The following is a 288,358-nucleotide window of genomic DNA, read 5'->3' on the forward strand; positions in this document are numbered from 1 at the left end:
TGAGAGGAAGGACTTACAAGATGATGCCGTCCTCCTTGGGATCCCCTCCACTGACTCCTCCAGTTGCTTTCAGATTGATAATGTGAGCCAGGGCCTAGAATACGGTAAGAGAGAGGTACAGTCTCTGCTATGGGACGAAATAACTTAATGAAAGAATTACAGTATCTGGTTAGTATGTACTGACAGGAAAGAGGGAAAGATCTATGGGAATAGATTAAAAAGTGTTAAATTGAATAGTGAGTGGGATATAAGGGTCAATAGGGGAGAGTTTATTGGAAAATATAATATGACACAGGATTTAACATCCTTTCAATTGTCTCTGGAGCTTGTCCCAACACACTGCTAAGATGGTGCTTTGAAGCTTGGACAAGACAATGATGTAGAGATGCCAGAACTGCCATCAGAGTATAAAGGAACAGGTCAGAAGGCTCAAGGAGGTAACACATTAGAATGAGCTTTTTATGTGAGACCCACTCTTTGACTATGTTTCCCAGAATACTCCCTTCACTAGGGCAATAAGAAATGCACTAGCATTTTTTAAAATCTCAGTGTCATTGTTGTCTATGAACCAGGGTTCATGGAATAAAAGGCTGCCACAGAATTGGGTTCCCTAGAGTCAATGGGATTGAAAAAATTCCATGATATTAAAGGCCAAGTAGCTGTACTTAAACATCAAAGGCATAATCACTGTAATAGGCAATAAGATTAGAAGGGTAACCAGGGTGCCTGGACCCAGGGATTTGGAGTAATTACTAATAGACCTTTATGTTCCTAGGGATAAGATAGATAGTCAGCCTGCAAAAGTATTACTTGACTTTCATATTCAGAAAAAATTAAAAGCAGGTGAGCAGCATGCTAAGATCAGCAACCATAATAGAAAATCATAATCCTTTGCTGAGTTTCCATATCTGAGATAGTTCTCAGGCCCAGACCCACTGCCTGAGGGGGAAGCCTGATCCCTCTTGAGGAAAGACCCTGAAACTCCATTATAAATATATACATTAACTCTTCAGTTCTTCCCCTAAAAAAGCCTATGACCTTTTACCCAAACCTTTCAAGGGCTGTTAGATACAGAATTTAAGGTGACACTGATAACAGGGAACCTAAATGCTAACATGGCCCCATCAGTAAAGTGGGAGCTTAAGGAGGCCAGGGGATAAATGCAGTCCTGGTACAAGGCATCTCCAGTAGGCTTGCAGGCCATCTTATGGTTACTCTCCCAATATCCGAGTGCATAACTAGGATGGATATACTTAGTTATTGAACTTTGTACTGCTAACATTTAGAAAGAGGTACAGCACAAATTTGGTCCTTAATTTTGGAGGCAGCAGATACCACGTGGGTTTTACTGTTCCAAACCATTTATTGAGTGACTCAGAAATTTTCCAATTACAAGTAGGGTCCAAAGCAAGAGAAGACTCTACGGCAGGTTCAGGCAGTGGTGCAAGCTTCCTTGTATCTAGGACTACGTGACCCGACAGATTCAGTGGTGCTAGAGATATTTAACAAAAGAGTGGCAACTCAGAGATCTGAGATTCTGAGTCAAGATATGACTTCTGCTACAGGGAACCACCCAGTGTTTGAAAAACAGTTTCTGGTATATTCCAGCGTCCTAGTAGAGACTGAAAACATGACCATGTGACATCAAGTGACTGCAACTGGAAATGTCAAAACATTTAAGTTACAAGGTGAGCTTGCACAGCAGCAATTCATCATATGATAGAAATGGTACCTACAGGATGGGGCCTGAGAAAGTCCAGAAGGCACAAGTAAATTTTATAAACAGGTAGTCAGATTCTCATGTCACTACCCTCTGTTGCATCAGTGAGTCTCTATCAGTCCACACCCATGGCTTCATGGGATGTTCCCTGTAACCAAGTGATAGAGGAAGAAAAAAATCTGAGCCTATTTTAAAGACATATTGGCTCAATATGTTGGTACAGGTGCAAATGGTCTGCTATTGCACTATACCCCATTCACAGGTAGCCCTAAAAGACAGTGATGAGGAGAAATTCTCACAGTTCTCAGAGCATGGAATAGGCACTTGGTGTATGGAGGTAGAACTAGCCTGACATAAGGTTATATATGCTCTCTTGTGCAGTGGTGAATTATTAGGCTGATTTGTCGGAGGCCTAGAATGAGCAAGATTATAATATTTAGTATAAAGAGATTTGAGGAAAAGGCATATGTAAGTACCTAAAGGAGTAGAAACAAATATGCACAGCTATATGTCTCACACTAATGTCTATCATAAAGCATCTATCACTCAGTAGGCTCTTAAAAACCAGGCAGACAGGATTCTCCTCAGGTAAATGTCAGCCAGCCTCTATTCTTTTCTTTTTTTATTAATTTTTATTGGAGTACGGTTGCTTTACAACGTTGTGTTAGCCTCCACTGCACAACAAAATGAATCAGCCATACACATACAGATATCCCCTCCCTTTTGGACTTTCCTCCCATTTAGGTTAAGCCAGCTTCTATTCTTGACACCTCAGTGCTAGTGCAATGAACCCATGAATATAGTAGCCTTGTTGGCAGGAATAGAGACTATACATGGCCCTAATAGTATTGGCTCCTTCTCACCAAACTGACGTAGCTACTGCTTCTGCAGAAATTCTGACTTGTCAGCGACAAAGACCAGTACTAAGCATTGGGAAGGGTACCAGTCCTCAAGGACACAGCCAGACACTTAGTGGCAAGTTTATTACATCAGATCTCCCCACCCCCACCCCACAGAGGAGGAAGCAGTTCATCCCTACAGGAAGCATCTCCTATTCTGGATATGTGCTTGGCTTCCTTGCTTATAGTATATCTTTCAGGATTATTATCTGAGAGCTAAGATTAGTTTGGGACAACATCCCGCATGGTTGAGAGTTGTCCTACAGGACATGGTATATGCATTTAGCCAATGACCGATATAGGGTGCTGTGTACTCAACAGCTAAAATACATTAGTCTGGAAACCAAGGAGGGGAAGTAGGAATGGCTCCTCTCACCATCATACCCAGTAACAGAAATAGTTGCAGAATTTGTGCTTCCTATTCCCATGTCCCTAGGCTCTATGAGATTTTTAGGTCTTGGTTACTGCTAAAGGTGGGAGAAAGAAAATCACTTCTAGTAGGGCACACAGTAAGAGTCTCACAAAACCTATAGCTATGACTACCTGTTCACTTCGGCTCTTTATTCCAGAAGGTCAGCACTTAAATAAAGACACTTTTTATACTGGCAGGGTAATTGATCCAATTATCATGAGCACCTAGGATTGTTGCTAAATAATGGAGAAAAGGAGTATTTCTACATCTCAACAGATTCACTGGGATTCACCTTATCCTTCCATGCTTGGTGATAGCACTGAATGAAAAATTTTAGCAACCTCAGCCTGACATGGGCAAAGCTTAAACTCCTCAAGGTTGAAGGCCTGGGTCTCCCCACCAAGCAAATAACTTAGACCAGCAGAAGTGTTTGCTAAGGGTAAGGAATGTAAAATGGGTGGTGGAGAAGGGACCTGATGAATGTGTTATGGCCTTTGGACCAGTTGCAGCAAGGGACATCTGCTTGCTACGCTAACTCTCTTGCCTTAACGCCTTTTGAAAATTAGCAGCTGGCCATGACCTTAAAGAACTGGTGGTAGAATGGACTTTACATAGGGCAAAAAATGGATCTGAAAGGTGCAAGTCATAGACTACAGCAGATACTTTTGGTGTCCTGTGCCACTTCCTTTGATTTCAGCTGCAGAGGTGCTGGACAGTTCCTACACAGGCCACGGTACCCCTCAAGTGCCTGCTGCTAACTCACAGCTCTCTCCAAAGCCCCAGGAGCTAAACCCATACTGAATGACCAGACACACAGGGAAGTTAATTCCCCTGAGAGCCACCCTCAACCAATGAGTGAAGGAATATAGTGGATAAATGTGTCAGCCTTCTGTCCGAGCAGGGAAAATTTTGATATGCATTCTACACGGTTCCTCAGAGAGTCCTTAGTGAGATTGAGTCCCAATTGATCAAAGTGGTAGTCAGATCAATAATATATCTTCTAATGGCTTTTCCTTCTTATCTTTGTCAGTTTCTCTGGCTCCCACAATCACCTACCAGGTAAACTACCTGATTCAGTCTCTGCTTTCAGAGAAACTCACACAAAGCAGGTTGATAAACCAGTTAGCTGCCGGTTGATCATGATGTTTATAGAAAAATTTGGCTTTGTTAATAAAGGAAAAACTGATAATATTTTTGGTGGATGAAGTCAACTAAAATTCAGAAACAAACAGTTATTAAACATTTGTTATGGATTGTGCATTTTAGAAGGTATTCAATACTATTTTCAATTGATTGATGTGACAGAGATGAGTTTTCTGAGCTCATGGGGAAGGAACAAAAAAATAACAAAGAGGTTAAAAAGAGAAGGAAGCACATAGCAAGACATCATGAATGACAATCAAACTCATTTATGGTGATGTCTACCAGCTTGTAGCCATCTGGATTTATCTGGACAGATTTGAAACCTGATTTAGGATTATACTGTGTACCATGCTTTGGGTGTGTTAAAAGGTGAAAGTGAAGGTTGGGACATGATTGATTTGTGGTATATCCAAATAACTGTAACAAAATTATGTTCTAAAAATACGAGATAATTCACCATGTAATATGTGAGAAATATAAGAAACCCTCAAGATCATTTGGGCAATGTTTTTGCTTTAAAGATGAAAAAAAAGAGGTAGTTTAGTGGCACAATCAGGCCTGGACTATCAGGATTCTGATACTCTTTCCAATTATACTTGGAGCCTTGCATTAAGAGAATAGTGGTCATTTGAAAAATGTTTAATGCAAAATATTTTCTGTATTTGTGTGAAGTCTTACACAGATCCACTGTGTTTATTGATTCCACTGGAGTTCAGTTGCTGGTAGACAGTCTCTATTGATTCTGAGTCCATTATGCAACTAAGCCTTGTTGCATGACCTTAGATTAAGTTCCATTCAAGTACTCAATGCTCCTAAGAGGCTTAACAATGTGATGCAGATGAGAACAAAAGGTTCCTTGGAGATCACCTGGCCACCCCCACTTGTCATGCATTTTTGTAGATATTTAATACCATTCTTAACTGACTGGCTGACTTGATCTCTATGACTCTTCTGGCACAAGTGGGATGGAGGAGAAAAGAAAAAAGAAGAACATTTCCTCACTTCTTCCTTCTTTCAAACCTCAAATCCAGATGTTCCCTATAGTTAACGACGATGACCTGGGGTAGAAAATGACGGTTTCACCTCCACAAAGGAAGCATTCAAAAAATGCTTGTTGGTTGATGGAACAGCATTCTCTCGTTGTTCTCTGAAATGGATTTCCCATAAGTAGCAAGGATGTCTTTCACTGAAGAAATCAGTGTCCACTTTTTTTTCTATTGTGGTAAAACATGCATAACATAAAATTTACCATTTTAATCATTCTTAAGAGTACAATTCAGAGCATTAAGTTATTTACATTGCTGTGCAATCATCACCACCATCCACCTCTGGAACTTTTTCAACTTCCCAACCTGAAACTCCATGCCCATGAAATAATAACTCCTCATTCTAACCTCCTCCCAGTCCTGGCAACCACCATCCTACTTTCTTTTTTTAAAATTGAGATATAATTGATATATAACTTTTTTATAGGAATATAAAAAAGTAGGAGATATCCTACTTCCTGTATCTATGAATTTGACCACTCTAGGTACCTCATATAAATGGAATCATACAGTATTTGTCCTTTTGTGACTGGTTTATTTCACTTAGTATAATGTCTTCAAAGTTCATCCATATTGTAGCATGTAGAATTTTCTTCCTTTTTATGGCTGAATAATATGCCTTTGTATATATATATATACCACATTTTATTTATTCATTCATCTGTTGATGGACATTTGGGTGGCTTCCACGTTTTGGCTACTGTTAATAATGCTCCTGTGAATATTGGTGTACAAATATTTACAAATATGTCTTTGAGTCTTTGCTTTCAATTATTTTTGATACATACTCAGAAGTGGAATTGCTGGATCATACGTTAATTCTAAGTTTAATTTCTTGAGGAGCTGCTATACTGTTTTCCACAGTAGCTGCACCATTTTACATTCTTACCAGTGACGCACAAGGGTACCAAATTTCTTCATATAACACTTGTTACTTTGTTTTGTTTGTTTTTATAATAACCATTCTAATGAGTGTAAAGCAGTATCTCACTGGTTTTGATTTGCATTTCCCTAATGGTAAGTAGTCTTGAGCATCTTTTCATGTGCTTAGTGACCATTTGTATATATTCTTTGGAGAAATGTCTATTCAAGTCCTCTGCCTATTTTGCAGTTGCGTTGTTTTGTTATTGTTACTGTTGAGTTATAGGAGTTCTTCATAAGTTCTGGATATTAATCCCTTACCAGATATATAATTTGCAAATATTTTCTCTATGGCTTGCCTTTTCACCCTGTTGGTAAAGTCCTTTCATGCACAAAAGTTTTTAATTTTGATGAAGTCCAATTTACCTGTTCTTTCTTTTGTTGCCTGGGCTTTTGGTCCACTAACTTTTGAGTATGCATCTTGATCCTCATTTTTAAAAAAATTTTGTTTACCATTTAAAAATTTTGAAGTATATCTAATTTACAATGTTGTGTTAGTTTCAGGTACACAGCAAAGTGATACAGTTATACATATATATAAAATACATATAAAATTCTTCTGAAAAATAATATATATATATTTAGATTCTTTTCCATTTTGTAATTCCATAGGTTATTACAAAATATTGAAGATAGTTCCTTGCACTATACAGTAGGTCCTTGTTGTTTACATATTTTATATATAGTAGTGTGCATATGTTAATCCGAAACTCCTAATTTATCCCTCCCCCCCACTATCCCCTTTGGGAACCATAAATTTGTTTTCTATGTCTGTGAGTCTGTTTCTGTTTCATAAATAAGTTCATTTGTATCATTGTTTTAGATTCCACATACAAGTGATATCATATGATATTTGTCTTTCTCTGTCTTACTTCACATAATATGATAATCTCTAGGTCCGTCCATGCTGCTGCAAATGGCATTATTTCATTCTTTTTTATGGTTGAGTAATAGTCCATTGTATGAAATATTCCATTCCAGTCCTCATTTTAATTCTTAACTTTAGGTACTGCTGCCTGGGGTTAATCTAGGTTTCCTGGAGCCTGAAGTATACACAATTTGGGAAGTTTAATGGAAAAATACAAAAAATATTATCTTTATAAATTTTTACTAAATTTTATAATCATGTTATCACTCGTGAGGACACCTCCTGGAAGGAAGCACATGAGCCTCATTAGCTTCATCATTAATTGGTCTTTACAGTGACCACTACCACTTTCTTCTTCCCTCCTCCCACCATTTCTAACAATTCAGAAAGTGTGTAGGGGATTTGCAAGCCTGTGCGACATCATTGCAAATATAAATCATAATTGAAAGATCAGTGTATGGAAATATTAGCATAAGAAATGTCTAGTTAAAGAATACCAGAACAGAGATTCTCTGATAAACAGCTTTAAACTATTGTTTGGTAAAACAGAGAGAACTGGGGTTTAAAATATCTAGGTCATAATTCTAGCCCTAACTGGTTTTTAAAATCTGTGCAACTCAACCTTTCTAATCTTTAATGTGTGTAAAATAAGAGACTTGAAGTTCTGTTCCAGCTCTAATCCTCACAATTATTTTTACTTCCAGCTCATTCCTCTACTTGCTTTCAGTGACTATACCCCTGCATCAGCCTCTACTCCTGCTGTGCCCAAATTCTGCATTAAAAGCCCACTTCTCAGGTATCATGCCCTTGGGCCTGATGCTTCCATCTATGGATTACAACTACTTCTCAAGGATAAGTTCTGTCATGTCATAGATGACAACCCACCTAGACAGATGCTTCTTTTCACATACCGATGGCTTCTGGTCTTCTCACGTAAGCAATACTTACCTTCTCTTGTTGTATTCAAATTTGATTACTCTTTTTTTTCTTTTTTTTTTAACATCTTTATTGGAGTACAATTGCTTTACAATGGTGTGTTAGTTTCTGCTTTATAACAAAGTGAATCAGCTATACATATACATATATCCCCACATCTCCTCCCTCTTGCGTCTCCCTCCCACCCTCCCTATCCCACTCCTCTAGGTGGTCACAAAGCACCGAGCTGATCTCCCTGTGCTAAATTTGATTACTCTTATTACCTCTCCTATTCTATATTCAATTGCAACTGAATATCTCCACTTAGGTGTCCCACAGGAATCTCAAAGATAACACGTTCTACCTTGAATTTATCACCTTCCCCCACCTCTTCCTCCTTCTCCAGTCCCTGTCTCAGGGGGAGCCCCTGACTACTCTCTCCTCCTCAGCCCCAGTGTCCTTTCTATTTTAACTTATGGTTGTTTCAGATCCATCCATTTCTTTTATTCTCACTGCCATATTTTAGGTCACTGGTCCATCCTCTCTTACCTGAGTAAGTGCAATAGCCTCCCAACTAACTAGTCTCCATGTCTACAAAGTTGCCCATGTAACCCATTTTCCACAGTCACAAGAGTTACGTTACTAAACTGCGAATGTGATTATTTCAGTCACCTGCTTAGAGCCCTTCAGTGGGTCTTTATTGCCTTTAGAATAAAGTCCCAACCTCTTTATCAAGGCAAATAAGTTCACCCTCCCGAATAATCTTGCTACATACTCTGCCTCGTATTTTGACACCCCATCAAACCCTTTGCTTCAGCCATATCACACCACTTGCTGTTCCCTAAATGGGTTATGCTCTCTCTCATCCCCAGGGCTTTGCCCTTGCTGTCCTCAGAGCCAGCAGTCCACATCTACTATCTCTCTTAATCCAAAGAACTCATCCTTCAGGAGTCCATTCAGACATGACCTTTTCACATGTGTGAAGCCTTCTCAACACTCCAAGGCTGGGTTAAGGGCCCCTCTTGTGAGTTCCTTTAATTAACACCACATTGTATTGCGCCTTATTACTTGTCTGTCTTTCCCACTAGGCTGCTAACAGAGACTGATTCTTAGTCATCACTGCAGCCTCAGCACCTGGCACACAATAGGCTTTTGAGAAATATTTCTGCATAAACCATCTCACGGGAGATACAGGTGCTAAACAAAGATTTCTTACCTAACTAGCTTTTCCTCTTTTCTCTTATTGCACAACTTCTTCACTGAATCTTTTAAAAGTGTGATTCTGAGTGATGGGATTATGAGTGTATTATATTAGACTTTATATTTCTATGTATCATTCATAATTAAATAGAATTCTGTATCAGATGACCTGTTTTATCCCACTGTGGTCAGGTAAAACTATTTAATTCATGGAATGACACTGGGTGTCTATTGAGCATTTAGGAAAAGGCTCCTCCTGGGCTATGCTGTATAGCGATGGCAGGAACTCTTGTGATGGGGTTCAGAGTGAACTACTAGTGGACCAGAGTTGCAACCTTTAACTCCCAAGTTAGACCGGGAAGGGGCTGATAACACTCTTCAGAGGACGCACTTGAGGGATGAACAAGATTGGGGACTCAGTTGAGGCTACACGTTGGTCTTATTTCCAGTCCTATATTCTTTCCACTATATCATAGAGACAAAAACAAAAAACACCTTCTTTGCCCCATCAAAAGTTAGCTATAAAAATTTAGGGAAACTTAGGAGCATTTGGAGCACACACTCCTGCATAGAATATAAAGGACATGAGGGTTCTAAAATGATTGTGAATCTTCCATGCCTAGAATTTGATGAAATAACCCACCTTCTAATTCTCTTTAATTTCATTTAATCATTAGAGCTTAAGAAGGGAGCAAAATTTGCATGATATTTGTTTCTGGCCATCTGCTCCATTCAGGACCTTGGAACTAGACAACTTATTTTCTGAAAGTTCTGTTAGAGGGAAGGCTGAGTACTTAGCGTCTGGGAAAAGAGGTAGCCAATTTCAAAATTCCTTTCTGGAATTCCAACAGTTCCAGAAGTATTTCAAGATCCTATTCGACCTTCACCTTGTAGGTTTAGATTTTGTCACAAATACTTTAATATGGCCCCCAGTCGGATTTGTTAATAATATCAGATTTATACGGTGGTTAGTTGCATGCTAAAGAGAAATTACATATTATAACAGGAGAGGATTCAGTCCTGCAAAACTGCATGAGAACATATTTTTTTTAAATAGACACGATTCTATATTTTTAAAGTTTGTGTTAAGAATGTTCTAAAATGACTGATTTACTTCAACACAGGACACTACGTTGAAAAAAAAATTATTTGACCTGCAGGAGTAGAGATGTTAGGAGAAAATTAGTAGGAAATAACACATTTAGTAAGGTGAAAATGCACAAGTAATGACACATTTTAGCCCAGCTCCAAATCCTTAAGGACATCTTGTTCAGCTTGTTTTCCCCTTTACTTGCAGCTAAGTAGATTTCATATATAATTGTCTGGGGCTCCATTAGACTGGGAAGAAGTAGTGGTGCAATGCTATACCAATTGACTGATGAAGTGTGTCCTCTCCACATAGACACTTGGTGTTGAACGAGGGACAGTGCCTGGCACGTAGTCCGTCAGCCTAAGACAGTAACAATCATGTTTGTGTGAGTTTGGAAGGAAGGGTCTGGGTAGGGGCTATCGGATTCCCCGCGACTTCATTACGCACGTCTCCGGTGCTGAGGCCATCGTTGGGAGGGAGCGGGATGTGAGTTTGCCGCTTTTCTTGGGGAAGAGCCACTTGGGCCCAGCGCACGCGATGATGCACGTGCAAAGGCTCGGTAAATCGGCATGCGCTCTACACACCGAAGGTGACCACGGGCCCGTCTTTTCTGGCACGCGCGGCACACGGGGCTTACCACCGGCCGGCCGGAGCTCGGGGCTCCCCGCCGCAGGGGTAGGCACTGGCTGCGAGCCCCGCAAGAGGCGCCCGCGCCGGCCGCGGGGCTGCGGGGAAGGCGGCGGCGCGGGGCGGAGCTTGGCTGCGGGGAAATGACGTCGCCACCCCGCGCGCTCCGCGGGCCGCGCACCCTGGTAACGGCGGCTCAGCGGCTCCCGCGCCCTCTTCCAGGTCCCCGCCTCCCCCCGCAGCAGCCCGCCCAGTCTCCTCCTCCCTCCGCAACCCCCTAGGCGGCTGTCCCGCTGGGTGTCGGGTGGGAGCGGGACCTGCGGGGCCACGCCGCCCACGTCTTCCCCGCCAGGCGCGAGCCGAAGAGCGGGCGAGAGCGGATCGGGCCCCGGGCCGCCGCCGCCGCCGCCGCCGCCCCCCGGGCATCTGCCCCGCGCCGGTGTCGCCCGCGGCTTCGGGCCGGCGGGGCCGCCCCTTCCCTGGACGGCGGTGACTCGGGGTTTGCGGGCGGGGGGGCGCGGGCGGCCGCAACTGGCGGGCGCCGGGTGTCGGGTCCGGAAGCGGCCGCCCCGGCTCCTGCGTCCCCGTCGCCGCTGCTCGGCGGGCCGCCCCCCGAGCGCGGGCACCGGTGCCCCGGCCGGGGTCTGCCGGGAAGATGGCGACCCCGGGCATGAGCTGGCAGCAGCACTATTACGGCGGCTCGGCGGCCGGGGCGGCCAAATTCGCGCCCTCGCCGGCCGCCGCGCAGCAGGCGGGGCACTGCATGGACTACAGCCAGGACTTGCACCTGAAAATGAGCAAGAAAATCGCCCAGCTCACCAAGGTAAGGGAGCGGCTGCGGGGTGGGCACTGCGGAGACGAGACCCCGTGCGGGCCGCGCGGGGCCCACCTGCCCGGTTGGGAGGCTGCGCGCCCTGCGCCCGGGGCGAGTTGAAAGGGGGCTGTTTTGGGGAAGCAACAGCCAGAGACTTACCTCTTGGAACCGTTCAAACTTCGGTGCAACGCCGGTGACGTTAATTTAAACTAAATTAAACCCGACAGCAAAGCTGGGTTTATGGGACTTGCCCCCCGCTACCCTTTTGGGGTAAGCCAGCACAGAACAAATTAGGATCTACTTCTTTTACGGCACAATAATAAATCACTTTAGTTTTGCTCTCGTGCATCTGCCAAGGCTCCACGAGGCTTTACTGTAACTGTATAAAGTACAGTACCGTATTTACCCAACATGATCCGGAGTCTTCGAATTCATCAGTATCTTTCATTGGTTACGTAGTTAAGGGGAGAATAAATCCTGCTGAGCGATGTAGGAGGATAAAACATACCTAGCGTGCCATTTTCAGGATTTAATGAGTCATTCCTTATACTGACAAAATGTCAAACAAGGCTTTTTAGATGAATCATGTGTCTGCATTTAGTTAAATGCTTCAGTGTATCAGAAGATAATTTTCAAGGGGCAAATACGCCCGCAGATTTGGCCAATTGTAGTTTAGAATCGTCTGTGGATGGTGAGCTTTTTTTTCTGCTTAAGGAAATGTTGGTAATGAGAATCAGTTGGTATCTGTGGATCAGGAGCAACTTAGATCAATTACATTGCTCTCTTTAGAGCTCAGGCGCAATCTTTCAATACCCATTACGTGAGAAGAAGTGATTCGTGGTTTCTGAAAGCTAGTAGAAGTGATAGACCTTAGTTTAGCGTTTAAGTGGAGTCGGCTAACCACTTGTTAGGGGTGTTGGTATGTGAAGAGAGGCTGGCATTGTGGGGTTTGCTACTAGATAACCTCTGAAGTCTGACTCTTTCAACTCCAAGCAATTTTGCTTGTTGGTGTTTGGTTTTTGTTTCATGTCAGCACCATCTCAGAGGTTGCTACCTGACCAGTTTTTACTGTTTTCTCTTTTGACTTGAGGGTCCCCAAATTCAGAGAAGGGAAGGCCCAAGAAGGAACAGTAGTATACCATCAGAGCATTTACACATTTGGGAGCATTTACACATTTTGGGAGCCAGGCTTTCTGAAATCATGTTTGGTCTTTAGAATACTGATGTCCAGAATGAAGCACATGTATATTTATTTATTCTGATTTTCTCTTATAGTGTGTCCAAAACATCCATTATTTTTGTTTTACGTTGTAACCCTCTAGGGCCCTGCTGTAAGTCATAGAAACACTCAGTAAGCTGGTAGTGGAACTGTGTACAGTTTAACAAATGAAGTTTCTTTTCTCTCCAGCAAACTACTCTTCTTTTTACTTATACTTTTTCAATTTCCTGTTCTTTAAAAAAAAAAAAAAAAAAACAGCACAATTGTGAAATGTTGGAGTACTACTACAAGTTGCGATCACTTTCTTTACACTACCCGCCTCAAACCTAACAAAGCAGGAGGCTGCCCTCTTGCCAGTGCTCTCATCACGGCTTGAGTGCTATGTCTAATCTTTCCTGAGTATTACTGGACTCTGATTTAGTGTTTATAGTTACAGTCTCTAAACACTCACGCCACCCTCTCTGCTAAGTACCTCAGACATTTAATCTCACACTAGAGTTTCTCAGCCTCGACACTGCTGACATTTTAGACTGAATAATTCCTTGTTGGGAGTGGGCAGGGCTGCCCTGTGCACTGTAGGACGTTTAGCACCATCTACTTGTAGTCCCCACATGCACACACAGTAGTGACAATACACACGTCTCCAGGCCAATTCATGTTGCCAAATGTTCCCCGGGGAGGGATGGGCAGGTGGAGAACCACTGATTAACACTGAAATATCCCACCCCATCTCTTGCCTCTGTTACTAAGATAATGCAGGAGAATGGAACAATCTGATAATAGGGCTCTGTTTCAGCCAACACCCTTCAGTTTCTGAAACATACAATAAGACCTGCTTGCTTTAGGTACCAACTTGGAAACTGTCAGTTTTATAGTCACATATACTTATTGTAAATACCATAAGAATGATATCATGAGTAATATATTGACTGATAGAAATTTTACTGCTATCTGCTTTATTGAGTTTTCACTCATGAAGAGTTTATTAATAAATTCACACCAGTAGAGGTTTGTTAATAGAACTATGTTTGGAACTTGGCAATAGCTTGTATTTCAAAATTAGACATTATAGAGGTAACCATTAAAATAAGATTTTATTTCTTTTGGAAGTGAGTCAACAGAACTCACCTCTTCAGTGTTATTGTTAGCATGGCTTGGGAAGCTGACACACTGTCTTGAGTTAAAACTCCTGCTCTACCATTTACTAGTAGTATGACCTTGGGCAAGTCATTAACCTCTGAGCCTCAATTTCCTAATCTTTTTTTTTTATATAAATTTGTTTATTTTATTTATTTTTGGCTGCGTTGGGTCTTCATTGCTGTGCGCAGGCTTCCTCCAGTTGTGGCGAGCAGGGGCTACTACCTTCGTTGTGGTGCACGGGCTTCTCATTGAGGTGGCTTCTCTTGTTGCAGAGCACAGGCTCTAGGCGCGCGGGCTTCAGTAGTTGTGGCTCGCGGGCTCTAGAGCACAGGCTCAGTAGTTGTGGCGCACGGGCTTAGTTGCGCCGCGGCATGTGGGATCTTCCCGGACCAGGACTGGAATCCATGTCCCCTGCATCTGCAGGCGGATTCTTAACCACTGTGCCGCCAGAGGAGCCCTCCTAATCTTTTAAAGAAAGATGATGATACTATAACTCTCTAAGATAGTAGGCTCTTAATTCAGGCTGTCACTGAAAAGACATATATGCCAACAAAGTATTAGTAAAATACTGGATAATATACTTTTAAAATGCTACTTTCTTTTTAAAATAAACCATCCTGCATTAATAACATTATGTGATACTGTATTTCTTTGTGGGTTTTCTGCTAAAATCTTTAAAAATGTATATACTGATAGTAATTTCTCTTGTATTTGAATATCAGGGTTTAAAATTTTCACAGTTGCTCTCTGTTTTTATAGTACAGTATTAAAAATACAATATGCACATTTCCGAGATTTGGCTGACAATGAAAGGAGAAGGATGAAAGTAATCTACATTATAACTTTACACATACTGACATATTTTAAACTAACTAAAAAGCAGTCTCAGCTGCAGGCATATTTGTTCAGGTTCTGTTTTCTAAGAACCTAACCTAGCAGCCATCGCATGGAAAGGACACAGCTGTTCTTTAAGCATCTTTTATGTAAGGGGTGCTTTGTTAAGTGTTAGAGATACAGCAGGGAGCAAGACAGTCTTTGCGTTTTAAAGTGAGTTTGTTAGGGACTTCCCTGATGGCGCAGTGGATAAGACTCTGCCCTTCCAATACAGGGGGCCCAGGTTCGATCCCTGGTCAGGGAACTAGAGACCACATGCATGCCACAACTAAGACCCGGCACAACCAAATAAATAAAGTGAGTCTATCATACTTTGTTGCTCATGTCAAATTTTAAGAATTACTATTAGATTCCTGAGTTATGTTGTGGCAGATTTCTGGAATTGTTAATGACTGAGCCATCTCAAGATAGAGAAGCTGGATGGGTAGTTATGTTTTATAAGATGATATTTGTGTACTTCTCTGCTCTCCACTGTGTTGACTTTTTAGTGCATTTGATTGAGAAGCAGGACTTATGGGATGAAATTATAAAACAGCTTTATTTTTGTCATTCACTGTTCCTTTCAATTTACGCTGTGAGGCTGGCACATTCCCTGCCCATGGATAAACTTGACTTTCCTGGTTGCTTTTAGATACTGCAAATTGTCCTTCAGTAATTAAGTCACAAAAGTCTCAATTTGATTATTAAAATGTCTAGTACTAACAAATAAAAACCCCAAACCAAACCTGAGTTAAAGATGAAGCTTCTCCCCCATGCCCAGTTCCTAGCTCTGCCCATTGCAAGGGGGAAGCCAATAATCGGGGACTGTTTTTGTTTCTTCTGACTGGGCTTTTCTACTGCTCCTTCTTTGTCTTGTCAGTGCGAGTTTCTGACTTCTCCCAAGCTGGACAAGGAAGAAGGGAAGAGAGGAAAGAAGAGCGGCAACTAGCTAACTAACACTCGATTAGTGCCTGGTGATCTAGCTTCGGTGCTGCTGTAGACTTGGCAGATGTTTCAAGTTCTTTCTTTCACCTGTGGATCCTCCACCTCCCACCTCAATTGCCCACCTCACATTGCTTGACAGTGAGAATGCATCTGTAATTCTGGCTGGGTTTTTGTCTTCCTCAGCTTCTTGGATCTGGCAGGACCTCATGTTCATTTTGCTGAGGTCTGTTCAAGCTTCAGGTGACCCTCTTGGCTGGACCCAGATGCCATCACCCCAGCTCTCTCTGTCTCTCTCGTTGGACCCACATTGGTCCATATGGAGCACTCATTCTTTGTCCAGACAAACTCTGGAAGTGGTCCCAATGAAGCTGTCTCTCTTCTGCTCTCACATGCCTCTTCATCTAGCTTCTTATCCTTTGGAATTTCCAGGGGTGAATCAAGTGCCAGTTCAGTGTGTTCTTCAGAGTGCTCGAGACACATATCAGGCTCTTCAAGTGGTCCCATCAAAGCCTTCTCCTCTAGGCTTTAGGTGAGAGGCAGGCATCCATCCCCTCCCTCCCCGCTGGAAGGCAAGAGCACTTGTTCCTGTAGCTCTCCCCGAGGAACTCTTCTCCAGAACCTCGCTCTGTGTTCTCCTTGAAGCTTCTCTCACTAGTGTTGAGGGTAGGAGGTAACACATCTCAACACTTTGGACTGCCTCCTTTGGAAATTTTGAGAATGTTCTGGCACCTGCTTTGGAATGTCAGTTGTCTTTGGTTCTCAGTAGAAACTTCCCTTTTAACATCCTGTCATGTTAGCTGCCCATCCAACACTGTTTTAGTTGATTGCACTTTTGATATAGTTTAGTCCAGTTATCACTTACGGACGTAACTAGTATAAGGTTGGGTATAAGGTTGCAAAGAGCAGGAACAGTTGCTTTGCGTTCTCTGTGTTTAGCATCAAACCCTTCTTGAAAGTCTTCCTTTAATACCCAACTTATGCGTCTCCTCCCAAGAACTGCCCTGACCAACCTGGGCCTTTTTGGGTTTACCTTACTCTGAATTACTGTAACATTTATTGTCTGTACTTCTTATTTGATACTTAATAATACACATTTGCACACTGTTTATTGTGTTTATAAATATACTTTGTTTCTCTAATTTGGCTGTAAGTTCCTCAGCTGTAGGGACTATATATTTCATGTAACCTTAATATGAATGTTTTGCACATAGTGTTATAAAAGCTTAATAAATATTTATTGAAGATAATGATGTACCACGTAATTTTGTTATATAGTAGACAAAGTCAGTAAATATTTTTGAGGGGTTGTATCTGCTGCTCTTCTGGATTAATGCTAGATCATTTCAGCTGAGTTAAATTACTCGTAAATATTTAAATATTTGGCTTCCCCTTAAACTGCTTCAAAAAGCTATATATTATTTTATTATTTTTGATGCAAAAATAAAAACATAAAGCACTTTGTCTAAAATATAAGTATTATTTATCATTTCAAAAGGAAGGTAATTGATATACCAGATTCTTAGCAAATATGGAAAAATAGTCTTTTGATCAGTCATTTAATACTAACTCTGCTTTTACTCTATTCAAAACCTGAATGTGTTTATATGATACCAAAACCAGTGAAATTTTCAAACAATTCTGTTTTCTCTCTGTTAACTTCAACTGATTTCTCACTAGTTGGTTTGTTTGAATTACCTAAATACTGTTTCATAATAATATTTCGTTTTGGTTATGACTTGGATTGTTTCAGCTTGGCATATGCCAAACGTAGCATCTTTTTTTCCCTCCTTTGTTACATTGCAGCTTTGACATTCTATTATGCAGCAGCTTAGGTGTAATCTTTTAGTCATAGCTGAGTGGTTTGAATTAATTTCCTGTATTTTACTAATGGGCACAAATGCATGATATGCTATTAATCAATTGTCTAAAAACTTATAAATCGACTGCCTTTAGAGTTAAAAGGTTTAGAGCTGGAAGAAACCATAGATTCTTACCGGCCTAACCCTCTCATTTTACAGGTATGGAAGTTGAGGGTGTAAAGTCATTTGAAGACTATATAGCTTGTCACTGGCAGATCTCGGATTCGAACCCAGGTCTCTGGAATGGTCTAGGAGAGGGGCAGCCATACTAGCAGGTCTCTTTTTGCTGTGTATGCCTTCCTTCTAACTCATATTACCCACTCAGCTCCTAAGAGGCCATGGAGTTGTTTTTCCCCATGTTGGAACTATATTTTGCTTACCATTTGAATCACAGACCTGATGAGAGTGAAACCCACATGCCTCTCCCATACACTGCACAATTTCTGGATATGTGGGTTGTACAGTTTGTGACTGTGGCTTTGGTAGATTTGTAATAGCTATTTCTTTTATATTCTCAGATAAATGTCATAATATTTTCATGTTTTTATTAACAGCTTCAGTCATTCCAGACTTTAAAAATTCTTTAATTAGGTTGATTTAAATACTGTCATACTTGGTGTCAAAGTTACTACTATGTGGTTATTTTAATTGTTTTTCTTTTGACTTCTTGCTTTCTTAATTGGATTGTTGCTTAGGTCCCATTTCTGAGGGCAGTACATTGGAAGTTTTCCAGTTTTTCTCCCCCCGACCCCTCTCTGTCTTCTTTGTTTATGAAAATCTTGTGCTGTCTTCTAATTGTCAACCTCTTAAAAAGTAGTATGAAGGATAAGGGCTCAGCAAAATTTGATTGAAACAATTTGTTTAATTTTAATTAATAAGTAAATTTCTATGCTTTCTTAAAATTATGAGTATTTCTGAAATTTTCATATCTTAAATTTGAGATGAGAATGGAGTAACCTGGGCCTGTAAAGCCAGTTAACTTCCAAATGACAATAGGAGGTAGTGGGGGTGGGGTGAGGAGTGGTAAAGTACTGTTATTCTGCCCTTTCAATTTATGTTATGAGATTAAAAACCTCTTTTATCTGTGAGTAAATAAACTTGAATATTATGCCATGAAAATGGGATTGATGTGAATAATAGAAATTCTTAATGCCATACTTGTTTTTTCATCGGAGAAAGTTTCTATCCTTCAGGCTACTTTTGAATGAAAACAACAGTGAGTCTATTGGAATTGGTGTCCCCCAGCCCTTTTGGGAGACAAACACCTGAGGAGAGATGGGAGAAAATTGCTAACTGAATTCAGGGTTTTTTTTTTGTTTTTGTTTTTTTTAAAATAAAAACAGTTTTATAAATATGTGGGGAAAATACTACTTTCAGGTGTGCTCTGAGCCATAAAGTTTTTTTTTTTTTTTTTTTTACTTTAACTTCATAACTTAATGGTCCTTTAAAATATTTTGGAAAATAGTCTCTTACTGTCAATCAATTAAGATATAGAAATGAATTTTGGAAACACCAGTCTTTGCAGGTTGAGGATCACCAGTTATAGTCAGTTAAGTTTGGTATACTTAACATTTGAGACCAGAGCAAATATTTTAGAAAATAAACCTTTTATTTTTAGCTTTCTATTAAACTACAGCAGAGAGTACTGTCATTTGTAGGCCTCAAACTTATTTCATTAATGATTACATCTTTCTTTCCTACCAAAACTTTAACAAGAATGTATAAAAAGTAGTGAAGTTGAATATGTGAAAAATTTTTGTCCTATATCTTTTTTTTTTTTTTTTAAATTTTATTTATTTATTTATGGCTGTGTTGGGTCTTCGTTTCTGTGTGAGGGCTTTCTCTAGTTGTGGCAAGCGGGGGCCACTCTTCATCGCGGTGCGCGGGCCTCTCACTATCGCGGCCTCTCTTGTTGCGGAGCACAGGCTCCAGACGCGCAGGCTCAGTAATTGTGGCTCACGGGCCTAGTTGCTCCGCGACATGTGGGATCTTCCCAGACCAGGGCTCGAACCCGTGTCCCCTGCATTGGCAGGCAGATTCTCAACCACTGCGCCACCAGGGAAGCCCCTGTCCTATATCTTTTATTACTGTCATTTTGAGATATAAAGGGAGGCTGCGACTACCAAAGGACCTATAGTGGATGGGAAAACAAGACTTAATGATTAACCATAATACTTGGGATTTGGATAATAGACTCAGCTATGCGGTAACACCTTATTTATTATAAGGGAGATAGTATTTTAATGACTTTTCAAAATTACTAATCTGTATTTCTTTACATGTACATCTCTTTTGAGGTTTAAGAAGGTTTGAAAATAAAATGTTGCTTCATAAAGTACATTACTAATATTTAAATTATCAATAAAATCGCTAATTTTAGTAAAATATAAAGATAAATCCCTATTCAAAATTGTTGGAGAATGAATTATTTTAGTTAACTAGAAGTTAACCATAGGAATTAATGATTTTCTGCCTTCCAAAATAATATACTTACATTCAAGTCATACCATTCATAAATTATGTAGAGCCCTTTATCACTTCCAGATCCTTGTTGATAATCAGTATATTTACAGATTAGGCCAGAACTATACTAATCCTTCGCCAAATACTGAAACTTTATTTCTGAATAAATTGTTACTTTCATTTTTTATTTGCCGTGTCTCTCTTCCTTATAAAATGAAGTGCGGAGTTTGGATAGTTACATACTCTAGATATTGGGCTTTCTGGTTGGAAAGATTTTGTTTATTCTGCTAAATGTGTGTCTGAGTGTTCACAAGTATTTGCATTTTTCATCCTGTTTCTCCTTAAGCACAGTCTTAACAGAATCTCATTTCTTTCAGAAAACATTTCGTAACCAAAACACTAAATAGTATTCTATTCATTTTTTTTTCTTTTTAAAATTTTTATTGGAGTATAGTTGATTTACAATGTTGTGTTAGTTTCAGGTGTGGTGTACAGCAAAGTGAATCTGTTACATATATATCTCCACTCCTTTTTAGATTCTTTTCCTTTATAGGCCATTACAGAGTATCAAGTAGAGTTCCCTGTGCTATTCAGTAGGTTCTTATTAGTTATCAATTTTATATATAGTACTATGTATATGTCAATCCCAGTCTCCCAATTTATCCCTCCTCCACCCTTGCCCCCTGTCTATTCTTAGATCTTTTGCCTAGTGAAGCACTATGTAAGCAAAGTACAAATAAGTTTGAGAGGAAGTTGTGTATTCGTGTGTGTTTAATATAATGGTCTACTTAGAGCAACAAGAGAAGATATACTTAAATATGACTAAAATAGAGCATGTAGATCTAAAAGGTTGGTAAACTTTTGTTGACTGTCTAGTCCTTGAAAGATACTGTGCTGGACACTATTAATTAATACTATCAATATATAGTACTGTTTTTAGCCTATATATTTTTCTCATTTTTTTCTATAGATTTTTTTTTTTACAGCAGGTTCTTATTAGTCATCAACTTTATACACATCAGTGTATACGTGTCAATCCCAATCGCCCAATTCATCACACCACCATCCCCACCCCACCGCGGCTTTTCCCCCTTGGTGTCCATACGTATTTTCTCTATTTTTGTGTCTCAATTTCTGCTCTGCAAACTGGTTCATCTGTACCATTTTTCTAGGTTCCACATATGTGAGTTAATATACGATATTTGTTTTTCTTTTTCTGATTTATGTCACTCTGTATGACAATCTCTAGATCCATCCACGTCTCAACAAATGACCCAATTTCGTTCCTTTTTATGGCTGAGTAATAGTCCATTGTATATATGTACCACATCTTCTTTATCCATTCGTCTGTCAATGGGCATTTAGGTTGCTTCCATGACCTGACTATTGTAAATAGTGCTGCAATGAACATTAGGGTGCATGTGTCTTTTTGAATTATGGTTTTCTCTGGTTATATGCCCAGTAGTGGGATTGCTGGATCATATGGTAATTCTATTTTTAGGTTTTTAAGGAACCTCCATACTGTTCTCCATAGTGGCTGTATCAATTTATATTCCCACCAACAGTGCAAGAGGGTTCCCTTTTCTCCACACCCTCTCCAGCATTTGTTGTTTGTAGATTTTCTGATGATGCCCATTTTAACTGGTGTGAGGTGATACCTCATTGTAGTTTTGGTTTGCATTTGTCTAATAATTAGTGATGTTGAGCAGCTTTTCATGTGCTTCTTGGCCATCTGTATGTCTTCTTTGGAGAAATGTCTGTTTAGGTCTCCTGCCCCTTTTTGGATTGGGTTGTTTGTTTTTTTAATATTGAGCTGCATGAGCTGTTTATATATTTTGGAGATTAATCCTTTGTCCGTTGATTCGTTTGCAAATATTTTCTCCCATTCTGAGGGTTATCTTTTCGTCTTGTTTATGGTTTCCTTTGCTATGCAAAAGCTTTGAAGTTTCATTAGGTCCCATTTGTTTATTTTTGTTTTTATTTCCATTACTCTAGGAGGTGGATCATAAAAGATCTTGCTGTGATTTATGTCAAAGAGTGTTCTTCCTATGTTTTCCTCTAAGATTTTTATAGTGCCCGGTCTTACATTTAGGTCTCGAATCCATTTTGAGTTTATTTTTGTGTATGGTGTTAGGGAGTGTTCTAATTTCATTCTTTTACATGTAGCTGTCCAGTTTTCCCAGCACCATATACTGAAGAGACTGTCTTTTCTCCATTGTATATCCTTGCCTCCGTTGTCATAGATTAGTTGACCATATGTGCGTGGGTTTATCTCTGGGCTTTCTGTCTTGTTCCATTGATCTATATTTCTGTTTTTGTGCCAGTACCATATTGTCTTGATGACTGTAGCTTTGTAGTATAGTCTGAAGTCAGGGAGTCTGATTCCTCCAGCTCCGCTTTTTTCCCTCAAGACTGCTTTGGCTATTCGGGGTCTTTTGTGTCTCCATACAAATTTTAAGATTTTTTGTTCTAGTTCTGTAAAAAATGCCATTGGTAATTTGATAGGGATTGCACTGAATCTGTACTTTGCTTTGGGTAGTATAGTCATTTTCACAATATTGATTCTTCCAATCTATGAACATGGTATATCTCTCCACCTGTTGGTATCATCTTTAATTTCTTTCATCAGTGTCTTATAGTTTTCTGCATACAGGTCTTTTGTCTCCCTAGGTAGGTTTATTCCTAGGTATTTTATTCTTTTTGTTGCAATGGTAAATGGGAGTGTTTCCTTAATTTCTCTTTCAGATTTTTCATCATTAGTGTATAGGAATGCAAGAGATTTCTGTGCATTAATTTTGTATCCTGCAACTTTACCAATTTCATTGATTAGCTCTAGTAGTTTTCTGGTGGCATTTTTAGGATTCTCTATGTATAGTATCATGTCATCTGCAAACAGTGACAGTTTTACTTCTTCTTTTCCAATTTGTATTCCTTTTATTTTTCTTCTCTGATTGCCATGGCTAGGACTTCCAAAACTATGTTGAATAATAGTGTTGAGAGTGGACATCCTTGTCTTGTTCCTGATCTTAGAGGAAATGCTTTCAGTTTTTCACCATTGAGAATGATGTTTGCTGTGGGTTTGTCATATATGGTCTTTATTATGTTGAGGTAGGTTCCCTCTATGCCCACTTTCTGGAGAGTTTTTATCATAAATGGGTGTTGAATTTTCTCAAAAGCTTTTTCTGCATCGATTGAGATGATCGTGTGGCTTTTATTCTTCGATTTGTTAATATGATGTATCATATTGATTGATTTGCGTATATTGAGGAATCCTTGCATCCCTGGGATAAATCCCACTTGATCGTGGTGTATGATCCTTTTAATGTGTTGTTGGATTCTGTTTGCTAGTATTTTGTTGAGGATTTTTGCATTTATATTCATCAGTGATATTGGTCTGTAATTTTCTTTTTTTGTAGTGTCTTTGTCTGGTTTTGGTATTAGGGTGATGGTGGCCTCATAGAATGAGTTTGGGAGTGTTCCTTCCTCTGCAATTTTTGGAAGAGTTTGAGAAGGATGGGTGTTAGCTCTTCTCTAAATGTTTGATAGAATTCACCTGTGAAGCCATCTGGTCCTGGACTTCTGTTTGTTGGAAGATTTTTAATCACAGTTTCAATTTCGTTACTTGTGATTGGTCTGTTCATATTTTCTGCTTCTTCCTGGTTCAGTCTTGGAAGGTTATACCTTTCTAAGAATTTGTCCATTTCTTCCAGGTTGTCCATTTTATTGGCATAGAGTTGCTTGTAGTAGTCTCTTAGGATGCTTTGTATTTCTGTGGTGTCTGTTGTAACTTCTCCTTTTTCATTTCTAATTTTATTGATTTGAGTCCTCTCCCTCTTTTGCTTGATGAGTCTGGCTAATGGTTTATCAATTTTGTTTATCTTCTCAAAGAACCAGGTTTTAGTTTTATTCATCTTTGCTATTGTTTTCTTTGTTTCTATTTCATTTATTTCTGCTCTGATCTTTATGATTTCTTTCCTTCTGCTAACTTTGGGTTTTGTTTGTTCTTCTTTCTCTAGTTCCTTTAGGTGTAAGGTTAGGTTGTTTATTTGGGATTTTTCTTGTTTCTTGAGGTAGGCTTGTAGAGCTATAAACTTCCCTCTTAGAACTGCTTTTGCTGCATCCCATAGGTTTTGGATCATCGTGTTTTCATTGTTATTTGTCTCTAGGTGTTTTTTGCTTTCCTCTTTGATTTCTTCAGTGATCTCTTGGTTATTTAGTAACATATTGTTTAGCCTCCATGTGTTTGTGTTTTTTACGTTTTTTTCCCCTGTAATTCATTTCTAATTTCATAGTGTTGTGGTCAGAAAAGATGCTTGATATGACTTCAATTTTCTTAAATTTACTTAGGCTTGATTTGTGACCCAAGATGTGATCTGTCCTGGAGAATGTTCCATGTGCACTTGAGAAGAAAGTGTAATCTGCTGTTTTTTGGATGGAATGTCCTATAAATATCAATTAAATCTATCTGGTCTATTGTGTCATTTAAAGCTTGTGTTTCCTTATTAATTTTCTGTTTGGATGATCTGTCCATTGGTGTAAATGAGGTGTTAAAGTCCCCCACTATTATTGTGTTACTGTCAATTTCCTCTTTAATAGCTGTTAGCAGTTGCCTTATGTATTGAGGTGCTCCTATGTTGGGTGCATATATATTTGTAATTGTTATATCTTCTTCTTGGATTGATCCCTTGATCATTATGTAGTGTCCTTCTTGTCTCTTGTATCATTCTTTATTTTAAAGTCTATTTTATCTGGTATGAGTATAGCTATTCCAGCTTTCTTTTGATTTCCATTTGCGTGGAATATCTTTTTCCATCCCCTCACTTTCCGTCTGTATGTGTCCCTAGGTCTGAAGTGGGTCTCTTGTAGACAGCATGTATATGGGTCTTGTTTTTGTATCCATTCAGCAAGCCTGTGTCTTTTGGTTGGAGCATTTAATCCATTCACGTTTAAGGTAATTATCGATATGTATGTTCCTATGACCATTTTCTTAATTGTTTTGGGTTTGTTTTTGTAGGTCCTTTTCTTCTCTTGTGTTTCCCACTTAGAGAAGTTCCTTTAGCATTTGTTGTAGAGCTGGTTTGGTGGTGCTGAATTCTCTTAGCGTTTGCTTGTCTGTAAAGCTTTTGATTTCTCCATTGAGTCTGAATGAGATCCTTGCTGGGTAGAGTAATCTCGGTTGTAGGTTCTTCCCTTTCATCACTTTAAGTATATCATGCCACTCCCTTCTGGCTTCTGCTGAGAAATCAGCTGTAAACCTTATGGGAGTTCCCTTGTATGTTATTTGTCATTTTCCCCTTGTTTTCTTTTAATAATTTTTCTGTGTCTTTAATTTTTGTCAATTTGATTACTATATGTCTCGGCGTGTTTCTCCTTGGATTTATCCTGCCTGGGACTCTCTGCGCTTCCTGGACTTGGGTGGCTGTTTCCTTTCCCATGTTAGGGAAGTTTTCGACTATAATCTCTTCAAATATTTTTTTGGTCCTTTCTCTCTCTCTTCGCCTTCTGGGACCCCTATAATGCGAATGTAGGTGCATTTAATGTTGTCCCAGAGGTCTCGTAGGCTGTCTTCATTCCTTTTCATTCTTTTTTCTTTATTCTTTTCCGCAGCAGTGAATTCCACCATTCTGTCTTCCAGGTCACTTATCCGTTCTTCTGCCTCAGTTATTCTGCTATTGATTCCTTCTAGTGTAGTTTTCATTTCAGTTATTGTATGGTTCATCTGTTTGTTTGTTCTTTAATTCTTCTAGGTCTTTGTTAAGCATTTCTTGCATCTTCTTGATCTTTGTCTCCATTCTTTTTCTGAGATCCTGGATCATCTTCACTATCATTATTCTGAATTCTTTTTCTGGCAGGTTGCCTATCTCCACTTCTTTAGTTGTTTTTCTGGGGTTTTATCTTGTTCCTTCATCTGGTACATAGCCCTCTGCCTTTTCATCTTGTCTCTCTTTCTGTGAATGTGGGTTTTGTTCCACAGGCTGCAGGATTGTAGTTCTTCTTGCTTCTGCTGTCTGCCCTCTGGTGGATGAGGCTATCTAACTTCTATAGACCTTTGAGAAAATGTGACCAGAATAAAGTAGGTGAACATTTTAATCAAGAGATTAGTTTAATATGACAAACTTTAAAGCTATTTTAATTAATTAATTATTTATTTATGGCTGTGTTGGGTCTTCGTTTCTGTGCGAGGGCTTTCTCTAGTTGCGGCAAGCGGGGGCCACTCTTCATCGCGGTGCGCGGGCCTCTCACTATCGCAGCCTCTCTTGTTGCGGAGCACAGGCTGCAGATGCGCAGGCTCAGTAGTTGTGGCTTACGGGCCTAGTTGCTCCGCGGCATGTGGGATCTTCCCAGACCAGGGCTCGAACCCGTGTCCCCTTCATTGGCAGGCAGATTCTCAACCACTGCGCCACCAGGGAAGCCCGACAAATTTTAAATGTTTAATTATTGGCAGCTTTTTCTGTTTGGTTTGTTTGTTTTGGGTAGAATATATATATCTAATTTTCTTAGATAAAGAAACTATGCTAGTACGTTCCAACTTCTTGTTTAATATGGCCTATAAGAATAATTTAAAGAATAAGGTTGACACATTCTCTGGTTACAAATCTCTGTAATGACCAAGGATAAAGGGGATGAGGGAAATTTCGGTTTTTTGAGTCCCAGGAGTTAATGGGTATGTTTTGGGTTTTGGTGTCTCGGTTGTGGGCCAGAGAGTGACGTTCCCAGAGCCACTGGCCCAGTAAGGCAGCAGTGCCTGCCATACGGGTCAGAGGTGTGGTTCAGTGGGTTAGACAGACCCCAGTTTGAATTTCTGTTTCACCACTTACTAGGCTGTGACCTTTAGTAAGTGTTTTAACTTCTCAGAGCCTCAGCCTCCTCATCTGTAAAATAAGAATGACAAAGCCTTTCTCATAGAATTACTGTAAAGATGAAACAAGGTAATTTGTGTAGGAGAGGAGGTCAATAAATGTCAATTTGTACCCACTCTCCAGGCCTCTCCCCCTTGGTTCAGCCTCTGCTGACATTGTCTCTAATGTATTTGTTTTTGTATATATTTTCTCCTCTGATGGAGATATATTCTACATTATTAGGGACCACAGCTATCAAAAGTAAAGGTTGAATGGATTATAAAATACATTTGATTCTCATTATTTGAGGTAGTTATGTTCTATGAAGTTATATAGGGGAAATACGGGGTTATGATCCTGACACCCTCTGGTCACATTTTCATCAAGCCATCAATACATAACCTTGTTTTAGGTGTATTTCTGTTTAATGACACTTTATTTAATACATATCTTTGATTCATTAACAGAGTACTCACAGCAAACAGCACTATAATTCATGCCTGAATGAATCTTGTTTAACATACTGTGTTAGATTTTGAGGTAACATGTAAATTTTAGCAAGTAGGCGAATTTGGAAATACGGAATCCATGAATAACGAGGATCTAGTGTATCTAAAAATGGATATAGAACTTTGCATCTGCTGTTTACTTAGTCCTGCTCTGGTTTGTCAGATATTGTCATGGGCCTGTATGACTATGACTCTTATTACAACCTAAACACCCTCATGTGAGTGTGAGTTTGACTTATTATTTCCCTAAATACCCTCAGATGAGAGGGCTGGAAGGGATGGTGGGGACGGGAATACTCATCTTTTGTGTGAGTTACCAATCACCTAGCAGCCACCCTGCAATCATAAGCATGGGATAAAATTACAATCAGATTCTCTCCTTGTATGTAAATTGTAATCTACATAATCTGAACTTGGATCTACCATATTGCCCTAGGTCAGAAAAAGGAAATGTATAAATTATTTCATGGCATGGAGTGAACCCTTTAAAAATATAATGTTGACTTATTTTAATTTAAGTAAAACACAGTCTTATTTTTTATAGTCATCATTTGCTTAAAATGTTTGCAGTTACAGTTACTTTCTTCCCAGCACAAACTGTCAGTGTGGGAGTTGGTTTTGTTAAAAGCCTTTGTCTAGGCACCTAAAGATAACTAGAAATCTTTTACTCACTGAGACTACAGCACAATTGGTTGGATGTTTCTGGGTTGACTTCATGCAACATACAGAAAACTCTTAAAAACTATTTATTCAAATATAGAATGTCTTTGGCAGATAATTAGTCTTACTGGTTTCTAGTCTGACATATATCTTCCTTAAATGACCTAGAAGAATGTGCACTTTCAATGTTGTTAATTGTAAGGTATGTTCAGATCGGTACAGGCTTTCTTGTCCCAACCTCCTGGTGATAATCAGAAAATACTGGTGAAAAAAGGAGCCCAGATAAGACTACTCTGTGGTCATGAAGGAATTAGCAAAGTTTAACTGCTGTAGAAAAAAATAAGAATTTGATCTGAAGCCAAGCCTGTCACTTTAATATTGCTCTTTAGGACTCTACATATTTTTAACCTTCAGTCCTGCGTCACACTTGCTATTTGTTTTCTCTGTTTCTATTTCTGGATTGTGGAACATCGCTAGAGCAAATTCGGGGACTGGACCATGGCAGAATACTGCCACCCTCCCCCCACCTCCAAGATGTCCCCGTCCTAATCCCTGGAACCTGTGAATGTGTTACATTACATTTACAGGTATCATTAAGTTGAGGATCTTGAAATGGAGATTATCCTTGGTTATTTGATGGGGCAGTATAATCACAAGGATTCTTCTGAGCAAAAGAGGGAGGCAGGGGAGTCAGTGTGAGAGTGATGGGGTGTGAGAAAGACTTGACAGCCATTGCTGGCACTGAAGATGGAAGGGGACCACGAGCCAAGGAATGCGTGACCTCTAGAAGCTGGAAACAGCAGGGAAACAGATACTCCCCAAGAGCCTCTTTTCAGACTTCTGACCTTCAAAGTTATAAGATTAATAAATTTGTGTTGCTTGAAGTCACTAACTTTGTCATAAATTGTTACAGTAGCAACAGGGAACCAGTGCATGGACTTATATTGCTCTACAACATCATGTAACCCAGTGTTATCTAATCAACATCATGTAACTCAGTATGGCTGCACTGTGTCATGTTGCTGTCTCTGAACTGTCCACAGTTGTATCCTCCTCTCTTTCTGTATACACATTGAGTAGGTAAGCTACTTTCTATTTTACTAAAACTATGAAGACTATCAAGCCTAAGTTACTTGTGTACAAAGACTACAGAGTCATCTATTCCTTGAGAGAACTTTCTCCTGGTCCTGCCACCTTAACTCTTAGTGTACGTGCTGTTTCTCTGTGTCTTAAATAGATCACACTTGACAGGGACAGGTGAGAATCAAGGAAACTAATTTGGAGTCTATTGTAATGTAGTATTGGTGAGAATTGTGAGGGCCTGAATTAGGACTATGGTGAGAGAGGGAAAGAGGTGATTTGGGAAATCTCAAATATGAGGGGTAGATTGGAGAAACGTTTTGCAGATAAACTTGTAAAGATTTTATGACAATCTATTGTAGGGAAGATAGAGGATAACAGGTCTCTGTCACATAGTAAGTACTCAAATAATGGTTAAATGAATGAATGAGCGACTAGATAGATGTTGATTGATGTCAACTGAGATAGGAATATAGGAAGGACATCTATTGTTGTGTAACACATTACCTCCACATTTAGCGTCTTAAGACAACAAACGTTTATTATCTCCCAGTTTCTGAGGTCCAGGAATCCAGGTGTCACTTAGCTGGGTGGCTCTGGCTTGGGGCTTCTCATGCGGTTGCAGTCACGCTGAAGACTTGACTGGGTCTGGAGGCTCCAGCTTCAAGTTGACTCGTGGCTGTTAGTGTGGGACTTTAGTGCTTCACCAAGTGAGATTCTCTGTAGCAGGTGTTGCGAGGGAGTTGAGGAGAGATTACTAAATATGAGGGGAGGTGTAGTAATCTCCCCTCATATAGGTGATTGTTAAAATCATGAGTGATTGGGGCCTTAAGCAGAATAGAAAACATTTAGAATAGCTGCGGTGGGAAGGAGGAGAAAATAGCTAATCAGATTCAAGTGAAAGGATCAGTGAGATGTGTGGTTGTCCCAGGAGGAATTTAGACGTGATATTTGGTATCAGTTTGAATGCTGCGCAGTTTTCTGCAAAGTCCTGCCGTACTGTGGAGAGGACCATTTTTCACCAAATGTAGGAGAAAAGGCATGTTATTAAAGGATTAATCCGGAGTCTGAGTTTTGCCTGAGAGGTGTAGCAGAACTGGGATTTAAGAGACTTAAAGAGCTTTGATAGAGAATAGTTCAGTTAATCTACCGTGGTGTGCTGCACAGGTAAGGAAGTGAGGTTTAGGATGGAGCTAATAGATAAAGGAAAATTTAGGAATTGAGAGGACCATCGGTATGTAATGTAGATAATGGCCAGTGGTTGAGGGATAACACAAGGAGTTGTAGCATGAGAGGGAGCTATATGAAGATTTCTAAGATGAAATAAGTTATAACAAGATCCAGGGCACAGTCTTGAGAATGTTTATAGGTGAATGAGGTTCTTAGAGTTAGGAATCCCAAAGAACTTTAAGTCTGGTCTTTTGGATTCTACATGCATTTTTGAAATCTCCAAAGATAATGGCAGAGTTGGGATAGGAGGAAGATTTGCGAGTCCCATGGCTGAATTTATTCTGAATGTGGCAGTGACTGGGAGCCTGGTTTGTTACTCTGATGAGGCAGGTGGAGTGATAAAGCTAAGTAATAGGATGAGTCGTAAAGTAAGAGGCAGTTTTCATTATGGGGGAAGAATAATGATTTGGAATGGTTAACAGTAAGTACCATTTTTAAGCAATCATTTTGTGTTATTTTCTTATGATATTTAATTCAATTCTTACCATACCCTGTGAGGTTATTAGACTTTATGAGGAAGTTGAGCATTAGAGAGTTTAAGTGACTTGCCCTGGGCCCTGCTGCTAGGAGAGGTAGGAGTTGAACCTCGGCTGTCTGACTTTTTAGAAAGCAGCATTAGGCAGCTAGGTGAATGCCCGCATGAGTTCCATCCAGACCCCATGATGTATTAGGTACAACGTAAAGTCCAGCTTCTGTTGGAAGAGAATCTGTGTCTTTAGCTGAGAGGGACACAGATGGGTGAAGGAGCCAGGGAATGAGGATGGATACTGGAATTTAATTTGCAGCCGTTCTGCATTCACATGTCTAACTAAGCTGGACTATATGGTCTTACAATGCAGAATCTTATTTTGCGTAAGCGTTTTTTTTAGTATCAACGAGAAAATTATAGGTATTCAACAAATGTAAAACAAGAGGCTAGATTTTTTGAGAAAAATGTGATGCTTTTAAGTGAATTATTTGCTCAAATTGTCTTTTCAACTTGATTATTAACTTGTTTGTACAACATTTCTGGATAGTTTGTCCTCCTAAAAATAGTGAATAACGTAAATAAAAATGCCTATTTACTAAATATCTGGGATTTTTTTTAGATTGTCAACTTTTTGTTGATTGATACTTAATCTTAAATCTGAAAATGACAGCAGATTTTAGAAAACTAGCATAGAAGTTATTTCACAAGCATCTTTTAGAAAACTAGCATAGAAGTTATTTAACAAAAGAAGAGATTTTGTGCAAAATATAGCCTCTGGAGTGAACATCTCTGAGGTGTGGGGCTTTGCCTGTTTTACTTTATCCCTGTATGGATAGTCATTCAGCAGCCATTCAGAGCGTCTGACAAATACTAGACCCTGTGGGAGACACAAGTAAGTCAGGAGCACATCCTCCAAGAGCCTGCAGTCTAGCAGAGGTACGAGACAGAAGTTACCTGAGGCAAAGCGGTATTTGTATTCAGTAAACCGCTTAATGGTCAGTGTTATCTGAGTGGAACTCTGGTCAGATCAGCAAGAATGTTCTGGGTGCTTTCATCGTCTACTGAGCACAGCTGCCTTCACCACAGATGGGAGGCAGTGGGACTGACCAGTCTTGCCCCCCACATACCTGGTTACACTTTCTTGGGAGGACCACGTCAAGAACAAAAGCCATTAAACCAAAAAGCGTATTGCACACTAAAGTGTATCAGGCCCTGTATTAAGCAGTTTACTTGTGTTGTTTCGTTATCATATGTTTATGAAGTTGGCAGTATTCTCTTCACTTTACAGAAAAAAACTCGAGGCTTGGAGACGTTTAAAGTAACTTTCTCACAGTTGTACAGTGGAAGTAAGAAGGCTGGCCTTGGTCACTTTTCTCTAACATATCTGGGATCCTGTGTAAAACCCACAGTCTGCTGTGTTCAAAATGGTAAGACCAGAGCCCATCTTGGAAGCTTCAAGCCAGCTATTTCTATCTTACGTCATGTCTCTGTCCCTGGACCCGGCTCCACATATAGCCCCCTGGGTCATCTGGCTTATCCTCAGGCAGTTGTGCTTTCTTCTGCCGGACACTTGTTGGGTTTTTATATTTGCTCTCTGGAACTCTTATTCCATGCTCAGCAAACTTCTCTGCAGCCACATCTCTTCAGAAAACATGCCGTCTTCTTACTTTAATTGAAAACCTGGCTCCCTCCCCAGGATACTGCCTTTCCCTGCTGCTTTTGCAGGTGACTACTACTCATTTTCACACATTTCATCAACCAAATACTCATAAAGAAAATGAAGTTCCGTTAGGAAAATGAAGAATTTGATTTTTTTATGCTGTGATTTGTGAGTGACCAATTTATACTTATTAAATATAGTAGCAAGTTATAAAATAGGCTATACTTACAAAGATGCAATGGTTTGAAGAGTTTATATTAAGATTATATCTCAAATAAGAATAGTCTTTTTGTTGAAAATAGTAAAATGTGCTTTTCTGCCAAGATAATTCTTATGGGTAAGAGTAGATAAAATTCAGTATAGCCACTTCTTATTAACACGGCATTTATAATGATAAACGCCTGAAGTACTGCTATAGTGTATTGTTATGATAAGTACTGAATAATTCTTATGCCTGACAGAATATTTACTTATCATGGTATAGTTGGGTGCACAGCATTTGCTTCAAGTAATTAAGCCTTTAGTCGTGACCTAATTCAAACACAGATTGGAATAAAAGGGTGAAAAAAACTGAAATAATTCCAATAAGTAAAGAGGGATGTTAGAAAGAAACTTTTAAAACAAATAAGCTGGGAATTCCCTGGTGGCGCAGTGGTTAAGAATCCTCCTGCCAATGCAGGGGACACAGGTTCAATCCCTGGCCCGGGAAGGTCCCACATGCCACGGAGCGACTAAGCCCATGTGCCACAATTACTGAGCCTGCGCTCTAGAGCCCGCAAGCCACAACTACTGAGCCCGTGTGCCACAACTACTGAAGCCCATGCACTTAGAGCCCGTGCTCCACAGCAAGAGAAGCCACTGCAATGAGAAGCCTGTGCACCGCAACAAAGAGTAGCCCCCACTCGCCGCAACTAGAGAAAGCCCATGCACAGCAACGAAGACCCAATGCAGCTAAAAATAAGTAAATAGATAAATTTATAAAACAAAAAAGCTGAAGACCAAACCCTAGGAAATAGTTTTATTGGATATGTTGGTTTCTGAAGTTGAACTGTCAAAATAAATTGGGGAAATTAACAGGGACATCTAAAAAAAAATATTGGAAATGAAAGTTTCAGTAAAGTACACGGGAAGAAAAATGTGGACTATGGTCATTAAAGTGAGGAGATGGCTGTGTTACCTAACATACCTTCCAGTTACCTATTGCTGCCTTTCACACCACCCAAAAACTTGTATAAAACAACCACCATTTTATTCTCATACATTGTTGGGTTGGGAATTCAGAGAAGAAACAGTGGGGATGGTTTGCTCCGCAATGTCTGGATTTTCAGATGGGAAGACTAGAATAGCTGGGTGTGACTTGATCAGGGGGAGTTGACACAACTGGGGCTGGAGAATCCACTTTCAGGATGACTTCTTTACTCATGTGGTGCCTGGACTGAGATGACTTGAAGGCTGGGCTCAGCTGGGGCAGTTGACTAGAGGAACTACATGTCCTCTCCAGGTAGCTGGAGCTTTTCACAATTTGCCAGCTTCTGGAGACTGGGTCCTCCAGAGACGAAAGAAAGCTGCAAGGCTTCTACTGATGTAGGCTCGGACGTCTCAGTGTCACTTTTGCCACATTCTGTTGCTTACAAGTGAATCATTAAGGCCAGTGTAGATTTGAGAGGAGGAGAGTCAGACTCTACTTCTTGATGGGGGAGTGGCAAGGTCCCACTGCAGAAGAGCATGTGGGATGGGAAATGTTGTGATCGTTTTTGGAAAATACAGTCTGCCAAAACATACACTTTCTGGGAAGAGAGGAAAAAATTTAACTCACATTAACAGCTTTTTCAGTGATTAGCCACAAACTTTTAAGGGATTAAAAAAAGAGAGATGGTAACCTAATATACATTATTAGGAAATAGCTCTTACTGCCATTTTAAACACAAATTTAGAATCTCCAGATGAGCAGAGACGCTTTCCCTCAACATTTAACGAAGGCATTATTAGATATATGGTAATATATGGTAATAAGAAAACTTTTTATTATAAGTGTAGCAGAAAGTTAGAAAATATACTGGTGTGCATTTTGGATATTGTCACTGCTTAGCCACTTGCCAGTCTTACTTACCTATTGGGACAATAAGCAAGAAGACAATAATTTCAAGGCTTTTGGAGATTACTTCCAAGATTTTGGATCTTTGTATGTGTGTATTTGGGCAACAACCTTTATTGGCTTCAAGTTACAGTACATTAATTTTTAACCATATTGTGGAAGAAAATTTTCAATCTGATTAAGCTCTTATTTCTATCCTCTTTGAGAAGGGGGCAGATGGTAGTATTTATATAAGTAGTGTGTCAGGAAGGAAGAGAACCAAATCTTTAGCACACTGGTGAGTTCCCACCAAGCCAGGATTATCTAGGACATAGTTCCATCTAAGGGGATTTAAGGAGGTTAGTGATATTGTGGTTCGAATACTGAATATTTATGACAGCTCTTTCCTTTGTATTTGTCCTTGGCTTCATTTTATCACAGTGTAAATGCTCAGCATGTGTGAGTGCCCAAATTTACATCACTTTGGAAAGCAATAAAATACTTGGTATATTATATGAATAATTTTAGTTTGGGAGATATTTGAAGGTTTTAGTGACAGAGCTGAAACTAACTGCATGCTGGAACTGTGATTCAGTAGCCAGTTACTTTGATGCCCAATGCCAAGTGATGCCCTTGAATAAGACGAGAGATATATTCTGGTGAGCATAGAATGTTGCTGTGGGATGGTAGAACCCTAAATTAATTTTAGGAAGCTTCTGTCCATTTAATTTTTAAGACTGTCGTCTGTACCTGGATGTGTGCCATCACCTCAAATACCACATGTCCAAAATTGAATTAATCATCTTCTCCATCAGACATCTCCCACATGCCAAAGAATAAAGAAATAGGCCAAAAAAAAAAATCTAGTTTCCTTTCTCTACTCTAGCATTTCTGTCTGACCCTACCTTCCTTTGAGAGTGGAATTTTGGGATTAAATTTTTCTTTTTAAGTATTTTTGGTTTTTTCTTTGGTATTTCTATTAGATTTTCCTTTTCATTTGCATTCCCCCCGGTAGGAATCAGTGTAGACCTTGTTTTTGTAGTCTCCTGACTTTCGTGCTCTCCCTATTTCAATTTATCTTGCTTCTTAGTGCTATGGTACTATTAATAAATGTAATCCCCTGCATGAGTATTCATTTTCTCTTCTTTGTTCACTAGACCAAATCTAAACTCCTCTGCATGTTTTTTGCTTATTTACCCATTCGTGGGACAAGGGGCTTCCAGGGCTTAAGTATTAGTCAGGTTTCTCCAGAGAAACGGAGCCAGTAGGATATATATTGTTAAGTTAATTAAACAAGGTGGCTCTTAGACTAAGGTGGCTCTAATGCCATGGTGGCCTAGGTAAGCCAACCAAAATCTAAGCCTGTAAATGCCTCAAGATTATGAAATCTAAACCTAAGGAGAACCCAACACAAAGAGCCAACTAGGCTTTAAGCTGTAGCCAATCAAATAACTTCCTTGCTTTGCTTCCACCTCTTCTCTATTAAAGCCCTTCCCTGAGTTCCTGTTGGTGGAGTGTTCCTAATCACTTCCGGTTTGGTACTGCCCAATGCGACTCAATTTTTTCTCAAATAAACTCTTAAAATTTTAAATATCCCTCAGTTTATCTTTTAGCAATATATAATAGGATATATAAATATGATTTATTATTAGGTATTGGCTCACATGATTATGGAGGCTGAATAGTCCCAACATCTATAGTCGGTGAGCTGGAGACTCAGGTGAGCCCAGTCCAAGGGCAGGAGAGGACAAATGTGCCAACTCAAATGGGACAAAGAAGTTCCCTCTTACTTGGCCTTTTTAATTCTATTTAGGTCTTCACTTGATTGGGTGAGGCCACCCACGTTAGGGAGGGCAATCTGCTTTACTCAGTCTACCAATTCAAATGTTAATCTCATGCAGAAATACCTCACAGACACACTCAGAATAATGTTTGACCAGATGTCTGGGTACCCCATGGCCTAGTCAGGTTGACACAAAATTAACCATCACAGCACTTCGATTGGAAAAAGTTTTCTTCCATTATTGCTTTTAGTCACTTACAACTCAAATGGCAGACAGACTCCAGGCTATAGTGAGAAGTGGGGAGTAGAGAACAAGAGTGGGATAACATTTCATAGTGCCTAGAAGAGAGGGTCAGTGAAGGGCTAGGTGTAGCGCTTGTGGCCTGAGGCGTATCAGGAGGGGGAGACATGGAGAGGACCAGAGGGGCACAGAGGAGGCTGGAGTCAAAGGGAGAGGTGGTTTGGAATGTGGAGAAATTAGGAAGGACTTTGGACATGTGGAATGTCAGACTGGGAAATGGAAGAGGGAGTTGAAAGAATGGGAAGAACTGAAGTCTGCAGAGTTAGGACTGACGGAGGCTACTGGTATGAGGGCAGGGCTCTCTGAGGTAAAGCTGAGTATGTGTCGTTGGGTGGGAGCAGGAAAATGATAAAGACCAGGCTTCTCTTCAGAGAAGAAGTGGGTACTGCAGGCCTTGTAGGAGGGAGAAGAGAGCAGGTGTGTTAGACAAAGGGCATGGCTTTTCGGGAGGCAGTCGGGACAAGGGCTGAAAGGGTGGAAGAAGCCCGCAGTAAACCACATCCACCGCAGAGAGTAGTAGAGGGTAAAAGAGCTTGTTGTAATGCCGAAAGAAACGTAGACTATGAGATTGGACACCAGAGAGATGTATTATCTGTACCACGTGTACTTTCAAGGAGTTAGGTTGCCATCGCTAGTCATTAGGGAACTGCAAGTCAAAACCACAGTGAGATACCACTTCACACCCACTGGGGAGGCCATAATTTTAAAAGTGGCCAGTAAGTTGTTGGCAAAGGTATGGAGAAATTGGAGCCTCATGCCTTGCTGGTGGGATTGTAAAATGATATTGTCACCTTGGAAAATAGCTTTTCAGTTTCTCAGTAGGTTAACGTATGTGAAGTTATCACGTGACCCCTCAATTCTAGTCTTAGGTATATACTCAAGAAAATTGAAAAGACGTCCACACAAAGACTTGTACATGAATGTTCAGAGCAGCATTACTTATAATAGCTAAAAAGTGGAAACAACCCAAATGTCCATCAACTGATGAATGGGTAACAAAATGTGGTATGTAGTAGAATTTTACTTGGCCATAAGAAAAAAAATGAATGAAGTACTGATACATGCTAAAACACAGATGAACCTTGAAAACATCAAAAGTGAAAGAAACCTGATACAAAAAGCCACATATTGTATGACTCCATTCTCTGAAATGTTCAGAATAGGCCAGTCCATTGTGACAAAGGTTGGATAGCTGTCACCAGGGGCTGTGGGGAAGCGGGAAGTGGGAGTAACTACTAATGGTCATGGGTTTCTTTTTAGGCGAAGATACTCTGGAATTAGGTAGCGGTAACGGTTATACAACCTTGTGAATATACTCAGAACCACTGAGTTGTACACTTTAAAAGGGTGAATCTTATGGTATGTGAATTATATCTCGTCATTATCTTTTTAAAAGGGATTGTCACACTGTTCAGTTACTCAGGCTCAGAGCAAGAGCATTCCTGAGTATAGGACCTGTAAGACAAGATGTCTGTGTGAATTCCTCTGCCTGCTTTAACCTTATCTTAAGCAATAATATATGACTTCACAGATTTGATGCACTACTACTGTGTTATTTCTAGGGACCATTAACATAAATATATTGACTACTTAAAGTCATCTCCTGTGCCACACTTTGGAAAAATCTAGATTATTGTATCTAATTACTAAGCCAACCTGCTTTATTTTATTGTAATTCACTCATTTATCTTAGCTTTCCTTTCAGGGTTACATACAGTATTTTCTTTAAAATTTGCTGATAAAAAAAGCAGAGACAGGATGGTAACAAGAGGAATATGTGGGTTTTTTTGTTTTGGTCATTAATATGAATTTTTTCTCTAAAGAATTTGAATATTGACAACTTTAAAGCTCTTTTCTAGAATTTCATTAGCTTTCTTCAGATCCTCTCAGAATGGCACTGAGGTTTTCTCAGGAGGAAGAGCATCATAATATTCGTTTCATTAAACTCTATGTGGTTCCTGCTGAGAAATAAATTGAGACCTGAAAATGTTTGTCATCGTAAAAAACAACAGAAAAAAATATTTCAAAAACACAGAGTAACTTCTCTTGGAACTCAGTGTAGGGTACTATTGTTATGTTTCATAATTCTTATTCTTATAGAATAGGTTGGCATAGTGTTTCTTCTTTTTAATTACTGAATTAATTTTATAGGCCCTTATCTTTGCATTTAGTAAAGCATCAGGTAGTTCTCAATCTTTCCAATCAGGGACTTCCCTGGTGGCGTGGTGGTTAAGAATCCGCCTGCCAATGCAGGGGACACGGGTTCGAGCCCTGGTCCGGGAAGATCCCACATGCCGCGGAGCAGCTAAGCCCGTGTGCCACAACTACTGAACCTGTGCTCTAGAGCCCGCGAGCCACAGCTACTGAGCCCGCGTGCCTAGAGGCCATGCTCCGCAACAAGAGAAGCCACCGCAATGAGAAGCCCGCGCATCACAACGAAGAGTAGCCCCCGCTCACCGCAACTAGAGAAAGCCCGTGCGCAGCGATGAAGACCCAACGCAGCCAAAACTAAATAAATAAATATTTTAAAAATTAAAAAAAAAAATCTTTCCAATCAGTCACTCCCCTTGGTGGGTGTGTGGATAGCCATCTGAAAGGGGAAGGGAATGAGTGTGTAGTTTTTTAAAAGGGCACTTGCTGATTCTTATACTGTGTCCTACCCCTACATCAGGTTGAGAATGACCACCGTAGTGATCAAAAGTTATTAATGGGAGTGTAACAGCCCTCTGGTTGTTGGGTAGAAAATAGTTCAGCACAGCGAGCCGTAGCGAAGGCTAGAGAAATTTGGGTGGTGTGTTTTTAGAAGTGCCCGCTCTGCTGGGAAGATAGACGCTCAGAATGGAACGGTGGACCTGGAGTCAGAGGCTCCTGCGTTACATCCCAGCCCAGCCCAGAGATCGCCAATGGGGCGGGGAGCATGTGAGTAATCTCAGTTAGGGGTGCCATACAAGTCCCTGTAACTCGTCAGATGTGAGCCCTGCTTCAAGCTAGAATAAAATTTGTAGAGGTCCATAACCTCCTTGACAGACTGAACAACTCGGAGAGGGTATCTCTCCTCCCACCTTGAATCAACCACCAGATTCTCTTGCTATGTATGACCTCCTAAATAGCTCTTCAGTCAGGTCTCATCCCTCCCCATCAAGATTTGTGTAGGAACCTCAGGCTGTTTCCTGAGTTATTTTGATGCATTTTGACTGTTCTTTAGTCTCCTCCCATTGCATATATCCTCCACAAGGCAACCAGAATTTCAGTTTCTCAAATGCAAGTCAGATCAAGTTATTTCTCTGCTTAAAATCCTTCACTGGTTCTCCATTACGTACAAAGAAAGGCATGTTTACTGAATTCTGTAAAGTGTTGGTACCTTGACTTTTGATTGATTCATTATATTGGGGTACTTCCTTTAAGAAAACTCAGTATATAGAAATTCAGATGCCCCCTGAGTTTTACACAAAACCTCTCTCAACACAGCTGCACAGTTGGTCTCTCTCAGCTACTGCTGCTTCCTGACCTGTCTCTGGTGGTATGTTTGTTGATTCCTTTGGTGAAAGTGGCTTTAGGCTTAGGTCAGGAGTGGGGACCAGATCAAGTACAACTTTGAAGGCCACAGAAAAGGATTTTGGCTTTTTTTCCCCTGTATGTGTGTGATGGAAAACTATTAGAGGGTTGAAAGCAAGGGTTAGTTATGATTTATATTTTGAGAGGACCACTTTGGCTGTTGAGTGAGGAATGCATTGCAGCACAGCGTAAATGGGAGCCGGGAGGTCATTGAAGAGACCACTGCAGTGGTCCTTGCTCTGGAGCCAGAGGTGATGGTGGCTTGCACTAGGGTGGTTGCAGTGGAGATGGAGAACACTGCAGAGATTCATGATATGTTTTGGAAGTATAACTGATAGAACTTAACAACGACTTCATGTGGGAGGTGAGGAAAAGAGAAGGAAGAACTCTTAGGTGACACATTTGTATATTTTCATTCTAAATAGCATATTTAGGTGTAAAACGAGGAAATGAGAAAAATATAATATAGTTGTCTACATCCAAAACAGATAATGAATATTATTTTAAGTCCTTGAACTATGCTTGAGCAAGGGAATACGTGACTTAGAGGACATAAGGGCTAGTCAAGGGCTGACATAGTGGAGGGCCCAGTCTGAGAGACTGATTGTACCTCAGGAGCTATTCAGGAGTCCACACCCCAGCTCAGGACCTGAGTCTTCAACACTGGTGTCTGGGAACCTGGGCCTCTGTATAGGGCCACTGGCTCTGAAGGCTCTGACTTTTCAAGGAGGGTATCTCCCCAAATTCAACCAGGTTCTAAAGAGCTTAGTGTATGTTGTATGAAATAATATTATTCCAATCTTACATGACTCACCTAATTGAGTTTTGCTGACATCCAAGCCCTTATTCAAAAGCCTATTTATTTGAGTCCTGTGACTAGACAAGATAACACACTATAGCCCTCCCATTCTAACTCCACCTCTCCATCCAGTGGCAGAATGTTCTTACCAATAAAGATTCTGCAGTCTTGTGGATCCTGTGATGTACCAGGTAATTGTTGTAGTGACATTTGCTCTTCTTAGTATCTTAATGTCTTTTCTGCATTCCTGGCCATTCAGAGGCACATTATTGGAGTATGTAAGAGTAGGGCTGGGGCAAAAAAAAAAGTAGGGTTGGGGTCCGACGTGGCTTCTCCCAAATACTGGAGACATGCCAGTCATAATGACTTCACTCTCTTGATATGTGGCACAGGGAATTCATGCTTTTGATGTACTGCTTCTTGAAGTAAGAAGCAGTAGAATTGTAGAAGAATCAGCTTCCTGCCTGGGCCTCCTGAAAAGAAGGTACTTGTCAGCTGCTGGAATGTTACATTGGCTTCATCTTCCTTCCTCCTGGCTGATGACACTTTACTCTTCATCCTGTTTCCACAGCACAGGATCTTTGGAATACTATTATTATCCTGTTTTGTATATCTGATACAGAACCTTCTAGAACATGAGTTAAAATGGTGGTTAACAATTCACTAATACTGCCCAATACACATTTACATATGATACCTTATATATCCAATTATTGCAAAGACTCTAAATATAGGATAAAAAATAGATTTTTATGGGGATGGGATATATTATATCACGTTAAATAAGTACCATGGTAGAGATATGTTCAAAATATTATAGGAACCTACATATTGTAGGTCTCCCTAGGATTCATATGCTGGTTGGAATAGAGGTGATATTATGGTAGATTTAAAAATACTTTTACATAGCCTTACCAATTCAGTTTTGACAATATTGATTAGTGTATTATATATTATGCATGTCTCTGACTGAAATTCCTTTGAGAAGAAAAGTAGAAATGGAGAAGAACAATAATACAGGAAATTGGATGGGTATCAAAAACTATGGTGCATAGTTATGATGTATTTTGGTAATTTTTTATTTGGTGGGCATAACAATTACTACAAAATTGTCTGTTTATCTGAGGATCAACTTGGTACAATTAACTTTACAAAGTATACCTTTTCCATCATAGACACAACTCTTTTTCTGACTTCTCAGGTTACAAATATTAGTATGATTTTTATTCTTCTTTGTACTTTGTTCCCTATATCCAATCTCCTATAAAATTCTGTTATAAGGAGAGAGGTGCAAAAAAAAAAAAGGTTACAATTGTAATAGGATAAAGGGTGACAAATATTTTTTCCTTTTTTTTTTTTTTTTTTGGTTGTTGTTTTTATCTATTCTATTGGGTTGGCCTAAATGTTCATTTGGGTTCAGTCAGGTTTTTCCATGACATCTTATGGAAAAACCCGAACAAACTTTTTGGCCAACCCAGTATTTTTCAGGTTTTCTACATGGCACAAAGATTACTTTAGTATTCAGAAAATATATAGAACATACAACTTTTTAAAAAGATAGTTTTTGATAATTGGGCATAACAAGAGGAAGACATTCCAGGCGGAACACGAGTATTGGCAAAGGTGCAGAGCAAAACATAATTAGTTACGAAATACTCATCTACTTCCCTAATCCAGATTTTTGCAGTATAAATGTTTTTTAAAAAAACAATTGCTCTTCATTGTATTTGAGAAGATAGTTTGAGTTGAACTTGAAAATACAGGAATTCTTTGTTGTTGCAGCTTTGTTATTTGCCATTCTCATTACTAAATTCATTGTGGTGCCTTATGCATCGCCTGTCTGTGAATAAGGATGGCAGGCACTCTGGTCTCCTTTGCCATTTTTGTAGCCTATTCCACATTCCCTCTCCACTACTATTCTGACTCCTCCAAGTCCAAGCTGCAGAAGTGTCCTGTTTTGTTAAGTCATTGCTCCACTGTTGCTTTGTGAGTGATCTTTCTTTCTCTCTCTTTCTTTCTTTTTTCTTCCTTCCTTCCTTCCTTCCTGCCTGCCTGCCTGCCTGCCTGCACTGGGTCTTCATTGCAGCGCGTGGGCTTCTCATTGGAATGGCTTCTCTTCTTGCGGAGCTTCTCTAGGTGCACGGGCTTCAGCAGTTGTGGCACCAGGGCTCAGTAGTTGTGGCTCACGGGCTTAGTTGCTCCACGGCATGTGAGATCTTCCCGGACCAGGGCTCAAACCTGTGTCTCCTGCATTGGCAGGTGGATTCTTAACCACTGCGCCACCAGGGAAGTCCCTGTGGGTGATTTTTCTACTGGAGAAATAGGATTTGGTGGGGAAGGGAGTAATGCCAGAGTGCCTTTTTGAGGAGACCTGAGCAAGAGCCAGCCCTATGAGATGATCATGTAAGCTGCTCAGCAGCTAGGAAGAGGAGAAACAACTAGAAACCAGTAAGTGGTTAAAAAAAAAAGGCTAGTTTCTATTAGGGTCTCTTTCCTTGATCTAATTAGAAGAATAAAACAAAAAAAGCAGAGGTTTTGAGAGACTCATGGACAGTAATAGCATTTTGTGTTGGTGAGTGGAAGAGAGGAGCAAGCCTTCCTTTACTCTTGATTTATTTTTATCAATATAGCAAGGGTTTCCTAACTTCTTTGTAATTAGGAGCTAATTTTCTTTTCCATGGGTCTTTGAGATGGTTCTTTGACCACAGAACCATGGAAGATGAGTAGATGAAGGAAGGAATGTCACTTATGGTTTCACTTCCCTTATGCCTGAGAATGTCTGCAATTCTTGCAATGGATGGAGGGGCAGGAATTGGAGAACCCATATGACTTTGAGAGCAAGGAGATGTCGTTACAATATTTCAGTTTAGAAGAGGTTGCTAGAATTGTGGTCCTTGTCAACCCCTTTTTCTATCTCAATATGTGTGATAGATGATGTTTACCTATGTAATATATCTCAATGTACAGAGCTAGGTTCAGATCAATCCCATACAATTTTGAGAAAAAATAAAACGCTATAATTCCAAATTACCACACACATTAAAGATATCAGTAAGTGTCAGTCTCTAGAAATGGCAATATAGATTAGATAAACTAAAAATTATATGCAATTCCCAGAGTATGGACCACAAGGCTTTTTTTCTTTACATTTGCAAACTTCAGACTCTTACCTGTTAATATTAAATTATTTGGGGCATGCAAGTCACATCTCTGGAACCTATGTCATTTCCTTGTAAATTTCCTTTTCAGATTATTGCTCATTCACTACTGATTTTGTGTATTAATCTTGTATTATGCAAATTTGCTGAATTGATTAGCTCTAATAGTTTTTTGTGGATTATTTGGAATTTTCTACAATTCAAACCATGCCATCTGTGAATAATGATGGTTTTACTTCTTCCTTTCAAGTTTAGATCCCTTGTATTTCTTTTTTTTTTAAACTTTTGGGTTTATTTAATTAATTTATTTATTTGTTTATGGCTGTGTTGGGTCTTCGTTTCTGTGCAAGGGCTTTCTCTAGTTGTGGCAAGTGGGGGCCACTCTTCATCGCGGTGCGCGGGCCTCTCACTGTCGCCGGCCTCTCTTGTTGCGGAGCACAGGCTCCAGACGTGCAGGCTCAGTAACTGTGGCTCACGGGCCCAGTTGCTCCGTGGCATGTGGGATCTTCCCAGACCAGGGCTCGAACCCGTGTCAGATTCTCAACCACTGTGCCACCAGGGAAGCCAACCCTTGTATTTCTTTTTCTTGTTTAATTGCTCTGGTTAGGACTTCTAGTACAATGTCAAATAGCATGGTGAAAGTGGGTGGATTTCCCTAAGGCTTGTCAATTTTGTAGATCATTTCAAAGAACCAACTTTTGGTTTCATTAATTTTTCTCTATTGTTTTGTATTCTCTATTTCATTTATCTCCATCTAATTACTATTTCTTTCCTTTTGCTAGCTTTGGGTTTAGTTTGTGCTTCTTCTGCTTCTTCAAGATGAGAATTTAGATTATTGATTTGAAGTCTTTCTTCTCTTTCAATGTAGTTTATGGCAACTACTCATCTCTACCATTATAGTGGGAAAGCAGTTATAGACAATACGTTAATGAACGAGCATGGCTGTGCTCCTTTATCTATAAAACAAGATGCAGGGCTTCCCTGGTGGCACAGTGGTTAAGAATCCGCCTACCGATGCAGGGGACATGGGTTCGAGCCCTGGTCCAGGAAGATCCCACATGCCACGGAACAACTAAGCCCATGCGCCACAACTACTGAGCCCGCGTGCCACAACTACTGAAGCCCGCGCGCCTGGAGCTCACGCTCCGCAACAAGAGAAGCCACCGCAATGAGAAGCCTGCGCACCACATCGAAGAGTAGCCCCCACTCTCTGGAACTAGAGAAAGCCCGCGCGCAGCAATGGAAGACCCAACGCAGCCAAAAATAAATAAATAAATTTATGAAAAACAAGCTGCAGTTTCCCAATCCATTTCAGCTGCATCTAAGAAGTTTTGATATGTTTTGTTTTCCTTTTCACCCTTGCCCAAAAGGTTTTACTCTTTTTCTCTTTCCCCAGACTCAGTTGGTTATCACCTGTGCCCTGGGGGGAGGGGGGAGGTAGGGCCAATGGCGAAACAAGGTTTGTTGCTCTTAGCCGGGTAGCTTATGGCTCTTGTTCCTTAGATGATAAGGATCTGGGTGGGGTTTTGTGCTTTTTCAGCTGAGGCTGGCTGGCCTGTTGCATGGAGAGAGGCTTTCTCTTGTCTTCTGCCCTGTCTCCAGTCTTTCGTGTGGTCACCCACTGAGGTCATGGCTAAGAGGTTGTGAGTGTGTGCCTGTGGCATTCGTGGGTTCTATGTTCTCACACTTGCCCATTGTTGTAACTTTGTTAAATTAACATTTGTTAAGTAGAGCCCTGGGGTGATAGATGGTTCAATAAAAGACCACAAGAGTATTGAAATCGAGTTTATTACTTTACAGGTCCTGGAGGAGGTACACGGCACACCTTAAGGGGCCATGAGGGAGGTTAAGGCAGGGTGTAGGCAGCGATCGGGGTGGATCCTGGGGGAGTACTTTGGGGGGTCTCAGGCTAAGGCCAGATTGGTCAATTCAGACCAAAAAGGAGGGGAAGGTGGTTGGTAAGCTTCTCAGGGGCCTGTTTTTATCTAAGGGGCACAAGAGGAAGACCCTGGGAGGTGGGGGAGACTGATGATCACCAGGGCAGCTGGGAGAGTCACATCAGGAACTTACATTTACTTATGAGCCTGTGGGCTGTTTTCTAGGGCATGCATGCTAGATGGAGAGGATAGTATCAGTTCAAGGCCCTGCAGGCCGATTGGCCACACAGAATGGATGCTGAGGCAGCAATGTTGTGGAGTAGTTTAGCTAAACCCATGCTCTGCCTTTAACAGCTTGTTATAAATTTTAGCTGAATTCTTCTTACTCACTTGTATGAGATCCTCATCTTACGTCTGTGCTCTGCCGTAAGTTTGTGTCCTGTGTGCCCTGGGAGACTTGTCTTAGATTTAAAGCCAGGAGGTTGTGTTGTGATTTCAGCTGTTTGGTAGGTTCAAGAAAACTTATGATTTTGTAGGTTGTTTGGTATTTTTAGTTGTTTCTGGGGAACATTGCTCTTTCCATCTTTCTACATCCTGCGTAGAAACTGGAAGCCCCTCAGATGATTTTTTTTAATTGAGCACACACACCCAAATGTCATTATGATTAGGTTTTTTTCTTTGAGTGGTTCACTTCCTCCAGAGGGTTCTTTAGTGTGCTGCCAGGGACCTGTTATAAGCCTGACTCCTGGCATTTGGAACCTAGGGAGGGGAGGGGAATGGGGACTCACTGTTCAGGATGCAGTTTTTATTAATAGACTTTATATTTTAGAGCAATTATAGAGTCACAGAAAAATTGAGCAGAAAGTACAGAATTTCCACATACCCTTCTCCCCTAATGGACACAGCCTTCCCCACTATCAACATCCTGAGCTAGATGGATACATTTGTTAACTGATGAACCTACATTGACACATAATCACCCCAAATACATAGTTTACATTAAGGTTCACTCTTAGTGCTGTATATTCTATAGATTTTGACAACTGTGTAGTGACATGTATCTATTATTATAGTATCATACAGAACAGTTTCACTGACTTAAAGATCCTCTGTGCCCTGCCTTTTCATCCCTCCCTCCTCTTTGGCAACCACTGATCTTTTTACTGTCTCCATAGCTTTGTCTTTTCCGGAATGTCATATACATACAGTATGTATCCTTTTCAATTGGCTTCTTTTACTTAATAATATGCATTTAAATTTCTTCCATGTCTTTTCATCGTTTGATAGCTCATTTCCTTTTAGTGCTGAATAATATCCCATTGTCTGGAGATACCACAGTTTATTTATCCATTCATCTACTGACGAATAACTTGGTTGCTTCCAAGTTTTGGCAATTATGAATAAAGCTCCTATAAAACATACATGTGCTAGTTTTTATGTGGACATAAGTTTTCAACTTATTTGGGTAAATACCAAATAGGAAGGTTGCTAGATCATATGGTAAGAGAGCATTTAGTTTTGTCAGAAACTGCTAAACTGCAGAATGGTGCAGCCACTTTAAAAGGCATTCCTACCAGCAATGAATGAGCATTCCTGTTGCTCCACTTCCTCACCAGCATTTGATGTTGCCAGTGTTCTGGATTGTGGCCATTCTAACAGGTGTATAGTGGTCACTCATTGTTTAATTTCCAATTCCCTCATGACATGTGATGTTGAGCATCTTTTCATATGCTTATTTACTACTGCATATCTTCTTTGGTGAGGTGTCTGTTCAGATCTTTTGGCCATTTTTTAATCAGGTTATTCATTTTCTTATTGTTGAGTTTTAAGAGTTCTTTTTATATTTTGGATAGCAATTCTTTATCAGATGTCTTTTGCAAATATCGTCTCACAGTCCGTGGCTCATTAGATTTTCACTGAATTCTCTGCTCTTAGTTTCATTCCTTATCACCTGCCCTCCTCTGGTTCCCCAGGCTGGAACTGCTCCAGCTCATTTTCCCAGTTCACTTCTCTTCTGTTTTTTTACCAGCATAGAGGAGGGTTAACTGTCTGCTTGGTACAAGTGATGACCTGAGGGCTTAACTGCTCTTGACAAACTTGGAAACAACCTCTTTATCATCAGCCCCTGGTCTTACCCCGTGTTTTCTCGCACTCTGCTAGACAATTCAGCTTGCTTTTCAATGGCATTTCTCTCTCCCAGGTCTTAGGTTTTTACAGCTTGTACTCTGACGAATAATTTACTATTTCTGCATTTGCTTTATATCTTCTGGTCTTTCTGGCTTGGACTCAATCTTCACTTTCTGTGAGGACTCAATTTAGACTTGTTCCTGCGCCTTCCTACTGTAGACCCTCAGGTTTCTTCTGTTCCTTGTGAGCAAGAGGTTCAGACAATTTTTTGTAGAATTGAGAATTGATTATGTTCTACTTTAAACATAAAAGACTTTACTCATTCGTTTTTCCTAATGGCTTCATAGCACTCTTGATTCGTGGTGGTGGTTGATTTTTAAGATGCATCATTATTTTATGTACCACTTAGAGGGAAAAAATGCTGTCCATCTGTGATACACAGTTGATTATAAGATTCTTCTCAACCTATGAGATGTTTAAATGCGGGGGAAAAGAAATGTATGTCTTAGAATCATTGTCCAGCACCACTGTGAGCAAACAGACAGAAAAATATGTATAGATTCTAAATCTCCTAAAATTCTTAGAGAGACTCATTTCCCAGTTAAATTGCAGGGACAAAACTCATCACCAGGAACTCTTTGACTCTGTCTGGCTTTCCCTGGCACTCACGCGTCTCTCTGTTCAGGATTATCTGACCACGCCAGCCATCCACCAAAACCATTCCTGTCTTGTGCCTTAACTCAGGTTGCTTTCTTCACAGTTCTCTCCACCGGCCTTTGTCCTTTCAAGCCTTTCTGTTTACTGCAGTCTTCATCCAGTTCCTCTACTGAAAACCTCTCATGCTATGTATACAGTATTCTGTACTCAACAGCTTGGCACTTTACGTGTATTATCTAAAATTGTCTGCCGTTAGTTTGTGTGTGTGTTAAGCAGTTCTATTTAAGTAAGATTAAGTACGAACATTTATACTTTTCTTTATCATAATGCATATATAAAAGTGCTGAGAACATAGTAAGGCATTCACTCAAAATTTGTTGATTGATTGTTGTTGTTGTTTTTTTTGGTTAAGATTTGGTAGCACAGATCCCATTGCATGGACCTTAAATAATAAGCCTTATAATAAGACTTCTGTTTGCTATTTCAAAAGTCAAGTTAAATTTTTCTTGGAGAAACAGATGTATTCTCTATTACCATCAAGGAAAATACCTCCAATGTTATTAGACTTTATATTTTTAAAAAGACTTTTCTAACAATCATTATAGAAATGCATAGAGCAAACATATCTTTAAAGGTGATTCTTTCCCAAAGCAATTGGATTTCAAAGGTCTTTTTATTTTATTTTTTTAATTTTTATTTATTTATTTTTGCACATAAAGGGTTTGTTTTAAATGTTTTAAGGATAGGATAGAGTTACATCATAATTATAAAAATTACAGAATTAACAGATTTATATTGTTTATACTTCTAAATGCAGAGAACAGGGAACTGTCTACGCATTGTATAAAATAAAATAAAAATTAAAAATGAATTCAAGCTTGAAAGATGAGGTCATTTACCTAATTTTAAAATGCGAACACGAAGACCTCTGAACTATACACATTCGTTAAAACTGCACTAATGATGGAAAATACAAAAAGCGCAGCATTTCCAAGGAACCACAGACATTTCGACCATAATTATTTTGTTACAATAATTTCTGTTGTGTCTTTGGAGAACTTTCTTTTTTTTTTTTTTTTAAGACAATCAGCTTCAAGAATGTTTTCAGGCACTGCAATTTGTGACAGTCAAAACAGTCTTCTAATGGGTCCACAGCGTTCAGAGATTCAAGACCAATGCATTTCGGGGTTTGGCACGTAAAACAATAATAGAAAGGAAATCTGGTTTAGAAGCAACTGTGATTGTTTTAAGAATGCACAGTTCCTTCAAATGCTGCATGACATACACAACTGGAAAATCACCTTCTGTTGGCACTGCATTTGCTTCACCAGTGCATCTTTATCCCACAGCCAGTAAAACAGCAGAATTAAGCAAATATACAGAAACTGAAAACAAATAAAAACAGATAGAAAAGAAAAAAACCGAAATATATTTAACATGCAATTTTAGTTAGTTACATTGAACATTCTACTTAGAATAGAGCATGCAAAAAAAGGATGGTCTGCTTTTAAGGTTTTCCTTTGAAGCTTTACATGGCATCCAGACATCACGCATGCACACACACACACGACACAATGATACTGTAGCAGGTCAGTGAGAAAGGCCAATACATTTTATACAGAGTTTCCTGTCTTGTGTTGTCACAAGTCCCATGATAATTTTAGAAATTAATGTTGTATTCCTAGAACAAGGAACCAACGTTCCGATACCAGGAAAATGCAAGCAGTGCATGCATATCTGAAACATGAGCCTAGACGAAGGCTGAAATACTCAGCTGGGGAGCAGAGTTAGTCACGGCATCAGGAAGTGTGGTTTAAGCCACCAAAAGAAAAAAGGATGGGAAAAAAAAAGGAAAAACAACAACAAAAAAACCCTTCCCCTTCCTTCAACCCTAAAGGCGATAAATGGAACAATGATTAAAATAATGATGATAATAAATCACACGTCACATTCATCTAGAGAGATCACATGGTATTAAAAGTTGCTAAAGGTACTTGCAGAAAAACCACAATGCAAGTCATTAAGTAATGCCAGAAATGTTTCAACTGACCCAACCCTCAGGATACCTCCAAAGGACTTTGTTTTTCAGTCTGAAGTCACTGTGTCCTGTTCATGCAGTGCACACTGGACAACTCCCTCTCTGGGCCACACGTGTCCACTTGGGCACGGGGAGCTTGGCTCAGCCTTGAGATTCACATGCAGGAACTCTTACAAGAGCCACCGGGAGAACAGATGACAGATCTGTAGCATGACACTTGTTTCAAGCACAGGAGGAACATCTAAGACCTGGGTACCCACTGCATGGAGAAGCTCACCCCTGGCTGCCCTCGGTGAGGCACTGGGCACGCTGGAGAGAACTCGGGTGCTGTATTTACATGGTGCGCGAGGTTACCACCCACCAGCACAACAAGGCACAGCCTTCCTGAAGGCGAAAATGGGCATCACACAAACCTCGCATAGCGCGGCCTTGAAACTACAGGATCTCTTAACATCAAGAACAGCCATGACAGACGTCACACAGACCTGGTGTTTGGCTGAGATTCATATGCATTTAAGCTTTCTGCCCAAATCTTAGGTAAGATTTTCAATCTCCACAAGACTGGTTTCACAAACCATCTTTCTCCTAGCTTTCAAACTGCCAGGGATCATCCAAAACAAAGTGATAAACTGACGTTTTGCTTCTAAACAAACCACTTTTGCAGTTCTATTTTAGTTAAGGACAACTTGCAGGAAAGGATTCAATGGCTAAGGGCTGCTATCAGTCACACCCACAAGCCAGTGCAGGTGACTGACCCTGATGTGGCAAGATCCACCAAATGGAATGAATCCACATCAACAGCACACCATGAGCAAGAACATACAGCACCACAAAACGTGTCAGGAATTTAAGCTGTTATTTGTCTAGGCATTCTTTGAGGGGAAAAGCCGAGGGGGAAAAGCCTTCTGACCATAATCATATATCAGTAATAATAGTAATAAAAATAAAGGTATCCCAGAGAACTTGTTAAAAGGCAACACCGCCATTCTTAAACTTACATTTCTAATATAAAAGCACTGTGTTCTTCCAGGAACTTACCAAATACACAGAAACCACTGATATACTGTTGCCTTTTAAATCCATGTACTAAAATCCAGATTACTAATTTGTGCAAATAATGGACCAAATGTGCCATCCAAAATACACCTGCATTACATTATGTGGACCAAGTACCTGGGCTTTGCTTAAAAAGCAGTATTTATGATAAAAAATGTAAACAAATAATGTGCAAAGCTTAGAATTAAAGGCAGCCTTTTACCCAGATTTCTGTTTTGTAAAATTCTAATGTGTCATTAAATGTTCACAGGTGATTCATATTTGAATTTACAGTTTAAAGCCTCCAGACTGAAATGGTGCTCTGAACTTGACTTTCAAAACAAGCTGAATGTCCCGATGCGCTTCCTGTGCCCGAATTTAATTTTGAATAAACAGCAGTAATACACTAAATACACTGAATACAAATGGCTTGGGTCAGCACTCCTGTTAAACTGGAGAAAATTATGTAAGCCCCACTCCAACCACAAAGAAAGGACTGCCCATGAAGTGTGTGTGTGTGTACATACAGATCTGTGTGTATGTATATATACATTATGTATGTATACACACAGATATAGATAGGTAGGTAGATATAGATACATATATATTTCAAAAAAAGGAATAACAAAAATATCAAACTATGCTTGCACTGTGGCAGCAGAATAAGAGTGTTAAGAATGAAGGGGAAAATGGATAAGATCTACTGGAGTTTTAAATGACTGTGATACTAGCTTAACTTTTACCAGACTTGCCTGTAACTCCCTTCCAAACAGACAGACTTCTTTTAAGAGGAAGGAGTTCCTTACGCAAAATGCTTTGTGTTCACATAAATCTGTACTAATCAGAACAAAAACAGTTCTGCTGGCAGAGATTGTGGGTTCACGGGGACATTTAAGCTTTCATTAAACTGGAAAGCAATCAAGTCTTTATGTCTACAAATTATACATTTAATAGTTCCACAAATTTGGCAAAGTTCGTGATGACATCTAGGATGTTTTCACCAAATTGTAGACATAAATATGGAAATCATCATCAAACTTGCTGAAATAGATGGTTTGGTTTCTACTTGATGAATGAACATGCCAGTCCTTTTAGCATCATCATCTTTGGCATATTCCACTTGTTTGCCTACCAGGCTGTCCACAACTTCTCCCGATTCCCTTTCTGCTGGAGGTGAATCATTAGAATCGGGCATAATGCGAAGGTCACCTTCTTTATAATCATCTAAGAGCTGGTACGTGTACAAGACAGGATCTTTTTCATAGGTGATGTAAAACCATGTGTTCATTATAGGGGCGCGTGCTAAGACCATTCCCCTCCACTCGTCTTTAGAGCCATCCTCCGTCTCAAACATGTGCTCCACTGCTTTGCCAATCATCGTGTCGGCTAGGTGTGCATCACTGATTCGAGATGTTGCAACTCTATTAGGGAGGACTTCAAGCGCAGAAACTCTTTCACCTTTATTAAGTTCTAGTCCATAAATGCAGTCAAATCCATCGTATTTTATAAGATACAAAGGATTTACAGGCACCTGGTCCAGAACGCTTCCTTTCCACTGGGTGATGGGGCCATTCCCCTCTTTCCACCCATGCTGAATCCTGCAGCCTACGATGTTCCTCCGGGGCTGGGAAACAGGTTTGCTCGGCCACACACTGGTCCGGTGTTTTTTGTGGGATGTTCGTTTCTTCATCATGCTTGCAGATACACCAGCATGGCCTGCATCAGCTCTGGACCGCTGGCCACGTGTCTTCCCGAATGGGGTCTTCATTCATCTGTATTTAAGTGAGCAGCAGAGCTGCTGGACTAGGATGAAAATTCAGTGTGCTCCAATTTGAAACTTTTCACAGGATTTCAATGTTCTTGTTAATCCATCATCCCAGCGCCCTTTTTTTTTTTTTTTAATAAGTTCAGCAGAAATACGTGAAATCCTAAGTACTCTGCCGGCCACCTAGGCCACCGTCGGCAGCCCGCTGGCCCTGCGGTCCCGCGCCGAGCTCCCGCCCGCCCCTGCCCGACAGAGCCAGACGGCGCTGCCCCGCCCCCGGCCGCACGGCGCACACGCCCTGCGCCCTCCGACTTCACCGGCCGAGCCTCCCGGGCTGGCCCCGGGCCGGCCCCGGCCGGACGGGCCGTACTACCCAAAGGTCTTTTTAATCTAGGGTTTTATAGTGCCTTTGGCTTAAATAAATCCAGATGAGCTTTTTATTTTGTTAACTGCTTCGTAAATGTTTTATTTGGACATAAGTCTGTTGTTGGGATTAATTTGATTACATAATGAATGAAGAACAGCCTTTGTTTTTAAATTTTTTTTTTCTGACTTATAACAAAAGAAACTGGACCAAGAAAATAAAAACGTGGAAGTAATTCATTGCCAGGAGTAAACTACTGTATATGGGTAGCAACTGTTCCCCTTCCACTCACCTTGAACTACAGATACTCTGTGAATCTTCCTGGTAGATCCAGTTCCATAGTTATTAATGGCAAATGAATATGTGGCTTAATATTTTATGAGAATATGGGTTAAAAGGACTGTTAAAATTCTCTCTAAATACCTAGCCTGCCAGTTGCCTTGTTTCTTCACCGTTCTCTCAGCCTCTTTAAAAAATCCCCTCAAAGTTACGAGCAGTTCAAGCTTGGCCTTTGGACAGGTAGCCCACAGGGGGAGCTCTTACTCTTCAGGCAGCCCCTTTGGAGGGCTTGCCACATATAGGTAGGATGGGTTTTCATAGGGACTAAACCTTTTTAAACAAAATTAAATTCGTTTTGTCATTTTTTTCTCGTTTCTTTAAACTGAGTAGGACATCATGAAAAAGGAACAGTGGGTTGGAAGAAGGTTGGGGAAGAGTAATATCTGAAAAGAAGACTGATAAATGTGCCCTCATAATGTGGTATTAAGTACTCTAATCACCAATAGGATGGATTGAGAAAGCACAACATAAAATTTCCACAAAGAGGAACTTGACATAATTCTGAGTCTGTATCATATGTATTCTACAAGACAGCCAGCCCGGTCTCTTAAAAAATGTCAGTGTTCAGATTAAAGGAGACTGAAGACTCAGTACAATGTGGGATCCTTGATTGGATCTACATTGATAGAGAAAAGCTGCTATGAATTTTATTATTGGAATAATTTGGTAAACTGGAATATAGGCTGTATGTTAATATTCCATTAGGCTGAACTTCTTGGGTGTAATAGTGCCATTGTCTTTGATCTTAGGAAATATATACTGAAGTGTTTAGGGGTGACAAGTACCTGGAACTTATGTTCAGATGGTTCAGAAAAAAGAAAGTGAGTGTGTGTGTGTGTGCACGCACGCACGTGTGTGCACGCACGTGTGCGCACGCATGCACATGCTTAGTGCTGTATGAGTTTGGGATTTTTTTCTTTCAGACACTTATTTTACACTAAATGATGTTCTGTGGGTTTTGCTTCTTGTTTTTTTTTTCTTCAGGATGAATGGTTTTATTTTATTTTTTTCCTTTTGTCCACCTCATTTTGCTAGCATGGAGCTGCTCAGGGCTAGTTCTTGAATTCAGTTCTATAAACTTTTCTTACATTGCAATGATTAATCCTATAACCTAGGTAGCATAAATACATGCTATTATTGATCATCAGTAGAATAGGAAGAAAATATGGATGGATTTGTGCAATTTCATCACCTCTAAAACACATTTTAAATGCATTTCATTAACATGCCCTTAAGGATGCTAATAATTATCAGGTTCCAAAAAGTGAACCATTTTATAGAAACATTACATTCTCTGAGTTAGCTACTTAGAGCTTATCAGTTATATTTAATAATTTGTGAAACATTTACTTGTAAGGCTGGTCTGGGAGTGCCATTGAATGTAAGTTGAGGTGCAGAGTTCTCTGGTCTGTGTTATTGCTCTAGAACAGATAGAACAGACCCTATATGGCAGAGGTCAATAACCCACTGTTGTTGAGAAGTTTGAGAGACTCTTTTCAATATTCTTTAACTTTGGTGGCTTAAGGACCAAGTAACCTTTTGCTAATTGTATCTGAGGGTTTAATAATAAAAACAGAATTATAGAAACATATTCTTCCTGTGTTTAGGGCTGCTTTTTTTTTTAATATTTATTTATTTGGTCACGCTGGGTCTTAGTTGCGGCTCATGGTCTTCTTAGTTGTGGCTCATGGTCTCCTTAGTTGTGGCATGCGAACTGTTAGTTGTGGCATGTGTGATCTAGTTCCCTGACTAGGGATTGAACCCCGGGCCCCTTGCATTGGGAGCACAGAGTCTTAACCACTGCGCCACCAGGGAAGTTCTTCCTTTGTTTTAAATGTATGAGATCTGTTTTTTTTTTTAATTTTTTTTTTATAGCTACTTTTATTTTTATTTATTTATTTATTTTTGGCTGTGCTGGGTCTTTGGTTCGTGCGAGGGCTTTCTCTAGTTGCGGCAAGTGGGGGCCACTCTTCATCGCGGTGCGCGGGCCTTTCACTATCGCGGCCCCTCCCGTTGAGGGGCACAGGCTCCAGACGCGCAGGCTCAGTAGTTGTGGCTCACGGGCCCAGCCGCTCCGTGGCATGTGGGATCTTCCCAGACCAGGGCTCGAACCCGTGTCCCCTGCATTAGCAGGCAGATTCTCAACCACTGCACCACCAGGGAAGCCCGAGATCTGTTTTTTTAATCGAAGTATAACTGACCTACAACACTGCATTAGTTCCAGGTGCACAACATAGTGATTTGGTATTTCTGTATGTTACAAAATGATGTCTGTTACCATCTGACATAATACAAAGTTATTACAATGTTTTCTATATTCCCCATGATGTACATTTCATGCCCATGACTTGTTTATTTGTAACTGGGAGTTTGTACCTCTTAACCTCCCTCACCTATTTCACTCACCCCCCCACCCCACCCCGCCCCGCCCTGCCCTGCCCTGCAACCACTTGCTTGTTCTCTGTATCTGTGAGCCTGTTTCTGTTTTGTTATTTGTTCTTTGTTTTGTTTTTTTAGATGCTACATATATGAAATGATATGGTATTTGTCTTTCTCTGTCTGGTTTATTTCATTTAGTATGATACTCTTTAGGTCCATCCGTGTTGTCTCAAATGGCAAGATTTCATTTTGTAAATAAGTTTCAAATGAACTTATTTATAAAACAGAAACACAGACTTAGAGAACGAACTTATGGTTACCAGGGGGAAAATGCAGGAGGGGAAGGATAGATTGGGAGTTTGGGATTGACATGTACACACTACTATATTTAAAATAGATAACCAACAAGGCGCTACTGTATAGCACAAGGAACTTGGCTCAATATTCTGTAATAACATAAATGGGAAAAGAATTTGAAAAGGAATGGATACTTGTATGGGTATAACTGAATCACTTTGCTGTACACCTGTAACTAACACATCATTATTAATCAACTATACTCCAATATAAAATAAAATTGTTTTTAATTTCATTTTTTAGGGCTGAGTAACATTCCATTGTGTGTGTGTGGGTGGGTGGGTATGTGGGTGTACCACATCTTTTTTATCCAGTCACATATTGATGGGCGCTTAGGTGGCTTCCATATCTTGGCTGCTGTAAACAATGCTGCAGTGAACATAGGGGTGCATATATCTTTTTGAATTAGTGTTTTTGTTTTCTTTGGAAAAATACCCAGGAATAGAATTGCTGCATTGCATGGTAATTCAATTTTTAATTCTTTGAGGAACCTTCTTACTGCTTTCACTGTGCGTCGGTATATAGTGGCTGCACCAATTTGCATTTCCACCAACAGTGCACAAGGGTTCCTTTTTCTTCACATTCTCATCAGCACTTGTTATTTGTTGTCTTTTTGATAATAGCCATTCTGACAGGTGTTAGGTAATATCTCATTGCGGTTTTGATTTGCCTTTTCCTGATGATTAGTGATGTTGAATATCTTCTCGTATGTCTCTTGGCCATCTGTATGTCTTCTTTGGAAAAATGTCCATTCAAGTCTTCTTTCCATTTTTTAATCGGGTTGTTTGTTTGATGTTGAGTTGTATGAGTTATTTGTACATTTTGAATATTAACCCCTTATCAGATAGATTGTTTGCAAATATCTTCTCCCGTTCAGTAGTCTGCCTTTTTGTTTGGTTGAGTTTCCTTCACTGTGCAAAAAGCTTTTTAGTTTGATGTAGTCCCATTTGTTTGTTTTCGTTTTTATTTCCTTTGGCTGAGGAGACATATCCAAAAAAATATTGTTAAAACTGATCTCAAAAAGCATACTACCTACACTTTATTCTAGGAGTTTTGTGGTTTCACATCTTACATTTAAGTCTTAAATCCACTTGGAGTTTATTTTTGTATACGGTGTGAGAAAGTAGTCCAGTTTGATTATTTTTTTTTTGCATGTAGCTGTCCAGTTTTCCCAACACCATTTATTGAAGAGGCTATTTTCCATTATATATTGTTTATCATAAATTAATTGTACTAGAACTTTAAAAAAAATTGTCGAATCTGAGATTGCTCCTTTTTTTCTTTGTTAAGTAGTCTTGTGCCTCATGTAGTGCTTATATACTCTGAGGGTGAGTTTCTCTCTCTCTCTCTCTCTCTCTCTCTCTTCTGTTGGTCTGTCTGACTGTCTCTGGCATTGATCAGAAAAGGAAAGTGAACAAATATCCAGAATTTTCGAATAAGCAAGAGATAAGGAAAAACATCACCCTGAGGAGCAGTGATGACAGGGTCTGCTCACGGTTGCTGAGTGGCTGAGCCTGTCGTGAGACAGACACACTGGGAAGACTGCCTGAAGCTGGCCTCACCACGGTGAAGAGCATCATCTGTGCCCAGTGGAGAGAAGCTGCTGATGGCCTCTGCGCTCTAAGAACGTGATCTCATCCCCCTGTTACGGAGGAGCATGCAGCAATCAGACAGGAGTTGCCCATCTTCCCTCTCCACCTCAAATCCCGGTCTTTTTTTATTTTTTATTTTTTAATTTTTATTTATTTATTTATTTATTTATTTATGGCTGTGTTGGGTCTTCGTTTCTGTGCGAGGGCTTTCTCTAGCTGTGGTGAGTGGGGGCCACTCTTCATCGCGGTGCGCAGACCTCTCACTATCGTGGCCTCTCTCGTTGCGGAGCACAGGCTCCAGACGCGCAGGCTCAGTAATTGTGGCTCACGGGCCCAGCTGCTCTGCGGCATGTGGGATCTTCCCAGACCAGGGCTCGAACCCGTGTCCCCTGCATTGGCAGGCAGATTCTCAACCGCTGCGCCACCAGGGAAGCCCTCAAATCCCGCTCTTTAACCTTGCTCTCTTGGGAGGAGTTCTTCCCTACTGTCAGTCAGTGCCAGTCTCTCCGCCTGTGTCAGGCAATCCTAGCCTCAAACTTTCTCCATGACCTTGGTGCAACAATTAGCCCTTCCCTAGGATACATTTTCAATTCCTCTTTAAAGAAAAAACCAAACAAAAAACTCTCCCTGGACTGGACACTGCTGCCCCCTAAGCCATCATCCTAGTTGTCCCTAGTTATTTCCTTCCTTTGACCAACTATTTCTTGGAGTTTTTTTCTCTGCTAGCTAAATGCCTCCATTTACTCAGTATCCATGTGTCCACTCGCTCTGCCCTCACCACTCTACTGAATGTGCTCTCTCAACGATTGTTTCTGAGATTCTGAATGCAGGGGCTTCAGGTGTTCATTTTTCTGGATTTTTGTGCAGCTTTTGACAAGACGCCCTGCCCGTCCCTCGCACCTTGGACTGTGGCGCCCTGCTTCCACTCTTGCTCATCCCTCTCAGCACGTTGCCTCTGTCAGTGGGCCCTCGTCCTCCTCCCGCTGAACCGCGCCCAAGACCTGGTCCTCGGTCTTCTTCATTCTTCCTCAGTAGTCTCTCCCTCTTGATCTTGTCCAGCTCAGCCGCTATGAGTATCTCTGCAGTGTGGACCATGTCCACTCTTCTAGCTGCAGAGCCCATCTTTCCCTTCACAGAGTCCTGTGCTTACCCATCGATGTGTCTTTTGCTCATACTGTTCCTTCAGCCTGTAATTCCATCTCTATAGCTTTCCCCTTAACATTCTGACTAAAAGAGATTCTGGTTAAAATATCCTGTGATAAACCATAATGGAAAAGAATATGAAAAAGAATATATATATATATGTATAACTGAATCACTTTGCTATACAGCAGAAATTAACACAACATTGTAAATCAACTATACATCAGTAAAAATTTTTTTAAAAAGAGATTCTGGTTAAGATAAAGTAAGCATTTTACTCAGAATAAGGGAAAACTCATACATCACCACCCTCACTCCCACCCCAGCAAAGACTCATTTTGTATTTCTCCTCCTTTGTAAGACTTATCAATATTTCACTTTGACAAATTGAGTAAATATTTCTTTAAGGTTAGTCTCCTCTAAGCTGCAAGAGAATAGACACCACACATACGCATCCAGTTCACCGTTGTGCCGATTATAGGTCTTGGCACATAGCAGGTGTGCAGTAAATTTTTGTTGAAGGGAAGAATGAATGAAGTAGGAATTGACCGTTAAAGATTTGCTAGTAAGCTATCAAACTTTATCTAGGTAATTAGATTTTTTTTACATTTCCAAAATGCATGTTCTTTTTTATAAGTGTAATGATTAATGTTCAGTATTCTTGAAAAAGTTTAAGGATGATTTGTATAAATCAGTTTTATTTCAGTCAATGATTTTTAAGGAAATTTGAAGGGTATCTGTTGGAATTAATGTTCCTTTAACTTTCTGTTTTCATTTTCATTGTCATGTTTTTCTACAGCTAAGGCATTTCGAGTATTGATTCATTCTTTTAGCACTGTTAATGTTAATCTTTTAAAATGGTTTATTGTTTTCTGATTATAGTAGTAACATGCATTCATTACAGAAGGCTTAGAAATACTGAATATCCTCAGTTAAAATTTGGTTAATTTCTTAATACACCTTTAAATATGCATCTGCACACACATGCACACTCATTGTTTTCTCTGTATGCGATTGGATCTTATTGTATATAGTAGCATGTGTATTTGCCTTATACTACAAGCTTTTTCTTTGAAATATCCTCCTAAATGAGATGTGCTTTTTAATGGTTTCATGGTTTTACATTGTGGGAATGTACCATCATTTATTGAATGATTCCCTTACCTTAGCAGGGTTAAACCTGTTGGTATAATATGCAACTATTGAGGTCCGCTTAAAATATTTTAAACTAATATAATATACTTCTCAATGAACATGCTTTATTACTAATGAGTTAGCTTTTAGTGGGAACATTTATATTGCCAATGTATTTGCTCCGTCGACCATAGCAGAATACTGTAGAACTTCTTGCTGTGTCCTCACATGGCGGAGAAAGAGAGAGGAAGCAAGAGCTCCGGTGTCTCTTCTTATAAAGGCACTAAGTCCTATCATGGGGACCCCATTCTCATGACCTGTCTAAACTTAATTACCTCCTGTTATCTCCATATAACATCATGTTGGGGGTTAGGGCTTCAACATATGAATTTTCTGGGGTTGGGGGGAGACACAATTCAGTTCATAGCAGTCAACAGTGACTATTTCAGAACTATTTCAGACACTTTTTACCTAAGTAGCATTTTTAAAATTAGGATCTAGACTTGTTCTCATTTTATCTGTGGGTAAGAGTATCTGAAAATCTTCATAGAAAAATAAAAATTACTCACAAATTGCTTACTCATCATGGGTTATATAGTTAATTATACATCATTGGCATAAAATGGAACTGTGAATTGCATGAAATTGCTGAAATGATTGTACTGTCCATTCCATGAATGTTCATAGTTCCAGAAAAATTGCGAATGGCTCTTAATGTCTTTTAAAATAGTTTATGAAAAGAGACGTTAGAGAATTTCCTTTTCCTATGTGGAAAATCATAGCCAATTTTATGGATGATTATGATTACTTACTGAAGTTTCTTTTAAAATTAGTCTCGTTCTCTCCATAAATAAATGGTACAACTAACAAGGAAGGCTAGTATCTTATAGTGCTTTATATTTTAAAAAATCTTTATATAACATCATTTTAAAATGTCAATGATAAGTTGATCTTATAACAACAATGTCACTAGGGTAGAATAAATACGATCTCCCATTTAATATTGAGAAACTTGAAGCTTGGAGAAATTATTTTACCTAGGGTCAAAAATTCAGTTTGGGTCCATCTGTTACTTCAAGTCATATATCTTCTGTGTGTTCAAAGAACATAGAACCATCTATATTACCTTTGTCTGAGAAATAATAATTAATCAGAGAAAGATACTATAAATGGTTGCCTTTGTAGTTATGTAGAAAAGTGAATAGCTAGAAGATACTATGTATAGTTAAGGTGCTTGAAAATTCATATATAGCATTGTCATTTAAAAACAGTATAATTAAATAGTGGTATATTTTAAATGGTCATTTCTAAGGAGCACTGCTAATTTGTTATTGTACTTGCCATCTTTTTATTGTTCCTTTTTAAGGTTTAGAAATTTATTTTAACATTTGCTGTCCTGGAAGATACAAATTATGGTCAGTAATGATACTGTATTTATTTATGTAATATACTTTCAGAATCACATAATTGGTGTTCTCAGTGTATGAGTTGTAGTGGTACAAAGCTAGACTGTTTAGTAGAGAGTTAACAAAGCTAGTGCACAATCACACTTTTTTATTTTTGGCAGCCAGTTTGGCTGGTAAGATAGCTATGTATAGATTAGGACAGGAGTTGGTAATAAGGTCTTTTCCACAACTCAACTCTGCTGTTGTAGTTGGGGAAAGCATCCGTAGGCAATACGTAAAGGAATGGACCCTAGCTGTGCTCCAATAAAACTTTATTTACAAAGACAAGCAGCAGCCATATTTGGCCTGTAGGCTCTAGTTTGCTGATCCCTGGATTAGAATATAAAATGAAATAGTACTTCTCACCATAATATTTCCCTATTATTTATCAGATGTTTTGTTTACTTTTCTTAATTCTGTTTTAATTTAATGCTTTAATTCATAACCTCGATCCCCATTAATTTCACCTTTTTATTCACATTTTTGTGTGCTCCTGAGCTTCTGTACCTTCAGCTACTTTTCTAGGCTAACATCATCACACAGCTTTCCAGCCTTGTTGTCAGGACACCCCAAATTAAACCAATCTAACATCAGGAATGAGTGGTGGTAAGGAAATGGTGATGTTGGATATAAAGAAAAGATAGAATCCCATGGATGTGGGTAGCTTTGGAAAGCTTATTAAAAGAGGCAGAACTTGAGCTGACTCTTGAAGACTGAGGGAAATTAAATTAGAAAAAAGAAGAGTATTTCAATAAATAGTTGACAAGGGGTGGCTCACATGTTGCTTCCCTCTCCCTTTTCATCACCAGTTATATAGAATCCCACCATGGACTGGTCCTTTTCATGATCATTTCCTGGAGCAAAGTGCTACTAACAGTGTGACTTATTTTCTTTGGAGATCCCATCTCTTTGGATTATCTCTTTTCCTTACACGTGCTTAGTAAGATGAAGAGGGAATGCATGCAGACATGCTCTGGGAAGGTCTGCAACCTGTGGGCTAGACCAGCTCTGTTCCAGGCACTCTGGCAAATGGACTTCTCTCCAGCTGGTTGGTGTCTTTTTCCATAATGCCCCTTCCAGTCTTTTCTGGCATCAGTGTGGTAGACAGGTATGACCCTGAGGGAAAGGAATAGGAAGCCACCCAACTTTCTTGGTTTATAGGCTACCTTTAAGATTAAATATGTAAATAAAAGGAGTCCTCCATGGGGATGTGTGTTAGCCCATTTAGGGACATAACGTGGAATTTGGAATTAGGTTTATTAAAAAAGAGAGAGACACCGTGAATAAGTATTTATTTTCCTCTGTGCACATGTTTTCCTGTGGCCCTTGTAGGAGAAGGGTAGTTGTGGCAAGACAGGTGGAATCTTGCCATCTCTCAACCTTTTTTCTTTTGGTATGACCACATCTCAGTCACGCTGAAGAAAATAGATACAGCAGACCTAGCCGAGTGTATAGACAGGGGACTGGGTGTGGAAGACAAAGCCCTGTATGGAGGGAGTGAAGCCCCTGCAGTGGGGTAGCTCCAGTGTGTATTCTGCCTTCTGCCAGTGTAGCTGCAGGCTTGGCAGGCGACAGCCTAGATTTAGCAGCAGGATTTGGAGTTACCAGGATCTGTGGAGAGCCAGGTAGTTTGTCTCAGTTGCCTCAGTCTGCATAAAGAAGTTCTCTACAAAAAGGGCAACACTTCTGCATCTTAATTGCAAAAGTATTTGGTGCTGGGACTTCCCTGGTGGCGCGGTGGTTGGGAATCCGCCTGCCAATGCAGGGGACGCGGGTTCGAGCCCTGGTCCGGGAAGATCCCACATGCCACGGAGCAGCTAAGCCCGTGCACCACAACTACTGAGCCTGCGCTCTAGAGCCCGCGAGCCACAACTACTGAAGCCCATGCACCCTAGAGCCCGTGCTCCGCAACAAGAGAAGCCCCTGCCCTCCACAACTAGAGAAAGCCCGCGCGCAGCAATGAAGACCCAACGCAACCATAAATAGGTAGATAGATAGATAGATAGATAGATGATAGATAGGTAGTATTTGGTGCTGGACTTCATTTCTGAAGCCAAAGTAAGATCATATTAAAATAAGCGAAGTTCCAGGACACTGATTTTTAGCCTCTGGATTTTTGCTGGAGTGTATAGTATTTACTTTTTTTTACTTCAGAAGAAAGTAGGCACATCTCTAAGCCTTAAGTAACAGTTGTGAATATTACTGTTGGACCGCAGGGCTATGTGGAGGACATCAAGGAACATACGGGAGTGGGAGTGTACTATAAAAGGAGTATGTTGTCATTGGAATTAAGGTGGGGAAATCTCAATGGAATCATTAAAACCCAAGGACGAAAATGAAAATAAAGACCTGTACTCAGATCACTCTGGCTCTAGGAATCTGGCTTGCTTGGAGGCAGAGGGGAAAATTAGGCAATGAGTAAAACTACAACATTTGATAGGTGAGCACAAAGTACTAACTGGATTTTGTAAGGAGACCACTTGGGAGTGAAAGGATCAGCTTTAAAACAGACCATAATGGAATTAGAAAAGGAAATTTCTAAATTTAAAATACACCAGACTTTAGGCAGTTGAAAGAGGCCTTTGGGAAGACGTAGGGCCTAGAACTTTCCACTCATGCAAAGCCTCCTTCATCTCTAGGCCTCCAGTGTAGGGCAGAGACTTACCATGAGGCTTTTCTCCTGATCCCACCACGGTCCCCAGGAAGCTACACTGGGCCGTAGGAAAACTCCATTCTCATAGACCAGGTAGCCTCCTTTGTCTCTTTCCTCCTCACTGTTTATTTCTAGGAAAACATTCTTAATTTTGAATGCTTTAAAATCCTAATCAAAAAGTCTTCAAGTGCAGATTTTAAGACTGGGCTACGTAAATTTGCTAAATAAATCTGTGAGTACAAAAACAATGCATGAAGTTTTAGTATTTAATATTTACCATAGCCAATATTATCTGCATAGAAAATAATGTCAATCCAAATGAAAGAATTAACTTCAATTAGAAAATAATATGGTTTACTGAATTCTTCTCCCTTTTTCTTTAAAACCATGCAGGTAATATATGCTTTGAACACTAAAAATGATGAGCACGAATCTGCAATTCAAGCCCTCAAAGATGCTCATGAAGAAGAAGTCCAACAAATTCTTGGCAGAAACAAGAGAAAAAAATATTGCAGTATAAAAGCAGAGTATCAGAGGAGTTAGACCTTAAGAGAAAGATTCAAGTTTTAGAAGCATCATTAGAAGATCACATAAAAATGAAGCAGCAGGCTTTGACAGAATTTGAGGCTTATAAGCACAGAGTTGAGGACATGCAACTTTGTGCAGAAGCGCAGCATGTCCAACGCATAGTAACCATGTCTAGAGAGGTTGAAGAGATTAGAAGGAAATTTGAGGAAAGATTACGGAGTTTTGGACAAGTCCAAGTACAGTTTGAAAAAGACAAACGGTTGGCATTGGAAGATTTGCGAACTGCTCACAGACGGGAGATCCAAGAGCTGCTGAAGTCACAGCAGGATCACAGTGCCTCAGTTAGTAAAGGACAGGAGAAAGCGGAGGAGCTGCACAGAATGGAGGTGGAGGCCTTAAACGAGACACTGGAAGAGCTAAGGCTTGAGCGGAGAAAGCTAATTGAGGATTATGAAGGCAAGTTGCGTAAAGCTCAGTCCTTTTATGAACATGAGCTAGATACTTTGAAAAGGTCACAGCTTTTTACAGCAGAAAGCCTCCAGGCTAGCAAAGAAAAGAGAAGCAGATCTTAGAAAAGAATTTCAGGGACAAGAAGCAATTTACGAAAAACCATAGGAAAATTAAAGACAGAGTTACAGATGGTACAGGATGAAGCTGGAAGTCTCCATGACAAATGCCAGAAGCTTCAGGTAGCACTTGTTACAGCAGAGAACAGTGTTCAGGTGAGTAAAGAATATTACATTCAACACATGGATTTTTTTCCCCACTTTTCTCTTTTTCTTTTCGATTAGACCACTTCAACTTTTTTTTTTCCATTTTGCTTTTTTTCTACTTTTGTGAGAAAATCAGTGAAAAGATAACCTTTATTACCCGGTAGCTGTTATTTCCTACAACAATTTCAGATATGAAAGGCCCAAAAGATAAGCTTAAACCTTGTTGATTGTTTATGAAGGATTTTTTAATAACATGTTAATATTTTCCCAGTGATTTGGGAAGTTTAAAATATTGGTCTTTAATTATGTTTTTTTCCTTCTCTTCCATTAATGATGGGGTCTGCACATCAGTTGATATCCAGACACTGAACAAAAAATTAAGATTGCTTTATAAATAGGGGTATGGCCACAAGTCTTAAAAAAAAAAGCCAAAAAGTCTTGTCTGGCAAGTTTCTTTGTTTCTTGGCATAGAAAATGTCATAGGTGTGTTTTTAATATCTGTGCAGCATTTAAATATATTAGAAAGGGTCAAATAGCCTTTCATGATTGGGTCATTTGACTTATGAAGATAACAAGTTATGTGTCACTGATACAGATTCAAAACTAGGTATTGTTAAGTCTGACTTTTGAATAAGAGAAAGTTGCTGCTGGTAGTTTAAATGAATTTTTTAGCTTAGCATCATTCTTGCATATTAATAGTGGCTATTTGATTTTTCTTAGGTTCTTCAAAAACAGCTTGATGATGCCAAGGAGGGAGAAGCGGCCTTATTAAGCAGGCACGAGGAAGTGGAAAGTGAGCTAGCGGCAGCCAGAGAACGTGTACAGCAGCAAGCTTCAGATCTTGTCCTCAAAGCTAGTATGTCTGACCACAGTCTTGGTGTATTCCTCAGCTAAAGCCAACACTTAAATGTTAATTCGAGACGGAGTTAGCCTTTTCTTCTCATATTTTAAAGTTATTTAGATTCTAACCATGTTAAAGGGTTCTGTTATCGTGTTAATCATAAGATAAGCAAATGATAACTTATTTTTAGGAATATATTTCTATAAAAACGTTAAGAATTATAGGTTTTAGCACCAATAAGTCAGTCACTAAAAGAAAAACACTCTAAGAGGCTTGTCCTTTAAAAACATGTCCTTTTAAAAAATAAATATTTAAAATACTTAAATTAGTGGAACTATATTTAAAGTGCAGGAGCCTCATTTCATTTGGCTTATTAATAAGGATCATTTTACATACTAAAGCTGGGTTGCCCATCCTGACGTGGCTGACGGGCTCATTTCGAAGCCCTCACTAGAGGAGGGGGTGACCTGTATCAATCTGAAGTGACATTTCGCTGGGGTGTTGGGTGAGCCAGGGGAGGCCTTTGAACGAATTCTTTGAGGATGTCATCTGATTGACTGGCTCGTTGGTGAATCCCAGATTACCCTCCCCCTGAAGCAGAAGCTTTTCGACTTCAGTGTGTATGAAATCACCTGGACGGCTCGTGCAGCCACAGACGCCAGGCCCCATCCCCAGAGTTTCTGACGCAGTAGGTCTGGGGCGAGCCTCGCTTGTGACCGGTGCTCCCAGGCGCTGCTGGTCCGGGGCGCTTTGAGAACCGCTGTCCTAACGCACATGCCTTCTGAGCATATTTTCTCATATTCACTTTCCATCTCTCTGTCTCTGCTCATACCACCCCCCATACTTTTGTTTTTTTGCTGTTGTCGTTTTAGGTTTTCATAGCCTTGCTGTCCTTATCTGTTCTTGCTCTGCCTCAGTTCTTTACCAGGTCTGTTGTCTACAGCAAATTTAGTTTCAACCAAACTGCTGCCCGCCATCTTTCCTTGCTGCATACAGATTTCTTCCTCTTTATGTTAGAATTTGAAAAAAAAGAGATTAGAAAAGAATAAATTACTCATTTTAGTGCCATTGTGCTACTCAGTGCATCTTCTCTTACTTTGTTTTACTCCCAGGACTTTTATATGTACCCTGAGGAGATGTTTCTACCTCAACTTGTAGAGCTTGAAATCTTCAGAAATGATTGGACTGGTCCTAGGTGCAGCGAGCAGCGTCAGTGGTGTGAAAATGGACTGCTTTCTAATCTAAGTAGTTCTACTTGGATAATAAGTATTCCCGTGGTAAACATTTCTGTCGTATACAGTGAGGAAACCAAAGAGCTATTTGTACATGCAGGCCATTTATTTTACTTCCATATTAAGTGCCTTGTGTCATTAACTATGAACTGCTTTATACGACAATGCAACAGATTTTAAATTGGGGCTTTCTTTTGGGGGGGTAGGTCATATTGGAATGCTTCAAGCAACTCAAATGACCCAGGAGGTTACAATTAAAGATCTAGAATCAGAAAAATCAAGGGCCAATGAGAGGTTATCTCAGCTTGAAGAAGAAAGAGCTTTCTTGCAAAGCAAAACCCAGAGTCTGAATGCAGAGCAGAAGCAGCAGATTTTGGAACTGGAGAAGGTAAAGAATGATGGAGAGCTCCACATCCCCCCCCCACCCCCACCACCCGCCATGAAAGACAAGAAAGAAAAGTTCAGTTTTCCTCTTTTTCAGATTTGATTTAGAGTGTTTACTTCTATTTCATAGTAACAGTCTATGTCTTAACTCTAGTAATTTTTTGTTTTTTATTTTGAGGAGAAAAGGTATTGATATAAAGCTGGGCTATCCCATATTGTGTATATGTTCAAAATATTGCTGATAACAATTTATAACGTAAAAACTTAGGACACTTCAACCTATTTCAAGCCAGAAGCTGAATGAACTCTTATTTCAGTGGGATGTACATTACGGTTAATCGTATTTATTTTTCTGTTGATGAAACGTATTATTGTGTATACACCTAGGAAATGTCTGTTAAACTGAAAGGGATGACCAAAATCAAGCCCTGAAAATTCATATACCAACATACTTAATTTCTAAATGAAATAAATAAGACATAGGATGTGTAGAGTAATTGCTGAATATTTATTCCAGTTTTTCACATATCTACAATACCAGGTGAGGGTTTGGGACACTCTTCCTCCTTCTCTCAGCAGCCAAGTGTATTGAAAAGTGTCTGTTCTCCTCGCCCTTGTTCGCCTCCCACTCACTCCTTACCTCTTGTGGGCTGGGTTCTCCTGCCACCACCCCACAGGCTCGGCATTGGCCTCAGCCTCCAGTGACGTCCTGGCTGCTGGACTTGGGGGATCTTGTCTTCCTGGGATACTGACTCCTCTGATTTACAGCATCTGTCTTTGGTTCTCTCACACTTTCCTCCTGTCTCCCAGGCCCTGCAGTCTTGTCTGTGAGCTTCCCTCTTCTCTCTGTGGCCTTACCTTTTTTTTTTTTTTAATTTTTATTTAATTTTTTTATTTTTTAATTAAATTTTTATTTAATTTTTTTAATTTTAATTTTTAAAAAAATTTTTTATTGTGGTATAGTTGATTTACAATGCTGTGTTAGTTTCAGGTGTACAGCACAGTGAATCTGTTATACATACACATATATCACTCTTTCTTAGTCTTTTCTGTGTCCTTACCTTTGATGTTCCTCTTGCATTCCCATCTCATTCCACAAGCTCATCCATTCCAGTAACATCAGCTGTCACTTGGTCAGTGATAGCTCCCAAAGCCGTTCGTCTAGGCCAGATCTTTTCCCTGAACTTGAGTCCTGTGTATCTAACTCCCACTAGATATCTGTTTCTCACAGATGTGTCAAATCAACCTGCCTAGAACTTCCTCCCCCAAAATACTATATTTCATTTACTCCTTTTTTCAACCAGTAGCACTATAGTCTGTCTAGTTCGGTAAATCAGAACCTGGGAGTCGTTCTTGATTACTGTTTCCTTAACCCCCTTATCGGTTTCCAAGTCCTCTCAGCTCTGCACTCTCCCTGCCTTCTATCAGCTCACTAGCCTACTGCCAAGATGATTGTTTTTTTTTAAAATGTCAGTCACTGAAGACATTCTGCCTGTGGACAGCAGCTTTAGCCCATGCCCAAGAGTTCCTGCCCACCCTTCCTGATGACCTCTCTCTTCCTCAGCACCCCTCCGCTTCTTTCTTCTTCCTGCTTCTCTGGTTGAGCCCTGGCTGGTACAGTTTTATAGGTAAAAGCTATGATCTATGGTGAGGGGGACTTCATGTCTGAGCTGTGAAACAAAAAGACCTGGGGGTGATGGTGGTAAAAGAACCTTAAACATGTTGTATTCAAGTATTCAAGTAGGGGCTCTGGTTTCTGGTGACCCCAAGTCAGGGAGAGCTAGCAGAGGGATTGGGATCCAGTTCTAGGGATTGGGATCAGAGGGATTGGGATCCAGTGTTCTCAGAACATTGCTCTGAGCCCCCAGTACCCCCATCCCTGTAGGGGAGGCTTGAAGGGAAGAGCTGACACCCAGTCTGGCCCAGGCAAGATAGAAGAAGCTGGGAGTTTCTGTTTCCTCTGTCTACACCTTCTGGCTTTGAAAGGAAAGGAAGTCCAGTGCCTTACATTCAAGAATCTTCCCTAGGGCTTTTCCCCCTCACTGGGCCTTGGGAATAATTATAATCTCTTTATTATGTAAAATAATTGCTAACAACTATAAAATATTTACAGTAGGCTGGGTATATTGCTAAACATTTGGGGGCACATTATCTCATCTTCAGCAACCCTGTAAAATAGGTTCTACCGTATCGTTCCCATTTCACAGATGGAGAAACTGAGGCTTATAGACGTTATGCACGCATGGTACCCCCAGTCACATGGCTAATAAGTGGCAGAGCTGGAACTTGAACCCAGGTCTGTGAGACTCCAAAACCCATGTTCTCCACCTCTGCATTGTGCTGCCTCCTGTGACGTGAGGACCTTTTATTTCCACCTAGGTAGTTCTAGGGACCTGCAGACTGAGCCAGGCAGGCAGGTGCTGTAGAGGCCAGACAGCAGGATCGCTCTGCCCATCCGGGAGGAATTAATGATCCAGAGGAGGTGTGTCTGTCTTCCGAGAGTCTTACAGAGCATCAAGGAGGGGATCTGCCCCAGCCCCTAAAGAGAATTAAAGCATCTTTCAACCTCATTTTCTTGAAGTTTTACTTTCTCGTCTTCCTCTGTCATAACACCACATAAGTTCTTCAAAGAGTAGCCTTCATCCAGTACCTCCATTTCCTCCTTTCGGCCTGGCTTCCCCTCTCCTGCTCCGTTGTACTGGGTCCTAAGGCATCAGTGGGAACAGAGCCAGCACACCCAAAAACTGTACCCATTTTCTCAGCAGCACTCACACCTCTTGGTCACCCCCTGCCCACCCTTTGTCTCTCTGACGCTCTCCTCCTTCCCTAATGACTCATGTCTCCTTCACTGGCTCCTCTTTCTCCTCCTGCTCCCTAAATTCAGATACTTCCCAAAGTTCTTCCTTTCTTTGTTTCCTTTCTACTTCCTTCCTCCCTTGACAAGTTGTCTTGGTTTGCTGGGGCTGCTATAACAAAACGCCACAGCCTGGGTGGCTTAAACAACAAACATTAAAAATAAGTAACTAAAAATTAAAAAAAAAAAAATTTTTTTTAAATGTCAGTTTCAGTGATTTCTCATTCCCATCAGAATAGAATCCAGAGGCCTTAGCATAACAGGCCCCTCCCTGGTCATCATTTGACCCTGCCTGCTTCTGAGCCTCATCCCTCTCTGCTCCCAGCCTTGAATCCTGTGTTCTCGCCACACTGCTCAGCTGCATGGGTTTCTATCTCCCTAACTTCACCGCCTGGTAAACTGCTTCTCAGCTTTCAAAATGCTGGAAATGGTTATGAATGCAGGCTTTTTTTTTTTTTTTTTTTTATAAATTTATTTATTTATTTATTTTAGCTGTGTTGGGTCTTCATTTCTGTGCGAGGGCTTTCTCCAGTTGTGGCAAGTGGGGGCCACTCTTCATCACGGTGCGCGGGCCTCTCACTATCGCGGCCTCTCTTGTTGCGGAGCACAGGCTCCAGACGCGCAGGCTCAGTAGCTGTGGCTCACGGGCCCAGTTGCTCCGCGGCATGTGGGATCTTCCCAGACCAGGGCTCGAACCCGTGTCCCCTGCATTGGCAGGCAGATTCTCAACCACTGCGCCACCAGGGAAGCCCGAATGCAGGCTTTTGACATCAGATCTAGGTTTGAAATTTTCTCATCTCTTGTTTCCTGATGGGCTTGTGAGAATTAAATGAGAGAATGTGTCATCATCAGCTCAGGTGTTTTCTCTTCTGGAAAGCCTTCCCTGATCGGTCAGTCTCTCTCTGTCTCTCTTTCTTTTCTCTTTCTCTTTCTCTTTCTTTCTCTCTCTCTCCTCTTTCTTTGTCTCTCACACACATCACATCGTTTCCCACCCCATCCAGGTTAGGTTCCTTTCCTGTATACTCTCACAACATATGATGCATGCTCCTTTCATAGAACTTAAAAAATTATATTGCCACACTCTTTTGACTTTTTTTCATCATTAGACTGTTCATGCTTAAAAGGCATATAATTGGCACGCAATAAAATTGTATTGAATAGTATCATTTGAGTGGGTAAATTGGTAAGCCATTTTGTGTACAACTTTGACATATAGGAAGCCTTTTTCTCTTAAGCCTGCAGATGTGCTGACTCACACTTGGTTCTAACCTAATAATAGTGTATTTTATCATTTGCTTTAAAATTACTCATTTTGCCTGTGCCACCCTGTCATTTTCTGAGAACACCCAATGGTGTATTCTCATGTACCATATCTGAATCCTGTAGCACTCAGTTCATCCAAGTTTATCTATTTACTGAGTATTCAATACTAATAACAGTAATGAAAAAAGCAGATGCCAATTATTGATCTTTATTTTTGTTCAATTTTAGAAAGTAAATGAGGCAAAGAAAACTCAGCAAGAATATTATGAGATGGAGCTAAACAACCTGCAAAATAGACTGGAAGGAGAGGTGGCTCAATTAAATGAGGCCCATTCTAAGACTTTGGAAGAATTAGCTTGGAAGCACCATATGGCAATTGAGGCTGTCCACAGTAATGCTATGAGGGATAAGAAAAAACTGCAAATGGTGAGTAAAAATTCAGCTTAGCATTGCATTGTAAATTGGTGGGCTTTCTATAATGATCTAGCCGCTGTCCTGTAATCACTCTGTAAATCTTGGTTCAAAGAGTAACATACATAAAAGTTGTTATAGGGGTGTAGTTTGTTAAATCGATATGAGGCACTTCTACTTGGTGTAAGCCGTAGAAACACTCTCTTGATCTTGAGACAGCAGCATTGGTGTCCTCCTCAGGAAGCCTCACTAGTTGAAGCACTTATTCTCCTGTAGACAGTTTCCTTCCCTGGGAAAATGATCTGTTTTGTTTTGGTTTTGCCCTCAAATAAGTAATCAGCTTGCTAATAGTCATACATGACAGACAGTAATTATATAGTAGAAAAAGCCAGGTATCTGACAGATTGGGGCCTTACACTGAGTTCTTTGCTTTCTAGCTGCTTATTCTTGGGTCCCAAAAGCTATGCCTGAGGCTCCTCATTTGACAGACGAAGATAAGATCCATCTTGTAATATCCCTGTGAGGGTAAAGTGAGGCAAAATGTTAAAAACCCAGACATGTCTGAGCATATAGTGATAAATAAGTGTTAGTATTTCTTACTGTGTGTACCAGACACTGCCATGATGTTTTTTTTTTTTTGCGCTATTTATTTATTTATTTATCTATGGCTGTGTTGTATCTTCGTTTCTGTGCGAGGGCTTTCTCTAGTTGTGGCAAGCGGGGGCCACTCTTCATCGCGGTGCGCGGGCCTCTCACTGTCGCGGCCTCTCTTGTTGCGGAGCACAGGCTCCAGACGCGCAGGCTCAGTAGTTGTGGCTCACGGGCCTAATTGCTCCGCGGCATGTGGGTTCTTCCCAGACCAGGGCTCGAACCCGTGTCCCCTGCGTTGGCAGGCAGATTCTCAACCACTGCGCCACCAGGGAAGCCCTGCCATGATGTTTTACGTTTATTTTTTCATTTAATCCTTACAACACGGCTTTTGGTTTCATTGCTATACCCATTTTACTGAAGAGGAGGTGGAGGCACAGAGGAGTTAAACACTTGCTCAAGCATGTGCAACTAGTAAGAATCAGTCAGGTCTTGAATTCAGGTCTCAGGTATCAAACCCTAAGGCATTTAGCCACCACATTGTGTAGGCATGTATTAATGATGGTTGTTATGTGTTTATATAATAGCACTTTACAGTTTACTGAAAGCTTTCTTATATATTCCTTATTATTTGTGTCTTGGAGATTAATGACATTTTTATTCTATGGGTGGTGAAATAGGTTTAATAAACCTAAATGATTTACTCAGAGCCACAACCTAGTAAATAGAAGAGGTAGCCTGTGAATTGAGATCTTCTGCCTCTATATTTCTTCCTTTTCTGACAACCAGTTGGAAAAAATAACACCTAAAGTTAATTAAAAATTCAAAATAAAACTTCCGTTTAGAATATTTCTATCTAAACATACTGTTATATGTTTATATAACTAAAGACAAAACTTAATGATATGTTATTTCTCAAAGTTGTAGTTGTCCTTTTTTCTGTGCCAGCTCACTATTCCAGGACCAGTCAATACAGCTTTAATTGATTAGTTAATTAATTAAGCATGTGCATGCTTACCGACTCTGGGTGTATGTATGAAGTGTTCGAGGTTTTATAGTAAAGGATTTAGCAGTAACTGTGGCTGCAGTAATCTTTCCCATAGCTATTTTTTGTTATTCTTTTTCATTTCTACATCCTGTTTTCACCTTAACCTCCGTCTCTCTTACTGGAATATTTAAATTGCAGGTGCCTTTTGCCTCTCTTTATTCCTCTGTATTAAGTTCTAAGTGCTAGAATCAAGGCATCTTTCATCAATATAATTTTTAGCTCATTACTACTCTTCTAATCATCCCTTCACCCATTAAATTTCAATTTCTGAGCTACCCGAAAATGTACTTTCATCCATTTGCATTTCTTACAAACTTTCATTAAAGCATGGTTGCCATAAGGCAGATGACATGAATTTCCTGTATGTGAACATAGTCAGAACCTCTTAGGATAGCCTCATCTTTACCCTTGTCTTTTCTCAGAATAACTTATCACTTGCTGCTTCATTCCTTTCTTGCCCAGCTAGTTCATGTCTGAGCCTAAGCTGAAACCAACTTCCTTCCAAATAGTCTTTCTCCTATGTCAAATTATCTTTTAAAGAACATTTCGCTAAAAGTGACTTCACCATTCCTTATTACTTAGCTACCAAATAGGATGTGAATATACAGAGAATCCATGCAGAAAAGAGATAACACAGCAGGCCTGAAACTGCCATCCTTAGAAAACATGATGCAAGGTTGGCCCTTGGCTGGTGTCTAGAACTTGAATTTCAGGAGGGTTCCCACCATTCCCTGATAAGAATGGCTCCCTGTGCCTAAACTGTTTATGCAAACAATATGGTTTATCCTGAACATGTACTTTCCTTCCTGGAGTCTCGAATTTTGGAACATGCTAAACCGGCCAGCCCCCAGTAAGAAACCTGGCACTAAGTCCCTCACGAGCTTTGCTTTCCCCCCCCCACCCCGAGTATGTTTATTTGGGAAATGAAGTTAATGATCATGAAAGTAGATACCTAACCACCTTGGCTGAACTGACAAAGTTCTGTACCATTTTTATAGACACAAAGGCAATTTTACAAATCCATCCTAAGTGTAAGGATATTATTTAGGGTTAAGGTAAATTTATAAAATAATAATTATAATAATGTATTTGTTATATTTCTCATATTTAGTTATTTACCAATATCTGATTCTATGAAAGTTTTTTTTTTTTTTTTTTTTTTTAATTTTCATTGGAGTATAGTTACTTTACAGTGTTGTGTTAGTTCCCTCATGAGCTTTCCTAGTGGACATTTCACACGTGTTGCCCCAACTTGCAGGAGAGTTCTGTGTGAGAGGACTCTTAGAAGCTTGAGGCTGGTTTCCTGCAGACTTTGCCCCAGTGCCTTTTCTCTTGCTGATTCTGCTTTGTATCCTTTTGCTGTAATACAAATAGCTGTGAGTACAACTAAATGCTGAGTCCTGTGAGACATCCCAGCAAATCATCAAACCTGGAGTTTGTCTTGGGGACACCCAACATAGAATCCTATGTATGACTGTTCTCACCTTACACTGTAGAAAGACTGAACACCTGTAACATACCTTGTTCTTTGCTACCTCCATGGTTTTTTGCACATGCTTTTTCTTCTGCCTAGATGTTATATCTCCCTCTTGCTTCACCACCTTTTCTTACTGGTACACTCCAAACTATGCTTAGGAATTGCTTTCTCTGTGAAAGTTTCACACCAAGCCAGCACTTATCAGTTCCCTATTCATATACTCCGGTACTCCCCATTACATCTAATTTTAATCACATATTCTTTAATGAGCCTATTAAGGCAGGGACCATGTCTTATTGCCTTTGTATCCCAAGTAGTAAGTAGCATGTCTGGCAAATAGGTAGATGTTCTTCAGTAAGTATCAATTTTAGTAATATTGCTCTTTAGATACCTTAATTTCTTACTGGTTAATCCTGACTACATTCCAGTGCTAAACCACTGAGTTCCAGAAGTGTTACTAGATTTTGTATTTTTATGTAAATATAAAAGAATTATGAACCCAAGAGATAGTTAGAATTTTTTTCGCATCTCACCAAGTTATCATTTATATCACACATTTCTTTTTTTGACTTCAGGTTGATCTAGACTAGTCAGATATTCTTACCATTTAAAAAATGACTTAACCACTGCATCATAAGTGATTCAGAATGATAGAATCTAAGCCCCTAGGATTAATTAGATTCACTGTTAACTCTGATATTAATAATTAAGTATAAGACTAATTTGAAGAGCAAGGCATCAAAATATAAAACAGAGTAGTCTTTTTCTTGGAGTCTTCGAAGTATACAATATTTGCAATTTTGTTAATTTCTAAAAATTTCTTTTTCTAAGGAATTGGAGGCACAACATAAAAAGGAAAAGCTAAACCTGGAAGAGGATAAAAATCAGCTTCAACAAGAGCTAGAAAACCTGAAGGAAGAACTGGAAGACAAGCTGAATTCAGCCAATCAAGAGGCAAGGATTCTTTAGGCCAATCAATCACCTATGTTACATCTCATTGATAGTACCTTATTTGGGAACATTGTATAAGTAGATGAGCCTCAATGAAGGTAACATATCTGGAGTAAAATAATCAAAAACTTTCTTTAATGCTGAATTTTTCATAGTGACAGTGATTATATCTCACCAGTAAAATTTACTACAAAAAATATTGGACCAAGATGCTTTGTGGGGAAAAGCAAAACAAAGGAGAATAGCCCGTTACAGGAAAGAAAACAAAAGAGTTTTTTCTACCCTTTTGCAAAACATTGACTTCGTATTCTCTACCCTGAATCTTTAGATAGTGACATCTAAAATAATTTTTAAATTCTATATGAAAATAGTATTGTTTAGCTTGGAAAAGAAAAGACTAAGAATAGAATAGAATAAAATGTTGTAAATCAGAAAGTTGTGAATAAAAGAAATGTAAAGACAGTTGAAAAGCTATAATATTGCTTGTTCCATCCCTTTCTCTCCTGTGTCCTGGTTCATCTGCGTCCTAGAACAGCCCCCCTACTGTCCTCTTTTCCTTCCTTTCCAGCTCATCCTTCATGGGGCTCGTAGACTGGTCTTCCTAAAACAAGTTCTTGTCTTGATGTGTCTCATCTTCTCAGCTGTTCCTACCTCACTAGCCTCATCTTTCCCAACAGTCTTTAAGTCCTGCTTTCTCATCACTTTGCTTCTGCTCACAGAAACCACACCAAAACACATGAGTGCCCCTGGGCAGGCTAATGATTTGCACTCAGTATTCTTTAATTATCTTTAAATATTTATCCAGAGAAGGTACCAAGCACGACATTTGGATATAATAGAGAATTAATGTTGTTACTGGTATTAGCTCAGTCTCTCTTCGATTGTCCAAGATCATCCACTGCATACCTCTCTCGCGGTCTGTGATCCTTGTGGTTATGGTGTCCTGCTGTCATTAGAAGGTGGTTTAGTGACCATCTGTGTTTCTCATGCAGGTGCCCTGGAGTTCTACTCTCAATTCCAAGTGGTTTCAGCATTCCTCCAACCTACATATTGTAATCTCACTGAGAAGAGTTCTAATTAATATGTAATTGATTTTGCTTCTGGATACATTCTCAATTATGTTTTAGCACCTTGGTAATATTTTGGTGCCACTTTAGAGTGGCTCCCAGGAATCTGCCTGACTCATCCCTCTGTATGTATCTGCCTTCCCTTCACGCTGGGACCTTTTCTTTCTTGTCCTACTTTGCTGGCTAGGGTCTCCAGAGACAGTAAGCATTCTTGTTTTGTTTCTTGCTCTTAAAGTGAAGGACGTCAACATTTCACAGTTAATTATGATGCTTCTCTGAAGTTTTATTTTGTGAATGTTCTTTATCAGGTTTAGAAAATTCTCTCGTAATTCTAGTTTCCTAATTCAAAAAAAATTACAGGTTGATGTTGATTTTTCTGCATCTATTAGGAACATACTCATTTTCTTTAACTTGTTAATGTGGTACCTTACATTAATCAATTTTATAATTTTAAATCAACCTTGGAGTTCTAGAATAAGTCCTAGTTAGTCATGACAGATTATAATATATCTTTTTATATAATACTAGATTCAGTTTTGTAATATTCATTTTAGGATTTTTAAGCCTAGGCTTAAATAAGATGGCTTCGTACTTTTTCCTTCTTTATACCATCCTTTTCTGGTTTTGGAATCAAGGTTATATGAAGCCTCATAAAATGAAGTAGGACTTATATGCTTTTCTGTTCTCTGGAAAAGCTGTGTGAGATTGAAATGCTTTTGTAACCTTAATTGCATTGTGCTTCATATGAAAACAATTTTTGAAACTTGTTAAGGCCTAGCATTGTGACCTCACACATAAAAGAAGTTTAATGTTCTGAGTGCATCCACTCGTTTAATGCAATGTAGTCTGTGTTCCGGTTCATTAAATCAAGATTTTAAGCTATTTTCTTCAAATATTCTGTATTCTTTTCAATTTTTATCTTCTTGATCTATCAGTTTCTAAACATTGATACTATGATGGTGTATTTGCTTATTTCTTCTTACATTCTATCAATTTTTGCTTTGTATATTTAGAGGCTTTGTTATATGCATACAAATATAAAATTGTTTTAGCTACTTAACGAATCATACTTTTTGGCTTAGTCTGTGTTGTTTGATACTGTATAAGCTGTCTGGTGTATCTTTTTTCATCCACTGACTCTCTGTTTTTCTGCATCCTATGTTTACGTGTGCCTCTTGCCCAACACATATAGCTGCATTTTAAAAAAATACCTAGTCAGAAGTTTTGCCTTTTAAATAAAGATTTTATTCCACTTACATTTATTGGATGGAAAATAGATACATCTGTGGAAAGACAGGAGGAAAGAATTAGGGGGGTAGTTCATAAAAACTGAAAGTGATTGTTTTAGAAAAAATTAAGGAGTGTACTATCTTCATAAGTTGGTAGATCTTGATACCCTTCCAAGTGAAATAGCCTCAAAATGTAAGTAGTTCAACTGTGGATCTAGATAACAAATTCATGAATGCCAGAACCATAATAGTATATTAAGGGAAGCTAGTGAGTTTAAAATCTCAGGTGGAGGATAACCCTGTTATCCTATGAAATGTTATTTTGGGATCACCTTTGAAGACAAAATAGTAGGCTGAATCATCAATAATTCTGACCATTATGGTCTTTTAAAATGTTCTTATAACATTTAAGTTGTAGATTTTCTTCTGGAAATAAGCTTTTTAAGTGGATATATATTTTTTCAATATTTTGTTAAAATGAAAAGCATTTGGATTTGTTTATTATAAGATGTTCTATCACAGTTGTTATGCTGCCTGACACATGGTAGGAGATCAGTAAATATTTGACATCAATTGTAGTAATATTTTTTGGATCTGTCTCCTAAGGTAAAAGAAATAAAATCAAAAATAAACAAATGGGACCTAATTAAATGTAAAAGCTTTTGCACAGCAAAGGAAACCATCGACAAAGAAAAGACAACCTACTGAATGAGAGAAAATATTTGCAAAGATATGACCAATAATGGGTTAATATCCAAAATATATAATCAGCTTATACAACTCAATATTGAAAAATAAACAACCCAATCAAAAAATGAGCAGAAGACCTAAGTAGTCATCCATATGTCTACTTTGGAAAAATGTCTAACAGGCACATGAAAAGATGCGCAACATCACTAATTATTAGACAGTGCAAATCAAAAACAACAATGCCATATCACCTCTTACCTGTCAGAATGGCTACTATCAAAAAGTCTACAAATAACAAATGTGGAGAAAAGGGATGTGGAGAAAAGGGAACCCTCTTACACTGTTGGTGGGTATGTAAATTGGTACAGCCAATATGGAAAACAATATGGAGGTTCATCAAAAGACTAAAAATAGAACTACCATGATTCAGCAATTCCACTCCTGGGTAATATCCAAAGAGAGCAAAAACATTAATTCAAAAAGATACATACACCCCTCTGTTCATAGCAGCATTATTTACAGTAGCCAAGATATGGAAGCAACCTACGTGCCCATCAATAGATGAATGGATAAAGAAGATGTGGTATATATTGGATTGGCCAAAAGATTCATTCGGTTTTTTCCGCAAGATGGCTCTAGTAGCCCTTAGTTGTCTTTAACTTCATTTGAAACAATTTTGTTAGATTGTATGTGACAGCTGTCATATCAACGTGCATTTAAAAAAAGACTTACCAAAATGGGCTAGTTTTTGTATAGCCATCTTAATATTGAAGATGGAAGAAAAAACAACATTTTCAGCATATTACGCTTTATTATTTCAAGAAAGGTAAAAATGCAACCAAAACACAAAATAAGATTTGTGGGACTTCCCTGGTGGTGCAGTGGTTAAGAATCTGCCTGCCAATGCTGGGGACAAGGCGGGTTCAATCCCTGGTCCAGGATGATCCCACATGCCGCGGAGCAACTAAGCCCGTGCACCACAACTACTGAGCCTGTGCTCTGGAGCCTGCGGGACGCAACTACTGAGCCCATGCGCCACAACTACTGAAGCCTGTGCGCCTAGATCCCATGCTTCGCAACAAGTGAAGCCACCGCAATGAGAAGCTTGTGCACCACAACGAAGAGTAAGCCCCCGCTCACCACAACTAGAGAAAGCCCGCACGCAGCAACGAAGACCCAGTGCAGCCAAAAAAAGAAAAAAAAGAAAAAAGATTTGTGCAGTGTATGGAGAAGGTGCTGTGACTGATCGAACATGTCAAAAGTGGTTTGCGAAGTTTCGTGCTGGAGATTTCTCGCTGGATGATGCTCCACGGTTGGGTAGACCAGTTGAAGTTGATAGCGATCAAATTGAGACATTAACTGAGAACAATCAACGTTACACCACGTGGGAGATAGCCCACATACTCAAAATATCCAAATCAAGCCTTGAAAATCATTTGCACCAGCTTGGTTATGTTCATTACTTTGACGTTTGGGTTCCACGTAAGTTAAGCAAAAAAAAACCTTCTTGACCATATTTCCGCATGCTATTCTCTACTTAAACGTAATGAAAATGTTCCGTTTTTAAAACAAATTGTGACAGGCGATGAAAAGTGGATACTGTACAATAATGTGGAACGGAAGAGATCATGAGGCAAGTGAAATGAACCACCACCAGCCACACCAAAGGGCCGTCTTCATCCAAAGAAGGTGATGTTGTGTATATGGTGGGATTGGAAGGGAGTCCTATATTATGAGCTCCGTCCGGAAAACCAAACGATTAATTCCAACAAGTACTGCTCCCAATTAGACCAACTGAATGCAGCACTCGACGAAAAGCATCCAGAATTAGTCAACAGAAAACACATAATCTTCCATCAGGGTAACATAAGACCACGTGTTTGTTTGATGACCAGGCAAAAACTGTTACAGCTTGGCTGGGAAGTTCTGATTCATCTGCTGTATTCACCAGACGTTGCACCTTTGGATTTCCATTCATTTCAGTCTTTACAAAATTCTCTTAATGGAAAAAATTTCAATTCCTTGGAGACCTGTAAAGGCACCTGGAACAGTTCTTTGCTCAAAAAGATAAAAAGGTTCGGGAAGATGGAATTATTAGAGTTGCCTGAAAAATGGCAGAAAGGTAGTGGGAACAAAAGGGTGAATACATTGTTCAATAAATTCTTGGTGAAAATGAAAATGTGTCTTTAGTTTTACTTAAAAGCCGAAGGCACTTTTTGTCCAACCCAATATGTATATAATGGAATATTACTCAGCCATAAAAAAGAATGAAATTTTGCCATTTGCAACAAGGGACACAGAGAGTATGTGCTTAGTGAAGTAAGTCAGATAGAGAAAGACAAATACTCTTTAATGTTATGCTTATATGTGAAATCTAAAAAAAGGAAACAAACAATGTATATAAGAGAAACAGAAACAGACTCACAGATATAGAGAACAAACTAGTGGTTACCAGTAGTGACGGGTGGGGGGGTGGGGTTAGATGGGTATGGGATTAGAGGTACACTTTACGTGTATAAAATAAGCTACAAGGACATATTGTACAGCATGGAGAAATCTAGCCATTAGTTTGTAATACTTTAAAATGGAGTACGATCTATAAAAATATTGAATCACTATGCTGTGTACCTGAAACTAATAGTAATATTGGAAATCAACTATATGTCAATAAAATACAAAAATAAAAAATTTTAAAATAAAATAAATTTATAGGGCTTGATATGGTGAGTGGTAGAAAGTGACTTGGGTATCTAGCTAGTATTTGGACAGATAATAATGCCACTGTTGGAAGATAGGAATCTGTACTTCCTGTAGAGGAAAAATACAGTTGGATGGCAAGACATCGAGTTGTTTGGCTATGCTGACTTTGCGGTGATTGTGAGACATCTAGGCTGGAACTAAGTAGAGTGGTGCAGGCTTGGAGCTAAGATCAGGCAGTTCTGGAAGCCATTTTAAGTAGAAGAGCTTACCCAAGGTAGCTATGGAGAAGATTGCTGGTAACAAGAGGTGCACCAATATTGAATTAACAGAGCCAGGAAAAGCGATTGAAAAGGAGAAATCAAAAGCATGAGAACAAGGATTAATGGATATCAGAAAAGCATGAAAGCAGATACTTGCAAGAGGGTGGAAGTGTCAGTGTCAGACAGTGATTAGGCTCAGACTGTGAGGCCTGAAAATGTTATGCAATCAAGAGTTCTCTGAGGACTTGCCTGTAATGTCAGTAGAATAGTAGGATAGAGGCCAGAGTTAATAGGTTTAATCTGAATCATAGTGGATGACAATGCTTTTTTAAGACTGTATGTAAATGGAAGAGAAGAGGAAAATGAAGTTAGATTCTTTCTTCAACCTTGTACCAAAAAAGTTCCAGGTGGGCTAAGCATTGAAATGTAATATTAAATCATGAATATAAATATAAATAAAATACAAAACTCAAGTGACAAAAATACAAGGACAAAGAAGGCTTTTTGAAATATGATGGCAGTGTCATGAATTAAAAACACAGAATATTTGTACAGATATCAAAACACACCGTAAGCAAAATTATGAGAGAGGAGAAACTGGGAGGGGTGGAATAGGTGATTGGCAAATTGTATGAATATTGATTGGTACCTAATATTTGTATGTTGCTTTCTAGTTAAAGAACCTTTTTCCATATATCCTTGAATATAATTATCATAGTAACTCTGTGAGGTAGGTATTTTACTGCTAATTTTATACTGGCAGACCCAGAACTTGAAACTAGATTTTCTCCTAAATTCAGGTGCTCTTTAACTCTGTTAACAGTCACTTTCTCTTCCATTCATTCAGTCACTGCCGCAGAACACATTCTGCAAGCCAGATCAACACAAAAAGTAGAGACGATACAAGTAAGCTATGTAGACTAGGGAATGTGACATAAATACAGTGACAGAGAAAATTTTACAACATTGTAAATGAATATTATTTACAAATATGCCAGTTAATTTTCAGATTTAAGGAAAACTGATGTCTTCATATGAGAATTTAAAATTTCTGAAATGACTCAAAGTAAGTTGAACAACCTGCCAAACCAATTATAAGCCATGAAAGAAACTAAATAGTCCAACATGTATCTAGAGAGGCACTAGACCCAGAGGATTTTAATGGATGAATTATACTAAATTTTCAAAAAACAAGTAAATCTTAGCTCTGAAAATATTTCAGAGCCCAGAAAAAAATGGAAGCTCCCAGCTCATTTTATGAGGTTGCATCCCTTTAAAGATACTAACAAGATAAAATGCTACCATCACTGGATTGTTCAGCATGTGCATATATCTGCATGGAAAGGAGACAGGAAGTTGGGGGCAGGGGATTTCGGGTCAGAGAGGGAATTAAAGAAGGATTTTCAGTTTTCTTTGTGATGTCTGTATTTACAGTGAGAAATATTCAGGTATTTATTTTTTAATTACCAGTTGTCATTCTGTAGTTTTGATAAGCTTGGCTGTTTTATAAAATGAGATTTTTACTTCGTAATATTTTCCTAGATAATTAAAGTATTTCATTTACTGATTTTATAATAGTTCTCATTACTTGAGGTCTGCTTAATCAACAAATTGTCTATTAGCTCCTAATTTCAAGAGTGTGTAAATTGGGCTTCCCTGGTGGCGCAGGGGTTGAGAATCTGCCTGCTAATGCAGGGGACACGGGTTCGAGCCCTGGTCTGGGAAGATCCCACATGCCGCGGAGCAACTGGGCCCGTGAGCCACAACTAACTGAGCCTGCGCGTCTGGAGGCCTGTGCTCCGCAATAGGAGAGGCCGCGATAGTGAGAGGCCCGCGCACCGCGATGAAGAGTGGCCCCCGCTTGCCGCAACTGGAAAAAGTCCTCGCACAGAAACGAAGACCCCAACACAGCCAAATAAATAATAAATAAATATTTAAAAAAAAAAAAAAAAAAAAAAGAGTGTGTAAATTAAACTCTTAACAATTTCAAGACACACATTTTTATGGAACATAGAGATCACAACATATCCTAATTTAAGCTACATTTACCAGCTTATCAATATTGACCTAAATCTATCACTTTTATAAATAGATGGAGAACAGGCTCAAATGAAATATAAGTGATTCAAATTTAAAGAGCAGTTTTAAAAAATATGTTTTATCTAAAAGATCCTTTTTTCTCAATCTTGGGTATGATCTTTATCTTCAATTCTTTTTATAGGTATTTGATTATATGATAGAACCAGGAATTCACAGGAGCTTGAGGTATCCTGTATTTACATGGTTGCCATGACAAAGGGAAATCATAAATATGGAGGTCTTTTCAAAAACAACAGATGAGGACTATCATGGTTGAGTGCTTCTTCCAAATTCATCAACAAAGATCCATCAGTAAAATTACATCTAAAGAAAAAGACTTCAAGAAAACAAACGTGACAGTTTGCTAGTCGATTACACTGAGGTGTATTAAAAGTACTGTATTTACTTGCAGATTGGCCACCTCCAGAAATGGTAAGCAAAAGTGAACAAGGTCTTGGCTCTGCAGAAGGACTCATTGCTAGTCTTCAGGACTCCCAGGAAAGACTTCAAATGAGCTGGACTTGACTAAAGGCAGGCTGATGGAGACCAAGGATGCTCTATTAAATGCTGAGGTAATGTCATTATCCTGTTATAAATCTAAATATCAGCAAGGTAAAAATATAATTTAGTTACTTTGCTTAAAGTTTATTACAAACATCACATTATATGTAATTATTATTAGTTTTCTAGGACTGCCATAACAAAGTACTACAAACAAGGTGGCTTAAAACAACAGAAATTTATTCTCTCAACAGTTCCTGAAGATTGGAAGTTTCAAAATCAAGGTGTTATCAGGGCCATTCTCCCTTTTAAACCTCTAAGGGAGGATCCTTCCTTGCCTTTCCAGCTCCTGTAGCCCCAGGCATTCCTTGGCTTGTGGCAGCACAACTTCAATCTTTTCTCTGTCTTTGCATGGTATTCTTCCTGTGTCCTCACATCTTCTTGTAAGGACACCAGTCATACTGGATTACGGGCTTACCCTATTTCAGTGTGGCCCCATCTTACCTAATTACATGTTCACTGACCCTGTTTTCCAAATAGCATCACGTTCTGAGGAACTGGGGGTGTTAGGACTTCTACATATCTTTTGAAACACAATTCAATCCGTAACAGTTAGTATGCACAGTTCTTTTACTGGTAAGAGTTGAACTCTCATCTATAGCAACTAAGTAATTCTCTGTGACCTACAGATTTTGGAAAAGATTTGTCTTTCCCCTTCAGGGTCATGAAGCAGAGCAAATATTTAGACTGCCTTAGAAGGTAGAGAAGTGAACCATACAACTAGGGGGACAGTAGCTAGAGATTTATTATTTTTTCTTTCAGAGAGATGGTTTAAGGTGTGGGCTCTGAAGTCAGATTGGTTGGGTATGAATTCTGGATCTATCACTTAGTGTGTAACTTTGGGCAAGTTACTTATTCTCAATCTTAATTCCTCATCCACACAATGCAGGAGAGGCGGGGATAATACTGCACGTCACACTGCTATTGTCATAATTGACTGAGGTAAACCATTACAGCACAGTGCTTAGCAAGATAGTAAGCACTCAGTAAATGTTGCCTTCAAATTTTTATATTTTTAGCTTAGAATTGGATTCAGTTCCATTTCTTTAAGGTCCTTGCTCATATTTACATGTTTCTTTCTATCAAATAGTAGAACATAATAAAAACACTTAAGCAAAACCTTATCAACTGTTCATTTTCTGTTCTGCTGGACAAATTTAATTGAGAAAATATAGGTGCTGCCTCACAGTTTACCATAACTTTGAGTAAGCTTCTTAAGAAAGTGTTTTCTTTACTTCTTTTCCCACCCCAATAATGTCTAATAAAGTGCTTTGCATTCAGTAAAAGACATACTCTTTGAGAAATTCTACTCCATTCAACACTGTCTTTGGTGGAAAAAAATAATTCTTAGAGGCAGAGTACTTAGTGAAAATGACAGTTGGCTAAGATGGCTGAATTCAGGTTTCAATACTTACTGCTTACTAGCCAGGTCAACAATTTCAGCACTGACTTGCTACTTTCCCATCAATCTGGATATGCCCCTCAACAATGCTGCAATGTGCTACTAGCAAATGGGTGATCCAGAAAGGGTCATTGTGTTAACAGAAGGATGGACCATCATCTCTTCCTTTTCCATTGTACCCTAAGAGCAGCTACACTGCTGGCAGGGATCGATGGTTGCCAGTGTTGTCCAAACAGGTCATATCCAGCCCCAAGCTCCAGAAAACCACTTGATTTATGCTTACTCTACAGAGATTTCATGTTACCATGATAACACTAAAACCCATGGACCACTGGTTTTCAAGTTACAGGATAAAAATAGAAGCCTAAATGTCTCACGATTATTTTAATCATGTCAGTGAGCTACAACTATAATGCTTAAGCTTTGTAGATAGCAATACTTTTATATGAATGGGAATGAAATTTTAACCAGCGGATCTGCCTATGTAATGTGTGTACAGGTGAAGATAATTGAATCCTTAGATACCTATGATATGGAAAATTTAGTTAAGATTATTAATTTAATGCTGACTTTAAACTATTAAAATAATTTGCAAACTTATAAGCCTTAATAAAATATAGTTTGCACAAGGACATTTAAAATATTAAATGGGTACCATGATTTTATTGTCAGAAAATCTCAAATAATTGTCATAGATAGCACTATCAATTATTGTGCTGTAGAATTTAAAAGTTATAATGCAAGCACTCTGTTATTTGAAATAAGCAACAGTGACTTTGCTTTTGAAGACTAGTCTTCATTGAAAAGTTTTTATTCTTCAGAGTGAGCTAGAACAAGAAAGGCAACAGCATGAAGAAACACTTGCTGGCCATGCAGAAGAGAGGAGAAACTGAGAGTGGACAAAATGGCCCATGACTTAGAGATAAAATGGACTGAAAACCTTAGGTACATTCTTTACTCAGTAATGTAATCTTATCTATACAGACGTGCAGAAAATGGTTTTCTGTTATATGGCTTATATTGTCTCATTGTTGAAGCTGTAGTAGCAGCATTTTTAATGAATTTTTCCCATGATTAATTGCAGAGAAATTGGAATTCTCTTTTTCTGCTTAAATATAGATTACTTTTTATTTCATTTCCTGGACTATAACATAGGCAGAGTACTCACCGGAAGTCAAAGGACTTTTTGCTCTAGTACCTATTCTGCTGTTGATAATTTGATAAATCAATGACCTTGGATAAGTTACCAATTTACTTTATGGCCTTTAACTATGAAATAATCACCTCTTATTCTGAGTTGGCTTTTGAGGAGGATTAATTAAAATGCTTAGAAACCTGCAACAATCTATACTGCAGTTATTGAGAGGAATAATTCTCTTCACAAAATTAAGTGCATTTGTTCTATTTTAGACAAGAGTGTTCTAGCTTCGCGAAGAGTTAAGGCTTCAACATGAGAGGATAAAAAGTCAGCAATGTCTCAACTTTTGCAGTTAAAAGAGCGAGAGAAAAATGCAGCCAGAGATTCATGGCAGAAAAAAGTAGAAGATCTCTTAAACCAGGTAATTAATAGTCTGTAGATTATGGAGGTTCATTTTCCTTGACATTCTCTAGCTACAGAAATATAAAACATTGTGTGTTAATTCACTGTATTTTGTCATTTTTCATAGGCCAAACTTAAAATTTTTTAAATGTATAAAATCAAGGAGACATATTCTTAAACTTATGAAACCGTGTGCTAAATAATTATGTTACATCTGCAGTCCTAAATACTGAGAAGCACTTACAGTTTTTTGGTTTAATATTTGAAATGAATGCATTAAAGATTTTAAATGGAAAAGTTTTTTTTTTTGGAAGTATAACATCTTTTTCCAAGCCATTAGATACCATTTGGGCAGTGGAAGGTAAAATTTATTAGATGTTACTCTGATTTCCTAAAACCACTTACCAGAAGTGAGTAATTTACTTTCTCACCAACAGGAAGTTGCCTCTTATGCTTCAAAATGACATAAATGAAAGGTGGTTTTCTAAATCTATCTTCTTATGTCAGGCTCGTTATTTCCAGAGCATTTATAACTATAATTAAAAGAATTTGCACATTTTCACTCATTTACACAACTTCTAAATTTATGAATTCTTAACAGTCTCCTGCAAAGCCAATAATTAAATAGGACTGACTGCATGAGTCACCAGTTGATAAGCAAGTGCAGAACTTGGACCAGAAGCAGCTCAGCAATTTAGTGCCAGAAATACACTATTATCTTTCTATTTGTGATCATGATGAATTCCAAAATAAACAGGGCAGGCTTTTTGTAAGATTATTTATTACACAGGTACATACGTGCAGTGTCTTTCAAAAGAGTACTTTGAGCCTGCCAATTTGTGACTGGTATTTCATAATAACTTACAATGTTACTGTGGAAAGGGAGTATACCTACATGAATATTTATGAGCTTTTGTGAATAAATGAATCTGAAACCTTTGAAACAAAAATAAGAAAACAACAACTCTCATTAGAAGCTGGTCACCATGTTAGCATTGCTTATACCTTCTGTATACTTATTTTACATTTCTACTTCGGGATCTAGAAGGACAAGTTTTACTGGGTAGAGTGGTACTACTCCTCTATGATGTTCTGTACTTTGGAAGATTTAATTTTATCATATAATTCAACTACATGATAAAAATGGAAAACATCCTTAAAAGTCCGCCTTGTTTTTCAATCAGGAAGTATTGACATAGACATTTTCTGGCTAGATTTGGCACTGTAAAGAGGGCCCACCACTTCTCCCACCTGTTTTCTATCAAATTATTTTATTCATTATTCATTTACTCTTCCTTATATTAAATTGTCAGATTTCATCCATGCTTCTCTGATATTCTTTTCTTGTCTTGTCTTTTTTTTGGATACCTAGTCTACATTGTTCATTCCCGAGAGGACGTAATGCTTTGCATCTTGTTCGAGGTCTATGTATTATAAAATACTTTAATACATGTGGCTCCAATTTTTGCTAGCTTGATAGAAAGAATTTTTTAATCAGTTTTCAAAGCAGATTAACCATAAATTAATTGCCTCCAAAGGTAAAACTGTTCTGTGCTGCTTCAGGCCATCAGGCCATTTTCAAAATTACAGTATCTTCCTTTCTCGCCACTTCTAAAATATGTAGGGCACACACATTACCGTAGATAAGCTGGCAAATAGCTGTTGCATCCAGGATTGTCTACCTGAAGAAAGTTAAGAAAACAACTAAACAAAGGATTTCACGTTAAAGTAAAAGTGGGTATTATGTTAGAGGTTTCACTCTTTGTAGACGTATGAGATGACAACAGTTCTAGCAAGCCAGCAATTTTTTAATGGAACTTTGTTTTGGAAAGAAGACCCTTCCTGGCCCTTTGGATCTTGTTCTCTTGATTCTTTGATAGTTTCCTAGAGGCTGTGCTCTGACACCTGCTCCACACACTTTCCACTTGCCTGACTCTGCTCGGCCCAGCTCCTCAAACCTTCACCCCAACCCTGACCCCTACAGCCATTCCACTCTGTTCACCCAGCACAGCCTGCACCCCTCCGCACTTAGGGAAAACAGACCTGGCTTGGGGTTCGTGACATTAAGGAAGTAAGAGTGGAGAATAGAATGGGAAACAGCCAGGGCCTAGGCAGAAGCGTATGTTTATGAAAGGTATCAGAAGATCTGCATTTCATGTATTTTAATTATTTCTGAGTGAACTGAACACAAGTCTAACTTTTGTGTCTTAGCTTACATGTATTTCATCCTACTCAGAGCAAAGAAGAAGTAAAGTAATTTGTCTTTCAACATGAATTTAAACTCTTGAGAGTTAAATTTGATTAAACTAACCCTCATAGCCGACGTATCAGAAAATGGGCATAGAAAAGCATAAGAATTTCATTTTTCTTTAATCAGATGCTTTTTACTTTATGAAAAGTTCCAAAAGCTATTATTTTCATCTGTGCTCCATCAGAGTCTAATTTTATATCTTTAAGTTTACTTTAATATTCATTGTGTTCTTTTTTTCTATTCAATGATTACACTTTAGTGCAAAACTAATTATTTCTTCCTGGGCTGATCAGTGCGTACATTTGAATTCCTTGAAAGCAAGAGAACTACATTGTTATTTTTCAACTCTGTCTAAAGAAAAGCGATTATATAGATTCCCTGTGATCGTATTTTCTATCTGTGATCCTAAACTGTCATCATTTATTTCTTTATTTCACCTGTTTCAAGGCAGATTTAATTTTGGGTCCAATATGACTTCATATTCCAGTGCCCTCGTTCAGATCAGTGGACTGAGAAATTTGAGAGACACACGGATCATTCAGGCATAAAATTATGGAATTTTGTAGTTTATGTGTGACTCTCCATTTTGAACTTTGAGGCCCCAAGGTCATTTAGCTGGTTATAGCGATGTATATGACACAATTTTTACTCTCCACATATTTACAGTATAATAGGGGAAAGATTTGTATACAGATACCTACAGTAAAAGTCACTATGTAGTGAGTGACTTTATAGATGGTCTGGACAGTTTGTACTGTAGGAGCAATGGTGCAGCAGCTCTGCCAGCTCACCAAGCTGGTTGTGCACATACATACCTTCTCAACTTCACATTCAGGGTCATCACGGCGGTGGCTTGCAATAATCCATGGTGGGAGTGTTTACCTCACAGATACAGCAAATGCTACAGATGAGGCTTTGTTTTCAGAGAGCTGTTAAACGTTTACCAACATACTGCTGGGTAGGAGAATAGAGTAGAGAAAGAGTAGTATAACCAGTGTGATTGAGAAGAGTTCATTGAGGAGGTCAGCTTTAGTGTGACTCTTGAATAAGGTGAGAGGACGAACACAATATTTTTATTCATTTACCAAGACATTTCATTGAATATCTCCCGGGCACTGTGAGGAATACAGAAAAATAAGAGGACAGTTGGGTAGAGAGGTCATTGTGAAAAACTTTGACTTCTAGGCTTGGGAGTTCAAAGTTCGCTCAATAAGCTGTGAGAGTTCTATCAAAGGTTTGTGGACAGAGGAATCACATGCTGAAATTTTTATGTTAGACAGCTTAATATGGCTGTGATGTTGAAGTGAGGATGAAATGGAGACATCTCGATATAATACCTAAGTTAGTGGTCTACAGCAGAACTCTTGAATGCGTGCAGTGCACCCCTCTGCCGTGCCAGCCTAAGGCAGCCCAGCCCCTCCTAGACCCCGCCATCCCTTACTGCTTCGCCTCCCCCTCTCACCCTGAACAGCCAGCCTGTCAGCACGTCCTGCTCTCCACCTTCACAGTACGTGAGCCCACACTGCCCGTCTCTCACCGCTTCTGCACTACCAGCCCAGAACAGCCATTTGCAGTTCTCTTCTGCGCCGCACCTGGAACCTACATTTGGTCTCCCTGCTTTCTCCTCTTACCTACCTACAATTGCTTTCCACCCGCCAAAGTGGTGGCTGTTAAAATAATTAAGTTGGGGCTTCCCTGGTGGGCGCAGTGGTTTGAGAATCTGCCTGCCAATGGAGGGGACACGGGTTCGAGCCCGGGTCTGGGAAGATCCCACATCCTACGGACGACTAGGCCCTGAGCCACAATTGCTGAGCCTGCGCGTCTGGAGCCTGTGCTCCACAAACAGGATAGAGGCCGCGATAGTGAGAGGCCCGCGCACCGCGATGAAGAGTGGCCCCCACTTCCCGCAACTAGAGAAAGCCCTCGCACAGAAACGAAGACCCAACATAGGTCATAAATAAATAAATAAATAAAATTTAAAAAAAAAAAAAAAATTACGTTGGATGAAGTTATTCTTCTGCTTCAAATCCACCATTGGCTGTCCCATCGCGTTTAGAACACAATCCACACTCTTACTATGGCCTGCCGTAGCCCTCGTGATTCGGACCCTGTGATTTGGCCTCTGGCTGCATTGCCCGTGTCATCTTCCTGCACTTTCTTCTCCCTTCTTTTTGACAGTCATACTGGACTACGTGGAGTTTCTGGACCACACACACCAAGCTTAATCCATCTCAGGGCCTCTGCATCTGCCACTCCCTCCAAACGGAATCCTCCTTCCCCAGATCTACATGGCTTGTTCCTCAATTTGTTCAATTCTCTGCTCAGATCTTAACTCCTCAAAAAGATCTTCCTTGACCACTTTAAATAGCACCCTCTGTCACTCTCTGTCTTCTTATTCTGCTTTGTGTTTCTTCAGAACATTTGTTACTACATAGCATCATATTGATTCTCTTCCCTATTAGAATGTGGTTCCATGAGAGCTGGATCTTTATCTGTATTGTTCACTGCTGCATCCCCGGCAGCTTAAACTGTGCCTGGCATGCAGTAAGCCCTCAGTAGTTGTTGAATAAAGAAAAACTGAGGCACGGCATCCAAAGAGGAAGTTGTCAAATATATGAAGTACAAATAATTCTACCCAAATAGGACCTGAGTTAAGTTTATTTCACTGAGAATTACCAGAGAAATTGTAAAGGAACAAATCATGTAATTTGATGGAATACTTTGGTAAAGGAGAAGGAAATGTTAAAACTGACCCAGGATTTGAAACCAGGATAATGAAAAGAAGATCATCATCTGAGACAGGGAGGTCACGACAAACTACTTCATTGAAGGGGGGTGAGGTGGTAAGTTTGGTTTTAGACGTATTGATTCTACAATCCCAGGATATTTTGGCATTTGTCACACTCAGTAGGAAAGAACAATGACATGAATAAGAAACAGAGCATTAAAATCAATGCTCTTGATCAAGAGTGACTGAAAAGCCAGTTTCTTAAGGCTGTTGCAGACCGCTTTCTGATTTCTAGACTAGCGCTGTCTAAAATGGTAGTGACAGGCCACCTATGACTGTTCAGCACTTGAAATGAACTTCATCCAAGTTGAGATGTCAGTGTAATATTTATACCGGGTTTCAAAATTTTAGTATAAAAAAGGAATATGGAATGTCTCACTAGTACTTTTTATATAATCTCATGTTGAGATGCTAGTGTTTGGGATATATTGGGTTACATACATGCCTAAAAATAATTTTACTTTTTTTTTAATATGGCTACTAAAAAATTAAAATTACATATGTGGCTCTGAATTATAATTCTATTAGCACTGGTCTAGACTATTTAGAACGCAAAATTTTGAGTAAATTTGGCACTATAAGCTCAGGACTCATTCTGCTGGCTCTCCCTCTTAACTCTTTAAGAAGTTTTATGTTAGGAAGAAAGGAATTCTCTCTCTTTAGAAATCATATTTCTGTCTATTGAAAAAAGATTATATTTTCATCAGTTTTATGCCCATTTTAAATGAGTAACAATACTACCTTTTAATGGAAGAATAGCTGCAAGCAGATTCTGAGGTAGAAGGAATAGAAAAGGACTTGGAATAATCATCTCTTCTCAGCTAATTCGAACCATGACCTTGACGGAAGCCCTAAGCAGTGCCAGGAGGTCAGTGAAGCTGACCCTGAAGGTTCAGAATCCTCTCCCTAGAAATTAGGAGGGCAGGAACTATGTAAAAGAAACATCAGAGATCCAGCCTGAACCCTGGGAAAAGAGAGGACTTGGGTAAGGAAGAGGGAAGTCAAAGGAAGAAGAAGCAGGAAGACGAAGGGAAATAACATGGAGAAAAGAGAAAAGCCAGCTAGAACAGAGAGTGGGAATAGCAGGCATGGCTCAATTTTGCTTTCTCAGAAAATGTGGAATGGAATTAAAGTCTACCAAAAACCAACCAACATCCATTATACTTCATTCTTCCTACTTCAGTTCCTGGATTCAAAGTTAATTTGCAATATTTTCCTTAGTAAATATGGAAGTTTAAAATTTTTCTTCAGTCAAAAAAATTAATGACATTCTTACTTCAACTATGTTATATCCTCTTTTATCAGACCTATGTTATTTTTCTGCTTGAGTTATTTTTTTTCTAAAATAAATAGTACTAAATTGCTTTCTGAATTAATTTGCAAATCTAAAAATATTTAATTTTCTTTTCCCTGCCAAAAACTGCCTTTTGAAAATTTAAGTCTATCCAGTTTTTATATTGACATCTTTAGGAGAAGAGAGTGAAGAGATGAAACTATGATATCTATACCTAACTTTAAAAGAGATGTTAAAATACTGGGTAGTTTTAATGTGTACTGAGTGTGTGTGTATCTGTTCTGCAAAATACTATAGTAGGACTGTGATGAAATGCAGAACAGTTTGTGCCTTCAGGGGTACTAGGGCCCAGACACACCTGAAAAATACTTAAGAACTTCTAGATGGCATTGTAGTAATAAATCAATTTAATCTATTTCTATTTCCTATGGCAAGATACTAAAAAGAATTAAAATATTTTGGATATGAAAGCGTTCAATGGATGTATGATTATAAAGTTATTTAAAGACGTAGTCTCTGAGAAGTGTTAAGATTACCTAACATATTAGCTTTTCTCTACCTTAATTTCATTTAAAAGCCAGTTATTACTAATTTAGTTAAAATATTAAACAATTGTTCATGACTTTTTCTTCTATTTTTTGCTTCTGGAGAATTATTAAAGTTGTGATTCCTACTTCTAATCTTAGGTTTATTGGTTGCTTTTCTCTAGATATTAGTATATTTGAAATTAATATTAGAAAAAGCTTTACATAATTTAAGAAATTACAGTATTGTATATTAAATATTTAATTTTGGAACATTTTATTAAGATCTAACATATTTTACTTGAATTGCAACATAAGATTAGTGTAGATATTCCTTCAAGGAATTTAGAAATTTAACAAATTACATTTCTTTTGTTAGTAATGACAATTTTATTCTGTCTATTGGCATTTGATGACATTTTGACATATGTCAAAAATTCAGTGCTTCTGATATGCCAGGCACTGTGTCAGACCAGTGATGGGGTTGTAATGATCTCTGCCTTCTCATTGCTTATAATCTAGAAAAGAAGGCAAATAGAAATAACAGTGTGACACATTAATTCATTACGACCATGGGACACAAGTGTATGTACCATGAGGACCTAACATAGTCTGGGAACTTGGGGAAGGCTTCTCTGAGTGGGGGATCCTTTACCTGAGACCTGGAAGAGAAGCAGTAGTCAGCCCAAGAGGAGAAGGAGAACAGCAGTGTGGGGAGAGGGGGAGGTATGTACAGAGGCCCTCAGCCTGCCCCCAGATACCTTTGTTCTGGGGAATAGAGAGCTAGGAAGGTGGTAGAGGTAGGCAGGGTCGGATCTTGTTTGCCTTGTTGAGACTTTAAAGTGCAATGAGGAGCTACTGAAAGGTTTTAATCAGGAGTGTGACGCATGCAAATATTGAAATTTCAAAACTCTGACTGCGGTATGGAGAACAGAATAGAGTAGGGCAAGATAGGTGCCATTCAGCGTATGTTGCTTCCCTCTTGGCAGTCTATCTTTGTTCAGATTAATATTTTCTGAACAAGTATTTAGTATACTCATTAGTTCATTTCTCTGAAGGGTTACGTTTCTAAGTCTTAGATTCTGTTGGCTTTTGTCAACAGGATTTATGCAAGATATACATTTTTTTCTAAATAATTTCTTTCTTTTTCATTATCTAGAAATTTCTCATTACTGCTTATGTTACTGTGGGGAAAGGGAAAAGGTAGAGAGTAGTAAGAACTAACTCAATAGTAAAAGTCCATGTCATTCATTTAGTCTTTTAGTAAACATTTATTGACCACTTACTCTTTGCCAGGTACCAAGTTTGGCAATTTGGATACAAAATATGAACAAGGCAGGGTCCTCTAAAAGCTTGTAATTCAGTGGATTTCAATAGTTATATACCAATATGTTTGCAAACTACAAACATGTAAAAAACCTTGTGCTATTTTCTAAATGAATAAACTGAGGTTTAGAACAATGAGATTACTCCTAAGAGTATAGCTTCTTATGTACAAAGCTGTAAATTTCTAATTAAGTGCAGCAATTTTTAGTTATTTTCAGTTTTCTTCCTCACTTAGCTGAAAGTCTTATTATATTCATCCTTCAAGACTAGAAATGCTGAAACACACTCTATGTAAGCCTTACACTCTATGTAAACCTTACACTCTATGTAAGCCTTCTATGCTGAAGTATCTAAGTGCTCTCAGTGAGCTGAAGAGGACCTCTTGAGGCCCTTTTCACTCATCTCAAAAACTAACAAGTAGCTTAAGATGCTTTAAAACAAATTGACTATTATATAGGGCATCGATTTTTATTAGCATGGATCTTGCTCATATAGAATATTGCCAAATAATATTTTTGCATACAGATTTTTAGTTCATCCAATATTCTTTCAAGCAAACATTTACTTGGGGGAATCTCATCCAGTTTTGTGGTTTAAACGCCATCTGTATGTCAGTGACTTCCAAAGTTAAATCTCCAGCCTTGATGTCTCCACCTAAATTCAGTCATTTGGTTGTCTAATAGGCATCTCAGGCTTAGCATGTCTGACTCAAAAGTATTGATTCTCAACCCCATCCCATCATCTTTGCTTCTTGGCACTGCTTTTTGCTCAAAGGATGAGGAGTCATCCTTGCTTTCTCTCTTTCCTTTATCTCTCCTGTAATGTCAGTCCTGTTTATTCCACCTCCAAAGCATATCCCAGTGCCACCTGCTTCCACCTCCCTTAGAAAACACTAGTCCAGGACACCATGTAACAGCCTTCTATCTAGTCTCCCCAATTTCACTTTTTTCCACAAACTTGAAGTAATCTTTTATGATGTAAATCGGATCATGCCATTTTAAATGTCACGTTTTTCAGAAGATATTTCCTTACCATCAACCCAGTATCACCTCTAGTCATTTCCTGTCACATCAACCTTTTTTGTCATAATATTTACCATGAACTTTTTCTTATTTTTTGTGTATGTTTGTTTTACTCTCTTATTCAGTTCTCTATATCACTCTGTACTTCCTGGAATATAATAGTACTCTAATAAAAAATTTTTTAACAAAAGAATAAATCTTACTTCGTTTATGTACTCATCAATAAGGGTATTGTGACCCAGCACCACTGTTGTGCCTTTTCTAATTGCTGTTGCCAGGTCTATGGTGTAAGTCACCCCAGGGCACAGCTTAGCAACCATGCCTTTGGTTTAGATATTTCCATGGCCTGCCAACAGTATGTTGACAGAGTTAGTGACCATATGAGTTTAGATTCCAAATGTTCAAATATACTCTTAAATAAAATCTAAAATCTAGAATTCCTACAGAATAACCTCTGATCTTTCATACTGGTCTAATTTATCAGTTAGTTCAGGAATCCTAAATAACGTATATATTTTTGTCTGATGATACCTTAAAGAGGGAAAAAATCTACTTCATAAGTAAATGCCATACATTTTACATTAACTTCTAATGCCAGAACATCAGTTCAGAGAAATACAAAGAGGTAAAAAAAAGAAACTACAACTAAAAATCCCTCAGATTTTCTTAAGTTTTGTGAAGTCTGGAGAAGTGTCTCATTAGTATATAAAGCATATTATGAGTATGAGAAAGCATAAAGAAAAAAAATAAAATTAACAGACTCTCTAAAGTATGAGAGTTTAAACTAAGAAGTTATGGTATAATCAAATAGAAAGTTAAGCATTTTTCTCAACTTATTTTTTCAACTCTGTGAACTATATCCTAAACTAAATTTTGTATTAGTCTTAAGTTATTGGTAAAAAATTGTTTACCAAATAAAAGCTAGCTTTAGTTTATGACACACCAAGGGATATTCACATTATGAGGAAAAACAGAAAATTATGTTTTGTCTGAAAATTTGATTAGTGTCCAAAGTAAAAACCATTTTACAGGAACTTTTCTAGTTATATTAATAATATAAATTTAAAATACTATTTTGTATCCTTGGAAGGCAAAAAAAGTGAGGCAATTGAAAATGAAATCATATTTTCCCTACATTTGGGGGAGGGAGAGTGTATGTTTTTTCAATGGTTTATCACTCAGAATTCCAATGAACTTCTAAAAAATGAACCTAGATCATACATAATTTTACCAAATATATCCTAGAAAACAGGGTTGAAAAGATATGAAGGCATCTCTTCTTCCTTTCCCCTGAGTATAAAACCAGATTATTATCAAATCTTTATATTTTCAATGATTATCCATATTTATTTCTGGCCCCCAAATTATGTAGTCAATCAAGTTAGTGTTTCAGTTCTCATCTGCTCATTTCTCGTAAGAGAAATCCTTCTAAAACCTACTCCAGTGCTGAGTGGAATGCTTTGAAGCATTATATTGCAGATTTCTGGGAGGCATTTAGAACACTAATATTCCTTCTAGGTGCTTCAGTAACCATTATCTTTTAAACTGACCTCTGGTTTACATGTACTAGCCTTTGGTCTCTTGCCTAGGTAAGTCTGCCAGCCCACAAGCATCAGACACTGTTCTAAGGGACTATAAATAATTTAGACTTTATGTTGCAAATGTCTTTTTGTCTGATTTCTTTCTCAGAACTGTCTTCAACTTACTTTTTTCTTGAGCATATTGTAATTAATGTTCTGTGTGTTACTCTCCCTTTTTATTCTTCTTTCTTTCACTTAGTTGATTTCTGAATGTTTCCCTTTATTCCTGTGATCTTTTTCATAGAGGCACTCTCTGGGTGAAGCTTTGCATAAATCTATCAACAATGTAAGTGAGCGGCACTTACAATTTGTACACAAGGGCATGTTGCACTTTTGGTTTTGCATAAGCATCATCACCGCTTTAAAGCTTTAACTTATGATTTAAAAAAATACACTTTTTGGCATTCCGTAAGATATGTTTTGTATATGGGTAACAGAAGCTTCTAACTTTCAGGCATGCATTTGTGTGTGTGCATACATCCACCACATTGTATTGATAAGCATGTACTTTATTTTAAAGCCAAGCAAGATTTTACCTCTCACACGTAAACTTCATTATTTTAATGTTTACTTTGAAAGATATAGTAATATTTTTGAAAAACTATTAAGTTGTTGACTCTCATAAAAATGGAAATAAATGTATTTCTTCTTTTGTTAAACTAGTTTATGTTTTGAAAAAGTAGTATCAATTGACTTCTTAAGAGTATTAGATAGCTGTGCAGGTTCATAGATTCAGAACATATTTTACATTTTAATGTTAAAATTACTAAAAGATTTAAAGCAAAATGGAGTAAATCCCTTTCCTAAGAATTGGCAAAGCTATTCTTCTACTTATGTACACTAAAATGTGCAGAAATTAAGCTTCAAAGTTATATTCCATTTAAACACTCATTAAAATTTTTTTTCTTTACACGTGAAGAGAGAAAATGAGATTTATTTTCACATCAAACCCATACCCATCTTGTTTTTTTTTAAAATAAGTTAACAGACAGCTAAGCATCTTTGAATATTTTTCTTGATATCCTAGGGCAGAGGTCAGCCAGCTTCTTCTGCAAAGGGCCAGACGGTAAATATTTCTGGCTCTGTGGGTCATGCAGTTTCTGTGGCAGCTACCGGACTCTGCTATTGTGTGAAAGTAGCCACAGGCAATACGTGAATGAATCCGTTAATCTACAGAAACAGACTGTAATGTGCCAATTCCTGACCTAGAGGAACCAGGTCTTGAGTCTAGAGATAGCCTGTGAAATTTTGATAACTTCAAAACTATGTTCTCATACCTTTCTAATTTTTTTCTACTATGCAAGAAAATTTTTATCTACTCTTTATATTCAACTTTACTGTCTATGTAAAAATTAGAAATACATGAATACATTTAATGCCAGCTTCTTTAATATATTTTAAAGTAAGCAATAAAGATATTTATCTCAATGTTGGTGAAATAAGGCTACATTTAGAAATTTTTTTAAACAGTCACATAGAACATAGTAAGAATTTGGCCATGATTGCTATATTAATCCAGACTTTTTGACATATGTGCTAATTGGGATAGAAATAAGAACCCAAATAAGATATGAGTATTGTCAAAAATTAGTTGAATTGTACTTCAGAATACTTGCAACGACACAGTCACTTCTTTCTAAATAGTTATAAATGAAAAGGTGTTCATTAAAATAAAAACCTTACTGAAGTTGAATCTATTAGTAATTGAAATGAGAATGCGTTGACTCATCTCCTACAAAATAAGTAAAAGGGGTTTGTAACACACTGAAATCCCCATTCATTAATTCTCTTTTGTAATATCGTAGTCATTGAGGATGAACTCGTCACTCAGTCATCATCCAAACAAGATGTGACCTTGTCAGTGTCATTCAGCAGGGTGAGATCTACCCACCCGCTCCACGCACTGTCTTCAGCCAGCCTTCCATTCAGGAAGCTTCCCACTATATGCTGTCTTGTTCTAAAAAAACAAGTGATTGTTGATTCCTCTGTTCTTTATAAAAGCTTTGTAATTTTTGCCAACTAAGAATGAGCGGATGATTAGAAACATATTCCAGAAATATCTTAAGGACATTAATTAGGCATTACTGTGGTTCTTAATCAATAAACTCAGTTTATAGGTCTTAGAAAATACCAAAAAAATTATGAACAATTCAGAATTTTTCAGGATGGTCATAATTTCAGAAGCTTAAGTTTACTTTTCTTAGCTAGACTCTCCAAAAATAGCAAATTAGAGGTTAAAAAAGGAAAAAGCATAGAAAGAATTAAAATATTCAGACACCTTCAAACATTTTACATGAGCATTTATGTAAGTTGTTGACATAGTAGTAAATTATCCTTACTGTCCTCTACTAAGCCTATGGTAGCAGTTTTTAATGTTGCTTTATATATTTGAAAGTATTGAACTGAATATTAATATCATGTGGTTTAGACTTTCTAGTAATTTGTGTTGGTCTTTCTTGTCAAAATTAATAAGTGTTCTGGCTCAACACAACTCCATACCTATAACTTATTGAAAAACGAAATTATATTTACACATCCTATTTTTCAAATTGCTTTTTCTTGCTAATTTTCTTGTTTTCACAAAAATGAATGAACCCTCTCACACAAAACCTCTACCCTAAAAAGCAAATCATTTTTGAAAAATCATGATTTATAGAACAGCCTTCTTCAAAAACACACAGAAGCACAAGATAAACAGTTCACCAATATCTTGATAAATTGATCAAAACTACAGGAAGAAAAAAACCACAGGTATTATTACTTGAGGAAAATATTTTGTTTTCCTCCTTGGTCTCATAAAATGAACAGAGAGCAGAGGACAAGTAAAAGGCCAGGGCTTCAAAGACTTCTCTAGACATTGCTTTAAGATTATTATTAAAGAACCAGCCAGAGTCTTTCGTTTTATGAATTCTGGGGCAGTGGTTCTCAACTGTGACTGTGCATTAAAGTCATCTATGAAACTTAAAAAAGAGAGGTATGTACAGCCTTCTGATAGACTCATATGTGTGTGCATTTAGACCATTTGTTTTTTTTTGGGGGGGGGTTGGTGCAGTGTTTATAATAGCTAAACCAGGTGAGATGATCTGAATTTCCGTCAGGAAGAATTAAAGTAATTATAGTGTATTTATATTTTGGAATGATGTCTATTAGGATACATTTGGCTATAAGCAGCAGAATACCCAGGTAACAGTGGCTCAAGCTGTCAAGATAATAAAGTGCTCAGGTACTTTCTGTACTTCTGCTTTGCCATGTTCAATGTGTTAACTTTTGGACCTCAAGTTTATCATGTCATAGTTGCAACATGGCTGCTATAGCTCCAGCTGTCATGTTCTTGAACAACTGTGCTAATGCAAGAGACTCTCCTTAAGCATTTTTTACTTTTATCCCCTCCCCCCAGATTCCCCACATACTTCCTTTTAGCTTATTAACTAAAACAGGGTGATATGACCTTAGAGTTAGATTACCGTGACTTTCTTATCCCAGTCATAATTCACTCCTTGGTGCTGGGAGAGGGGCATACCATCTTGAAGACAGGGATTTCCATTCAGTCTGTGAACAAACTCAAGAGTCAGCTAACTGGGACGAAAGGAAACTGGGGAGATGGGCATTTGGGGAGGCAAGAAACAGTGCCTGCCATTCGCATTATATGTAGTCATTGAAAAGAATGGGGCATGCCTACATGTCATGGATTGTGTACCCTAGAAATGTCACCGTGCAAGGAAAAACAAACCTCTAAAACCAAACTTGTTGGCCTCCCTAATGGAGAAATCATTGACCGTCATTGAGCAAATCCATGAGTATACTCATCTTGAAGGGAGCTACATAGACTTGAGTGTTTGAAAAGCCACTCCATCACATAGCAACACCTGCAGGTCTGGACACCCTCCCTCATGGTTTCGCAAATGAAGTAGTGTTTCTTTCTCTGTGTAAGACATAGGGAATGTCTGTCCCAATCAGCAGCCCCATGGGTCTCTGTTCCAGCTACTTTGGACATTAAGCACTGGTCTCTTGAGGTGTGCCCTGGGGCCCCCAAGTAACTTTTGTGTGTAAGACATAGCCAATATTTTGTCATATCATGGCAGCTGTACTCTCTACATGGTGAAATGCATCCACCCATTTACACACAATGTAGTTAAAAAAAAAAACAAAACAAAAGAAAGCAAAACAGGAAATTATATCAAAAGAGAAATAAATAAGAGTCTGAGGAGATAGCAAAGTGGTAAAACTGGTTACCCTTAGGGATTGGAATTTGGCAAGGAAAAGGGAAGGAAGGAGACTTTCACTTTCATTTTATAAACTACTTTATTTAAAAAAATTATTTTTCACAATGAACACATTACTTTGGTAGTTAGGAATAAAAATATGTTAGGTAGCCTGAGCTCAATTCCAGATCTATTTAATCAGAATATCCAGGGATCAGGGCCTGGGCAAGTACATTTATTAACATCTACAGAGATAATTCTGATATACAGCCAGGTTTGAGAACCACAGATTACATTTACTATCTCAAGAAATACTTTGTTTCGAGGATAAACTATTTGTATACTTTATGTATTCTTTCATTTCTGTAATAAGAGTGATTTTTTTTAAAGGGGGAAAAAAAAATCCCAACAGTGCATCAAAAACGTAGGATGTACATAATTAATGACATATCTCATGTCGACATCCTATCGTATCCAGTACCTCAGATTTGATGTTTCAGTTTCTATTTTGAGGGATTTCTGCAAGCGCCGTTGTAGAGGTACAGAATCTTTGTGAAACTGCCCTGTAGGAAGTAGGTAAAGCTTTCCCTTCTTCAGAAAAATGTATCCATATGTTTTTAATTTTGTCTTTTTGAAATTTTTACAACACTTTATTTTCAAAAAGACAGTATTTTAAGTGGTAGAGATCAGAAGGTAGCAATCACTATCAGCAAAGTTTGGCTTTTAAAATTGTTTGAAAGTATCTGGTACCTCCTTGATCAGTAGAATATATTATATAATTCATATCTAAACTGCTGTGGTTAGAATTTTTTAATTAGGATTAAAATTTTTACTGAAATAAATATTCTCTTTGGTTTATTTAAGATCAGCAAAATAAAAAGCCTTAAGATTTAAAATTATAACAAATGTGTAGAAACTAGTACCATATGCTTCATAATTTGAAAATATAATTTGAAGTAACTACTGCTTCTCATTTATTCAACACATGCCTTTCTATAATACTGTAATAAAAGTATTGATCAAGGTTACCGAAAGTATTTAATGCAAAATCTATCGTTCTCTTTTATTTTGAATTAATGAAATTTTATATGTGTTTCCATAAAGTATACTAAACTCTGCTGTTTTAAGTTATAGCTATAAAACATTAGTTCATTTTACGTTGCTTTGCTCATTTCTGTCTTTAAAGTGCCGTGTAATTTTCATGCTGAATAAAGGCTGACAATATGATGCAATCTACTAATTTATTAATTTGTAAAAAGAACAAAATAAGTAAGTTTTGATGCTGCATTGCATGATAAAGGCTTCCTGCTTATAATTCATGTTACTGTCTTGAGCATGAATCCAAAGAGTTTTAGATAGCCTTAATATTATTTTGGTGTGCTTTCAAAATTAAGAGTATAAAATATATAAACTATACTTGAACACTAAATTGCATGATAATGTCTTTTTGCATATACTTTATGTTTTCTTGAGTATAGATAATAAAGATTAATCATATATCCTAAAATGAAAAATACTACTTTGGAGTTCTATCAAGGTAAAGTATATTATGATATAAAATATGTAAGTGTATTTTATTAAAGCTTGAGAGGTTTGAAAGTGTGCTTAGATTTTAAATGTATAACTGTTACATTACTGTGGTACTTCATTATATGTTATAATTCTTGATAAATTTCATCCTTGAGTGGTTCAAGTGTGAGTCAAATTACAGTCAAATTAACATGTGGGAGCTCTTTTTGACACAGTGGACTTTTGAAGTAGGTATTTCAGAAGATAAGCTACGCTGCTGTGAACTGATTGGCTTCTTACTAACCTGAGTGCACACTTCATTGGAGGACAGGATCCAGGGCCACTGCCAGCCCATATAGTGTACAACTCAGAAAATCATGCCCGTCTTCTTTGAGTGGACACGGATGCGTACCAGGCCAGATGGCTTGGTGAGCAGTTCATTCACTGGGTAGATTAGTCCTCACGTGGCCAGTGGCCAGATAATAGCTTTGACAATACGAGTCATTATCCTACATGTAACAGTAGTCTTTTCCTCATGTTCTCACATGTGTTCTAACAGGTTGTCACCAGAGACAAGGTAGTCATGTGGGTCCCTGTGCTGGGTCTGGGACTAGGGTTGAGCTTGGGAAGAGACTGGCTAGGTGCCTTCTCTATTTCAAGAACCACCTAGCTGGGAAGAAAATGGCTCTGTCACTTTACACATCAGGGTTCACAAACATTTTTATTGCCTTTTACCCTTTTATGATTTGTTTTTTCTTTCTGGGTTGTGTTTAATATTCATTTCATCCTGATTTTCTTTGCATAAAATGGTAAGAAATCACATAGTATAATTTGTTTTGGTCCTCCTTCTCCACAAATAAGGCTTAGCTGTTGCTGTGACTTTCTCCTGCAGTTTTCACACTTGCAGGGTTTATTTGAGCTGTAAATCATGAGTGCCACTGCCATTTAGAGGTGTAGGGAGTTGCATTGCCTGGGGTCAGAGTGTTGCGGTTCACCATGACTCCAAACATATGAAATAACCTCTGAAACCTTAGGCTTATGTAGAAATTAATAAGTAGAATTCATATAACTTTCAATAGGTAAACTCACTTCTTTGGAAATACGTTAAGACAGATTGAACATATGTCAGTTGTATCATTTCTCACCGGTGCTTGACCCTTTCCACAAAGGCACGTGCTAATCTTTACAACTAATCCCGATGTATAACATTGCTCAAAACCCTTGCAGACAGCTGTTATCCACCCTAAGCTCACTACAGTCTGTGACTGTTTCCAGCTGCTGACCTCTGACCTCTCCTGTCTTCCAGTTCCTTCTTTCTTTTCTTTCTTATTTTGCATCTCTGGTGATTCTCCACCCTTTCTCTTTCTTTCCCAGGTACCTTCCTTGGTGAGACATGTGAGGCAGACTATATCTGCCTTCCATCAATCGAAAGAAAGTCTTTTCTCATTTACAAAAACTCACTTTAAAGTTCTCTCTTTCCATTAGCTTTCTTGAACACAGAAACGGTTTTACTTGTATATAAACACAGCATCTTAAGTTATTTAATGGAACACATTTGACAACTTTTTATCTGGTTCCCTTAAGTTCCCCTTAGCCTCAGACTTCTAGAATATGATTGAGTTATCTAGCTTCAAGTTTATAGTTTCCTGTATATGAGAAGAGAAATAGATCAAATACAAATTTGGTTTCAACAGATGTGTAAATGAACACACACACACATATACAGATGCATGTATTTTGTGCTTTTAGTCTTTAAAATGGACTTAAATTTAAGTATTTTAAAACACATAGAAGCAGTGTGGACATATTAAGGGTGATTTGTCTGTTTTCCAAAGGAGGGACAAATCAGTTTTCCACAGTGAATGAAAAGCACCTGTCATTATTAGAAGGCTGTAACTGGAGGATTGTGAGGGGTTTGTGATTTTTTGAAAAGCTTGAAAGTTTGAAATCCTTTGAATTAAATCAAAATTCAAAAATAAAAACCTTTTTTTTTACATAAGAATTCTAAATTATAAACTAATAAATCTTTTAAAGAGTAGTTTTTTAATCCTCAAATAATCTTGGCTAGCTTTCATTGAGCACTTATTACGTTGCAGGGACCATTCTGAGTGAACTGCGTGTAGTAACACTCTCCCCTGACACAGCCCGGTGAGGTGCTGACAGTGACAAGTGGCAGAGCCACAGTTTTTTTTTTTTTTTAATTTATTTATTTATGACTGTGTTGGGTCTTCGTTTCTGTGCGAGGGCTTTCTCTAGTTGCGGCAAGTGGGGACCACTCTTCATCGCGGTGCGCGGGCCTCTCACCATTGCGGCCTCTCTTGTTGCGGAGCACAGGCTCCAGACGCGCAGGCTCAGTAATTGTGGCTCACGGGCCCAGTTGCTCCGTGGCATGTGGGATCTTCCCAGACCAGGGCTCGAACCCGTGTCCCCTGCATTGGCAGGCAGATTCTCAACCACTGCGCCACCAGGGAAGCCCGAGCCACAATTTTAACTCAGAGCCCACAGTCTTAACTACTCAACTTTGCTGCCTCAAAAATAAGCAGTTTAACTTCTCATACTAGATAGTGTGATTCCGTAAAGTGACCATAACCTAGTAAATACATTAGCTATCTTTGTTTTTATTTCACATCATGAATTTTTGTTGCAGTGCAGCATAGGTATTTGTTGTATTTTTAAATGTGGGCTGCAGTGTTCTTTAGAGAGTCTACAAGAGTAATACCACTAAAACAGTCTATTTTTAGGGTAATTACTGAAAACAGAATAAAAGTGGTAATACCTAAAGATTAGTTATCTATGATATATTATAAAACATTGTAAGTGGACACTTTGTTAAGGCAATTATTTTGCTTTTGTTAGTATCTTTGAAATGCTTTTTTCCTTAGATAGGCAATATGTGAAACATGCCTTGTATTTATTCTTCTTTGTGTACCATTCTGTGGCATAGATTTCCTTGCTGAAACAGAATCTGGAGATGCAGCTTTCCCAGTCTCAGACCTCTTTGCAGCAACTACAAGCCCAGTTTACGCAAGAACGACAACGACTTACACAGGAGCTTGAAGAATTAGAGGAACAGCATCAACAAAGACATAAATCTTTACAAGAAGCACATGTCCTTGCATTTCAAACTATGGAAGAAGAAAAGGAAAAGGAACAAAGAGTAAGTTTAAAGTGCCATATGTTCAAATGTAATCAACAGCCTAATAATTGTTAGCCTTCTAATTTTAAAGAGTTCATTTTTTTGCCCCCCAAAATTATATATTGCTTTATTTGTGTTTTCTAGGCTATGACTTCTTGTAGGGGGTCACAGTAATTAAACACAGACACTAATTATACACTGTAGCAGACAAATTTTATTTCTGTTTCCCATGATATTGCCAAGTTCATGATGAAACTAATACACCATCTGGCTTGTCATATGTTAGCAGTGATTAAATAAATTTAGTTGTAACCACTGTGATCACTTAATACTATCTTGAACTTACAATAGTCTTTCATCAAATTTAAAATTTTTCTCTTTCAGTCTGGATCTACAAAAGACACATGTACCCAAGGAATTTATATTTTTTAATCTCACATTTTTGTCCCTCATACTTTTTCTTATGTACAGAATTCACAATGAATTGAAATGGGAGACATTTTAAAATAGTATAGTTCCCTGTATACAGCCCTAACAGCTATATGAAAAGTAGTGATACAAATAAATCACTAAAAAAAGACGTAAACAGATACATTATTTATTTAATTACATGCCAGAATCGCCCCATATCCATTATTTAGTTCTGTGTTAAAATGTTAGTTTGACATAGCCTTAGTGTGATTAATTTTGGTTTAGTTCACTTCTTAACACTGTATTTTTCAATTTCTTCTAGGGACCTTATGGATAAAGATTTGATAGAAAAAGTGTTACTAACAGTAATTTTCACCATGTATAGTTATTACAGATACACATTTTTAATCCTTTATTTGGGTATAGATACTATTTTAAGAAATGGTATGTTATTTAAAGATTGTTAAAACAAAAAAGTCATATTCTTTTAAAAACAACTCATTTGCCTATACAATAAGTTGTAGTCCATTGATCTTGTCCAGAAAATCAAGGAAGTTCCTTTGGTTAAAAATTCGTCCTGTTCGCATTACTAAATAATCTATTCATTGGATTCCATTTGTGAACTGTGATAACCTGTAAGCTTTCATATCAGTGCTTTAATTTTACACATTCAATCTTTTCAAAACTGTAATCATTTTTCAAAAGAAATCAGAACTGGCAGTTTTATTGTCTGTCATTAGGTAGCCAAGCTTACCTGAGTCATGTTGTCTATACGAGAAGTCCTTTATTTTACCTGTATCCAAAGGAACTTACGCTGTACGTTTCAGAAAGAACATAAGTAGTCAAATAATAATTTTTAAAAGCAGCATTTTAGAGTAGTGATTGAAGAAACACAGCCCTAGTTATAATGTGGTATCTTTCTCAGAAACCTTTCATGTTATAGATTATAGTAAGGAAAACCCTTCCTGGCTGAGTGCTACAGTTCACTCTAAACTTGAAGTACCCTGAGCTCTGTTTTTTTTTCTCTTGTGGCCATATATCTTCTCTGCGTCTTGGCCACGTGTAGTCTGTTCTCTCTGGCTAGGCTTTTAAAACTAATCACATGAAGGGCTTTAGTTCACTTTTCCAGCTACCTCCTCTCAGCTTTTGCTTCTGTTCACAAATGCAGGAGCAAAGAATGACTACAGAAAATAGCTACAAAAGTTTTGTTAAGGTTGGAGTAGGAAAAGCCCTCATCTCTCTTTTCCTGATCAGAAGGAGATCTTTTCTGATCTGCCCTCCCCCACCTCTTTCCTAAGTCTAAGTCTGTGCACACAGAGGAATTACTCTATAATTTTAGGTGGTTTATGTCCCTTAGCAGCTTCAGAAAACAGCTTTATTTGAAAACTGCCTTAGGTAAAGGGTCTGTATCCCAATTCAAACACTATATATTGACTCAACCTGATTTCATGATGATTATTCTACTGAAGTGAACCTACTAATTTATTTTCTAATGATGATCATCTTATATCTAATTTTCTTGAAAATGAATTAAAAAGACTTGTTTTCCTTGAATAATAACTGAGTTTTAGTAATTTTTCTATTTTGTTTCCATTTCCTTTCCTATATTCTAGCATAATAATTTGAACATGTTTCTCTTATTCTAGGCTCTTGAAAATCATTTACAACAGAAACATTCTGCAGAGCTTCAATCATTAAAAGATGCACACAGAGAGTCAATGGAGGGCTTCCGGATAGAAATGGAACAGGAACTTCAGACGCTTCGGTTTGAATTAGAAGATGAAGGAAAGGCTATGCTTGGTATTTTGAAAAGATTATAATCCTGTCATATTTATTTTTACATCCTTCTAACTTAAAATTCAACAAGAAATCACAAAGTTTTATTCTTAATTTTTGAAACATCAAAACGAATATCTAAGTGTTGTTCATATTTTATTTGAAGTTACTGGATGAAGGAGCAAGTATGGCAGAGTAGAATGGATAGAACACAAACAGTAAAGTGAGGTCCCCTCAACGTTCTCCATACTCTGGCTGTGTAAGCAACACCCAATGGTGCTTGCATTTATCATTAAGGGACTAAACGGAGTCAGAACATTCAGGCTTCCCACTATCCAGTGACTGAAAGGAATAGATAAGGATGGAGCCACATGTCTTTAGACTAGATCATCATATTGGGTTTTTTTCCACTTCAGGATTTTGTTTTAATGAGAAAAGTCATGTCTAGGTCTGACTTTTTGTTTGGATATTTTCCAGATTTTTTATTAAATAGGACTTTTATCTTTGAGGTATTCAAATCACTATAGTTTTTATAGGAGATCAATTGAGTTTGGAAGAAAAACTGAATATGTATTTAAAGGATTTTTTGTTTGTTTTTTAGTGTCATTCAATGACTTTTTATTCCTGTCATCTCATTTTCCTTCTGTTTGTGTTTTTTCCAAATTCTCCTAACGTTTTTGACGTCTTTTGTCACACCTCAGTGGCACACTCTTTTCCAAGTAAGAATTGAGAACAAAGAAGACCAAAGTGTTCTGAATATTTGGGGCCTCAAAGGGAAAACCAACTGACCCAGTTCATCATCTCTACTATTGCTGGGAGTTCTAGGCCAAGTTGTTATAGCTCTCTCCTCTTCCGGAGGAGAGGTAAAAATGGGCGAAGTGTTGGAACTTGTATCCACTGAAACATGATTTAAATACATTTGTCTTTGTAGACAAAAGACTTTTTGTGGTTTCTTAAGCTTTTTATTTTGAGATAATTGTAGATGCATGTGAGATTATAAGAAATAGCACAGAGAGATCCTCTGAACCTTTTACCCAGTTGCCTTCAATGGTAACATTTTCAAGACTAAAGTGCACGTCACAGCCAGGATGTTGACCTTGATACTGTCAAGACACAGAACATTCCCATCACCATGGTATCCCTGCTGCCCATTTATAGCTACATGTACTTCACTCCCTCCCCCACCATTAATCTCTTCTCCATTTCTATAATGTTGTCATTTTAAGAATGTTGTAAACGGAATTGTACGATATGTAGCCTTTTGAGATTGGCTTTTTTCACTCAGCATAATTCTCTGGAGGTTCATGCAGGTTGCTGTATGTATCAATGGTTTGTCCCTTTTTATTGCTAAGTAGTACTCCATGGTATTGACCTACCATATTTGTTGTCCTTTACCCACTGAAGGACATCTGTGTGTTTTCAGTTGTGTGCAAATTTAAGTTTTTATTTCTTTGGGATAAATGGCCAGGAGTTGAGTTGCTGGGTCATATGATAATTGTATGTTTAGTTTTTTAAGAGACTGCCACTGTTTTCCAGAGTGATTATACCATTTTACATCCCCACCAGCAATGTATGAATGATCCAGTTTCTTCACATCCTCACCAGCATTTGATGTTGTCATTATTTTGTTATTTTAGCCATTCTGGTAGGAGTGTAGTGATATCTCATTGTGAATTTTACTTTGCATTTCCCTAATGGCTAATGGTGTTGAACATTCTTCCATGTGCTCATTTGCCATTTGTGTATCTTCTTTCCCAATTGGATTGTTTCTATTTTTACACACACATCTATGGCTTCAACGGCCATCTGTTGTGCTTGTGACTCCAAATACGTATTTCTAGACCAATCTGCTTTCCTTGTGAATTAGATTTATATTTTTTACTGCTTATTAGACTGTTAGATATTCTAACTCACACTCTGTTTTAAAATATTAGCTCACCATCTCCCTCAGGTCTAAAATATATTTCCATTCCCATACCTCCCACTTGAATTTATGGTATCACTGTTTACTGAGTTGCCAAAACCATGAATCTGGGAGATGCATTCAACCTTTTTTCTTTCGCTTGCACATCATGTTATTTCCTCCTCTTAAATATTCTCTGTATCTGTTTCCTCTTCTTTCATCCTTTCGCCACCCTTAATTCACGGTCGTATCATTTCTCACCTGGATTAGTACTGCAACCTTCTTGCTGATCTTCCTTCCCACAGTCCATTCTCCAAACTCCAGTTGGGTTAATTTTTGCAAGACTCAAATCTCACCATGTGACTTCCCCACTTTAAATCCTTCAGTGATTCCTCGTACCCTTCCCCAGGTCCTGTCAATTTTTCCACTGAAGCAGCCCTTAACACCAGGGTAAACTGAACTTATGCCCTACATGAGGGTCTCGGGAGGAGCCTAAATTGACTTGCTACAAGCACAGCATTTCTTTGAAGTCTCATGTTTTAGCTTTGAAATTTGTAACTTGTATTTTACTCATATATTCAGCGTTAACATTAAAAACAGTGGCTTTTCCAAAAATCTTCATGTAAAATTCATGTTTTGGAAGATGATCACGTGTACTCTAAAAGTCCCTCAGGCACACTGCCACACACATCTTAGTTTGAGGACCATGAATCTAAACATGGAGTGAAAATCATTTTGTACTGAAACTTTCTCAGGCTGGGCTCCATTTTCTTTGCAATATGACCACTTGCTCTGTGGGCGCCTGCCATACCAGACTTCTTATAGCTTGTCTGACAGAGCGGGTTCTTTCTGCTTTTGCGTATGTTACTCCTTCTTCCTGAATGCTTTTATCTTCCTCCACTTGGAGGACCCCAGCTCAGGCTTTTAGACTGTGTTACCGTGACAATTCCTTTGTTGATAGCATCCCCAGTTTCCCTCTCCTAGGAAATCTGGGTTCTTACACCACCCTGCTTTTATTATAACTGAAACACTGTATTTCATTATAATGTTCATCTCTGATATCCCACCTAATTCCTTGATGCCCTTCCCTCTAGCCTGTGCAGTTATAAGAACAGGGTCATATTTTATTCTCCCATAATATAGTACCTGGCATTCAGTAGGTGTGGATTGTATGAAATAATCTCAAATTCAGATAAAAATAATGACTTCCAAATCACTAAGAACACTCAGCAGACAGTGCTTAACATCTTTGAGGGATAGCGTGGAAGAAGTCTTACGTGGGTGGGAAGTTGCCTCCTAAATATATGTTATAGTACCATTCAACTCTAAAATGTGTTATTCTACTAGTGAGTGAGAAGAGTTAAAAATTTCCTGTCCTTTAGCACCTTACTTGCAAACTGAAAACACCTTGATCCATCTGAGCAGCTGAAAATTTTCTTATCCTCTTCAAAGCCAGATGACCTCTAAATTTATATTTTATGATAGTATGTAGTATTTTAAGAGGCATAGACAATCCTATGATATTTTAATGGGAATATGTGTCCTAATTTTAAAAAATAATACTCTAACTTTTATGATTTTTATCTAAAATACTAATATTTTAAAAATACACTAAATCTTTTTTTCCTTGGATTCAAGCTTCTTTACGCTCAGAACTAAACCATCAACATGCAGCTGAAATTGATTTGTTACGGCATAATCATCAACAAGAATTGTCAGCCGCTAAAATGGAATTAGAGAGAAGCATAGATATCAGCAGAAGACAGGTAAAGAACATTCTGTTCTGTGATGGCTTCTTAAATAAATGTGAATAGATTTGAATGTTCACAATTTTCTGAAAATTATTTTGTAATAACTAGTATTTTCACTAGTAATTATTTACTATCTATATTAAAGAGTTTTATTTTTAAAGGGAATTAGGTAATTCGACTTTAGTGTAATGGTCAGTTTATTTTATGACCTTTTAATTGAATATTTTGAATTTTATTTGCATCTTGAGTGAACAATGTAATATAAATAATACAAAGAGTGAAAACAGAATACTATAAAACAGCAGTGTCTGTCCAGTAGAACTTTCCATGATGAGGGACCTCTTCTATATCTGTGCTATCCACTGTGATAGTCACGAGCCAAATATGTCTAGTGTGACCAAGGACCTGAATTTTTAATTAATTTTTATTAATTTATTTAATTAATTTCAGTTAATTTAAACAGCCATATCAGATAGCACAGCTATCGAAGTAGCAGGTTCTCAGGAAGAAAAAAGATAATTTATATTTCCATATCACTAGCACAGCTACTATTCACACTTTTTAAATTTTGCTCATTAGCCAAGTGTACTTTCTTTAGATAGTTTGTGATCCTGAGTGTATGTCTGGATGAATGGATTTCTAGTCATAGTACAATGAAGGCTATTCTCTCTTTATTAGTTTATTACTTATGACTTTCACTTTGTTAGTCTTCAAATATGTTAAATGATCAGCTCAAATTTTTCTTCATTACTAGAAAGTTTTAAATGAGTCACCTTATAACCACGGAGGGAACTTATATTCTCTCCAACTAGGCTGCTGCTGAAATTGACACTGCTGAAATTGACACTGTCTAGGCCTGCAGAATTTGCAGAAAACAGTGACTTGTAGGAAAATGGAAGGGAGCTTATCTGTCAGACAGGATAACTGCTAGACCAGCATGAAGCAGACAAAGTCTTCTAAGCAATGGGATGTGTATATATTGGGATGGCCTCCATAGATGCAGGTCCTTTTTAAATTAAAGGACGATGGCACCAGCATTTTTTTTTTTTTTCGTGGTATATAACACGTACTTAGTACATATTTATTGAATGAAGAAACTCTTTTTCCCCATTAGCTTCATGAAAGCTATGTCATCACTCCCTGGTCTGAGGAGTCTTCTATGACTATTTCTTTTTTTTTTTTTTTTTTTTTTTTCTTCATACACACACACTGTATTTTATTTTTACAAGAGATAAATAGACTGACACCAAGCATTGTACATGGATGACCACAACAAAAGCAACAATGATTGCAATTACCAAACATGAAACACACTCATACTATGTCATAATATTGACATTCAGTCCAGTAATCCTCCACTGTAACAGCTCCTTTACTTTGCAGTGAAAATTGATTTGTATATTCTCTGGATGGCACCAGCATTTTACTGCAAGACCATGTAACTTATTGAGTACTTAAGAGCCCTGTATTCTAATATCAGCTCTGCCATTGATTATAGATCATCCTTGGACAAATTATCTCTTGGGTATTGGTTTCTTCATCAGTAAAATGAGGGAGATGTGCTTACATGGTCTTTTGGGTCCCCTGTGGCCCTGAAGCTATTTAAGCTGCATCCATATAAACACTTCTTAGATATTGATATATGAAAATAGAGGAGGCCTCGAGGTTTCCTTATTTCAGCAGTTTGCTTTTGAAGCAATGTCAGATTTACATTTGACATTCCAGTATATCATTTTCTTTCCCTTAAACACAGAAAGTAAATATGCAGAAAACTTTTAAGAACTATTTGTATTTTTCAGAGTAAGGAGCACATGTGTAGAATAACAGATCTACAAGATGAAGTAAGGCACAGAGAGCATCACATCTCAGACTTGGATAAGGAAGTACAGCACCTTCATGAAAATATAAATGCCCTAACCAAAGAATTGGAATTTAAGGGAAAAGAAATTCTCAGAATAAGAAGTGAATCCAACCAACAGATGAGGTATGCCATCAGTCACCACAGAAGGAATTTGCAGTGTTACCTGAAAGACTATTGCAATGGTATTTAGCAATACATGCCTAGTTTTACGACTAGATAGCCTTCTAGTAAGATATTGAAGACCACTTTTTACTTTATTTGTTGACTATGTTATAATTTGAATGTAGAAGAAATGTTTATATTTTGAAAGATGTATATACATTCACTAACTTTGGAAATTGTATGTAATTAACTAAAATCTTTTAAAAATGTTATTTTAAAAAGCATTAAAGGAGACAACTTTAACAAGCTAGAAGATTAGAGCAAAGTAAGTACTTTACTTCAGGCTGTTTCCACTAATTTTCTGTATATTATACCTAAAACCATTTCAAATCTGTTAGAGTATAGAAAGTTTTGAAAGCTCGACTTCAGAATAACGTTTTCCTAACTAAAAATAAATTAAACAGGTTGCATGAACAAGATTTAAACAAGAGACTTGAAAAAGAGCTGGATGTCATGACAGCAGACCACCTCAGAGAGAAAAATATCATGCGGGCAGATTTTAATAAGACTAACGAGCTACTCAAGGAAATAAATGCAGCTTTACAAGTGTCGTAAGTCACATTATATTAAAGAAAATTCATGTGTGGAGAATAAACTGAGGAGCACTGTGTCTAACCTGAGATTAGCTAGTCTTTTGAATCTAATTAAATGATACTTTAAAAAGAAAACTTAAGTGCTGTATTTACAGACGGTAACTGCAATATGATATATTCTTTAATTACAAGAAGGCAGTTGAACAATTATGTTTTATCAGCTGCTACTGCTATGGTTCTACTAGGACAATATTTGTCCAAAGACTGTCCCTCAGGATCATGAACTATCATGCCATGGTGAAAACTCAAAAGATACCCATTATATAATGTTAAGTAAAAAGAGCATATTGTGACCAATGGGGTTATTATGATCCTATATATACACTGATAACACATATTTTACAAAAATATCAAAAGATCTTAAAGAAACAAATACAAATTTTAATGGTAGTGATTCCGTCTATGGACTGGATTAGGAGGTATTGGAGATGATGGAGAAGAGCAGAAACTTCCTTTTTATTTTATATACTCTACTTACACATTGTTTGAATTCCTACAACAAGCATTTGATTGTTTTATGATTTTAAAAATCAATAAATGTAAAACATCACAAAGTTACTGCTCATAGATAGTAGCTCCAGCATCATTAAAACCTAAAGTTCTAATTATTGCTTTATGTTTTAAAAAATATTTAATAGCCTCTCTCTTTCCTACACACTTACTTATAAACTTCTATAGCTAATGCACCTGGCATTCACTCCATCTCTGTGGCCTAAACTGTGGTCCAGTTTAAGTTATCTCAGAAATAATTTACTCTAAGCTGCTGCAATGGTTTATTCACTTTCAGTCTCTCCTCTTCCAATCAATTAAAAAGCCTTCATAAAAAATATAAATATCTCCATATACGTCAATAAAGTCAAAATAGTGACTTAATCCCATTACCCTCAGTGTCAAAGTCAAACTTAAACTCTTAGCTCCAGCGTGCCATCTCCTGCCTCATCCCACAGCCACCCGTATTCCCTGTCTGCTACCTTTGTGTCAGCCACACTGACCGTCACAGTTTCCTTCTAAGAGTCTCCTGTGTTATCCTCTACAGTCTAGAATAACCTTCTATGTCATTCCTACCTATTACCTTCCTCCAATCTAAAAATCATCTTGCATTTCATCCATTTAACCAGCTAAGCCTCCAGTAAGTCTTGTTAAATTTGTACCACATATGCCCACATTCACTTCAGCTGAAACAGAAAACAGACCCCCAGTCATTGGCATTTACTTCAGAGGCCTCTGAGGTGAGGTGCTCTTTCTAATGGACACATACAAAATTTTCACATCAGTAGGCACTCAATGAATATTTCACAAATAAAATCTTTGAGGATTCCCTATAACATTTACCACTTCATAAAGTTACCCTTGAAATGGTAAAGAGACTCATGAGGTCATTTCCCCAGTCACAGTGATTCTGGGTGTTTGCAGTTATTGGGGGTAATTTTTAAATCTTTTGGGCTGCAATAAGAGCTTGCACACCTGCCGTGTCGAAAAGCTCATAATCTCAGGCATTTTGCAGAGATGAGTTACAATGAACCCCAGTGACCACAGTGTTGTTTATCAGGCAGAGGCTAAAATCCTGGTATTCCCTCTCTTCATACTCTGAGAAAACATGCTCACAGAAAGGATAACCTCTGTCTGTCCATGTGTCCAGTCTCCTTAGGAATGTTACGTTACAAAGTAGTAAGGGTTATATCTTTGTTTTTACTTTATTCCGCTTTTTATGGTTTTGTGCATTATGAACTTTCAGTAGATAGAAAATAATTTAGTATTTTAATATTCATTTTTAATCAAAGAATTAGTGTTACTCGTAAGTCAAATATTTTTTCTGCTTTTCTAGATCTACCATTTGTTTTCTACTTCAACTAGGTCTGTGCTAACCAATCATATTTCTTTTTTCACCTGCTGTCGTTATGTAATTAACCTCTAGTTTTAGGTATCTACTCATTTAGTTAAAAACAAACACATATACAACTGTATGTAGGCTGGCAATGTCTAGTAGATTTTTCTGTAATAACAAAAATGTGCTGTGTCTGCTCTGTCCGGTATAGTAGCTGCTAGCCACAAAGGCTGTTGAGCACTTGAACAATGGCTGGTGCAACCAAGGAACTGAATTTTTAACTTCCTTTAATTTTAATTAATTTAAATGTAAATGGCCACATATGGGCTAGTGGCCTCCATATTGAAAAGCACAGTTGTAGACAGTTGGATATTTCTGGCCCATATCCTCAAATGCAGCCTGCTGGGATCTGCTGAATGGTTTGGATTTAAACAGATGGAAAGCAGGGAGGGTCCATTCCAGTTTAAGGAACTGGGGAGAACAACTTTTGAACTATTCTCAGCCTGTTTCAGAGAACTAAGGGTACCCTACTGAAGTTCCTAATCAACTGCATGCTGACTTTAAAACTTCAAAATCAGCAAAGCCCTGTGGATTCTTGGCAGTGGGTATGGTGGAGGATGGGTCAGGCTGCCACTTGAAGCCTGGAGCTGAGGGGCCTCTGGAGCAGCTGGACATTTCTTGCTTCTGTCCCTGCCCCAAACCTTGTTGGACTCCAGGGAAATGAAATGGGGACAAAAGTTTAAAGGAGGGACTGTACCCTTTAAACATCGTTGAAATGGTGGTAAGAGTTCTGTGTCTCTTACGGAATTATTACTAGAAATCCTCTTCTCTAGTGCTGGGTATTAAAGTCTACTTAGGTTTTCAGATATGCTATAGAAATTGTTTTATTTTCTTGAGTGGTATAGTATCTTAGTAAAAACATTGTATCTAAGAAATATGTCATGGTTTTTGTTTTAGAAACAAATGAGAATTTAAAGAACTTTGTTTAAGCTAAATGTAAATATACACAGAACTTGGAGTCATGGCAGATCTTTATTATGCAAAAAAGGTAGTTTGGTTCAGAGATTATTATTGTTTAGGGTTATTTTACCTTAACTTCTCACTGTACTGAAGCCAAAAGGTAATTTCTTCTTGGGGGAAACATTTGAGTTTCTGTACTTGGACTTTAAGTAGGTCAGTAATACCTAATTAAAAAGAAGCTCTCCACCACACCAGAATTACTTATTCCTTAAAAGTTGTTTGAGTTTTTTTTTTATCTACAATACCCTAATAGTTTTTTGTTGTTGTTATTTGATTTTTAAGTTGCCATACAGCTTATTTTCATAATCTTGTGAGGTAAGGATGAAGTCATTCTATTGTCACAAGTCTGAACCTGTGCCTGTAATTTATGGGAAAGAGAAGTTTGACGTTAAGCTGCTTGAATTACTATATTTCCTTTCCTTAAGGCTGTAGGAGACAGTATAATAGAGTTCTTTCATCTTATACAATTAAAATTCTAAAACAGATATGACTATTTTAGAATCTAGTCATACTTTAGAAATTAGTCATTAGTGACTAATAATACTGTTGTTTGGCTGTAAAATCTCAACTTACTGATTTTTTTTGTCAATTATTTATTTTAAAAGTGTGGAAGGAGTATCAACTGGGAAACTTTTTTATACAGCTTTTTATGCATTCATATTTTTGGTTTATGTTATCCATGAGCCATAGACACTGACCTATATATTCTCAGAGCCAAAAAAAAAAAAAAAAAAATCAGGGCGTGCGTGCCTGGGGAGAATCCAGCAGTGACCCTAATTAGTAATTTTATATGTTCTACTTCTGTCTGTTCTCTCTTTGTATTAACTTCTAATGGGAATCTGTATTTTGAGTAAAAGTCTGTATGTACTTGTGTGGTTCCCTCAAGGCAGTGTTTCCCAGGCTTTAATCCTTCCTATACAGCCTTTGGGAATTTGGTCATTTCTGGCTACCTATGATATTATTTTCTTAATATTTTTAATTGACTTGTTTTAACTTAATCAACTTTTCCTGTTAAATTTTTAACTCTGCAGTAAAACCATTATAGCTACTGAAAAATTTCATCCATTATTCCAAATAGAAGTTAAGCCATAGCTATATAAATGTGACTTCTGTGAAAATACAACAGTGTTATTAGATCCTGGGTAGCATTGATGCTTGAGGCCTGCCTGAGTGCTGTGAAACAGCGTAATAAGCATATATGCTATGAAGACCAGTCAAGATACACAGAACCAAACAGACTTTTCTCCTCGTGGTCAGAAAGATTAAAGGAGAACAAACTAAACTGTCTCCTGTATCACTAGTCGTTCACACCTAGTCTTTGGGAAGCAGCTGGCTTAGAGAGTTGCGTGGGGCAACTGAAAGGGAAAACGTTGACTGCCCGGTGTTGGCGTGAATGGGCATCAGAAGAGGACGAAGCGTGCTTCCCCCATCAGGATTTTGAAAGACTCATAATTCTTGAAATATGTTTGCAGGTTAAATCTACATCATATTACTTGTTCTCTCCTTTAATGCTTTCCCATTTGTGTCTATATGGATGTTTCTTCAGTTTAATCAATTATTTATTTCCCTTTACTATCCAGGTATCTTTTAAAAAAAATTTTGGTGCTGTAAAGATAGTTTGTGGAGAAGATTTAACTGATAATAATTTTGTAGGTAAAGAATGTTGAAACTAAGCAAAAACACACACTGGAATTTAAGTTCAGAGACCTTTATTATGCAAAAAGTTGGTTCAGGGATAGTAACTGACTATTTTAGACTCACTTTACCTTAACTTCTCATTGTACTGGAACAAAAAGACATAATAGTTATTGGTTTTTTTTTTTTAACTTTACAAATGAAGTACATGTATTTATTTACACCCCAAGAAGATGCTTTCTGAATTTTCCATACTTAAAAGCAACATTCAAAATTATTCTAAGACGTAATAGTTTTAAATAAGGCTTTAAATTGAGGGTTTTTTAAAATTTATTTATTTATTTATTTTTGGCTGTGTTGGGTCTTCGTTTCTGTGCAAGGGCTTTCTCTAGTTGCGGCAAGCGGGGGCCACTCTTCATCACGGTGCACAGGCCTCTCACTATCGCGGCCTCTCTTGTTGCGGAGCATAGGCTCCAGACGCGCAGGCTCAGTAATTGTGGCTCACGGGCCCAGCTGCTCCGCGGCATGTGGGATCTTCCCAGACCAGGGCTCGAACCCGTGTCCCCTGCATTGGCAGGCAGACTCTCAACCACTGAGCCACCAGGGAAGCCCTAAATTGAGTTTTTTAGTGACCATTTACTACCAAGTATTTTTGTTCAGCTTCAGGAAACAGTTCAAAAATCTTGTACCTTGTTTTTACTGATAAAGAAAGAAGGTACTCCAGTGACATCTTGTGGCTACTCTGGTATGAAACGCAAATGCCTTTTTCCATGTTTCTCAAGCTTCTCAAAACCGTTGCCCATAAAATATAAACCTTTGCCCATATAATGCCACATCATGATAAAATGCAAGGTTACTTTATATGAGCTCAGTGAATTGTCACAGAACAAAAGTGAAGATAATGAAACTAGCCTCACAGTGAACTGACGAAGTCCCAGCTGATCCTGAGACAGTCACTCCCTAACCCCACACTTCCTCTCCCTCATACCTCCCTACTTCCCAGATTAGAACTTTAGCCATGGTGCTGGGGAGGGAGCCAAAAATGTTATCTCCAAGTCTTTGGCTTGAGCTGAGTTAGTGGAATTTACTAAAAGTACTAAAATGCACAGATTCTGGTACCCCTCTGGAACTGGAGGGTGGGAGTGGATCACTGATACCCAGAGGATAGATCATCTAGAAGTTACTCAATATTTGTTGACTGAAAGTTTTCTGTGAATCTTCATTAACCATAATTTTGTTGAGCTTAGTTTATTCTTCATATTTTGAAAACAAGTTTTAAAACTGTTCTAATTATTTGAATTTTCTAAAATTGAGAGTGCTTTTTTTCAAACTACACTAGCAGTTTCCATTTGCATCCTCTTCATTCTGCCCTGTGCTATATTCTTAGACTCTGCAGGGTCCATGGCACCTCTGCTCATAAAAAATGGCCTCTATTCTAGAGTCTTCAGTGGCATTTAGTTCTATTACCTTCTCATTTCATTCAGGGCAGAACAGGCCTAGAAGGAAATATAATTCTTCTTTTATCCAAGGAACCGGTTTTTTTTTTTTCCAGTTTATATATTCAGTATATTAACTGATATGCAGAATTTGTAAACTGCATTTCCCATAAACCGGGAAAGAATGATGTCATATGTGTGTGTCCTTTGTACCCCTTTCCTCTGTATCTTCTGTCCTTTTTATATATGTTAACAAACTTTATGTCATCACACAATATCGTATGTGTGGTAAGTTCTCCTAATAGTAAGCCTACATTTCCAGCATCAAGCCTGCATTGCTAGGTTAGTATTATTCAGTATATTATTTCTTCTACAGAGCATACCTCACCTCATTCCCATATACACTTAAATGACTTAAAAATGAGTGAATTCTTCCAAAAGTAATCTGCAAAGCCTTTAATAACCTCATCTACACTTGGAGAGCCTTTCATAACACTACCTTCTTGAGGCAATCATGTCATTACACTTACAAGTTTTAACGGAAAAAGTTTGATTTTAAATTTTTGTGTGTTCAACTGAACCAATTTGAAAAATAGAGGCATTGCAAAAGAATGCCTGCATCATATCAATGAAAGGTTTTCTTGTTTTTAGACTAGAAGAGATGGAAGAAAAATATCTAATGAGAGAATCAAAACCAGAAGATTTACAGATGATTGCAGAATTAAAAGCCATGCTTACAGAAAGAGATCAGGTCATAACGAAACTAATGGTAAGTTGTTTTGGTTTGGGGGGTAGGGGGTTGTGGTGTAACCATGTTAGTCATCTGTAAACTGCTGATTGGGAAAACATGAGAAAATATTTTTAAGTAATGCTAAACAAAAGTTGAAAGTACAAAATATATGTATTGTGATTGAATGTTTATTAAAATGTTTATGAATGAGGATAAGAAATACAAAGTAATTTAAAATTTTAAATTTGGTATTATGGTAAGAAGATTGTGTCTTTTTTCAGTAATTTTTAAAAAGAAATACTTTTTAATACATATTGAATGTTTAATAATATGTTATTGCCAGTGTACAGTTAATATACTATTGAAGTGTGTGTGTGTGTGCTGTACATGTAGAATTAGAATTGGATGGGAAAGAACAGTCAACACATACATGCACAAGCCTGCATTGCACACTTCCAGTTAGTCTTGTTAACTTCCTAAAGTGTGTCCCACTAAAACCTGATCCAAAGACATACTTCATGGAAAAAGGATTCTATTTTCTTAGGGTTCTAGCCTAAGAAAAGCTACAGGCTCTGTCTTGAGAGTCTCAGTGCACACTGAGATGTTAGTGGCTCTGAGACGTCCATCAGGGAAGAAAATACAGACTTAACAATAAATACACTGCCTTCATTAAAGTCATTATTCCTCAAGAATAAAAAAAAAACACAAATGTTTTAAAATGCATAAAACATTTCAGAGTCTTCTAAAATTATACGACCTGATCAATAATTAAAATATTGCTTTTTACTGCCACTAACAAATAAAAATCAGAGTAAAACTAGAAATAGAATGCTAATCATTCTGTTTACTCATTGATCTCTTCATAAAAACTTTGGACATTAGCATGCAAAGAGAGCCTAAGAGCATTTATTTCTGAAGTCCTTTTTCCTTAACGTATTTCTCTTAGCATTTAGGAAAGCCATCCTGTTATATGGGACTAGAAGTTCCTGCCAAAAAGCAACAGGTAGTTGATTGGGGTTCATAGATGGAGCCCAGGAGCAGGCATTGGAAAGACAGAATATGTGCTACTTCATCCCAATAACCACCCAGTTTTCCAAGCTTTGTGAACATGAGCACAGGCATCATAGCTTGCTCTGTCTCTATCTGATAGCAGTAGATTCATGAAAAATTATCTTATATTCTACATATGAAATTAGCAAATGTATTACTATGTTTCATCTATGGTAGAAATAGCTGTTGATTTTCCAGTTCTAGCCAGGGAATGGTCTACACTCTTTTCACTACACCCCGATTCTGTGGACTGTGAGGCACGTGGGCTGAGATTAATGATGCAAATGGTCAGTGGTAACTAGGAGGGGGTTGAGAATCTAGTTCTCCTAGAGCACACAACCCTGCCTTTTACACACACAGTGATCCATTCACTTATGTGTTTACTTCCTACAGTCTGGTTGTTCAATTAGCACCTGTTGGTGAAGCCAAAGGCAAAGGGTTTATCTCTGCATGGGCCATTCACTTTTTCTCTGTTCTGTGGTTACCACTGCTGTAATACATTGATGTCTCAGAGAGGAGATTAGGCAAGATCAAATACTTTTCCAGTACTCAAGAATAATGATATACCATAGTGCCATCTTCACGTCTGGAAACCACTCAGCCATGCACAGAGCAGCTCCATGAATGCAGGTTAAGCCTGCTCAAAATGCACAGTCAGCCCTCTGGAAAAGAGATGGGCCAAATAAAACATTTAGCTCCAGCCTTGGAGGGAAAAGGTATGAAAGGGTAGAGAAGAATCCTGGAGCACAGGGTTTGAAATGTGTTGAAGAAAACTCACCCACCAGCAGACTTTAAGATTTCTAAGATTTCTAGACCTGACAGTCAGGTCTAGAAATCTTTGAATAAGTTATATAAATTTTCATTCAGGTTTTATATTAAATTTTGAATGAAATGGCATTTATACAATTAAGTTTTTAAATATTCAATAGAAAATGTTTAAGAAATGTTTGTAATTCTTTTGCATAGGAGGATAATAAATTTTATCAGCTGGAATTAGTCAATCGAGAAACTAACTTCAACAAAGTGTTTAACTCAAGTCCTACTGTTGGTGTTATTAATCCACTGACTAAGGTATGTGCTGTAAACATTGTAAAATAGGAATATGGTTTAAAACTTGATTAAAATTTTTATAAAATATTTAGAGCAGCAGAAAATAAAGCTTCCAAAAAATGTTTTCTTAAATTTAATAATCTAGGACTAAAATCTATGAATTCTTTATGTACTCATTTTCAAATGACATGCTAATAATATTCATTTATTTGTTGAGAACTCATATTCCTTAAAACAGTATTTTATTAATATTATAAAACCTTGGTTATACCATTTTGTTTTTTTATATCTCTTAAAAAAAAGAAAACTCACTTCTGAGTCTCCTCAGGATAACTTCGTGTCATTTCCTTACTGTTCACTGTTCTCTATGGGGTCTTGAAAAGTACTCCAAGCCCTGTATACCCAACAGCTCTCCCTGACTTAAGGCCTGCCATCTTAATGGGCCTTGGGTTGGACATGTATTTTGTTGCCCACTAATCTTCAGAGAAGGGCCTTACTTCTCACAGTCTTAATCACCTTTCTTGACAATTAAAATTGAACATGACCTATTCTTACATTTTGTTGCTGTCTTAGGACAGATAGAAGAGCCTTGCAGATAAATGAAATGGACATGGCTAAGTCATACATCTTTGTACCCGAGCTTCCTATGACTCCCATCATAGTGCTATAGGTATAGTGGGTACTCAGTAAATATTTGTTCAGTTGCAAAATTTCATCATGTTTTCTATAAGCTACTACAAATTATTCTAGTGAATAAAGCAAGTAATAAAGAATAAATAATTATGTATATGGGCTTTATAGGGATTACATATCTTTTAGCAGAAATCAGTAGTAGAAATAAAAATGCCCGTGCTAAAGCTATGTTTTGGATTCAGATTTAATTAATTTGCACATCATATCTAATTTCTCTTAGGCCCTTAGCCAGAAAAATTTCTGCTTTCAAAGCTCATAAAACTTCTCTATTAAGAAGATGGACTCTATCCTTTCTTCACAACTTAAAGTGCTCCAAACTTTAAACTTAAATGTTTATTAAAACAGAATGACTTGAATGATTTGCAAAATGGAATGACTAACGTCAGGAAACCTATAGCTGTATCTCCGGAGTCCAAAACAGTGTCTGGCACATAAAGGCCTCTCAAAAAAATAATTGGTGAATGAATGAATATAGTTAGTTTCAGTTTTTAAATTCATTATTTAGGGTGAAATAAGCTTTTACTTAAGATTAGAAATATTTCCTTTTTACCTATTTTATTGGAATTACATTTTTAGCCACAAAACCATTACTGTAGAACTTTACCAATGATACTTCTGATTTCTTAAAATAGAAACCTTAAGTAGGTTTAATTATGCCCTCTCATGACTAGAACAAGAAAATGCTAAAGATACATCTTTGTAAATTTTGACTCCTAATAGGGACTCAATTTTCACAAATAATTCTGAAGAAGATATTATTCTTCCTTTCTTTTTGCAGTTATGCTAAAATAGGCTTCTTTTCAGAGACTTTGTGATTCACAGAAAATGACAAAGGACAATGTCTAGATAGTTGAGATCATTATAAGTAAAGGAAAAGGACCATCTTGTCTATTAATTGCATTTTTTTCAAACTCGAATCATTTTGCAAAAAATTATTTCATAAATTAGCACACACTTATGTTAATTTTTATTACACAAAGCAAGATGATGTTCATTGAATCTACAGATGAATAGAGACTAAAGTTAATGATTTGAAAGCTGATAGATTTTAATAATCTGAAATTGTATTGCTCTTTTCATCCACCAATTTTAAAGACCAATTAAAAGGTAAAAAAAAGATTGATCGCTTTTGTTTTATAACCTTTAAATTTTTTTCAAAGATTGTGAGCTAATGGTAATACTACCAATTAATTGGTAATGGAGACTTAAGTATACAGATTTCATCTTCCCTCTTCAGAGAGATGGTGCAGTGAATTTAAAACCAAATTATTTCTCTAGGTCAGCTCTAAGTCTTAGGTAGAAATGTGAGATTTGATTCAAACTACATTGCCAAGCATTTTCTCATTCCTTTTATTTTCCAGGCAAGGACTGCCTCCCTTTGACAGATGGCTAAAGTTCACAGACCTCTCTTTTAAATTATGTTAACTTTTTCACCTTCTTCCTAATTTTAGCCTAAACCCATTTAACCTCATGGTATCCACGAGGTCTGCTGTTTCCCCCTTTCCCTTTTCCTCCCAGTATTCTTTATCCCTTGGCCTTCTTTCCACCCCCTCTTCTCCTCCCCATGAACCATTCCTAAACATTTCTTCCTCATTCTTTCTGTCCTAGCAGCATGTCTGTCTGTGAGGATTCCATGTAAAGAGCACCTCCTAGGATCCCCAGACCACACTTTGGGTAACACTGGTTCATCTTAACATCCAGCTTCCAAAATTTTCCCATGCCAAATTTGTATCTTCTATTGTTCCTATTTTCTCATTCGTCCTTATGCAGGGACTGTCCTCACATGTATTATTTTTAATGCAGCAAAAGAAGAAGAACAATAAATCACCAACAAACAGGTTTGTGAGTGTTCCCAATCTAAGTGCTCTGGAATCTGGTGGAGTGGGCAATGGACATCCTAACCGCCTGGATCCCATTCCTAATTCTCCAGTCCACGAGACTGAGTTCAACAGCAGCAAACCACTTCCACAGCCAGTGCCACCCAAAGAGCCCAAGACATTTTTGAGGTGAGCCCCGTCTCACCAGTGATTTCTTTCTTTTAACTTGAGAAGTTTACTTTCTTACATTGCAGAAATCTACTCCTTTAAGAACAGCCTAGGAAAAGAAATTTTACTGTGAAATAGTTTCAAAATATATTCACCACCTCTCTAGCGAACTCCTTCTTAACTCTGTTAAAAAGATTTTTTTCTATTTTCTTGTCAATTTTCCAAATGCTTAAAGAGGTACTAATGTAATTCATATGCTTAGAATTTTAATATTTATGGACCGGTGCTTCATTTTTAGAATTATCACCAGTTTTTCATTAATAATCCATCCCCCTTATTACAGAAATTTAAGATATTTTTTATTTATTAAGTGGCTTTTGTTTCTTATCTGTTTATTTTTCCCTTGCTTATTTATAAATATATAGGCGCTTATTGCCAAAATAAAAAATATATAAGCTCTGGGAACTTAATGATAAAAGTGGGAAATTTAGAAAAAAAATTTTATAATTAATATTCCAATTTTATCTCAGAGTCCTTGAGTAGATGTATTAACAAGTAAAATTTGAATGAAATCCAATTGTTTATCCATTAAATAATTAGTCAGAAAGTGCTGTCATTTTGTGCTTACCTTACTATACTGATCTTGTGCTATTTTAAAATTTATTTTTGACTTATTCTTACTAAGTCTCAGTGTCACTAGTAATAATCATACAGGTAGACTACTTTTTTTTTCTAGGCTCAGTGATTAATGACTAGTTAATGACATTATTTTAAATAGAAAAAAATAGCAAGAATGAAAAATAGTCAAATACACCTTTGAATGTGTCTCCTGCTAAATATTTTGTGTTGCTTATTTTCCCTTGTGCATGGGTATGTTCAGGTATCAGTAAGATGCATGTGCATGGGCTCAAGGAACATGACTACTGGAGTTTCCATTACACATTGTTGCGTGCCTTGTAATTTCCCCCAAAGACGGTAGGGATTCTTTTATTTTCTTAACTAGCCCAAAGAATCTTTAGTTAGAGTTAAGATAAGTATAAATTATATAACTTTGAAGATGGAGGGGAAATTGGCGTTTTAATGTACTCCTTTCCCCTAGAGTATCTGCTTATGGAATTATGAAAGTTTAATATAAACATACATATATAAAAAATATTATACCATGGTTTAGTTACTTACTTTAGTTATAGTTAAGGACACATCTGTAAGAAATGCTTGTGTCAGATTCTAAAATTTTTTTTTAACTAACTAACTAAAAGAGAAAAGGTGCTGAAGAAGAAGAATGTTATCTGGTTCTCTCTTATTTCCTACAGTTCCTCCTGAACTTTTTTACTCCAAGAAGGTCACCTGACTTTTCTCAACTGTTTGATTTTTTTGTTTCTTGTAATTGTTGTAATGTGGCTCCTCCTTCACGGACTTCATCTGAGCTGCTGCTGCACTCTCATGGAGTGGAGAACACAGTCCAGTGTAGAGGAAGTAGCAGGTCTTTAAAATGCATCTCCTAACGTAGGGAACCAGTTGTGGTCATCTGCACTGATGTTTTATGTGCTTTTCCCTTCATTTTGCAAAACAGCTTAATGCTGGGTTACATGTCTCTCTTTTTATGAATTCAGTCCTCCTCAGAGTGAAGCTTCCCCGGTGGCTTCTCCAGATCCCCAGCGCCAGGAGTGGTTTGCCCGGTACTTCACATTCTGAAAGAATTGTTTTGGCACAGTTCTAGGTGGACTGTTACTAAAAGCATGACCTTATGCAGATCGTTATGTGAACAGGGTTTCCTGTGTCAAACACTGTGAAAGTATTTGTCTCTCCAATTGAAAATGCCCTCTATTTCCTGTGATATTTATTGGAATCACTCTATAAGGTACTATATTATGTGTGTAATTATAACAGTTATTTTATTTGAGATGGGAGAGGCTTTAATCTTTCTTTGTAATTACTGCATAATAAATTTTGTTAGAACAAACAGTGTTTCTTTTTTTCTAGTAAGTTTGTTTTAACTTTTAAATACTTTTTAATTCCAGGTAAGACTTGCCAGAAAAAGTTTTACTACATAATAATCATAAAATGTCAAATTACTTCAATAACAAAATCAGGATAGGGAAGTATAACCTGTTAATTTGTTTCATTTCCGTGTATAACTGTAACTGTGTTCTCTAAGTTTACAAGGCTAGAATGAAAACACATGTGGAAATTATGGACTTTCAAGTACATAAAATACTGCCAACTTATTTATATTGTTTTTTAAAATTATTCTGATAGTTGAGGACCTAGGATTTCTAGTACAGCATCTATGCTCAGTGTTACGAAGCCAGCTTGTTAGTTTTCTAAATAGGCAATTTGGTACTGACACATGAACATGGACCCAACTAACCACTATCATCCCACGTTAATGAGACCTTTTCTTTAAGTTTTCAGTCCACCTTGGCAGGCTACTGTATTGTATCCTGTGGCCTGAAGGAGTGCCAAATATAGTTGACTCAGTAATGTAGATTTTAGAAGAACCTGGGTGAATATGATCTATGAATGATAACAATCATTTAAAAAGTTGGTCTTTAACATTATTATTATGTGTCAGGCACTGTGCTGAGGGGCCAGTAGAAAGATTATCTCATTTAATCCTCACAAAATCTTCAAGGAATAAACCACTGCATATGAGTATGCATGGCTGGTAGTGTGTTCTTTAAATTATCCTGAAAAAAAGTTCTTATAAAATGCTTGCTTTGAATTTTTTCTTCAACTAAGAGATTGAATTTTCCAACAAAAAATGGTTAATGCTTATTTCAGAAAACACAGTTATAAGCTCATTTTCTTGCCCCTAGTTTATACATATCTTATAATTTGGACGTTTATTTACCAAAGATTTGATGATTAGAACTCCTGCAGGTGACTATGGGCATACAGAGATGAACACCTGGCCTCAAGGAGCTAATCATATACTCGCTGAAATAGTTCAGTACCAAACTGTTTTTTACAGCAGTGTCAGAAGGGCCCCAATCAGCTCTATGGAGGGTACATTGGGAGTGGAGACGAGGAAGGGATTGATTGCTACCTAAGTGGTGGCTACTTGCCTACGGCGTCAAGCTACCTAAGCTGCATATGGAAGTGGTACTCAAGTATAATACTATATATATATAATACATACCATATTGAAGGATGAGTAGGAATTAAACAGCCCCACCTTTGGCCTGTCCGGTTAAGGCACAAGCTGAAACAACAGGCAGGAAGGAGCAGGCCAGCTGCACCCACAGAACTCAGTGTAACCCTGTAGGGCCACGGGGCATAGTAAGAGCGCAGCCATTTCTTGAGCACCTACCTTGTATTAGACAGTATCATTCTAACATTTTTAACCCTTCAACCACCCAGATGAAAAACCTGAACTCCCCCTCTTTGTCCATCCCCCCACTATACAGACAGACATACACACACACAACTCGTAAAGGTTGAAACCTGTACTCTTTATGCTACAAACGGCCTGGAATGCTTAGTAAGGAATTCAACTTGATCCTCTAGAATTCGGAGCAGGTAATAAATAGCATGGTTAGGTTTTAAACTGTTTAGTCAGCATATTGGCCACAATTTGTTCAGAAAAGATGGGGACCTGACTAACAGCAAGACCAATTCCGGATTTATTGAATTGGTTCAGATGAGGACTGAAAGGAAGAATTGTTCATGGGAACGGAAATGAAGGAATAAGGAGTGAAAATGTAGAATTGCTGGGAGTTGGTGACAGGTATGTGTGGAATACGAAAGAAAATGAAGTGTGGGCAAAAGATGCAGTGTGATTTCAGGTATGTTGACATTAAAGCTTCTCTGGAATAACAGAAGCAGTTAAACACAAGGGTCTGGAGTGGAATATGGCATATATGAGATCAATAAAGCCAAAGGTGTGTGGATGAAACAACAAGGAATAGAGTTGTGAGCAGAACTTTGGGGGGGGGGGGGCACCAACACTTAAAGGGCAGGCAGACCTTGGATGAGAATGAGAAGTAGAGTTATAGGTCCCCAAAAGCATGATGTTGTGGAAGAAGAATGCTTCAAGGAGAGAGCAGCCAACCAACAGTGTCAAGTGCTGTAGAGATCAGGAAAGGGAAATAATGAAAAGTGTGTTGGCTTTGACAACTAGAAAATGGTCTTAGCAAAAGCAGAGTCAGGGTAAATGGCAGGAGCAAAAGCTAGATTCCAGAGAAGTGAGGTGAAAGGGAGTTGAGAGAGTGAGTGAAAAACCCCTCTTTGAGGAAATTTGGCTATACAGGTAAGGGGAAAGAGGCAGAGAAGGTAATAGTGAGACTGAGATGGGGGGTCAGATGGGTTTTGTTTGTGTTTTATCATATTTTGCTACTGGGGAGGGAGAGAAGGAGAAAGAAGAGACAAGCAACAATTTTATAACCTTCAGCTGTGACACTGGGTTACATGTATTAACATTAAAGAGATGGTCAAAGAAGTCCCATAACATTGTTAACATTGTGATTGAAGAAGAAGTTTCAGCAAGACATTTATTTTGATAGAATATAAGAAGCAACATGGAATCCTAGGATCTTGGAGTTAGAAGAGGCCTTAAAGGCCATCTCTTCTAATCTCCCACAGAATGCTTGAATCTCCTCTATAACATCCCTGAGTGAACTTTAATACTTCAGTGATAGGAAGCTCACCTCCTCTGAGGCGCCCTCCCTGCCTACTGGCTCTGCCACCAACAAGTATCTTAAACCTCTGTGACTCAGTCTCCTGGGCTTGTAGTAAGGTGGACACTCTTAATCCTACCTTTCTACAAAGATAATGAGAGAGTTTGAGAAAGGTATAAATTACTATAGGTGAGTAAATAGTTGTCTTGGAAAGTAGAGCAAATATACTGGAGAAGTGTACAAGGATTGTCAGGCAGTGGTTGAGCTTGGAGGCTATATGTTTATATTGACACCCAGCAGCATGATTTTGCTCTTTGACCATGTTCAGCTACTTGGATGCAGGATTATAGGAATGGATAATAATGGACGCTTAACCAGGATTAGGATTTTGTTAGGTAAGTACAACAAAAGGAATAAAGTCAGAGGAGCAAGAGTGTTTGCAGAGAACTGATTATTATTTTTTTTTATACTAGAATTTTAGAAGTAAAACCACAGTGGAAAAATACTATCAATCACTTGCCTTTCCAAAGGGTCTGGTCACCAATTTCCAATGTGTGTTGGGGGCATTTCCCCACACATCCAATTCTCTGACACCAGCTGGTGTCCTACAATTCAACTGAATTCTGACACTAATTATCCAGAGATGACATCAGATCCCACAAGTTAAGGACCCAGTCCTATAAGACTACCCTCTGCTTCAGATGCCAATAAGCCCAGGCTATTACTGGCTATAAACCAGAGGTTCTCATGACCCCCTCCTTGGGTTGATTAATTTCCTAGAGTGGCTCACAGAACTCAGGAAACCCATTTACTCGCTAGATTATTGGTTTATTATAAAGGATATTATTAAAAGACATGAATCAACAGCCAGATGAAAATATATAGTGTGAGGTCCCAAACAAAGGAGCTTCTGTCCTACTGGAGTTCGGGGCCCAGCATGATGGCACATGAAAGTGTACTGGTTCCCCAACCTGGAAGCTCCCCGAACCCAGTCCTTTTTATGGAGGCTTCATTACATAGGCATTATCAGTGTAATCCACTGATTAAATTCATTGGCCATTGGTGATTGAACTCAGTCTGCAGCCCCTCTTTTCTCCCCTTCCCTGAGAACCAAGGAGCTCTAACCCTTTAATCACATGGTTGGTTTTTCTGGCAACTATCCTTAGGTGGGGTCCAAAAATCACCTTATTAACATAAAAAAAGACACCTTTTTATTCCTCTCATCACTTAGGAAATGCCAGTGGTTTTTTAGGAGCTCTGTGCCAGAAACTGGGACAAAGACCAAATATACAAATACAGTATCATTCTTACCTTAGAAGTTGTCAAATTAATCTTTGTATTTAGGTCAAGATGTTTAGTTCTTAGTTTTTATCTCATTCTGTCACCTCCTTCATAACCAGTCATATGTAGGTATGATTAAAATTCATATTTTTATCTTAACATCATATCTTAAAATATTTACCTAAGGCTTTTCATTATCATCAAACAGTAAGTTTCTAACTCATAGCTTTTTCCCAAATACTGATTTTAAATCTGGAGTGAAGAGATAGGTCCTAATGGGACAATCATAAGGAATAGTTTCTTTCTATATATGGCACTCCATACTACAGCTAGAGCAGAAAAAGTGCTTCTTGAAGAGCTGAACCACGATTGTTTTTTTTTTGCTGTGTCCCTCTTTATGTTGTAGGGAATGTTAATGTGGATTAGGGAGTGGAGAAGGAAAAATGTATAACATGGTAGGAAATGCTTCATTCATGTACACAGGAAACATATGCAAAAGTTTGTCCAAAAACAATACAAATTAGATGTTTAGAAATATGTCTAAAACAAGTTTTAGTTATGCATTCAGACTCTAAAAAATGTATTAATGATCAAAGCATATGAAAATATTTTGAAAGCAGTATCATGCTTTGGACCCAGCTAAAAATTATCCATAGGAAGTCTCATAACTTTTCATTTATTTTCATATATGAAAGAACACATTTTATCTTTCCAACAAAACAAGATCAACAACATTATTTGGAATAGACATATTCTTTGACAATAATGGTGTGCATTTTTCTTTTCACGTTGTTACAAATATTCCAAATTCTCTGTCACATGACACCACTGTGATAATGGATTATACCATATTAATTTCAGTTTGGAAGATTACTACACATTAACCACCTCTGGTAATACCAGGAACATAATATCTTTGTAATTTTCTGAAAGTAGCTATATTTAATTTTAACAATTTAATTTACTCTTATTAATAGTCAGAATCTCTTTGAAATAGAATAGATACCCCAGACATGAACTCACATATGTGGCCAAATGATTTTTGACAAGGGTGCCAAGATCATTCAATTAAGAAAGGACAGTCTTCAACAAATGGTGTTGGGAAAACTGGATATCCACATACAAAAGAATGAACATGGACCCTTACACCTTACACCACATACAAAAAAAACTAACTCAAAGTGGATCAAAGACCCAAACATAGGAACTAAAACTATAAAACTCTTAGAAGAAAACATAGGGTAAAGCTTCATGATATTGGATTTGGCAAAGATTTCTCTGACATGACACCAAAAGTACAGGTAACAAAAGCACAAAGATAAATTGGACTTCATCAGAATTAAAAACGTGTGCACCAAAGGACAGTACTAACAGTGAAAAGGCAACTCCCCCAAATAGGAGAAAATATTAATAAAGCATATACTTGGTAAGCGATTAATATCCAGACTATATAAAGAACTACTAAAACTCAACCAAAAAACAATTTAAAAATGGGCAATAGACATTTCTCCAGGGCTTCCCAGGTGGCACAGTGGTTAAGAATCCACCTGCCAATGCAGGGGACATGGGTTTGAGCCCTGGTCTGGGAAGATCCCACATGCCGCGGGGCAAATAAGCCCGTGCGCCACAACTACTGGGCCTGCATGCCACGACTACTGAAGCCCACATGCCTAGAGCCTATGCTCTGCAACAAGAGAAACCACCACAATGAGAAGCCTGTGCATTGCAACGAACAGTAGCCCCCGCTCACCACAACTAGAGAAAGCCCGCGTGCAGCAATGAAGACCCAACACAGCCAAAAATAAATAAATAAAATAAATTTTAAAAAATAGACATTTCTCCAAAGAAGATATACAAATGACCAATAAGCACTTGAAAAGATGCTCAATGTCACTAGCCACTAGAAAAATGTAAGTCAAAACGACAATGAGATACCACTTCACACCCATTAGGATAGCTTTTATTTATTTTTTAAAAAAGAAAAAAAATGAAACAAGGATGTGGAAAAATTGGAGCCATTTTGCACAGCTAGTGGGAATGTAAAACCGTACAGCTGCTGTGGAAAATAGTCTAGCAGTTCCTCGAAAAGTTAAACAGAGAATTACCATATGATCCAGCAATTACACTTCTAGGTATAGTCCCAAAAGCAGAATTGAAAGCAGGAATTCAAACATTTACTTGTACACCAATGGCTGTAGCAGCATTATTCACAGTGGCCAAAAAGTGGAAACAATCCAAATGTCCATCAACAGATGAATGGATAACTAAAATAAACAGTCTTTCCCTCCTGTTGTAGGGAAAATCCTTAGTTCAGTCTATCTCCTGTGGGTCTTCTTTACTCCCTATACAAAACACCTTATTTCTGGTCACCAAATGTGTGGGTGGGTTTTGGGTTTTCTCCACAACAACATGCAAGTCTCCGCCACCAGACAGGCATTCTACAATTTAACTCAATTCCAACGCTATCAGGAGATAACATCAGATCCCACAGATTTAGGGCTCAGTCCCACAGGACTGCACAGACCCCCCCCCCCCACACACACTTCAGATGTCAGTCCCAAGCCCAAGCCCAGGTAATCACTTGTGCTTCCAACCAACTGGCTACAGATCAGAGGTTCCAATGACCCCCCCTCCTTGGATTTGATTACTTTGTTAGACTGGCTCACTGAACTCAGAAAAATACATTTACCAGTTTATTAAAGGATATGATAAAGGATACAGATGAACAGCCAGATGAAGAGAAACACAGGGCAAGGTCTGAGAGGGCCCTGAGGGCAATAGCTTCTGTCCCCATGGAATTGGGGTGTGTCACCCTCCCAGTGTGGATGTGTTCACCAACCTGGAAACTCTCTGAATTCCATACTATTGGGATTTTATGGAGGATTCCTCACGTAGGCATGATCAATTATTAACTCTGTTCCCAGCCCCTCTCCCCACTCTGGAGAAATGGGGGAGACAGGGCTGAAAAATTCTAAGCTTCTAATCAAGGTTTAGTTTTTCTGGTGACTAGCCCCATCTGGAAGCCATCCAGCAGCCCACTCAGAGTCACTTCAATAGAACAAAAGATGCTCTTAGTGCTCTTATCACTTAGGAATTTATAAGGGTTTTTGGAGCACTGCGTCAGAGACAGGGTTAAAGACAATATTAGAACAAGAGATGCTCCTAATTTTTTATCATTTTAGGAAAGGATTTCAGGAGCTCTGCGCCAGGGACCAACAGCAGAGACCAATACTCATTTCCCATTCTCTCACACGTATGCTTTAGATTTGCTGAATTCCTTGGATCTGTGGGTTCAGTTTTCATGAAATTTGTAAAATATTTTGGCTTTTATTTCTTCTAATATTTTTTCTGCTTCCCTCACTCCTGGCCTTTGAGGACTCCAATTATACATATATTATGCTACTTGACATTGTCCTACAAAACTCACCAATACCCTGTTGAATTCTGGGAGCTTTTTTCTCAGTTTCATTTTGGATAGTTTCTATTGCTATGTCTATAAATTCACTAATCTTTTCTTCTGCAATGTCTAATCTGCTGTTAATCCTGTTCAATGTATGCTACATCTCAGCCATTGTAGTTTTCATCTCCAGAAGTTAGGTTTGGGTCTTAAAAATCTCTATCTAACATGTTCCTCTAATACTTAATCTTTCATATTGTTAATTATGTAGTTTTAAAAGATGTATCTTGTTTTATTTTTGTAAATTTTTAGTTGTGTAGATTAAAATGATTATACTGTGTTACAAGAATGCTTAATTTCTATTTTTGTCCTACTATTTTGTATTCTTTTATTCTATTTTACTTCACAATTTACATTCTGCTAAAATGTGAGCAGGAATTTTTGTTGGTTTTGTTGGTTTGGAAGCTCCTAAATTAGTGCCACTGAATACTGCTTGTTGAATTGAATTTTTGTCATATCACTAAAATGTTTGTTTTTGTATAACCTTGTTTTAGACCAATGTATGTATTATCTATTATCTCACAATAACAGAATTTGGTATATACATAGAATGGAATATTATTCAAACTTTAAAAGGAATGAAATTCTGATACATGCTAAAACATAGATGAACCCTGAAAACATGCTAAGTGAAATAAGCCAGACTAAAGAACAAATATTGTATATTATGTGAGGTACCTAGAATAGACAAATTCATAAAGACAGAGAGAACTGAGTGAAGGAGATAAAGGGGAGTTACTATTTAATGGGTACAGAGTTTCTGTTTGAGACAATGACAAATTTCTGGAGATGGCTAGTGGTGATGATTACACAGCATTGTGAATGTACTTAATGCCACTGAATTGTACACTTAAAAATGGGTAAAATGATAAATTTTGTGTTATATATGTTTAATCCCAATTTTAAAAAGCAACAAAAGCAAAAATAAACAAGTGGGACAACATGAAACTAAAAGTTTCTATACAGCAAAGGAAACTATCAAGATGAAAAGGCAACCTACTGAATGGCAGTAGAAATAGAAGTAGAAAAGAAATAGAAAATATGAACAGACCAATCACAAGTAATGAAATTGAAACTGTGATTAAAAATCTTCCAACAAACAAAAGTCCAGGACCAGATGGCTTCACAGGTGAATTCTATCAAACATTTAGAGAAGAGCTAACACCCATCCTTCTCAAACTCTTCCAAAAAATTGCAGAGGAAGGAACACTCCCAAACTCATTCTATGAGGCCACCATCACCCTGATACCAAACCAGACAAAGACACTACAAAAAAAGAAAATTATAGACCAATATCACTGATGAATATAAATGCAAAAATCCTCAACAAAATACTAGCAAACAGAATCCAACAACACATTAAAAGGATCATACACCATGATTAAGTGGGATTTATCCCAGGGATGCAAGGATTCTTCAATATACATACATCAATCAATGTGATACATCATATTAACAAATTGAAGAATAAAAGCCACACGATCATCTCAATCGATGCAGAAAAAGCTTTTGACAAAATTCAACACCCATTTATGAAAAAAACTCTCCAGAAAGTGGGCATAGAGGGAACCTACCTCGACATAATCAAGGCCATATACGACAAACCCACAGCAAACATCATTCTCAATGGTGAAAAACTGAAAGCATTTCCTCTAAGATCAGGAACGAGACAAGGATGTCCACTCTCACCACTATTATTCAACATAGTTTTGAAAGTCCTAGCCACGGCAATCAGAGAAGAAAAAGAAATAAAAGGAATACAAATTGGAAAAGAAGAAGTAAAACTGTCACTGTTTGCAGATGACATGATACTATACATAGAGAATCCTAAAAATGCCACCAGAAAACTACTAGAGCTAATCAATGAATTTGGTAAAGTTGCAGGATACAAAATTAATGCACAGAAATCTCTTGCATTCCTATACACTAATGATGAAAAATCTGAAAAAGAAATTAAGAAAACACTCCCATTTACCATTGAAAACACTCCCATTTACCATTGCAACAAAAATAATACAATACCTAGGAATAAACCTACCTAGGGAGACAAAAGACCTGTATGCAGAAAAGTATAAGACACCGATGAAAGAAATTAAAGATGATACCAACAGATGGAGAGATATACCATGTTCTTGGATTGGAAGAATCAATATTGTGAAAATGACTATACTACGCAAAGCAATCTACAGAGTCAATGCAATCCCTATCAAATTACCAATGGCATTTTTTACAGAACTAGAACAAAAAATCTTAAAATTTGTATGGAGACACAAAAGACCCCGAATAGTCAAAGCAGTCTTGAGGGAAAAAAACGGAGCTGGAGGAATCAGACTCCCTGACTTCAGACTATACTACGAAGCTACAGTAATCAAGACAATATGGTACTGGCACAAAAACAGAAATACAGATCAAGGGAACAGGATAGAAAGCCCAGAGATAAACCCACGCACCTATGGTCAACTAATCTATGACAAAGGAGGCAAGGATATACAGTGGAGAAAAGACAGTCTCTTCAATAAGTGGTGTTGGGAAAACGGGACAGCTACATGTAAAAGAATGAAATTAGAACACTCCCTAACACCATACACAAAAATAAACTCAAAATGGATTAGAAACCTAAATGTAAAACCGCATACTATAAAAGTGTTAGAGGAAAACATAGGAAGAACACTCTGCCATAAATCACAGCAAGATCTTTTTTGATCCACCTCCTAGACTAATGGAAATAAAAACAAAAATAAACAAATGGGACCTAATGAAACTTAAAAGTTTTTGCACAGCAAAGGAAACTACAAACAAGATGAAAAGACAACCCTCAGAGTGGGAGAAAATATTTGCAAATGTATCAAACGAGCTCATGCAGCTCAGTATTAAAAAAACAACCCAATCCAGAAATGGGCAGAAGACCTAAATAGACATTTCTCCAAAGAAGACATACAGATGGCCAAGAAGCACATGAAAAGATGCTCAACATCACTAATTATTAGAGAAATGCAAATCAAAACTACAATGAGGTATCACCTCACACCAGTTAGAATGGGCATCATCAGAAAATCTACAAACAACACATGCTGGGGAGGGTGTGGAGAAAAGGGAACCCTCTTGCACTGTTGGTGGGAATGTAAATCGATACAGCCACTATGGAGAACAGTATGGAGGTTCCTTAAAAAACTAAAAATAGAATTACCATATGACCCAGCAATCCCACTACTGGGCATATACCCAGAGAAAACCATAATTCAAAAAGACACATGTGGGGTCTTCCCTGGTGGCGCAGTGGTTGAGAATCTGCCTGCCAATGCAGGGGACACAGGTTTAAGCCCTGGTCTGGGAGGATCCCACATGCCGCGGAGCAACTGGGCCCGTGATCCACAACTACTGAGCCTGCGTGTCTGGAGCCTGTGCTCCGCAACGAGAGGCTGCAACAGTGAGATGCCCGCGCACTGCGATGAAGAGTGGCCCCCACTCGCCGCAACTGGAGAAAGCCCTCGCACAGAAACAAAGACCCAACACAGCCAAAAATAAATTAAAAAAAAAAAAAGACACATGCACCCCAACGTTCACTGCAGCACTATTTACAATAGCCAGGACATGGAAGCAACCTAAATGCCCATTGACAGATTAATGGATAAAGAAGATGTGGTACATATATACAATGGAATATTACTCAGCCATAAAAAGGAACGAAATTGGGTCATTTGTAGAGACGTGGATGGATCTAGAGACTGTCATACAGAGTGAAGTAAGTCAGAAAGAGAAAAACCAATATTGTATATTAACGCATATATGTGGAACCTAGAAAAATGGTACAGATGAACCAGTTTTCAGGGCAGAAATTGAGACACAGATGCAGAGAACAAATGTATGGACACCAAGGGGGGAAACTGGCAGGGGTGGTGGTGGTGGTTTGATGAATTGGGAGAGTGGGATTGACATATATACACTAATATGTATAAAATGGATAACTAATAAGAACCTGCTATATAAAATAATAAATAAAAGTTCAAAAAAAAAGAAAATATTTGCAAATCATATCTGATAAGGGGTTAACACCCAAAATATATAAAGAATTCATACAACTCAATAGCAAAAAAACAAACAATACAATTTAAAATGGGCAGATAATCTGAATAAATTTTTTCCAAAGACATAAAGATGGCCAACAATTATATGAAAAGATGCTCTACATAATTAATCATCAGGGAAATGTGAATCAAGGCCACAATGAGATATCACCTCACACTGGTTAGAAAGGCTATTATCAAAAAGACAAGAAACAAGTGTCAGCAAGAATGTGGAGAAAAGGGAACCCTCGTGCACTATTAGTGGGAATGTAAATTGGTGCAGCCACTCTGGAAAACAGTATGAAGATTTCTGAAAAAAATAAAAGCAGAACTACCATACGATCCAGCAATTCTACTGCTGGGTATTTATCCAAAAAAACAAAAACATTAACTCCAAAGATATATGCACCCCCATGTTCTTTGCACCTTTACAATAGCCAAGACATGGAAACAACCTAAATGTCCATCAGTGAATGAATGGATAAAGAAAATGTGTCATGCATGTATATATATTACATTTATACATAACAGAATATTATTCAACCATAAAAAAAGAATGATATAAGTCAGAGAAAGAATAATACCATATGATCTCACTTATATGTGAATCTAAAAATACAAAAACAAGCTCATAGATACACAGAACAGATTGGTGGTTGCCAGAGGTTGGGGTGGGGGGTAGCAAGGGTATGAGAAATGAGTGAAGGGGGTCAAAAGGTACATACTTCCAGTTATGAAATCAATAAGCCCCAGGGATGAAATGTACAGCATGGTGACTAGTTAATAATATTGTATTGCATATTTGAAAGTTGCTAAGAGAGTAGATCTTAATGTTCTTATCACAAAAATAATAAATTTTGTATAACTATGTAATGTGATAGATGTTAACTAGACTTATTGTGGTGGTCATTTCACAATGTATACAAATATCAAATCATGTTGTACACCTAAAACTAATAATGTTATGTCAATTACACCTAAATTAAAACTTTTTTTAAAAAAGAAGGCTAAGTAGTAGAATACTATCCCAGTGATTCTTCATTGCTTTCTGAATAAAAATAATTATAAGGTGCTATATTTGCAAATTATTCAAGGTGACGTCTCTTCTGTTTACTAAGATCCATTCCTTTTGCTTTTTTTCTACATGCCATTTGCTACACAAATGAAAGTTCTGCTCTTGGTACCTCAGTATGTTTAAGTTATGTTATCTGAACAGAAAGTGCTTGGAATGTACAGTCAGAGAGATGGAGAAGGATGACTGAAGATTACCCTCAGATGCTAGGGGGATGTCATGTACAGACCAATGCATGTTCTACCCAGAGTATTACCAAGGCATTTACCCTTCTTATTTCTGAGTAATCTGGGCTTGTGTCTGAAATATCTTTCTGTCGACACCTAGTGAACTCTCTTGTCACCTCCTCTGTGAAAGCTTTTTCCACACCCTCACACTGAATTAGACATTCTTTTCTAGGTGCACCTATAGCATTTATATTACATTTATTCAATCATTTGACAAATATTTGTTAAGTGCCTACTATATGCCAGGTATTACTTAAGGTGGTTGGGATGCATATATCCTTGAAAAAGGCAAATATCCCTGTCCTCATAGAACTTAGATTAGAAGCAGGGGATGTAGACAATAAACATCATGAATACATTTAATGTTAGAAAGCGATAAGTGCTATAGACAAAAGGGAAAGATGTGTAAGAGTGCAGAGGGTAAGAAGGGATGGACATGATGCAGTATTAAACAGAATGGTCCGGGTTAGCCTTATAAAAAAGTGATACAGGAGGAAAGACTTGTTTCCTGTCTCCCCAAAATGTCAAAGTCAATTACCATGTAATTTATCTTTTGCCTTTCCCTTCTAGTACAATGCCCAACACTTAGTAGGTTACTGGAAGAATAGAATAAAATATGTCTGTATCTTCAAGAGAAAATGACTGGGACTTCCTTGTTGGTGCAGTGGTTAAGACTCCATGCTCCCAATGCAGGGGGCCTGGGTTCAATTCCTGGTCAGGGAACTAGATCCCACATGCATGCTGCAACAAAGAGTTCACATACCACAACTAAGGAGCCCATGTGCCACAACTAAGGAGCTGGTGAGCCACAACTAAGGAGCCTGCCTGCTGCAACTAAGACCCAGTGCAACCAAATAAATAAATAAAATAAAATAAATAATAAAAATGACTCTGTGTTCCATATGTTCATGTACATATGTGTGTGGTAATACATATACACAAGTCCTTTTACATTCTAAATTCACTGTCATTTTATATATGTAGATATATGTTAATTTAACATATATGTAGATATACATTAAAAATATAGACACACACTGCTCCATTCAAAAAGGATTAGAAGTGACTACATGGATGATATACAATAAAAATATATATTCTTTGGATTCCCTGGTGGCGCAGTGGTTAAGAACCCGCCTGCCAATGCAGGGGACAAGGGTTCCAGCCCTGGTCCGGGAAGATCCCACATGCCACAGAGCAACTAAGCCCGTGCACCACAACTATAAGCCTGCACTCTAGAGCCCATGAGCCACAACTACTGAAGCCCGCACGCCTAGAGACAGTGTTCCACAACAAGAGAAGCCACCGCAATGAGAAGCCCACGCACCGCAAGGAAGAGTAGCCCCCACTCGCCGCAACTAGAGAAAGCCCACGTGCAGCAACAAAGACCCAACTCAGCCAAAAATAAATAAATAAATAAAAATTTTTTAAGTATATATATTCTTTATCAAAGCAACTAATTAAATGGTAGTGGAAAATCAGGACTAACTGAAAGGAGAATACAAACATGCAGTTGAAGGCTAACATAACCAGGCTTAAATTAAACCTCAGTGTTTGCCTGATGTGTCTTTGAGCTAGGGTGAAAAGATGTATGGTTATATAATTCTTATTATCAGAAAAGAGGAACGGTTCTCATGAGGATAAAAAGATTTCTGAGCCCTGAATTCTAGAAGTAATTCCTCATAGAACTTCATTATAGGAGACAATCAATTCTCAATTGATGATACTGAATGGTATTCTCAATTATTTTTACAACAAAACATGTGAATTTTAAAGCTGTTATCTTGAATAACCTTATATAAAAAGGGAAATTGTAGCATTAAAAAACAACTCAATTTAAGAAATTCTGTAAAAAATGCCAGACTACTAAGCAGTAACTGTCTAATGTCTAACTTGATCCTAGGATAGAACTGTAAATAAAGGGATGAAAAGCCCCTTGGACAAGTTCCCTTAAATATCATTTCTCTTAGCTAGACTCTTGGATAGTAGAAAGAGGTTGTAATCAGACAAGCTACTGATGACAATACCTGGAATGCTGTTATTTTGTATTTCTAACCAATGGTAGAACAATATGCTTTGGAAATGGTAAATCTGAAATCAAATTATGAAATCAGAAATTACCTATGTTATGACAATCTCCTCTGACATTTATATCAAGCAAAATGAAAAATTTCCTCAGAAATCTGCTTTTAACTGGATTTATTTTACTTTTTAAAATCACTCTACTTGAATTCCAGACTTCCATGTCATAAAGCATAGCCAAAATAATTTTGGCTGGAACACTTTCAAAGCAATTCTTGACATCACCCACCATGGCTAAAGAATAGCTTCAGTCATGCATCCCTGTAGCATCTGTTTAGAGCTGCATGACTTCCTGGTACATAATGTAGCTGAAAAACGTCCTTCCAGAGAAGTGGCCAATATGGTAGAGTAGGAAGACCCTAAGTTCATCTCCTCCCACAGACACACCAAAATTGCAACTATTGATGAGAATGACCTAGAGACTAGCAGACAAGATTTTCCACAACTAAAGGTACAAAGAAGGAACCACAAAGAGATGAGTAACAGGAGTGGAGACTTGGTAAAATCAAGACCCATATCCCCAGGGTAGGCAACCCACAAACAGGAGGGTTGCAGAGGTTCTCCCCAAGGAACAAGGGGTTCAAGTCCCATAGTGGGTTCCCCAGCCTGGGGTTTCTGCACTGGGAAGAAGTGCCCCTAGACATCTGGCTTTAAAGGCCCACAGGGCTTGCACACAGGAGAGCTGGAGGGCTGTAGGAAACAGAGACTCCACTCTTAAAGGGTCCACCAAAATCTCACATGCTCCAGTTACAATGCAGAAGCAGGAATTTGAACGGAGCCTGGGTTAAACCCACCTGCTGATCTTGGAGTGCCTTCCAGAGAGGTAGGAGGCAACTGCGACTCCCCCTAGGGACAAAGATGTTGGCAGCAGCCTTTTTCTGGAAGTTTGTCCTACTATGAGGACAGTGGTGCTGGCAAGCACCATTCTGGAGTCCTCTCTCTTTTCCTATTAGTGCTAGAACCTGGCTCCAAGCACCAGCAGCCAGGATACCCCAAATCATGCACCCAGTCACACCATGACCCAGTCCCACCAGTGGCTGGCAGCCTCCACATGAGGCAGGGTGTGGCAGTCAAACAAGCAGTGGACCAGCCCTGCCTACCAGTGTGCCCACAGTAGTCCACCCCAACACAACAGAAGGACCCATGAAGCCCACATAGGGATCACCCTGAGATCATATAGCCCTGGTGACCAAAAAGGAGTGTGTTACTGGGCTCCATAGGACATATCCCACATAAGGACAGTCCTCCAAGATTGGGAAATGTAGCAAACCTACTTAATACACACATAAACACAGAAAATTAGGCAAAATGAAGTGACAAAGGAATATGTTCCAAACAAAGGAACAAGATAAAACCCCAGAAGAACACTAAGCAAACTGGAGATAAGCAATCCACTCAAAAAAATAGTTCAAGGTAATGATTAAAAATATGTTCAATGAACTCAGGAGAAGAATGGATAAACACAGTGAGAAGTTTAACAAAGAGATAGAAAATATAAAGTAGAACCAAACAGAACTGAGGAATATAATAACTGAAATTAAAAATACACTAGAAGGAATCAAGAGTAGGTAAGATGATACAGAGGAACAGAGCAGCAACTGGAAGACAATAATGAAAACACACAAGCTGAACAAAAAGAAAAAAGATTTTTAAAAAATGAGGATAGTCTAAGAGACCTCTGGCACAGCATCAAGCATACTAACATTTGCATTAGAGGGATCCCAGAAGGAGAAGAGAGAAAAGGGCAGAGAACTTATTGAAGAAATAATAGCTGAAAACTTCTCTAATGTGGGGAAGGAAACTGATATCCAGGTCCAGGAAGCACAGAGAGTCCGATAGAAGATTAACCCAAAGAGGTCCACACAAAGACACATTGTAATTAAAATGGCAAAAATCAAAGATAATAAAAGAATACTAAAAGCAGCAAGGAAAAAGCAACTAGTTACGTGTAAGGCAACTCCCATAAGAATGTCAGCTGACTCTTCAGCAGAAACTCTGCAGGTCAGAAGGGAGTGGCACAATATATTTAAAGTGATGAAAGGAAAAAACCTACAACCAAGAATACTCTACCCAGCAATGCTAACATTCAGATTTGACACAGAGACAAAGAGTTTTACAGACAAGCAAAGGCTAAAATAGTTTATCACCACTAAACCAGATTTTTAAAAAAAAATGTTAAAAGGACTTCTCTAAGTGGAAAAGACAAGACCTAAACTAGAAATATGAAAATTACAAAAGGAAAATCTCATTTGTAATGACAAATACACAGTAAAGGTAGTAGATCAACCACTTATAAAGCTAGTAGGAAGGTTAAAAGACAAAAGTAGTAAATTCATCTACCCTCAATAAGTAGTTAAGGGATACACAAAACAAAAAGATGTAAAATATGATGTCAAAAACATTCAACATGAGGAGGGGGGAGTGAAAATGCAGGGTATAAGAATGCATTTGAAGTTAAGAAATTCATCAACCTAAAATAATCACAAATAGAGAAAAACAGAGATAGATAGAGATAGAACTCTCAGTAGCCACAAAACAAAAATCTATGATTGATAAACACACACAAAAGAGAAAGGAACCCAAACATAATGCTGAAGTTCATCATCAAATCACAAAAGAGGGCAAAAGAAGAAAGAAAAAGAACTACAAAAATAACCCAGAAACAATTAACAAAATGGCACTAAGTAAATACCTATCAATAATAACTTTAAATTTAAATGGACTAAATTTTCCAATCAAAAGACAGAGTGGCTAAATGGATTGAAAAAACATGACCAATGTATATGTTGCCTACAAGAAATTCACTTCAGAAATAAAGACATACACAGACTGAAAGAGAAGGGATGGAAAAAGGTATTCTTTGCAAACGGAAACCAAAAAGAAAAGAAAACCTGGAGTAGCAATACTTATATCAGAAAAAATAAACTTTAAAACAAAGACTGTGGGCTTCCCTGGTGGCGCAGTGGTTGAGAGTCTGCCTGCCAATGCAGGGGACACGGGTTCGAGCCCTGGTCTGGGAAGATCCCACATGCCACGGAGCAACTGGGCCCATGAGCCACAATTACTGAGCCTGCGTGTCTGGAGCCTGTGCTCCGCAACAAGAGAGGCCGCGATAGTGAGAGGCCTGTGCACCACGATGAAGAGTGGCCCCCGCTTACCACAACTAGAGAAAGCCCTCGCACAGAAACGAAGACCCAACACAGCCATAAATAAATAAATTAATTTAAAAAAAAAACAAAGACTGTAACAAGAGATAAGAAAGGATATTACATAATGATCAAGGAATCAATTCAAAAATAAATAAATATATATACACCTAACACAGGAGCACCTAGATACATAAAGCAAATATTAACAAACAGAAAGACAGAAACTGATAACACAATAATAGCAGGAGACTTTAAACTCCACTTCCATTAATGGACAGATAATCCAGACTGAAAAATAATAAGGAAACACTGACCTTAAATGACTTACTAGACCAGATGGACTTAACAGACACATATGGAACATTCCATCCAAAAGCAGCAGAATACATAATTTTTTCAAGGGCAAATGGAACATTCTCCAGGATAGATCATATGCAAGGCCACAAAACAAGTCTCAATAAAATAAGAAGATTAAAATTATATCAAGAATTTTTTTCTGACAACACTATGAGACTAGAAAACAACTACAAGAAAAAGACTACAAAAAACACAAATGTAGTGGTTAAAATATGCTACCATAAAAATATCATAAATATGCTACTAAGTGATCAATGGGTCACTGAAGAACTCAAGAGGAAATTTAAAAAATACCTGGAGATAAGTGAAAATGGAAACACACAATCCAAGATCTATGGGACACAGAAAAAGCAGTTCTAAGAGGGAAGTTTATAGCAATACAAGCCTATTTCAGGAAACAAGAAAAATCTCAAATAAACAACATAACCATACACATAAAGGAGCTAGAAAAAGAACAAACAAAACCCAAAGTTAGTAGAAGGGAAAAAATCGTAAAGATCAGAGCAGAAAAAAATGAAACAAGACAAAAAATTAGAAAAGATCAATGAAACTAAGAGCTGGTTCTTTGAGATGATAAAATTGATAAACCCAGAAAAAAAGAGAGAGGACCCAAAAGAATCAAACCAGAAATGTAAAAGGAAAAGTCACAAGTGAGACCACAGAAATACCAGGATCATAAGAGATTACTATGAACAATTATACAACAATAAAATGGATAACTGAGAAGAAATGGACAAATTTCCAGAAATGTACAATCTCCCAAGACTGAACCAGAAAGAAATAGAAAATATGAACAGACAAATTACCAGTAATGAAATTGAATCAATAATAATTTTAAAACTCCCAACAAACAAAATCCCAGGGCCAGATGGTTTCACATGTGAATTCTATGAAAGAATTAGATGAGAGATAACACCAATACTCTCCAAAAACATTGCAGAAGAAGGAACACTTCTGAACTAGTTCTCTAAGAGCAGCATTACCCTTATACCAAAATCATACAAAGATAACAACAACAACAAAAATGACAGACCAATAACACTGATGAACATAGATGCAAAAATCCTCAACAAAATATTAGCAAACAGAATCCAACAATACAGTGAAAGGATCAAACGCCACGATCAATTAGGATTTATCCCAGGGACACAAGGATTTTTCAATATCTACAAATCAATTGATGTTATACACCACATTAACAATTTGAAGAATAAAAAAAAATATGATCATCTCAAATGACACAGAAAAAGCTTTTGACAAAATTCAACATCCATTTTATTTATGATAAAAACTCTCTACAAGGTGAGCATAGAGGGAACATACCTCAACATAATAAAGGCCATATATGACAAGCTCACAGCTAACATACTCAGTGGTGAAAAGCTGAAAGCATTTCTTCTAATATCAGGAACAAGACAACAATACTCACTCTTACCACTTTTATTCAACAAAATTGGAGGCCCTAGCCACAGCAATCAGAAAAGAAAAGGAAATAAAAAGAACTTAAATTGTAAAGAAAGAAATAAAACTGTCACTGTTTGCAGATGTCATGATACTATACAAAGAAAATTCTAAAGACACCTCCAGAAAGCCACTAGTGCTCATCAGTGAACTTGGTAAAGTTGCAGGTTACAAAATTAATATACAGAAATTCGTTGCATTTCTATACACTAACAACAAAATATCAGAAAGAGAAATTAAGGAAACAATCCATTTGCAATCACATCAAAAAGAATAAAATACCTAGGAATAAACCTACCTAAGGAGATAAAAGACATATACTTGAAAAACTATAAGACACTGATGAAAAAAACTAAAGACGACACAAACAGATGGAAAGATATACCATGTTCATGAATTGGAAGAATTTTGTTAAAATGACTGTACTACCCAAGGCAATCTACAGATTCAATGCAACCCCCATCAAAATACCGTGGGCATTTTTCACAGAACTAGAATAAATAATTTAAAATTTTGTATAGAAACACAAAAGACCCCGAATAGCCCAAACAATTTTGAGAAAGAACAATAGAGCTAGAGGAATCATTCCCCCTGACATCATGCTATTATACTACAAATTTACAGTCATCAAAACAGTATGGCACTGGCACAAAACCAGACACATAGGTCAATGGAACAGAATAGAAAGCCCAGAAATAAACCCATGCACCTATGGTCAGTTAATCTATGACAAAGGAGGCAAGAATATACAAGGAAGAAAAGACAGTCTCTTCAATAAGAAGTATTGGGAAAACTGGACAGCTATGTGTAAAATAATGAAATTAGAACACTCTCTAAAACTGTATACAAAAATAAACCCAAAATCCATTAAAGACCTAAATGTAAGACCATAAATACTAAAACTCCAAGAAGAGAACATAGGCAGTATACTCTTTGATATAAATTGTAGCAATATTTCTTTAGATCTGTCTCCTAACGCATAGAACATAAAAGGAAAAATAAACAAATGGGACCTAATCAAACTTTAAAACTTTTGCACAAGAAAGGAAACCACTGTCAAAATGAAAAGGTAACCTACAGAATGGTAAAAAGTATTTGCAAATATGACCAATAAGAGGTTAATATAATATATATATATATATACAGCTCATACAGCTCAACATTAAAAATACAACCTGATTAAAAATGGGCAGAAGAACTAAAGAGACATTTTTCCAAAGAAGACATATAGATGGGTAATGGGCACATGAAAAGATGTTCAACATCATTAATCATCGGCAAAATGCAAATTAAAACCAGAATGAGATATTATCTCCCATCTTTCAGAATGCCTATCCTCAAAAAGAACACAAATAACAAATGTTGGCAAGGATATGGAGAAAGGTGAACCTTCATGCACTGTTGGTGGGAATGTAAATATGGAAAGCAGTATGGAGGTTTCTCAGAAAACTAAAACTAGAAACACCATATGACCCAGCAATTCCACTCCTGGGTAAATATCCAAAAAAACAAACAAACAAAACACTAATTCAAAAGGATAAATGCACCCCGATGTTCATAGCAGCATTATTTATGATTCCCAAGAGTGGAAGAAACGTAAGTGTCCATCCACAGATGAATGGATAAATAAGATGTGGTATGTATGTGTATATTATATATACACATACATATATACACACACATAAATACACACACACACACACACACAATGGAATACTACCCAGCTCTAAAAAAGAATGAAATTTTGCCATTTGCAACAAGGATGGACTTGGAGGGTATTACACTTAGTGAAATAAGTCAGACAGAGAAAGACAAAAACGTTATGACTCTTATGCAGAATCTAAAAAATAAATTAGTGAATGTAACAAAATAGAAATAGACTCACATATAGAAAACAAACTAGTAGTTACCAGTGGGTGAGGGAAGAGGGGAAGAGAAAGATAGGAGTAGGGGACTAAGAGGTAAAAACTATTATGTATAAAATAAGCTACAAGGATATACTGTAGAATAAAGGAATATAGCCAATAGTATATAGTAACTATAAATGGAATATAATATTTAAAAACTGTGAATCTCTATGTTGTACACCTGAAACTTACATCATATTGTACATCAATTATCTCAATGAAAAAAAAATCACAGGTTTTCCTGACAAGACAGTGGAGTAGAAGGACCTGAGCACGTCTCCTCTCACAAAAACACCAAAATCACACGTAACTGCCATTGACAAAAAAGGACTGGAACCTACCAAAAGAGATTTTCTACTTCCAAAGACAAAGAAGAATCCACAATGAGATGGTAGGAGGGGAGCATTCGCGATACAATCAAATCCCATACCGGGCAGGTGGGCGACAAACAAATTGAAAAATAATTATATTGAGGAGGTTCTCCCATAGGAGTGAGAGTTCTCAGCCCCATGTCAGGATCCCCAGTATGGGAATCTGGCATCAGGAGGAGCTCCCAGGGCAATTGCCTTTGAAGGCCAGTAGGGCATGATCGTAGGAACTCCACAGGACTGGGGGAAAACAGAAACACCACTCTTGAAGAATACACATAAGGTCTCCTGTGCACCAGGATCCAGGGGAAAAAGCAGTGACTTCAAAGGAGCCTGAGCCATACCTACCTGTGGGTCTTGGAGAGTCTCCTGGGGAGGCAGGGGGTGGCTGTGGCTCACTTCAGGGACAAGGACACTGGTGGTGGAGGTACCAGAAAGTACTCATTGGCATGAGCTGTGCTTCAGGCTGCCATTCTGATGCCAAGACCTGGTCCCAACCAACAGCCCTTAGGCTCCAGGGCTTGGATGCCTCATGCCAGCCAACCAACCAAGGGTGGGAACACGGCCCCATTGATCAGCAGACAGGCTGCTTAAAGTCTTCCTGAGCCCACAGCTGCCTCTAAACACATCCCTTGACATGAACCTGCCCACCAGAGGAACAAGATCCAGCTCCACCCACCACTGGGCAGGCACCAGTTCATCCCACCAGGAGGCCTGCACAAGCCCCTTAGACTAGCCTCACCCATGAGGGGGCAGACACCAGAAGCAAGAGGAACTACAGTCCTGTAGCCTGTGAGACCACAAACCCAGAAAGTTAAAATGAAACAGCAGAAAAATATGTTCCAGTTGAAGGAACAAGATAAAACCCCAGAAGAACAACTGAGTGAAGTGGAAATAGGCAATCTACCTGAAAAAGAATTCAGAGTAATGATAGTAAGGATGATCAAAATTCTCGGAAAAAGAATGGAGGCACAGACAGAGAAGATACAAGAAATGTTTAAGAAAGAGCTAGAAGATTTAAAGAACAAATGAATACTGGTGAACAATACAATAAGTGAAATGAAAAATACACTAGAAGAAATCAATAGCAAAATATATGAGGCAGATGAATGGGTAACTGATCTGGAAAACAGAATGGTGGAATAACTGCTGAGGAATAGAATTTTAAAAAAAGAAAAGAATGAAAAGGAATGAGGACAGTTTAGGAGACCACTTGGACAACATTAAGTGCACCAACATTCACATTACAGGGGTATCAGAAGGAGAAGAGAGAGAGAAACAGCCTGAGAAAATATGTGAAGACATAATAGCTGAAAACTTCCCTAACACAGGAAACAAACAGTCACGCAAGAACAGGAAGCACACAGAGTCTGATACTGGATAAACCTAAGGAGGAACATGACAAGACACATATTAAGCAAATGGACAAAAATTAAAGACAAGGAGAAAATATTAAAAGCAACAAGGGAAAACCAACAAATAACATACAGGGGAATCCCCATAAGGTTATCTGCTGATTTTTCAGCAGAAACTCTGCAGGCCAGAAGGGAATGTCATGAAATATTTAAAGTGATGAAAGGAGAGGCCTGAACCAAGACGGCGGAGTAGAAGGGCGTGCTCTCACTCCCTTTTGCGAGAACACCAGATTCACAACTAGCTACTGGACAATCATTGACAGGAAGACACTGGAACTCACCAAAAAAGATACCCCACATCCAAAGACAAAGGCAAAGCCACAATGAGATGGTAGGAGGGGCACAATCAGAGTAAAATCAAATCCCATAACTGGTGGGTGGGTGACTCACAGACTGGCGAACACTTACACCACAGAAGTCCACCGACTGGAGTGAAGGTTCTGAGCCCCACGCCAGGCTTCCCAACCTGGGGGTCTGGCAACAGGAGGAGGAATTCATAGAGAATCAGACTTTGAAGCCTAGTGAGAATTGATTGCAGGACTTCGACAGGACTGGGGGAAACAGAGACCCCACTCTTGGAGGGCGCACACAAAATAGTGTGCGCATCAGGATGCAGGGGAAGGAGCAGTGACCCCGGGGGAGACTGAACCAGACCTACCTGCTGGGGTTGGAAGGTCTCCTGCAGAGGCGGGGGGGTGGCTCTGTTTCACTGTGGGGACAAGGAAACTGGCAGCAGAAGTTCTGGGAAGTTCTCCTTGGTGTGAGCCCTCCCAGAGTCTGTCATTAGCCACAACAAAGAGCCCAGGTAGGCTCCAGTGTTGGGTTGCCTCAGGCAAAACAACCAACAGGGAGGGAACCCAGCCCCACCCATCAACAGTCAAGTGGATTAAAGTTTTACTGAGCTCTGACCACCACAGCAACAGTCAGCTCTACCCACCACCAGAGCCTCCCATCAAGCCTCTTAGATAGCCTCAACCACCAGAGGGCAGACAGCAGAAGAAAAACTAAAATCCTGAAGCCTGTGGAACAAAAACCACATTCACAGAAAGATAGGCAGGATGAAAAGGCAGAGGGCTATATACCAGATGAAGGAACAAGATAAAACCCCAGAAAAACAACTAAATGAAGTGGAGATAGGCAACCTTCCAGAAAAAGAATTCAGAATAATGACAGTGAAGATGATCCAGGACCTCGGAAAAAGAATGGAGGCAAAGATCGAGAAGATGCAAGAAATGTTTAACAAAGACCTAGAAGAATTAAAGAACAAACAAACAGAGATGACCAATATAATAACTGAAATGAAAATTACACTAGAAGGAATCAATAGCAGAATAACTGAGGCAGAAGAACGGATAAGTGACCTGGAAGACAGAATGGTGGAATTCACTGCTGCAGAAAACAATAAAGAAAAAAGAATGAAAAGAATTGAAGACAGCCTAAGAGACCTCTGGGACAACATTAAACGCAAAAACATTTGCATTATAGGGGTCCCAGAAGGAGAAGAGAGAGAGAAAGGACCAGAGAAAATATTTGAAGAGATTACAGTCGAAAACTTCCCTAACATGGGAAAGGAAATAGCCACACAAGTCCAGGAAGCACAGAGAGTCCCATACAGGATAAACCCAAGGAGAAACATGCCGAGACACATAGTAATCAAAGTGGCAAAAATTAAAAACAAAGAAAAATTATTGAAAGCAGCAAGGGAAAAACGACAAATAACATACAAGGGAACTCCCATAAGGTTAGCAGCTGATTTCTCAGCAGAAACTCTACAAGCCAGAAGGGAGTGGCATGATATACTTAAAGTGATGAAAGGGAAGAACCTACAACCAAGATTACTCTACCCAGCAAGGATCTCATTCAGACTCAATGGAGAAATCAAAAGCTTCACAGACAAGCAAAAGCTAAGAGAATTCAGCACCACCAACCCAGCTCTACAACAAATGCTAAAGGAACTTCTCTAAGTGGGAAACACAAGAGAAGAAAAGGACCTACAAAAACAAACCCAAAACAATTAAGAAAATGGTCATAGGAACATACATATTGATAATTACCTTAAACATGAATGGATTAAATGCTCCAACCAAAAGACACAGGCTTGTGAATGGATACAAAAACAAGACCCATATACATGCTGTCTACAAGAGACCCACTTCAGACCTAGGGACACATACAGACGGAAAGTGAGGGGATGGAAAAAGATATTCCACGCAAATGGAAATCAAAAGAAAGCTGGAGTAGCTATACTCATATCAGATAAAATGGACTTTAAAATAAAGAATGATACAAGAGACAAGGAAGGACACTACATAATGATCAAGGGATCAATCCAAGAAGAAGATATAACAATTACAAATATATATGCACCCAACATAGGAGCACCTCAATACATAAGGCAACTGCTAACAGCTATTAAAGAGGAAATCGACAGTAACACAATAATAGTGGGGGACTTTAACACCTCACTTACACCAATGGACAGATCATCCATAATGAAAATAAATAAGGAAACAGAAACTTTAAATGACACAACAGACCAGATAGATTTAATTGATATTTATAGGACATTCCATCCAAAAACAGCAGATTACACTTTCTTCTCAAGTGTGCACGGAACATTCTCCAGGATAGATCACATCTTGGGTCACAAATCAAGCCTCAGTAAATTTAAGAAAATTGAAATCATATCAAGCATCTTTTCTGACCACAACACTATGAGATTAGAAATGAATTACAGGGAAAAAATCGTGACAAGCACAAACACATGGAGGCTAAACAATATGTTACTAAATAACCAAGAGATCACTGAAGAAATCAAAGAGGAAATAAAAAAATACCTAGAGACAAATGACAATGAAAACACGACCACCCAAAACCTATGGGATGCAGCAAAAGCAGTTCTAAGAGGGAAGTTTATAGCTATACAAGCCTACCTCAAGAAACAAGAAAAATCTCAAATAAACAATCTAACCTTACACCTAAAGGAACTAGAGAAAGAAGAACAAACAAAACCCAAAGTTAGCAGACGGAAAGAAATCATAAAGATCAGAGTGGAAAAAAATGAAATAGAAACAAAGAAAACAATAGCAAGGATCAATAAAACTAAAAGCTGGTTCTTTGAGAAGATAAACAAAATTGATAAATCATTAGCCAGACTCATCAAGAAAAAGAGGGAGAGGACTCAAATCAATAAAATTAGAAATGAAAAAGGAGAAGTTACAACAGACACCACAGAAATACAAAGCATCCTAAGAGACTACTACAAGCAACTCTATGCCAAAAAAACGGACAACCTGGAAGAAATGCACAAATTCTTAGAAAGGTATAACCTTCTAAGACTGAACCAAGAAGAAACAGAAAATATGAACAGACCAATCACAAGTAATGAAATTGAAACTGTGATTAAAAATCTTCCAACAAACAAAAGTCCAGGACCAGATGGCTTCACAGGTGAATTCTATCAAACATTTAGAGAAGAGCTAACACCCATCCTTCTCAAACTCTTCCAAAAAATTGCAGAGGAAGGAACACTCCCAAACTCATTCTATGAGGCCACCATCACCCTGATACCAAAACCAGACAAACACACTACAAAAAAAGAAAATTACAGACCAATATCACTGATGAATATAAATGCAAAAATCCTCAACAAAATAATAGCAAACAGAATCCAACAACACATTAAAAGGATCATATACCACGATCAAGTGGGATTTATCCCAGGGATGCAAGGATTCTTCAATATACGCAAATCAATCAATGTGATACGTCATATTAACAAATTGAAGAATAAAAGCCACACGATCATCTCAATCGATGCAGAAAAAGCTTTTGACAAAATTCAACACCCATTTATGATAAAAACTCCCCAGAAAGTGGGCATAGAGGGAACCTACCTCAACATAATAAAGGCCATATATGACAAACCCACAGCAAACATCATTCTCAATGGTGAAAAACTGAAAGCATTTCCTCTAAGATCAGGAACGAGACAAGGATGTCCACTCTCACCACTATTATTCAACATAGTTTTGAAAGTCCTAGCCACGGCAATCAGAGAAGAAAAAGAAATAAAAGGAATACAAATTGGAAAAGAAGAAGTAAAACTGTCACTGTTTGCAGATGACATGATACTATACATAGAGAATCCTAAAGATGCCACCAGAAAACTACTAGAGCTAATCAATGAATTTGGTAAAGTTGCAGGATACAAAATTAATGCACAGAAATCTCTTGCATTCTTATACACTAATGATGAAAAATCTGAAAAAGAAATTAAGAAAACACTCCCATTTACCACTGCAACAAAAAGAATAAAATACCTAGGAATACACCTACCTAGGGAGACAAAAGACCTGTATGCAGAAAAGTATAAGACACTGATGAAAGAAATTAAAGATGATACCAACAGATGGAGAGATATACCATGTTCTTGGATTGAAAGAATCAATATTGTGAAAATGACTACACTACCCAAAGCAATCTACAGATTCAATGCAATCCCTATCAAATTACCAATGGCATTTTTTACGGAACTAGAACAAATCATCTTAAAATTTGTATGGAGGCACAAAAGACCCCGAATAGCTAAAGCAGTCTTGAGGGAAAAAACGGAGCTGGAGGAATCAGACTCCCTGACTTCAGACTATACTACAAAGCTACAGTAATCAAGACAATATGGTACTGGCACAAAAACAGAAATATAGATCAAGGGAACAGGAGAGAAAGCCCAGAGATAAACCCACGCACCTATGGTCAACTAATCTATGACAAAGGAGGCAAAGATATACAATGGAGAAAAGACAGTCTCTTCAATAAGTGGTGCTGGGAAAATGGGACAGCTACATGTAAAAGAATGAAATTAGAATACTCCCTAACACCATACACAAAAATAAACTCGAAATGGATTTGAGACCTAAATGTAAGACTGGACACTATAAAACTCTTAGAGGAAAACATAGGAAGAACACTCTTTGACATAAATCACAGCAAGATCTTTTTTGATCCACCTCCTAGAGTAATGGAAATAAAAACAAAAATAAACAAATGGGATCTAATGAAACTTCAAAGCTTTTGCACAGCAAAGGAAACCATAAACAAGACGAAAAGACAACCCTCAGAATGGGAGAAAATATTTGCAAACGAATCAACGGACAAAGGATTAATCTCCAAAATATATAAACAGCTCACTCAGCTCAATATTAAAGAAACAAACAACCCAATCCAGAAATGGACAGAAGACCTAAATAGACATTTCTCCAAAGAAGAGATACAGACGGCCAAGAAGCACATGAAAAGATGCTCAACATCACTAATCATTAGAGAAATGCAAATCAAAACTACAATGAGGTATCACCTCACACCAGTCAGAATGGGCGTCATCAGAAAATCTACAAACAACAAATGCTGGAGCAGGTGTGGAGAAAAGAGAACCCTCTTCCACTGTTGGTGGGAATGTAAATTCATACAGCCACTATGGAGAACAATATGGAGGTTCCTTAAAAAACTAAAAATAGAATTACCATATGATCCAGCAATCCCACTATTGGGCATATACCCAGAGAAAACCATAATTCAAAAAGACACATGTGGGGGCTTCCCTGGTGGTGCAGTGGTTGAGACTCTGCCTGCCAATGCAGGGGACACAGGTTCAATCCCTGGTCTGGGAGGATCCCACATGCCACAGAGCAACTGGGCCCGTGAGCTACAACTACTGAGCCTGCGCGTCTGTAGCCTGTGCTCCGCAACGAGAGGCTGCAACAGTGAGATGCCCGCGCACTGCGATGAAGAGTGGCCCCCACTCGCAGCAACTGGAGAAAGCCCTCGCACAGAAACGAAGACCCAACACAGCCAAAAATAAATTAAAAAAAAAAAAAGACACATGCACCCCAACGTTCACTGCAGCACTATTTACAATAGCCAGGACATGGAAGCAACCTAAATGCCCATTGACAGATTAATGGATAAAGAAGATGTGGTACATATATACAATGGAATATTACTCAGCCATAAAAAGGAACAATATTGAGTCATTTGTTGGGATGTGGATGGATCTAGAGACTGTCATACAGAGTGAAGTAAGTCAGAAAGAGAAAAACAAATATCGTATATTAACGCATGTATGTGGAACCTAGAAAAATGGTACAGATGAACCGGTTTGCAGGGCAGAAGTTGAGACACAGATGTAGAGAACAAATGTATGGACACCAAGGGGGGAAAGCAGCAGGTGCGGTGGGGATGGTGGTGTGTTGAATTGGGCGTTTGGGATTGGCATGTATACACTGATGTGTATAAAATTGATGACTAATAAGAACATGCTGTATAAAAAAATAAAACAAAATTCAAAAATTCAAAAAAAAATAAATAAAGTGATGTAAGGGAAATACTTACAACCAAGAACACTCTACCCAGCAAGGCTCTTGTTCAGATTCAGTGGAGAAATCAAAAATTTTACAGACAAGCAAAAGCTAAGGGAATTCATCATCACCATACCAGCTTCACAACAATTGATAAAGGAACTTCTCTAGGAGGAAAAGAAAAGGTCACAACTAGAAACAAGAAAATGACAAATGGGAAAGCTCACCGGTAAAGGCAAACATAGAGTAAAGGTAGAAAATTATTCACACACAGATATGATATCAAAACCAGTAATCGTGAGGAGAGTACAAATGCAGGTTATTGGAAATGCATTTGAAATTAAGAGACCAGCAACTTAAAACAATCTCGTATACAGATAGACTGCTATGTCAAAACCTCATGGTAACCACAAACCAAAAATTTACAATAGATATATACACAAAAAAGAAAAAGGAATCCAAACACAAAAGTAAAGATAATCATCAAATCACAAGAGAACAAAAGAGGAAGGGAGGAAAAAACACCTACAAAAACAAACCCAAAACAATTAGCAAAATGGCAACAAGAACTTACATGTCAGTAATTACCGTAAATGTAAATGGATTAAATGCTCCAAACAAAAGACAAAGACAGGCTGACTGGATACAAAAAGAAGACCCATGCGTATGCTGTCTACAAAAGACCCACTTCAGATCTAGGGACACATACAGACTGAAAGCCAGCGGATGCAAAAAGGTATTCCATGAAAATGGAAAGCAAAAGGAAGCTGAGTTGCAATACTCTTATCAGACAAAATAGACTTTAAAATAAAGACTGTTACAAAAGACAAAGAAGAACACTACACAATGATTAATGGATAAACCAAGAAGAAGATATAACAATAGTAAATATATATGCATCCAACATAAGAGTACCCCAATATATAAGGCAAATGCTAAAAGTCATAAAAGGAGAAATCGACAGTAACCCAATAATAGTGGGGGTCTTTAACACCCCACTTATATTAATGGACAGATCATCCAGACAGAAAATTAATAATGAAACACCAGTCTTAAATGACAAATTAGACCAGATGGATTTAATTGATATTTATAGAGAATTCCATCCAAAAGCAGCAGAATACACATTCTTTCCAACGGTACATGAACATTCTCCAGGATATATCACATGCTGGGACATAAAGCAAGCCTCCAAAAATTTAAGAAAGTTGAAATCATATCAAGTATCTTTTCTGACCACAATGCTATGAGATTAGAAATCAACTGAAAGAAAAAAACTGCAAAAAAACACACAAACAGGTGGAGGCTAAAAAAATATGGTATGAAAAAAACCAACGGATCACTGAAGAAATCACAGAGGAAGTCAAAAAATACCTAGAGACAAATGACAACTGAAGCATGATGATCCAAAACCTACGACACACAATAAAAGCAGTTCTAAGAAGGAAGTTAATAGCAATACAATCTTACCTCAGGAAATAAGAAAAATATCAAATATACAATGTAACCATACACCTAAAGGAACTAGAGAAAGAAAAACAAACAAAACCCAAAGTGAATAGAAGGAAAGAAATCATAAAAGTCATACCAGAAATAAATGAAATAGAGACAAGGAAAACAATAGAAAAGATCAATGAAACTAAAAGATGGTTCTTTGAAAAGATAAACAAAATTGATAAAGCTTTAGCCAGACTCAACAAGAAAAAAGAGAGAGGGCTCAAATCAATAAAATTAGAAATGAAAAAGGAGAAGTTACAGCAGGCACCACAGAAATACAAAGGCTCATAAAAGACTACTACAAGCAAGTATATGCCAATAAAATGGACAACCCAGAAGATGTGGACAAATTCTTAGAAAGGTAAAATCTTCCAAGACTGAACCAGGAAGAAGTAGAAAATATGGACAGGCCTATCAGAAGCACTGAAATTGAAACTGTGATTTAAAAACTCCCAACAAAAGTCCATGATCAGGTGAATTCTATCAAACAATTAGAGAAGAGTTAACACCTATCCTTCTGAAACTCTTCCAAAAAATTACAGAGGAAAGAACACTCCCAAACTCATTCTATGAGGCCACCATCACCCTGATACCAAAACCAGACAAAGGTACCACAAATAAAAGAAAATTACAGGCCAATATCACTGATGAACATAGATGCAAAAATGCTCAACAAAATACTAGCAACCTGAATCCAACAATACATTAAAAGGATCGCACACCACAATCAAGTGGGATTTATCATAGGGATGCAAGTATTTTTCAATATCCATAAGTCAATCACTGTGATACACCACATTAACAAAATGAAGAATAAGAAAACAATATTATCATCTCAATAGATGCAGAAAAAGCTTTTGGCAAAATTCAACACCCATTTATGATAAAAACTCTCCAGAAAGTGGGCACAGAGGGAACATACCTCAACATAATAAAGGCCATATATGGAAAGCCTACAGCTAACATCATAATCAATAGTGAAAAACTGAAAGCATTTTCTCTAAGATCAGGAACAATACAAGGAGGTCCACTTTCACTCAGCATGGTTTTGGAAGTCCTAGCCATGGTAATCAGAGAAGAAAAAGAAAGAAAAGGAATCTAAATTTGAAAAGAAAAAGTAAACTGTCACTGTTTGCAGATGACATGATACTATACATCGAAAATCCTAAAGATGCTACCAGAAAACTACTAGAGCTCATCAATGAATTCAGTAAAGTTTCAGGATACAAAATTAACACACAGAAATCTGTTGCATTTCTAACAATGAAAGATCAGAAAGAGAAATTAAAGAAACAATCCCATTCACCACTGTATCAAAAAGAATAAAATACCTAGGAATAAACCTACCTAAGGAGGCAAAAGACCTGTATTCCAAAAATTATAAGATGCTGATGAAAGGAAAGATGCTGATGAAAGAAATCGAAGATAACACAAGCATGGAAAGATATACAGTCTTCTTGAATTGGAAGAATCACTACTGTTAAAATAACTACACTGCCCAAGGCAATCTACAGATTCAGTGCAATCCCTATCAAATTACCAATGGCATTTTTCACAGAACCAGAACAAAATGTTTTTAAATTTGTATGGAGACACAAAAGACCCCAAATAGCCAAAGCAATCCTGAGAAAGAAAAAGCTGGAGCTGGAGGAATCAGGCTCTCTGACTTCAGGCTATACTACAAAGCTACAGTCATCAAAACAGTATGGTACTGGCACAAAAACAAAAACACAGATCAATGAAAAAGGACAGAAAGCCCAGAAATAAACCCATGCACTTATGGTCAATTAATCTATGACAAAAGAGCCAAGAATATACAGTGGAGAAAAGACAGTCTCTTCAATAAATGGTTCTGGGAAAACTGGACAGCTTAACACCATACACAAAAATAAACTGAAAATGGATTAAAGAGCTAAATGTAAGACCAGATACTATGAAACTCTTAGAGGAAAACAGGCAGAACACTCTGTGACCTAAATTGCAGCAATATTTTTTTGATCCACCTTTTAGAATAATGAAAATAAAAATAAACAAATGGGACCTAACTAAACTTAAAAGCTTTTGCACAGTAAAGAAAACCATAAACAAAACAAAAAGACAACCCACGGAATGGGAGAAAATATTTGCAAACAATGTAACTGACAAGGGATCTATCTCCAAAATTTGCAAACAGCTCAATATCAAACAAATGACCCAATCAAAAAATTGGCAGAAGATCTAAATAGACATCTCTCCAAATAAGACATACAGATGGTGGAGAGGCACATGAAAAGATACTCAACATCACTAATTATTAGAGAACTGCAAATCAAAACTACAATGAGGTATCACCTCACACCAGTCAGAATGGCCATTATCAAAAAATCTACAAACAATTAATGCTGGAGAAGGTGTGGAGAAAAGTGAACCCTCTTACACTGTTGGTGGGAATGAAAATTGGTATAGCCACTATGGAGAACAGTATGGAGGTTCCTTAAACAACTAAAAACAGAACTACCATATGACACAGCAATCCCACCCCTGCACATATATCCAGAGAAAACCACAGTTCAAAAGGATACACGCAACCCAATGTTCACTGCAGTGCTGTTTGCTATACCCAAGACATGGAAGCAACCTAAATGTCCATCAACAGATGCATGGATAAAGAAGATGTGGTACATATATACAATGGAATACTACTCAATCATTAAACAGAATGAAATAATGCCATTTGCAGCAACATGGATGGACCTGGAGATTACCATAGGAAGTGAAGTCAGTCAGACAGAGAAGGACAATATATGATACTGCTTATATTTGGAATCTAAAAAAAAATTGATACAAATGAACTTATTCACAAAACAGAAACAGATTCACAGACTTAAAAAACAAATTTATGGTTACCAAAGTGCAAAGGTGGGGGTTGGGGAGGCATAAATTAGGAGGTTGGGATGAACAGATACACTATATATAACATAGATAATCAACAAGGCCCTACTGTATAGCACAGGGAATTCTACTCAATAATCTAGATGGGGAAAGAATCTGAAAAAGAATGTATATATGTATATGTATAACTGAATCACTTTGCTGTAGACCTGAAACTAACATATCACCTATATTCCAATATAATATAAAAAATTTTTTAAAAAGAGCAAGGGAAAACCCCTGAAAAAAATAATAGAAATAAGTAATTTACCAGATAAAGAATTGAACATATTGGTCATAAAAATATTAAATGAATTAGGAAAAGGATTTATGCATGTAGTGAACACTTTAACAAGGAACTAGAAAATATAACAGATACCCAAACAAATATTGAAATGAATTCAATAGATGAAATATAATTATAAAAAACACTAGAAGGAATGGATAACAGACTGAGTGATACAGAAGAATGTATAAGTGATCTAGAAGATACAGTAATGGAAATCACCCAATTAGAAAACAAAAAAATTTTAATGAAAACAATTTTAGAGATCTTGGGATAACATTAAGCTTATGAGGATTCACATTTTAGGGGTACCAAGAGGAGAAGAGAGAGAGAAGAGGATCAAAAATGTACTTGAGAGGGCTTCCCTGGTGGCGCAGTGGTTAAGAATCCGCCTGCCAATGCGAGGGACACGGGTTTGAGCCCTGGTCCGGGAAGATCCCACATGCCACAGAGCAACTAAGCCCGTGCACTACAACTGAGCCTGCACTCTAGAGCCTGTGATCCACAACTACTGAGCCCTGTGGCACAACTACTGAAGCCCATGTGCCTAGAGCCCGTGCTCCGCAACAAGAGAAGCCACCACAATGAGAAGCCTGCACACCGCAACGAAGAGTAGCCCCCACTAGCTGCAACTAGAGAAAGCCCGCACACAGCAATGAAGACCCAATGCAGCCAAAAATAAAATAAATAAAATAAAATAAATAAATTTATTTTTAAAAATGTACTTGAGGAAATTATGGCAGAAAACATCCCTAACTTGAAGAAAGAAACATGTATCCAGGTACAGGAAGCACAGAGGGTTCCAAACAAAATGAACCCAAACAGATCCAAACCAAGACATATAATTAAAATGGCAAAAGTTAAAGAGAGAATTTAAAGGTAGCAAGAGAAAAACAGAGTCATATACAAAGGAATCCCCATAAGGCTATCACCTAATTTCCTTGCAGAAACTTTGCAGGCCAAAAGGGGCATGATATATTCAAAGTCCTAAAAGGGAAAATCCTGCAACCTAGTGTACTTTACCCAATAAGATTATCCTTTAGCATAGAAGGAGAGAAAAAGAACTTCTCAGATGAGTAAAAACTTAAAAGAGTCCATCATTACTAAATCTACCAAAAGAAATGTTAAAAATTCTTCCCCAAGTCAAAAAGAAGAATCTATAGGAAAGGGAATATCCCACTAGGAAAGGCAAATATATAGTAAGGACTAAAGATCAACCACTTAAGACAGTATGAAGATTAAAAGATAAAAAGATGGGCTTCCCTGGTGGCGCAGTGGTTGAGAATCTGCCTGCCAATGCAGGGGACACGGGTTCGAGCCCTGGTCTGGGAAGATCCCACATGCCGCGGAGCAACTAGGCCCGTGAGCCACAACTACTGAGCCTGTGCATCTGGAGCCTGTGCTCCGCAACAAGAGAGGCCGCGATAGTGAGAGGTCCGTGCACCGCGATGAAGAGTGGCCCCCGCTTGCCACAACTAGAGAAAGCCCTCACACAGAAACGAAGACCCAACACAGCCAAAAATAAATAAATAATAATTAAAAAAAAAAAAGATAAAAAGTTTACAAAGCAACTATAACGATAATAAACAGTTAAAGGATAAGCATGATGGTATAAAATATGACATCAGAACCACAGAATGTGGGGGAGGGAAGTGAAAATGTAGATCTTTTAGAATGTGTTTCAACTTGAATGACTACCAGTAGATATAGTTACAGGCCAACATATATGAACCCCATGGTAACCAAAAAATCAAAAACCTACTATAGATGCAAAAAACTGAAAAGAATGGAACACAAGCATGCTATGAAAGAAAATCATCAACCCAAAAGAGAAGAAACAGAAAGAAGAACAGAGAAGAACTACAAAGCAACTGGAAAACAAATAACAAAATGGCAGTAAGTACATAACTATCAATAATTACTTTAAATGCTAGTGGACTAAATACTCTGATCAAAAGACATAGGGTATATAGACCCTTCTATACACTGTAAACAAGAGACTTACTTCAGAGCTAAAGGCACACAGACTGAAAGTGAGGGGATGGAAAAATATACTTCATGCAAATGGAAACAACAAGAAAGTAAGGGTAGCAATCCTCATATCAGATAAAAAAGACTTTAAAACAAAGGCTATAACAAAAGACAAAGAAGGGTATTATATAACGATAAAGGGAGCAATAAAAGAAGAGGTTATTATTACACTTGTTAACATATAGTCACCCAATACAGGAGCACCTAAATACCTAAAGCAAATACTAACAGACATAAAAAGGAGAAATTGACAATTATATAATAATAGTAGAACTTTAATTCCCCACTTACATCAATGTATAAATCATCCAGACAGAAAATCAATAAGGCAACTTGGTCTTAAATGACACAATGGACTAGTTGCAGTAAATAGACATCTACAGGACATTCCATCCAAAAACAGCATAATATATATTCTTTTCAATTGCACATGGAATATCATCCAGGATAGATCACATTCTACCTAGGTCACCAAACGAGTCTCAGATTTTTAAGAGGATAAAAATTATATCAAATATATTTTGACCACAACAGTATGAAACTAGAAATCAATTACAAAAAGAAAAATGGGAAAACAATAAACATTTTGAGACTAAACAACATGTGACTAAAAAACCAATGGGTTAATGAAGAAATCAAAGAGAAAATGAGGGACTTCCTTGGTGGCACAGTGGTTAAGAATCTGCCTGCCAATGCAGGGGACATGGGCTCAAGCCCTGGTCCAGGAAGATCCCACATGTCGTGGAGCAACTAAGCCCATGTGCCACAACCACTGAGCCTGTGCTCTAGAGCCTGTGAGCCACAACTACTGAAGCCCGTGTGCCTAGAGCCTGTGCTCTGCAACAAGAGAAGCCACCACAATGAGAAGCCCGTGCACTGCAACAAAGAGTAGCTCCCAGTCGCTGCAACTAGAGAAAGCCTGTGTGCAGAAACGAAGACCCAATGCAGCCAAAAGCAAATAAATAAAATAAATAATTTTTTTTAAAAGGAGAGAAAATGAGAAAATACCTTGAGGCAAATGAAAATGGAAACACAACACTCCAAAATCTATGGGATACAGGAAGAAGAGTTTAGGATGGTAGTTTAGTGATACAGACCTTCCTCAAGATATAAGAAAATCTCAGGAATTCCCTGGAGGTCCAGTGGTTAAAACTTCATGATTCCACTGTAGTAGGCGCAGGTTTGATTCCTGGTCAGGGGAACTAACAGCCCACATGCTACATAGCGTGGCAATAAAAAAAAAAAAAAGAAGACACAAGAAAATCTCAAACAACCTAGGCTACCACCTAAAGGAATTAGAAAAAGAAGAACAAACAAAGCCCAAAGTCAACAGAAGGAAGGAAATAAGAATAATCAGAGAGGAAATAAAATAGAGAACAAAAAAAAAGAAAAGATGAAGCCAAGAGCTGGGTTGTTTTAAAAGTAAATTAAATTGATAAAGCTTTAGCCAGGCTCATGAAAAAAAGAGAGAGGACCCAAATAAATAATAAATGAAAGAGGAGAACTAACAACCGATACCACAGAGATACAGAAAATCATAAAAAAGACTATGAACAGTTATATGCCAACAGACTGGACAACCTAGAAAAATGGACTAATTTCTAGAAACACACAACTGCCAAAAATGAGTCAGGAAGAAACAGACAATTTGAACAGACCAATCACTAGTAGTGAAATTGAATTTGTAACAAAAAATTCCAGCAAACAAAAGTCCAGAACCAGACAGCTTCATAGGGAAAATCTACCAGATATATAAAGAAGAAAAAATACCTTTCTTCCCAAACTACTTCAAAAAATTGAAGAGGATGGAACACTCCCAAATTCATTCTACAAGGCCACAATTACCCTCTTATAATAACCAGACAAAGACACTACAGAAAGAAAATAACAGGCCAATATCTTTGATTAATATAAACGCAAAAATCCTCAACAAAATATTAGCAAACCAAATCCAAGAATATGTAAAAAGGATCATACACCATGATTAAGTTGGATTTATTCCAGGGACACAAGGATGGTTCAATATTTGCAAATCAATTGGTGTGATACACCACATTAACAAAAGGAGGGATAAATCACATGATCATCTCAATAGACCAGAAAAGGCATTTGACAAAATTCAACACCCATTCATGATAAAAATCTCATGCAAGTGGATTATATCTCAACATTATAAAGGCCATTTGTGAGAAACCCACAGCTAACATCACATTCAATGGTGAAAAGCTGAAAGACTTTCCTCTAAATTCAGGAACAGGACTAGGAGGCCCACTGTTGCCACTTCTATTTAACACTGTATTGAAGTCCTAGCCACAGCAATCAGACAAGAAAAAAAAAAAAAAGAAAAAAGAAAAGGCATGCAAATTGGAAGGGAAGAAGTAAAACTGTCACTATTTGCAGATGACATGATACTTTATATAGAAAACCCTAAAGTCTCCACCCAAAAACTACTAGAACTAATAAATGAACTCAAAAAGTTTCAGGATACAAGATTAATATATAGAAATCTGTTGCTTTTCTATGCACTAATAATGAACTATAATAAAGTTTTAAAACTCCCATTTAAAATCACATCAAAAAGAATAAAATACCTAGGAATAAACTTAACCAAGGAAGTGAAAGACCTATATACTGAAAATTATAAAACACTGATAAAGGAAATGATCCAAAGAAATGGAAAGTTATCCTGAGCCCTTGGATTGGAAGAATATTGTTAAAATGGCCATACTACCCAGAACAATCTACAGATTTAATGCAATCACTATCAAAATACCTGGGACATTTTTCACCCAACTATAAGAAATAATCCTAAAATATGGAACCACAAATGACCCCGAATTGCCCAAAACAATCTTGAGAAAAATAAAAAAATCTGGAGGTATCACCCTCCCAGACTTCAGATTATACTACAAAACTACAGTAATCAGAACAGCATGGTACTGGCACACAGACACATAGGTTCACTGGAACAGAATAGAGAGCACAGAAGTAAACTTATGCACCTATGGTCAATTAATCTATGACAAAGGAGGCAAGAATATACAATGGAGATAAGACATTTTCTTCAATAAATGCTGCTGGGAAAACCGGATAACTACATATAAAACAATGAGATTAGAACATTTCCCCACAGCATATACAAAAATAAATGTAAAATGGATTAAATGCCTAAATGTAAGACTTGAAACCCTACAACCCCTAAAAGCAAACATAGGCAGAACACTCTGACATAAGGTGTAGTAATTTTTTGGATCTGTCTCCTAAGGCAAAGGAAATAAAAGTAAAAGTAAATAAATTGGACCCAATTAAACTTAAAATCTTTTACACAGCAAAGGAAATCACTGACAAAATGAAAAGACCAAGACAACCTACACAATGGGATAAAATGTTGGCAAATGATGACTGACAAGGGGTTAATATCCAAAATATATAAACAGCTCATACAACTCAGTATCAAAAAACAACCCAATCGAAAATGAGCAGAAGACCTGAATAGACATTTTTACAAAGAAGACATGCAGATGGCCAACAGGCACATGAAAAGATATTCAACATCACTAATCATCAGGGAAAAGCAAATCAAAACCATGAAATACCACCTCACATCTTTCAGAATGGTTATTATCAAAAAGATCACACAAAAAAAGTGTTGGTGAGGAACCCCTGTGCACTGTTGGTGGGAATGTAAATTGGTGCAACTGCTATGAAAAACAGTATGGAACAACACTGTAAATAAACTATTCCTCAATTTTTAAAAATTATAAAATAAAAAACAAAACAGTATGGAGGTTCCTCAAAAAGTAAAAAAATAAGTTCTATAAAATCCAGCAATTCCACCCCTGGATATTTATCTGAAGAAAACAAAAATACTAATTCGAAAACACACATTCATCCCTATGTTCATTACAGCAGTATTTACAATAGTCAAGATATGGAAGCAAACTTCATACCCATCAATAGATGAAAGGATAAGAAGATATGATATATAATAATGGAATATTACTCATCCATAAAAAAGAATGTAATTTTGCCATTTGCAACAACATGGTTGGACCTACAGGGTATTATGCCAAGTGAATACTGTATATACTATATGATTTCACTTACATGTGAAATCTAAAAAACAAAACAAATGAATAAACATAAGAAAACAGAGGCATAAATATAGAGAACAAACAGCTGGTTGCCAGAGGGGAGGAGACAAATAGGTGAGGGAGGTTAAGAGGTACAAACTTCCAGTTACAAAATAAATGAGTCACAGGTATGAAATGTACCGAGTGGGGAATATAGTCAATAATAATGTATTATCTTTGTATGGTGACAGACGTTAACTAACTTATTGTGATCATTTTGTAATGTATAGAAAGATGGAATCACTATGTTGTGCACCAGGAACTAACAGAGTGTTGTAAATCAGTTACACTTCAAAAACAAACAAACTTATAATAAAAGAAAGAGATCAGATTTATGGTTACCAGAGGTGGGGGTTAAGGGGAGGGGAACTGGATGAAGGTGGTCAAAATGTACAAACATTCAGGGATAAGAAAGTAAGTACTAGGGATTCAATGTACAACATGATTAATATAACTAACACCACTGTATGTTACATATGAAAGTTGTAAAGAGAGTAAATCCTAAGAGTTATCTTTTTATTTTATTAATTAATTATTTATTTATTTATTTATTTTTGGCTGTGTTGGGTCTTCGTTGCTGCGCATGGGCTTTCTCTAGTTGTGGGGTGAGCGGGGGCTACTCTTTGTTGTGGTGCACGGGCTTCTCATTGCAGTGGCTTCTCTTGTTGCAGAGCATGGGCTCCAGGCACACAGGCTTCAGTAGTTGTGGCATGTGGGCTCAGTAGTTGTGGCCCACGGGCCTAGTTGCTCCGTGGCATGTGGGATCCTCCCGGACCAGGGCTCGAACCCATGTCCCCTGCATTGGCAGGCAGATTCTTAACCCCTGCGCCACCAGGGAAGTCCCCTTATCTTTTAATTTGTATCTATATTAGATAATGGATGTTCACTAAACTTACTGTGGTAATCATTTCATGATGTATGTAAGTCAAATCATTATGCTATAAACCTTATACAGTGCTGTATGTCAATTATATCTTGAAAAAACTGAATAAAAAAAGTCCTTCCAGACTAAAATTCAATTTTCTGTGTAGCAATGTCATAAACAAATAACATATTGTGGAAAAGTCAGATTTTATTTTTCATTTAATAACTTTGTTGCATAATCATTATGTGCCAGTTAGTGTTCAAAATGCATTTGTAGTTGCTGTTGAACCACTTTTTTCTAATAATTTAAAAATAGGCCACAATTCATGTTTCTTAAAAATGTTTTAAGTGGGGAAATTTGTCCTATTGACTATGACAGCAGGCACGCATCAGTGATATCCATCCCCCAAAATAATCTAGAAACCAGAATAGGCTTTAAAGTGTTCTAGTAATGAGAGATCATTACTCTAATTTACTCAACTTAGATATTTAATAAAATGATTTATGGCAAGAGGAGTTCTGGATCCCAGCATTGGGTGGGTATTTGGGTTCCACAAAAATACAGGCATTTGGAGGCTCCTGAGAATCAGTGGGGATCTATGCCCAGCTAATGAATCAACAATTCCTGTTTTCTCTGTGTACTTCCCCTAAAAACACTCCTTGATCCACAGGGCTGGCCCCTGGCAGTCACATTTAACTGTATGACCTGGCCGGCCTCGCTGTAGCTAATTGAACCAAAGATCAGTATAGAGCTCTAACTGGGAAAATCTGATTCTCTCACCAAGAATGTGGAATTCAGCACAAAGCAAGTTCAGTTAATTTTATCACATAGCTGCATCTGTAACACCTAAGACTTGGAGCTGCAAGGCCACCAAGTTCAACTAAACTGAGGAGTAGGAAACAGCAACCAACAAAAAGAAACCATGGAGCAAAGAAGTGTGAAAGAGACTGAAGATTCAGAGATTCCTGAGGGCTTTCACTTCTTGGTTAAGTCCTTCCCTGAGGTGTGCCTGAATTCCTCCTCTTTGGTTCCTTAAGGTACTTAGTATCTTTATAGGAATTTTACTGAAGCTATTTTGAGTTAGTTTCTGTTATTTGCAGCCAAGAATTCCTTAAAAACACATACACTTGGAAATAATATCCATAGATTTATCCTTAATAATCTGGCCAAGTCTGTGCCCTCTTAATGGCATTTATTTCACTTGTTACTTTGAAGCTAAGAAGTTTGCATTAAGACTTAAACTTGAGGATACCCGGAAGATGGCGGAAGAGTAAGACGCGGAGATCACCTTCCTTCCCACAGATACAGTAGAAATACATCTACACGTGGAACTGCTCCTACAGAACACCCACTGAACGCTGGCAGAAAACGTCAGACCTCCCAAAAGGCAAGAAACTCACCCCGTAATTGGGTAGGGCAAAAGAAAAAAGAAATAACAGAGACAAAAGAATAGGGACGGCACCTGCACCAGTGGGAGGGAGCTGTGAAGGAGGAAAGATTTCCACACACTAGGAAGCCCCTTCGCGGGCAGAGACTGCGGGTGGCAGAGGGGGGAAGCTTCGGAGCCACGGAGGAGAGTGCAGCCACAGGGGTGCGGAGGGCAAAGCGGAGAGATTCCCGCACCGAGGATCAGTGCCGACCAGCACTCACCAGCCCGAGAGGCTTGTCTGCTCCCCCGCCGGGGCGGGCGGGGCTGGGAGCTGAGGCTCGGGCTTCGGTCGGATCGCAGGGAGAGGCCTGGGGTTGGCGGCGTGAACACAGCCTGAAGGGGTTAGTGCGCCACAGCTAGCCGGGAGGGAGTCCGGGAAAAGGTCTGGAGCTGCCGAAGAGGCAAGAGACTTTTTCTTGCCTCGTTGTTTCCTGGTGCGCGAGGAGAGGGGATTCAGAGCGCCGCCTAAATGAACTCCAGAGATGGGCGCGAGCCGCAGCGATCAGCGCGGACCCCAGAGAAGGGCGTGAGATGCTGGGGCTGCTGCTGCCGCCTCCAAAAAGCCTGTGTGCGAGCACAGGTCACTCTCCACACCGCCCCTCCCGGTAGCCTGTGCAGCCCGCCACCGCCAGGGTCCCGTGATCCAGGGACAACTTCCCCCGGAGAACGCACTGCGCGCCTCAGGCTGGTGCAACGTCACGCCGGCCTCTGCCGCCGCAGGCTCGCCCCGCCTCCTCTGTACCCCTCCCTCCCCACGGCCTGGGTGAGCCAGAGCCCCCGAAGCAGCTGCTCCTTTAACCCCGTCCTGTCTGGGCGGGGAACAGACGCCCTCAGGCGACCTACACGCAGAGGCGGGTCCAAGTCCAAAGCTGAACCCCGGGAGCTGTGCAAACAGAGAAGGGGAAATCTCTCCCAGCAGCCTCAGAAGCAGCGGATTAAAACTCCACAAACAACTTGATGTGCCTGCATCTGTTGAATACCTGAATAGACAACGAATCATCCCAAATTCAGGAGGTGGACTTTGGGAGCAGGATATATTAATTTTTCCCCTTTTCCTTTTTTTGTGAGTGTATATGTATATGCTTCTGGGTGAGATTTTGTCTGTATAGCTTTGCTTTATAATAGCTTTATTTTACTTCACTATATTATAGCCTCTTTCTTTCTATTTTTTCTCCCTTTTACTCTGAGCCGTGTGGACGAAAGGCTCTTGGTGCTCCAGCCAGGCATCAGGGCCGTACGTCTGAGGTGGGAGAGCCAACTTCAAGACACTGGTCCACAAGAGACCTCCCAGCTCCACGTAATACCAAACGGCAAAAATCTCTCAGAGATCTCCATCTCAACATCAAGACCCAGCATCACTCAATGACCAGCAAGCTACAGGGCTGAACACCCTATGCCAAACAACTAGCAAGACAGGAACACAGCCCCATCCATTAGCAGAGAGGCTGCCTAAAATCATAATAAGGCCACAGACACCCCAAAATACACCACCAGACGTGGACGTGCCCACCAGAAAGACAAGATCCAGCTTCATCCACCAGAACTCAGGCACTAGTTCCCTCCACCAGGAAGCCTACACAACCCACTGAACCAACCTTAGCCACTGGGGACAGATACCAAAAACAACAGGAACTACGAACCTGCAGCCTGTGAAAAGGAGACCCCAAACACAGTAAGATAAGCAAAATGAGACGACAGAAAAACACACAGCAGATGAAGGAGCAGGGTCAAAACACACCAGACTTAACAAATGAAGAGGAAATAGGTAGTCTACCTGAAAAAGAATTCAGAATAATGATAGTAAGGATGATCCAAAATCTTGGAAATAGAATAGACAAAATGCAAGAAACATTTAACAAGGATGTAGAAGAACTAAAGAGGAACCAAGCAATGATGAAAAACACAATAAATGAAATTAAAAATACTCTAGATGGGATCAATAGCAGAATAACTGAGGCAGAAGAAAGGATAAGTGACCTGGAAGATAAAATGGTGGAAATAACTACTGCAGAGCAGGATAAAGAAAAAAGAATGAAAAGAACTGAGGACACTCTCAGAGACCTCTGGGACAACATTAAACGCACCAACATTCGAATTATAGGGGTCCCAGAAGAAGAAGAGAAAAAGAAAGGGACTGAGAAAATATTTGAAGAGATTATAGTTGAAAACTTCCCTAATATGGGAAAGGAAATAGTTAATCAAGTCCTGGAAGCACAGAGAGTCCCATACAGGATAAACCCAAGGAGAAACACGCCAAGACACATATTAATCAAACTGTCAAAAATTAAATATAAGGAAAACATATTAAAGGCAGCAAGGGAAAAACAACAAATAACACACAAGGGAATCCCCATAAGGTTAACATCTGATCTTTCAGCAGAAACTCTGCAAGCCAGAAGGGAGTGGCAGGATATACTTAAAGTGATGAAGGAGAAAAACCTACAACCAAGATTACTCTACCCAGCAAGGATCTCATTCAGATGTGATGGAGAAATTAAAACCTTTACAGACAAGCAAAAGCTGAGAGAGTTCAGCACCACCAAACCAGCTTTACAACAAATGCTAAAGGAACTTCTCTAGGCAAGAAACACAAAAGAAGGAAAACACCTACAATAACAAACCCAAAACATTTAAGAAAATGGGAATAGGAACATACATATCGATAATTACCTTGAATGTAAATGGATTAAATGCTCCCACCAAAAGACACAGGCTGGCTGAATGGATACAAAAACAAGACCCATATATATGCTGTCTACAAGAGACCCACTTCAGACCTAGAGACACATACAGACTGAAAGTGAGGGGATGGAAAAAGATGTTCCATGCAAATGGAAATCAAAAGAAAGCTGGAGTAGCAATTCTCATATCAGACAAAATAGACTTTAAAATAAAGACTATTACAAGAGACAAAGAAGGACACTATATAATGATCAAGGGATCGATCCAAGAGGAAGGTATAACAATTGTAAATATTTATGCACCCAACATAGGAGCACCTCAATACATAAGGCAAATACTAACAGCCATAAAAGGGGAAATCGACAGCAACACAATCATAGTAGGGGACTTTAACACCCCACTTTCACCAATGGACAGATCATCCAAAATGAAAATAAATAAGGAAACACAAGCTTTAAATGATACATTAAACAAGATGGACTTAATTGATATTTATAGGACATTCCACCCCAAAACAACAGAATACACATTTTTCTCAAGTGCTCATGGAACATTCTCCAGGATAGATCATATCTTGGGTCACAAATCAAGCCTTGGTAAATTTAAGAAAATTGAAATCATATCAAGTATCTTTTCCGACCACAACGCTATGAGACTAGATATCAATTACAGGAAAAGATCTGTAAAAAATACAAACACATGGGGGCTACACAATACACTACTTAATAACGAAGTGATCACTGAAGAAATCAAAGGGGAAATCAAAAAATACCTAGAAACAAATGACAATGGAGATACGACGACCCAAAGCCTATGGGACGCAGCAAAAGCAGTGCTAAGAGGGAAGTTTATAGCAATACAAGCCTACCTCAAGAAACAGGAAACATCTCGAATAAACAACCTAACCTTGCACCTAAAGCAATTAGAGAAAGAAGAACAAAAAAACCCCAAAGCCAGCAGAAGGAAAGAAATCATAAAGATTAGGTCAGAAATAAATGAAAAAGAAATGAAGGAAACAATAGCAAAAATCAATGAAACTAAAAGCTGGTTCTTTGAGAAGATAAACAAAATTGATAAACCATTAGCCAGACTCATCAAGAGAAAAAGGGAGAAGACTCAAATCAATAGAATTAGAAATGAAAAAGGAGAAGTAACCACTGACACTGCAGAAATACAAAAGATCATGAGAGATTACTACAAGCAACTCTACGCCAATAAAATGGACAACCTGGAAGAAATGGACAGATTCTTAGAAATGCACAAACTGCCGAGACTGAACCAGGAAGAAATAGAAAATATGAACAGACCAATCACAAGCACTGAAATTGAAACTGTGATTAAAAACATTCCAACAAACAAAAGCCCAGGACCAGATGGCTTCACAGGCGAATTCTATCAAACATTTAGAGAAGAGCTAACACCTATCCTTCTCAAACTCTTCCAAAATATTGCAGAGGGAGGAACACTCCCAAACTCATTCTACGATGCCACCATCACCCTGATACCAAAACCAGACAAAGATGTCACAAAGAAAGAAAACTACAGGCCAATATCACTGATGAACATAGATGCAAAAATCCTCAACAAAATACTAGCAAACAGAATCCAACAGCACATTAAAAGGATCATACACCATGATCAAGTGGGGTTTATCCCAGGAATGCAAGGATTCTTCAACATACGCAAATCAATCAATGTGATACACCATATTAACAAATTGAAGGAGAAAAACCATATGATCATCTCAATAGATGCAGAGAAAGCTTTCGACAAAATTCAACACCCATTTATGATAAAAGCCCTGCAGAAAGTAGGCATAGAGGGAACTTTCCTCAACATAATAAAGGCCATATATGACAAACCCACAGCCAACATTGTCCTCAATGGTGAAAAACTGAAACCATTTCCACTAAGATCAGGAACAAGACAAGGTTGCCCACTCTCACCACTATTATTCAACATAGTTTTGGAAGTGTTAGCCACAGCAATCAGAGAAGACAAAGAAATAAAAGGAATCCAAATCGGAAAAGAAGAAGTAAAGCTGTCACTGTTTGCAGATGACATGATACTATACATAGAGAATCCTAAAGATGCTACCAGAAAACTCCTAGAGCTAATCAATGAATCTGGTAAAGTAGCAGGATACAAAATTAATGCACAGAAATCTCTTGCATTTCTATACACTAATGACGAAAAATCTGAAAGTGAAATTAAGAAAACACTCCCGTTTACCATTGCAACAAAAAGAATAAAATACCTAGGAATAAACCTACCTAAGGAGACAAAAGACCTGTATGCAGAAAATTATAAGACACTGATGAAAGAAATTAAAGATGATACAAATAGTTGGAGAGATATACCATGTTCCTGGATTGGAAGAATTAACATTGTGAAAATGACTCTACTACCCAAAGCAATCTACAGATTCAATGCAATCCCTATCAAACTACCACTGGCATTTTTCACAGAACTAGAACAAAAAATTCCACAATTTGTATGGAAACACAAAAGACCCCGAATAGCCAAAGCAATCTTGAGAATGAAAAATGGAGCTGGGGGAATCAGGCTCCCTGACTTCAGACTATATTACAAAGCTTCAGTAATCAAGACAGTTTGGTACTGGCACAAAAACAGAAATATAGATCAATGGAACAGGAAAGCCCAGAGATAAACCCACACACATATGGTCACCTTATCTTTGATAAAGGACGCAAGCATATACAGTGGAGAAAAGACAGCCTCTTCAATAAGTGGTGCTGGGAAAATTGGACAGGTACATGTAAAAGTATGAAATTAGAACACTCCCTGACACCATGCACAAAAATAAACTCAAAATGGATTAAAGACCTAAGTGTAAGGGCAGACACTATCAAACTCTTAGAGGAAAACATAGGCAGAACACTCTATGACATACATCACAGCAAGATTCTTTTTGACCCAGCTCACAGAGAAATGGAAATAAGAACACAAATAAACAAATGGGACCTAATGAAACTTCAAAGCTTTTGCACAGCAAAAGGAAACCATAAACAAGACCAAAAGACAACCATCAGAATGGGAGAAAATATTTGCAAATGAAGCAACTGACAAAGGATTAATCTCCAAGATTTACAAGCAGCTCATGCAGCTCAATAACAAAAAAACGAACAAACCAATCCAAAAATGGGCAGAAGACCTAAATAGACATTTCTCCAAAGAAGATATACAGATGGCCTAGAGACACATGAAAGAATGCTCAACATCATTAATCATTAGAGAAATGCAAATCAAAACTACAATGAGATATCATCTCACACCGGTCAGAATGGCCATCATCAAAAAATCTAGAAACAATAAATGCTGGAGAGGGTGTGGAGGAAAGGGAACCCTCTTGCACTGTTGGTGGGAATGTAAATTGATACAGCCACTATGGAGAACAGTATGGAGGTTCCTTAAAAAACTACAAATAGAACTACCATACGACCCAGCAATCCCACTACTGGGCATATACCCTGAGAAAACCATAGGTCAAAAAGAGTCATGTACCAAAATGTTCATTGCAGCTCTATTTACAATAGCCAGGACATGGAAGCAACCTAAATGTCCATCGACAGATGAATGGATAAAGAAGATGTGGCACATATATACAATGGAATATTACTCAGCCATAAAAAGAAATGAAATGGAGGTATTTGTAATGAGGTGGATGGAGTTAGAGTCTGTCATACAGAGTGAAGTAAGTCAGAAAGAGAAAAAACAAATACAGTATGCTAACACATATATACGGAATCTAAGGAAAAAAAAAAAAAAAAAAGGCCATGAAGAACCTAGTGGCAAGACGGGAATAAAGACACAGACCTACTAGAGGGTGGACTTGAGGATATGGGGGGGGGGTGGTGGGGTGAGATGTGACAGGGTAAGAGAGTGTCATGGACATATATACACTACCAAATGTAAATAGATAACTAGTGGGAAGCAGCCGCATAGCACAGGGAGATCAGCTCGGTGCTTTGTGACCACCTAGAGGGGTGGGATGGGGAGGGTGGGAAGGAGGGAGATGCAAGAGGGAAGAGAAATGGGAACATATTGTATATGTATAACTGATTCACTTTGTTATAAAGTAGAAGCTAACACACCATTGTAAGGCAATTATACTTCAATAAAGATGTTTAAAAAAAAAAAAAAAGACTTAAACTTACCTTCATGAACAGTCTCTATCAAATGTAGTTTTGCATATTGTTTTGCTGCCTTAGCCAGGTGTCTTCACTTCCCTGCAGTCTTAGGTTAACCAGAAGCTAAAACAATTATCTTTGTATGGTGACAGATGTTGTGTGTTGATACTCTCATTTGCACAAACGTGACAAAACGATTGATCTCTTTCTGTCATTAACGTTTTAGTAGATGAAGAGGGAAACTTTTTCATAGGAAATTAGGAGTGTTCAAAAGATCTTCAGATAGCTGCCTTCATTTAGTTTTATAATACTCTAATTTCAACAATATAGTGACCAATGGGCTCAGAAATTGTTATTTTGAAAATTAAGATTGAGGGGAAATATTTAAACATCATCTAACACAGTGGTTCTTACATTTTGGTATGCATGAGTCACCTTGGTTACTTGTTTAAAATACTGACTTCAGGGCCCCACCTCCAGAGATTCTTATTCCATGAGTCTCAGGTGAGCCAAGGTATCAGCCTTTAATAAGAATTCGATTCACATGGTGAGCTACAAAGATGGTAAAAAAAAAAAGAGGCTAACTTTTTCATAAACTTTCACCATAACCCTAAAGCAATGTTTGTTTATTATATACCCATAGTAAAATGTTTGTGAGCACACAACCCCAAAGAAGTAACTAATTTATGTAGATGCACATATTATTGTACTGATATACACATTATATAGAAAAAACCCCATCACTATGGTGATGGCATTTATATTTCAAGGCCTCTTCAGGCATAGTTCATGGCTAATGATAGTAGATGATATAATCTAAGTTTTTTCTATGTTAATTTAGTTAAATTTAGAGACAGATAATCTGTAGGGTGACAACATATATCTAAATAACATATCATTGTTATATACTAATGTAATACATCAATGTCAGATTAATTGTATTATAATAAATATATGATATAACCTGAACAATATATAATCTGTAGATCTATACACAAACTGCAACATAGTCACAACAGAAGAAAAAGAAATTGAGGTACAGTGTTACAGTCCAAGCCTGCAATTTTAGACCTCCCCCTCTCCCCTGAAAACTCAAGAACTTTACCTGAAAATCATCTGACATAAACATAAGGGTCCAGTTGCAATTTTTACAATACTTTTTCTAAAATTTAAAAATGTTTAAATTTTTGGCTGCATTGGGTCTTCCGTGCTGCGCGCGGGCTTTCTCTAGTTGCGAGTGGGGGCTACTCTTCGTTGCGGTGCGTGGGCTTCTCATTGTGGTGGCTTCTCTTGTTGCAGAGCATGGACTCTAGGCGTGCGGGCTTCAGTAGTTGCAGCACGTGGGCTCAGTAGTCGTGGCAGGCGGGCCCTAGAGCACCTGGGCTTCAGTAGTTGCGGCACGTGGGCTCAGTAGTTGTGGCACGTGGGCTCAGTAGTTGTGGCTTGCGGGCTTAGTTGCTCCACGGCATGTGGGATCTTACCAGAGCAGGGATTGAACCCGTGTCCCCTGCACTGGCAGGCGGATTCTTAACCACTGTGCCACCAGGGAAGTCCAACAATAAATAAATATATTATTTTTAGACTCAAAAATAAATATAAAATATATAAATAGAAGTTCCAATAAATGTCTCTTCATCACAGTGGTTCGTCTTGCACACCCCCTGAGGTTGAATACTGCTTCCTCAGATCACAGATAAAGGTTTCTCTATGAAAACTTTCTCCTATAACTTGCCCTTCCAAATAATACATTATAAATTATTGGAGCTTGAAATTTTCTCTTTGATTCATTGAGGAGTGATCCATGGGAAAATATTCTTCCAATCCATATTCTCTCCATAAAGGATTTAGCAACACCATCACCTACAGTGGCACTGAGATGGTCAGAGACAAATATGTGCTTCATTGGTTGAATTGAGAGCAGGCAGCAAAACAATAAATGTGCCCTCTCAAACGAGGGTTGTAAAAAATAGGCATATTAAGGGCTTCCCTAGTGGCGCAGTGGTTAAGAATCCGCCTGCCAATGCAGGGGACATGGGTTCGAGCCCTGGTCCGGGAGGATCCCACATGCCACGGAGCAACTAAGCCCGTGCTCCACAACTACCGAGCCTGCGCTCTAGAGCCTGCGAGCCACAACTACTGAGCCCATGCACCATGACTACTGAAGCCCGTGTGCCTAGAGCCTGTGCTCCGCAACAAGAGAAGCCACCACAATGAGAAGCCTGCGCACAGCAACGAAGAGTAGCTCCTACTCGCCACAGCTAGAGAAAGCCCGAGGGCAGCAATGAAGACGCAACACAGCCAAAAATAAATAAATAAAATAAATTTATATTAAAAAAGTAGGCATATTAAATATCCTTGTTAGGAAGCCAAATCTAGACAGAATGAATCTATGTGTTCAAATTGAGTTTAAAGAGGCCTGTCCTTTTCTAAGGAGGGGGCTGGAATCTATTAGGGACCATGGTTTGAATTCACAGAGCAGGAAACATTGAAAAAGACATCCTGTGAACCTTGTGAACTAGTCTCACCAAAAACAAAAACAAAACTGCAAAAAGTCAAAGGTTGAAGTAAATTTTTAAAAAATTAGTCATGTAAAAATAATATTTCCTACATTTGTTGCACACCTTCAATATGCCGAGAACTGTTTTAGGACTAGGGATACGCCAATGAGGGGAAAAATGCAAAAAACCTGCTTTGTGTGCTCTGTGGAGCTTATATTGTTGTGGGAGTGTGTGTGTGTATCTGTATACATATATACATATGACAGATTAAAAAAATCAGTAAAAAGCACAACTGTGTATTATCAGATGGTAATGATAAATAAAATGGAGAAGAACAAGGGAGGGAAGACATGGAGTATGAGGCAGGGAGTGGGGATGTGGGGACTGAACCAGGTAGGTAATTGGGGGGTGAGCACTCCAGGCGGGAGTAACGGCAAATGCAAAGTGCTAGGAAAAGCAGGAGTGTCTAAAGCAGCAGCACTGTTGCTGTATTGGAAGTGAGCAAAGGAAGAAAGTAGTGGATGTGCAATAAATTGATGAAAATTTTAAAAACTGAAAAACATATTTTAAGACTAGAACCAAGTCATAAGAACAAACATTTCAGTAATATGACAAGAATTCAATTCAACAAACAGTATTCAGAATGTACTATGTGAAAGGCCCTGTTTTAGGAGCTTCAAAACCAACAAAAATTCCTGCTTGCATTTTAGCAGAATGTAAATTGTGAGAAAGCAGAATAAAAGAAAATACAAAACAGTAGGACAAAAATAGAAATTAAGAATTCCTGTAATACAGTATAATAATTTTAAACTATACAACTAAAAATTTACAGAAATAAAACAAGATTAAAGATTCAAAACTACATAATTAACAATATGAACAATAAGTGGTAGAGGATCATGTTAGGTAGAGACATGATAGAAAATACTTTTTAAATGACCCAAATCTAACTTCTGGAGATGAAAATTACAATGGCTGAGATGTAACATACATTGAATGGATTAACAGCAGATTAGACATTGTCCAAGAAAAGATTAGTGAATTTACAGACATAGCAATAGAAATTATCCAAAATGAAACAGAGTCCAAAAAAATTCAACAGGGTATCAGTGAGTTCTGTAGGACAAAGTCAAGTAGCATAATATATGTATAATTGGAGTCCCCAAAGGACAGGGGTAAGGGAAGCACAAAAATATCAAAAGAAGTAAAAGCCAAAATATTTTCCAAATTTGATGAAAACTATAAGCCCACAGATACAAGAACCTCAAGAAATCCAAAACACAAGTGTGTGAGATAATAGAAGATATATACATTTGACCCTTGAACAACACAGGTTTGAATGGTGCAGGTCCACTCATATGTGGATTTTTTTCAATAAATACACACCACGGTACCACATCATCTGAGGTTGGCTGAATCCTTGGATGTGGAACTGCAGGTATGGAGGGCCGATTGTAAAGTTATATTCGAATTTTCGACAATGCAGGTGGTCAATACCCCTAATCCCCACATTTTTCAAGAATCAACTATACTGGGCTTTGCCTCTGGTTTCTGGCACAGAACTCCTGAAATCCTTGTAATTTCCTAAGTGATAAGAACACTGGAGCATCTCTAATATTTATCTTTGACGCTGTTCCTGACATAGTGCTCTGAAAACCCTTGTAAACTCCTAAGTGATAAGAGCAGTGGGAGCATCTTTTGTTCTATTGAGGAGACTCTAAAGGGCTCCTGGATGGCTCCTGAATGGGGCTGGTCACCAGAAAGACTAAGCCATGATTAGAAGCTTGGAATTTTCAGTCAGTCTTCCCCATTTCTCCAGAGAGGGGAGAGGGGCTGGAAACAGTTAATAACAGACCATGCCTATGTGAGGAAGCCTCTGTAAAATCCCAGTAGTATGGGGTTTGGAGAGCTTCCAGGTTGGCCAGCACTTCCACACCAGGATGATGATGCACCCCAACTCCATGGGACAGAAGCTACTCAGGGGCTTTCCCAGACATGATCCTATTGTAGTTCTTTATCTGGTGTTCATCTGTATCCTTTATCATATCCTTATAAATGTAAACATAAGTATTTCTCTGAGTTCTGTAAGCTACTCTAGCAAACTGATCGAACCCAAGGAGGGGGTCGTTGGAACCTCTGATCTACAGCAGATTGGTCAGAAGCACAGGTGATAACCCGGGCTTGCAACTGGCGTCTGAAGTATGTGTGTGTGGGGAGGAGGGGTTCAATCTTGTGGGACTGAGCCCTTAACCTATGGGATCTGATGCTAGCTCTGGGTAGATAATATCAGAACAGAGTTAAATTGTAAGACACCCCACTGGTGTCAGACGTGCATGTTTTTGTGGGGTAAAACCCCCACACATTTGGTGTTCAGAAGTGAAGTGTTTTTTGTGAGGACTAAAGGAGACTCACAGAGAAAAAACACATAGTAGGAAAAAAACTTTTTTTTTTTCTTACACAGAAAGGAACAAGAAAAAACTGAGTTTTTCATTTTCAACGAGAAATTGAAGAAAAATACATCCAGGCAAATCACAAACTGCTGAACCCAGTGATAAATAGAAAATCTGCAAAGGAGCCAAAGGGAAGAGGTACAGAAAATACTTGAAGAAATAATGGAAGAGGACTGGAAATCATAACTGCATGCATAAATATATACAATTATTTTCTTGTTATTTAAATTTCTTTAAAAGATGATTGAGATGTCTGATTTCTTGTCCAGCATGTAAGAAACCTGAAAATTGCCACTCAGTTCTAACAAGTAAAAACCTGAAACACTGAAAAATCAACTCTTCTTAAATCCATGAGAGTGAGGGTCACAGGGCAAATTATTGCCCTCAAACTGAAGAGACAACAGAGATCACAACTTACCAGAGTAGAAACTCATGAGCTGAAAAACCTCTACAGGAACCGGTGCTGGGGTAGGGAAACTTGAACTGTAATTGACAAATCACTGGAGGCTCGGTGCCGGCAAGTCTGAAAAGTTAAAAACTCCAGAGGGACCCACTCACACTTTCGTGGGTTTTACCTCCAGGAGTTCATCAGGTCCTCACAGTAAATACTGGAGAAAAATCCCTTCATGCTTCTGGCAGGAGCTGGGGAAAGAGAGCCATTTTGAAATACACCAGAGCATTCTGTTCTTCTTAATAAGCTCTGCCCTCAGCTGAAACTATTTAACCAGAGCCTAACCTGCTGGGGTCTATCAGAGACTAATTGACCTTGGGAAAGGGAAATATCCATCTTCAGCTGGCTCTAGCCCTCCACATGAAGGAAGGAAAATACACAACTCCAGCCTCTTTAACCTTCCACATGGGAGAAGGAAAATATCCAGTTCCAGCCCATTCTAACCATCCTGTCCCACATAAGGGGGGAAGGGACTGAGAAGAACATGCAAACTTCATAATCCAGTGGCAAAGATAATTCAGTCACTAAAAGATTGAGACCTAATCACAGGACTACAGAACACTTCTTCCCACTCCACACTGTACCACCACATTACTAAAGGCATATTTACAGCACTTTTATCCAGTACATCATCTCCATCTTTCAACAAAAAATTATAAGATATACTAAAAGGAAAAAAAAAAAAAAACCCATACAGTTTGAAGAAACAGAGCAAGCAACAAAACCAGGCTCCAATATGGCAGGGATGTTGGAATCATCACACTGAAAATTTAAAACAACTATGATTAATATGGTAAGGGCTCTAATGGATAAAATAGACAGCATGCAAGAATAGATGGGTGATGTATGCAGAGAGATGGAAACTCTAAGAAAGAAGCAAAAAGAAATATTACAGATTAAAAACACTGTAACTGAGTAAGGAATGTGTTTGATGGGCTCATTAGTAGACTGCACACAGCTGAGGAAAGAACCTCTGGGCTTGAGGATATGTCAGTAGAAACCTCCAAAACTGAAAAGCAAAGAGAAAAAAGACTGAAAAAAAAAACCAAACCCACTGGAATATCCAAGAACTGTGGGACAATTACAAAAGGTATAACATACAAATAATGGGAATACCAAAACTAGTAAGAGAAAGGAACACAAGAAATATTTAAAGTAATAATGACTAAGGACTTCCTCCAAATTAATCTCAAATTAAAGATAAAGATAAAAAATCCTGAAAGATGTCAGGGGGAAAAAAAAAACAAAAACGCTTGTAGAGGAACAAAGATAAAATTTATATTCAACTCACCTTCAGAAACTATGCAAGCAAGAAGAAAGTAGAGTAAAATATTTAGTGTTGAGAGAAAAATCTCACCAACGTAGAATTCTGTACCCTGCAAAATTACCCTTCAAAAGTGAAGTAGAAATAAAGATTTTTCTCAGACAAACAAAAATTGAGGAAGTTTGCTGCCAGCAGACCTGCCTAGCAAGAAAAGTTTAAAGTCCTTTGAAGAGAAGGACAATAATATGTCAGAAACTCAGATCTACATAAAGTAAGGAAGAGTATTAAAGGAGGACTAAATGAAAATAAAATAAAAACTTCTATTTTTCCTATTCGTAATTGCTCTAGCAGACAACAATTTGTTCAACATAATAATAGCAACAATGTAGTCATTATGCATATCTAAGTCTTATAAGCTTATATAAACAAAATGGATGAGTGCAATGATACAAGGGATGGGAGGGAAGATTCAGGATTACTTTGCTACTATAAAATACTTGCACTACCCTTGAAGTGGTATAATGTTATTTGAAAGTGGACTTAGATAGTTATAATGTAAATTCTAGTAGGCAACCAATTAAAAAGAAAAAAAAAGAAGCAACTGAATGCTAAGAAAGGAGAGAACATGGAATCATATAAAACGCTCAATTAAAACCACAAAGGGCAGAAAAAGTGTGGAAGGCAAATATAGGGAAAAAGAACAAAGGTAACAAGTAGAAAAGACTAACAAATATAGTAGCTGTTAATCCAACTATGTCAATAATCACTTTGTATGTCTAATGGTCTTAATTCACCAATTAAAAGTCAGATATTGTCAGAGTGGATTAAAAAAATAAGACCCAACTATATGTTTTCTAAAAGAAACTCACTTTAAGATAAAAACCTATAGATTAAAAGTAAGGGATAAAAGAAAGATATACCATACTAACACTAGTCAAAAGAAAGCAGTAGTTATATTAATTTCAGACAGAGTGGACTTCAAAGCAGGAATAGTTGTCAGGGAGAGAGAGGGGCATTACATAATGATAAAGGAATCAACACACCAAGACACATAACACATAACATAACACATATCCTTAATATGCACGGGCCTCAGAATATGTGAGCCAAAAACTGATGGAACTCAAAGGAGAAACAGATGAATCTAAATTATAGTTGGAGACTTAAACACCCCTCTATAGAAATGTACAGATCCAGCTGGCAGAAAATCAGTAAGGCCATAGTTGAACTCAACAACACTATCAATCAACTGGATATAATGGACATCTATAGACTACTTAATCCAGTAACAGCAGATTACATTCATCTCAAACTAACATAGAACATTCACCAAGATAGACCACATTCTGGGCCATAAAACACACCTTAACAAATTTAAATGAACAGAAATCATAAAATGTCTGCTCTCAGACCATGGTGGAAGTAAACTAGAAATCAATAACAGAAGGAACAACGGAAAAACACAAAATACTTGAAGATTAAGCAACACACTTCTAAATAACAAAGGGGTCAAAGCAAAAAACTCAAAAGAAAATCTTAAAATATTTTGAACTAAATGAAAATGAAAACACAATTTATCAAAATTTGTGAGATGCAGTGAAAGCAGTGCCTAGAGAGAAATTTATAGCATAGAATACATATATTAGAAAAAAGGAAAAATCCAAAATCAGTCACCTAAGCTTCCACCTTAGGTAACTAGGAAAAGAAGAGCAAATTAAATCCAAAGTAGGCAAAAGAAAAGAAATAATAAAAATCACAACAGAAATCAGTGCAACTGAAAAGAGGCAATCAATAGAGAAAATCTTTGAAAAGACCAATAAAGTTGATAAGCCTCTAGACTAAGAAAAAGAGAGAGAAAATACAAATTACTAATATCAGAAATGAGAGAGGGGATATTATTAAAGATCTCACAGCCATTAAAAGGATCATAATGAAATATTACAAACAACTCTATGCCCACAAATTTGATAACCTAGATGAAATGGACCAATTCTTTGAAAGACACAGTCTGCCAAAAGAACAAATAGAGTCTGAATAGGCTTATATATGTATATATATAAGGCTTATATATATAATAGGCTTATATATGTATATATATAAAATTAATACAGAAAGCACCAGGTTCATGGGTTTAATGGTGAATTCCTATCAAACATTTAGGGACAAAATTATACAAATTCTCTACAATCTCTTCCAGAACACGACAGCAGAGAGAATACTTCCTAATTCATTCTTTCAGGCCAGCATTACACTAATACCAAAATCTTACAAAGACATTACAAGAAAACCACAGACCAATATCTCTCATGAACATAAATGCAAAAATCCTTAACAAAATATTAGCAAATTGAATCCAACATTGTATAAAAAGAATTAGGCACCACACCCAAGTTGGTTTTATCATGATATGTAAGGCTGGTTCCAATCTAAAAATCCATTAATGTAATCCCTCACATGGTTAGGATAATGAAAGAAAATCACAGGATCATATTAATAGATACAGAAAAAGCATTTGACAAATCCAGCATTCATTCATGACAAAAACGTTCAGTAAACTAGAAATAGAAGGGAACTTCCTCAAGTTGATAAAGAACGTCTACAAGAAACCTACAGCTAAGATCATACTTAATGGTGAGAAACTTGAAGCTTTCCTACTAAGATCAGGAACAAGGCAAGGATGTCCCCTCTCATCACTGCTTTTCAATATCATACTGGAAGTCCTAGTTTATGAAATAAGAAAAGGAAATAAAAAGCATACAGATCGGGAAGGAAGAAATAAGCTGTCCTTATTTGCATATGACATGTCTGTTTATATAGAAAATATGGAAAAAATTTACCAAAAATACTTCTAGAACTAATAAGTGATTATAGCAAGATTGCAGGATATAAGGTTAATATGCAAAGTCAGTTGCTTTCTTATATACCAGCAATGCACAGGTGGAATTTGAAATTAAAAACATATTACCATTTACATTAACACCCCCCCCCCAAAGGAATAGTTTGGTGTAACTCTAAGAAAATATATACAAGATCTATATGACAGAAACTATAAAAATCTGATAAAGTATATCAAAGAAGAACTAGATAAGTGAAGAGATAGATATTCCATGTTCATGGATAGAAGATTCAATATTGTCAAAATGTCAGCTCTTTCCAACTTGATCTATAGAGTCATCTCATCACAATCAAAATCCCAGCAAGTTATTTTGTGAATGTTGACAAACTGATTCTAAAGTTTATGTGAAAGGGGAAAAGACCCAGAATAGCAAACTCAATATTGAAGGAGAAGAACGAAGTTGGAGGACTAACAATACCTGAGTTCAAGACTCACTATAAAACCACAGTAATCAAGACAGTGTGGTATTTGTGAAAGAACAGACAAATAGATCTGTGGAACAGAATAGAGAGCCCAGAAATAGACCCACATAAATATAGCCAGCTGATCTTTGACAAGGAGCAAAGGCAATACAAATCGCTGACAGATGGAGCAAAGATAGTCTTTTCAACAAATGGTACTATTACCGAGTCCAAGCTCTTACTGCTTGCCTCACAACAGGCCAATAAATCGAGAGATGAGTGGTTAGGGCAAGGAATAGCGACTTTATTCAGAAAGCCAGCAGACTGAGAAGATGGTGTCCCAAAGAACCATCTTGCCTCAGTTAGAACTCAGGCTTCTTTTGTGCTAAAAGGGGAGAGGGGTGTGGCTGGTTGTTGTAAACTTCTTGGTGCTGGAATCCTTTGTTCTTCCAGCTGTCCAGGTAGGTCTGGTCACAATATTCCTATAAACCTCCAACAAGACAAATGTTATTCTCTGTTCCGCAACTTTTTATCTCTATATGAATGGAAAAGTGTTACAGCTTTAAAGGTCAGAGCCTTGAGAATGGGCTATCCCGTATATTTCAGGCTATAAGCAACATTCTTTTATAAAAGGTTGCAGAGCCAAGCACGACTAAGCACAGGCAAGAGAGCACAAGGGTTAGAGCTAAAGGAATAGATTCAACATGGAGTCAAGTTTGTTCTTCTCTGTTATAGTACTGGAACAACTGGATGCCCACAGGCACGTGTGCACACTCACACACACACACACATCTAGACACAGACGTTACATTCTTCACAAAAATTAACTCAAGATGAATCATAGACCTAAGTGTACAACACAAAACTATAAGAGTCCTAGAACAGAGGAGAAAATCTAGGTACTCTGGGGTGATGACTTATTAAATATAACACCAAAAGCACAATCCATGAGAGAAACAATTGATAAGCTGGACTTAATTAAAATTAAAAATCTGCTCTGTGAATGAAAATGTCAAGAAAATGAGAAGACAAGCCACAGACTGGGATGAAATACTTGCAAGACACATTTGATAAAGGATCCTTAAAACTCAACAATAAGAAAATAAGCAATGTTATTTAAAAATGGGCAAAAGACTTGAAGATGCCTCACCAAAGAAGATGTATAGATGAAAATTAAGCAGGTGAAAAGATATTCAACATCATATGTCATCAGGAAAATGCAAAGCAAAATAACAATGAGAGACTACACATGTATTAGAATGGCTAAAATCCAAAACACTGAAAACACCAAATGCTGGAGAGGATATGGAGCAATAGGAACTCTCATTCATGGCTGATGGGAATGCAACATGGTACAGCTGCTTTGGAAGACATTTTAATGGTTTCTTACAAAATTACTCTTACCATATGATACAGCAATCATGCTCCTTGGTATTTACCCAGAGGAGCTGAAAACTTATGGCAAAACCTGCACATGGATGTTTATAGCAGCTTTAGCCATAATTGGCAATACTTGGAAGCAACCAAAACGTCCTTCCGTAGGTGAGTGGATAAAGTGTGGTACGTCCAGATAATGGACTATTATTCAGCATCAGAAAGAAATGAGCTGCCAAGCCTTGAAAAGACATGAAGGAACCTTAAATGTATATTACTAAGTGAAAAAGTCAATCTGAAAAGGCAACATACTGTATGATTTCAACTATATGATATCCTGGAAAACTATAGAGAGAGTAAAAAGATAAGTTGTTGCTAGGGGTTAGGTGGGAGGGAGGGATGAATAGCCAGAGTTCAGAAGATTTTTAGGGCAGTGAAACTATTCTGTATGATACTACAGGGGTGGATGCATGTTATTATACATCTGTCAAAACGGACAGAATGTACAACACATAGAGTGAACCCTACTATAAGCCGTGGACTTTGAGTGATGATGATGTGTTAATGCAGGTTCATCAGTTGTAATAAATCCACCACTCTGGTAAAGGGATATTGATAGGGAGGCTGTGGGTGTGTGGGGACAAGGATCATAAAGGAAATCTTTGTACTTCCTGCTCAATTTTGCTATGAACCTGACACTGCTCTAAAAAAAATTATTAATTTAAAAATTTTAATAATAAAATTTTAAAAATCAATTGTATTTCTACATGCTAGAACAGAACCAGAAATTCAAATTGAAAATATCATTTACATAGCATCAAAAAGGATGGTTCCTTGAACTTCCCTGGTGGCTCAGTGGTTGAGAATCCGCCTGCCAATGCAAGGGACACGGGCTCAAGCCCTGGTCCACGAAGATCCCACATGACGTGGAGCAACTAAGCCCGTGTACCACATCTACTGAAGCCCACGCGCCTAGAGCCCACGTGCCACAACTACTAAGCCCATGTGCTGCAACTACTGAAGCCAGCGCGCCTAGAGCCCGTGCTCCGCAACGAGAAGCCACCGCAATGAGGAGCCCGCGCACCACAACGAGAGAAAGCCCAAGTGCAGTAAAAAAGACCCAACTGCAGCCAAAAGTAAATAAAATTTTTTAAAAAAGGTTATGGTTCCTCCTTCCCCATGATTTTAGGGATAAATTGGAGGACATAATTTGACAAAAGATCAAACATTTTTGAAATTATATAACACCTAAATAAATGGTTGAGGTTTACTTTGTTCAAGGGTCATATGATTCAATATTATTAACACATAAATTCTTCCCACATTGACCTATAGATTCCATGCAACTCCAACAAAAATCCCAGTTTTTTAATAGAAAATGAAAAGCTGGCTTTAAAATTCATATTCAAAGAGAAGAGCCCAAACAACTTTGAAAGAAAACAAAATTGGAGGCCAAACACTACCCGCTTTCAAGACTCATTAGAGTAATTAAGACAACGTCGTGTTTTTATAGTTAGACAAATAGATTGGGGGACAGAAATATTAAGTGTTAGACCCACACATATAAGGACAACTGATTTTTGACACAGGTGCAAAGGTTATTTCGTGGAAAAAATACAGCTCTTTCAACAAATAGTGGTAGATACCCATATGACAAAAAGTTACCTAAGAGCCACACTTCGCATCATATCCAAAAATTAGCTCAAAATGAATCATAGACTTAAACATAAAACCTTCATTCTAAAACTTCTAGAAGCAGAGAGAGAATCGTTGTGGCCTTAGCTCCGGCGGAGTTCTGAGCCGGAAAGCCCGGGCCGTACACTCTCTCACAGCCACCGCACAGCCCGGCACTCCTCCCCACTACCGAGCGGCGGCTCCGCCCAGCCCCGCCCGGGACCCTACTCGCCCCTCCCAGCCAGCCCCGCGCCGCCCCGCCTCTCTCGTCCCGCGGCGCCTGGCGGGGCGCGCGCCCGCCCGCTTCTCCACCCGGAAGAGCCACCTGAGCCGCCAAGTTGAGGCAGTGCACGGCCCGGCGCCCCTCGGGAGCGCGGGCCCGGCCGAGCCGCCCGCGTGGCGCCTATCTCGTCCGGGCGCGAGGCGGGCCCGCTGGAGCCTGCGCGCCCCCGCGGCCGACGGCGCCTCGCGCGGCCCCACGCGCGCGCCCCGCCCCGCCCCCACCCGGGGCCTCCTCCCGCCTCTTTGGACCCCGCCGATCGGCTTGAGCTCTCCGCGCCCTTCGGCCTCGGGAGCACTGCGCCCCCGGTGACTTCTGACACCACGTATCCGCCAGTAAGTGACAGCCGCTGCCTTGTTGCACCATTATTTATTTTTCCCACAGTGCGTCCCAAGTCTCGCCCACACCTGGTTAGTTCCAAAACTATTCAACTCTGGGACCAGACCGGCGACGGAGCTGCCCGCAGCCGAGCCTGGGAAGTGTCAGAGACCTGCCGAGTTGTTGTAGGGTATGGGCTACGTCCAGAGACGGAAGTGTGGAAAGCAGGTCTCCGGGCACAAGTCGGCTCCACGTTTGCCGAGCGCCCGCGGCTAGCCAGGCATGGAGGAGGCGCCGACCTGAAGCGGGCGGGCGGGGGCGGTGCCAGCGGGGCGGGTCTTAGGACGCGGAGGGGCGTGGCTACCGGAGGGGCGGCGCGGCGGGTGGCGGGCTGCGGTTACCAGGGATCCAGCTAGATTGCCGCTGGTGCATCCTCCCGGATTTTTCTTGTTGGCACTTAAGAGGATAAGGTGGCACAACTTGGCTTTATTTATTTTGTCTTCAAATGTTGCATAAGAAAAAGGAAAAGGAGCTTGAAAGTTGTAAAACACTGCCACCAGTCAATCTGGGTGAGCATGTTTCTAGCGTTTGCAAACTGCTAAGAAATATTTGATTAGTCAGCTGTGCCCAGGTATTGAAAGTGAATGCTGTTTATTTTAGTGATGCTATTTCAAAAAGACTAGGCGAAATTTAATCTGATCTTAATCTGAACCATGAATTCTGCGGCTGTCCCCTTCCTGGCTTATGTGGAGCTGCCTTTTAAATTGCTAAATTTGTGGCTCCAAATTTAATATGCATTTATAGAATCTTAGAGATTATCTTATAGCCACTCTTGGGATTCCAGATTTTTTTTTTTTTTTAGCAAAGGCCACATCGTGAATATACTGTATGATTAGTTGTTCCTTCCCAAGTGCTTTTTCTGCTTTATGCTTAGGTGAATTTATATTACCTAACCCAAACTAAATACTTACCAATGTAGTGGCCTACACATCTCTTAATCTCACATTGTTATCCTGTAGGTGTCCGGATTCTTGACCTAACTGTGGTATACCGTGCCCCCCCCTCCTTTCACACCTTCTAGTAGATTCCCAGAGAAGGCAAATATTGCTAATAGCACGTGTAATGCATATTTAGGATGCTAAACCGTGAATGTCATAATCTTCTTTAATCTTTCTGTTTCTAAAGCCTAGTACAATAAATGTTGGTTGAACGAAATTAGTCAAAGGACACTTATCCTTTGACTAATAAGAATTTCTTAAATGATCCATTTGGACAGTTTATTTGTAACTGTCCATTGCCACATCTGGGATTGTCACTCCATTTAAATTTAATCCTTCTCTCCTTTGTGCTCCTATTTGTATTGCATTTTTACCACTGTTAGAGCACCGTTTCATTTGATCTGTTCCTTGGTTCTTTGAGGGCATAGAGGACCTTTTATTGTGCTTTTTTCATTTCCCAGGATAGTGCCTTGTACATGGTAGATATCTACGTGTATACATGAAAATAGAATGGGGATAGGCCCTTTTAATCTGTAGGTGCAAATTAAAAAATATATACATATAGCCAGGAATGTAATATACTGTATTTACTTTCAATCGTAGTGATTTATTATTTAGAGACCAATTTCCTTCCCTCAGTTTAATGATCTAGTTTTTTTTAGACTCTTGACAGCTGTTTTTGCTGAAGCCAATAGTTTTCCTAGGTTAGAAAAAGAAAATAGGAAAAAGTTCACCTCCAAATGTAAATTTCTAAAGCCAATTTGTTAACTATTTAAGTCAGAATTGGCTACCAATCTGAATAGTAGCGTGTGTTCCGTTTAAGTAGCAGAATACAAATGAAAGTGTGTGTGTGTGTGCGTGTGTGTAACTAGGTTGTGGGGAGACAGAGAGAAAGATACGTTTTTTATGTGAATAAAATGTAGAACCAGGATGCTTGCAAAGAACTCTACCGGGAGTAACTTAAACCAAAAGACTGGCATTTAAGATTTTATACTTGAGAGCAAACGCATATATGGAATCTGATTAAAGAAAAGGGCAAAGGCCTTTTACATGACGTATTATAGGGTTAAGAGGAGGAAGTTTGGGGAAAAGATATAGGAAAGGCATTGGACCATTTTGGATTTCGGTTATCAGTACTAACATAATTCTTTGACTTAAAATTAACTTCACTCACTGAAAAAAATAAATTTGATAAGTGACTGTGACTCTGTCAGATCTAATTAAGATTTGAATTCAGATAGTATTTTGAGATTAGAGTGTGACCCAAAGTCAGAATGATTTATAACCAATCTTTTTGTAAACTAGTGTATAAGTCTAGAAAATCAAAGGTATAATACAGTCCTTGTCTTTCTTTAGTTACCTAGGTCCAAGATGAATAGCGATCAGGTTACACTGGTTGGTCAAGTGTTTGAGTCATATGTTTCGGAATACCATAAGAACGATATTCTTCTCATCTTGAAGGAAAGAGATGAAGATGCTCATTACCCAGTTGTGGTTAATGCCATGACCCTTTTTGAGACCAACATGGAAATCGGGGAATATTTCAACGCGTTCCCTAATGAAGTGCTAACTATTTTTGATAGTGCACTTCGAAGATCAGCCTTGACAATTCTCCAGTCCCTTTCTCAGCCTGAAGGTGTCTCCATGAAGCAGAATCTTCACGCCAGGATATCAGGTGAATCACTTAAGGATTTTACTGCCATGTTATTGTTGAGAAAGATTTTGAGAAATCCCAACATATATTGAATTTAAGCACTAAGAATTGACATTTATACTTAAAAATATATCCATTATGTAGTTGATGGTCACTTTTGGAAAAGAATCATGATTTTATACTGTTTTCTCTGGACATTTGGGAGGCTGGGGTACTAGCCATGCCAACTGAGAGGAGGGAGAATGTGTGGAGGCAGTATATTTGTGTGCATATTACACATATATGTATGTGTGTACAAAACTAGTTCAGCTTTCTGAGCTTTTATGACTCCTGACAATGAAAAATTGATAATTCAAAGAATTAGCAACGTGGTAGATGCTACCTAGTGATCTTCAAAACTATTTTAGGAAATTCATTATTTTTATATATCAAGTTTAACATTGTGCTGGCCACCTATTAGGCACTCAATAACTTTTTTTGAATGAACGACAGATAAAGCCTCTTAACTTTAAAGAAATTGCAGTGGAGCAATCAGCAACTTGTGGTGTCAAAGCTGTGTCTTTGAATTCCTGCACTCTTTGATTAAGTTGGAGAACACATGTACCATTTTGTTTAAAAATAAATATGTACTTTATAGTACATTTCAGAAAGGTGGGAATTTGTAATCAACAAAAATGATTACTGTGATTCCAAAAAAGGTTAGGAGTCACTATAGAATTCCTTGGAGATAAATTAAGATTCAAAAAAATTCCAGACATTTAAGTGAAAAAATAGTATCTGCGATTGCACTTACTGGAATAAAATTATGAAGATTATTAATCTTCATGCATCAGACATTAGGTAATCTCTTGCTAGGATCAAGAAGAAATGTCCTCTTCTGATAATGTTGCAGAAGGATTGTTAAAAGAGGCTTTAGTTAATGTTATTGAAATGGTATTTAGCAAATGGTTTTAGGCTGTCCTTATGTTTAGACACTTTTCCATGCTCAGTTTAAATACTAAAGTTCTGTCTGCCTAAGTGACCCTATTGGTTTCAGGTGAATTTAGCCTAGTTCTTCATTATTCTCTGAGAAAGTGAGTTGCAAATTATCTTACTACCATAGTAACATTCATTCTACAAACATATCCCTTGTAGGCAGGCATTTGCTAGACCCCTGGGAAACCAAAACGAATATGGTATAGTCCCTCATCTAAAGGAGTTCAAGGCTGTAGGGGAGACAGCTGTATATTCAAATATTTACCATATCGTGTATGTATGCCCACAGGTACATGCATATGTACATATTAAACATAATTGTAAAGGAGCTTACTGGCAGCTTTTACTTATGCGATGCATGCATCACTCAAGGTATGTGCGAGATATATTAGCTCACAGGGCAGGGAGTGAATTGTCCTAGGGGATTCACCCAAAGATTCAAGACTAGATGGTGAGATCAGGGAGGGATGCAGGTGTCCCAGGCAGAATGAACCAGGGATGGGAAAAGTCTGGTTTTAGGTATATTGCTCCTCCATCTTGGACTCCAGACAAGGCACTGAATTATTAAAACCCAGGATGCCTCTGTGGTTCAGTCTCGTTAGGAACATTGCATTGCCCTTTGTCTTCTGGGATTTTTATTGGTCTAAAGTTCACTTGCTATTACCAGTAGTTTTGATGAAAGGTATTCAAATACGCAGTTACCATCAAAGTATTGAATAAATGAGGAAGAAAAAAAAGCCCTCACCTGTTATTTAAAGTAGTGTTTCTCAAACATTAATGGGCATCAGAATCACCTGTAGGGCTTATTAAAGCGCCCATTGCTGGGCCCCACCCCCAGAGTTTCTCACTGAAGAGGTCTGGCCTAGGGTCCAAGAATTTGCACTTCTCAAAGCTCTGAGGCTGATGCCGATTTCCAGGGACTGCACGCTGGAAACCATGGACCTGAAGTAATTGATCTGGACATATCTCTAACACAGATGTGGACATGTCTCTGTTTTAAATAAAAATTTATTTATTTATTTTTATCAGTGAATGAGTCAGATAATGACAAAGGTTTTTGTTGTTTAGCACTAATGGTGGCTTAGTGCCTGATGTACCCTGCTTCACTGGGATAGTTGAAGAACACACTTAGTAGCATATAGTAAGACAGAAAGATTAAAATGAATTGACATTTCTATCAAAACACTGTCCCTTACCCTTTTTTAGTTCTAGGGTTTTGATTGTTGTGGTCAGTTCTGCTTAACATTATGTTACTTTTATCTCTGTCTTTATATTATAAATTTACTTAAAAAATTGTAATATGAAAGTAAAGAATCTGAAGATCCAAAAATGTACCCACCTCTACTATCCTTTTCTTAAAATAATATAGTTACTATACAAAATAAACCACTTAATGGTAATGATATCATGTTTTAGGCTAACTTGCTTGATTCTAAAAAAAAAAAATGTTTACCCTAACAGGTACCATATACATGATTCCATTCAGTAAGATAAGAACATTAAGGATGGCATATTGCCCCCTATTATAAAAGTACGGAAGATAATGAAAAGCTAATCTTAGAAAAATTGGTTGTAAATGTTTACATAGTTTTTTCTTTAGAGGTGCTGTAATTGGGTTTAGACACAGGCCCCTTGTTGGAGGTGGGCAGCAGGGAATTCACTCTTGCTGGTCACACTTCAGGAGGGACACAGAGAGGGTTGGTGAGCATATGAGGGACCCTTGGGGCTGAGCCTGACGCCCTCCACCTGTCACCTGCCTTCTTCCTGAGTGTGTAATATCTCTCCGGCACATCTCCTTATGCTGATTGAAATAAAATCAGTATTGCATAGACTTGTCATGACCCAGCACGCACAGGCCTGAGTTATCATGTGCAAGGAAAGGGAAGGTGTCTCTGGACCTAAGGAGTATCTTCTTTTTCGCTCTTCCTGGCAGAAGTTTCCTCCAGATATAAGAAGCATCTTTTATGCAATGATGCATTCATTTGACCATTTTGCTTAGCTGTTCCATTTGTGTCTGTGTGAGGGTGCTAGCCTGGACTTAGGGAAGTTTTCTTGCAAAAGGATAAACTTGAGTATACTCTTCCTGGCTGAGTGAACTGGGGAGAGTTCTCCAGACAAAGTAGCATGCCTGAGGAAAGCTACAGAGGTACCATGAAATGCACAGAAAAATTCATGCACTTTGTCTGGACTAGGAGGTTGGAGGCCAGATGTGATAAAGGGAAGGCTAGAGAGAGAGGGAAAGCCCATTTCCCCTTCTCTTATTCACTAATTTTCTCCTTATCTAGAAGTGCTTAATAAAGCACTGGGCTGGGTACAGAGTAGCATGAAAAGGATCTCAAGAAGTGACGCTACCCTCCAGACACAAAACGGTTAAGGAGCAGTGCAAAGCAATACGTGACTAAGGTCCTAAATGACTGGTCCAGGCAGTAAGTGATTATGAATGTCCCTGTCATGTTGTCATAGCATTTGGGGCAGGTCTTGTAGGATGTGATCTAAACAGGAGCTGAGTAGGCAATAAGAGACGTTAGGGCATTACTATTAAATGAAAGGAGGGGAGGGAGGTTTAGCGACTGTTCCCACAATGTAAGCCCCTTTTTCTGTTCTTAGAGGTAATGATATGCAAGTCAATAGAACTATGGGACTGAGGATTTAAATAAGAGGTTCTTCAGGGTTATATGTTGAGAAAGTTACAAATCCTCTTCAGAAAATGCAGGTGTATATATATTTAAATTTCTACCTGAATTTCAAGAGGTTCAGGGCTTTCCTAAAGCCCAACCATGGCCTCTACTCAAGAATCTGGATTTAGATGAGACGTGCATCCTGGTAAGTTACCATCTTAGGGAGATGGGTAAGCCAGGTGCTAGAAGTCAGTCACCGACTCATACCAGCACCCCGGGGGGAAGCCTGGAGCCTATGGGGTGTGGTGGGTGGTGGCCAGGATGACCAGGAATCCTTTCTGTCTCCCTTTCAGGAGAGAGGCCCCTCTTTCAACTCTGTGTCCCCTCTACCCTCCATCCACTCTCCTTTCATAACAGTGTTTTGACAGAGTTCATGCCTTCTTTAGCATAACCTTCCCCCATTCACCCTTTCACCTCCACCACACTGAACGCACCCTCCCCCGCCTTCCCAGTGACTGCCTCATGGCCAGACTGAGGGACAAGTGTCGGGATTTCTCTTCCTTTATTTCCCTGCTGGATTTGTTACTGTTGCCTCCTCCCCCTTTATGAAACTCCAGCCTTGGCCCCGCTGACAGCACTGTCTTGCCCTTTCCTCCCTCTCTAGCGGTGGCTTTTCTCCCTGCTCTGGGAGCCTCTTCCTTTACTGGTCCTGTAGGTGGTAGGTTCTCAGGGTTCAGATGTGGCCATCTGCTCCTGAATCCTGCATTCTCTTCCTGATGGGGTGGCCTCCATTCTGAACCTAGGCTTCAGCTGCCACTTATAGAGCAACAAGTGCCAACTTGATTGATTGATTGCTTGATTGCCAGAATCTGTCTCTTAAGCTCTGTATTCAAATATCCTCTTGTCTGTCAGATGTTTCAAACTAGAGATATCTTCTTGCAAACTCAGTGTATCAAAAAGTGTAGTCATGATTTTCCTCCCCTCTCTGTGCCCCCCTCCATCTGAAAATCGTATTTCCATATTTATTCTTTCAATAGATATTTACTGATTGACTACCATGTGCCTTCCAGAATTCCCTGACTTGGTTAATGGAACCAGAGAACTAGGAGTCACTCTAAATTTCACCCTCTTCCTTATACCTTATCTCTAATTGGTTTCAAAGCTCATGTAGTATCTTTAACATCTATTCCTCCCCTCTTCCTTGCCTTCCTTTCGTCTATTTTTCTTTCAAGTTATTTCTTTTTTAATGCTTACTATTTATAAAGCGATGATAATATAGTAGCGAATAAAATTTACCTCTGCCCTGCCCCCATGGAGTTTATATTCTAGTGTGGAAACATAATAATTATGTATTCTTTTTATTTAAATTGTGGTAAGTGGTATGAAGGAGAAGAACAGTGTGTTAAGGCACATAGAAGAGGGAATTTAACCTGAAATGGGTTAAAGAAAGATTTCATTAAGAAAATTATGTTTAAGCCAACCTTTTAAGGGGGAAAATGATAAGATTACATATAAGAACTAAGGTTTAAATAGTGCTTGCTATGTGCAAGTTACTTTTCCAAGAAACTTTATATGAATTATTTTAATCTTCTTGTGATCCTATGAGGTAGGTTTTGTTGTTATTGCCATATTACAGGAGGGAAATCTGAGAGGTTATAATTTGGCCACGGTCACACAGCTAGTGCGTGATAGAGCAGTGACTCAACTCATTCATTCTGGCTCCACAGTATGTATTCTGAACCCTTATGTTGCTTCTTAGTGTGGCCATTTTTGAGGGACAGAGTAGGGAGGAGAGTGTCAGGCAAAGCGGACACTGTATGAGAGCATTTGAGTGCCCAGAGGGCTTGGTGTGAGAAGAATCCCGTCACAAAACGTCCTGTGGTCCAGTCCCACATTTGGTTCCTTATTCTTAGATCTGGGGGCAGCATGGAAGGGTTTAAGTGGAGGAGATTAAAAGTTAGGCCTTTGTTATTTCTTGCCTGGATTACTATAGAAGCACCAGGGAATATGGTGTTTTACTCTTCCATTTGAAGATGCTATTCAGAGTAAGACAAAATCAATTTAAAAGTAGCTTTTTAGGTGGGATAGGGAGGGTGGGAGGGAGGGAGACACAAGAGGGAAGAGATATGGGAACATATGTATATGTATAACTGATTCACTTTGTTATAAAGCAGAAACTAACACACCATTGTAAAGCAATTATACTCAAAGATGTTAAAAAAAAAGAAATAAAAAGAAGTAGCTTTTTAGGAAAAAACTACAATAAAATTATACATAGCTTCATTTTTAAACTGAAGTTTGTTTTTAGGACAAAAATAGCAAGCATCTAACTAAATAATTATGTTAAGACCTCATTCGTTATGTGTATGACTTCATCATATTGAACATCCAGAGTCTGCTGAATTGCACTGGGCAGTCTGTGGTTTCACTGGGCATTCTGCTGTATGCATGGCATCGGAGTAACATAGCACTCTCCATAACCCAGTTCTTGTGATCTTAGTTTTTCTTAAGTTTTAATATATTGACAGTAGAAGTTAAACTGAACAATCAATTTGCATCTGAAGCAGAGCTAGGAATGAGAGGAGTAGAAATGGGATGAAAAATGGTATTTCTTTAGGAGCCAAGAAAGAGAGAATGGATGTTTCAAAAATCTAAGTGTTTTCAAAAATATAATTGTTGTGAAGTTCTCTAACCCATCACTTTTTTTTCCTATTCTCCTCCTCACTTTGCTCATCTTTCTCAGAAGTAATTTTTTTAAAATTAATTAATTAATTAATTTATGGCTGTGTTGGGTCTTCGTTTCTGTGCGAGGGCTTTCTCTAGTTGTGGCAAGCGGGGGCCACTCTTCATCGCGGTGCGCGGGCCTCTCACTATCGCGGCCTCTCTTGTTGCGGAGCACAGGCTCCAGACGCGCAGGCTCAGTAATTGTGGCTCACGGGCCCAGTTGCTCCGCGGCATGTGGGATCTTCCCAGACCAGGGCTCGAACCCGTGTCCCCTGCATTGGCAGGCAGATTCTCAACCACTGCGCCACCAGGGAAGCCCTCAGAAATAATTTTGATAGATTTTGTTTATACTTTAAGAAGCAAATTGGGTTAATAATCCTGTTTCCCACTTGAGTATCCTTTTATATACTTACAATAGAGAACGCTTAGTGATTCTTTGAAAACTTAAAAATTAAAATTATTATAAAAAGTATATTCAACCCAGTAATCCTACTCCTAGGTGTATGCCCAAGATAATTGAAAACAGGTATTCCAACAAAAACTTGCACATAAATGTTTGTAGTAACATTATTCATAATAGGAGAAAAATGTAAACAACCCAAATGTCCATCAATTGATGAATGTATAAACAAAATGTGGTATATCCATACAGTGGAATATTCAGCCATAAAAAGGAACGAAGAACTGATACATGTTACAACATGGATGAATCTTGAAAATGTATGCTAAGTAGAAGAAGCCAGACACAAAAGGGTGCATATTTTATGATTCCATTTACATGAAATGTCCAAAATAGGTAAATCCGTAGAGACATAAAGTAGCTTAGTGGTTGCCAGAGGCTCAGAGGAGGGGGTATAGAGACTGTCTGCTACTGCGAACAGGGTTTCTTTTTGAAGCAGTGAAAATATTCTGGAATTAGATAGTGGTGATGATTGTATAACCTTGTGAATGTACTAATAACCACTGAATTATATACTTTAAAAAGGCAAATTTATGGTACCTAAATTATATCCTAATTTTTAAAAAGCATTCATGTGGGGAGGAAGGAAAAGGTAATTGAGAATCTGCAAGCATTGTGAAGATGTGTTGCCATAATGTACATCTCATTAAGGCCAAGTAAGAAGAGACATCTCCACTTGGTGGTTTTTTGTTTCTTAACATTCTAGGATGGGAACTAAAAGAGGACACTGTACCCCTGAAACATAAGCAATGAGGATATGAGGACTAGACCTGTTCTTAACGAAAAGCTTTTGGTTGTTAGTTTGGCTTTTACTTGGTTGTAACTAGAAATATTGGTGTGTTCTCAATATTTAGCTACATGCAGATGAATAAACAGATGCCTGAGATGAGCACTGAGAAGTGAATACAGTGGATATTTTAATGGATAAAACCTGCTTTATTCCTGCCCCAACCTCTCTGTCTATTCCTGCACGTATGATGTAGCACTGGTGAGCCCCAGGGTGTTTCAATGAAGCATTCCCTAGGAATTTGGAAATAGGAAAATAAGTTTGTTTTCTGATAGTTAAACTGTAAAGTTGACACAGAACAGAGCAGAGATGCACAAAATCATCGTAAGCAAAAGTATGGCTCCCTTACTGGCAAAGTGTGATACAATCCAAGTTAATATAAATAAAGAGTATTTCCATTAGAAAGCAGGCAAGTCAGCCTTGGAAGCATAGAAAAAGGAGTCATAGTGGCAAATGTTGCAGTGCCCACCCTGTTTATACAGTATAGGATGTATGGAGAGAGAGTCTCAGCCAGCAGCAGAGAAAATTCAAGTCTGTCTGTAGACGTCTAAGCTGTATCACCAGATTAATGTAGCCTGGCGCCTTAAGCATTCAGTTCATCTAAGCAATCTTCTGCTTTTTTTTTTTTTTCCCTTAAATTCCTTGCATCCCAAACTGCCTTCTGATGACAATGATGATGACAGTGATGATAATGATTTGGCTTTCGGAATAGATCTATAAACAGGGAGAAAATGTTCTGACCATAGAAACTTAAAGTGTAATCATGCCTATTATGGTTATTTCTTATGAGCTTGGCAAATCCAGTAGATGTCTTCAGTGTTCATGCTTATCAGGTTTCAGGGCTAAGTTCAAGGACAAGACCATAGACCACGGGACACGAACCAGTGTAACAAATGCTCCCTTGATAAACCTGTTAGGAGGCAGCCTTTGACCATCACAGGCAGCATCTCTCTACTCCAGTGGTGCCTTGTAGCCAAATATGAGAAAGAGGGCATTTCCACATAAGAATTTTCTTTGGCATTTTGCACCTTTTAAGTTGCCTGTTTATTAATGATGAGAAACACAAGGTTTTTAAAGGATGAAGTGGTGCTGTAGGTAAACCTCTAGGTAATTCAAGACTTGAAAACACTATCCGATTTATGTATTAATAAATCCTGAACCTAACTAGAAAAAGCACTAGCCTTTGTTCATTCCACTACCATCTCTTTATCACTCAGCTTTGATTTTACTGCATGTGGCAGTATATTCTTCATTGAATGAGGTTAAAATTATATACTGTGTTTACATCCTACTGAGATAGCCCTCTTAAGAGAATCAATTCTTTTTTTAATCCAGATTATTATCAATATATCATCTAGATACGTACTTTTAAAGAGAGTCTATTGATAATTGTTATTTGAAATAATTCTTTTATATTTTCTTGAGTTGATCTTTTTTCTTAAGTAGAACACAAAGATTTCTTTTTCCCTGAAATTATACTTTCTCCCTCAGGAAATATGAGGAAAATATATTGCATGGAGTCAAATCCCAAGTAGAAGTTGATGTGTTTTTGTTTTGTTTCTCCATCAGGATTGCCTGTTTGTCCTGAGCTGGTGAGGGAGCACATACCTAGAACCAAGGATGTGGGACACTTTTTATCTGTCACTGGGACAGTGATTCGAACGAGTCTGGTGAAGATCCTGGAGTTTGAGCGGGATTACATGTGTAACAAATGCAAGCATGTATTTGTGGTCAGGGCCGACTTTGAGCAGTATTATACCTTCTGTCGGCCATCCTCATGTCCCAGCTTGGAGACCTGTGATTCTGCAAAATTCACTTGCCTCTCAGACTTGTCTTCATCTCCAACTAGGTGTAGAGATTATCAGGAAATCAAAATTCAGGAACAGGTAAGTGATCAAATAAATGCGAAAAATAACAAATTAGAAGAAGTGTTTTTCAGCTATGGGCAAATTGCCAGGACTAGGGAACACGTTTGTAATCTGTTATTAAGAAATAATCAGAGGAACCGAGTGATTTGCCTTATGACTAGATATAGGAAAGAACTGCCTCTCTTTTCTAGTTAAGTAAATGTTATTGTGTTTAGTAGTTGGAGCATGTGTTTATTTTGACCATCCACAAGGTAGATTATATTTTGAGATATTTTCCATATGGATGTTTTTATTTTATTGTAGTTTTAGTGAATTCTTAAACTGATAGTAGGCACAAGTTTCAAGAAAATTCCATAAATCCCCATCGTAATTAAATTGTGTGATAATACCAGAGAAATAGAAACAGTAACTTGAAGAACTGCTAGGCTTCTGAATACTTAGTATGTATCTGAGCATACTCAGTGTCTGCTTTCCTTTCCTTGCTAGGTTCAAAGGCTATCTGTTGGAAGTATCCCACGAACAATGAAGGTTATCCTGGAAGATGACTTAGTAGACAGTTGCAAATCTGGTGAGAATGTTAGCTTATATAGTAGGTCCTAAAGTATTGACTAGGAAAAGCCACTTTTTATTTTCCCAAGATCACTGGCAAGTGAGTGTGGGGAACTTGAGAACAGAGACTGGCATGAGGAGGTAGGTAATAGCAGGAAAGAAGCTGGGCTGGAGTTCAGCGATCTAGTCTAGCTGCTTGTTTTGTAGATGAAGAACCTGAGTTGCCCATGAGAGCTTATCCTTTGTGTTTCCTCCTCGTATTCCAAACAACTTAAAAACTGTTGCTTTTACTGTTTGCCTAGCAATTTCCACTGGCTGTTTAACATTTAATTTAAATTGAAGGTGGGTCAGAAAATGCAAATGATAGCTGTCAACGATTGCCTTTCAACTAACTTCAACATTTCCTGCTTTAAATATTTCCCATCCTAAGAACCCCTTAATCTCTATTAAAAAAAAAAAAAAAAAATAGCACCAATGTGTCCCCTGGGCAGTAACAGGTATGTCTGACCTCTTATTTCATATCCCAGTGCTCCCCTACTGGACAAGTCGAAAATGCTTTATGTCTCTAAATTCCATCATTTCCTTTTCTTAACCCTAAGCTTCTCCAAATGCCTCATTTTTACTGAGCTGCCGTTTCATTAAAATGATGAGGCAAAGGCTCTATGGAAACAAAGAGTTCAGTATCTAGAGTCAAGAATAATTCCTTGTCAAAATATTCTCCCCTTCCACCAAGAATCACCAACCCATAGTTTGAAATTTATGTCAAATATATTAACAGTTCATACTTGTCTAAACAGTATTCTAAGTAAATAACAGCTTTGATCATGGTTTGCCTGATAAATGGACAAGGCTGTGTCAAAGTACCTTGTTCATATAAGACTCTAGATTTTAACCAGAATCTGTAATGTCTGGATCAGCAAAGCAGTGCTTGTATGAGCTTAGCCAGAACATGAAAATGTCCTTTGATAGAGATTAAGATGTTTTCATGCAGTTCATCTAAACTGAATTCTTTCTGCACTTAAAAAAAAAAAAATCTTAAGCTATTTTTCTTTCACATGTCACTAACAATAGAGAATGGATGGAAGCAGTCTGCCATCAGCTATCTTTCATTTATCCATTGCTACAAACCTCTGTGAGAATCAGAAGACATAAATGGCATAATCCTTGCCCTTCAGGAATTTACAGTCTAGTTAGGAACCCCAGTCTGACGTTGCAGAGTAATAAAGTTGGAGGTTGTGTACTGATAACTTGTAAGTGCTGCAGGAGATTAAAGATGGCTCTGACCAGGGTGGTTGCAGTGGTAAATATGCTGCAGAAGACAGAGGGGACAAAGAGATTGGATTGTAAAAGTAAGAATTTTAGCTTTCTGAAAATAACATTTTTTCCAGTAACATTTACTATGGAAAAACATGCATGTTTCAAACTAGTATCTATTGCCTTAGACTATCATGTATACCTCACAATTGTTCTGATGATCATATGAATCTGTCTCTCAAATATCTGAGTAAATGAAAACATGTATATATTAAAGGGTGTTTAATGGTATTAGTTGCTTTACAAATGTAAAGTAGGTTTACTATAATAACAGCTAATATTTATTGAGCATGTATTCTAGATATTGCATTAAGTACTTTATATACATTATCTGACCCAATTCTCACTATAGTTCTATGTTGTAAGTATAATTATTCCATTTTGTAGGTCAAGAAATAAGCTCAGTTTATTAGGTAGCTTGCCACACAGCCGGTGAGTGGTGGAGCTGGGATTTGAATCCACATCTGATGAGGCAGTGCTCTTGTCCATTCTTGAGTACTTCACATTTTCCACATTACTGCTGCTTAGTAAAGTCAGGTTATTACTAGTGGGTGCAATACCTGAAAGTTAAATTTCTCATTTGACTTAATGTAGAAACAACCTATATATAACCCATTAAAATGACCATAGTAGAGAATTCTTTGAAGTGCTCATATAAAGTTGCCCTGGCCATTTTCATCTAAAAAATTGGGGGCAGACAATATAGTAAATGATCACTATTCCTGATTGGATTTGAAAACCATCCAGGAATGGTTGAGGAAGTATCTTGAAAATGTGTGAAGAACCGATTTAATGTGTTCGTCACCATTTACTATGAAGTTGCCTTTGGCTAGAAATATGCCTTCTATTTGGTGAATTGCTACCACCAGTTCCATGCATTTAGCATTCACAGAACACTTTTCTCCAGGAAATCAAAAGCCCTGCAGATTACACATTACTCATTGACATTTAGAGAGTGAAAGGCATTTTTTATCAGCAGATATCATATATTTGACATAGGCTTGGAAATGAAGACTTGCCTGTTAGTTCAGAATATAAATACCAGGATTGGATTTAAGGTATGTCCAACATCCTGTGTTCAACAAGATTGAAATCTGGGGGACTAGGATTATATTTCCTTTTTTTGCCCCCTTTTCTCCAGTACCAAAATATCAAATGCCAAGCACTCACCTATACTCATTAATTGAATTGTATGTAATAATAAAAACAGTTGTCATTGTGCCTATAAGTTACCCAAGGCCTCTTAGGAAAATCTGTAAAAGTTTAATATTCTACCCATCAATTAGGAATGGGAGAGTTTCCTTAGATGGGAAGGAACCAACCAAGAAAGAACAAGCAGGGTTGTATCTTGTGCTTTCATAGCTTATGGAAAGGAGCTTTGAAGTAGAACAAGTATTCATTCATTTCTTAGTGCACTCATTGTTTTGTTCATTAAAAAAAAAAGGCAGCGAGTGAATGTTAACAAATGCAGTTAAGTAAAAATGAAATATACAAGAAACTAAAACTAGTATAGTATCCATTATCACGAGATTGTCTCCTTTCCTGACACCAAATTGATTATGCAGTTGACCCTTGAACAACATGGGTTTGAACTTTGTGGGTCCGCTTATACACGGATTTTTTTCTATAGTAAATACTACAGTACTACACGATCCATGGTTGCTTGAATCTGCAGATGCGGAACCTCAGATTCAGAGGGCTGACTGTGGACTTGAGCATCCGTGGCTTTTGGCATCTGAGGTGGGTTCTGGAACCAATCCCCTGCAGATACTGAGGGACAGACTGCACTTTAACCTTTTGGCTGCAATTCCCACCTCTTCTTTAAGTGAGAACTATATGGTTAGAGATTCTGAGGATGAACATTTCACCCAATATAATCACGATGAATAAATCATCCAGTAAACTATTTTCCCAGGGAAAATTTAGAATTTGGTGTGATTATCATGTGGCAGATTAAGAAAAATTAAAATGCTGGCTTTAGCTTTTAGCCGTGCAAATATAAGTGCCTGTTTAAAAAAAAAAAAAATCAGGACTCTGTGGTGTTCTTTTGTCCCAAATGGTTTCTGGAAGAATGTGTACTACTCTAAACCATGGTGGGGTGGTGGTTTATTTCTTGGTTCTGGTCCTTTGTCGAGTTTGTGCCCAAGCAGGCAGGATGCTACTGCTGGACTCACTCGGTGCTTTGTCCCAGGTGATGACCTCACTATTTATGGGGTTGTAATGCAACGGTGGAAGCCCTTTCAGCAAGATGTGCGCTGTGAAGTGGAGATAGTCCTGAAAGCCAATTACATCCAAGTAAATAATGAGCAGTCTGCAGGGATCAACATGGATGAGGAGGTCCGAAAAGAATTTGAAGATTTTTGGGAATACTATAAGAGCGATCCTTTTGCAGGTTTGTGTTAAGGGTATAGAGCTGATAATTATTAACGGCATTTCATTCATTAGTTAAATATAATGTTTGTGATTTACATGCTATGTATCAGTGACTGTGTTCAAAGGGAGTAGCATTAGTCAGTACCTCTAGCTGTAGTCTCCCTTTGCAGCCCTTTTCTGGCATAATCTTTTCTATTTAGAGATCTTACTGGAAATTCCAAGAGATTTTCCATTTCCAACTATTATTTTAACATCTCTTATATTGCCAAAATAGTTTCAGAGCTTTCTACCTTCTTTACCAATTACATACATAGTTCTGCCTTAAATAGGCAAAACTCATCCTATTAAGAAACTTCATCCTATTAAAGCCATTTCTTTTCTGATGTATCTTATACAGTTAAGACAGCTTCACACTGTTTTAGCTGAAGATTTAAAAATATGAAGTAGGAAAGAGATGCAAAAAATAAGCTTTGTCATCACAGCAAAAAATTTTGACTGTGACACTAAGATGTAATTACACAGATTAAAACATTATAGCCATTGGGTTTGTAGAGTATTTTTTATTTAAAAATCCCAAATGTATAAAACACCAATTAAATCTCCAAATGTCTATTTTCATTCTTCCTTGGAGGCATCTTCTGAGAAAAATAAACGGAAGCCAGTAAAAGACTATTTCTGATAAACCTCACCTCAAATCTAATACACGGTTATTACTTTATTCTTAAATCACATGGTGAACTGGACAGATATCATTTCACAAAAAAAGACTTTCAGGGACTTTCCTGGTGGTCCAGCGGTTAAGACTCCATGCTTCCAATGCAGGGGACGTGGGTTCGACCCCTGGTCGGGGAACTAAGATCCCACATGCCGCGTGGCTCAATGAAATAAAAATTAATTAATTAGTTAAGAAAAGGCTTTCACTTGCCTAAATATAGGCAGTTTGCTTTTATTTTGTGGGATTTTTTTTTTTTTTTGCTTATGTGTGTAACACGTGTATGGTGGTTACAGATCATTCTTTTATTTGATCCATACAGAAAGAACCAAAGGTCTCTATGTTGTGGCTTTATTAAGCAAACATTTTAAGAATTATATGTATTTTTAAATAAGTTTTTTTACTTAAAATTGTTTCTTAGGCTCAAATCCTCACAAAAATCTGTAACTCTTCCTTGGACCATAATCATTCCTTATTAATTCCAGTGCCACAGCTACACTCCACCTAGTAACAGTGAAGGAAGGGCATCATACAGTGTTCCAACTAGGCCATCAGAAGTTCTTTGTGCTGGTGATTAGTCTATCTTGTTTTACTTAGAAGGCTATAGCTATACATCTCAGTTACTGGATGAAAAGAAGAAATAAATATAATATTTTGTGAGAAGACAGGGAGAAAACGAGGCAACTGTTTTCTTTTTAGTATGAACAGATTCTGCTTTCTTCATATCCTAAGTACCAATTATCAGCCCACTATATTTTACCACTTCAAAGTGTATGTGTGTGTGTTGGGGGGTGTGGGGAGGAGGGTGGAGGTGGGGAGCTGCATCCAAAAGTGTGTCTTCATTTTGCTGGTCTAAAGCCAGAGATTACTTCACTGCTCAGCTCTGGGAGGTTGGCCTGCTTCATTAAGCTCTGATGCTGTGAGTATTGACGAGGAGCTAAAGATTTTCTTCTGATCTACACTGATCTCAGGGATCCCCTGACCCTGATGCATAGAGGCTGGATAGAAACCCAAACGTAGGGGTTGGGGTCTTTTGGGCCATCTCAACCCACTCCAGGGTGACTCATTTATCTTAAATCTAAGAAGCTCTCTTCCTTGGGGTAACTGAAGGCCATGCCACAAGAGTGGATTACATGGGCACACTATTAACATGGTCTAGAACCAGAAATTTGAGAGGGAGGGAGGGAAGGAATGGGGTGGTATTCACCCTAATGCATTCTCTTCCATGATACAGTCATGGGAGCTTCTACTGCCATGACCCAAGGAATCAAGTTTTTCAACTTTAGGTGATAACAAATTTAGGGAATGGACCTTCCCCTTTGCTTTTCTCTGGTACCTCAGACCTGACTTCAGAGTGTATCTTTTGTGTTGACCACAGTGTGAGGAAACCTTGAGATGAGAAATAAGCACAAGTAGTACAGGTAATATAATAGTTAACAAGTAAGTAGCTCCTACTATGTGCCAGATACTATTCTGTGTGCCGTGCACCTATTAGCTCCTTAACAACCCTACGAGATACCATCATTATCTCCATTTCACAGATCAGGAAATGGAGGTGGAGAGAGTAAGAAACTTGCCCAAGGTCAGACAGCTAGTAAATAGCAGCACTGGGCTCTGCCACCAGAGCCTGTGGGATGTGCTTCCTGTCAGCGCATTAGTCACTGAATCCACCTTTACTGAAAAAGCTGGCTCTTTAACAGCTCCGGCTTGAGTGTCTTCCAGGTCAGTTTGCCTACTTGTTCCCTGCTTGTTGAGGCTAGTCTTTCTTTCTTTGTATGTGTAATCTCCAGATTCTGGTCAGAATTTACATACCTGCTGTCGGGTCTTAACTATGTAGATCTCAGACCTTTCATCTTTTTTCTCTCAACTTTCTACCTCAGGAAAGGAGGGATCCCCTCCAGCAGTTAATGAACTTCCAGGATTTACTAATTCTTCTTTTTGGTTCCCTTTTTACTAAAATGTTTTCTTTCTTAACCATTTCTGCCATCCCAGGTCACATCACCATAGCTTAATTGCCGCTGAGTCAATTTTGATTCGTTATGAAAAGTAGCCTTTGTGCGTAGGGACACAAATTATGGAGGAAGGCCCTTTCCTTTATCTTGATGGAAAAGCTTCTGGAACTGGAATCATCAGCTAAAGGAGTACTTGTATGATTATTTTCCTCCTCAAAAGAGCTATCATTGAAACATGAGTACAAGCTCAGAGTTAAATATAAAAGCCCTCAAACGTGCAGATTAGTTACCAGCATGTGGACATTAATTTCTGGTAACATGAATGCAGACATACAGAGTACCATCACAGTAGTGAATTCCGTATAAGGCAGACTCCGTAGGGGCTTGTTAGAGTCTCATAAATTCTATGGGCCTCACTGGTTGATTGGCCAATGACAGAATGAAATACCTACTTTATTCATTGATGGCATAGGCAGATCTCAGATTTGGTGTTTGATATGTCTGAAAACAGAACCTAAAACAGTGGTAATCACTTATTTAAAGCATGTTATCAGAAGAATCCTAAGACCTCCAGCTTGGATTGCTAGAGTTGTCGTTTATAATGATCTTCTAAATATCCTGATACATTGATGCTTAGTCTAGATAAAACAGTTTACCAAACTGCTCAGAGCAAATGCTGAATTGACTTTCAGGATGGGTTGATTTTACCTCTCTTATACCTCTGGAGAAGCTCCATGAGCTCCAAGTACCTTTTGTATTTAAAGATAACAGGCTTCTACAATCTGTCTCATTGTTTCTGAGATCGAACACCTTCCTTTTATTTAGGCAGTGGAGTAAGTTTACTGAAATTATTGCACAAGAAGTGCAGCTGGTATTATTTTTAAGGGATAATGTTGGTCCAATGAGGGAGAAAAGAGATTTCTTTCTGTCCCTTGTAAAGTATGCTAAATTTATAGAAACAAACAGGTAGCACCCAGGAATAAAAAGAATTTTCATCTCATGGCCTTATAATAAGAAAAGGACTTTGAGGACCAAAACAAAGTTATTCACCCCTTTTAGTCATTTGGAAATGGTACCCTTGATCATTTTAGAGCATAGAGTGTTTCTAAGAAGATAGGATAGAAAGGGAAATTTCAGCTAGGATTTCTTGAAAATTATTGGTAACTCATCTTTCTGCCTTTCCCAGGAAGGAATGAAATATTGGCTAGCTTGTGCCCTCAAGTTTTTGGAATGTACCTAGTAAAGCTTGCTGTGGCCATGGTGCTGGCTGGTGGGATTCAAAGGACCGATGCTACAGGAACACGGGTCAGAGGTTAGTACCCATTTAAAATTTTTGAGAAATATTAACACACAGAGTAAGAAGAGAAGCTAGAATTTTTCTTTCCTGAATAAAAATTGCTTGTTGAGCTTTATTTTCCAAATGTAATCTTTTAAAACTGACAGGTGTTCACTATGTAATACTCAGTCCAACATCAGGAACTACTGTGTAGGATACCAGTCTTTCCAAAGACTTTCAATAAGTATATATTCTTGCTCCAGCCTATCAGGGTGCCACAAAATAAAATCTTTACATTTCTTTTACTGTCTGTGTTTTTCATTGGATCCCCAGTCTCTCTCCAAGAGGAAAAGATTAGAAATAGTGCTTTTTAATGTCTCCAAGTCAGTGTCTCTCCATCTGTGACTGTCAGTGTGTTTGTCTCAGACTCCTGCTCTCAGTCATCTGCCTGCTGGTTCCCCTTCTGCTGGTGGGTAGCAAATGTGCCATCTGCCAAGAGGTGCTGCCATAGGTCATGCATTCAAGCAAAAATTACTCTAAGTGTGTAATTACATCCAAATGGCAGAAAGCTCTTTTGTGGTTAACACACTTAACTGACCTGAATCTGGCATAAACTAGGTTTATTATGGCCCTCATACAGGCAATATGAGGGTCATAATAACCAAAGGCTTAACCGAAAGACTAAAAGGACATTATTGTAAATCAGACTGTTAGTAGGGACTCAAAAACCATACTGTACAGTATAGAATAGTAAGTGTAAGGTTTATGTGTACTGTATGTTTTGATTACCTACTGTTTGCAAGGCCTTCTGCTAAATGTTGAGCTTACGTAGTATTTCCCTATTAATGTATTCAGAAAATACTTGAATATTACTGAATAAATTTGCTTGATCAGTGAGATAACATATGCTGCAGGATGTTCATGTGTTCACTATGTTATGTTTGAAAAATAAGAGTACTTTAAGATAGCTACTTCATTAAACTACTAAAATTTTCACAGAATGAAAAGGTTTTCACTTAACTGTTAGAATCATAAGTGATTTGGTATTTATAAAGCACTTATAAAGTCCCAGACACTTAAAAATACTTAAATAAAAATAGAATAAAATACTTATATGGCGGGATGGAAAGCTTTAATCACAGTACTTTGATATTTCAAATAGATTAAATAAAATCAGAAACTTTATAAGGCAAAATTTTTTTAAATGTTAAACACAGTCTTAAACATCTAGCAATAGCACAAAAATCTGTTAAAAAATTTAGATTTTAAATGGTATTCAGAAATCAATTAAAAGATTGTTATTTACCTTGAAAGTTAACTTTTCTAAGATATTCTGGTTAAATCCTTCCTTGAATGACCTTAAGCAAAAGCACCATATAAAATATAAATTGTGTGGGCACCCCAAGTGGACCATTTTCTTTTTGATTAATTACACTTACGAGTCTTTTCATAGAAATTTAAAACTACATTATTTACGTTTTTCTAGGTGAATCTCATCTTTTATTGGTTGGGGATCCTGGCACAGGGAAATCTCAATTCCTCAAATATGCAGCAAAAATTACACCAAGGTCTGTGCTGACGACAGGAATTGGATCTACTAGTGCAGGTATTTTATGTGACAATTTCAATTAATTTAATGTTACTACAGAAGCTAACACAATGGTTGCTTTCTTGTGAAAAAGTACCTATAACAGGATACATGTCAAGATTTTTGAGTTACTGCCAAAAACCTAAGTAAATATGTAGCACTACTTTTGTAGCTCCAAGAAAATATTTTAAAACCTCCACCTTCACTTATTTTCCAAAAGCTTATTCCATATATCTTTTTGTATCTTAGTTTTGAATGATCCTATTCAGTTTTCTCATTCTCTAATGATTACTTTCAAACATGTTTATGCAGCATCTGTTATTCTGTGAAGACCCAGCAAACAGTGTTGAAATTAATTAAATAGGGGGAAAAATCTCACTTCATAAAAGTACATAGCTGGCGTACGCTTACGGCATTTTCATGCTCATGGATCTTACGGGCAACAGTAATTCCTACTGAAAATTCTTAGGTAGAAAATTTGTCTTAGTATGTGGAAAGTGTACTTTCATCATTGCAACGTGTAGCTTCATTCATACATTGTAATGATTCTTCAACAAGTATATTTAAAGCCTTTGCTGATATAATGTCAAGATTTGATTATAAAGTGACTTCAGGAAAAAATTATTTTAAAAAACATGTTTTGATGCCACTTTGAATTTTTACACTGTTTTGATTGGGGAAATATTTCTCCTATTCTCCTATAATAGGCCTTTGGTTTCACACATTTTAAAAATGTTATTTGTTATTTGTTAGGGATGCCTACTGTCCGTGGCTTGTGCTCAAATTTCTTATGAGAAGCTTATAGTCTAAAACTTACCATAAAACAGCATATGCTCCATCAATGGTCCTATGTAACAAGAGCCCCATTTTAAGGGACTCTCAGGTTTTGAAATATAACTAGACAGTATATTAAGCACTGATAAGAAGGGATTTATGGATTGAGAGGCGTAGACAAGCTTTAGGATACTTGAGGCAAGAATATATGAAGAACACTTCATGTGCATTTTAAAATTGTTATGACCCAGTGTTCTAGAGTTCTGTATTAAATGATATTAACAACAAACAAATAAAGGTGTTTCCCGAGTAACAATGTGGAATGTTTCCTAAGTTAATTATATGGAGTGTCAAGAAATGAGTCCAATTTGTGGACTATTAGTAACTTCAGAGTATTTGGACAGTTTTAAAGTGAATGGCTGATGAATTCACTGTATTGGCCCTTTTCCCTCTTTTTCTTATTGCCAAATTCATAATCCGAATATGAAAGAAATGACAGGTAGAGGGAATATAAATTTTAGAACTGTAGAAAAGTTATTGCTACTTCTCGTCTACCCAAAGGGCCAGACTAGCCTTTCTTTAAACTGTATCACAACCCATTAGAGGGTCATAAAAAGTTATTTCAGTGGGTCAAAACCAGCACTTTCAAAACAAAATACAATAAAAGATACTAGAATATACTAGGGCACACAGTAAAGGTGCACTATTAAGGGCACATTTTCATGAAAATTGTTAATATAAATACATATTTGTGTTATCAGGTCATACTTTTAAATTTTTTTTTTTTTACCATGGGTTACATAAAAACTTTTGAAAACTGCTGCCACAGGCTTTCTTGGTAAAACTAGAAACCCCAAACCTGAGGATAAGACCACATGGAAGCCTACGGTTGTATAAGGTTATAAATGAACGAATGCATGCACGTTTCTCAGACTTCTGCTTGTTTTCTCAGCTCAAATGATATCCTCATTCCCTCCAGCCTACACGCCTATCTCTTTTGTGGCATAACTAATTTGTTCATGTTTATCTTCTCAGGACATTGCTATTTACTATGATCAGAAAGGGAAAAAACAGTTCTAAACTTTCTAGCTATAATTCAAGCAGCATCCAGCTAAACAGGAAAAATAAAAAACAACCTATGCATTACAGTTTCTTAGTTCCTAATGTCTGAATACTAAATCTTTAATTTTTAAAATTATCTTATAGAACCATAAAAATTTTAAATAAGAGATAATAGTTTTTTGGGTTTTTTAAAAATATTTATTTATTTATTTTTGGCTGTGTTGGGTCTTCGTTTCTGTGCGAGGGCTTTCTCTAGTTGCGGCAAGCGGGGGCCACTCTTCATCGCGGTGCGCGGGCCTCTCACTATCGTGGCCTCTCTTGTGGCAGAGCACAAGCTCCAAACGCGCAGGCTCAGTAGTTGTGGCTCACGGGCCTAGTTGCTCCGCGGCATGTGGGATCTTCCCAGACCAGGGCTCGAACCCCTGTCCCCTGCATTGGCAGGCAGATTCTCAACCACTGCGCCACCAGGGAAGCCCCAAGAGATAATAGTTTTTAAGTCTCAAACTTTTGTGAAAATTGGCTGTCGGTTTACAAATTGATATAAAAACCTAACCCTTTGATGTCAGTACAAACCAATCATAATTAATCAGAATAAAAACTCAGCAGTGAACTGATTTGGAAATTTGGCTTATATATGCTTTATTCCTAATAAGCACGTATTGTGTTCTTGTTATATTAATCACTGAGCTCTTGGTTGGAAAGTATTACTTTTATTTTCATTTTAATATTTTAACATTTTCTTTTAATTGCAATTAGACAAAAATGAAATTTTCTTCATATTGTTTTAACAGCCGGATGTATTTTACTTTTAAAGTCTATGAACTAGTTAGTGGACAGTATTTTAATTATCTGGTATATTAAATTTCAAAGTTTAACATTTAGCAAAATTTTGCTTCACAAAGTCACTTTTTAGAATGACAGGAAATATATACAACTTAGAATCCATATTCAGACAAATGCCCCTTTCCCTTCCTCAAAATAAAAGCTTTAAAAAGTGCAGTATAAAAGTTTTAGATATGAAGGCACTGCATAACTGCATTATATGGCTAATGTCTTGCTTAGCAGCAAGAGTAATGAGAATATTCTACATTTAATTTACTGGAGCATAAGAAACTTTTTGAGGAAGGACCTAGCTCTCATCAAGGAAAAAGAACTTTTTGGCCCATTTAGTTTATGCATTCCTTTCCAAGACTGCTTTTAAAAAACTTACCTGGAAAAGCTATCTAAAATATGTCCACCACAAATATGCCTAATCTTATTGTGCATGAGTGTCAGGGGATATGGAGAAGAGTACTACATGTGAAAATATATATAGTTCCAAAATAGTAACTTATCTATTATGATAAAGCTAAATATATCTTTCCAAATCCACTGTTTTTATATAAATGCTGCCAACAACAGATGACCTAGCAAAACAGATTTAAAGAGTTAAGTTCATAGTATTATAAATCTAACGAACGGAACGAAGTCATTATACTCTCCTGTTCTTAAACTTAGGGAGTTTGTATCTGCTCTTGACCTGCTGAATTCACTGGGTAATAATGATGTATGATTCAAGGAGTGTTCTGATGTCCTGAACTGTTATAAAAACAAAAATCATAGCCAGAGGACCTTATAAACAATTAACCACATTTGTTGTCTTAGAAACCAAACTGAATGCTGTCTGACATCATATGAACTGAACAGTAGCCATAAGAGGCTTCAAGGTGGCCTGGAAAATCAGATCCTAGAGTTCTTGGTAGCATACAGTTGACTTCAAATCCCTTCTTTAAGGGCATGCCGTAAAAAGAATGAAAACTTGCCCCTTAAATCAAACCAAATTATGTGTTATGACAGGAAGACACATTTTAGTTGAAGTTAACTTTGTTCTTTCAAAGATTAGTAAAATAGTGGTCCAAAGATTATTGTCCAAGAGGCTAAGACATCTTTACAACCTGGTCTAATGATTCATTTTTTTTTATAAGTGCTTTAATTACATATAGAGGAAAAGAAAATAATATATATGTTTTAATCAGATTAGTTTCAGAATAAAATAACACATTAGAGAAAAAAATTACTTAAAAATAGTTGTATTTATATTCCACAATTTGCTCAAATACTGGTTTTCTTATAAACTTTCTACAGGATGTTTTTTAAACAAATTCTTCACATTGTATCTTGACTATGTACTTACGGAATTTCAGGGAAATAGTTCTGTGTGTTTTTATAGCTTAATTTGTACTATAGGGATGGCAGGTGGTCACATGCAGTCCATGTGGGATTCTAACATGACATTTAGTGAGTTTTCTGATGTGGACCATCCCTTTGATGATGCTGAAGGTAATGCATCTGTTGAAAGAAGTGATTGTAGGTTTGGATTACTGCTCTCTGCATCTTCCAGTTTTTCTGTGTTATCTTCCCAGTTAATGTGGAATCTTGTGACTCTGGGATTGGATGCCAAAATGTTCCTTTGAAGCTAGAGGAAGAAGGAAATATATAAATGGTAAACACTAAGAAAGTTAGATTACCATACACAAATAGACCTTAATAGAATGGTTCTTTATATTAGTACTCCTAAAGGGCTAATTCATATACAAAGGTGTAAGTCAAATAAAGCACATTAAACATAACTAATAAACAAGAAATAGGGCCGAAGCAAAGAAATTATTTTAGCCTAATGGAAGCAAGATGTGGAGAACCTGAGGGAATTATCCAGCTCTTTTACTATCCAACAAAATATTCTAACTCTGTACTTGTTTCCTAAAGGGGAGAGAATCTCTTGAATGCTTCAGAGGATGCTTTAACAAATTAACATGCTTTCTAGATTAATGTGGTGTTTCTTCACTAATACTTTCAAGGAAAATGAAAACTATTCCCACATAATGACCTCTCATTATTACCTATCTTTTAATTATTATGGCTCATTCTTAGAAACAATATTCTAGTTTCTTCTCTTTTTGCTATACAAGGAACCATACAGGTAACTAATAAATTAGAAATGGAACGTTCCACATCAGAATAAAAAACATTCCAGCCTTATTATCAGAAAGGAGAACATTCCATTCTACTCCCATGTAATTTTTCTTGCATGGTCTGGCAGATAGAGTGGTATGTTCAATCTCACAAAAATCACCAGTTACTAACCTACTACAGCTCCCAATGGAAAATCATAAAGTACTTAGTATTTTTGAGAATACCGAGTCACAGATTTTCAGCTTCTCATTCAGAAGCTAAGCTGTTTTCACCACCAGATAATATTTAAGACCTTTAGTTTAACCTCTGAGAATAGCACATAAAGCAAGGTGTATAGGAGTTTTGAGATAACAATGTTCCTATGAAAAACAAACACAAATCTTCCCCCCACAATTTTGGGAAGAGTTACAGACAAAAATATTGAATAATCAGTACAACAACCATGGATTTGAATGTCTGAAGACTGAAATGGATAGACTCATGATGTATGGGCAATGCCATACAGGGAGCCATTAACAGAGACCTGTTTCTTATAGGAGGCACTTTCAGTTTTCTAAACCATCAGAGACTCTCAAGGTGCCGAAGCAACAGTAATTACTAATGACTCATCTGGAGGTAGGGTTTGAGGTCATCCATGGTAATGGAACAAAGATTAGTTTGCTCAGTTGGCACAAGGACCTCAAATTTATTTTGTCTCAAAGCCATTTTCATAGTGTACCATGAAATGGCAATTGCTTAAAAAAATTGTATAGTAAAATTAATGAAAAAGGAATAATCAGAGCATTACCTTAGAAAAGTCTGGTTTTACTGGCGGATTTTCCCTTAATTCTGTCTCAGTATATTCATTATTTACATAATAACCAACTCTAATAAATTCTTGACCTCGATAGGTGCATGTAATTAGCACAACTGTTACACCTACTGCATCTGCATCTGGAATGAGTCCCGGATTAGGTGCATCAGCCTAGAATAATTTAAAAAGAAAAGAAACACACATCACAAAAGGCTGTTAACCATAAGCAAAACTGGAGTTTTGGTTACACTGAGCACCTTTGGTTAAGGGTGCAGCAACCAAAACGTGGAAATCATACTGGGAAGGCAAATGCTCACTTTTTTTTTTGAAACTGACTTACAGCTAGAAAATATAATTCACATGTTTCTCCACAGTATACCTAAGTACCCTGGGCACTTGAAAGCATCATTATGTCTAGAGAAAAATAATTCTGGCTACAGTGTGTGGTTGTTCATGAGGGGTTATGTAATATTCAATTATAGAACCTTTTCTAAAATATAGTAAGCAAATCAATAGTCTTATTAATTCCAACCTTTCCCAGTCATAATTTTCAGACCTAAATTAGTAAATATTCAGTTTTCCCAGTCATAATTTTCAGACCTAAAGTAGTAAATATTCAGTTATCTCCATATAGCCTTTTGGCAGCAAATGTTTGTTATCCAGTTTCCCAGGACACATATTCTCATATCCACTCATCCACCCTTCACAGATATTCTAATAGTAAATTAATATAAAACTGAAAATGGAATGGAAATAGTTATATAGCAGATTTTCAAAAAATACAAATAGTCCCACATATGGAAATTCAATGAAGGTAAAGATTGTTTGAGGCAGATGTAATCAATGACCTCGTTTTGAATCAAAGTGCTGTAAGCTGAACCTTGAGGAATGCAGAAGGTGGGGCAAGTGAGCTAGAGGTGGCTGAGAACATGAGTGAAGGCTAGCGCCCTGTCCACAGCCGTGTGGAAGACAGTAAGGACACTGGTTGGAAGGAATCACAGACTGGGGACAGGCATGATGGTGAGGCACTGAGCATGACCTGAAGCAGCTATTCTGAGTGGTAAGTGCATGAAGTCCCAGCAGATTGGCTTACTCTTGCTACGACACTTAAGGACCATCCCTGGGCCTCGGTGAACACTTCATCCAATGCCTTAGCTTGGGAACACTTCTGACTGGTGTTCTCAATCAGGCCATTATCATAAAAGACTCATGATTACAGTATACCTACCACATGTAGGTGACACAAAAAGGCATAAAACACTCACCTAGTTACCCAGACTAAAACTTCCCTACTGGTCTCCCCCAGCAGTAGCCTATTTGCACTGCGGCCAGCATTAGCTATCTAAGCACAGATCCATTCCTATCCCTTTACCAGGTTTTAAAACCTCAGATGATTACCTTCATTTCTGAGATAAAAATCTCAGTTTTTAACTTCATTTATAAGGCCCTTCACAGCTGGTCTCCAACCAACATCACAACCCCTTTAACTCCACATCTCTTGGTCTAGAAATGTAGGTTCTTTAAAATGTAATAAGCTTTCATGCCTCTGTGCCTTGCATATACTCCTTCCCTAACATTCTGAAAAATTCATCTTTGAAGCTTGCATCAAATGTATCCTTTTTAGTGAAACGCTTTCTAATTCAAAGGTGTAATTAATAGCACTCTTTATGCACTCATATTATTCAACACAAATTCTCTATTAATGTATGTCCAATGATCTAAATATGTTTCCCCTTCAGTCTTCTCTGCGATTCTAAGTTTTATCTCTGGCAGGCATCCCATCCAGCTCATCTTTGTGATCTCGAGTCTGGCATAGCTCTAGGCACACAGTATATACTTAGTATTTTGAAATTCATTCATAACTCAGTTCCTGCCCTGACATGGTTTATGATCTCTCTTGGAAAGATACCAGAATGGGGACAGAGGGCCTGTCCTGAGAATATGCTGTTTGCCTTTGGGTGGAGATGGGAAATAGAGGTAGTTCAGTACTATGGGAACTTTCCCCTCTATTGCTTCCCATCCCCTCAGCAAATTGGTTCTAGGCATGTTTGTGTTTTAAATTTTGTTTGCTGAAGGATTCAGCTTGAGCAAATTCAAGGAGAGAAGCCTGCAGGCCTCTCAGATCATTTAGGATGGAGAAGTGATCAGCAGAGATCTTTGACTCCAACAAGCAATACTAGGCAGACGTCCGGGCACCTTCCTGCTAGCCTTATTCTGAGGCAAAATCCTGGCAGACCAGGAGAATGCTATGGTAGTTTGTTTAAAACATAAAATAAAAACTGTTTTAAGTTCCTTTCTGCTGATAATGGTGAATTCTGAAAAATGCATAGGTTGAACATATGATCTAAATCACACTGTACTTCCTTTGTACTTTTGGCAACATGTGCACAGAATACTAAGGTAAAAATCACTAGAGGGAAATAGTTTTGAGTAATTTTTTTCCTATGATACTTCAAGCCAAAAGCTAAGGAGTATTCTTAACCAACATAAACACATAGAAAAGATTTTTAAAAGTTTGTTTCAAAAACACGGCATTTATTTGCAAGTTGTTTTTTGTTTTGTTTTGTTTTGGTTTTAGCAGCATAGAAAGGTATATTACTACCTCTCAAATCAAGTTTCTTGCATCATAAATTATCATCTGTGAAGTACAGGTTCTCCAGGCTTGTGGGTCAGAGCAAATACTGCTTCTTTGTATAACAATTTCAAGAAGCTAAGAGAATAAAAGCTTAGTTCCAATTATAGAAATAGGCACTGTCTGTCAGTGATTATACTAAACTGCTTTATTCCTCATTTAATCCTCGTAACGTTCTTATGAGGTAGGCTAGTATCCACGTTTTAGGGATGACTGGAGTGACGAGGGGAGGCTGGGAGCCTGTCTGAAGTCACACGTGGCTAATAAACAGCAGAGTGGGATCTGAACCAGGTCTACAACTGCAGTGCATCCCCACACAGTCACACAACTCAGCTTAACAGCACTTTTAATGTATTTGAGCCTTTTAGTCAATATATTTAAGCTTTTCTTAACCGTTTATTTAAAATATAGTATTTGTTGCTTTTTATTTAATAAAAAGCACTAGGGCTAGGAGAACAAGATTCTGAATTCTATATTTAGGAGAGGGGAGGGAGCAGTAGCAGCTCTAGAGATACCATATGTTTGAGAGATTCTTAGCTCATATCTGGTGGGATTATTTGACCAACAGAATTTATTTAAATTGGTCCCATCTGTGAAGTGAGCGAAGTGAGAGGTCAGGAAGAGAAGAGTTAGATTTTCAGTGGGTTCTACTTAACTAATGAGACTCTGTTGGGTAGAAATACTTGTAACAAAATTAAGAATAATAGTTTTTTAAAAAGCAATGGCTAGTTACTCTTTGAATTATTATAAATTTCTCCCTCTAATAAACATTGATAATTGAGGAGTGACTGAATAGTTTTATACAACAATTTGACATGGATTAAAAGAAGTAATATTTTTGAATGCAGAAGACAATGTCTGAAGACTTGGCACAGACCTAAATACTGTCAGTGGTATCTGAGAACATAATTATGTTAGTAGAATTTCTCCTCACAAATGATAAATAGAGTTGTGGATTTTTAACAGTAATCCTCTATAAGAAGTGTAGAGTAGATGCTTTAGTAGACCACTGGACTTCATTTAGTTCCAGTGACCCAAGATCTCGTAGATCTCTATCTTCTAACATACCTGATAACCTAGCTGAGATTATGCTGGAATAAAGTTGTTTTGTTATATCATCATCATTCCTAGTGGCTGAAACTATAATCTGAAAATGCATATTACTAACGATCCCCAGTTAGTAGTAAGCATTTTGAATCCCTGTTTTGGGCTGCTGGACAGCCGCCCTGAAGGTCTCATACTAAGGGACTATTCACAGGAAGAGCCCAAAATTAACCACCACGTGGCCCTGAAGAGTATAAGGTTTACTGCATGCTGTGCAAACCCTGAAGTAAACATCACAGTAACATCTCTCAGCACACAAAATCAGGAAGTGGCATTCCTTCATGACACAGAGACTTCTTAAAACATGATAGAAGCAGACAAAAAGTGAATGCAGCAGAACCAGAGTGATTTAACCCAAAAGGAAAGGGTTAAGGACCATTTAGAAATGTATTTGGCATACATATTTACCAAGAATAATCTTACCTGAAATACAAACATATGCCTTCCTGCAGGTACAGGGCCCACTAAAACAGAGTCTAAAACTTGATCGTATTCTTCACTTTCTGCAGAGCCCACATAGATAATTTTCCATTCCAGGTCTAGGGTTAAAAACCAAAACATTATTTCATATTCATTAATTACATTATGAGATGACATCAAAGACCCTTTGAATGTCCACTTACACCATTTATTGGCTGCTAAAATTGGCTTTTCATAGCAGAAAATCCAGAAAGGCACTGAAGTGCTCCTTATAAATTTAGGGTGTGAAATTCTTACATTTCATACCACAGTTTCTCAAAATGCTGTTTTGTGAAATACTGGTCCCTGGGCAGGGCTCCTCACGAACAAAACAACATGGCCAAAAACTTGGGAAATACTACAACCTTCTCTTGAGGATTCATAAAGCACACTGGCAGAGCAAGGGGTCTGAAAAATCCTTCAGTAAGGAACACCAGTACCATGAATCCAGTGTTTCCCAAATTTATTTGGCTAAGGAATCCCTCCCCCCCTTTTCTGTATGTCATCTTTTAACAACCTGCTAAACACACTTTGGAAGGGCTCCCCCATGCTATGTTGCACAGATCCAAATCATCGAAGAGCTCCAAAGTGGAAAAATCATTACTTGCAAACTGCTCTTGTGGATCAGAAGCCCCTTAGGGCTTCAACTCATCAACTGTTAAAGGTCCACAGCGGGGTTTTTCCCTCATGGCACCCCTTCATGGCATACATTCTTTACACTGGGAAGAGGAAACCAAGGATCCTTATACCACTTGATACATCAGAATATTTACAGTGGGAACAGGCACGAGTAACAAGACAGAATAAAGTGCAACCTAAGACGTTCCGTGTAATTCAGACTTTATTGAGCACCCTTTACAGTGTGCTCTGTGAGAAGAACCCAGAGATGAGTCAAATGATTGTTCTTTGGAAGAGGCCTCCTCTTTAATGGGGGGAGAAAGACCACTCTACAAATACAAATTCTCTGAGACCTCCCAGTCCTCTTAGGGTGTTTGGCACTGTGTGGCCTGCCTCTTGGATTCACTCCACAGAGTCTACACCAGCAATCCCAGAGGGTGTTTCTGGGTCACCTGTGGAGAATCCACTTAATGCCACCATGTGTTGTCATTTTTGTGTAACTTTGTAGATATTTTTGTTCTCTAAATAGATAACAGAAGTAGTATAGGTAATACTTATTCATACTGTATTACAAACTGCAAGTTATTGAACTAAAAGATCCTTTAGGTTTATACTTATTATGTCATGGTTCTGTCCCAGACCTAGACCACTTTATCTCCAGTTTCTAGCACATTTCCAGATGCAGGGTCCTTCATCTGACATCTCATGAGATCATCTGTTTGTTGATGAAGATTAAGAGAGGGAACAAGCAGTATGAATATCTAGTCAGGAGGAACAGCAAGTACAAAGGCCACGCAGTAGGCACATGCTTGACATGCTCAAGAAAAAGCAAAGCCGCCAGCGCAGCAGGAGCGGAACGAGCAAAGGGGAAAACAGCCAACCATGAGATTGGGGGCGAAAGGCGTGGCCAGATGAGGCAAGATTTTGAAGGCCATCATAAAGATTTTTGGCTTTTACACTGAGTGGCATGGGAAGCCACTGGAGGGTTTTGAGTAGAGGAGTGACATGAGCTGACTTTCATTTTAGGAGGATCATTTTGGCTGCTGTGTTCAGTATAGACTGTAAGAGGGCAAGGGAAGAAACAGAATAGTTCAGTTGAGGCAAGAAATTATGGTGGCTTGGACCACATGTAGCCCTGGGGGCGAGAAGGAGTAATATTCTGGATAAATCCCGTAGAGCCAGCAAGAGCCACTTATTTTTACAGGGGGCAGGGGAGGGAAACAATCAGGAGTTCTAGAGATAATGAATAAGTGGAGATAATGAATAGGTCTGGTAAAAATTTAGAAACTGTCCATATGTACAGCCTTGAAAATAGGTGGGATCCCTAGGGAGTGAGCCTGGGCGCTCTCCAAAGTTAAGAGGTTGGGGAGATAAGATCAATAAAGTAAGTTACAAAACTAGTGGCTAGTGAGGTAGGTAACCCAAAAGTCAATTGGAGAAAGGGTTTTAAGAAGAAAGGGGTGTGGAAGCTACTAAACTAGCTGAGTAGAGATAAGACTGGGAATTGTCACATAGAGGTTTTCATAATGCTTTGTTCATTTCATATGTATTTGTACTACTATGTATCATGCTGTTAGCTTAATTGGTATAAATTGGCATTTGTGGTCTGGCATAGGAACATGGTTATGACTTAAAGACCTACTTTCATAAAATACCTACTGTGTGCTGGGCATTGGTCTTGCCACTTCACACCTGTTGTTTAAAACCTCAACAGCTTTGTATCATATGGATTTAATTATACCTATTATACAAATAAGAAAGTTGAGACTCTGAGAGGCTAAGTAACATACCCAAATTCATACAGCTAGTAAATCGAATAATCAGAATCCAAGCTATGTCTCTGCTTGGACATAAACTCCAAAGCCTGGACCCAACTTGGACCCAACTCCAAAGCCTGGGCTCTTTCCAAAAATCTAAGGAAGATAAATTCTTCCCTTTTTAGCTCTCAAATGAATAGTGAAATAAAGGAACTTAATTGTGGGAGGTGGGAAGGAATGGGTGAGGGCAGAGGCCATGAGGAGATAATCTAGCCTTAAGGAGTATAGGCTGTAACTCAGGGAACACCTGGACCTTAATTTTTACGCTTATGGATGCTTGCTGTAGCTACTGAGTTTAAAATGCTCAGTACTTATTTATAAATTAGCATCAGTTGTTTTGTCCTTTTTTTTTTTGGAACCCAGCTTTCATTCCCTTGTCTCCTATATTTGAAACAAGAAGGGATATGGTCAGATGCTTTGCACAGATTATCACTTGAAGGAGTTTACTCATTTATTTAAAAAGTTAACTGTTTCATTTAATCATGGTAATCCCAGCCTGCAAATTATCTCCTTTTGTAGTGGGAGTGAGGGAAGTCACCAAGGGAATTTCAAACTAATTACACTACTTGGGAAGACCTGTGATCTAGGGGGAAGTATGTAGTCTTTGTGAATTAGTACAAGCCTGAGGTTTTAAAGTAGGAAGCACCATTCAGTTCTGGTACATTATAAGTATTCAACTGGCAGTAGTTATAATTATTGATATTGATCAACTTAAAAAAAAAAAAAAGGCTCCATTCAGTAAAGAAGCAGAGAGTCCGCAATCCACAAGGCATAACAAAGAGAGAAATAAAGTCAATCAAAACTTGTACAGGTTTGGTGACCATCAGATCAAACACATCCACTGTCTCCTATCTCCCAGATTTACAGAAAAGCCTCTGCTTAAATCTGTGGATTGCTGTCCTACCCCTGTATAGGTCTTACAGTAGAAACAAGTAAATTCTCTTAAGAGTAAGTACTCCTCAAGGCTTTTTCTGAAGCAAAGCTACAGGGCAGCTTTTAAAGGAAAGTGAAAACATTTGGGGGCCGTTGACAACTTAAAGTATGGAAAATGGCGGCCAACCTCTGGCTTGGGACTTGAGACAAAATTATAAAGTGAAAATTTCTCTTCAGAATATTCTGTAGTTCAATTTCAAGAACAAATTTTTTTAAAGAACTGCAGTATAAAAGATGGGACCTATAAGAAACCTTTGCTAAGTAAACTCAATTTCCTTAATCCACACAGCCTCTAGGTGGAGTACATAAGCATGGCACCTTTTTGAAAGATTCCTTTGCAGCTTTAGTATGACTCAGCTTAAACTCTTAAACAATACTAAATAAACGCCCAGTGTAGGTGCCCTGGGAAGTGAGGTATACAAGTCGAAGTAGGTATATTCCTGACATTAGTAAAAACTTTGATGTGATTCAGCTGGGTTCTGAACAGATCCTAGTTAACAAACAGAACACATCAATGGCAGGTCTCAACCATCCAATGTCAAAGCCCTGTAACAACATCCTGAATCATCTAACTTCCTTGTTCAGAACTGGCTCCTAAAATGGAAGGTATCACTTAGAAATACCCGTAATTTCAAGAAGTTCTAATGCCTAAAACACTGTAGTGTAAGTTGGAAAGGACTCAATAGTTGTTCATGCATTTGCCCATTTTTATATGCAATTGGTAATAAAAAAGGGAAAATTAGTTTAATGGGCATGAAAATGGGCCTGGTGGCTGAAGTGCTTATGGTAGTACTATGGGAAAGTAACCAAATATTTTCAAAGTACCGTAATCAGAAAAATCCCCTTTAATTTTATTATCAATGGCCTATTTAGGAATTAGTTTAATAAATGAATCGTCTTTCAAAATGTGCCCTACTTAATATATGTGCATTTGTGCTTTATATATGTAGTAAAACTATATGGAAGAGCACAGACTAAAGTGTTAATTATGGTTACTTAGAGTGAGATGGGGGAAGGTATTGAGTATAGAGGACTGTTAACTTTATGTATGTACAATTTTTAAAAAGTCTATTACAATGAGCATATATTGTTTTTGTAATTTAAAAATTAGCAAGTTAACACCCTACATAAAATACATTATACAGAGATTAAGAACTAATTTTTAAAGTGAAAGTGCTTTACATGCCTTGATTAGCATATAAAGTGCATTTTGCTAAACATACTTGTAAGTTCAAAGAAGTATGTCCCCTATTTAATTGTTAAATTGCCATTGATGAAGTTAAAATTTTCCCCCTCAAATTTTGAAAATGGAGCACTGGATTGTTTTAATAAAATCGCAAAGACCTTGGCAAATTTTAACTTTCTAAATTTATTACTGCAAATATTAAATATTTACCTTTTTGAAGACCTTAAGACGTACTTAGAAAAAAATAGTAAAAAATTTTGCATTGCCATCAGGACTTTACCTTTTATTTCCTAGCCCACTTTTGTGTTTTATGTTCAGGGTATTTGGATGTGGAGTTACTGTATTTAGATTTCAACGCGTTCTTGAAGAAAGTCTTCTTTCAGACTACTTAGAAGCCAGTGATTAAGTCCTGGAAATTATTTAAGTATTTTACTTATTTCTGTTCTCGGGTTAAATGTAACTTCCTAGCTTAGCAATATTTTTCTTCCTGAGAGAGAGGAGAGAAGATTTCGGTCATTAAGGATGAGGAGTCCACGTTGGTCTGGACGAGCCTGAGCGCCAGCATCCCCAGGCGCCCCGAGCATCCCGGGCGCCGGCCGGGGAGCGCCGGCCCGCGAGCACCCGCGGCCCCCGGGAGTACCGGCCCGCGGCGCCGAGGGGCCGAGCCTGCGCCCGCCTCCCCCGCTGGTTGGTCCAGGGAGCCAGAAATCAGCGCGAGGACAGCCTCGCTCTCCTCCCCGAGGCGGCCGGGCATGGCCACCCAGGAGAGTACGGCAACTCCAGCGTAAGCCCTAAAAATGGATCTGCCTCTTGCTCGGGGGCAGGAAGGTGGGCAGGCGGGGCGCCGCGTTCGTCACCCGCGGAGAGGAGGCGTCGTGACGCCGGGGTCGGTGGCCCAGTTCTCTACTCTCGGTAAGATGGCTCCGCTGCGAACTCGCCGGCGCGACCACACACACATGCCTCTCCTTCCCACCTCCTCACTGGGGCCGTGGGGGCCGCGGAGGCCGTTAGCTGCCGGGGGCCAGCCCGGCGCGACCCCCGGCCGGCGCCACGGGCGCGAGTGCGGGTCTCGCGAACCGTCCGCCCGCCAGACAAAGCTGACAACATGGCTACCTCCGCTCGAACAAGTTCCTCGCAAGTTGAGCCGCGGCAGGCGCCCCGGCTGCGGCCGAACGCCGCGCACGCCTCGCCGGCCGTCGTCCATCAACTTCAAGTTTCCCTCCGCAGAGCCGAGCCCGCAGCCCGCCCGGCGCCGAGCACCGGCCGCCCGCGCGAGGCCGGGCCCGGGAAACTTTCAACGTCTGCAGCCCGCAACTGACAGACCGGCGGCGGGCGGGCGTCCGACTCACCTTCAGACAGGTCCTCGATGCACTCGAAGGTGATCTCGAACTGGAATGGGTTGTAGAAAGGAGAAGGGTTATCCAGCACCACTACATTGTTCACCTGAACCTTTGCCATATTTTGAAAAAAACACAAACAATGGGAACGGGGGCTTGTTGCGGCACAATAAAGTCCAGCGCGCGGCCGCTCGGGAGAGCGCAGACCCCCGCCCCGGCGCCGGCCCGACGTCGTGCAGCGGTGACTTGAGAAACTTTTTTTTCCTCTTTTTATTTACACGGGAACACTCCACAGTGTTTTGCAGCTTTCCTATTTCACTAAACTACAGCCCATTCTGCTCTGATAACTAGCAGCGTTGCCCACGATTGGCTGCACCCGAGCTCTGACCCTCCTCCTCCAGCGAGGGCCTCCGCGGCGAGCAAGATGGGCTCCCGCTCTCGGAATGGACTTGGAAACTTTAACTGCGGCTCCACCTGCTGGTGTGGATTAGGACAAAGGCGGAGAACAAAGTGAGTGGAATACGGGCTGTGAGGCCCGCGCGGAGGCCGCCGGCGGCGGCGGGAGGAGGGGCGGCTCAGGCCCCGCCTCCGGCCCGGCGGCTCCCGCGCCTCACGTCGGGCGTGGCCTCGGCGGGGCGGGGTCGGAAGAGGAGGCGTGGCCACGGCGAGGCGGAGAGAGGCGTGGCCGCGGCGGGAAGGCTTGCTCGCCGTCGGCACGGCGGCGGGAGGGCGCGGTCTCCGGCGAAGCCCGCCCCTCGGGTTTGCTTAGTGTGGTTTTTTGTTTTTTTTTTTTTCGTTTAACGCTTTCTTTACACAAGTCCAACGGCTATGCCGGCTCTCTACTGAATTTAGCAGATGTGAATCCGCTGTCTACACTAGGTTAGGTTCAGTTGTCTGTATATTGGGTAGTATTTGAGGTAGAGGGAAGGGTTGGTTGCAGTGGAAGTAAATTGCATTTTATAGACTGATGCCAGCTCGAAAGGAGCAAAGCCATTTTGGAAATCTAGTTCTTGGCCAGTATGCGTTTGGGCACGACAGCGCCGTTAGTTAAATAGATACAAAATGAAGGGCGAGGAGACGCTTTTCCACCCACACTTTGTGGAATAGGTAGAATTTGGGCTGCACCTGGGTCTTTTTCCTCCCATTCCAACCTGAAAAGTCTGGAATAAGAAAAAGATGATTAAAGGTGGGACAGTTACGCCCAGGTTTCTCCCGTGCGGTGGGCACACAGCAGGAACATAAAAGGAGAAAATGGAAGTGTCAGGAGACCAAAGGGCAACAGATATAACAGAGAAGGGAAAAGCAGAGGAGAAACCACAAAAACATACCAAGACATGCAATTTTCAAAAAATTCATGACCTAAACTGTTAGTAAGTAAAAATTTGTGACGGACACCACAAGTTCAGAGGAACCTTTGCTTGATTATTCCCCATTCAGTGTCAGTGTATTTATGCTGCTTGACTACCTCTGTAGGGAAAGGGAGAGCTTGTAACACATTTGTAAGGTTGTTGAACTGTTTCTATTTACTAAGTAAGAGGGGTATAAAGGGATTTTTTTTTTTTTGGCTGCTGCATAAACCATTTTTTTCCTTAAGTATTTTGAATGAAACCATTAAACTTGGCTAATTAAATACAGAGAGAAAATTATTTCTTAAGTATCATCTATGCTGGAAGTTTTCTCTTAGTATGGTGCGGAGAATTTTTCCGTTATCATTCTTTGGGCATTGTTCATACCTAAGTAGGTTGCTTTTGATGACTTCTTCATCTGATGGTCCTTTGAAAATTAATATGGGAGAGCTAATACCAGGCCTCCCCGCATTTAGGGAAAGTACTTAGAGTGGGGATCCCATTTTATCGTGAGTGGATTAGCAGTCAAATATGACCTACCAGAAAAGGTTGCCTCAAGCTCAGTTGCTTGTGTGCATTAGACTATAAGAGTGATACTGTGGTGACAGATGCAGATTACGTTGAGTGAGAAACTGTATTTTCTGTTCGCTGTTATTAGTGCTGGGCCTAATACCACCTCAGATAAAGTATAAATTGCTGTATGCTGTAAGACACACTGGACATATAAGATAAATAACCATTTGGAGTATAAAACATGACTCCCTTGAGAATGGTGTATGCAGTTTCCTGATTACTGCAGGCACACTTAAGAGGAGATTCTAATCCACTTGCTTTATAAAAATGACCTTGTAAGCTTGGTAAAATCAAGTGCATTTTGAATCTGACCATAGGTGTGTCATAATAAGGTGCGTCTTATCACAAGATTCGCTTCTGGTGGATATGCAGCATGAAGAATGAGAAGATTTACTGGATTCTACTAGTTTGGCTTATTTTCTTTGAAATCTTTTGTTTAACATGTCGTATATAACAGTATTTAAGGGGAAAAAAACCCCTCCCTAATAGTTCACTGGAAGCCACAGAATTGGCTCCAGGCCTTTCATACTGCCTTTCCCATCTTAACTCTTTGTTACTGCCCCTCAGAAATATTAAAGAGCCTTTGGATAAGCTCTCCAATAGTTTCTTCACCATTGACAGTGCTTTCCAGGAAAGGCCAAAGGGATTCTCAGACGTACCCTCGCATATCTCTAAATTAACTGGCATGCCATAGGGGTAAAGATTATAAAAGCATTTTTCTGGTTTCAGAGGCAGTCTATAAGATCTGTTGCTGAACAACTTTTTGGTGACCCTCAAACAGTTAACCATATTGCAACAGATGGGTCACCATGAATGCTGTCATGTCTTAGGTACCCAAGGGGACCCATATGATGCTTGGAGGTCTACACGGAATGTAATCCCCAAATCACTTCTCTCTGTACAGACTGCTTGGGGGAAGGATGGTTGAAAAAGGATGCTTTGGCTCTTAAATGAACAAAGCCTAAATTAATGCCTAGGACAGAGATAAATGAACCTAGTTAGCTATTGTTATGGGCCGAATTGTGCCCTCCACCCCCAAATTCATATGTTGAAGCACTACTATGCCCCCAGTACCTCAGACTGTGACTGTATTTGGTGACAGGGCCTTTAAAGAGGTGGTTAAGTTAAAGTGAGTCCCTTAGGTTGGGTCCTAATCCATTCTAACTGGCATCTGTATACGAGGAGGAAATTTGGACATAAAAAGAGACACCAAGGGCACTCATGCACAGAAGAAAGACCAGGTGAGGACACAGCAAGAAGGCAGCCATTTGTAAGTCAAATGAAACCAACCTTGCTGACACCTAATCTTTCATGTCTAACCTCCAGAACTGTGAGAAAATAGATTTCTGTTGCTTAAGCCACCCAGTCTGGTGTTTTGTTATGGCAGCCCTAGCCAACTAATGCAGGTATAATTTTTCCTCCCAGAATTAAGTTTATTTGGTACTCTAAGTGTGTTTAATCCACATACTGTCCATCTATCAAGTGTGGAGAGGAATGAGGTGGTCATTTAGGCATGCCAGCAGGTCGTGGGCTGGGGTGGGGTGGGGTGCTGTAGCTGTCCTCAGAGGAAGTGCCTACTGTAGGGCGTGCACACCTTAAATTCTGAGCAGACCAGATGCAACTCGTGTCTGTGTTCCAAAGTTCATCTACAGAGGGCTCCTAAGTATCTTAAACTTGAAGTTAAATTGAGGTCACACACAAAACTAGATGAAGGAGTGAGTTAAAATGTACTAGAATTAAATTGGATTAAGTTAAAATATACTGGATTAAAATGTATTAGAACTAAGAATTAAATCAAGTCTCAGACCCTGCCTGCTGCAGAAGTTATCGTAGGTATGGAAATGCTGACCTCTTGCCTTTGTTCAAATCCTAAATTTCACCTGGGGTAATTATATTATCACTGTGTTGAATTCTCTTTGAGAAGACATTTGCGTTATTGTCCCCATCTCTTAACAAAATTCTCATGTAAGGCTTGTTGTAATATGATCTTTAGTTAGTTTAAAGGGCTCCCTATTATTATTAGTTATAGGATGTCAAAATTTCACGATATTTTTAAATGAAAATTTCTGTATGAATGTAGAACGTAGAGATTTGCTGCAGTTTACAGACATTTCTAGAAGGAATAACTCCTAGAGTAATGATTTTAATAATAATAACTCATTTTATATATATATAGAGAGAGAGTATTTATTATGTGAATTATTGTGCTGGGCTCTGTGGAATATTCAAAGACAAAAACGTATGTGGACATCATCCTCAAAGACCTTATGGTCCAGTAGGAAAGATAACTATGTAATCAAGTCAGTATGGTACAGAATAGAAAGTGTTAGATGCAACTTTAACAGTAATGGTTAAAGTTCTATGGGAGGCAAAATACGGTATCACAATAAAGGCTGTGTGTGTGTATATATATACAGTATACATACAGATATATGGTATATATGTATATACCTATGATGTTTTCTTTACTATTTGTAAAAAATTTTTAAATAACCTGTTTTTGAGCCTTGCAGCACGCTGGTATGGTAGGAAGGCAAGATATCATCTCCAGATAACAAATGAGGACAGTGGTGCTCAGAAACCTGCTCCTTTAATTGCTGACTTAGTGCTTCTCTGTTTTCTGTCCACTGTGTTGGATAATATTTAAAGTGGACTTTACGTGCAGAAAAGCAATTGGTATAATTTCCTGGAAGAACCCACGGGCTGGCAGACACTGTGGTAATGACTTGATGAATGAACTCTTGAGGAACAAAGCTCCATGAATGAGGTTTGCCCCGGTATATACTGGGAGTGAGAGGAGGCTGCAGCCAAGGCAGAGCTGTGGGAGCCTCCCCATTGAGGCTACAGATGCCAAGTCTCCTGTTGCGGGAGGAGTGATTGGGAGGTGGGGGAGGATAGATCCTGGAATGCATCATTACACTTTTAATAAGGTTTTTATGTTTGTTACATAAAGTATGTCCCCCTCCTCCATTCTCTGTAACAGTTTCACTGTTTTGTGTTCATTGCTGCCCACCATTAGGTTACAGATGTGTTGAAGAGATAAGCTGTGTTTGGCCCCTTATCCATAGCTGGACTATACTGTTAAACACCTTTTGGATCGCTATCAATATTGTCAGCTTTCTGAAGCACCATAATCGTGTTTCTTGTGGACAATCTGCTGATATCAACATCATGGTATTGTTTCTGACCAGAAGAATATGGATGGAAATGCTTGATAATTACATTCTGTTTCTTGTATCTAGTTTTTAACCATGTGTTCTTAGTCCTCTTATAAATGAAGCTCCTTCTAAACTCGTTTCCTTTTGAACTCAGTCTCTACTTGTAGTCCACTGTCCTTCATGTTTTACATTCTGTCCTTTTCTCTTTTACCCTCCACCTCTCCTGTTTGTCAGAGGCTCTCTCCTTTTCCTCGTACCAGGAAGAATTCAGTGGTAAGTAGAGAGGGGACTCAAGTCTTTAAAACATCTCTAGTCTGGACCACTGCTTGCACAAAGCCTCTGCTAAGCACAGCAGCTTTTTTAGTCGGTTACTATAGAGACAAATGACGTTAGATGGAGTCACGCTTGACGGAAGCTAGGCAAGTCAGCTTCCTGAGATTGGAGGCCTTATATGCAAGGTTATTTAGAAAAGGTAGAAAACTAGAAAGGATAGGAAGTGGAAAGGTTTCACAATGAACTAATAGCTAATTAATTGGTAGCTCTTGTTGGTAGAATTTGTGCCTGTTAAGGCCTTGAATCCAGCATGCAAAGAATCTATCTCCAAATACCCCTGGTATGATTACACAGTGATTTTTTTTTTAATAACGGACATATTGCTATCAACATTTGTATACAAATTTTTGTGGGGGACATATGTTTTCATTTTTCTGGGTATATGCTTAAGAGTGGAGTTGTTGGATCATGTGGTAACAAGAAGCTACTAGACTGTTTTCCAGAGTGGCTGCACCATTTCACATTCCCACCAACAGTGTATAAGCTTTCCAATTTCTCCACATCCTCACCAACACTTGTTACTTTGTCTTTCTGATTATACCTATGGGTGCTGTGAGAAGTGGTTCTCACTGTGGTTTTGATTTACATTTCCCTGGTGGCTAAAGATGTTGAGCATTTTTCATTTGCTTATCGGCCATTTGTATATCTTCTGTAGAGAAATGTCTTTTCAGCTCCTTTAGCCATCTAAAAAATTGGGTTATTTGTCTTTTTTATGATTAGATTGTGAGTTCTTTATATATTCTAAATATATATAGAATATATAGTCTCTGATAAGAGACTTGTATTTACCAGGTTTGCAAAATTTTTCTCCTGTAGTGTAGGTTATCTTTTCATTTTCTTGGGGGTGTCTTTTGCATCACAAAAGCTTTTAATTTTGATGAAGTCCAATATGGTAATGGCATAACGATATAGACCAACAGGACAGAGTTGATTGTCCAGAAATAAACCCATACATTTATGGTTAATTCATTTTTGATAAGGGTTCCAAGACAATTCATTAGGGAAATAATTGTCTTTTCAAAAGTTACTGCTGGGAAATTGGACATCCACATGCAAAAATATAAATTTGGATCCCTATTCACACCATATGCAAAAAATAATTCAAACTGGATCAAAGACATCAACGTAAGGTGCTGAAAGTATAAAACTCTTAGAAGAAAACACAGGCATCAGTCTTCTGGCCCTTGATTAGGCAGTATTTTTGAGAGATGATAAAAAGCACAAGCAAAAAAGGTCAGTGAATATGGGGTGTTTTTCATTTAAGTCATTTTAAATTTCTTTCAACAACTTTCTGTACTTTTCACAGTATAAGTTTTATATACTTCTTTTGTTAAATTCATTCCTAAGTATTTTATTCTTTTTGATGCTTTGTAAATGGAATTACTTTCTTAATTATATTTTCGTATTCTTCATTGCAAGTATATAGAGATACAATGGATTTTTAAAAATTGATTTTGTGTCCTTCAACCTTGATGAACTCATTTGTTAGTTGTAGTTTTTAGTGGTTTCCTTAGGATTTTCTATATGTAAGATCATGTCATCTGCAAACAGGGATAGTTTTACTTCTCCCTTTCCCTTCTGGATGTCTGTTATTTCATTTTTTGCCTAATTGCGCTTCCTAGAACCTCCAGTACAGTGTTGAATAGAAGCAGTGAGAGTGAACGTCCCTGTCTTGTTTCTGATCTTAACAGGGAAGCATTCAGTCTTACATCAAGAATGATGTTAGTTCTGGGTTTTTTGTAGATGTCCTTTATCAGGTTGAAGAAGTTCTCTTCTGTTCCTGGTTTGAGTGTTTTTTCATGAAACGTGGTTGAATTTTGTCAAGTGCTTTTCCTGCCTCTATTGAGATGATCATATGCCTTTTGTCCCTAATTCTATTAATATGAGGATATTCCATTAATTGATTTCCAGGTGTTATACCACCAATCTTGGATTCCTGAGATAAATCTCACTGAGTTATGGTTATATAGTCCTTTTTATATATTGCTGGATTTGGTTTGCTAGTATTTTGTTGAGGATTTTTGTATATGTAGTCGTAAGAGATATTGGTCTTTACTTTGATTTTTGGTGTATGGGTAATACTGTTCTCATAGAGAACGAGTTAGGAAGTATTTCCTCCTTTTCTACTTCTAAAGAAGAGTTTGTGAAGGATTCATATTTGATTCTTTTAATGTTTGGTAGAATTCACCAGTGAAGCCATCTGTGTATGATTTTCTCTTTGTGTGTAGTTTTTAAATTACTAATTCAATCCCTACTTATTATAGGTCTGTTCAGATTTTCTTTTCCTTCTTGAGTCAGTTTTGGTAGTGTCTTTTTAGAGTTTTGTCAATTTCATCTAAATTATCTAATTAGTTGATATACAGTTATTTGTTGTGTCCCTTTGTAATACTTTTTATTTCTGTAAAGTCATTAATAATGTCCCATCTTGTTGATTCCTGATTTTAGTAATTTTATTCTTCTCTCTTTTTGGCTTGGTCAGTCTAGCTAAAATTTGTCAATTTTTGGATTCATTAATTTTCTCTATTGTTTTTATATTCTCTGTTTCAGTAGTTATATATATTTTTATATTCTCTGTTTCTCTGTTATATATTATTTCCTTCCTTCTGCTTGCTTTGGGTTTAGTTTGCTCTGCTTTTTTTCCAGTGTCTTAAGGTGGCAGCATAGATTGTTGATTTGAGATCTATCTTCTTTTTTAATGTAGACATTTATAGCTATAAGTTACTCTCTAAGCACTGCTTTTGCTGCATCCCATTAGTTGTGGTATGTTGTATCTTCATTTTCTTTCATCTTGGTGTTTTCTAATTTTGCGTTGTTCAGCCACCTATTCATTGCATGAATACCTTTCTACACTATCTCTGGTAAGTGAACTTTCCACTTTTACTTAAAGATTACTTTGATGAAAAGTTTATTACTTTGCAAGGTAGCTCATTCCTTTTTAAATACCTCGAGGTTTCCAGTAGTTCCCTGTAAAATTCTGCACGTTGGTCTCAGTTATTTCTTTTGAAGCCACCCCAAATTAGCCTAATTGCTCTTCCATAGGATAGTTCTCTAAATATGTAATAATTATTACTTTCTCTTCTCTAAATCTTTGTTTCAGGCTAATCATAGCCTATGCAGTAAACTATTTTTTAAGTGGCATTATTTCCATGTCCTTCATTATTTGTTTACTTTCTTTTTTATTAGTATTTCTTTTAAAATTTGATGTCTCAATGTAGATATTAATACTGTACATCAGGAGTCAGCAACTTTTTTCTGTAAAGGGCCAGATATAAATATTTTAGATTTTTGAGGGCCATTCAATGTCTGTCACAGCTACTTGACTCTGCCATTGTAGTGTGAAAACAGCCGTAGACAATATGTAAATGATGAGCATGACTGTGTTCCAGAAAACGATTTTTACAAAAACAGGTGGTTGGGCCAGGTTTTGCGCACAGATCATAGTTTGCTGACTCCTGCTCTGGATGTTATCCAACCAGTGCAGAACTTAGTGTGATTTTATCTTCACTTCTGAATGCTAGTCTTGCCGTAATGTATTTTTTAGATTGTATTGAAATATTCTGAGGGGAAGTTGGATATAATTCTCATTTATGCTCCTCTATAGGTAAGGTGGTTTTTCCCCCCCTCTGGCTTTTTTCAAGACTTTTTTCTTTACCTTTGATTTTCTAAAGTTTAAATCATATGCATAGGTATGGTTTCTTTAGTACTCTTCCTGCTTTATAGTCTCTGAGCTTTCTGGATCCATGGTTTGGTGTCTGACATTAATTTTGGGAATTTCTCATTACTGCTTCAAATACTGCTTCTGTTCCGTCTCTCTTTCTTCTTCTGGTATTCCCATTACATACACTGCATGTATGTTACACCTTTTGTAGTTGTTCCATAGTTCTTGGATATTCTGTTCTGTTATTTTCCATGTTTTTCTCTTTACTTTTCAGTTTTGGAAATTTCCACTGAGTATCCTTATTCTCAGAGATTCTTTCCTTAGCCATGTCCCCTCTACAAGTGAGCCCATCAAAGGCATTCATCTCTAGTGATATTGATCTCTAGAATTTCTTTTTGATTTTTCTTAGACTTTTAATCTCTCTGTTTACAATGTCAGAGACAAATTGTTGATATTCAATGTGAGAACCTGGTAGAGGTCGTGGAGGTAAAACTCACAAAAGTGTCTGTACCCACCCCCTCCATGACTGGGTTCCTAAGGAATTTTTCATTCTCAGAGTTGTCCACACGGAGGCTCCAGCAATTTGTCAGTTACAGTTCAGGGTTTCCTGTCCCAGTGCTGGTGCCCATAGAGGCTTCTGTTCTGGTGAGTTATAATTCTCTGTCTTTCCAATTTGGGGGCAGCAGTTTGCCCTGTGAGCTCATTTTTTTTGACGGATCTTAGAACAATTGTTGATTTTTCAGTTTGTTTAGGTTTTCACTTTTTAGGATGGATTAGCAACTTCTAAGCTCTTTAAGTGCTGCACCAGAAACCAGAGGAGCTCACATAGCTTTTTTCCTATGTTTTCTTCTATAAGTTTTACATTTTTCATTTAGGTCTTTAATTCATTATGAGTTAATTTTTGTATTAAATGTGAAGTATGGAGAAATATTGGGTTTTTTTTTCTGTTTGCATAAGGATATCCAATTATTACAGCACCATTTGTGGAACAGAGTATCCTTCCTCCATCGAATTGCTTTTTCATTTTTATCAAAAATTACTTGACCATATATTTGTGGGCCTATTTTTGGACTCTTATTCTATTTCATTATTCTGTCTGTCTATATCTTTTCTCCAATACCACACAAAATTGATTATTTCAGCTTTGTAGTAAATCTGGAAATTGGGTCATGTGAAACCTCCTAGTTTCTTTTTCGGTTTGATTCTTCTATTTTCTTTGCTTCTCCATATAAATTTTAGAATCACCTTGTCAATTTCTATAACAAAAATCCCACTAGGATTTTGTTTGGACTTGCATTGAATCTATAGAGCAGTCTGGGGAAACATCTTAAAAGTATTGAGTTTTCAGTTCATTCCATGAACATGGAATATCTCTTGATTTGATTTCATCATCTTTGATTTCCTTTATCAATGTTTTGTAGTTTTTACACACAGATCTTGCACATCTTTTTTAAGATTTATAACCAAGTATTCATATTTGGGGGTAATATTATAAATATATTATTTTTAAATTGCAATTTCTAATTGTTTTTTCCTAATATATAGAAAGATAGTTGATTTTTGTATATTGACTTGCACCCTGCAACATTGCTACACTTACTTATTAGTTTTAGAATTTTTTTTGTAGATTATCTGGAATTTTCTATGTAATCGTATTTTCTGCAAATAAAAACAATTTTAATTTTTCCTTTTCAGTCTGTACATTGTTTATTGCTTTTCCTTGTTTTATTTCGCTGGCTAGAACCTCCAGTATGATTTTGAGTAAGTGATGAGAGCTGATCTCCATGCCATTTTCTGATCTTGGGGGTAAGCATTTAGTCTCTTATCATTAAGTATGTTAGCTGCAGGATTTTTGTAAATACCCTTTTTCAGATTGAAGAAGTTCCCTCTGTTCCCTAGCTTTCTGAGAGATTTTTTTTCTTTTCTTTTTAATCATGAATGATTGTTGAGTTTTATCAAGTGTTTTTTCTGTATCTGTTGAGGTTTGCTTTTTCTTCCTTAGTTTGTTGATATGATGAATTGCAGTGATTAATAGTTGAATGTTGAATTAGTCTTGCATTCTCAAGGTAAACTTCATTTAGTTATGATCTGTTATCATTTTATGTATTGTTTGATTTACTTTTATTTTTTCACGGTTTTTTGCATCTATATTAATGAGGGGTACTGGTGTGTAGTTTTAGTATATCTTTATCTGTTTTTGGTGTCATGATAATGCTGGCTTCATTAAATGAGTTAGGAAGTGTTCCTTGTTTCTCTATATTTTTGAAAGTTTTGGTATAATTGGTATTATTTCTTCCATAACTGTTTGGTAGGTTTCACCATGAAGTCATCTCAGCCTGTAGGTTTCTGTTTTGCATTGTCTTTAACTATAGAATCAATTTTCAAAGTAGATGCAGGATTTTGCAAGTTATCTATTCCTTTTTAGATAAACTTTGGCAGTTTATATATTTCGAAGAAATTGACCATTTCATCTAAGCTAGGACATAGAGTCATTCATTGTATTTCCTTATTATTAGTTCAATGTCCTTAGGGCCTATAGTGATGTCCCCTCTTTCATTCCTGATATTTATAACTTGTGTCTCCTCCTTTTTTTTTCCTTGATCAGTCTAACCAGAGGTTTATCAATTTTTATCAACAGTAGTTATTATAATTACTCATTATGCTCCTTTTAAAGAGCTTTATTTATATTCTATTTGAATATCTAAGAATCTGTTAAGTATTTTCTATTGTTATCCTTTTTTTATAGATAAGTAAACTGAGGCCTGGATATACAGGCATACCTCAGAGATACTGCAGGTTCAGTTCCAGACCACTGCAGTAAAGCAAGTCACATGAATTTTTTGGTTTCCCAATGATATAAAAGTTATGTTTATACTATGCTGTAGTCCATTAGGTCTGCAATAGCATTATATCTTTAAAAAGTACATACCTTAATTAAAAAATAGTTTATTGCTAAAAAATGCAAACCATCATCTGAGCCTTCAGTAAGTCACAATCCTTTTGCTGGTGGAGGGTTTTGTCTCGATGCGGATGCTGCTGACTGATGAGGGTGGTGGTTGCTGAAGGTTGGGGTGGCCGTGGCAGTTTCTTAAAATAAGACACCAGGGAAGTTTGCCGCATCAGTGGCTCTTCCTCTCACCAATGATTTCTCTGTAGCGTGCGACGATATTTGGTAGCATTTTGCCCACAGTAGAACTTCCTTCAAAATTGGAGTCACTTCTCTCAAATCCTGTTGCTGCTTTATCAGCTAAGTTTCTGTAATATTCTAAATCCTTTGCTGTCATTTCAGTAATCTGCATAGCATCTTCAGTAGCAGTAGATTCCATCTCGAGAAACCACTTTCTTTGCCCATTCATAAGAAGCAACTCCTCATGAAGTTTTATCATGCGATTGTAGCAATTCAGTCACGTCCTCAGGCTCCACCTCTAATTCTAGTTCTCTGACTATTCCCACCACACCTGCAGTTACAGTAGTAACAGCAAAGATCACTGATCACAGATCACCACGAGAAATGCAATAATCATGAAGAAGTTGCAAGTATTGCGAGAATTACCAAAATGTGGCACAGAGACATGAAGTAAGCAAATGCTGTTGGAAAAATGGCACCAGTAGACTTGATCTACTCAGGGTTACCACACACCTTCAGTTTGTAAAAAACACAGTATCTGTGAAGTGCAGTGAAGCACAGCTCAATAAAACAAGGTATGCCTGTATTAGGAAACTTGTCTACAATATGACAGCCAGAATGACAGATCCAAGGTTCAAATCCAAGTCTAGGTGGCTCCAAAGCCTTTGCTTTTGACCAGCTCTGCTTTATTGACTGGTATAAAGGATAACTCAAAATCTGATAATACTTACGAAGGGAATCCTCTCCTTCACACTGTGACTGGCAGCAAACGTTTCATTTTCATCATTGGACTGCAGTATCTACTGTTCTCTGTCTTTGGACTCTTCTCTGTAAACAGCATATAGTTCAGCACTTATTGTCATAAGGTCTCTGGAGATCTGTTTGCTCCGTCTAAAAGTTTAGACTGCTCAGTGAGTGTACCTGCCAAGGAGAGGCAGAAAATTTGGGGACTTCTGTCTGCCACAAAATACTCAATAACACATATTAGATTTTCAGAACATAGAATCTCCTGAGATCTTCCAGTGAATGGATACCTGAAGTAGCTGTCCTGATGCCATCTGTTGTTGGTAGAAATTAAAGCCTTGACTCTATCCCCTTCCCTTTAAAATATAGGAATTTATTTACCTTCATAGTTATAAGATATGCTTTCGAAAATAAAAGCTAACATAGCTTGCTTGTTTCCTTAGGTCTGACGGTAACTGCTGTAAAAGACTCAGGAGAATGGAATTTGGAGGCTGGGGCATTAGTCCTTGCAGATGCAGGCCTTTGCTGTATTGATGAGTTTAATAGCCTCAAAGAGCATGACAGAACCAGTATCCACGAAGCAATGGAGCAACAAACCATAAGTGTTGCTAAGGCTGGGTAAGAGTTTCTTTTCTTTAAAATGTATGGGAATAGTGAGTAATCATAGTAATAGAATAGTAATCATAATATATGATTATGGGAAAATGTGAACCATATTGAACTGCAAGATATGTTTGGTCCTCTAAGAGATTATCAGTTATCACCGTTCAACACACATTAGTCTTCCCATGGAGATACATGAAGAAGTAAAAATGAGGTGTTGAGAAAAAGTAAGGGAAGGCTAAAGTATAAATGTAAGTTGACTTAATTCTTGCAGGGAACTTATGAAGAGTTTTCAATGCAGCATTCAACTCATCCTTTCATTTAGTAATTGTGTGTCTACTCTGGGCATAGTACTATGTTAGGAATTTTGAAAGATTCGAAAAGAAAAAAAATGTAATTTCTGCTTTCGATGGCATTCTCCTTATATATCCTAATGGAAGGTTTATCACTGCATATAGAAACCTAAATAATACATATTAGCATAAGATGAAGTACCTACTGTGACTCAAGGAGACTCAGAGGTTCAGGTATGTGAGTCTCTGGCTGCACGTGACCAATGAGGAGGAAACTTAGGTAGGTTCAGATAGACATCCATTCACCCAGGCGCTGAGGTGGTTATGGGAAACTTACCTGGCTACAAAGGCTGACCATCAAGCAGGCTGCCAGGTCATCCAAGCAAAGAACAGAGCCAGAAGTATCTCAGTCCTAAGGCTCCTATTATAGATGTGAGGCCAGCTGATCAGGCAAAAAGGGCTGCCAGCAGAGTCTTCAAACAGTAGTGGGTACCTGGGAGCCAGGCAGACACTGGTAGATAGGGATTCTGTGAGATCTATATATACACTCACAAAAAAGGAAAGGGGAGAGGGCAGTAAGAGAAGGATATACCCCAGAGGAAGAAGATACACGAAAAAGCTAGGCAGAACCATCATCAAATCTATTCATTTCACTTAATATATAATCATTCAGAGCCTGGTGTATGCCAGGCACTGGGCTAGACCCTGAGAAGTACAAAGATGGATACAACACCATCCTTGAGGTGTTCAGTATTTTGTTGGGAAAGACTGAAGAGCAGCAAAGGGGTAAGTCCATAATGAAAGTGTTATAAGAGAATATACTTTAAAATAATGATTGCTTCTAAACTCTTTATCAGGGGAAATTAGAGATATAGTTTACTAAGTGTCTTCAAGGCTACTTTCTCTTCTCATTATGTCTCCATTTAATTAGCACCTTTGCTGGTTGGTAGAACCTATGGTTTATTTTGATATGCCTTTTCCAGAGGCAATCTGAGACATTTTGAAAGATTCCTAAATAATTAACCCTTACATCAGGGAAAATTGGGACAAATGCTATGAACCTGTTTTAGAAAGGGAGAAAATTAGCAGCACTATATGATAGTCTACAGAAGAAATCTTTGGAAGTGAAAATATTTTATTAACCACTCCTACTGCCTTACCCTCTGCTAAATGTGAATTAGTATGAACCTTTTGTGCTATATCCATAAGTATGTCATAAGGTCCAAAAGAAATGTTCTTGTAGCTAAACAGTGTGCCCTCAGATTGGACAATCTTGTCATAACCATGACTACTTTATGCACTGGAACAGTGCTGCTTTTCGTACTATTTGTGGTGAAGGACCAGTTTTATTGTTGTTTTTCAATCCACCACAGAGCAATATTTTTATAACATAAAATTTAATTTTTAAATGAAATAAAAAAGCAAAGACATACAAAACATAAGCCTGAGTTCTTCTTCCACTTAGGATGTAGAAAGCTGTAAGAGCATGTCACTCTCATCCTAATGAGAAAAATCCAGAGAGCCCACAAAAGTCATAACTTTCCGAATGTATCAGAGGACTGAGTTTACAAGGAAATCAAGGGAACTCAATTCCAATGTGTGACAAGCCCCTCCTAGGAGAGATGAGCCACATAGACTGTTCACCTTTGACAGAGCATGAGAGGAAGTGGTGGCTGCCCTAGAAGCAAATAAGAGGAAACAACTAAAAAATTTTAAATTCCTTGAAGTCCAAATATGGGATAGGGTATCAGTTTAGAATAACTGGGAGCCCCAAGCACAAGGGGAGTTCTCACTTGTAAGCCCTTCCTCCTTGGGTCTCCACAGATGCCTCACCTGCCCTCATCAGTCATGCAGGCCTGAGGGGGGATTGCTGCTGGGTACTAGGCACGAAGCCCTGCTGCTTCTCCAGACACATCTTTCATATGAAGCAAAATTTTTAACTCACTGGGGCCAGGGCCACAAACCCTCTCATCCCCGGGGCCTCTGGAGGAAGGCTAGAAGCAAAAAAACCCTTCTGCCTCAGGAGGAGGTTAGAGAATCTTCCTTCCTTTCTTCCCAAAGGAGCCAGGCAAAAAGATGCTGCTTTTGGGAGGAGGGTAGAAACAAAAGCCATCATCTCCTAAGGGAAGGGCAGGAAAATCTCTCAGGTCCAGGATTCTGACCCAACACAAAGCAGAGGTCCGTGCTGCTGGGAAAGGGAGAGAAAGACCCTTCCTGCCTGAGACCCACCACAGATACATGGCAGGGTTCAACTGCCACAGGTGGGAGGGACAGGAAGCCTTACAGCTCTCTGGTCTGTCCCCTCCAAGAGTAGGTACACGGCACCTGCCTAAGACCAGGAGACCAAGAACCAACCTGGCCCCAAAATAAGCCTAACACCAGTAACATGCAATAGCAGTCTGCCACTGGGGAAGGCACTGGCGTGCGGAATGAGACCCCGCTGGTGCGGGTATGCAGGAACTGCTGAAAGCTGAAGGTGGAGCAGAAACTCTGAGGCTAACGTTCCAGCTCTGCCCCACACCGCCACACGAAGCACAGGGTAATGACAGCTCAGCACAGAAAGAATTTGAAGTCTGTGCTGCACTAAGGGTAAAGATCACAACAGCAGTGCCAATCCCCAGACTAACTGTGATGGCCTTGCACTCTACCTGAAGTGGTATGGTATTATTTGAAGGTAGACTGTAATCAATTAAAGATGTAAATGCTGGAACAACCACTAGAAAATAAAAGAGACAAAACTAAAACTAATAAGTAAGTTGTGGAGGTAAAATGATATCATAAATAATCCAAAAGAAGGCAGGAAGAGAAGAAACAGGGAACAAAGAATAGATGAGACAAAGAGAATATAATTAGCAAGATGATAGATTTATTTATGTATGTATTTATTTATTTGGACTACATCAACATTTAAAACTTCGGAGCATCAAAGGATGCAATGGAGTGAAAAATTAATATGTGGAATCAGAGAAAATATTTGCAAATAATGTATCTGAAAAGGAGTTAATAGCCAGAATATATAAAGAACTCCTACAGCTCAGCAACACAAAATAATCAAGTTAAAAACTGGGCAAAGAACTTGAATACACATTTATCCAAAGATGATACACAAATGGCCAGCAAGCACATGAAAAGATGCTCAGCGGGCTTCCCTGGTGGCGCAGTGGTTGAGAATCTGCCTGCCAATGCAGGGGACACGGGTTCGAGCCTTGGTCTGGGAAGATCCCACATGCCGCGGAGCAACTAGGCCCGTGTGCCACAACTACTGAGCCTGCGCGTCTGGAGCCTGTGCTCCGCAACAAGAGAGGCCGCGATAGTGAGAGGCCCGCGCACCGCAATGAAGAGTGGCCCCCACTTGCCACAACTAGAGAAAGCCCTCGCACAGAAACGAAGACCCAACACAGCCAAAAATTAAAAAAAATTAAAAAAAAAAAATGCTCAGCATCACTAATCACTAGGAAAATGCAAATCAAACACAATGAGATATCACCACACAAATGTTAGGAGGCTACCATAACAAACAAACAAACAAAAAAACAGAAAAGAACAAGTGTTTGTGAGGGTGGGGAGCAATTGGAGCACCTGGAATCCTTGTGGATTATTGGAAATATAAAATATAAAATGATGCAGCCACCATGGAAAACAGTTTTGCAGTTCAGTTTCAGTTTTGCAAGATGAAGTGCTGGAGACTGGTCACACAACAATTTGAACACATTTAACACTATTGCATGTACACTTAGAAATGGTTAAGATGGTGAATTTTATGATATGCATTTTTTACCACAATAAAAAATAATATACAAATTTGAAAAGATATAACCCATTCACATTGTTGTACAACCATTTATGTACTTTTCAAAAGAGTTTTCTAGCCAATAGGAAAGTGAGGGTGAGAAGATAATTATGACTCTCCAAACTTACTTACTTCATTTGTATATGAAAGTGTTCACAGGGACTCCTTGTGTTTATGAACTCAGTTGATTCTCCAAAATAGTTTCAGAATTATTACCCCAACACCATTGCCAATAACAGCAACCACAAAGAAACTAAGTAATATTTAAGCCTTCTTTGCAGTTCTTTTTGGGTTTAGAGTATATTCCGCTAAGGTTATATATGGTCAGAGTGCATGTTCAAAAGTTATTTGAATTAATTCTTTTCTTTGTGTGGTCATATTACTGATTTGGTATACAGTTAGGAAACAGGTCTTTAAACCTATGTTTGTGTACACTTTTAGAGTTTGCCTTTTGATTAATTTTGTTTTCTGAATTTGTAAAACATATTTCAAAAGTCAAAACTATTATACCAAAGAAGTTACACTCATATCCCTTCACCTTCCATTCTGTTTTCTCCTATCCCTTTCATAAACCTTGGTTTATGATTTATCCTTCCTATGTTCCTCGTTTTAGCAAAAATAATCAAAAACACACGTGTGGGTGTTTGTGCACACGTGCATGCGCACCTCCCCTCTTTCTTATGCAAAAGATAGCATAATATATATGCTCTTTGGCACTGTTTTAATGGTATCCTGTAATTATTATATGTAGTGTTCTCATTATTTATATGTTTTTTATAAATTCTGCAGTTTTGGTTTGTACATCCCCTTTCTCTCAAGGTTTTAGAGAGTTTTTTAACCTCCAGGTAGAAGGACCTTTTGAAAATTATTTGTTTTTCAATGGTGCTATTCATTTCTGGTTTTACTGCATTGTGGTCAGAGAATGTTGTTTGTATTATTTCTACTTTAAGGAACTTCATGAGTTTTTTTTCTTTGTGGCCTCATGTTAGAACAATTTCATTACTGGCCCATCTTTGCTTGAGAAGTTATATTCTTTATAATCAGGATGTGATACACACACACACACAGATACACACACACACACAAACACACACATCTATAAACTATACCTTATAAGGTCTTCTATATCTTTATTTACCTTTTGTCTGTTTGATGTGTCTTTGGCTGAAAGTGGTTTGTTAAAGTATTATTATTGTGTGTCTGTTGTTTTCTCTTTGCATGTCTCACATCAGAAACTTTGCATAAAGTTTCTGCTTTATCAAGGTAGTTGCTGTGGCTTTAGCATTTGCAGTTTGTGTTAATGCTGTGTGGCCTGAATTTTACCTTGCCTGGTATCAAGGTCACAACTCCTGATTTCATATTATTTATATTTGCCTAATATATCTGCCTCTTCCTTTATGTTCAGCCTTTTGATTGCAATTTGTTCTCTTGTATACAGCATAAAGTTGTTTTTATTTTACTTTGCTTTGTCTTACAAGTAACCTGAAAATTTTTTCTTTTAATGTGAGTTAAGCACATTTATGTTTATTGGTATTACCAATATGCTTGGTGTCAGGTGTTTCTTTTTTTTTTTTTTAAGTGTTTCATTTTTTAAAAAACTTTGTTTCTTTTTCTATTTGTTTGGCATTTAGGAAGGTTTGCATTCTTGTTATACATTAGGGGTTGGCAAATTTTTTGTATAAAGGTCCAGATAGTAAATATTTTAGGCTTTTGTGGGCTATATAGTCTCTGTTGCAACTACTCACCTCTGCTAATGTAGACAATATGACTGCATCAATATGTCTATGATGTGGACAGAATAAAGAAGCCATAGACAATATGTAAAAGAATAGGTGTAGCTGTTTCCCAGTGAAGCTTTACTTAAAAAATAGGTAGTGAGCTGGATTTGATCTGCTGGCTGTAGCTTGATGACGCCTGTTCTAGGGCTTACCTATAAATACCTTTTATAATGCCTGCAGCCCCCTTTATCTTCCCTTGGGAGCTTTAAATAATATCCTTTGACTGTACTTCATTACCCATTTGGTAACCAATGAGCATATGCTACTTTCCCTTTTCTCCCTTCTCTTTACTATTAAAAAATTGTTATATTATTTATACTTTGTCAGGACAAATAACACTTCTTCTACTTTTATACCTTCCTTTGTTTTGGTCTTAGACCTAAAATTAAATATATTCAGGGCTCACCATTAGTCCTTTTGCCAGAGTATCGCTGTCATCTCTTGGTTGAATGAAGGTCTCCTCTAACAGATTCCTTGGGAGGGGTTCCTGAGTACTGTACTGAGTTTGTGCAGGTTTAAAGCTATTAATATTTTTCATAGCTTTGATACTTGAAGAACAGCGTGACTGGATATAAAGACCTAGCCTTATACTTTCTTTCCTGTTATCTTGCTTTGCATGTTGCTGTTGACAAATCTAATGCCATCCTGATATCCTTGCTTTGTAGGTGATTTGATTTTCTTGCCTGAAGGCCCAGAAGGATTTTTTGCTTTGTGGTTTAAGTGTAATACTTTTACTAGGCTATATCTTAGTTGATTATCCTTGGTCATTTTTTTTAGATGTTAGTGAGCTCTTTGAAATGTATCAATAGAAGACTTCATTTCTCTCTGGAAATGTTTCTTGAATTATAGTTTCACATATTCTGTTCTTTGTTTTGTTTTTATTTTTCAGAAATTCCAATTACGTGTATGTTAGGTCTTCTTTGCCTAGATTCTATAGCAACCAATTTTTTTCTGAGACTTTTTAGCTCTTTTGTGTTTTGTTTTTATTCTCTTGGCATTTTTATTCCTCCCCTTAGTACCCTTTATTATATTTTCATTCCTGTCTGTCCTCTCTTCGGGCCCCCAGATTTACATGTTCATTTCTGAAATTATTTTGTCTCCCTCCCTTCCCCTGTTTTCTTCCCTGAGTCATCTCTGGATGTTCATCTTCCTCTTTTTTATATTTTTCTATTCTGAGTTTTTGAATTCTGATTTGGAATGGTTCTTCATACATACAAATGTTTGTTTAAGAATATTTAATTTAAGTGAGCCTATTAAATACAGATTTCTTCTGCTTTGTGGGCTTTTTAGGGGGAGGTGGGGTGGGGGTTTTATCAACTAAGGTATTTCGATTCTTGTGGTAGTTTTGTACTAATAATACATATTATTTCCATTCATTCTGAAATGTCTTATCTTTTCCTGAATCAGTAGTAGTTATTCTATTAAGGTGGTGGTCAGAGGTTTGGATGGTGTACTACTTTTTAGTTCAGAGTAATCTCAGCTCAGTGCATTTTACTTAATAGAGTTTTTTCCTAAGGTTTAAGGGGGGCAGGTGATGTGTTCTGATTTTGTGTTTCTCATTTGTGCTGTAGGATCTTTAATATACTGCTTGCCTCCTTCTCCTGATTGCCAACACTCCAAGGGACTCTTGCCCCTTGTAAGTCACCTCCATCCACTCCAGGACCCTTCCCAAGCCTGCCATCTCTGGTCCCAGGAACTTTCAGGTTCCTTTTTCTATTCCCCAGTAGTCACTGCTTTGATGAGGTCTCAAGGCTGTTCTCAATATTTCCCCGCTCCATGTGGGATTCCCTCCTTGTAAGGGTGGTTTTATCTGTGTTCCTCCATCATGAGGAACCCATTGCCCTCTCCTCCTTTTCACTCAGTCTCCACTGATCTTCCTGTTCCAGTATGGGCTCTAGATTAGCTGTGCTGGTTTCTAATGTCTGTTTACGCGGAAATTGAAGTTTGTAGTATTCTGTCTTTCTCTTAGCTAGCTTTCAGTTTTGTTTTACAGGTTTATTTGCTCTTCTTGTTTATCTCTAAGGTCTCTGGAGCATGTGTTGAGAGATTTGGATATAAGCAGCTGCCATTATCGTATGGAAGCCTGGAAGTCAACATTTTGTTTTTTAAGCTATTCTTTCTTGTTGTTTAAATAACACCAACTTTTGCTGTATATTTTTAAAACATTGCCTGTGTTTTCCTTGAACCATTTCCAGAAAAAGTAATTAGAGAGATTGTTATCTGCAATCATTTTGAAGGGCTCAATTATAGATATGGAATTAGACTTGTTCTATATTCTTTAGAATCAATGGATTGAAGGTTCAGGGAAGCATATTTAGAATCAGTACAAGCAAGACTTCTTAGTGACTAGAGCTGCCTAGAGATAAGTAGGCTGCCTATAGGCTTTAGAGGTCTTCAAGTTCATCTAGAAAAAAATTATATAAGGAATTCAAGCATCTAATGAGTAAATGGATAACCTTTCAGGTACCACCTGTGAGATGCTGCAAATTATGGGCTGGCCCACAAACTCAGCCATGATGAACGAATTTAGCTGCTGGCTGGTTTATTGTAGAATATGTATATACATAAAATACAGTTTCACATTATATCATGAAATATGGAACATATTTCCATATTTCCATGTGCTAGACATGGAACAAGTTCAGGAAAATGCATCAAGAGCTCTACCTTTTTAAAATGACCACAAGAATGTATTGGGTATTGAATGAATTATCATAATGATGAAGAGCAAGAGTCCCCGAGCTAGTCTGGCTGGGTTGAGGTTCCATCTCCACTTCCTACTAGCCAGGCATATTACCCGACTCCTCTGTGCCTTGGCTTCCTCATGGTACGATGGTGAGAATTATTCTATCTGTTTCATGCGGCTGTTGTGAAAATTAAATGAGTTAATCCAGTAAAGTGCTTAGGATAGAACCCAGCACATAATAAATGTCGTTTAAGTGTTAACTATTATAGGTCTATAATTCCTTTCAGAAACTCTTGGGGCCCAAATGCATGTTGGAATTCAGATTTTTTTGTTTCAATTTTAAGAAAGTACTACAATGCATGTGTCGTATATTATGAAACCCACTAGCAGTGTCTGAGACAGCACTCTGTATTCAAACGCTTTAATTATTTAATTATTTTGTGAAACTTATAAAACTTCACACTAAATGGGATAAAGACTCACATCAATTTAGGTCAGAGTCTGCTGCCAGATTACCTATGAAAACCTTGCCTTTTTAAAGAGCTTTTTGGATTTTGGAATTGTTATAAGTGAATATGATCATCATCATCATCAGGTTCCTGCATTTGTCTAGGATCCTTGAGCTATCAGCCAAAACACGGTTCTGCTCCAGGATGAAACAGTGAATGCTACAAGGTGGATGACAACTGTAAAGGTTTTTTAAAGTTATAATGAGACTCACTCAAGTTACCTGAAAGAGACCTTAAGCCAGGCCTGCTAGGGTATGTGGGAGAGTAAAAGCTGCATTTTGGTGTGACTGGAACATAATTTGGGGGATAGGAGTTTGTAGATATGAAATAGCAGCTATATTATCTCATTGCCACCGTAGCATCAGAAGTATATTCATTTTCAGACCTGCTCTCCCATTGTTGGGACTCAGGTATTTTCTCTGTCTTTGATTTATTTGTGTGTTTGTGTGTCTTTGAGGCTTGTTCACCTCTCTTTAGTAGTTCAGCTCTCCCTCTTGTGTCCATTTCAAATACCCTCAAGAGAGGCCCAGTTAGATATTGTCATCCCTATTAGAAGATTTATGCAAGACCAGCTCAGAGACCTCTGGCCAGTTTATGGGCTGACTGCTCTTGGGTCAGGTTCCAATATCTGGCCCAGCCAGTCATCCGTGTACGGCAGTTTACGTACAAGGGATTGCGGAGTTATGTGCTTGGTGGGCATTCCGGTGGTTGGCCTGTCCGGGACTATAATGAGGACAAAGAATCACTTAAGAAATATACCAAAGAACAAGTCATATGTCAGTTGTAAGTACTAGTAGATTTGTCGGTGCTGGGAAATAATAGTTTGTTTACACAGACAGAGAGAGTACCCTGGTGAATCGATCTAAATAGGAGGTAGCTCTTTATGAGAAAAGTCTTGAGCTCAGTGGATTTCAAAGAGATGGACAAAAAGGATGGCAGGGTTTTAAAAGACAGTACTTAGTCACATGTACCTAGTGAGTTGTAAACTCTTGGTCAAGCTCTGTAGTTTGTAGAAGTTCTTACAATTTCTCCCCAGATCATAGCTCCCACCAATTATGTGATCTTTATTCCTCCATTCAAGTTGTCCTTTTACATTTTTTTTTTTAACTTTTATTTTGACGTCACTGTAATAGCTGTAATACCACTTACAGAAAAGTGCAAGAACATGGTACATGTTGGTTTTGCTCTTGGGCTGGCAATTAAGTGTGCCCTCAGTTACCACCGTCCCTCTATCATCTCCTTGGTGGTGGGAACCAAAGAAAACACTCTTCAGGTTCCACCTAGCTCATGTGTTCATTTTTCATAGCACTTACTCTGGGTCACTCTACAATTTAAGAAAAAGTTGGATCTGCTTCAAGCAGTTGCTCATCTAATTTTGTGGCCAACAGTTTTCAGAATCTTAAGTTCACTCTCCCTAATTAGAAGCCTGTTAATCTTCCTGATGGAAAGTATACAGTTAATTGCCAAATGCAGAACTCTTTCAGAAAATGTCTGTAGATACATAAAGCATGTCAGGGTGTTCATTAGTAAGCAGGTAAGAAGGGTTAAGTATGAAAAGGGAATACTTAATTATGTATTCAACTAAAATAAAATAAGGATACTCTGAATTTTCCTCTTGAAACACCTTACCTACTCCTCACTCCCCAGTTCAGACTTTTCTTCCTTTGGCTTTTGTCCCCTAGAATAGGAGTCCTTCAATGAGCCGTCATCATCCAGATGTTCTGGGCCCATTCTCTAGGACCATGTCAAGATTGTCTTTGAGATGTTTGATACCTTGCAGCATCATTTTTAGGAACTCTCTGATATGTCTGCTTTTGTTTTCTCTGTCTCGTTGTCTCTCTCATGTCTCAAGTGACTAAAGTCTGATTGACTTGTGAAGGAATTTTTGTTTGAATTATAATCTCCCTTAAGGGTGTCAGTGTGAACTGCTGGATCAGAATGGCTGGCCTCCAAGGCTGCAGGGAATCTCGCAGAGAGGGATGTGTGTGTGTGTGTGTGTGTGTGGTGTGTGTGTGTGTGACTTTACATACATTGCATAGAAGTAGAGAATTCTTTTAAAAAATAAGACCCACACACTTAATTGTTCCATGTAACTGTGCCAGTTCCACAAACTGTTTTTTAAGTTGAGGTTAAAGTTTATCCATGTGGTGAGTGTATACCTGCGAGGGCATATCATAAGCCATATACCCACCATTCAAATGCACAAGGGGCTGGGAGAGAACCAGTCAATATGATTTCTGTGGTGTAAAAGCTCGTTATGGGCAGTCAGAATAGAAAAAAATGCTAAAACACTCAGGATGTCTACTACGGATGTCTACAGTCTACTAAAATGTAACTTACAGTGTTAGTACCACAATATAGGTCTTATTGAGTCCATATTTGTTTGAAAAGACCAACAGTTTTATTGTTCTCTGCTTATGTTACTTAAATCTGAAAACATTTTTAAAGTTTGGGAGTTTAACACTTTACATTTGTCCTGGCTGCTTAATGAAATAGAAGAAGAAACCAAGAAGCAAAGGATGCAGTATAAGCTTAAAAGGGGGTATCAGTATTTGAATGTACCTGTTTAAGCTGTGCAAATCAGTCCCTGCACCTGGCAAATGGCAGCACAATGCCACATGACTGTGTGAAGTCATTTGAGAGAGCTTTATGTGGTGATGATCTTTAAGGCTGTAGAATGCTAAACTAAATAATGATTTGGGAAAGATAATGTTTCATGTATTTTCCAGGTTATTTTCAATCTTAACTAGGATAGCTTCTCATAAAAGGCAGGGTATCAGATCCTTAAATAATAGAGGATACCCTCACTCTTTGCTGAGGGCACATTTTAGGAGAAAATCTGACATTGCAATTATATATTTGCTGCTACTAAATTATACTCATATGCCTAGGTAGAAGTACAGTCTAAAATTTAAAAACAGCAAGATGGCAATTTCTTGTTTTGCTCAGTAAACATGTCTTGAACACTCAGCAACATCATGGTCTCTGCTAGCTACTAACACCACAAAGATGAAAAGACAAGGCCTTTGTTCTCAAGATGCTGACAACCTTGTAACGAGACAGACAAGAAAACATTTATTGTACACCTCGATTCTAATAGCCATGGAAGAGCCACAGCACCAGTCCCCACTGGGCACTTCAGTTTTCTAGCCCACACCAGGCCTACCAGTCAGAATCTCGGAGGTGGGACCTGGGAACGTGTAGTGTTAAAACCCACCTGGGTTCTCATTGACAAGCCAGGCTTGGGAACCATGGCTCCAGGGGAAGATGGCTCCACACCTGGCACCCAGCTTGCCTCCTCCTTCCAGGATCTTGAGAAGCTGCTTCTCTGGTAGCATCCTTCACAGACTAGCCTCAGGTTAAGAGGGGGAAACAGGGAGAGGAGGGAACAGATTGAGAAGTGTTCCTTAGAGGCGTCCAAGCATGGCACCAAGATGTGAAAATCTAAGTGCAAATCAGGTACTCGGAGAGCGTCCTCTTCTTTCTGGACGATACGTACGAGCAGTACTTTCACCCCTTTCCTCTTTCCTATTCCCATTGCCTGTGCATCTCTTGTTACCACTCGTTGGGTCAATCTAGACGTGAAAGGTAACTTGTCAACTTTATCGACCTTGTTAGAAAGCAGGGGAGGGTGTGTGTACTTCAGCGTTTAAGATTGCCAAAAAGAATGTAATGGATTGTGAGAATATCATTATTATGTTTTTGTTTTGTATAGTTTTGCGGGGTTTTTCATCCCATTTTTGGGGGTGCTAAACATTTTTATTTTTAAATCGAGGCCCTATTCATCTAGAAAAGTTGGATAATCCGGAAACTGATATGTGAATGTTGCATCCAGGCTGTTTTCTGGCCTGATTCTTTAGGTTAGGAGGAGATCACTTAAACACTGGGATGGTTATTGTCAAAGCCAGCGGATCTGGAGCTCAGTAGAGAGATGTGCTGTCTATTAGTCAGATCAGGCTACGCTAACCACTATAGCAAACTGTGGCTTAACACAACCTAAGAATTAACCCTCAACTACTGAGGGATCGTCAGTCAGTAATCTTTGCTTCCCCATCCCTGGGTGGCACAGTTCTAATGTACGTTCCTTGAGGTTCCCTGGCAGGACTGAGCCCCAATTTCCTGCCGTAGTAACTTGCTCATCCTTGTACTCTTTATTGGCTTTTCTCTTTTTCTGGTCTGACTTTCCCCACTCCTAGGGTTGCCTCCCAAATAAACTCCCTGTTCCTAAATCCTTATCTCAGAAGTCAGCTTTTGAGGGAACCCAGCAACGCACTGTCGAACTGAGAAAGACAAGTATGTTCCCACCCCACACAGTATATACCACGGTGGACCAGACTGGTTGATCACAGTAACAGCCTCTACTTAGAAAGGGGGAAAATGGAAAATACATGGCAGGCACTGGATTGTAGAAATTCTGGGGTCCTGCTGAGCAGGCATTATGAAGGGAGGTTTTGTGATTAAACCCCGGTTCTAATTCTAAGATAACTCCTTTTGCACTCTTCTCTGGCCCCTGGCTCAGCTCAGCACACACAGGGTTCTTCTTGTCAGTTATCCTCCTTGGCCACATCTGAAGGCGGTGCCTGAGCTTCCCAGCCTGCGTCCTCCTGGAGCAAGCTTAGGGGACCAAGATTGTGATTTTTGTTTGTTTGTTTTTTACAAACGTACCATTTTATTTTGATCCTTTCCTCTGACTTTTTCTCTTAACAGCTTTGAGGTGTAATTCACATACTACATAAAGTCCACCCTTCTGAAGTATACAATTCTGTGGTTTTTAGTATATCCATAGAGTTGTGCAGCTATTACCACTGGTTCCTGAGCATTTTAATCACCCCAAAGAGAAATCCCATATCCTGTAGCTCTCACTCCCCATTTTCCGTCTCTCCCAAGTCCTTGGCAACTACTAATCTACTTTCTATCTCTGTAGATTTGCCTGTTCTGGACATTTCATATAAATCGAATCATATAAGATGTGACTTTTTGTGTCTGGCAACTTTCACTTGTTTTTAAGGTTCATCCGGGTCGTTGCATGTATCAATAGTTTGTTTCTTTATATGGCTGAATAGTCTTTCTTTATATGAATATACCACATTTTGTTTATCCATTCATCAGTTGATAAAAATTTAGGCTGTTTCCAATTTTGGGCTATTATGAATAATGCTACTAAGAAGATTCAAGTACAAGTTTTTGTGGGGACATATGTTTTCATTACTCTTGAGTATATACATAGGAGCAGATTGCTGGGTCAAATGGTAACTCCATATTTAACTTTTTGAGGAACTGCTAAACTGTTTTCCAAAGCCACTATACCGTTTTACAATCTCTCGAGCTGTGTATGAAGAGTCCAATTTCTCTACATTCTTGCTAACACTTGTTATTGTCTTTGTGATCATAACAGTACTAGTGTATCTAAAGTCGTATCTCACTGTGTTTGTTTTTTTTTTTAACTGAAGTGTAGTTGATTAACAGTGATCCAGATATATATACAGTTATATATCTATATATCTATATTCTTTTTCAGGTTCTTTTCCCTTATAGGTTATTACAGAACATTGAGTATAGTTCCCTGTGCTATATACAGTAGGTCCTTGTTGGTTATCTATTTTATATACAGTAGTGTGGATGTGTTAATCCCAAACTCCTAATTTATTCCTCCTACCCCCCCTTTCCCCTTTGGTAACCATAAGTTTGTTTTCTATGTGTGTGGGTCTATTTCTGTTGTTTAAATAAGTTCATTTGTATCTTATTTTTTTTCAGATTCCACATATAAGCAATATTATATGTTTGTCTTTCTCTGTCTGGCTTACTTCACTTAGTATGATAATCTCTAGGTCTATCCATGTTGCTGCAGATGGCATTATGTCATTCTTTTTACAGCTGAGTAATGTTCCATTGTATAAATATACCACATCTTCTTTTTCCATTCATCTGTCGATGGACATTTAGGTTGTTTCTGTGTCTTGGCTATTGTAAATAGTGCTGCCATGAACACTGGGGTGCATGTATCTTTTCAAATTATAGTTTTCTCCGGATATATGCCCAGGAGTGAGATTGCAGGATCATATGGTAACTCTATTTTTAGTTTTTTAAAAAACCTCCACACTGTTCTCCATAGTGGCTGTACCATTTTACATTCCTACCAACAGTGTAGGAGGGTTCCTTTTTCTCCACAACCTCTCTAGCATTTATTATTTGTAGACTTTTGAAGATAGCCAGTCTGACCAGAGTGAGGTGATACCTCCTTGTAGTTTTGATTTGCATTTCTCTCATAATTAGCAGTGTTGAGCATTTTTTCATGTGCCTGTTGGCCATCTGTATGTCTGCTTTGGAGAAATGTCTGTTTGGGTCTTCTGCCCATTTTTTGATTGGGTTGTTTGTTTTTTGTGATATTGAGCTATATGAACTGTTTGTGTGTTTTGGAAATTAATCCCTTGTCAGTAGCATTGTTTGCAAATATTTTCTCTGATTCTGTAGGTTGTCTTTTCTATTTTGTTTATGGTTTCCTCACTGAGGTTTTGATTTGCATTTTCCTAATGACTAAAGACATTGAGCATCTTTTCATATGTTTATTGGCCATTTGTATATCTTTGGAGAAATGTCTTTTCCAATCCTTTGCCCATTTTTAACTGGGTTATTAATCATTTTATTGTTGAGTTCTAAGAGTTCTTTGTATGTTCTGAATATAAGTCCTTTATCAGATATATGATGTGCAAATAATAATTTCTTCCATTCTGTGTGTGGGTTTTTTCACCTCCTTGATGGCATCCTTTGAAGCATAAAAGTTGCAAATTTTGATGCCGTTCATTTTACCTATTTTGTCTTTTTTTTACTTGTGCTTTTGGTGTCGTATGTGCAAAAGGTTGTTTTTACAACTTGAAAGCAATTGTCAATGAAAAAAATTAATCAATAGTCGATCTAAGAAAGAAATGGAAAATTTTATTTGAGCCAACCTGAGGTTATAACCTGGGTGACAGTCTTTCAGGAAGCTCTGGGGACTGTTCTGAGGTCAAAGCACAGTTATGTAAGTTTTTGACATGAAGGGTTATATGTCAAATGATGTATTATTGACAGTTTACACAATCCAGATCTACACGTACAAAGTGAGTTGTGGGTCATGGGTCATCGTGGCCCCTTACAAGACTGAGAAGGAAGGTCATCTCCTAAGGAGGTCTGGTTAATGCAGATACACAATACACACTAAAGGGGAGGGAGGAGGCCCAAATAGGCAGAGAAGAGTTTTATGTTTAAATTTTCTTGTCTTGCCATAAAGTATGAATTTTATTCCATCACAACAAAGGCTTCTTCAGACTGAGTTTGTGGTTTCTTTGGCAGTGCAGATCCCGTAGTAATTGGGGTCTCTGATCCCTTTGCTTCTAGTCAGTTGCATATGCCAGTATCCAGAATTCCTTTCTTGACGTATTTCTCAAGCTCAGTTTGTTGGGTTTTGGGGGTTTTTTCTTCTTTGCCTTGGGCTGCTATAACAAAATACTGTAGACTGATTGGCTTAAACAACAGACATTTATTTCTCATAGTTCCAGAGGCTGGGGAGTCCAAGGTCAACGTGTGGCAGATTCGATTCCTAGTGAGGACCCACTTCCTTGCTCTTAACCAGCTGCATTCTCGCTGTGTGCTCACATGGCCTCCCCTCCATGTGCGAGCCGGAAGAGAGAGCTCTTGTCTCTCATCCTCTTCTTTCAGGATGTGAGTCCCATTATGAGGGCTGTACACTCATAACCCCATCTAAACCTGGTTACCTTCCTGAGCTCCCCAACTCATAATATCACCACTTTGGGTGTTAGGGCTTCAAAATAGGAATTTTGGGGGGACACAAACATTCAGTCCATAACGCTCTCCATTCCATTTTTTAAAATTGTGGTTAAAAACAAAAAACAAAACACGTAAAATTTTCCATCCTAATTATTTCTAAGTATACAGTTCAGTAGTGTTAAGTACATTCACATTGTTATGTAACCAATCTTCAGAACTCTTCTTCTTGCAAAACTGAAACTCTACACCCATTAAACAACGACTCCCCATTTTCCCCTCTCCCCAGTCCCTGGCAACCACCATTTTACTTTCTGTTTCTATGAATGTGACTACTCTAGAAACCCCATATAAATGGTATCATATAGTATTTGTCTTTTGTGACTGACTTAATTCCCGTACCATAATGTTCTCAAAGTTCATCCATGTTGTATTTTGTGGCAGGATTTCCTTTCTTTCAGGCTGAATAACATTTCATTGTGTGAGTGTGTGTATTGTTTATCCATTTATTCATCCATGGGCACTTGTACTGCTTCCTCCTCTTGGCTGTTGTGGATAGCTGCTGTGAACACGGGTGGGCCTTCGTTCCATTTTTCTTCAACTTAATGGTGGCTGCCCTAAGGCCATCTAAGCTGAAGGCTTCACTCTTAATCTGGGTCACTTTATACTACTGAGAAAACTGACTGGGCCATTGTTGTTCAAAGCCTGTTTCAGCCTTTCCCCTTACTGTCTGGGGTCTAGAGGCAACTGTCTTTTCCAGCCCTTCAAAGCCTCAAATTCCGGAGCTGTCTATTCTCTTTCGTTACTCCTTGAAAAGTGGTCACTTCTCTCCTGTGCTCATCTCTTCCTGCCGTGTTTTGCCAGAGGGAGTTTTTCTGGCTTGAGTCACAGTCTGATGTGGGTGGAGGGTGAGGCGCTGCTCTCCACACAGCCCCTCAGGTGGCTGTCTGACTCCAGGGCCTTATCCTCGTCTGTACCAGCAAAGAGAGAGAGAGGCGGGGAGGGCTGCACAGGAAGGCTTTTAGGAGCCTGACCTGGAAGTAGCATATGTTCTCCTACCCCCATTCCATTGGCAAGACTTGTTATTACAGCTCTGCATAACTGGAAAGGAGGAGGGGAAATTTAATCTTGCTCTGTCCCCAGGGAGAAAGGAAAACAAGGTTTGGTGAACACAGAGCAGCCACTGCCACAGGCTTAGAGCTAAATTTGGAAGTGCCAGCCTATAGGTAGTGATTAAACCCATGAGCAAAGATGGGGATCACCGGTAAAGATGTAATGAGAGTAATGGGGGGCCATCACAAAAATAAGGGCACTATCCGGAGGGCCTGTCATGGTAAAAATAATTTATGTAACTTAACTTTACGATGTTTAGAAAAAGTACTTCCATGTATATAGGAAGTTTTAAACATGTGGATTAAAAATGGAAGTGTAGCTTTTTCAGAAACTGGAATGTTTTCACTCCTTGAAGTTAATGCAGAAAACAAAATATATTAGCGTGATTATTTTATGACTGATGAAACCTGTGAGTATAAAATGACTCTGGGGCTTCCCTGGTGGCACAGTGGTTGAGAATCTGCCTGCCAGTGCAGGGGACACGGGTTCGAGCCCTGGTCTGGGAAGATCCCACATGCCACAGAGCAACTAGGCCCGTGAGCCACAACTACTGAGCCTGCGCGTCTGGAGCCTGTGCTCCGCAGCAAGAGAGGCCGCGATAATGAGAGGCCCGCACACCGCGATGAAGAGTGGCCCCCGCTCGCCACAACTAGAGAAAGCCCTTGCACAGAAACGAAGACCCAACACAGCCATAAATAAATAAAGTTTAAAAAAAAAAAAAAAGACTCTGAATTTTAGAAATACTGTATTAAGTAAAGTAAAGATTAGTTTTTATCACTTATTCAGTATATGTTTATTGAGCATCTAATATGTGACAGACAGTGTAAGCATTATAACAGTAAGTCACAGGCCCTCAAGGGGGATCAAATTAAGTAGGAAAAAAATAAGGCAAGGAAATGAATACCTAAAACATGAGGCAGAATCTTCAAGACCACAGGAAGTGTTTAAAATGTGACACCACCAGGGTGGCAGTCTGGAGATGAAAGAGCATTGGTTTTGGAGTTAAGCAGATCTGGGTTTGAATCACAGCTCTGTGGCTCTCCACGTAACCTTGGGGAAGTTATTAACATCTTGGGACTTCTAGTTTCCTTATTTCCAAGTTGGTGATAATAATAGCTACCTTTCAGGTTGTTGTGAAGATTAGGGGTGATATGTATACATAAGGCCTAACACAGTGCTTGGTATTACAAATATGGTAGTTATCTTCTTATTACTGGGGAAGGTAGAGCTTGTATTGGATTGGGAAAATGACCCTTACCTTCCACTAATTCATGATTTCCTCATTCAGTAGTATTTAGCGAAGCATTACTGTACACACAGTACTTAGGGTTAGACTGTGTGAGCATCTTTGTTCGCTAAAGCCCCATTCAGTTTGTAATGCAGTCACGTTTGTACACAAGTCTGCAGCCACCAGGTTTATATGCTGTCTTCCCCTCTTTCAAGTGATCGAGACCACTCTGTCCCTTCTGACGCCGTCCCCATCCTCCTCTTTGCTACTGGCAACTGCCTGACTTACTATCCCACACAGTCTCCTCTTCTCCTGCCCACCGCTCTACCTTCATTGCTTGAATTTCCACAAGCTACCCCTCAGGAAACCTGTTTTCTTCACGTATAAATCTCCCTTAGCCCCCTTCCCTAAGCTTCTCCTTTCATTTTTTCCCCACTTACCTCAGGAATAACTCACCACCCTTTTTCTATCTTGGCTTGCTCATTTTCCTTCTCACGTCATGGATATCGTTAAGATTCTGTGTCTTACACGTATCCAGGCATCTCCGCAGAAGTCTCTCTTTGCGGACACTAACGCTGACGCTGCCGCCAGCTTCTGCTGCACACATCCTGTCTGGCCGGCGCTGTGTTGAGCCTCCTCATCCTCCAGCAGTTCTGTTGTAAACTAACTGAAGGCCGGGACCAGCTATATACCCTTCTCAATTCTCAGTACAGTCCTTTGCACACAGGAAATGGCTTGTAAATAGCTCTTGATCAGAGAGAGGAAGAACAATCGATTTTACCTCTCAGAAAATAATTTTTGAGAAATTAATTCATATGCAGTTGTATTTGTTTCATTGCCAGTATTGCAGCAATATTCCTTTTTTATGATAAATGCAAACAGCCTCACTTCAGTATTGGATTAAATGTGCTTTTTGTGGGATTAGTTAGGGACCATTTATTACATTGGTTTTATGGTAAACTTGAATCTGGGTTCTAAACAGCTGCCTTTACAAAGTCATTTTGGTACATAAATGTTAAGATGTGGACTCTCTGTTCAAAATTTTTCCCTATCAATAATTTTTTTAAAAAGAGGATTTAGTTTTCAGTGAAAGTGCCTTGTTTGTCTTTCTCTTCTGTGTCTTCTTGTGCCATTTACCACAAATAAAAATTCTCAAACTTTTTCAGTCTTCAGGCATGAGGTAATTGCTAAAGCCAACTGGAAATAGATCAGGGATTAACAGACATAGCACATGTTTGCCGATGTCCCAGGGTTGTGACTGCTGAGAGAAGCAGACATGCCGCTGTAACTGAAAACAGTCATCACTAGAGAGCATACAACTTTACAGAGAAAGAATGCTATACTTGTTATTGTCAGTGAATGTGCCATATTATTTTGAGGGCTTGCCCATCATAAACAAGTTTAAAAACAACATATAAGTTATGTCACCTCCGTATCTATTCTGTCACTGCTCTGTTGAAGACTTGAGTGCCTCTTCTGGGGCCACTGCCCTTGTCTCTCCCATGTGTCCCGTCCGTGGTCCTCCCCCATCTGACCAGCCCTCCTCCGCAGCCTTCCCTTCACTGTTACTCCTCAAAAACACTATGCTGATCAACCTTTCTTTTTCCTGATTTCTTCTTCTTTTATCCCTCCCTCCCTCCCTTTCCCTTCCGCCTGTTTGTTTCACTTTTAGAAAACCGAAACAAAGTAAGTGAACGCACAGAACAAGTCTAGATGTCATGAAAGGCCCAGTTCAAAAACTACTTCGTAATGTTTCTCTGAGTGTCTCTTCCATCCACATAGATGAATACACATCATCTTTATTTCCCCTGGGAAATTTATGTTTCTAGAACTTACAATATTCTGCCTTGTCTTACCGTTATAGATAGTGGACTGCAAGCTCCTTAAGAGCAGTATCCATGTGTGGCTGAACTTTGTATACCTCTTCACACCCCTTAGCAGAGGGGTCTGCTCGTAGTCAGGGCATAAGAAGTGTTTATTAAATACTTACTTCTCTTCAAGATAGGCTAGTGTAAATGTCCTTCATTTGAACTTGGTGTTTGTATCATTCACATTCTCTTTCACATGAGTGTAGATTTTCAAGGCGCAAGAGCAGTCCCTTTCTATTAACAAGTTTAATCTTGCTTTTCATTTGAATCTCAACAGTCAGTGAATTGTACCTTCTCTTTTGGTAGCCTCGTGTGCAAGCTGAACACAAGGACCACCATCCTCGCAGCAACCAACCCCAAAGGCCAGTACGACCCCCATGAGTCTGTGTCAGTGAACATTGCCCTTGGCAGCCCACTCTTAAGTCGATTCGACCTGATCCTGGTTTTGCTTGATACCAAGAATGAAGACTGGGATCGTATAATTTCTGCCTTTATCTTAGAAAACAAAGGTACGTGGAGGCAAACAAATCATTCAAATTGACAAAGCATAGACGTAACAAATGAAATTTTCCTTGAAGAAAATTAAATAAATATCCAAGGTACCGTACCTAATGGGCAGTAGAGAGAGGCTTAGATAGAAAGCAGTGAGACGAGTCAGTTAGTGAGCCCAGAATAATAAACAGAAGGAAAAGGGTCTTTCTCTGCTTGCCATTGATGAGATTAAAGTTGGTAAACGTGTCCTGCGTGGTGAAAGGGGGGAACCTTATGATATATAATTACCATGTGGTTCACCTCTTGCACACACAAAAAAATGGACTGAGTTTATGAAACAGAATTCTAAATGTGGGACTTCTGTCAAAAAATTAGATTTACCAAGTACTATTTATTTCTGTATATGGCAGAACAGAATTATTCTGAATAATTTAAACCTCTGTAGGAAGCTTACCTTTATTAAGCTTAGAGCCTGTTTATTATAGAACTATATGCAGAGACACATCTAGATTTCAATGGCCACAAAACCTGAAGGTTATCTTTTTAAAAGTGAGTACAAGAACTTTAGCAAAACCCTTAATATGAGATGTTTGCCTGTTCTTAGAAATTACTGACCCAATACCTGATATATATACAGGTTATCCAAGCAAATCAGAGAAGCTCTGGAGCATGGAGAAGATGAAAACCTATTTCTGCCTCATTAGGAATCTGCAGCCCACACTGTCTGATGAGGGTAATCGAGTTCTCCTCCGGTACTACCAGATGCAGAGGCAGAGCGATTCCCGGAACGCTGCCCGGACAACCATCCGCCTGCTGGAAAGCTTGATACGATTAGCAGAAGGTTTATTTCCTTCAGCAGATAATACTTTTATTGGGTATCCAATGTGAGCAAGGCATGGGGCTTGGCACCATGAATTCAGAGATGAGTGAGGATGATCTCTGAGGTGCTTGCTCATAGTCACTTAAAAAGTAAAAACTCGGAGCTATGAAACCACTCTTCTGGGGACGGATTATAGATGTTGAGTGGAACGAAGCGTCGTTAAGAAAGAGGAATCTTTGTGACATCTCAGAACCTCCCATAACTTAAGACATCATTCATTTAGAAAGTCTTATTTACGGATGTTTTGTTTCTTGATGGCTTCTATTAGCATTTGGGGGTGGAATACTCCCTTACTGGGAAATGTTTCCTATATAGCATCCTGGGTTATTTCTCACCAGTTGCCACTCACAGCCCACCACTGACACAATAATGCTGAATTAACAGTGCCATGCTCTATCCCATCCCTAAGGTATGAGACTTACATGCATACTTGCAGGTAATATGCGTCTCCAGACTTTTTTTTTTTTTTTTAATACTGGCTTTTACATTTAGCCCTTATTAAACAATCCTAAATTTTTTTCACATGAGCTGACTGTATCATGTGATGATATAATGTAGGCTTACCAAAAAGTTCTATAAAACAAAAGTGCCTCACTTTTTCAAGGATTTATAACTAATATTAAGGCAAGAAATACCCAAGATTCAGGCTTGCAAATTTGGCAGTTTTGAAAAGCTCACAGATAAAGAGATGTACCAGAGATGAGAAATGAATATTAATTTTAATTTTGTATGATTTATAATAGATTAGAAAGTAAGGATTGAAAGTTACTGAATATTAAATATATGCCACATAGCACCTTTCTTTGCTGGAGCCCAGAGTACCTTTTCATGTAAATACACAGAATTGCCATGGGCTGTGCAGAAGGATTAGGCCCATTATTAGAGAAACAACCTTAAAGCTAGTTGAAGTTAGACTTATGTGCTTGTTCTAGTAAAATTTATTTGTTGTTAGTAGCTCATTTATAAAATACAGTTTTGGAATGGGGGGATCAAGGAGAGTATTACATTTATCACCTCAAAAATTCATAAAAATAATTCTTCATACTTTCAAATGCACCTTATTAGCTCATGCTCGCCTGATGTTCCGTGACACAGTGACTCTGGAAGATGCTATTACAGTGGTGTCGGTAATGGAGTCCTCCATGCAGGTAAGGATATTTTGTACCTAATATTTGAACCCTAGTTATAAGCATTGTTTAAAAAAGACAATTTATAGCCTATCAGGAGTTATAAAAATGATCCTATTCTAGACCTAGTAATTCCTGGAAATATATCCAAAGGAAAGTATTTAAAAGAAGGGGAAAAAATTGTCATAGAAACAGTCTCTGCATCAGTAGCACTGCTTTACCCACTGGTATAAAGCAGTGGGTCTCAATCCTTTTTCTCCTCAACACGCCTGGGAGATGCTTATGGTCCCACTAGAGACAGTGTGGCTTCCCAGAGCAATGCACGCCACCAGGAACTGAGGGAGAGGACCACTGAAATTTGAAAAAGGCTCCCAGGTGATTCTGATACCGTGATGGGGGAGTAGAGGGCTGGTCTTAGCCATCTGGGATCAGTGGCCCCTAGTGTGTACTTCCTGTATGCAGGCTAGCCTGGTGACTCTCGCTGGTATTTTCCATTTTCTCACCCTTTCAGGGAGGTGCACTGCTAGGAGGTGTGAATGCACTCCACACATCCTTTCCTGATAACCCTCTGGAGCAGTACCAGAAGCAGTGTGAACTTATTCTGGAAAAGCTGGAGCTGCACAGCCTCTTAAGTGAAGAGCTAAGAAGACTTGAAAGGTGAGAAAAGAAAACCAAGAAAAGCATATAATGGAAAATGCTTGTTTGGCATTTAGTGAAATGAAAGAAGTATAAAGTCAGTGGAAAATCTGTCTGTACTCTCAGTAGGGGATTTCAGTTATCTAGTACTGTATAATCTACCACCTCAAAGCTCAGTAGCTTAAAAACAAAACAACAACAACAAAAAAACCACCACAACTTTTTAGTGCTCACTTTTCTGGGAGTCAGAAATTCAGAAGCGCTCCGTGGGGTTGGCTTATCTCCATTCCACATAGTGCCAGCTGGGGTCACTCATACACCTGCATTTATTTAGCTGGGAGCTCAGTTGGAATTGGAACATCCAAGATAGCTTCCATCACGTGGTGCCTTCACAGGGGTGGCTTAAATGACCGGGGGCTAGCTGGGCTCTCTCTACTGTAAGGTAGTAAGAATTCTGAGACGGTAGCTTAGGACTCAAGTAGCTTAGCAAAAGTGGAAGCTGCAGGCCTCTTATGGGCTGGGCCAGAGCTGACTCAGCATCACTTCTACCACATTTTGTAGGTGAGAGCAAGTCACAAGGTCAACCCACATGCAAGGTAAAGGGAAATGGACACCACCTCTTGATGGGAGAAGTGGCATAGACATATAGGAATGAGGGAATTGATGGCTGCCTCTTTGGAGACCACCTTCCACAGCTGCATTTCCTTGGCTTACTGGTTTGGTGAGCCTCATGGAGAACACTGACTGGTCCTTTACTATATGTAATAAACTGGGTCCTGATTATATGAGAAGCACCAAGGTGTGCCACCTACAGTTTGCACCCAATATGACACACAGTTTCCATCAAGAAACCTTGGTGAATGGGCTGTATCCTGTTTACTGCCACCACTTTTTCTTCTTCTCTTTCTTTGGCTCAGTATAAGAAGTAGAGCAGTGCGATTCAGAGAGGTGGCTGGGACTGCTGTTGAGGAAGAGGAAGTTGGCCTCTAAAGCAGTGATCTATCCCATCCTGGGCCAGACCCAGACACAAAGTATTTTATAACTTGGCTGTATCGTTTTTCATCACCAGGAGAGGACATGTGCAATGGCCTTTACATAAAGAATCTTAGTGCTTATTAATATTTTAATTATTTTCTTATTGTTTGTAAAGCTTTCTTCCAAGCATAATAAATATTTGATCATTAGTCATTATATAACTCTGGTAGAAGAAAATCGCAGGAAGAGACCCAGACTGCTTTCAGGCCAGCCTGTGCTGGAACACTGGGAAGGTTACGGAAGTAGAGATAGAAGTACTGACTCTCACCCAGGAAAGGCCTTCCTGGTCCATTAGCAGCAGCACTGACTTTCCCTTCAGCATCATGATTTCCTTCCTTACATGCCCAGATCCATGACTTTTAAAAATTTACAATTTAACACTCAGACTAAAAAAACTCCCCAGTGAGAATGAGGTATTTTATGTTAAAGAAGGAACTGTTCTTCTTTTTTTAAAATAAATTTATTTATTTATTTTTTGGCTGCATTGGGTCTTCGCTGCTGCGTGCAGGCTTTTCTCTGGTTGTGGCGAGCGGGGGCTACTCTTCATTGTGGTGCGCAGGCTCCTCATTGCGGTGGCTTCTCTTGTTGCGGAGCACGGGCTCTAGGCACATGGGCTTCAGTAGTTGTGGCACGTGGGCTCAGCAGTTGTGGCTCTTGGGCTCTAGAGCGCAGGCTCAGTAGTTGTGGCGCACGGGCTTAGTTGCTCCACGGCATGTGGGATCTTCCCGAACCAGGGCTCGAACCCGTGTCCCCTTCAGTGGGAGGTGGATTCTTAATCTCTGTGCCACCAGAGAAGTCCCGACAGTTATTTTAAATATTCTGTTTTAGTATCAGGACTCAGCACAGTGCCTCACATGGAATACTGAATAAATGACTGATTTTATGGCCTTATTCACACTGGGATTTTGCCACCAGGGAAGCCCATGAAGGAACTGTTTTTCATCCTACAGGGGAACAACTCAGGAATGACAACAGCAGTGTTTCAAAACTCCCCTTTCTAGTGACTTGTTAAAATGTGGACATGTGGGAAGGAACGTGTCACACACATTACCTAAAGAATTTTTGCCTGAACTTTCACGTTTGCATGCTCCCTAAATACGTGAGCTTCTAAAAAGCCTGACTTTGAGTCTGTGCCTGTGAAGCAGGAGTGAGGAATGGCAAGTGTGTCCATCAGGCCTCTTCCTCCTTCGTGTGAGTGGGTTAATGACTGACCTGAATCTGGTTACTGGTGTTGATCTCAAAGCTGGGGGCTGGTGAATGGAGGGCATGTGGGAGCAGAGCAGCTGCACAGGGAGAATTTGGGAGCATGCTGGGATTACTGACTGTTTAAGGAAAACCTTGAGAATTCTTTTCCTGGCGTTTCTCTCGTATTTGCTCACTCTCTTCATCCAGCAGTGTTCTTGTTCTGTTTATAAAACCTCAGTACAGCCTTTTGGGGAAGTGTGGGGACTGGTTTTGTCCCACTGATACCCAGGTGCCAGCCTGCAGTAAACTTGCACTTTGTCTAAAATCAGACTCTTTTTTTTTTTTTGGTCTCCTGGCTTTTTCACGATCCAGAGCATGGTGTTAAGATCAAAGCTCTTCCTCTGGTTCTTTTTTAGTTTGATGTAGCTGATCCTTTTCAGGCCTGTCCTGGGTTTGGTTTTGCTTTTGGAAGGGATGCTCATTTTGAGTGTCCAGAAACTGGTCATTTTGACTACCCAAAACTGACATGCTGGATTCAGGAAAGAAGGAATGTGAGGCTCAGAAGCAGTGTTGTGTGATAGAAAAATAGCAATTGGACTTACCAAATTCAAAATGACCCTCCTGGAGGGAAAGAAGGAAAACAAAAAAAGAGTAGGTGATGGTCTAAAAAACAGACCTTAAAATGGCCTTTAAAATGTTTTTTTTCTTCTGGTATTTCTCTGTAATGCAAGGGCATGTTCCGGAGCTGATCCTCACAGCAGCAAAGCCAGGTGCCCCGCAAAGGAACTGAATTACCTCCAAGACACACTCTAAAGCTAAGCTTAGCAAGAGGGAAAACCCCCAGTAGCACGTGGGTTTATCCCCTTGGGAAAGAGTTTTCTATTTCTTAAGGAGAGCACATGTTAATAATAAAGCTGTTTGTATTTTTATCACTTTTCTTTGGGAAAATGCTTTACTAGTGACAGCCAGCCTCAAATGGTGGCTGTTCTACCCATCTCAAAACGACCGAGCAATCCCACTACTGGGCATATACCCTGAGAAAACCATAATTCAAAGAGTCATGTACCACAGTGTTCACTGCAGCTCTATTTACAATAACCAGGACATGGAAGCAACCTAAGTGTCCATTGACAGATGAATGGATAAAGAAGATGTGACACATATATACAATGGATTATTACTCAGCCATAAAAAGAAACAAAATTGAGTTATTTGTAGTGAGGTGGATGGACCTAGAGTCTGTCATGCAGAGTGAATTAAGTCAGAAAGAGAAAAACAAATACCGTATGCTAACACATATATATGGAATCTAAAAAAAAAAAAAAAATGGTCATGAAGAACCTAAGGGCAGGACAGGAATAAAGATGCAGATGTAGAGAGAATGGACTTGAGGACACTGGGAGGGGGAAGGGTAAGCTGAGACAAAGTGAGAGAGTGGCATGGACATATATATACTACCAAATGTAAAACAGATAGCTAGTGGGAAGCAGCCACATAGCACAGGGAGATCAGCTCGGTGCTTTGTGACCACCTAGAGGGGTGGGATAGGGAGGGTGGGAGGGAGGGAGATGCAAGAGGGAAGAGATATGGGGATATATGTATATGTATAGCTGATTCACTTTGTATAAAGCAGAAACTAACACACCATTGTAAAGCAATTATACTCCAATAAAGATGTTAAAAAAACAAAAACAGTGTGCAAAGATGTCTTAGGAGGTATAGTAAAATGCAGAATTTAAACAGTGGAGTAATTAATTTCCCACATCAGAATCAGACTAAGATAGTAGGGCTAAATTATTCTACCCTTAAAATTCCCATAAATTTTTAAAGTTATAGAGTGTTAACAATTATGAGTATCCCTGACCTCAATTTGATGCTGAAAGTGTACTAGATAGTAGTAATTTTGAAAGGTATTTGGGGTTTTTTGTTTTGTTTTGTTTTGCTTTTATCTGGCTGTGACTACAGTGAACCTAGATTTTCCTGTATTGATGTTCCCAAGTCTACCAGTGACTATAGCCCAAAATAATTTTCGGGTATTTTTTTTTCCCAATTGTAAGCAATAATGCATATTCTTTATAGAGTATTTTGAAAGTAACAATAATAAATTAATAAGGAAAAAATCAGACATAATCTTATTTCCCAGAGACAGCTATCATTAACATGTTAATGTATTTAAATATATTTAAGTTTAAAATCCATTTAATTTTAACGTATTTTCTTCTGTTCCTTTTTCTATGATTACCCATGATCTTTAGAATAATTTACTCATCTGCTTTTTGGTGTAGTTTCTGTTTGGATTTAGTGCATGGAAGCAGAGTCATATTGCCCCTTATACTGAGAATGCATTTCTAGGTTGTTAGGAAGGGCTTTCTAAGGGACCTCCTTTTGAGAAGCTACAATCCCTGTTAGAAATTGGTCCTCTGGCATTATTCCAGTTTAAAACGAATATCACAAGATGAGCTCCACCTTCTGGGCAGGTCAGTAGGTTTCAACTCTGTATCAGTCTAAACGTGGCTGGGCTATGCAGGGAAGAGGTCACGGCTGCCTGGAGGAGGTCTGCCATGCAGGTGGCTGCCGGAGGGGTGGGGGCCACAGCGCGGAGGAGTCACAATCTGTTTACTCCTGAGGAAGGTGATTTTTCAGATGCACGAAAATTCAGTACCTCAGTTAAGTCAAGAGATGTGAGGAGCTCGTAAACTATAGTCTTTCACTTTGGTTCAGATCTGCAGACTGGCTACCAAACAACTCGAGCCACTTCTCTTGGTCCGTAATCAACGACTCTGCACATAGCCACCCGTCTGTCTTGTAGGAGAACATTTAACACGAGAGAGAAGACTGAGCATTCTAAAATGAATGAAATGGACTTTCAGAGAGATCTGAAAATATGTACACAAACCTGCTACTTCATTTTCTTTATTTTACTACCATTTTAGGTCAAATTAGAATGATTATCAGAACACTTGAATTCTATCCTGATGAACGTATAATTTCCTCCTGCTGCTCTAAGGGACTGTATGTGGTATCAACCCGGAATTATATTGGACTTAAAGCCTTAGATGGCATCTCAGAGAATAAAGAAATGAAAAGATTAAAGCAGTACACGTTTTCCTTATCTTCTACAGGTTACAGAATCAGAGTGTGTGTCAACACCAGCCACGGGCAATGGAAGCAGAGACAACTTCAGGGTCCCTGAGAGATGATCCAGGGGAAGAATCAAAGCTCAGACCATCAGCTCAGCAGGAAGTGAACTGTAGCACACATCTGTCCTCTACTGGAGTCAGGCCCGGGGGAAGCCCACTTCTCAATCCCCCATCCCATCTGGGGCCCGATAGACTGACAAGTAGAAGGCATTCAGCTGAGCACAGAAATAGCCAAGACGACAGTTTGGACTGGTTTGACTCCATAGCAACTCATCCGATGGAACCTAAAAACACTGTCCCTGTGTCTCCTAGTCCCAAAACAAGTGGGGGGGAAATGGCTTTGAAAATCTCCCACAACAAATCTCAGGGTAAGGAAAAAAGGGAGCCAGGCCAAGGGAGCCAATTGGAAACTGGACCGCTTCCAACACCAGCAGAGGCAGAAGCTCCATTGAGGCCAGACAGCCTTGAGGGTGAAAAGGCAAAAAAGGCAGCAATGGTTTCTGAAGCAGCAGTATCTGCTGATGAGCCAGACTCAGTACTGATTCATCACGTCCCCAGGAAACTGCACAAGCTGCGCAAGGAGAGGGCCCAGGAGTTGTGCAGGAAACCCGCCAGGCCGCCCCCGCGGCCCACAAGCCCTCCTCATCCTCGGCCCACTCCTGTACAGAGCCCAGAGAGAGTGCTTGGAACCCCCAAAAGAAAGAGACAGAAATCCCTTGCTCGGGTGCAAGAGCCCCACCTTGAAAGTGTTGAGAGTCCGGGTCCCCCTGTGGCCAAACTGGCAAAGTTTACTTTCAAACAGAAGTCAAAACTGACCCACTCTCCTGAAGCTTGCAGCCATGTGTCTCCTGGCACAAGTAAAACAGCAGTTCAGAGTCCTGAAATTCCCCAACGTAGAGCAAGAGGAAAAGCAGCTCTGCCTGGGAAGGGTGCAGAAAAGCTGGCCTCTACCTCAGAAATCAGAAGCCCAGCTCAGCTGCAAGATAAGACAAAGGAGGTGTCACGGCAGCCACCGGACAAAGATGGACCAAGAGAGAAGAGGGAACGTGCCCCTGCAAAGGGAGCTGTCCAGCCTGAATTAGAGCTTGGGAGCAACAGTGGGCGTTTCCATCTTGCTTCTGAAAGAGACAGAAAGGAAGAGGTTTCGTGCCATAGTAAAAGTGGCAAGGTTCATGCTTGCACATTAGCGAGATTGGCAGACTTCTCCTTTACTTCCCCCTCTGAATCCAAATCAGAATCCCTTCCTCCTCCTGAAAGTAAGAACCCGGGTGAGGGAGGCCCCAGCCCTCTTCTTGTGACCGCAGCTACAGTGCTTGGCAGGAAAAGGAAAACTTTTCAGCTGGGGGGATCCACCGAGAGACTGAGTCTTTCCAAAACATCTCTCTTCACTTTACCGGAACTAGACGATGAACCATTAGATTTTGATTGGGATGAAGAAATGAGAAAAAAGCCATAGTCATGAAAAGCTTTCTGGTCAAGTTTCACCCTCGTCCACTCAAGCCAGCACCTACAGGATATCAACATGGTGTTTATGGATATATAGAAGTATTGACCATATTGGGCGCCATTCTGAACACCAGCCCCCCCCCATCAGGTTTTATAAATTCAGGTTTATCTTAATGACTTGAAAAGCTGTACACACAATCAATGAAGGTCAGTGTGATACCAGCACTTGAATCTAATTGAATCTAATTAATTAACAATTGTGCTTGATTTTGCAAACAGAGTACTTATATTCCCAAAGATGTTTCTGTTTGTTTTGTTTGGGTTTGGTTTGGTTTTTTTTAGGGGGTAGGTTTTCCTGAGATCCCTTCATTCACTCAGGAGCAAATGCCAGGAAGGTAACACTCACAATGCTAACAAGTCAGATGAACTCTTTTTCTGTTTGTTTTTTTTCTTTGTTGTTTTTTTTTTTTTCACCCAAGATGTGCTGAGTGTGGTAAATATTTATTGATTTGCCAAAATCATGTGATTTTTTTCTAATTTTTTTGTATCTATTCTCATGTGTCAGATTAAATATGACTGAAGCTTTTGTTTCTTTGAGAGGTCTTCTCACAGTTCCATGATAGTCATAGAGATCTGGCCACTGGTCAAATAGTAGCTTTCTTGGGGTATTGACCTTTTGAGTTTTCCTTTCTTTCTTGAGCCAACAGTTTGTGCTTCAGATTCTTTTTTATGTCTTGGGGACTTACCTTCAATACAATTTAAATCCTACAGTTGGAAGAAGAGAGTGTGCAGTAGTCTCAGTCATATATCATGGCATCCATCCAAGTGGTTAACATGGAAACATGATTCCTACAAAGTTACGATTCATTTGTCTTTAAAGCCAAGCAATAACTGTGTTTGCTAGGAAAAGACCACTCAAGCTTTGTTTTTCTTAAATGCTTTTAGAGTAACTTCTTCTTTTAGATTCTAGCAAGGGTCGTTAGGATTTCATAATTATAGACGTTCTCTTCTGAAGTTTGAATTTGGAAAATGATAATAGATTCTTTCATTGTCTGAGGGACTTTAGACATGAGGAATACTGAAAACTATATGTACTTTGTCTAATGATCACTTCATTAAATTCATACAGAAAAAAAATTAGGAATCTCAATTTTTCTTGAGCATTTAAACATTAATTCCAAGATTGACTAATTAAATTTTCTGAAAAATTTTAAACTATGAGTACAAATTTAGTATGGATGAGTCTTGAAATCCTCAGACACCTTAAGCAGCTGATGAACAACATATATAAGCAGTGATTATAAGTTATTATTGCACATTCACATAAACCTATCCTAAAACATCAAGGCTATGGTTTAGGTAATTTCTTCATTATTTCTGTACTTTACTAACTTCCCAGTGTAGTATGATTCTTAATGTGATATATTCCTAATCTTTAAGTATTAGTACTTCCCTGAGTTTTGGCATTCTTACGAGAACTAAAGGAAAAGCAAAGGATCTGGGTTGTTGACTGGTGATTCTTGGCCTGGACATGGTCTGATTGTGAAGACTAGGGTAATTCAAACTTGAGCCACAGTGTTGAGCTGACTTTTTTTATGGTAAACTTTTAAGTTCCTTTCTTATAAATTTTTGTCTTTGAAACTTGGTATCTTTTGCAGTAATGATGTATTAAGCTGGGTGTGGCTGATAATTCCTAACCTATTGATTTGCCATTAGGGTATTTTGATCTGTTTTTATCATTTAATATGGTTGTATTCTAGAGCTTTCATTTTTCATTTCAATCTTGATTGTAGAGCACTTAGTTTCATGTAGTTAACTTGTCTCTTCAGGACACTGAGTAATTCATATTTTAAAATACAGTGTTGAATTGTCCGTCTTCCTTAGTTACTGTATATGACCGTCTATGCCATCTTCTACCTGGTATTATCTCACCATATGTCCTATTATTTGTGCTAATAAATCCACCCTACTTTTTTTAGTACCTTCTTCTGCCAGGATCATTTGGTCAAGTTACAAGTTCCAAGTGTTTATTCTTCAGTGCTTACCCAGAGAGCAATAACTATATATGTAAATAGTGTAAACAGACATAATTATTAGAAGAAATAAACTACTCAATATGAATGCTCCCCTACTTATTAAAAAAATTAAACTTCTGTCCCAGCTTACTTTCGTGTTATGACCACCTCTGTACTTGTTTTTGATGGGCAAATTCTTACAACTCGGTCAGTGGGGAGTCCCTTTATGTTCACACCAATGTCCTTTTAAGACTCTGATTTTCCCAAAAGCACCCATGCTATCTGAAAACAACAGCATGTTCCAGACTCATTTTATTTTTTTTTCCCAACTCAAGTCATAGAATCCACTACCCCTAAGGCACTTTATTCCTTTAGTGGCAAACGGTATTAATGGCTGAACTCAGGGCTTTGGGGATGCACGGGGAAGTCAGTACTACCACTACTGTGGGGTCCCTTAGTTTCAGAGCTGAAAATGTTTAGTGTCCTGAGGTCACATTTTATCCTGCTGTGTCCTATGTTTTTTTATACTGTGTGATTTCACAACCACTAAGACTTTCTCTTATATGGTATTTAATGTGTGTACCAAGGAAAAACACAGATGTCTCAGGGGAAATATGTACAGTCTCAAAAATCATATTTGTAGTCAATAAAGGAAAGTATAAAAATAACCTTTAATTCTGAATCAACATGTCAGGATATAGTTTTTTCAGGCCAGTGGACTCCTTGAAAACATTTTAATAATGTAAAATTATTTAAACACAATAAAAGCTGTACCTAATTTTCTTTGTGAGAGGACCAAACCAGGATCTTAATTCTATCATAACTACATAAAAGAGTTGAGTTTTCTGACATTGTTAAAGATATACTTTTCAGTGTATATGTGGTACTCTAAAATTTATAATAGGGATTTTATTATTTTAATTTTTAGTGTTTCTTAGAAATACAGACAAAACAAGCATATTATTCTGATATCTTTAACTCTTTGGCTTAACTCAGCCAAACTTTAAACTTTTTTTTGAAGGTATACCAAAACTATAATAATAGAGATCTATTCTTGGTTGACAGGTTTTTATTCTTGCAAACCTACGTATTCTTTATGTGTGTATTGTATTTGATTTCTATGCCTTCCCCTAGTGCTAAAGCTGCCTAGTTGGTGGAATTACTGGAAGAACAATTCTAGAGAAAATCTTAGGTCAGCCACAAGGAAGATCCCTAGAGCTCACTTTCAGCCAATCTACAACACTTGGGTGTTCAGAACCTACCTACCCTGATGAATGTCTATGTCTAGGGACTACCTGGGACCAGGTTAACCTTTCAGATGCAGCTTATCAGACACCCTAGTTCCAAATCTGACAAACTCAAAATGTGGAAGGCGAGGCCAGTGTGTATTCCTCAGTGTTCAGAATAACATTTTCCATGTCTGATTTCCATATTGTTAACGTTCAGGAAAGGTAAAAGAAGGCTCCTGGCTCACATTAGTACTCTCTCCAGTAGAGGTTTTGCTGTCTATGTCCCATCTTGCAAGTGGCGAAGCAGCCCTCCACCCCAGGTATACAGGGGAGCATTACCCACACTCGTTCCCTTCACTGCCACTCAGAGGACACACACAGGAAGCTGTGGTAACTCTTCTGTTGTTCTTACATCAGTTCCACCGCCTTCCCTCTTAAAGGCTTAAAAATGCATCTGAAGGTAATATTTGTAAACATGAACTTGACAGAAATGTTAAACTCAAGTAAACTGTTCATGTGTCTACGTAAATACTCTGATGCAAGATATAGAACAACAAGGGAAATAGGATATGCACGCTGGGCCTGATCTCACTAAGGAGTAGGGTGTAAGTTATTTATCTTGTGAGTGTAAATGGTCTTTAGGCCACTCTTCTTTACGTTTCATTGGAACCTTAAGCCTTGGCTGAATCGAACCACCAGAAAGCAAGTATTTGCATCAGGCACACTTCTATGTGGGGACAAAATTGGTTTAATTTAGGGCTTCCGTAATAAACCAGTGTTGAAAGACTGCTTAATATTTCAGATCTAACTTTTTCAGTGCCTCCTGATACATCAAGGAGACTGGTAGCACAGCAAAATTGGGAATCGGGCGAATTGGTTCCAGGACTGAATGATCACTGAGCAGCAGTTATCTTACTTGATTTGGTGTGGCTGACTCCTGTCCCCTCCCTGGGATCCTTTGTCACTTGGCCTCCAGGACATCACATGCCTGTGGTTTTCCTTACTAACCTCTTCTGGTTTCCTCAGCTTTTCTTCTCCTTACCTAGTTTCTCCTCCTCTCCCAGACCTTTAATGTTTAAGTGACCCAGGGGTCTTCTCTATCTGCACCCCACTTCCTGATATGCTCATTGAGTCTTAGGGCTCCCCAAACCTATTGGTCAGCTGATGATTCCTTTCCTGAACTCCAGACTCCTCTATCCAACTCCTAGTCAATATACCTCCACCTCAACATATTTCAAATAATACTCCTGATCTTGTCCCCATCAAACGGGTTCATTTCCCAGATTTATCCATCTTGGGAAATTAGAGACTCCATCCTTCCAATTGCTTAGGCCAAAAACTTGAGTCATCCTAGACCATTTACTTTCTCTTGTACCTCACACCCCATCTGTTAGCAAATCCTATGGAATCTCTATTTAAAATATATCCAGGGACTTCCCTCGTGGTGCAGTGGTTAAGAATCCGCCTGCCAATGCAGGGGACACGGGTTCGAGCCCTGGTCCGGGAACATCTCACATGCCGCGGAACAACTAAGCCCATGCGTCACAACTACTGAGCCTGCGCTCTAGAGCCCGGAAGCCACAACTACTGAGCCTGTGTGCAACAACTACTGAAGCCCTCACACCTAGAGCCCGTGCTCCACAACAAGAGAAGCCACTGCAATGAGAAGCCCACGCGCTGCAAGCAAGAGCAGCCCCCGCTCGCCACAACTAGAGAAAGCCTGCGTGCAGCAACGAAGACCCAACGCAGCCAAAAATAAATAAATAAATAATAATAATTTTTAAAAAATGGTCCAGGGGCTTCCCTGGTGGCGCAGTGGTTGAGAATCTGCCTGCCAATGCAGGAGACAGGGGTTCGAGCCCTGGTCTGGGAAGATCCCACATGCCACGGAGCAACTAAGCCCGTGTGCCACAACTACTGAGCCTGCGCGTCTGGAGCCTGTGCTCCGCAACAAGAGAGGCCGCAGTAGTGAGAGGCCCGCGCACCGCGATGAAGAGTGGCCCCCACTTGCCGCAACTAGAGAAAGCCCTTGCACAGAAACGAAGACCCAACACAGCCATAAATTAATTAATTAATTAATTTTTTAAAAAAAGTCCACACCAAAAAAAATTCTTTAAAAAGAAAAAATATATATATCCAGAATCTGTACACTTCTCACCACATTTGCTGCTATCACACCAGTCCAAGCCACTATACTCTCTCACTGTGCTTCCCTACAGGCTATTCTCAGCACAGTAATCAGAGTGAACCTGTCAGGTAATATTACTTCTTACCTCAAACCCTCCAGCAGCTCCCATCTCATCCTGGGTAAAAGCCAAAGTCCGTATAATATTGATCTCTAAGGCCCTGCACATCTGGCCACGTGCTACCTTTTTGACATCAAACACTGACCATACTGGTTCCTATAATTCTCCAGACATGAAGCAGCCCCAGGGCTTTTTCACTTACTCATCTATCTGTGGAGTGCTTTTTCTCTGAAGGTAATCACTCCTCACTTCCTTCAGGATTTTGCTCAAATGTCACTTCAATGAAGCCTACCTACCTTCAAAATTGCAAAACATTCTTCCCCTTACTTAATTTTTCTGCAGCATTTTTATCATCTGACATACTATAACATTTACTCAGTTTATTGTCTGTCACAGGTGCTAACCAAGGGTGAGGGAAATCTAGAATGGATGGTAGAGGAGAGAGACCCTGAGTATCATTTGCTGCCTCCAGATCAGCTGCTGTGGGCAGGAGGTGGGGGGCTGAGGGGTAGGCGCGTGGCTGTGGCTTATACCACATCTGGCACAACAGCTGCCGTTGGCGCTGCAGGTTGATGGAGCTTGGGGTACTCTGCTGACATTTTCCCCGATCTAATTCTTGTAGAGGCCAGACTGATGAATTAAATGGAAATTGATGGGGATCACCACTCTTCTTCCTTTAGGTCTTTAAGGGTGGCGCTAGTTTCTGCTAGTTGCCTCGGGATGTGTGTGATTTGCAGTCTTGCTCAGAGGGGGAGTAGAGGGGCAGCTTCAGAGGCTCCCACTTGTCCTTTCCCACTTTTATTCACAGGCTAAGGAACCAGTGTGGATATGTGAGTGTTCTGGCAACTTCCAAGTATTATCTATTTCAGCCTACTCTGAAGTAGACCTGGGTCCATCTATTACCTGGCCCACACACACATTCTTTCTACCGGGGGAACATGTTTGTATCATACTAGGTATCATTTTTCAACTCAGACCTTGTGTGCAATGGTTCTCAAAGTATTAAGTATTGGGCTATTTCCTTTCCCCAGGGTATAGTTACCTAGGTAAATACCTGCCAGTCCCTTTGTAGAAGGACTGGGGTAATCACTGTCATGTAGTCTTGCCAAGGTGTTGCAGGGTACTTCTACCTGAGGACCTGACCTTTGCTTCAGTCAACGGGCTCCGAGTCCAAAAATTAATCCAGGTCCAGAAGCTGGCCAGAGAATTCTGACTTTATTGGCACAGCTGCCCTCAGCCTGTTCCAGATCCCTTCTCTTGACCAGTGCATCTGGAGTGCCTGGAGGCCGTGTTAAACTACAGATTGCTGGTCCCCACCCCCCAGAGTTTCTAACTGAGTAGGTCTGGGCTGGGGCCTGAGAATTGGCGTCTGACAGTTTTCCAGACAATGCTGATGCTGCTGGTCAGAGGCTACACTTTGAAAACACTGTGTATAGTTTGATCTCGGGACTCATCTTGGGGCTCCAGCCATTTCCACAGCTCTGTGTGAGTGTCTCCCTGCTGTTCTGACCCTGCTCCTCAGTGAGCCGTTTACTCCCACCTTGCTTCTGACAGTTAAGCATTGTCATCTGGCCTCTGGGGTTCTGGGATCTTCTCTCTCCACGTGGATCAATCATCGGATGTAGGCTGCCCCTGGGGAGAGGGCCTGTCCTTGGGCTAGGGCTCTGGGCTGAGGGTAGTCTCCGGGGGCGGGGACTCAGCTGTGAGCTGTCAGCCGTCAACACTCTGGGCAGCTGGGGAAAATGGGTGCATCGGACTCAAAGGGGAGATGTGTGTGGTGCATTTCAGACCCTACCATGCGTCTACCAGCAACTGTCTCACAGCTGGGACTAGGATGAGGGGAGTGAGATTTGCCTCAGGTACAAAATTTAAGGGGACACCAAAAAATTAAATAATCAAGATAAATATTTTGATGCAATACTTTTAAAAGTCAAAGTGCAAAAAAAAAAAAAATCCACGAGGAGCAAAATATCAAATTTTTAAATAATGGCAGGATCAATGTTACTGGTCTCTCTTTTTGCCTCAGCATGGCACCATCTGTCTGCCCTCACTAGAAAGTAAGCTCCTTGAGGGCAGGGGTTTCTGTTTGTTTTACTCACTGATGGACCAATTCTTAGAAGAGTTCCTGGCACATAGTTGATGCTTGATAAGTATTTGTTGAATGAGACATTTAAGACATTTGAGGGAAGAATGACCATTTGTCTACACTTCCCCATTTCTCTCTCTTCTTTTCCCAGTGTTTCTCAGTTAGTGTTGACTAGACACAAGAGGCTGCTTCTCCTTGGAGCCAGGAGGCTTGGAGGGAGCTTTGTGCCATGTAGGGAAAGCACCTGACAAAAATAGGACGTATCTTATTACTGACGTCAGTTTTGAGATGTGTGTGTTTGAAAGCCTTTTCTTCATTGATTTCATCTTCGGATTTAAGGGATAGATGTAGTGCATGTCATTGTGCTAACTAACCACAGCTAATTTGTTGTCAGGCTTGTATAATTACGAGAAACAGTTTTCAGAACTGCTCCTAAAAAGTTGCCCTGCCCCCAGGAATAGAGGGATTTAGGATTCCAGGACCAAAAGCAGAACAGCAAACCTTGATGCCAAGTGGAGAGTGTAAAGGTCAGCGGGCTGCTCTCCTTCCCTGCTTTTTGTCTCCTTGAGACGTATGATAAGGTTGGTGTCAGCACGGGGAGGGAACGCCCTCCAGGTGTGGCCGAGATGAGAGCATATTTGCACGTGATGCTGGAAGAGGATGTGGTCAGAGCTGCCGGGAGCTGACTCTAGCAAGTCCCCTCCTTACTGGAGGCCCTGTTGTCACCACACCCTGCCCTCTTAGCGCCCACGACCAATTCTAAGTTATTTTTTAGTCAGTGAAGGGAACTTGGGAGTCTCTGGGTCAGATGAGAATCTCAGGAGGTTAAAGGCAACTCCCACTCACTATAGAAAAATGAGATTGTTTGTGTCCTGCTAAGGCTGGAGTACAGAAGAAATCCCAAGCACCAGATCTCCAGTGTCATTTCAAAACAAGCCAAAACAAGCAAACAAAAAACAAGCCTGCCAAATAAAAATTTAGACCTGAGAAGTTTCAGAAGCAGATGAACTGAGTCTGGTTGTTCACCCGTCTCTGGAGCAAGAGTCATATATGCAGATGCTGGGGTGGTGATGGGGTCCTGCCTCGTGACATGTATGGACTACTCTCCTCCCAGGCACAGAGGGATCTGAGAGTGGATGATTGTGACGATATGGGAAGATGAAGGAACTGACTGGTATTGAGCACCTGCTATGTGCTAGGCATCCTATTCGACACTTCATGTATGTGTGTGAGTCTATATGTATGAGATATAGATAGATGGATAGATGATAGATAGATATTTAGTTCTCGCAGCAATTCTGTAAGAAACATATCATTAACCCTGTTTACAGATGGAAACATGATCAGAGGGACTGTGTTAATTTTTCAAGGCCACACAGCTAACAAATGGCTTCCGAAGGAGGCACTGTTTGATTTCAAAACCAGTGCCCCGTCAACTATATCATGACAACTCCCAAAAGAAATGTGACTGTGTCAGGGCAAGGCCAAAGTCATAAGGGCCTTGGCTCATCTCCCATTTAGTCATCATGTGCTTTCAGAAAGAAACGTGTGGGCAGCCCTCTCCTATGGGCACTAAGCCAGGGCAACAGTGCTGGGCTGAGCGCAGGTCCCTTTCCTCTACAAGCAGACCCGGGCAGCTGCTCCATATCCGAAGCAGGGGACTCCTCCACACCTCAGCCCTGGCTCAGCACCTAAGAAGATGCAGTAACACTCCAGGGCAGTTGTACTTCGCCACGCCAGGAGGGCCATCACCGGTGCTGGGCTCTGGGCACCGTCCACGTAGAACACGCTGAGGAGGCTGCCGTGGAGGACGCGAGGTGCGGCCCAGCCAAAGGGCCCTTTTTATTTTCCATCAAATGTGTGCAAATACTTTTTTCCTGGAGGACTTTTCCTCATTAAAAAGCTTTCATGGGCTTCCCTGGTAGCACAGTGGTTGAGAATCTGCCTGCCAATGCAGGGGACACGGGTTCGAGCCCTGGTCTGGAAAGATCCCACATGCCGCGGAGCAACTAGACCCGTGAGCCACAACTACTGAGCCTGTGCGTCTGGAGCCTGTGCTCCGCAACAAGAGAGGCCGCGACAGTGAGAGGCCTGCGCACCGTGATGAAGAGTGGCCCTCACTCGCCGCAACTAGAGAAAGCCCTCGCACAGAAACGAAGACCCAACACACCCCAAAAAATTAATTAATTAATTAATTAATTAAAAAAAAAAGCTTTCATGTGTTTGTTGGTAATATGTATATCTTCTTTGGAGAAATGTCTATTTAGGTCTTCTGCCCACTTTTGGATTGGGTTGTTTGTTTTTTTGTTATTGAGCTGCATGAGCTGCTTGTAAATTTTGGAGATTAATCCTTTGTCAGCTGCTTCATTTGCAAATATTTTCTCCCATTCTGAGGGTTGTCTTTTGGTCTTGTTTATGGTTTCCTTTGCTGTGCAAAAGCTTTTAAGTTTCATTAGGTCCCATTTGTTTATTTGTGTTTTTATTTCCATTTCTCTAGGAGCTGGGTCAAAAAGGATCTTACTGTGATTTATGTCATAGAGTGTTCTGCCTATGTTTTCCTCTAAGAGTTTGATAGTGTCTGGCCTTACATTTCGGTCTTTAATCCATTTTGAGTTTATTTTTGTATACGGTGTTAGGGAGTGTTCTAATTTCATAGTTCTACATGTACCTGTCCAGTTTTCCCAGCACCACTTATTGAAGAGGCTGTCTTTTCTCCACTGTATATTCTTGCCTCCTTTATCAAAGATAAGAAGATATACAGATTGCCAACAAACACATGAAAAATGCTCAACATCATTAATTATTAGAGAAATGCAAATCAAAACTACAATGAGATATCATCTCACACTGGTCAGAATGGCCATCATCAAAAAATCTACAAACAATAAATGCTGGAGAGGGTGTGGAGAAAAGGGAACCCTCTTGCGCTGTTGGTGGGAATGTAAATTGATACAGCCACTATGGAGAACAGTATGGAGGTTCCTTAAAAAACTAAAAATAGAACTACCATACGACCCAGCAATCCCACTACTGGGCATATACCCTGAGAAAACCATAATTCAAAGAGTCATGTACCAAAATGTTCATTGCAGCTCTATTTACAATAGCCAGGACATGGAAGCAACCTAAGTGTCCATCAACAGATGAATGGATAAAGAAGATGTGGCACATATATACAATGGAATATTACTCAGCCATAAAGAGAAACGAAATTGAGTTATTTGTAGTGAGGTGGGTGGACCTAGAGTCTGTCATACAGAATGAAGTAAGTCAGAAAGAGAAAAACAAATACCATATGCTAACACATAGATTCCATATGGAATCTAAGGAAAAAAAAAAAAAGGTCATGAAGAACCTAGCGGTAAGACGGGAATAAAGACACAGACCTACTAGAGAATGGACTTGAGGATATGGGGAAGGGGAAGGGTAAGCTGGGACGAAGTGAGAGAGTGTCATGGACATATGTACACTACCAAATGTAAAATAGATAGCTAGTGGGAAGCAGCCACATAGCACAGGGAGATCAGCTCGGTGGTTTGTGACCACCTAGAGGGGTGGGATAGGGAAGGTGGGAGGGAGGGAGATGCAAGAGGGAAGAGATATGGGAACATATGTATATGTATAACTGATTCACTTTGTTATAAAGCAGAAACTAACACACCATTGTAAAGCAATTATACTCCAATAAAGATGTTATTAAAAAAAAAAAAAAGCTTTCAGTCATGGGACCCTAGATAACCATCCGGAAGGGGCTTTTGTCTGTCCGTTTCTTGGGCTTACTTGCCTTGAACAAACGTGGCTCTGACGAGCGAAGTCCCCCGGAAAGGGAATGTAGACCAGCCCGGTCTCTCTGCTGCTCACACCGCTAGGGGGCATGAAGGATCTCTGGCAGGGGAACTGAAAAGGCTGGAATGCCTAAACTCACCAGCAGAAGCTGAAGACCTGCCTGCATTCAGCTCTCATGATGAAAACATTTCTTCCACAATCAGCCTCCTCGGGCACTTCCAGCAGACACACAGGCCAGCTGAGGGGTGGACCAGAGCGGGTGGGAGCACCTCAGGGGCCGCCCCGTTCGATCACTGTGGGACAGGCTCCATCTTCTGAAGACTTTGATAATGTGTACCTGAAGAGCCGGCGGCAGCAGGGCTTTGACACCCTCTGAGCCATGAGGTCAGAGTCCGTTTCATAGAAGCTATACTCTGAAAGAATATACATTCAATCACGCGATTCCTTTGGGAGAAGGGGACAGAGAGTCAGACTCCAATCCACAAGGTCCTCAGATAGATTTTTGTTAATCAGAAGCTTAAAAAAAATGCCCAGAATCTCCCACAAGCAATAGCCTGCATTATTTTTTTGTCATTGAGGTATAATTGACATATAACATAGGGTAAGTTTAAGGTGTACAACAGTTGTTTTGATACATTTATATAGTGTATGATTACTGCTATGGAGCTAGCCAGTACCTCCATCATATCATATAATTATCATTTCTTTTTTGTGGTGAGAACAATTTAGATCTAATCTCTTAGCAACTTTCAAGTATCTAATACAGTATTATTAACTGTAATCACCGTGCTGTGCATTAGATTTCCAGAACTTATTCGCCTTCTAACTGTAAGTTTGTAGCCTTTGACCAACATCTCCCCACTTCCTCCACTCCCCGGTCCCTGGTAACTACTTTTCTACTCTTTGTTTTTATGAGTTCAGCTTTTTTAGATTCCACATATAAGTGATATCATTACAATATTTGTCTTTCTTGGTCTGGCTTATTTCATTTAGCATAATGCCCTCGAGGTTTATCCATGTTGTTGCAAAGGGCAGGATGTCCTTTCTCATGGATGAATAA

The 288,358-nt window shown here is 38.7% G+C and overlaps 4 protein-coding genes across 6 annotated transcripts; 2 read left to right on the forward strand and 2 right to left on the reverse strand.

The window, feature by feature from the left end:
- Positions 1-11,409: 11,409 nt before the first annotated feature.
- FAM184A (family with sequence similarity 184 member A) lies at positions 11,410-130,465 on the forward strand. Its single transcript, XM_036872002.1, is given in 25 exon segments — positions 11,410-11,664; positions 65,570-65,674; positions 65,677-66,261; positions 66,263-66,299; positions 66,302-66,426; positions 67,138-67,273; positions 68,697-68,878; positions 73,220-73,417; positions 77,347-77,469; positions 85,904-85,916; positions 85,919-85,996; positions 85,999-86,063; positions 88,276-88,332; positions 88,335-88,415; positions 88,880-88,904; positions 88,907-89,013; positions 108,435-108,647; positions 110,684-110,837; positions 114,355-114,482; positions 116,267-116,451; positions 116,895-117,041; positions 123,651-123,768; positions 125,746-125,850; positions 128,326-128,528; positions 130,121-130,465. Coding segments are annotated over 25 exon segments (3,420 nt in total). The 5' UTR covers positions 11,410-11,496; the 3' UTR covers positions 130,203-130,465.
- LOC118905359 (spindlin-1-like) lies at positions 52,747-54,029 on the reverse strand. Its single transcript, XM_036872001.1, is given in 2 exon segments — positions 52,747-53,056; positions 53,059-54,029. Coding segments are annotated over 2 exon segments (780 nt in total). The 5' UTR covers positions 53,774-54,029; the 3' UTR covers positions 52,747-52,991.
- A 63,167-nt stretch (positions 130,466-193,632) lies between the features above and the next one.
- MCM9 (minichromosome maintenance 9 homologous recombination repair factor) lies at positions 193,633-278,634 on the forward strand. Of its 3 annotated transcripts, none has more exons than XM_036871380.1 (13): positions 193,633-193,929; positions 196,267-196,585; positions 205,698-206,014; positions 206,483-206,564; positions 210,051-210,251; positions 214,083-214,208; positions 215,659-215,778; positions 244,810-244,984; positions 266,302-266,504; positions 267,125-267,220; positions 268,433-268,515; positions 269,006-269,151; positions 274,473-278,634. In XM_036871380.1, exons 2-13 carry the CDS (start codon positions 196,282-196,284, stop codon positions 275,944-275,946), a joined length of 3,327 nt encoding a protein of 1,108 aa, XP_036727275.1. In that variant the 5' UTR covers positions 193,633-193,929; positions 196,267-196,281; the 3' UTR covers positions 275,947-278,634. The 3 variants fall into 3 exon arrangements, with proteins under 3 accessions (XP_036727275.1, XP_036727274.1, XP_036727276.1); XM_036871379.1 differs by having other exon boundaries at positions 267,125-267,328; positions 274,473-278,633; XM_036871381.1 differs by lacking the exon at positions 267,125-267,220.
- Positions 219,071-231,807, reverse strand: ASF1A (anti-silencing function 1A histone chaperone). The gene is made up of 4 exons (XM_036871382.1): positions 231,440-231,807; positions 225,501-225,616; positions 221,336-221,512; positions 219,071-220,051 (listed from the first exon to the last, which is right to left on the reverse strand). Exons 1-4 carry the CDS (start codon positions 231,546-231,548, stop codon positions 219,836-219,838), a joined length of 618 nt encoding a protein of 205 aa, XP_036727277.1. The 5' UTR covers positions 231,549-231,807; the 3' UTR covers positions 219,071-219,835.
- Positions 278,635-288,358: the final 9,724 nt, after the last annotated feature.

This window comes from Balaenoptera musculus, chromosome 12 (assembly GCF_009873245.2).
Source record: "Balaenoptera musculus isolate JJ_BM4_2016_0621 chromosome 12, mBalMus1.pri.v3, whole genome shotgun sequence".
Taxonomy (NCBI): domain Eukaryota; kingdom Metazoa; phylum Chordata; class Mammalia; order Artiodactyla; family Balaenopteridae; genus Balaenoptera; species Balaenoptera musculus.

Excerpts from the sequence above, each read along its gene's own strand:
- MCM9 (XM_036871379.1), top strand. The coding sequence starts at position 196,282 with ATGAATAGCGATCAGGTTACACTGGTTGGTCAAGTGTTTGAGTCATAT. Across the intron at positions 244,985-266,301 it reads ATAAGTGTTGCTAAGGCTGG|CCTCGTGTGCAAGCTGAACA; the intron begins GTAAGAGTTTCT and ends CTCTTTTGGTAG. Across the intron at positions 266,505-267,124 it reads CTTTATCTTAGAAAACAAAG|GTTATCCAAGCAAATCAGAG; the intron begins GTACGTGGAGGC and ends ATATATATACAG.
- ASF1A (XM_036871382.1), bottom strand. The coding sequence starts at position 231,548 with ATGGCAAAGGTTCAGGTGAACAATGTAGTGGTGCTGGATAACCCTTCT. Across the intron at positions 225,617-231,439 it reads CATCGAGGACCTGTCTGAAG|ACCTGGAATGGAAAATTATC; the intron begins GTGAGTCGGACG and ends TTTTAACCCTAG. Across the intron at positions 220,052-221,335 it reads TAAAACCAGACTTTTCTAAG|CTTCAAAGGAACATTTTGGC; the intron begins GTAATGCTCTGA and ends TTCTTCCTCTAG.